Source organism: Lissotriton helveticus, chromosome 5_1, assembly GCF_964261635.1.
Source record: "Lissotriton helveticus chromosome 5_1, aLisHel1.1, whole genome shotgun sequence".
Classification (NCBI taxonomy): domain Eukaryota; kingdom Metazoa; phylum Chordata; class Amphibia; order Caudata; family Salamandridae; genus Lissotriton; species Lissotriton helveticus.
Genome location: NC_136065.1, coordinates 1,567,976,441 through 1,568,190,184, shown reverse-complemented (window position 1 = coordinate 1,568,190,184; position 213,744 = coordinate 1,567,976,441). Strand labels below are relative to the sequence as shown.

Genomic DNA, 213,744 nt, shown 5'->3' with positions numbered 1-213,744 from the left:
TGTCACAGACTGAACGTGCCTATTCACAACCTGATAAAGAACGCCTAGCTGTGGTGTAGTAAATTCACAACGGGGTGTACCCTAAGGACATCCTGACCTGGGTCAGTAAAGGTAGGTATGTATATATTGGTCAGTGTCTATTAGTTAGGATCAAGAATTCATCATAGAAAACCTTTAACATAAAAAAACTTAATTAGGGATTACTTATGTGTAGTACAGGAAATTTATTCCAACATTTTCAAAAGTTGATATGCATCACGATATATTCAAAAGAATGCCACAAGTTATGCCTCATGCAAGTAAACAATTACTTCATTGAATCAAGCAGAGTCTACCGGACAAAAGTCTCAACATAGTTGCTTCAAAACAATCCTTGTGGGTTCATTCGCCAATAATAAAAAATTTAACCCGTAATAATACAATAAGAAATGCGCTCAAAGTGAAGGAGAAAGGAGACAGTTTGAGAGGGATAGGTGTGGTTGGGTGATGGTGGGGACTGGGTAAAGGATGTTGTGACCATACTACAATCACAGTGATAATGCAACCTTTACAGACTAATTTTGTTCATTAGTTCCACGAAAAACTTTAACATAGGGTTTGTATGTATCAACGGGTTGCTTCCTATGTTAAGTAAGTAAAAAGAATCCGGTCTACGTTTCGACCCCTTATGGATTAAGGTTTGATTGAAGCCTCATGCTGGGGTCTTCTTCAGGACGTGAATACAGGAGCGCTTAAAAACAGGCCGTCCAGTGGCCTCTTATGCGTGGACCTTAATCGGTGCCTTAGTGGTAGCCATTAATTAGGGCATCCGGGGCTTTCCAGTCTGTAAATACGTTTTTGTTCATGCAACAATATGAAGAAGCTCATATTTTCACAAAAAAGGAGTGGACGGACAACCTGAAATTATTCACGAGATATATCGATGATATATTCATCGTATGGAAGAGCAGTAAAGAGATACTATCTAATTTACTAACCGAATTTAATCTGATTGACGAACGAATCCAATTAACTTGGGAAATATCGGACACAAGCGTCAATTTCTTGGATGTAAAAGTCACAGTGAACTCTCAAGGATTTGAAACTGACTTATTCACGAAGCCTACAGACAGAAATAATATGCTTCATTTTTCAAGTTTTCATGAGCCAAACCTCAGGAAAAATCTCCCATTTTCCCAAATGGCGAGAGTCAAGCGTATAATATCAGACCCGCAAAACACCACATTGAGAATCACAGAAGTAGCGGAGAAATTTCACCAAAGAGGGTACCCTCCTCAAATCATCAAGGAATCCATAGAGAGGATTAACACAATTGAAAGATCTAAACTACTTAAACCCAGACAGGATAAAGAACAAAACCGCATAGTGGCAGTGTCTAAATACTCAACCGCCAGTGCGAAGTTCAAAAGCATCATACACCAACACTGGGCATTACTTAATTTGGAACCAGATTTCAACCAGATATTTCAAGAACCTCCATTGTTTGCGTTCACGAGGGCACCTAACATCGGTGAACTAGTCCAATACAAACAGAAACCAGCCACCAAATTCATGGGTACTAAACCATGCTTGAACTGTGGGAACTGTAATAACGTCATGAAAGGAAATGTGATCAATCATCCCACGAGGGGGAATGCAATTAAAATTCAAGTGAACGCCACATGCGACTCTAGCAATCTGATTTACGCTTTAAAATGCCCATGCGGCAAAGTCTACATTGGCAAAACTGAAAGAAAAATCAAAACAAGACTGTTCGAACACAAATCAAACATACGATTAAAGAACATAAAATCTACAGTGGCCGTGCACTTTCAAGAACACTCCCATAACATTTCTCAACTGAGATTTATGGTACTGGAAACTATTGAGAAAGCAGAAGGTAGAGATAACACAAAATATCTTCTCCAACGCGAAAATGCATGGATACAAAGACTATCTACCCAGAAACCATCTGGGCTCAACGAAAGGATTGAACTCTCTTGCTATTTATGATAACATATAAAGGGACCAACGAATGGAGTGACAATGGACCCCTGTGCATCCTCAATAAGAACTTCACATTTATGTTCTACTGTTTTAAATTTAATGTGATGTATTGTTAACCCTCAGTACCACTTTATCCACTTTTTAATTTTCCCTCATCCTTCAGGTTAATATTATATAACACCTTAGAAACGGTATTCACCCCGTTAACCAGCCACAGAACAACAGACTAACAAGCGCACTCAGAAGCTGTCTTTAGTTTCTATGATCACATGACCGCTACTAACATCACATGACACGAGCACCTAACTCGCACTGAGACCCCGGTTCGCAAGATGGCGGAAGCGCGATACCAGCTTAGAGACCGAAGCACGAACTAACAGGTCAGTCCCTACGGGAAGTCGACAGCTCTACGGAGCATTACCGCTTCTGATAGCTTTCCCGCTTGAGTAATTTTAAGAATATTCTAATAGGCATTTTGCAATTTTCAGAATACGCGAGTCCTAACGACAGAGCCACACGTAAGCCCAAAGTCGATACTTGTAAACCACGTTACACAGGTTGCGGGATAATTTTTCTAAGGTGCCACTATAAATACGCACGACTCCAAACACAACCCTTCCTCTCCCACACTGAACAACCCCCAACACCAGCCATGATTTACATTAATTATTGAACATTTATTGCATTCTACATTTTATTTTATTTCAGTATCCTTTTCCCTGACGAAGAGGCGGTAAGCCTCGAAATGCATTGGATGGCTTTAAAAGGACAGTGTTGATATGTTTAAACATATAAAGAGAAACCGCACAAATGTCTAAAAAATGATGAACAATTTTGTGTAAAAACGCAAATCAAGAAACTTTTGCTGAATAAAAGCATAATTGAAACGTTGAAAACAAGTTTGGAACCTCTTTTTCTGGAAGAGGAATTAAGGTGTGCAACACAGGATGGGACAGTGATCCACTGATCCCACTACCCATTCTTTTGAATATATCGTGATGCATATCAACTTTTGAAAATGTTGGAATAAATTTCCTGTACTACACATAAGTAATCCCTAATTAAGTTTTTTTTATGTTAAAGGTTTTCTATGATGAATTCTTGATCCTAACTAATAGACACTGACCAATATATACATACCTAGCTGTGGTGTAGGCTTGTGAACATTTCCACATGGTTCTATATAGCAAGAATTTCACTCTTGTCACAGATCATAAAGCATTGCTTACAACCTTTGGCAATCCTAAAGCCAAGATGCCCCCTCGCATTGAGAGGTGGGGGTTGCGACTGCAAGAATACAACTACACTATTGTGCACCGACCAGGGAAAGATCAGAACCCTGCTGACTACTTTTGTTGGGTGGCAGTACAATTTTATAGTACCACTTCCAAAATGGCTGAAGCCTACATTAAATTAATTGTAAAGTCCAGTATTCCTACTGCTATATCAGGGGAACAAATCATTGCTGTCACAAGCACTGACAGTGATATGCTAATACTCAAAGACATTATTGCACATCAATCCTGGAAACAGCACACTCGACCGCTTACAAATGACAGTGAATATTAGAAGTTCAAAATATAAAAATGTACTTTCCATTACTGAAGAAGCTATCGTCATACGAGGTTTAAAATTGTCATACTAGAGAGTCCGAGACAGCAAATGTTAGACTTGCCATCTTTTGGCGTGTTTCCCCTAAGTTTTTGCTATCTGCCATCCTGGTTTTGACTCTGTTTTTGCTGGCGTAGTGTTTCTGTGCACTTTTCTCACTGCTGTACAGTGGTAAAGTGCAAGTGCTCTCTGTGTAAATTGTGTTATGGATTGGTGTTTCCATGATTGGGTATTTGATTTACTTGTTAGTCCCTAGTAACGTGCACTGAGTGTGTCAGGGCCTGTAAATCAACTGCTACAAGTGGGCCTGCAACACTGATTGTGCCACCCATGTGAGTAGCCCTAAAAAGGTAATTCAGACCTGCCATTGCAGAGTCTGCGCGCAATTTGTAACTGCCATGTCGACTTGGCGAGTGCACCCACCTGCCAGGCCCTAAACCGTCCCTTTTCTACATGTCAGTCACCCCTAAGGTAGGACCAAGGTACGTCTGTGGGCAGGGTGCAGTGTATGTGAAAGGTAGGACATGCCCTGGTGTGTGTGGCATGTCCTGATAGTGAATTGCAGCCCATTTCATTCCTAGTCTCACCTAGCAAATGCAGCGCAGCTGCTTCGCTTGGCGTGACTCTACTGTTGTCGCTTTCATACGCGAAGGGAGACAAACCATGTGCGCGCACGGACAACCGATGTGCACGCACATGGCGTCTCCTCTCTGCTCACACGCTCCCACCGTGCGCGCTGTCTACCATCCTGACTTCTCTGCTTTGCTTTCTTTGCCTCACTCTGTCTGACAGTAGGTGGCACTGTCGGCCTCATCACTGCAGTCCCTCGTGCACCTCTCTATTGCTCCGATTCTCCGTTGCTCTGCTGCCTCTCGCACCGCTGCTTCCTGTTTATGCGGCAGTCACGACTGCCAGTGGCCGGGGGACAGCAGGGAGTTTTTAAATAACCGGGAGCAGGAGTGGTAGTAAACAGTTTATGTGGTGTGTAGGGTTCGCACAGCCATAAATCCAAAGCTCCCTGACCCCTCTGCCCTAAACACGAGTCTGGAGTTCAAGGGAAATACACAGGAAAGGCGATAAAACGTGTTTTGTCAGGAAGGAATGGCAACCGTTGGTCACACTCGCAAAGCCCGCGCTGCACTAACTATCAAAATGACATCCAGAGCTGTAAATGTCCTTCCAATTTCCAAAGTGAACATCCTGGAAAGGGTCGTCCCTGCGGACCGTCGCATTGATATCCGTGCTTGGAGGCAAGGGCTGTAACACTGGCACCTCACAAGGTCTGCATTCACTGGCCCCTCCTTTCCTATTCTTCACATCTGGTGGCCATGATTCTCTGGCCCTGCCTCATGAATATTGATGAATTCCTGCGAATTCTTGTAGCCACTTTTTGGCCGTTTTAGGTTCATACGTAGACAGTACAAAGAATTGGCAGTTCTCATCTGCAAAGTGATCTGGCTGGCCCATTATATATTTGGCCCGGACAACTTAAAGATTTTGGGTTTTCAAGTGAATGACCGATTTGAGCACTAGCTGTGCGTGTCCTTCTACACTGTCTACAGCATATTAAATACTTATGTAAAATGGAACAGAACAAACATGGTTTTCCCCAAACCCTGTATATGCACCTGAGCCCAAAATGTTACGCAGATTGATGTTTGTAGTCTTTTTGCTGTGTTTATATCGACGGAAATGAGCCAGAATATAGTTGTCTTCCCTTTTCTAATGTTAAAAGAGAGATTAAACAGGAGCCAAAATAAATGTATTACACAAGCAAAACCAAAACCATCACTTTCGTTTTGCTAATAAGAGTTCATGGACCCAGTATTTTGTGTCAAAAATCTAGATACGTTAAACTCTTTTTAAGGAACAGATGCGGTGTGTACTTTTTGCAGTGGTTTCACTGTCCACGATATTGACTAGAACAAATACATTTGCTCCACATTCTGTAAAAGGAAAACATAAAAAAGGGTGCAAAATGGAGTTTCTCCGCTTTTTTGGAACTAGTAGTAATTTTGCCCCTTGGAGTGAGCTCCTTAAAATGAAAGGTGGGAAAATATACTCATGGTGCCCATAAGAAATTGAGCATTACAATCACAAGATCCTGCATGTCTCTCGATGTCACTGCCTGTGACAATAACGAGTTCTCTACCTGGTTTTCTTAACTCTCTCGTCGTCTTCTATCAGACTAAGCCAGAGTCACAAAAAGTCTGAAATTCTCATAGGTTTCCGTCTATGTTTGGAGTTGATCTCTAGCTTTTCTTCTCAATTCACAAAGGAGTCCTGGAGTATTCCTGGAAGCTAACGCAGTCACTGGTGCCTAGAGAAACTGCTGAATTCCTTTTGTCTATTCTGTTTTCGATTATGTAAGTGCGACTATACATAGTGCGTACTTTCACTTGTACAAACGGGCACAGTGGGCATTTTCACGTGCAAACGCACTGCTGTAGAGCAATTGTAATATACATTTTTTCGAAACAAATTTGTTCACAGGGAAATATTTCCCATGGCAGAACAACTTGCCCTTGAACTCAGCCAGTTTTGGGAAGGTTCAATGGCAAAGCTTCCGTTGGTGCAGCAGGTGCAGTGGCAGTGGTGCCAAGACCCCAGTGAGGCCCACGGAACACTCATTATTGCTAAATTTCACAGGTCAAACAGCGGCCAAAAGGTCCCTTTGCATCCTTAAACTAGGGCGTATGACACACTGGCCGTGCCATGTGTCTTTCCCTTTACCAGCCTGGACACAGATTTAATCATGGGCCTGACAGAAGTAAGTATTCAACTGTGTCCCGGGTACAATATACTATGCAAACATTTGTGAATATTCACACACATGCCAGTTTGTGGGTGTGGCAAACTTCCTAGAAAAATCCCTCTATTCAACACTGGGAGAATTTTTCGAGTACAAATCAACAGTTTGAGAAAACCAAATCTAGTTTTAACTTGTATTTAAAATCCTTGCACACCGAAATTGAACTTAGACTATGCGAGTTGGATGCCCATGTCCACTCAAGGCCTCTGTTTTTTTGTTCTGAACATTTTATGAAGTGTTAGATGGGCCCCATGGCATTCACACGTTGAAGTAAACAAAAATGCATAATAAATTTCGAAGGAAAGAAAACAACACATGACAGCATTATATACTAACCAATATACATGCAACAAAATCGAAAACCAAAGTAAGTAGCAAACCAAAAAATGTTCAGCTAATAGTAACAAGCATTTGTAATGCAATAGGTCTCGTATTCACACGAGTTTGAGCTAGTGGCAATGTAAATGACAATACTTTTCATTTATGTTTTGGTTTTTAAAACATAAATAAAAGGCATTGTCAAGTACAATTCCAATAGCTCAAGCTTGCGTAAATGCGAAACCTATTCCATTGCAAATGCTTGGACCTGTGAGCAGGACAGTGACGTTCTGTGTCCAATATATCCCAGGTCTCAAGTTTCGGTGTCAGGGACAGATGTTTTTCCAGGTTCACCCCACCCTATCTACGCTCTGCTCTCTGGTCTATCAGTGCCTCCCGAAGTCGACCGTCTGCTGCAGGATCCCTCCGCTCAGGAGTGCCAACGGTATTAACCGTTTGGTGTTTTACCAGCTCCACCAGTGCCACCCAGGCGCGTGCCGTCTCCAGAGACTTGTCGCTCCCAGTCCGCCTGGCCATTCGCAATCTGCAATTCCCCTCTACCTCCGCCCATTTCACTAACTCCCTGGACCATTGCGCTAAGTTGCAGCCATTCCTCGCCTTCCAGTGGCCGGTAATCTTTGGTCTTGGCAGTATGCGGGAACCAATGTAATAAGCAACAGCCTGGTGTCAGTGCCTTCCCTCTCTCCATTGCTGCTGCTAGTTCAGTCGTCACCCCCTCCAGTACTCTCCCAACAGTGTTTGAAAAAAACACTTTTAGAAAGTAGGTCTTTTCTTGCTCAGTCATCCAGTGTACCTCTGCTGGAATATGGAGTGCCTTTTGGGTTTTGGACGACAGAAGGCTGGGGAGCAGGAGTGGCTCCAGATAGTATTGTGGCATAGTATTGTGGCATACTTATATAGCGCAACCTGTCACCACCAAGGGCATCCTGGCGCTTTGACCCGTACTCAATGAAAACAGTAGCTCAGCCTATCCTGGGAAAAAGATGAGTTTTTAGAGCCTTTCTAAAAGATAAAAGATCTCCAAGGCTTCTCAAGGATATAGTCTAGATAGGGTCAGGAGGAAAGGGCTGAATAGACCTGGGTGGCAATGGGGGAAGGGAGAGGAGATTTCCTTGCATCTCAAAGGGCCTGGTCTGCCTCTGACAATGCCGTCTCCACCTCCTGCAAGTAAATCACACCAGAGAAGGCAGAACTGGTTCTGGCTGGGCACAGACACTTTCTGCCTAAGAGATCAAAGGATTTGGGGATATAAACATTGGGGTCCAGACCCCTGAACTTTAGAACTCTTTTGGATCAAGAAGACTGCAAATAAGAAGAGCTGGAGAAGCTTTGAGGCGGGACCACCACTTTGCTGTGTGTTTTGCTGTGTTGGTCTGTAGTGGCTGCTTCTATCTTGGGTAGTGAAAGGACTGGACTAAACTTCCTGTAATCTACTTTTGTGAGTTTCTCCAAGGGCTTGAGGTAGAGTTCAAGAAGTCTCAGGAACAGCAAGAATTCAAGCTCTTCTGCCCTCAGCACTGGGGACTGTGTGTTTTTTGCTGCAACAGAAGAAAAGCAATTTGACGAAGTCTACGATGCCGCTGCCGACTCCGTGTCCTCAAGGCACTGCAGAGGGCACCGCCTCAATGCCGCACCGCGACCCTTGTCTCACCGACGACAGCTGCTGATGCCGCCACCGAGCCGCTGCTTGCACTGTGACCTGTGAGCACCACACTCCACACTGCTTTGCTTCACAACTACGCCTTGGCACCGCAGAGGTCATTGCCGCACCGCGACCCTGGTCTCACTGATGACGCCTATTGATGCCACCACTGAGCCGTTGCTCGCACCGTGACGCACCGTGACCTGTGGGCACCACACTCTGCACCGCCTCGCTTCACGTTGATGCCCTGGTATCCCCGACGACGATGCTCCACGCCGAAATCAACGCCGCTGCTAGCACCGTGGTTCGAGGGCACTGCTTGTAAAGTTACATGACGCATCACCCTCATCCCGCACCTCAGCCATGGCCTACCGACGCCGGCCCCATCGACTCCAGTTCGTCAACCGACGACAACACTTCAGCAACGATGACGTTGCTGCTTGCACTGTGACTGGCCAGCACCGTGATGAGCATGGCCGTCATCTCGTACCACGACCCTGGTCTCACCGACAACACCATCTAATGCCGCAACCAAGCCGCTGCTCAAAACACAACCTGAGGGCACCGCACCGCTGCACTTCACATCACAATACACAACGCCTGCTGACGCCAGCGCTCCTGGCTCCATCAGAGAGGAGATCGACCTGCATTGTGTGTGACTTTGAGGGCCCCGACGACTCCTGCACTGACCTCCGAAACCGACACCGGCAGACACCGTGTTTTCGGGAGCTCAACGAGACGTCATCGACGCCCTGCATTTCTAAAAGATACTATTTGCAGGTCTTCCCGACACCGTAGCTGGCCCGCGACGCCCCGGTCAGCCAGAACTGTTTGGATTTGTTTGCTCATGATGCCGTGATAGTCCTGGACGGAGCTATCATTATCAATTAACTATTTTTAAAGCATATTTTGATAAGTGAAGATTTTAATGTACAGTATTGTGGATTTTTTTATAATTTTTGGTCGTGTCTTAATTATATAAAAATATTGGATATTTTTTTTAACTGGTTTGGTGTCCTTTTGTAGTGCTTATACTGTATTACTGTTGGTTATGTGCAAATGCTTTACACACTGCATCTAAGATAATCCTGACTGCTCGTGCCAAGCTACCAAGGGGGTGAGGAGGGGTTATTTTAGGAGTGCAACTCCATTACCCTGACTAGGAAGAAGGGTCCCTATTTAGACAAAGGTGCAAACCCTTTCCAACTAGAGACCCCAGTTTCTAACATCAAGTCATTGAAGTGGCACATGAGGGACATCATATAATTGTCAACACTAAGGGAGCTTTCTGAGATCGAAATTGGTTTCCTCATCTTGATGAAAGATTTGAAAGGGAATTAAAGGCATGTCATTCATGCAACTGTGTATCTCCCAAAACAACCCAGCATCCATTGAACATGTCCGATCTTCCAAAACATGTGTGGGAGAAAATCACTGTTAATTTATTTGGGCCCCTTGACAATGGACATAATTTAATGACAGTCATTGATGAGTATTCCCGTTTTCCCTTGGTAAAAGAAAAGACCTTTTGTCAATCACTCAGGAGAAGTAATTGAGAGGCTAGATTTTCAGTCAATTAATCTTTATTTCGATCGTAGATCATAAAAGATACATAATAACAATCCACATCATTGCTAATATTTACACTGGTTAAAAAACACAGACCAGTAAACATGAAATATATAAAAATATTTTTTTGTAAATGTAATAGCTATACAACATTAAGAATACACAGGTATACAGTTCATATAAAAATTTCTGCAGGATAACATTTTTTTTCTACAAAAGGGATCTTCTCCTGCGCCACATGGCGTCAATGAAGCGTGAGACTGAGAATACAACACGGGTAGAAGTGATACTCCTGAGTATTCTGAGGGCCTCTTTGTGGTGTCTAAAACCCAAATTTTTGCAAAGTTGGATAAGCCAACGTTGGCGTATGGGTGTATACTTTGAACAAAAGAAGAAAACATGTAACGCTACTACGCAAACAACGCCCAGGGTTACCTAATACTCAACATAGTGCATCATACACAATAGGAACAGTAGCGTGTGAGACTAAGGAGGGAGGTCAGCAAAAACAATTGTAAACAGAGTGTGATGTGGAGAAGAAAATGAGGCACAGCAGTGGAGTTTTTTAGGTAAGCGAGAGGGGGGCACTGAAAGGGAGTGCGGACTATAATCAAAGTCACTGGATTTATGCGATTTTGCAGCTGCTGTTTTTTTCACGCACAGTTATGAATTTGTAACATTTGCCACATAATCCATCTGTGACACAATGCACAGATTTTAACCCCAAAAAGATTGTTTCTAGCTCAAACAGATAAAAGTAAATTTTTTGTTTTTATTTCACAATTTTTTTATTAAAAACTGGTGTTTATATATACATACAGTACAGTTTCCGTGTTTCATTTCAATACAACGAGGGTAGTACGGCGTGGTGTCCAGCGGTATTGTCGCGTCTGCGCACAGGGCTATGTGGTACAGACGATTAAACAACTACGTTCCCTCCTTCGCGAATTATGTGGAGAAACTAGGAAAAGAGAAAGAGAAAAAAGAAACAAGAGACCCAAAGGGGGGGGGGTGAGGCAGCTCTGTCAGCTGGTTCCTGCTTTTGAGGCCGTTTTTTTTTTTTACGGGGGTTTGAGGGTGATCAGGTGCTCATCTAGTGCCTTCCGCATTTCCCCCCTGAGTGGTGGCCCGGTGAGTGGTGTGAGGCTATGTTGTCTGCCCCTCTCAAGAAGGTGATCCAGTTTAGCCAGCCTTTGAAGGTGGCCTTCCTGGTGTCCTTCCAGTTCGTGAGGATTATTTTCACCGCTGATGTTAGGAGGAGGTCTATCAGATCTCTGTCATCTTTGGCTTTAGGGCTAAGGGCTAAAGCTGTTGCGGTGATTTCTTTGATGCTGCCTTGTAGTGAATGGCCCGTCATTTCAGATATGAATTGCCTTATCTTGTTCCAGAACTTTCTGACCTTGGAGCAGTGTAGGATTAGGTGTTCCATGTCCCCTTTCTCCTTGTGGCAGTTCCAGCATTTGTCGTCTTCCCTGATACCGGCCAGGCGAGCTGGAGTCCAGAACGCTCTGTGCAGCAGCCAATATTTCGTCTGGGCTAGTTGTGGGGTTATCTTATGTCTAGTTGCGGCTTGCAATATGGTTGACTTCTCCCTTTCCGTGAGACATCTCCCCATGTCTCTTTCCATGTGTTCAAAGGCTTTATTGTTCAGTCTTGATGTGTGGGGGCTGAGTAGTTTGTAGAGGTGGGCTGTTTGGTGTCCTAGCTTGTTTATGTTTGACATGTACTCTATAATGAATGGCGGGTTTCTGCTGAGGTTCGCTTTAATAATTGTGGTTTTTATTTTTAGGAATGCGTAGAATTCAAGGCCTGGGAGGTTGTACTGGTTTTTGAATGAGTCAAAAGTGAGGGGGTGTCCTTGTGTCATTAGTTGTTGCGGTGTAGAGATCCCTCGCTTATACCACTCCTTCATGTCTAGTGTTCTCTCTTTGTACTTGAGCTTCATGTTATGCCATAGGGAGATCCACTCAGTGTCTCTGATACTATGTTCTAGCTTTTTATCTACCCTGAGTAGTGCCGACTTTGTGTTCTTCAGGATAGTGATATTAGCCTGGGGGTGTTTGTTCGCCGTCACCATTGCTATCGGGTCAAGGCCTCCTTTTAGTGCTCTTTCCAGGGACAGCCATGCGGGCTTGTATTCTTGGCTGGGGGCTACCCAGTGGATGCCTTGCCTGGCTAGGCATGCGGTGTGGAATATTTTAAAATTGGTGAGGTTTAGGCCTCCCAAGTTCTTGTTCAGTCTGAGTTTCTGGAGGCTTATTCTTGGTTTTTTGTCCCTCCATATGAAGTTGTTGAGCAGTTTGTCTAGTTGTTTGTGGAAGTCATTCGTCGGTGTGAGTGGCAGCATGCTAAGCGTGTAGTTGACTATGGGCGTTAGCATCATTTTCACAGATTCTATTCTCCCCCACCAGCTAATGAATTTGGGAGACCAAGTATCTATGCTCTCTTTCACTTTCTTAAGAAGTCTGCTTTCATTGTAATCGAGGGTCGACTTTAGGTCCCTTCCGAAGTACAGGCCTAGGTATTTTAGGTATTTTGTTTGCCACGTTGGCCTGAATTGTTCAGGGACGCTTTTGTGGTGTGGATGTTCAATGGTTTGCATTCTGACTTGTCTTTGTTTAGCTTGTATCCTGAGACTTGTGCATACTCCTCAATGGTGGACATTAGTGCTGCTATGGATGTGTCTGGTTTCTCTATTAACTTTTAACAGAGTAACAGATAAAAGTTCATTTTAAAAAAACGCAGCAACGTGTGTTGCTGTGTGGTGGAAGGCCATTTTTAAAAGTTGATTGGTCACTAATCTCTGGCTTATTGCTGCATTATGGTGCCTGTGCCTAGATAGTATTCGCATGTTTAAATGAAATAATGAGGCAATACTGTCAAAAAATGTGGCGTATTATGCCACATAGTTTACATTTTCATCTTGCCGCGTAATTTTGGCAGCTCTGCTGCATACTCCCCCTGCCGTATAATTCCGGAGGCACTGATTACAAATGCAGTCACAGGGAATGAAAGGGTGAAACAGTAGAGGGACTCAAATGCATCAGTGGCCAGGAAGGGGTATGGGAGGGGTCGGGAGGCCGTATGGAAAGTATATTTACTTGGGCCACACCTGTCTGACTTGTCAGGACAATGAAGAACTTTGTTTTGCATCGAGGCGCAGCAGATGGGGAGGGGCGGAGTACTCTGGGTATATAAAAAAATAGAAGCTGCGGCTGTGGGGGCAAGACATTAAGATAAACACAGAGCAGCCAGTGGGGGCAGGGAGGAGAAGACTCGCTGTGAGCTTTAAGCCCGTAAAACAGGAACAGCTGCAAGTGTCTGGAACACAGCCACCATTTTAGAAAACAGATGAACTAATAACTCGTAAAGATTCGTGTTTATTAAAGGGCTGCGTAATTGTAAAGTGTTTGCATACTGCAAGGTCTCATGAAGCTACTTGACAAATTATCTCTGTAAACAGCATTTCTAATACGTAAACAACAACGGTTTTAACTGTTTCCTGAAGAAACGCCGTAGGTTTTGCTGATAAATGTGAAGAGGTTCCAAAATGTGACAACTGGACACCCAAACACCGAGTCTATCTATGTTCAAACCTCACGGAATTGATGAACAGAAAGCAGACAGCTATTAGCAGACCAAAGGTCACAGCTAGATATAGCATTGAAAACTGTTTACCAAGAAGACGGGACCACTGCTTGGTGCAATTTCTGGACCCATCATCAGGCTTTAAACTAGAACTGTGCACCGGAAGCCCATGAAGGCAAGGCAAAGTGGAAAACACAAGGTCAGACTGGCCTAGAAGGCAATTTAACCGTCTCGGAAGGGCTGCTGGCAGGTCAGTGCATGTGTGGGGCGTTTTTTTGCCTGTTGGTGGGCCTGTTTCAAGGTCTGGTTTCTACTGCTGATCTCCCCGATGTTATCTCAAACATTGCCTGCAGTAAGCACACATGCTTGCCGTCTTCCATATGCAGAACGTCTTTACAAGGTCAGAACTGTCCCGATATCTAAACGTGGCCTATTTTTTAAGCATCTGATTGGCTAATCCGGTCTCTTATTTTGGTGCCAGGCCTATTGTCTGTCTCAGTCATACAGTGGGGGTACACATGTTAGTGTCAGAGTCTAAATAGCAAACTAGGCTGCCACTTTTGCAGACTTTATTTTTAATTTTTATAGGAGCCAGTTATATTGGCACAGTCCCAGATACTAATATAATGCTTACAGGCACATTCTGCTATCTGGGCTAAGTGTGAGTGAAGCTTAGCCCAACTCTGTATTAAAAATAAAATGTAATAAACAGAAACAACCTTCTCTCAGCGGACATTTATCTGCAAATGTGTTTATTTTCATTTTCTTTTATTTTTAACTCTCTTGCTTATATTATTTCAAATAAAAATATATTTTGTTGCTATCGTGATTCAGCTGCCATTTTTAGTTGCTAAGCACTATATATCACAGTTGCTATTAAAACCTACTTTATCTATACATTTCTAATCTTAGAGGAATAGAAGGCTTGATTTGCCGTGCCGGGATTTGAGTTTGTGGCGCAGGTCACAGAAGATATCATCAGTGGGTATTTAAATCACTGAGCTCGCTTGATAGCTCATAATACACCCCCTGTTATTAAAACCAATAGAGGGTGCATAATGCTACGCTTTGCAACATGGCTCCTATACTAAATATGGAACCGCCCCCCCCCCCCTCAGTCCTTGCCTGTAATCCAGTATCCTTATATGTCAACAGCATCTAACGACTGCCCCACCATCTGGACAGCCATGGCATGATTTCTGACGAGACCTGCTGATCACTACCGGCCAACAGAGGACTTTAATACAGTCCAGCAACCAACGTTGACTGCAGGGCTCAGCTAGGCATATACCATGACCGCTCCTAATCATCACCTGATAACATTCACAGAAAGGATGATTGTAGTGCAGTCTATTCTGGTGGATTTCTGACACTTCCTCTGTCCCCCACACCCAACCTGCCTGCTTAGGTGCATAAGACCTCAGAATGGACGATCTTCTTGTGATTTATGGTAAATAACTCCTTAGCACTGGCTGGACATCCTGTTAACAGCTCATAGAAGTGGTTTGTTGAGTTCCGAGTCTCTAACCCCACACCACCTCCCTGCATAAGCTTTGAACTACTGGACTTCGTTACCATGAGTGTCCAGTGCTAAAGATAGGTACTTTGGTGGTCAATTGGGGGTTTAATAGTAAGGGTAAGCCTTAGGACAAAGTCTCTGATTTTACAATCTTAGCCCACTAACCCCTGACTTGCCTCGGAATCCTAAAAAAGTTCACACAATCCAGTTAGGAATGGCTACAGGGATTTTTGTATAAGGGGATGGGGTATGTTATAGGAGTACAAAGTTGCTATTCCTCCACTAGGAAATGCTATCAACAATCAGGCAGCCTCCTTATACACTGAAGAAAGGGGTAAACCATTGGGAGCACTAATGGCGATAAATAAGGTGTCCTTTCTAGCAGTACTTTAAATGGTAAAAAAGAAGTGGTGGTACTAACTAAATTAAGTAGGAAGCGGCTAGGGCGTAACTACAAAGCAGACATTTATTTGCATCAGACTTTTCTTACCATGCATCACAAGCTGGTACTCGTTAAGCTAAATAGTGCAGTTCCAACATCATTTTTACATACATTTGCGAAGAAACGATATGTTCTCAAAGGGTGTCATATAAACACTCTAAAGCATAACAACATTTTAATGATGTAGCTTTGCGGCAGGGATGTATTCTTGTGGATTGTCATCTTTTTTTACCAGGATACCCACATTCTAATCCCGATTTGTCTCACTGTACCAATATGTGTGTTGTTAGCCTAATCATGTTATCTCCCAGTCTGCCAGATCCCTTTTCTGCCTCAACTGACGTTGGTAAGAGGTAGGCTGAATCAACTACTAAGAGTCACATGGTCTATGGCAGTCGATTACTACACCCACCTGCTTTGTACCAGTGCCACTACTCGTTGAGCAGAGCCTGCTCACTTATGTTTCAAAATGTATCTTGGATTACGCACTTTTATTTATTTTTGTATTTGCTAATGCTGCATCATTGATATTGTTTGCTTTGATACTAAGATATATTTCTACACGCCATTCTGGTTCCTTACTGAAAGAAGTAGAGGTAGTCCAGGGTCCTACACAGTAAATGCACTTGCTCCCATTAATTGCTTTGAAGACATAGATCACATTTTGTTTTTAAATTTATCATTTTATGTGTTGTAGTAAACAAATTAAAACTACATTCATTGCTGTTGATGGCAACTGGGGTGGAACAACAAACTGCAGAGTGGCAGGGAAGTTGTTAGTCTGCACAATACGTTTTGATGATGGTGTAGATACATTAACTCACTGAGCCATTTTGACAATTAACTCTGAGAGCTGAACACCCATAGTTTGGCAAAAATGGTAATGAATGCTCCACAATCATATCTAAAACTTTAACTGTGGTGCTCTACATCATTAGGCTTTTGATTAAGCTCAGAACAAGCAGAGTACGTGCTTCAGAGAATTTTGTACAACCTGTAGTAGATGGAATTCGAGATTCGGCCTTTCATCCTTCTGAGGCTGATAAATGCTTAGCGATTTGTGTAATGCCCGGTTACTCACCGGTAATACCCATTACTCCGAGTCCTGGTCTCCCCGTCCCATTCCTGATGAAGTGAGCAGCTAGTCTGCTCTACAGAACCCCTACCTAGCTGAGCTGTTGGCACTTCCCCCTAGGATGATGTCACCATCACGTGACTACAAAAGGGGGACGTGCCGGAAGAAACATCCTGAAATACCAAAGACAACAGAACGAAATACATACAATCACCCACAGACACCCCAAACCAGGGAGAGAGGGAAGGGCTCAGGAATGGGACGGGGAGACCATGACTCGGAGTAATGGGTATTACCGGTGTGTAACCGGGCATTACCTCCTCGTCCTGTCTCCCCGTCCCATTCCTGATGAAGTGAGCCCATACCCAAGCACAAGGTGATTGTAAGAAAAAAACAGACCAGAACAATACAAGAAACAGGTCCATTTTAATCCACAAAAATAAGTACAGATCACAAATCATGTACAGCAGACAGGACAGAAGCCCCAAAAGCAGCAGAGGCCGCCATCCCCAACTCCAGACGATAATGGGCAACAAAAGTGTGGGGAGAAGCCCATGTGGCAGCATTGCAAATGTTCAATAACAAAAGAGAGAGTGAGGGAAAATTTACACTTATCTATGTGAGTTGGGAACTCCTGGTCCCCGGAATTAGTTACAAAAACAATGGAGGAGTGTCCACTCAGAAACAGAGAAAAAAGGTTTCTCTGGACATGGGCTTATGTGCTCAATTCAGCACAATGTGCCCCAACCTGTTTAAGGATAATGCATATCCTTGTAGAAGACCCCTCACTCACCAACCTAGTTGGTGACATGCTTCATCATCGGGGTCCCACCCCATAAGCCGAGTGCCTATAGGGTGTGCTGCGACACCTGACTACAGTGGAGCTGGTTAATTTTTCTTTTATGTGTTCAGGGCGATCAAACAAGTGAATTTAAAAAGGGCCAACACTACTCACTGCAAGTATTTATTCTTGAGTGCTTGAACCCTAGTTAAAAAATGTGTAACACCTATGCCTAATTAGGTAGACTTTGGTGTTAAAAGTAGTGTTTGATAAAAATAGCTAAGTGTGCTATGTGAAGTGTGATAAATGCTATTGATTAAAAAGGTCTACATGTTTCAACCATTGTATTTATTCATTGGTTTTCGTCAGGACCGTGATATTGAACTGGGTGGTCCACACACGCTAAGGTGCGTCCTGCCCTAGTCCAAGTTGGAGTGCACAAATTGTGAACTCGTGTAAAAATAGTGCGTTTTCTTTATTCAAAGAAAAACCTGTAAAGGAACAGGAAAACAAAAAACAGGGAGGGGTCACATACAGGGGTTGACAAAACACATGTACTACATTTAACGTTTATAGCCATTCTTTCCCCTTTTGAGGCAATAGATGGGGTCGTACCCAAGTTGTAAAAATAAAGGAATCCATCTAGTTGTGCAACAGTACTACAGTGCTTTTACCGGACTGTGACTGATAGCTACTCGAACGGTGCCAAAGAAGTGGTGTCGACCTAGTTTTGGCATCTGAGAATAGCTAGTGAAAAATAAGGGCGGCGTAATTATGAGTGAGTGATCATACTGGTGTTCGCGAAGTGGACGGCTGCCGAGAATTGTGAGCAGTCGTGACGTCGCTATTGTGAATTGCGACTGATATATTGCTTTTTGCTTACGCTTCCTTGCGGTGTTGCCGCTTCATGGGCACCAGCGCTTCCAAGACGGCAAGAGTCCGTCTCCTGAAAGTCGATAGACAACAAAAAGAGAGAGATATGCCCGGTTTTAGTTTCCTGGCTGTATTTAGCATTTAGTATCGTCAGCGGGCTCACGTTCGAAAAACGGGAGGCAAAGATTGTTTCCTCATTCCCATCAGGCCACATATTACTTACTTGCAGCTTCTGATCATCAGACGGTAAACCTACTTGGTTCCGGCTGGCGGTGCCCCGAGGAGTGACCGGTGATCTCGATGGCTGCCGGTAAAGTAACGCTCGGAGCGTTTCCTGGTTGGGCGTGGCCTCATCACGTGGTGTGGTCACGTTAGTCGCAATTGACCAATCGGGTTCTCACAGGAGGTGGAGCCCCCGGACAATGTCACAGTTTATAGGAAACGAAGGAAAATGTTTTGTTTATATTCCTATGGAGAGTAATTAGGTTCACACAGGATGTAAACAATGAAACATTACAAACTGAATTTGGAATTTAAAAGAATTGGGACATTTTAAAAGAACAGAGGGCAGAATCAGGATTCATAATCAGCCGTGTTGGTTGTGCAATTCCTTGCTGATTTTTACGATGTTTAAGAATACATCTTGGTCTTACTTGTAATTTGAGGACAAGTTTTCATGTCATTACACTGTTCCATGGGATATTATCGTTCAAGCCTGACTTATGGGAGGACAGTCTATAGACCCATCTTTGCTCTTTTTCAAATAGTCGTTGGGTCAGGTTCGCTCCTGGCTTAACTTGTTCGATAATCGTCCATTCAAGGTCATCTGGTGTATGACCTTTTGAGAGAAAATGTTCCGTGAGTCTTGTATTGGTCTTTTTGCACCTGATAGTGCTTCTATGCTCACCTATCCGTAGTTTGATCTTTCGGCTCGTCATCCCTACGTAACGTAGGTCACACGGGCATGTGAGCATGTAGACAACATTTTCACTGTTGCAGTTTGTTTGACCTCTAATCGTCCAGGTTTTGTTAGGTTCTAACTGTAATGTTTTGGTGTTCTTCGTGTAAGGGCAGACACTGCAAGTCCCACATTTATAGTGGCCTGTCACTTTTGGTAAATCCCATAGAGTTGTTTGTGTTTCTCTTTCTGGGGTTATCTTTTTTGGTCTTGTATTGACTACTCTGTCTTTTATGCTCTGTGCTCTTCTGAAAGAGAACAAGGGTTTCTCCCACCTCAAATTGCCTGTGTTCAAAATACTCCAGTGTTTTTTTATTATTCGGGAGACGTCGTTGGAAATAGTGTTGTAAGTAGTGACACATGTCAGGGGTATTTCTTCCACTGTTTTGTTCGTCTGTTCCAATAGACCTGAACGCGGTTGGTTCCGCGCACGTTTTTGACTTTTTTGGAGAATCTTGTTCGGATATCCCCGATTACGCAATTTTTGGGTGAGGTCCTGGGCTTGATTTTTATAATCTGCCAGCTCACTGCAGTTCCTACGGCTCCTCAGGTATTGTCCATACGGTAAGTTCTCACGTAGAGGTCTTGGGTGAAAGCTTTCGAATCGTAGCAGATTATTTTTGGCAGTTGGCTTGTGGTGGGTGACAGTTGTCAGTTTTCCTTCTTTTTTCGTGATTGTTACATCGAGGAAAACTAGTGTCTCTGGGTTTTTTTCATAGGTAAACCGTAGGTACTCATCACAGGTGTTGATCCAGTTAAAAAAGGAGATTAGAGATTCCTCCGTACCTTTCCATATGGTCAGCACATCATCAATGTATCTGCGCCATATTAGAATGTTAGGGCTATAGGGGTTTGTTTGACTGAGGATGTAGTTTTCTTCAAAGTCATATACATACAATCCCGCTATGCTCGGCGCAAAAGAACTGCCCATAGATGTCCCACCTGTCTGTAAGAAGATCTGGTCTTCAAACTCAAAGTAATTTCTTTTGAGAGCCAGTCTGGCACATTCCAAAATAAACTCTCTGGGGGTTCTGGACGACCACTCTTCCTTTTCTAGAGCTCGTCTTAATACATCCAGTGTGGCATCCTGAGGGATACTGGTGTACAAGCTCTCAATGTCAAAGCTCACCAGTATGGTATCATTCTCCACGGTGAGTTGATCCAAGATCTGTAGTAGACTTTTGGTATCTTGAAGATATGTGCTCGTTTTTTGTACCATTTTTTTGAAGAATACATCGCAAAATTGCGAGAGTGGTTCCAAAACCGACCCTATGCCAGAGACAATAGGTCTACCAGGCGGTGGTGTCTTGTTCTTATGTATTTTAGGCAGGGTATAGAAGTAAGGGATTTTTCTTTCACTACTACAGAGGAAATCTGCCTCTTGTTTGGATATGAAACCCTCTGATTCACCATGTTCCACTAGCGATTTTATCTCGCTTTCCAGGTCTTCTGTTGGATCCACTGGTAGTCTGCGGTAACTATTTTGATCTGCTAGAAGTCGGAGACATTCTTTTTGGTAAGCTGTGCGATCTTGTACAACAATGCCTCCGCCCTTATCTGCAGGTTTGATAACAATGGTATCACAATCTCGCAAGTTGTCAAGGGCACTTCTTTCTTCTTTGGTCAGATTCATGAAGGCTTTCTTGGGATTAGTAATCTCAATCTCGTTAAAGACAGCCTGCTCAAACGTGGAAATTTCCACTGGGATCAGGTGTGGTGGCGGCATGAATGTGGACTTACTCCTAAGACCTGTTTCATTAGTATCCAGGTTTTCTTCTGTGCTAGTTCTTTTTTCAAAAAAAGCTTTCAATCGTAGTTTACGAAAGAAAGATGACAGTTCGCAGTGCAGCCTGAACTTGTCAAGGTTTGCAGTGGGTACATAACCTAAGCCCTTGTTCAGAACTGAATCCTCAGCTATGCTCAAGGGTCTGCTTGAAAGGTTTGTAACTAGATTTTCCGATTGCTCGGTCCTGCTTGCTGGGGGTTGTTCCTGTTCATGTTCGCACTCGGATCTTCCGGTGCCCAATGTACTTGGCCCCCTTGATTTTGGGTTTTTCTCCTTCCCCGTCCTTTTCCGCCCCGGTATAAAAAAGGCGGTCTGTAGGCATTTGGTTGGAAAAAAGGTTGTTGGAACGGTGGTTGCCAACCGTACATCCCAATGTTCTGTGGATTGTAGTAAGGATCAACAAACCCTTGCATTGGTATTGGGTTAAAGGGTGGCCAGTTGCCGTGCCCTCTGCCGCGTCCTCGCCCCCTTTGTTGTTTTGTGCTTCCTCCACTAGAGTTTACACTGGTGTTAGAGGCATTGCTGGATGCATTACTGGAGGCGTCTGAGTTGTCCTCTCCTTTCGATGGTGGTACATACTCTGGATCTGAGTATGGGTATGCTTTAGTCATTGAGAATCTTTTTAGGTCTTTTTGAAACTTCTGCACTTTCTGTTGTGACAAAAAACCCAGAGACACTAGTTTTCCTCGACGTAACAATCACGAAAAAAGAAGGAAAACTGACAACTGTCACCCACCACAAGCCAACTGCCAAAAATAATCTGCTACGATTCGAAAGCTTTCACCCAAGACCTCTACGTGAGAACTTACCGTATGGACAATACCTGAGGATCCGTAGGAACTGCAGTGAGCTGGCAGATTATAAAAATCAAGCCCAGGACCTCACCCAAAAATTGCGTAATCGGGGATATCCGAACAAGATTCTCCAAAAAAGTCAAAAACGTGCGCGGAACCAACCGCGTTCAGGTCTATTGGAACAGACGAACAAAACAGTGGAAGAAATACCCCTGACATGTGTCACTACTTACAACACTATTTCCAACGACGTCTCCCGAATAATAAAAAAACACTGGAGTATTTTGAACACAGGCAATTTGAGGTGGGAGAAACCCTTGTTCTCTTTCAGAAGAGGACAGAGCATAAAAGACAGAGTAGTCAATACAAGACCAAAAAAGATAACCCCAGAAAGAGAAACACAAACAACTCTATGGGATTTACCAAAAGTGACAGGCCACTATAAATGTGGGACTTGCAGTGTCTGCCCTTACACGAAGAACACCAAAACATTACAGTTAGAACCTAACAAAACCTGGACGATTAGAGGTCAAACAAACTGCAACAGTGAAAATGTTGTCTACATGCTCACATGCCCGTGTGACCTACGTTACGTAGGGATGACGAGCCGAAAGATCAAACTACGGATAGGTGAGCATAGAAGCACTATCAGGTGCAAAAAGACCAATACCAGACTCACGGAACATTTTCTCTCAAAAGGTCATACACCAGATGACCTTGAATGGACGATTATCGAACAAGTTAAGCCAGGAGCGAACCTGACCCAACGACTATTTGAAAAAGAGCAAAGATGGGTCTATAGACTGTCCTCCCATAAGTCAGGCTTGAACGATAATATCCCATGGAACAGTGTAATGACATGAAAACGTGTCCTCAAATTACAAGTAAGACCAAGATGTATCCTTAAACATCGTAAAAATCAGCAAGGAATTGCACAACCAACACGGCTGATTATGAATCCTGATTCTGCCCTCTGTTCTTTTAAAATGTCCCAATTCTTTTAAATTCCAAATTCAGTTTGTAATGTTTCATTGTTTACATCCTGTGTGAACCTAATTACTCTCCATAGGAATATAAACAAAACATTTTCCTTCGTTTCCTATAAACTGTGACATTGTCCGGGGGCTCCACCTCCTGTGAGAACCCGATTGGTCAATTGCGACCCACGTGACCACACCACGTGATGAGGCCACGCCCAACCAGGAAACGCTCCGAGCGTTACTTTACCGGCAGCCATCGAGATCACCGGTCACTCCTCGGGGCACCGCCAGCCGGAACCAAGTAGGTTTACCGTCTGATGATCAGAAGCTGCAAGTAAGTAATATGTGGCCTGATGGGAATGAGGAAACAATCTTTGCCTCCCGTTTTTCGAACGTGAGCCCGCTGGCGATACTAAATGCTAAATACAGCCAGGAAACTAAAACCGGGCATATCTCTCTCTTTTTGTTGTCTATCGACTTTCAGGAGACGGACTCTTGCCGTCTTGGAAGCGCTGGTGCCCATGAAGCGGCAACACCGCAAGGAAGCGTAAGCAAAAAGCAATATATCAGTCGCAATTCACAATAGCGACGTCACGACTGCTCACAATTCTCGGCAGCCGTCCACTTCGCGAACACCAGTATGATCACTCACTCATAATTACGCCGCCCTTATTTTTCACTAGCTATTCTCAGATGCCAAAACTAGGTCGACACCACTTCTTTGGCACCGTTCGAGTAGCTATCAGTCACAGTCCGGTAAAAGCACTGTAGTACTGTTGCACAACTAGATGGATTCCTTTATTTTTACAACTTGGGTACGACCCCATCTATTGCCTCAAAAGGGGAAAGAATGGCTATATACGTTAAATGTAGTACATGTGTTTTGTCAACCCCTGTATGTGACCCCTCCCTGTTTTTTGTTTTCCTGTTCCTTTACAGGTTTTTCTTTGAATAAAGAAAACGCACTATTTTTACACGAGTTCACAATTTGTGCACTCCAACTTGGACTAGGGCAGGACGCACCTTAGCGTGTGTGGACCACCCAGTTCAATATCACGGTCCTGACGAAAACCAATGAATAAATACAATGGTTGAAACATGTAGACCTTTTTAATCAATAGCATTTATCACACTTCACATAGCACACTTAGCTATTTTTATCAAACACTACTTTAAAAACCCAAAGTCTACCTAATTAGGCATAGGTGTTACACATTTTTTAACTAGGGTTCAAGCACTCAAGAATAAATACTTGCAGTGAGTAGTGTTGGCCCTTTTTAAATTCACTTGTTTGATCGCCCTGAACACATAAAAGAAAAATTAACCAGCTCCACTGTAGTCAGGTGTCGCAGCACACCCTATAGGCACTCGGCTTATGGGGTGGGACCCCGATGATGAAGCATGTCACCAACTAGGTTGGTGAGTGAGGGGTCTTCTACAAGGATATGCATTATCCTTAAACAGGTTGGGGCACATTGTGCTGAATTGAGCACATAAGCCCATGTCCAGAGAAACCTTTTTTCTCTGTTTCTGAGCATTGCAAATGTCCCTCAACGAGGCCCCCTTGAACATGGCCCAGGAGGAAGAAACAGTCCGAGTCGACCGACCCTGAACAGAAGAAGGCAGGGGACAGCGGGCAGAATCGTAAGCAGTAACCACAGCGCCCTTGACCCAACGAGACAAGGTGGACAGAGAAGGGCGAAGCCCCATACCCGACAGGCAATAGGTGACGAACGGGGAATCCACTTTACGAAAACCAGCCGTACGCTCCAAGTAGATGCGGAGAGCCCTCAGCACATCTAAAGAATGGAGGAGCACCTCCTCAGGAGAGGCAGGAGCCGGAAAAAACACAGGGAGAACAACATCCTCCAGACAGTTAAAGGAAGACACCACCTTAGGGAGAAAGAACTGACTCGGGCGGAGCATCACCTTATCCTCGCAAAAGCGCAAGAAGGGCGGGGAAGCCATCAGCGCCCCAATTTCACCAACTCGCCGGCCAGAAGTAATGGCCACCAGGAAAATAACCTTCGCAGAAAGGAACTTCAGGGCCACAGAGTCTAAAGGCTCAAAAGGAGGACCCGTCAAAGCCCGCAGAACCAGGAGAAGATCCCAAGGAGGCACAGCAGAACGGGAGACAGGACGCCGAAGCAAGAAACTCCGCAGAAGGCGAGCCACCAACGGGGAGACAGAGGCAACGGAGGAACCCCGAAAAGCAAGAATGGCAGCCCACTGAGCCCTCAAGGAAGAAACAGCAAGACCCAGGAGGAAACCATCCCGCAGGAAGTCCAATACCCTCACAGCCGCACAGGAGGCAGAAGAGAGACCCTTCCCAAGGCACCAAGAAGAGAAACTCCTCCAGTGCCGGGCATACGATTTCAAAGTGGAAGGCCGCCGACAAAGCTGAAGACAATGGGCAACCTCCACCGAGCAACCCTGATCCAGCAAACTCAACCTCTCAAGTGCCAAACCCCCAGCCGGAGGCGACGCAGGGAGGCAAGGCCGAGAAGAGAAACCCTCAGAGGGGAGGGACACAGGGGAAACCTCCAATGAGGGCGAACAGAAAAGGCCAGCAGAAGGGGGTACCAAGACCGCCGAGACCATTCCGGAACAACCAGGAGAACCTCCGCCCGATCCCAACGAATCTTCCGGAGGACCCTTGGAATTAAGGCAAACGGAGGGAAGGCAAACAGCAGACCCCTCGACCAAGGAATCGAGAAAGCATCGGTGGCCCACGCCAATGGAGAGGGAACGATGCTGCAAAACCGAGGAGGAAGGGCGGACTCCTCCGAGGCAAAAAGATCCAGCCAAGGAAGGCCGAACCAGAGGACAATCAGATCGAACAGATCCGGGGACAGACAGATGGACACCGAGGACGGGAACACCTGGCTCAAAGAGTCCGCAGGCCCATTCTCCGTCCCCGGAAGATAGACCGCCGTCAAAGACAAGAGATTCGACTCGCCCACAGGCCGATCTTCCGGGAAAGGAGAAACAGGGCACGACACATGCCCCCCCTGGTGATTCACATAAGCACGAACCACCTGATTGTCGGTCTGCACAGAGACCGCCCGACCCCGAAGGAGAGGAGCGAACCAAAGAAGAGCCAACCAAACCGCCCTCAACTCCTTCCAGTTCGACGACTGGAGGGACTCGAAGCTGGACCACCGACCCTGAGCCTTGGAGGCACCCAGAACGGCACCCCACCCCAGAGCACTGGCATCCGTGGACAAAACGACCACGGACTGAGGAGGAAGGAGATCGAATCCCCGGGAAAGAGAGAGAGGGGACAACCACCACTGGAGATCCGCCCGAATCCCCGGAGTGACAGGGATCAGAGTCTCGTAGTCCAAGGAGGCAGGATCCCAGTGCGACAGGACATGATGCAACAGGGGGTACAGATGGAGCCTGGACCAAGGAAGGAGATGCAGAGTGGAAGCCATCTCCCCCTGACTCCGCAGCCAGAGACCGGCAGACACCCGGGACTGGGACAGAAGCCAGGATAGGTGACGAAACAAAGTCAACTGGCGCTCCTGCGAGAGAAAAACCATGTCCAAGTCCATGCGGAAGAGAGCCCCCAGGAACTTCAGGGACTGGGAGGGCACCAGGGAGGACTTCCTGTGGTTGATAAGGAGCCCAAAGGACCCCAGCAGAAGACACACCTGGTCCACATCCGACAGAGCCTGTGAAAAAGAAGGAGAGACAATCAACCAGTCATCCAGGTATGGAAAAACCAGAAGACCCCTGGAATGAAGGATACCCACCAGAGGGGCCAAAAGTGGAGAAGCGTGGCTCAGTGGTTAGAGGCGGCAGACCCGGAAGCTGAGATCGGCCGTGGACCAGGGTTTGATTCCCCACCTCGGCGGGTCTCTGGCTCAAAAATTCCACGGACTCGACAATTCTCGCTCCGGTGCCTACTCGACTCACGGGGTCACACTCTGCGACTCTGGGCAATAGCTTGCTTAATCTCCACTAAGGCCCCTCGCGGCGGGATGCCTGGCTTTCACCTTGTGGATACCCTGCCGGGGTATCTCACAGGGGAATACCAGGACGGGTTCCCTAAGCAAGCGCCTTGATACCTTCGGGTGATACGTGCGCTATATAAGTCGCAATACATACATTTACATACAAAAGGTTGGTGAACACCCTGGGCGCCGAGGAAAGGCCGAAAGGGAGCACCCGGAACTGATAGTGAAAGGTCCCCACAGCAAATCGGAGAAAACGCTGGTCTACCGGATGTACAGGAACGTGCAGATAGGCATCCATGAGATCCAGGGACGCCAGGAAACCCCCCGGCAGGACTAGAGGCAGGATGGACTGGAGCGTCACCATCTTGAACGGACGATGGCAACAAATCGATTGACCCGCTTCAGATCCAAAACAGGACGAAGATCCGAAGTGTCCTTCTTGGAGACCAGAACGAGGATAGAATAGCAACCCCTGCCCCTCTCCAGAGGAGGAACCTCCACAACAGCCCTCTTCTCCAACAGGAGTCGCACGCCTGCCAACAAAGCATCCCTGCGCAGAGGAAGACGCGGCAGGGGAGTCCGAACAAAACCCGGAGGAGGAGGAGAGGAAAACTCGATCCGGCAACCTTCCGAAACAGTCCGAACTGCCCAGGCATCCGGGACCGACAACCACTGGGCGCGGAAGCACTGGAGGCGACCACCAACGGGCATAGGCAGACAGTCATTGAGAAGAGGAGGAAGCGGTGGCGGCAACACCGGCAGCGGCCCGGGGCTTGGCACTTCCAGGGGCCCCCCGGCCACGACCCCTGCTTCGAAAGGGCTGAGAAGCGCCACGAGCAGGAGGGCCAAAAGCGCGACGAAAACCAAATCCACGCCCCCGAGAAGGAGGACGGACCGGGGCCACCAGCTTGCGGTTCTCCGCCGACTGCTTGACCATGCCCTCCAGCTGAGGACCGAACACCTTCGAACCCTCAAAAGGCAACCTAAGGAGAACCGACTTCTGGGAAGAGTCCGCCTTCCAGGAACGCATCCAAATATGACGACGGGCAGCGATGGAAGCACCAGAAGCAGCCGCCGCCACCCCCACATTGTCAAAGGAAATATCCGACAGGTACCTAACCTGTTGCTCCATCAAAGACAAAAGAGGAGTGGCATCCTCGCCGTCCAGCAGCAAAACCGACAGGGACTGGAAATCCTTATGGAGCGACTGAACCATATAGTTGGAATAGGCAGTCGCACGGACGGAAAAATTGGAAGCAGCATAAGAACGCTTCACAGCACCCTCAATCCGCTTATCCACAGCGTCCGCAGGCAAGGCGTCCTCAGAAACGACCAAACCTTGAGAAGAGAGGCCAGCCATCAGATTATCCACCTTCACAGCCTGAGGGAACTCTGCAGAAAAACCCTCCAGAGGGTAACGCCGAGACAGGAAACGAGGAAAAGCAGACTTATCCACCTCCCGCCATTCGTGGGACAACACCATGCGAATAGCACTGTGCAAAGGCAAAGAATCCGGAACAGGCTGGACATATTGCGTGAAGAAGTCATCCTCCAAAACATCAGCGGCAGGAGGAGAGAACCCCAAATTGGACCGAACATGTGCGAACAGTTCAGTGAGCTCAGCACCCTGAACAAAACGGCCACGCACACCCTCATCCTCTTCAGGATCCAAGTCATCCTCAGGGTCAGCTTGTGGATCCACAGAAACACGAGGTCTCTTGGGAGGAGGAGCAGCCGCATCCCTAGCCAGGAAAGCAGCAGCCACAGCCTCGCTGACAAGGAGGCGCAAGGCATCCAGAGGGGACGCAGAAGAGGAAGCCTCAGCATCCATCAATGCACAAGTCCAAAAACCACACCAACAGGCAAAAACAAGGACACAAAAACACAAAGAAGGACCCCATATATACAGCATGAGGACCCGAACAACTGTGGCAGGTAAAGCAAAGGGCCGGCATAAAAAGCCCAATCAGCAGCCAACACGCCCCCTAATTGCACAATACACCGAAGCGCCAGCCAGAAAAGCCCCAGCCCGCTAAAGCAGGGCGAAAAAGGACCACAGGACACCCAGGAACGGCCGCTGGAGCAGGCCTACCCAAGCCCGGTGAGCGCGACGGACAAAAAACAGCCGCTAACGCGAGCCGCGTGAGGAACAACAGCCCCAAAATAGAGACGGCAGCTAACGCGAGCCGCGTGCAAAATCACAGCCCCTAAACACAAGAGGCAGAGCGGGGACACCGGCAAAGCAGAAACAAGGCGGCCGCTAAATCACGCTGCCGCCAGAATACACAAACACAGCAGGGAACTTACTTGGAAACACCGGCAGCCCCCGAACAGCACAGCCAGGAAAGCGGTCTGAAGATCGCAGAAAAAAAAGAACAGGATGTTTCTTCCGGCACTTCCCCCTTTTGTAGTCACATGATGGTGACATCATCCTAGGGGGAAGTGCCAACAGCTCAGCTAGGTAGGGGTTCTGTAGAGCAGACTAGCTGCTCACTTCATCAGGAATGGGACGGGGAGACAGGACGAGGAGGTAATGGTCAGTAACATCTCTTATTACCATGCAGAGATACATTGGCAATTTTCATTTGTATTTTATAGAACACGTTCTCTTCTTTAGAAAAATATTTTCCTCAGTTAGACCAAACCATATCATATTATAGAGCATGGGTACTCACAAACATTTCCCCAGGGGGCGCAAAGTTTGGTCTTTGGTGTGACGGAGGGCCGCACTGATGTCAGATGGGGAGGGGGGTGTAAAGTTGGTGTAGAGGAAGCAAAGCATGTATATCTACTGGCTGAACTCAATTGCGCAATGTGAAACCAGAAAACCTGGGATGAATTCCGGCTTCTCCACTTGATCTAATTGTGAGACCCTAGGCAAATGTTTTATTTCAATTTCCCTCCTTTTTCTTCATTTTCACATATAAAAGAACCTCAAAATACATGACTTCAGGATGCGTGCTGTACAAAACCATCTCCTGTGCTCGGATGTAATCACTAATGGCATTAATGTCAGGTGGGGGCGGCGGAGAAAGCATGGAAGTTTCTAAATCCATGTTTGAAAACCATCACTTAAAAAAACAACTTCTGAATGCACTGCTATAATTTGATTTACTAAGGTAAAATTGTTCTACAGGTCAATTAAATACACTTTTTGAAGTTTGAAAAGACTATCGTATTTTTACGTTTGCAGTCTTTAAAACTGAAGGTGTTCCTAAAGTTAATGGCCTAGTTACTTCCTTTTGTTTAACTGCAATTCATTTTTAAATCAGTGCTTGCTGCATATCTAACATTTTTGTATGTTAGTGCTGAGTCAGTATACAGCAGCCCAGTGCTGCTGCTCAGGGGCCGCATGTAAAGGTCAGGAGGGCCGCATGGGGCCCCCGGGCCGTACTTTGAGTATCACTGATATAGAGTGTCCTAACACCACTGTCTATCAAATCAGCAATCTCTTGTATTTTTTAATACAGCACTTTTTAGGTCTCGCCTAGCTAACGCCGCACATGCGCTGATCGCTTGGCGAGCCTCTATTGTTGGCGGTTTGATGAGCGAAGGGATACAAACCATGTGCGCGCATGGACAGGCGATGTGCGCGCGCATGGTGTTGCCTCTGCCTCACATGCTCCCACCGCGCGCGCTCACACTACAAGGCAGACACGCTCTTGTTGCTTACTGAAAACCATGACTTGAAGAAACAGTTCGCAACCTCTCTTTCCTTCTTTCATTTAGTTGCTTCCCTGCGAAATGGATCCAAAAAAGAAAAACACTCTTGCTGGAAATGCCCTTTTTCTGAAATTATTCTGTTCCAAAGTGCAGCCTCAGGATAGAGAGAAATAAAATGTTTTAAATATGAAAAATAAATACATAACTAAATAAAGCAAGACAGTGGGTTGCAAAGTGGCCAGATTGGTTTTATTCACATCGAAACACATCAGCCTCACTCCACAGACTTTGCAGTGAAGCGCTACTTTTGTTTTCTCGTCTTTCTTTGAACAGCATTGTTGACCCCAGGTGGGGGAAGTGCACCATTCCTGGACGTATTGCATTACCTGCTTGGTGGGTGGATTGGAAAACAAAATGTGTACCATGGCTCTGTGTTTATGGATGTGGTCTTTTTAAACCATACTGCTTAAATTTTTAAGGATAGAAGCAATGGACATTGAAACGGTTCCCTTCAGGGCCCTGTAGTCATGTTCTTAACTTTTCAGGTAAAACCACTCGCTGATTTCTGAATAGTGAGTGAGAAATCGTTAAGATAACCATGTTGTTTCTGCTTACATTTCCCATGCATTACTTAATCTTGCACTCGCTAAGAGTGTTTGCTTTTACTTTTTTTTTTTAAGGCAGGATATTACTCTCATCAAGTGCATAATTTGAATTGAGCCACATCCAAGTGTTTATAGCGGGCACAATTTGGTTGTAGCTGAAGGCAGTGCAGTTTCTCTCAGTGGGGCAGTATGGTGTTCAGTAGGGGAGAGGATGTGGCATTATGGTCAGAGCTGTTGAATTTGAAACTGAGGAAAAGGAACAGGGTTCAGCCTTCATGACCAGACCACTCTACTGAGGGAGCATATTCCCATGCTTGACCTTTTAAGGCCCTGAAAGACCTTAGAAGGCCTGATGTCTTAGCACAAGCAGGTGTACCCTAGTGGTGTCAAATATGGGTTAACCTTGAAGGCCTGTTCACCACAATCCATACTGAAGTTCATCTCCAGTCATGCGGGAAGGCCTATGAAGCAGCACCCCCTAGAGCAACAGTAATCCAGTCACTGTGACTCTGTCACTGAGGTTGTTGTTGTATTCAAAAGAAGGGGATGATGGGGCTATTTCCACTCTCAAGGAGTGGGAGGTCCAGCACAAACAGGTGCCCCTGTTTACATGCCTAGCAAGGTGTGTTGTGCTGTTCCTCAAATAGGGAGAGTTTGGGGGGGGGTCAAACAAAGGCTCAAAACAACCGAGTCTCAAAGAGATCTACAGTTGGGCATCCATTTGTTGGATTTTAATGCCCTCACACACCCCACACACCCTTTCAGGAGTCATGCTTCATCATATGGGCTGCTCCTCGTTTGGTCGGCGGTGCAATACCCAACGGGCTCACCTCAAAGAGGGGCACTTTAACGGAGATCTTTTATCCCAACAGCCGTATGATGAAGTGCGGGTGTGGGGCCAGAAAGGTGTAGATGTAATAGTGGGTTCCAAATAGGGTGGGAGTACCTGTACTGGATTCATTTTATTCTCGGGGTCTCCTGCCCTAGTTAAAAACAGTGAAACCGGCACTCATTGGAGTGTAATGTCTCCTACTTGTGTGTCAGTTTGTGAAAATATCGGTCAACATGTTTCTCGCGTTAGTGTCAATTAACTCGCGATTCTTCAGGACCATGAGATCGAAAACTATCTACACTATAAAAACTAAGAAGGTTCAACTAAAGTACAATAGGAAAAAGTGTCTAGTGTGTCAATATACCTGTGGTGAACTGGATCTACCTGTATTGGAGAGACAAGGATGCATACATTTCAGGTACAAACATGGATAAACAATATAAGAAAATGGCATTTGGTGACTTCAAACTCAATTTAATACGCACAGTGGTGAGCGCTTCCGCGTTAGAGGACAGTAAAATCAATAAAACCAAGTTGGTGGGTACCCACAGTGAGCTATGGTGGTTGTATGCCCCTGTGGAAACTTTAAAACAAAGCAGCTGAAAAACGTAGTGGACTCACCTAAATGTGCCAAGTATCCAGGCTTCTACAGTAGCCGGTGGTCAACACATCAGGCTTAAACTCCCATGTATGTTGGGGTACACACAGAGGGATGAATCCAAACCAGTAAGGAATCATACATTAGACAAGCAGTTTGTACCGCATATGATGAAGCATGACACCTGAAGGGGTGTGTGAGGGCATTAAAATCCAACAAAAGGATACCCAACTGTAGATCACTTTGATACTCTGTTGTTTCAAGCCTTTGTTTGACCCCCCAAACTCTCCGTATTTGAGGAACAGCACAACACACCTTGCTAGGTCTGTCTCCGAGGTCACATGAACCTTGAGCAGGTTAGGGTGGTGCGAATGGTGTGGCCGCACTGGGTACCTATTTCGGGTGGGTGCGTAGTGTTTGCAAGTATATTATGGTTTTAAAAAACTTGCTGCTTCCTTCCTGGGCTCCAACAATTTTCAGCAACAATAAAAATGTCATGATAACTTCGGTGAATAATGTTCTTCCTAGAGAGAGATCAGAGTTTTGTCTAGTGGAAGGATTGACTCCTGGAAAGGTAGCACAGAGGGTTAATGTGCCTGCTGCAAAGAACATGTACCATGCAAATCACAAAGTGCACATAATGTTAACTAGGTTAGTAGGTTACTGCTTTTGTCAGAGAGATCCTTTTGTTACTTGCAGTCTATAAGTTAAAATCCTAACATAGAACAGTGAGCTATTAAACTATACTGCCTACTAGTATGGTTGTCATGTGGCTTCTACACCTTGTAGTCCTTTGTCTTATGTAACATTTCCTATACAGTGATTTACACACATATAAATGATTGTCTCTGTGTAGTGTGTGTGATGTAAAGTGCTCTGACACCGTACACTGGTATGAGTGGCGCTGTAAATCAAAATAAATGCATCTGAGAAAGAGTGTGGTTATGGAGACTTGAGGGGGACTGTTAAAGCGTGGTAGTGAGGGAGTCCGAGGTGTAGGTGATCATTGGGGGCACCAACAAACATTGTTGCACAGGGCGCCACCAGCACTAAAGCCGACCCTGCTATCGAGGCCTGTCCTCCTCACTCATTGGTACCTCCATTGGCCTTGTTTCAGCAGTAGTAGCTGCAACTTACCAAGGATCGGCAATGCAGGATTTGCACGCACACCAAACTAAGCTTGCAAACTTCACAGTCTCTCTGCTTCATGCACAAGCACTTTTAACATTTGCTACCTGCTCTGGAGCCACTGGAATTATGCAGCAATGGGGGACAAAATGATGCCGCAGAGTTGACTAAATTATGCAACAAAAAAAGGCTGCAGCATAATGCAATATATTTTCTTATACTTTATCAGTCATCAGTATCAGTATAACATACAAATGCAGCAGTGAGAAAGGTGATCAGTCAACCTTTGGAAAGGGCCGTCCACTTTGCAGCAACTCAAGTCACGTTTTTTAGTAACTTTTTATCCGTTTGAGCTACAAAAATCATTAGTTAAACTGTAAGATTATGCAGTGGATGATGTATCATGTGGCAAATATGGCAGAGCCATAATTATATAGAAAACATTTTCAAACTAGGATATTTTGCCATTCATGTTTGAACTGCTCTTGTGGAAGAAGGGAGGAGAAGTGCTAATGAGTGAAACTGCATGGCTTGGAGACAAATGGCTTGTGATTCCATTTTTAAGCGTATTTGGAACATTGAATGATTGGAAATATATCCCACTTTGTGAATGTTTTTAAATGCCAATGACTCCAATTAAACCTTAAATAATCAAGTAAATCCATTGGTTGAATTAAATAATACAATAAGCTGTAACTGGCCGGTGAAATGCCAAACAAATACAAAAAATTGGGATGTTTGGCACATTCTGTCCACATCCTCCGACTTTGCCTACTGATCCAATCCTTGGGTTATCCTCGCCGTCGGAGTCTCCGCCCACGGTTCCCCTTCTCCCCCCCCCTACTTTGACCACTGCATACATGTAGTGACCCGCATCAGCACTAGAACTCCCCATGTCCTTCTGCAGGACCAGGGTGGAACATGAACCCCATTCTTTAAACGGCTTCACCCCGCGGTGTAACGGTGCCCACCATGGGTGGTAACAAAGTGCGAACCGCGCTCTTCGAACGGAAACAAGGTCCCTGTACATGGTGGTATTTCCTTTGCTTTTGTTCTCTTAACACACAACAGTGCCATCTCCTGTAGCATTTGCTGCTCTGTCCAACCTCCTCCCTCCGCTCCCGGGGTTCTCCCCGCTCCACCATGCAATAAGTGTACTCCCTGCACTTGGTAAGCGGCACGCTTTATTATGCCCATTTGAAGGTGTTTGCGACTGTGTAATTCGTAAGCTATTGTGGCACACAATTACGCAGTAGTAAAAGCATTTATGCCTGCTACGTAGTCTTTTGTTGAAAACTGAATACCAAAAATACAGTAATTGTGGGCTGTAAAAGTATGCTTACCAACGAAAATGCCTTTGTAAATTGGTACCCAAGTTTTTTTAGACCCCCTTACACCAGAAAGTGAATATTCAGCATTTGCACCACTTAGGACTTTATTATGCCCATTTGAAGGTGTTTGCGACTGTGTAATTCGTAAGCTATTGTGGCACACAATTACGCAGTAATAAAAGCATTTATGCCTGCTACGTAGTCTTTTGTTGAAAACAATGCCAAAAACACAGTAATTGTGGACCTGAAGCTCCGCCCACTCCCCGTCCATATTTTTCATAGGCTTGTACCATTGTCCACTGTAACCTCCCATAAGGACACCCCAGTTACCTTTGTTGTTACATGGTAGGCTTTAATTATAGCCTCCAAGCACTATTTTCTTAAATCGTTTTGTCCACGCTCTGTCATATCTCTCCTACAGCTTGAAAAAAATCTTTATGGCATGGGCGCCGAACGCATTTGCAATGCTAAAGGTCTTGAATTTGCGAGAGTTTGAGCTATTGGCATTGTAAATGAGAATGTCTTTTATTTATGTGTTTTAAAAATAACACATACATAAATGGCTTTTTCATTTGCACTGCCAATAGCTCAAACTCTCGTAAATGCCAGACCTATTGCATTGCAAATTCTTCTTGCACATGTCCTGGAGATTCACAGTGCTGTTAATGGGCATTACAGTTTACCACAAATAATCTCAATGATTTTATCAAATGCTGACAAATGAGACCTACCCTCACAGAACTTTAACCAAATGGGTAAATGCAAATTTCTGCATCAGTTGCACAAACCCTCTAAGTTTTCTTGCCAGCAATAATGCCTATTGCAACGGCAGAATGATAATTTGGATTTTCCATGTATCACGAGACATGGCAGTGCTTTCATCGACTGCCAGCCTTTGAATTGTTCACCAGCATATCAGCTCTTTCTCACTTTTTAGAAAAATAATTTTTGTATAGTATTGTGAATCGTTGTCTTTCTTATCATTTCATATTTATATATTTGTCTTTTGTACATATGTGCTTGTGTTTATGTTGATGTATATGTTTTGTATATAGTAGTGATTTTTTATTAATTACACTATATATGTGAAATAATGATTATTGATAATATCAAAACATAAAAGAAAGGAAAAAAGTAAAAGGGACAAAAATATGATATAAGAATAAAAAATGAAAAGTATATTTTTGAAAGGAAAACCACCTCTTCTAGTCATGTGTACATTTTTATCATAAATACACTATATTTTTCTATCTATTATGATTTAAGCCTGGTATAGTTTTGTGGTTAAATATCATATATCTTGTGTCTAGCCTCTCTCTTTACCCCTTATGATAATTTGGATTTTCCATGTATCACGAGACATTGCAGTTCAAAAAGTACAGTTTGAATGACTGTGCAGGTTCTAATAATCCGTCCCCCAGATATACCTCTGAAAAAAAATGTTGTCCAGAGATTTTAATTTATGTTTTTGGATCATTAGAGAAGTAATTATGCTTGGGTAGACATTGCTGATCCAGGACGACTTTTTCGTGACAACATTTTTAGAAATGGTGGATGTATTACAGTGATGATGTAATATTACAGGAAGAATAAGACTACATACTTCATTTTGGTGTCAAAACATAGGTTTTGGGGGTCTAGAAGTCTTATAGAGACAGAAACAAACTCCTCAGAGCAACCCTTCCATTATTTTCCAAAACGGTGGCTATAATAGAGGAAGAAGAGACATATTTATTTATTTCTATTTATTTTAGAGGTTTTCTATAGCGCTAGCCAGACCCGAGGGTATCAGAGCGCTTTACAACATGATGAAGAGGAGACAAAATACAGGACAAAGGCATGGTAGGAAAAAAAATATATATATATGGAAAAAAGTTCAAAAGGAAGCTTTACAGTTCTGCTGAGTGTCGGAGGTGTGCCGTTGAGGAAGAAAAAGTTCAAAAAGAAGCTTTACAGTTCAGCTGAGTGCCCAAGGTGTGCCGTTGAGGTATAGAGGTCGAGGAGGCCGAGGTGTGGCAATGAGGAAGAGGGGTCAAGAGGTAGTCTCAAATCCTAGGGAAAGGCAAGACTAGTGCTGGAAATTTTCTCTTCGCGGTGCCGACCCAGGGGGTGAGAGTTCGGAGCGAGGGTAGGAGGAGGGTAGTGGTTATGCGATGACTGAAGGCTGCCCGTTGGGGGCGCGCTGTCAGGTGACAGCCTGTGGAGGTGAGAGCGTCATGTAATTGCGTTCGGGAAGGCGCCGTTGAGGTAGAGGGTTTTTAGGAGGTTTTTGATTTTTGGAAAGGAGGGGGTGGTTCTGATGTTGACTGGGATGGTGTTCCAGATTTTCGGAGGGTTTCCTGCAAAAGAGCGGGCGGCAGTCTTTTGTTTATGCGTTTTTAGGGGAATGAGTAGGAGGGAGTTGGAACTCCTGAGGCTTTCTGCTTGTCCGGTTTTCTTGAGTTTAGAGGCTAAGTATTCCGGTTTCCCTGTGTGCAAGGCTTTGTGTGTGAGGCATGCAGTTTTGAAGCTGGCCCGCTTTCGACTTGGAGCTTTTTTAGATCTCTGAGTGCAGGAGAAATGTGGTAAAATTTCTTGATTCCGGTGACCATTCTGGCTGCAGAATTGAGGGTGGTTTTGAGCGGGGCTAGGTGAGAGCGAGCTGTACCGGAGAGAACTGCGTTCCCATTGTCCAGTCTGGACAACACCAGGGATTGGGTGGCTTGCTTGAGGTCGGAGGGAGGGATGTGGGGTTTGATTTTGTTGAGGAGCTTCAGATTGAGGAAGGCGCTCTTGGCAGAGTTCTTGATGTGATTGGACATGGATAGTTTGTGGTCAAGGGTGAATCCCAGTGATTTGACAGAGGTTGCCAGGGTGAGATTTCCGTTGAGGGCATCAATGGCTTTCAACCATTCAACGATTTGCGGGTTTTCTTCCTTGTTGGAGACAAGGAGGATCTCGGTTTTTCCCTGATTGAGTTTGAGGTGGTTCGTTGATAGCCATTCTTGGACTTCTTTGAGGGTATTGTTGAGTCTTTGAATGTCGTTAAAGGAGGAGGTTTCCAGGTAGATCTGTGTATCGTCTGCATATAGATGAAAGGGGATATTCGCTTTTTTCAGAATGGAGGTGAGAGGTTCCATGTATATGTTGAACAGTTGAGGGGAGAGAATGGAGCCTTGAGGGACACCTCTGTTTACGGTGATAAGTTCGGAGGAAAAGGATTTGATTTTCACTCTTTGGCAGCGGTTTTGGAAGAAGGAGGAGAACCATTGGAGGACCACTTCGTCTGCACCGACCCGTTCTTTGAGAGCTTTGATGAGAAGACTGTGGTCCACAGTTTCAAAAGCAGGTGAAAAGTATAGGAGGATGAGGAGACAGCAGTGGCCTGCGTCGAGGGAGTTGAAGATGTCGTCCATGATATTGAGGATTGCAGTTTCGGTGCTGTAGCCTTTTCTGAAGCCTGATTGGTGGTGGTCAAGCAAATTAATGTTGTCAATATGTTTGTTCAGTTGGCGGAGGACACATTTTTCGAGGGCTTTGGCAAGGAAAGGGAGATTGGAGTTAGGTCTGAAATTATTCAGGTCGTTGCGTCTAAGCCAGGTTTTTTCAGAAGAGGAGTGACTTGGCCGACTTTAAGGCAGTCTGGAAAGGTGCCAGTTTTTGGGGAGCTGTTTATGATTTCACACCAAAGTGGAGCCAGGGTGAGTTTCTGCTCTTTGACCATTTGAGAGGGAATGGGGTCGAGGTTGTGAGACGATGGCTTGGAGGAGGAGATAAATTTGAGGATCTCCGCTTCTGAGATGGGGTCAAAGGAAGACCAGGTTGTTGCTGGTCGCCTTTTCGTGGTGATTTCGCTTGTTGGAGGGCAGTCTTTGTCAGGGGAAGGAGGATAAGGTCCAGAGAGAGTTCGATCAAGTTGATTTTTTCGTTAAAGAAGTTGGCGAAGTTGTCGCATAAGGTTTTTGAGGGCTGGACGAGGCTTGTCGTTGGCATGGACGTTTGTTTTTTAATGTCAAAGAGTTCTCTTAGTCTGTTTTGGGCCTTGTCCAGCGCGGAGCAGAAAAAGTTGGACTTTTCGTTATTGATATGTTGTTTGTACTTTCTTCTTGCTGCTCTGAGTTCCTCGAAACGGCTGGAGGAGGGGTCCTTTCTCCAAAGACGTTCAGAGGCTCTAAGTTGCCTTCTTTCCTCATTAATGTCCTTGTTGAACCAGGATCTGGAGGGAATGTTCCTGGATTTTTTCAGTTTCAAGTGGGCTAGTTCGTCAAGGATGGAGGACATGGTAACGTTGTAGTGGGTTGTGAGTTCTTCGGTAGAGAGGCCTTCCGGGGAGATGGGCAAGCGGGAGGATATTTTCTCTTCTAACTCCTCTGTGTTGATCTACGATAAGTTTCTCGACCATGATGGGGGTTAGAGATGGAGGGCAGAGGCATGGTTTCATGAGGGAGGTGGAATAGGATACGGTGATGGTCTGACCAGTCGACCGGCAGGATGTGATCTATGGTTAGTGCGTCATGATTGGAGATGATGGCATCCAGGATAGCTCCTTTGTTGTGGGTTTCTTGAGAACAGTCCTGGGTGAGGTTGTTGGAAAGGAGAAGGTCATTTAGGCTTTGTACAGGAGCACTGTTTTTATCATTCCAGTGGAGGTTAAGGTCGCCTAGAATGACGTTGTTGGTATCTTGGAGAGAGCAAAGTGCGATTAGGTCTGACAGGTGTTCTGTGAACGTGACGAAGTTGCCTGGGGGATGGTATAGGAGGTGGCAGTGCACTAGGTTATTGTTGGTGGTTTTGGTGTTGGCGGTTAGGCATTCAAATGAGTTGTATATGATGTTATCGGTTTCGGAGACCAATAGGTTATTGTTGTGGATGATGGCCACGCCTCCGCCTTTTTGGTCCATTCTATCTTTCTTGATGATAGAGAAACCCGGGGGAACGAGCATATCCATGATCGGAGGGGAGGAGTCATTGAGCCAGGTCTCGGTGATGAAGGCAATATCAATGTCATGGCTGAGAATGGATTTGGCTAGTTTTGTAGCGTGTTTCGTGGCAGACCTGCAATTTAGGAGCATGCAGTTAGTGCGGTGGGTCTCTTTCATAGGTTCCGTGGGGATGGTTGTAATATGTTATGTCTCTAGATGTGATGTACCTTTAATATGTTGATTCTTTTTCTGAGAACTTTAGTATGCCATTTGGAACCTTCTATGGATCAGATCTCTACTGGCCAGCTTTCAGTATACAACTCTCTCTGTGGGCTCCTTCTTATTGAGTTTACTTACCTAATAAACTTGAACATATATACATTCAACTTCAGTATGCAGAATTCTTCTTTACCCCGTACTACACGTTTTGGTACCAGGAGTGGGGTTTAAAGAAAATATTTTTTTTCTTCTTGGCTGGCGAAATCGATTTTACTTAAGGAGCCCACCGGATCGATCCGCATTACGGACTCAACCTCAGTCATCGATCTACTTTTGCCTGGTTTTAAGGTCGGTCATATCAATTTTATTGAACTTCTACTATATATTGGAATATTTCCTCTTCTTAAAACTTTCAACCGTTGGTTTACGATTCAAACTCCGCCTACCTGTCTTGAGGGAAACGTTCTATTGCTCCAGAACCGTGGCGATCTTTCCCTTTGACCATTACCCTCGTCGTCATTGCCAGAACTCCAGGGTACGCTGGGAAAACGTCGTGGCGTCGTGACGTCACACGCAAGCAGCGGTCACCGGATTCCACTATATTTCGTCGGGGATTTCGCCTGAATCATTTCATCACAGAACTTTGACGGAGATCTACGGCGACCTCAAAGACTTCGTCCTGATTTATATCATCAGTTTTAAATCATACGGGCATTTGGAAACTGTGAGTCCCGGTGAATTTTAAACATTGTTTACATCGGTGATTCACACACCTGTTGGGTTTGCGAACGTGACCTCAACTTTTGACCCTGAAGTGGCCTCGATTTGTTTTATTACATTTCGGTGATTCGCACACCTTCTACAAGTACTCTCATTTGACTGATGCGTTTCACTTTTCGGTGATTCGCACACCTTATACTTTGAGTTGGTTTTAATTACCTGCACCTTCATAACTAGTGTGTTATTAAATATATATGTGTATTTAATATACTTACCTCTTAAAAACCAAGTAATTTCACAGGCTTACAAAGGTTAGGTAATAATTTTTTTTAATACAGTTTTACAGTGAATACAGTATATATTATTACTATGGAACATTTTTAAAGTTGGGAATATTGTGCATTACTTTCATATGTGATATTTTTTTTATATAATGGCTACTATTCAGGGAGTCATTCAACCGTCACCTTTTCTTCAAAAACCAGGTAAGCCAGAATTAAAATGGTCAGAATGGTTGAGAGATTTTGAGAATTATCTCACAGCCATTGATGCCAATGAATACGCACCTTCAAGGAAAATGGCATTACTTTTAAATCATTTGGGCACAGCTGGTCGCAGAGTTTTCGAAAACCTCCCACACTATCCGCCTCCTCTAGAGGAAGATGCCACAAAAAAAAATGTTTATATTGAGGCCAAATTGCGTATGGGCAAACAATACTCTGATGCCACAAGTGTTTTATTAGAACGTTTTAATTTTGCCATGCGTAAACAATCCCCTGAGGAATCAGTGGAAGATTAAATAGCATCACTCAGAGTATTGGCTGAAAAATGTGATTTTGGCACGAATGTAGATATATATATAAGAGATCAATTTGTCTTTTGGTGTTACTCAAAAAAAATACAGGAGCGCCTCCTTACGTCCATTAATCCTACATTGACTGAAACTATAGACATTGCCAAAAGTATAGAGAGATCTATAGTCACCTCTAAAGTCCTTTCCACTCGTGTTGTCCAAACTGCTGAGATCTCTAATCAATCTTCAAATTCAACAAATGTGAATGCAATTTCGGAAGAGAATGACATTTGTACTATATGTACTAAACAAATCTCCAATAATTCTAACAATACACAACCATCCAATAGGAAGTCTTTCAAGAGTCAGTTGCAAAGAACTCAATCATTTTGTTTCAGGTATGGTTCCAAATCTCACAGAAGTAACAATCCCAGCTGTCCTGGTTAAGGGAAAAAATGTACTAAATGTTTGAAATTCCGACATTTTCCAGCTTTATGCAAGAGTACTTCTAATTTCTCACCTACTAACACAGGGGCGGCTGGTGACATTTGAAAGTGGTGGGGTGTAAAATTTCTGGATGAGTGCCCATTGGCGAGGGAGCGTAGCGAACGAGGCTAACAGTCGTATGAGGCACATGGAGCTTCAGCCTCAGGTAGCTCCTTCTCTGCCCCTCAAAGCTCCTGGTGATGGAAGACTATGCTAAAGGTAGTGGAGAGGGATAACTAACAGTAAGGTAAAGGTAAATCATGCTAACAGCAGCTGTAACAGAAAAGGCACAGTATGGAGGTAGATGTCCATGCAAAAATGTAGTTTCATGCGATAAGGCACAGTATAGTGATGAAGACCATGCTTAAGGCAGCTGTGAGGGATACAGCACAGTATAGGCTCCCTCCCTCTCCTGTCTCTTCTCTGTCTGCAGCCCTCGGATGCCTCAGGTCAACCATCACCGCTGTGCCTCTGAATGTACTAATGCTTGCCAACCATAGATTACAGTCAGGGATGCAGCAATTCCAGAACAAAATATAAATGGCCACATCTGCATGGTAAAGAATGGCAACAAAGTCAATAGGTCTGGCTTCTGTATACTTGAATGAGCTTTACCTAGATTCAGTAACAGGGAGCACAGCAGCAGACAAAGCTCTGCCAAAAGCAAGGAACAGTGCAAGCAGACTCCATTATTCAAGCTTCTCTCGCTCTCTCTCACACAAACACATTCACACATAAACATACAATAGGTATAGCATATTCTTCCCTGACACATAGATCAGGGTTACACACACTACAAGTGACCTAAATTCTTAACAGCGGAAGTGCCTGCAATAGCAGTAAGGGTACGCCACAGGCCTCTGCCACTATAACATCTTGTCTTGTAGTACTCTAAGTAATATCATGATTGGGGCACTATACAGCTGACCAATACACCTGGCATCTTAAAATGCAAAACCCTTAGTTTTACTATGATTTTTTTTTAAATAAGAAAGACCTGTTGAATTTCCACAACAACTATTCAACTAAGGCTTGCACAATGTTGTTTCAGCTACAGATTAGCCAACAAAAATACAAACATATCTAGCTAGTAGTTCGACTCTCTAACTCTGAAGTAAAAAAGATATTTTGAGACAGATAAACTCACACAACCTGTGCTTAAAAACTGCTGTGTCCATTCAGCGCGCAAAGATCAGCACTTTGAGGCCTTCATATGGAAATGTGTGAGAATGCTCGGTCTCGGCGTTGGAAGATGAAACATTCTGAGATAATGATCGTAAATGATCATAAAATGAAACTGTTCTTGCATCAGGTTGGAACATCCAGTGTTTCTCGTGATGTGCTTGCAGGTTTCAGATGGAGACTGAAGAGCACGAGGTACGGAATACACAGCATAAAATTGTAGGTGGCTGCTATTTCGGAAGACCGTAATAGTAATAATAATAATATTTGTATAATGCCTAAATAATCATTCACCAACATTACAACCTACAAATGTTGTTTACCAGTTTAAAAAGAGCTGACTAGCTCATCTCTTGCCAAAATTCACGAAGAAATGTGCAAATCTCGGCTGACAAACACCCCAAATCACCAGTATCACCGTTCTAAAATAAAGTTATTTACGGTGAGGAGAAAGCCGCCAGTGATAAGTGCCAGGCGGCAAATCAAGCGACGAAGAAGCATGGTTTGGGAGAGTGAAAAATTCAGTACCCCAAGGGCTGTGTATCTTTTATGCCTCCCGAGGCAGCACTTTTTACCAGCTTATACAAAACACACGTGGGCACTGTCGGTGTGAATGTTAAGCTTCCAAACGCAGGACAGGCCATTTACTTTCATTCGGAAAGGCAGAGTAAGAAAATAAAACTATAAACCCGAGACCATAAACTGGTGCTAATGCAATCCTTCTGCTTGGTTTGAAAGAATCCAGACAGAGTCAAAGGGCATTTCGATTTAGCACTCCTCACAGCAAACAGCAGGAGCCACGGCTCGTGCTACAATACTAGCGAGGGGGGAGGGGGGGAGTTTGGTGGGCGCGCGGGGAGATTAAAAAAACATTATTATCAAAAATAAACTTACCTGATCCGCGCCGCCTCTGCGAGTCCTCCTGGGCCGGGGTCCGACTCCCGCGTTGGCGCCTTGGCAAGCACCACCTTCTCTCAGCCAATCCAGACGCTGCTCCAGCAGCAGCGCCAGGATTAGCTTCAGCAGTAATGCGCAAGTTGTGTTTAGGGCTTCACATTTTTTGCAACCAGCCCGCACATGCGCACTGGGCTGCTCATTAGAAGAGTGGCATGGAACAACCCTCGCTCTTCTAATGAGCAGCCTAGTGTGCGCATGCTCAGGGCTGGTGCAAAATGTTTCAGCCCTAAGCAGACCATGCGCACTCTTGCTGTGCACTCCCCCAACACCTGATATGTGTTTTTATTGGTGACGTCAATTAGATACTTGCAGCTGAACTGCTGTAGTGCTGCCACGCCCCCTTCTACGCTGACTGCCTCCGGCGGCCTGGGATTGCATTGTGGTGAGTCATAGAGAGAGTCAGAGTTAGAGAGTGACGTGTGACGGCAACGCTCGGTGGGGCACCGCCCACTCGCCATAATGGACGCACCGCGCCTGTACTAACAGAGTAAACATTTCTTCTGTTACTCTTGATACTGAAAGTACTCAAGTTTGTACCTCCAAATTCTTTAATTTGATTGTTACAGTGGAGGTCCCCGATCAGGATGACAAACTCATCAAGGGTCCTTTGACTGCCATTTCAATCAGGGGCTCCCATAACTATACTGGCAGATGTTACATTTTATACATTTTGGCCTTCCACTTTCACATTACTAGCTCCTGACATAAACCCCAAAGCTTTTGGAGAGCAAGACATTGATCTCATAGGTTTCTTTTGGGACATTCAGGAGTGTATGGGGAGATCCATTTAAACTAAAATATACGTTGCAATAAAGGGCAGAGACATCATTGGTTGGAAAGATCTCGCAAAATTAGGCATCATTTTAAGGCCTAGGCAAGACCCAACAATCGTGCTAGGTGACCCACCTCCTTCAGTTTTGTCCATTGATCAATCTAGCTCAGATGACATTGTTGAAAATTTAATTAGACATTATCCTGATATTTTCAAAGATAAGATTGGCACAGTTAAAGGATATGAACACAAAATCATCTTAAAGAACGGTGCTGTTCCGGTCATACACAAAGTTAGACCGGTACCACACAGCATCAGAGATGATCTCAAAAGTTTACTTCAAGATCTTTAGTCTCAAGGCATCATTGCTCCCATTGATTCATCCCAATGGGTTTCTCCAGTCGTTTTACGGAAAAAAAGCAATGGTGACCTGAGGCTATGTGTTGATTTAAGATCCTTAAATCAAAATATTTTAGTTGATTGTCACGCTTTACCCCTAATACAAGAAATGCTTGCTAATATTGGCAAGTCAAACATTTTTTATACAATAGACCTACATTCGGCTTATCACCAGATTTCACTTTCCCCTGATTGTCAAGCACTGACTACTTTGGTAACACCTTTTGGTGCTTTTAAGTACTTGAAACTTCCTTTTGGGCTTGCATCTGCCGCAAGCGTATTTCAAAAACTTATAGACAGTTTTTTCAGTGATCTTGCTCAGGTACAAGCCTTTCAAGATGACATCTTAATTCACACGAAGACAAAAGAAGAACACTTAGTGATACTCAACAAAGTTCTCACAACGCTTCAAGACAAAGGTATGACAGTCAAAGCAAATAAATGCAAACTTATGGTAAACGAAGTTGAATATTTGGGCCACACAATTTCCGATAAAGGGATCAAACCAAAGTTTTCTAACATAGAAGCCATCCAAAAAGCTCCACACCTTAAGGACAAAGATTTGCTAAGGTCCTTTTTAGGGCTTTGTGAATATTATGCAAGATTGGTTCCGGGTTATGCACATCTGGTTCAACCTATGAGGAACTTACTTAGAAAGGTGTAAAATTTGTTTGGGATGAGAACATTGACACTGCTTTTACAAATGTTAAATCATTAGTCATATCAGCTCCCACATTACAACCTTTTATCTCTAATGCCAAATCCTTTGTATCAGTGGATGCCAGTCAACAAGGCTTGGCGGCAGTATTTGGTCAGTGGGTGGACAACAAAGAGAACACTACAGCTTTCTGCTCTCTTACTTCCACCGAGTGTAATTACAGCACTATTGAGTGGGAGGCTTTAGCGATAATTTAGATGTCAAGTACATTCAAGGCAGAAAAAACATTAGAGCAGATTGCCTTTCTCGTATTCCGCCACCTGATTGTAGTGAAGGTGAAACTGATGCCAACAAAGATTGTGTAGTTGGTATCATTGATGTGATCTCTAAATCTCAGAGGGCCATTTCGCAAGAAGAATGGTTATCTGCAATGGAGGCTGATGACACTCTCAAACAAGTTGAGAAATGTATCAAGAGTAAATGTCCCATCATTAAACACTCTATAATGAAATTAGACAATTTTCTCAAATTAGTGAACAACTATCTTTTGAAAATGGGATCTGCATTAGAAATGGTTTGTTTGTACCTCCCAGTTCTCTCAGAGAAAAAATCATTACATTTGGACATGAAGGCCATTTAGGCATTTCAGCAACATGTTAAAGGATTAAAGATGTTTATTGGTGGCCAGGGATTGACAAACAGGTCACATCTTTTATTGACAAATGCCCCAGTTGTGTTGTCTCAGATAAACACTCGAGAACTTACAAAAAACCTTTATTGCCTGTTCCATTCCCAAACTCTCCTTGGAGAAAATTGCGTTCGATTTTTCAGGGCCTTTTGTTCTTCTTCCATCTGACAAAAAATACTGATTAGTAGCTGTAGACTATTACTCAAAGTGGATTTATTATGCATTTGTGCCAGCTGCAAATTCTGTGACTGTAATTTTTTTCCTTCACAAGTTGTTTAATATTGAAGGCACTCCTAGTTGCATCATTTCTTATAATGGGCAACATTTTTTATCTGAATTAGTATCTGATTTTGTGAAAACCCATGAAATTAAACATTGCCAGGTTGCTCTTTATAGTCCCTCTTCGAACGGACTTGTGGAAAGGGCAAATAGGTTCATCAAAGAAGGGGTTCAAACGGCATTAGCAATGAATATTGATGTGGGGAATTTTATACAAGAGAAACTTTGGGCTTACCTTACAATACCTCATTCAACCACTGGCATTTCGTCATTCAAAGCCCTTAGAGGTCGTGAAGCTAGAACTAAACTTGTGCCAAAATGGTTCTCTAATTTAATGGCGGGTACAAAACTTGTTAAAGACAGGAACACTCATATTGACACTCAAATTATTAGAGATAGGGTAGCTGTCAAACAAACTATGCAGAAAAAGGCTTATGATAATACCTCAAGTTCATTTTGTCCTGACATCAAGATTAATGATTGGGTCCTTCTTAAAAAAAACACACAAAGTTCCTAAGGGTCATTCAAAGTTTACTTTACCTGTTCAAGTGGCCAAACTCACTAAATCTTCTGTTCAATTGAACAATAAAAGTTGGTGGAATAAAAACAACATTGTTAAAGTTAGAGACAACCAAGTAAACATTTTCAACGATGTTTATGTAAACAAAAGAGATGAAACTGATAATGATTTCACTTTTGGACCTAGTTTTGATGTAGTTAATCACTCAAATGATTCTGAATGTATTCCTTCACAACAGACTATTCCTGTTAGATATTCAGAAAATTATTCTGCCAGTCCAACTATACGTGGCCATCGTATTTGTAAAATGCCTGTCAGATTTGAGGATTATGTATTATATTAATTTCTATTTATAAGGGGGGGTATGTAATATGTTATGTCTCTAGTTGTGATGTACCTTTAATATGTTGATTCTTTCTCTGAGAACTTTAGTAAGTTTCAAGTTTTTATTTGGTTAGCGCAGTTAATTAAAACCATTGCTATAAAATGTCGACATTAGCACAGTTATCACTTCAAGAAACAAAACTGGAAAGATACATTGTCAGTTTTAAAAGGTCTATACATATAAAAACAGTCTTATCGTTACCAGTGTTATCATACTGGTGCTTTCGCCCAAAAATGAAAAATTAAGACAGAAGTTGCTAAACCAGGGGGCAAAAATAGTCTGTGATAGGTTTTTGGGGTGGAGGGACAGGAAGCGCTGGGTCCGGGGAGGGTAAAAAGAGATTAGCCAAAAGTCTCACAAATTTTCCAATTCTAGCAAGCGCTTGAATGTCTGTGGAGGTAAAGCACAAGGCCGTTGCCTCTCAGCATGACCTAACACCCCAATTTAAAAATAAGGGTTTTAGGAGTGATCTTCTGGGGGCATCCATGGCAGGGCAACAGCACAGAAGATGCGGCCATGATTCAGTGTGGCATGTGCATAGCCTGCAGGACCCCCCCTCCTTTGAGGGAGCCCATCTGTAAGAGGCTGTAGAGCACAGGCCTAGGAGGCGCACAAACATTATATTCTTCCGTGCCACTGCGTTCAGGTTTTCTAGCAGATAGAATTGCGGTACCCCAGGCTGGTATGAGGCATTCAGGGAAAGCAAGGCAGTAGGTGTATTTAAAGCCTGGAGGTCCGTCCGATGGGAGATTAGTTTCACCTGCTTGTTGATGATTTTTTTTCAGACTAAGTATGGAATAGTGTCTGAAGTTAGCAGTGAGTTGTCAATTTCTAGCGATTTAATGGCCTTTGTAATCTGACGATTCCATGGATTTCCAGGGCTGGTAAAGATATCTTTTAGGAGGAATTTTAGGGTGGTGTCTGCAGCTTTTAGTGATCTTATGAAATATTTCAGATTATCTGCCTCGCAATAGATGGACTGTCTTTGCAGACCCAGCTCCAGACGTAGTCTTGCCCTCTGAATAAATTTCGGAAGGCAAAAGATTTTTTTATAGATGGAGACTTGGGCGTGGTCAAGACTAGCAGAGCAAGAGCCAGGGAAGGCCTGATGCCCATAATTTAAGGCAGGGAGAAGTGTAGCTTTGATCACCTTCAGAATGGGTTCTGCGGAAGGGCTGCTCAGAGACTGGTTCAGTCGAGTCAGGGAGTATGTTATTGCACCAGCTCTTTTTTTCAGGACAGCTAAGTGAGCTGTTGGTCTAGAAGTCTCGCAGAACCATACTCCCAAATAATTATATTTTGAAGTTGGGTTGATCTTTGCGGGCCCAATGTGCCACCTTAGACTTCTCTTGTTCTTACAGCTGCCGAATATCATCACCTTGGTTTTTTCTTGATTAATTTTTAGTGCGTTGGCGGTATTGTATGCGTGGAGCTTACTTAGTGCTCGTTGGAGCCCCGATTTTGTCTGGTCCATTATGACAATATCATCGGCATATTGTAGAATATGCAGATTCCTTTTTGCAAGGCCCAGCTTTGGCGGGAGAAGGTTGCTCTTTTCCAGGTATGTTCCCAGGTCAGCAGTGTAAAGATTAAACAAAAGAGGGGCAAGAACACAGCCTTGCTTCAAGCCGTCTCCGATGACAATTTTTCTGGAGACTGTCTTTGGGCCAGGTTTAATTCGTACCCAGGTGTTCTTGTGCAGGGAGATTAGGGCTCCTAGCAGGCTCTGTGGAATCCCCCATTTGTCCAGTTTCCTCCATAGAATGTCGCGAGACACTCTGTCAAAGGCTGCGCTGTAGTCTATAAAGCAGCAGTATAGTGGAAGATGGTTTTTTTGTGCTGCCTGTTGACTCAGAAAAGCCAAGGAGATGATGTTATCTATGGTGGAGGCCGAGGAGCGAAACACTGTTTGGAAGTAAGGTAGAATGTTGTTTTCTGCTACCCAATCTTCTAAGAGCTTGAGAAGACACCGGGCATATGCCTTCGCCTCAAGATCTAATAGGGCAATAAGTCGGTAGTTGGCTGGGAGTGTGGAGTCTCCTTTCTTAAATATGGGGCATAAGATCGAACCTAGCCAAGAGTCTGGAAGCTGACAAGTTGTAAACACGTTGTTGTATAATGAGGCAAGAAGTGCGGCCCACTCCTCCAGAGCACATTTGAAAACCCCAGCAGGGAGGCCATTGGGCCCGGGAGCCCCATCGTTTTTCATGACCTTCAAAAATTTGGAGACATCAGCTGCAGAGATCAACTCATGGATCTCTGTCAGGGTGGGGTCGACACGGTCTCTAAGTTCGATCACCACGGGGTCCGCCATGTCACAACAGTATAATTGAGTTACATGTTGGACCCAGTCTTCTTCGCAAACTGCGTTCCCTCTGTTGTTATTCGACGAGCGGAGCTTATTCATGTAGTTCCAGAACTGGGACAGGTTTTTGCCCCTTAACAGGGCGAATATTTTTATCCACTCGTTCTGATCTTTTAGTCTCTTAGCAGCCCATACTGATTTTCTGAATTCCTTGCGTAGTAGAACCATGTTATTGGCGGAGTGTACTGTGCCATTCAATTTGTACAGGCGCTCGGCCTTCCTTAGGGCTTTCCTTTTGGTGGCTAGCTCTGGGTCATAGGTCCGCTTCGAGCGTGGCCCGTGTGATTTATGTTGAGCCTTGGGGCCCGTTAAGAGATCTTGCAATTTTATAATGGCGTTATCCCATCGACGATGTAGGTCAGTGATAGAGTTGTGCCTGAAATTAGGAGTGTCTCCTGTAAGCCAGATGCCCACTTTGGCGGAGCCCGATGTATCCCATTTGATTCTTCTAACTACTGTGTGTAGTTCTGCCAGCATTGAGTGCCCCACCACTGTTATTTCAGCAGCGACTGGCGCTAGCAGTTACATTGTTACCGTTAAGGGGTTATGGTCACTCTCGTGACGGGGAGGAATTTCCATCCTGTTTAATTTATTTCCCAGTAACGGTGAAAGGAAAATATAATCAGTTGTCGAGATGTTCTTAAAAGTTGGTGAGAAATGAGTCCCTGGATTCTGTTCCATTCTAATTTGCTTTGCTGAGCATAGATTATGATTAATTAGGAATGTTAACATGAGTTCTTGCTATTTGGTTCTGATGGCAGGGCGGGCGTTAATAACCAGATATTTGATGTTAAAATCCCCTAATAGCAGAACCTCGGCGAATGCAAATTCCAATAACAGATCTTCCAGATGTTTAATCAGTCCCTCCGTGCCAGTTACTTTTGTAGATTTCGATGAATTGTGGTAACAGTTGATTAGAAGCAAGGAGAAGGCCTTGCCTGAGGATGAGAGGCTGGTAATTAATAGGGTCTGCCCTGTCATTAAGTTCCGAAGGATGGGGTAGCCGCTATCTTACACCTGTGCTTGATGAAAGTAGAGAGACCCCCAGAGGGTCTTCCATGGGCGTTGACCTGAGTAGCTGGTTGAAAAAGTTCATAATAGCCGAGGAGAGGTGTAGGGGCTAGAGACCAAGTCTCCTGTAGACAGATGATGTCACTCTTGTTCAGATAATCCACGGCTGATTTAGAAGCGATCGTTGACTTTAGCCCAGCCACATTCCAGGACGTAATAGTCAGATTATAATCTGACCAGTTGACATCCCCGTTAGGAGGAGCACTGCCAGGCAGATGTGTTTGCAAACTCTGGGTGAGACTGCCCGTGGCAGTTATCAGTGACATGGGCGGGGCGACTCAATTTGCAGCTCGCCAGGCGATGGTTGTTATTACATGAAATGTTTATAAAATTATCCGCTTTCATGGCTTCTGGGAGCCAGGCGTGAGTTGCGCCCCTTGACCCCTTCAGAACACTAATTTGCTGCCTATAGGGGCCGCTGGAAGGAGAACATGTGGATATTTTTGTTGTGTAGGCATCCACATTTCTATGCCCCAGTTTTCAAATATACTTGCTTCACCAAGGATTGCATCCCTTATGGATACCCGGGACCACGTTGTTAAGGTTGCCTCTGAGCCCCCTTTGCCTGGTATTGAGAAAAACTTGACCAAAGTAAGGTCCGAAGAATTGACCCCAGACAGCGCTGGAACGTTGTTAAGTAGCCGAATAAGGTTGTTTCTGTTGAGGATGTCATGTGGGCCCTTATGGGCATAATGGGGGAAGAAGACGAGTTCAGCATCTTTTTCCAGATTTTGGTGGCTATGACTCCTCGGTAATTCAATCAAAGATGCGGTCCCCTTCAGTTGTTGTGGTCGTGCTTCAGATGAATTATTGTTCCCCTCCTGATGGCTTTTCGCTCCCAGGGCATGTATGGGTTGGGGCTGAAAAAGCCTCTGTATTTGTGTAGAGGAGTCCCCGCAGTCTTTGATTGGAACTTCTGGCATGTGGTACGTAGAACAGTTCATCCCTACAGCCTCTGGTGCAATTTCGGGTTCACCTTTCAAAACATTTGCCTGTCCCTGGCTCTGTCTTAAGTCCCACCCTTTTTAATATTTATATAGAACCTCTTGCTGACATAGTACACTCGTTCGGGCTGGACATAGTGACCCATGCTGACGACACGCAACTGGTCGTATCTTTGAACCAGCCCAATACCTCCCCTCACAATCTTAACAAATGCCTGATAGCAGTTACCCAGTGGATGACCATCTCGCATCTGAAGCTTAACGGCGAGAAAACGGAGCTAATGATTCTGGGCAATTCATCCATCCCTAGCTCTCTATCCGATTGGCCTTTATGTATGGGTACCCCGCCCCAACCAAAGACCGAAATAAAGAGCTTGGGCATTTGGCTGGACGCAAATCTAAATTTCACAAAACAAGCTACCATCCTGTCCGCCACTTGCTTCGGTCTTATGCGTATGCTCAGGAAAGTGCTACCGCTCCTTCCTTCCCAAGCTCGTAGAATAATGGTTCAGGCCATTATTTTGTCCCGTCTGGACTACGCGAATTCTTTATATCTTGGGGCTCCTGCATCTACTACAAGGAAACTCCAGGTTACCCAAAATGCAGCGGCCCGCCTTTTGCTGGGCCTTGAAAAGCGAGAGTCAGCGACAGCGGCCCTGAAAAAACTTCACTGGCTCCCTATCAAGGCGAGAGTACTATTTAAATCTATGTGCATTATGCACAAGGCCATGTGGAAGACCGCTCCAGCAATGATCTGTGCCTTAGCAACTCCTTACCTTCCCCACAGAACACTGCGATCTAGTACTGCCTGCCTGGCCACCACGAATAAAATCAAACGAACCAGATGGAGCGGACGCTCCTTCTCCTGGAACGCTGCCAAGGCCTGGAATGCTCTGCCCACCACCCTGCGCAGTGAACCTAACCTGCTTAAATTTCGGAAGGATCTGAAAACTCTTCTTTTCATCTAACTCCTTGTTCAGCTCATTTTAGTTCAACTTTACTTAGCGCTACGAGGCCTTCGGGTTGTTTGCGCTTAACAAAACCAAATTAATAATAATAATAATAATTGATTCGGCTGTTCCAAGCGCCTCGCAATGGGGCTGCAGGATGTGCAGTATTGTTCTGGCTCCGAAGGCCTAGGTCATGGGTAGCAATTCCTTTGATTTTGCTCAGCAGGCATCCATGCGTTGCCATTGTGGAGTGTAGTTCGCTGACTCCCAGAACCGGGGGTTATCCCACCGGCATACCCTGTATCGGTGGCACCGTTTGTTCTGTGGTGTCCTTATTGCACACCTGGGTCGTGCTTGTCCCGATAGTTTTCGTGTTGAATTTTAGGGCCAGATTAAAATTGGCTAATACGGAAGGTTCTTGGGTTTGATGGCTGGAATACTAAGAGCCGCTGGCCCGTCAAGTCCCACTCTCCTTTTCGCTAGATGTTGTTTTTTAGATTGTTTTTTCAGTTTCTTTCTCTCCCTCCTTGATAGTGAAGGTTTCATTGGGAGACTGGAGGGCATGTGTTTCGTATTTTTATAGGCTGTGTTAGTGGGGTTGGGCCGATGAATCGCTGATTTCGTCGGTGTTAGGCTGCTCAAGTCAGTGCGTTTTGGGCCCGCTTGGGGATTCCCTGGGCTGGTCCCCAATAGCGAACTAGCCGAGCTATTAGGGTCTAAATCAGAAGACGGAGAGGTAGATTTTCTCCCTGATAGAGAGTCGGCCAATGTAGCAGTGTGTAAAAATTCCTCGGAGGAGATTGAGGTTTGGGGCTCTTGTGGGAGTTTCACTGTCCCATTTCCCTTAATGTTGCTCTTCACACTGTCCAAAAGTGCTCCCAGAATTTCTGGCAGAGAGGAAAGTTTATTAATTATTGGAGAGCAGGAACAGAGATTCGAGCTATCCTGCGGCCCTGCAGGCCTTTCAAGAGAGCTTAGCCTGGAGCCCAGGTCAGACAATGCTGAGGCCAGAGTTTGAATTAGGTCAATCTGCAGTTCCATTTTCTGAGCTTGCCAAAGCATGGCTGCCAAAGCATGGCTGCCAAAGCATGGCTGCAGCAATTGCGTCTTGCTTTACATGAAGAGATGTCAGCGAGACCAAGATAGAGTTTGTCGAACCCATGGGAGCGAACACAGGTAGCTCTTGCTCATCTTGCATAGTACTAGAGGAGTTGGAATGCGAGCTGAGGCCCGGTGTGTGGGCAAGGGATTCCTCAATTCGGGCTTCCAGAGAGGCCAAGAATCGCTTAGATGACAGGGGGCTTTCAAACTTTAGGCTCTTTTTTAAAGATAAAGGGTCCTTCTGGCTGATTTGGAGAGCACCTGAACCTAGGCTGCATTGTAATAAGGGCTTAGGTGTCAAATCTGCCATGTTGCAGTTATCAGAATATTCTGCAGAAGTAGATGGCGCTCTGCTGTGGACTTGGACTTGTAGCTTGGCCGCGGTATTAATTACAGTGGTTTTTGTAATAAAGTTTGTTGAGTCTGAGCTCGAGACAGGTTCAGGTAGGTTCCCCAAGCCAGTGGAAAGGGCACTTGGTGAAACAGTGGGGCTGTCGTGGGCCGTGGTGGCGTCGTCCTGGGAAAGGGTACACACCTGGGGATTCTCATGTGAGACAAAGGCTTTAGGCGAGGATGAATGCGGATTTTCCGAAGGTGAGCTTTTGAAGCGGACAGGGCTGGGAGTGGAAAGATTGTTATGGCCCAGGATATCCGCATTTATTTCCGCGTCGTCCTGTGATACTACGGTAGGGGGAGAGCCTGTTTGAGGAGTGGCGTTGCCGAAAAAGTCACTGATCCGGGATTGTGACGACAAGCCACCAGTGTGGAGAGTTTTGTCCTGGGGTGGTGGCACCTGCTGCTGGGCGGCCCCTGGGGAGACGGCACGTAAAACGGTGCCCTTTCTCCAAGGTAATTTCCTAAGCGGCTTTGAAGTCTCCATAGCAATCCCGCTAATGTTACAGCTTGCACTCCCCCTGGTACCCACCAGGAACTATGGCAGCCCAGGAGTAATGGTGAAAGAGCTGCAAATGGCGCAATCCACCAGACGATAGGCCTACGACGGCAGCAGCCCAAGAACAGTACGTCAAATTACTAACAGTGCGACACAGCTTTCCCGGCTTTCGCAGATTTCTGCTGCACAGGTTTCCACCGCACTCCCCAGTCTCCTTGCCACCTCCTTGTCTCCCTCCAGCGGTGGGGGCTCAGCACTTGGCGGGCTGCGGGGAGAGGCGGAGAGGAGAGGCTCGCTGCTTGCTCGTGAAATGGGGGTCTGGTTCTCCGGCTCTCTGGCGTTCAGCTCTCCACAGAGCACAATCCTCAATTGCAGCAGCGACCCCTATCCACAGCCACGATCCATTTTGCCGACCGCTAATGAGGGCAAGAGGCGGGCGAGCGTGGGCGCAGATACAGACGAACAACTAATGCCACAGCCCCCAGAACTCAGTCCTCGGCAGCGGCAGCCCCCCTTGCAAATGGGGGTAAAGGCAAGCGGAGGCACCAGAAGGGCGTGCGGGGGGAGGGTGGCTTACCGCGAGCTCGCCCACACCGGTCCAAATGCCTGTCCAGGTGTAACTGCTGGGGGCGTCCTCCGGGGCTCTGCAGCATCCACGCGGCTCGAAGACTGCACTCCGCAGGGGGCAAAGACACCTTGCTCCCTTCCACCTTACTCCCCCACTATCCGCTCGCAGTTCACCGTTAAAAAATCTGCCGCTTACAGGTGAGTGGGTCAGCGGGAGCGTCAGGAAGGCAGGCTGGGGTCCGGGGGGGTCTGAGGCCACGGTGGTATCTCCCTAGTCGTCGTTCTGCAAGTCAGCCGTGCGTTGCGGCCAGAGTGAGTGTGAAAACACGGACTGGATTCAGCAGCAATCCACTAAAGGGGAAAAAAACTTTAGTATGTCATTTGGAACCTTCTATGGATCAGATCTCTACTGGCCAGCTTTCAGTCTACAACTCTCTTTGTGGGCTCCTTCTTATTGAGTTTACTTATCTAATAAACTTGAAGATATATACATTCAACTTCAGTATGCAGAATTCTTCTTTACCCCGTACTACACTGGTGATGAGGGAGGAGGAGGGTCTGAGGGGTTTCTGGACAGGTAGCTCAGGTCTGGTCCCGGTGATTACCTGGATTGCGGAGTGCAGGTCGAGGTTTGGAGGGGAGGAATAGGAGAAGGCTAACTCGATCGCTTCCTCTGGGGATATGGCTTCCAAAGCCCTCCTAGGTCTCGGGGCCTGGGGAATAAGGAGGGGGGACTGACTGCTTCGGGGGCAGGGGATTCAGAGGCCAAAGGGGGGTGTGGGGGGGAGGAGGGGCTGGGGAAGGTGTGGAGGGGGAGTGACAAGATGTTGGTTAGGATGAGACTCATGCCCTGTAGTAAGGTGGAGAGTAGGCATTCAATACTGGCGAGGCTGCGATCCGTCTATTCTTGACGAGGGGTGGGTTGCAGCTGGGGGTGACCTCTTCGGTGAGGGGGAGCGCTGGCGGAGTTAGGATGACTTATATTGTTAGTGGATGTGACGGGTTGGGTTATGGGGAGTGACAAGTGATGCGAGGGATCGGAGAGAGATGGGCTATTTTTCTTGTTATGGGGAGGATGACGGGGGAAGCTTGCGGGGTGGGTTGTAGATGCCCAGCACAGGATGTTGGGGGTTCCGCACCGGAGGTTGCTCTCGGAAGGGGTAGAGCGGGGGGCCGCAACATTGGCGAGAGGGGTTTCCGATGGTCAGAGTGTGTGCTATGGTGGATGGGGTAGCAGGAGGCGGAGTGTGGTGGGAGTTCCTTAAGGGGGATTGACTTTCCAGGCGGCGGGTGAGCGGAGGGAGGGGGGGAAATGTGGGGGAGCTGATTGTTAGTAGAGAGGGGAAGAGGAGGTCAAAAGCTTCCAGGTTGGCATTGTTGGCTTGGATCAGGACTGTGCCGTTAGAGTAGATGGTCACCGAGGTGATCCCACAGAGTGATAAGGGGGAGGGGGCGTAAAAGGAGAGTTTGCAGCTGTGGGTCGTCTTAGTCGTTTTGGTGATTTGGCATCTGTCTCTCAGGACCGATATCCAATAGGTGGGTCTGATTGTGTGGAATAGGAGGTCCGTTTTTAATTGGCCTAAGGCGGAGGAGTGGTATAGGTCGGCAAAGACGGATTGCGGAAATTGTCTGATTAGTTTGTGTTTGAGGGCTTTTTTTGCTTTTGGAGAGAGGATGGGTGGGAGGGTGATCGAGAAGGAGTTATGGGCATGCTGTTTTGTGTAGGGTGAGGAGAGAGGGTTTAGGGAGGGAGATGAGGTGGGAGGCATTCTAACTGGGCAGATGGTGAGGGATTTGTAAGGATGGAGTCTAATTTAGGAGGGCTAATTTGTAACCAGGGGAGAGCGGCGGGTTAGCCGCTGCGGAGCGGAGCTGTTAGAGGAGGCCCAGGACAGGTCGGAGATTAGGGGGATGGAGCTCAGTCCAGAAGTAAGAGAGGGGATAAAAGAGGAGAGGTCGTGAGGGACAGGGGGGAGGGGAATGGAGGCTTTTGATGTAGCGCGGTTTTCCAGAGCCGGCTTCCGGGTGCCCCTGAGGAGGAGGCGGAGTACTGAGAGGTGCAAGGCTGAATGTGCAGCCCAAGTTGAGTCCGGGGCAAGGAGGCGAGAAAAGCTAGAGGCTCCGGATTCAGGAGCAGGCAGCAGGGCGAGAGGGCAGGAGCAAGAGGCAGTCTCTAGCGCTGCGTGACTCAACTGAGCCTCCTATGGGGAGCACTCAAGGGGGTCGATGGCAGGGGAATCTGAGATGAGCAGTCCTGGTTGTGTCGCCCTGTTGAGGTCAGGCGGAATGGAGAGGGGAGATGAAGGGTTCAGGACAGTGAGAGAGTACCTGAGGCGAGCTGGCAGGGACCAGTAGGCAGTCTCTAGGAGTGGTCCGGCGCAAAATGCCTTCGCATTGATTAGGAAAGCTTCCATGGAGGTTGTGGCTGGTAGCCTTAGGTTGAAGACGTCTTTGATAGGCCGCCATTTTTTTGGTCAGGCGGGTCGCAGGGTTCGGGGTTTTTGCACCGTTTAGGAGCAGGAGCAGCTGGGGGATAGATCGGGGGCAGGAGGAGGTCTCATGGGCAGATGGGGGTGCGATTCAGCCGCGCCTAGACCCCAGAGAGAGTTTGGCTGGTAACTACCGGGCAAGTTGTCTTAGGAGGGCCGCCATTTTAGGGTCAGGCGGGGTTCAGTGTCCGGGCGTGGGAGGCTCGGGGCGAGTGTCGAGGAATGAGCAGTCACAAGGGCTCAGAGAGAGGCGCGGCTCGCCTTAGCTGCTTCACGATGCCCCCTGGAGAGGATGTAGCCCGGGAATATCTGGTCAGGCCGACCCTGCTCGGCCGCCATTTGTAGGTCAGGCAGGGAAGAGGAGGAGATTTGTGGCTCTGCTTCGGCGTGGGGGCTGCTTGGGGGCGAGTAGGAGGCAGGAGTCAAGTCGCCGGGGCTTAACACCGGCGCGGCTCACCTGAGACTGTGACAAGGGGCCCTGTGGGTTGTTGCGGCTGGTGTCCCCGGGCCGGAGAGTCCTGGAGGTCTGCCATTTTAGGGAGCAGGCGAGGAGGCGGAGAGCTGCGGGACTCTTGCAATTCGGTTTTTGGCTTGGATCTGGGCGGCGGGCGGCTTCCTCAGCAGGCGATGTGTGGAGAGTGTACCTTGGCAGCTGGCGTTGGGAGAAGGACTGTCGCTCCAACGGCTCCGGTAAGAAGGTGTTCTGGGGTCCCAAGAGGGCAGGGGAGCGTCGATCACCTGTGGGTGTGATCCGGCAGGATTCCCTGTCTTCCGTTCAAGAGTCAGGCTGCAACCCAAGTTCGGCAATCCTGTGAGGGGCCAGGGGCTAGGTGGGGGGCATCGAGGGAGGAACACTGCTTGAAGATTTATCGTCGGTGCCTGGAGCTCGATTTCGCAGCTCCCAATCCTTTTATGTATACACCAAACAATGTTTATGATCTGAGTAGGAAAAAATAATGTTTATCACTCCTGTTTTAGATACATTTTCGTAGTTCATTTAATTTATTTGTTTTGGCAATTCCTCGTGGTACATTCGCAGAAGGTTAAACATTTGAGAAGAGCATGTACTAGTTTGTGCTTCACTAGTTTGGTTGCAGCATCTCCATCAAATAATGCGTTTGTTGGACGAAGATTATGAGACAGAATGTCCTTGATAAATTCACCCCTTTCTTTTGATACATCCATCTCTCTATGTGCTTGCGAAAATTATTTTTTTGTAGCCTGTTTTTTAGTGGCTGGTAGGATGAAAAACTTACTATGGCAATTAAAGGGTGAAAGTTTAGTTTTAGTGATTATGTCAAACAGCTTTTTCTCTTTCTGTACACATCTCTCCTGCTTCAATTATGCGTGTAGTTTCGATCCATATTCCAGGCCATCTAGTAGATGTGTCTTTATATTGTTACCCACATATTGTTTGGTCATGAAGTTGTGTAGTCGCGCAGGTTCAGTCATTTCAAAGGGTTTTCCTTGCAGCTGCATGAAATGAAATAGGCTGTCAACATGTTTATTAAAACGTTCTCCTCTCTTTCCCACAAGTTCGTGGTGAGGAACAAATTCACGATGGTCCATTAATTTTGAATTTGTCATCTCTCTGAAAACATTGCAAATAGAAAGGACTTCATGGTAAACTAGCTGCCATTGAGAAACATAATCACTTTTACGTGTCTAAGCGACAATTCCCTTAGAGCTTTTCTGTGCTCTCTGGATTGTCTATTCCAGTTCCATACCTGGAGCCACAGCACTGAACCTTCCCTCTCTGTCTTTCACCACAAAATGTTTTTGGATGAATTTTCTGTAGAGGTATGGTTTTTCCACCTCTAGCTTCTTCACTCTTTCCAAATACCAGGACCCATATTTCAGGTAGTTTATGCAATAGAATTTGTGGAACATAGTAATCAGTGACTCCACAGTCCTCCCATGCAGCTTCCAATCACCTTCTCGATCAGCATGTACTAAGTTTTTCACTAGAGCTATCATGTGTAACACATTTCCCCAGTACTTACAAAGTTTTTTCTTCACATTATTTGACAAACTCTAGGAAGTTGATTTTCAGGTTTTCTGATTTTGAACCGAGTGTATTGAACATTGCCTGGGCTTGCATTATGTCTTTTGAATGAAGTGCACCCTGTGCCTTACTTATTCACTTCTGCAATAAGATATGCAAAACCTGATTTGTCATTTTTGTTCCAGAAAGCATTCCAACCAACGTTTCTATAGCCTCAGATATGATAAGCGTAACTTGTAACGAACAAATTTAGTAAATTCCGCTCAATTCTGACTGGGCAATTTTGCTTCCAAAGATTTCAGCCTCAATAAGTGCATTGTATATTCCACATCTACTGAGATAACTTCCTGCACACCGCAACACAATTTTTCTCATGTAGAAAATGCCCATCTTTGGATAAAGACCATCAAATTCTCCTGGGTGGGTCATAAAAATGTCAGCTACTACACGAAAAACACCTTCATCCAAACAATTGACAGGATAGGCTGGTCTTCAAGCTGAGCATGCACATTTTGGAATTATTTTAGAGCTGTGTATACTGTTGCGTAGTTTGTGACTGGAGATGGTATTACTGGTAAAAACCCAACCTTCTTCAGTGGGACAGTATTCTGGGGGATCAGAGATTGAATTCCAGCCCACTGAGGAACAGGCTTTTCTTCATCCTTTAGTCTGCACAGAATAAGCGATATGATACATTCATTTAAATCAGGTTTGCTGACCGCAGCATCAGGTAAAAGAAGTTCCATGTCCTTAGCCACTTTGAAACTTTCTGGTAGACTGGGACATGTTGATGCTTGTAGTGATTTTGCACACGGCAGTTGGGTTATAAATTTGCAGCTTTGTTTGTTTATGCCTACAGCTGACACAACTTGTTTTCTAGCAGCTACTGCTTTGGTACAGTCTTGACAAAGCACTAAGGCAGAATCATGTGTGCTGGATGTTCCAGAAAAAGAACAGCTGTCTCCAAAATCAAAATTATCAAGAACAGCAATTATAAATCCTTTCCTGGAAAATTGACTTGGAAGTAATGCGCTGTCGAATTCATAAGATTTAGTATGAGCTGCTAACAGGTTCCTGCTCTGTACTATGTCATTATAAGTTTTCTTTTTGCCGTGATGTAATTAAAAAAACATGACTTGGAAAAGACAGTACATTTGCATAGCACAAGCCTCTAGGTACATGGGATTGTCTTCCACTTGTTCGCTTATATCTTCAAAGCCATCATCAATGTTGTTGCCTTCTGTTTTGAACTCAAGAACTTTAGTTTGCAATAGTTTTGATTTTCCCGTATTAAACAAGGATGTAAATAATGATGAGACAACATCAGGCATTCTTGTTGACTCCTGTGATTTGCAAAGCTTAGGAGCATCACAAAATTTGTTGTTAAATCCAAATTCTAAATCTTTCAGGATATTTCTTAAAATGGTTCCTGCTGATTTTACTACATCCTGTGATCTTATTTTGTCAGCAAGAACTTCAGGATTCAAATCAGCTGAGAACTCCATAAGTGGATCATTTTGTTTGTTAGACGGGCAAAAACAAATTCTGTCGTGCATTCTCACCCAAAAAAATATAATTTCATTATTATGGATCAATATATTTTCAACAATGTTGACCATTATTTCTCTGACCTCACTCAGTGTGAACCCTTAGCCAGGACTCAAGAGTGGCTTTAAAACTCCATTTGATTTTTTAAAGAGTGTAAACTTAACTGAAGGCTGTCTGTTACGTTGCTGCTGGGAGCTCATTGTACATTCATATTTTCGAATGTATGCACGCATGCAGTTCGGGTTGGCATACAAATCCACTGCAAATACATTCACCTCACTCTTTTGGTCAGCTACTTGGCTGAAAACCTCATCTTAGAAGAAACTAGTAGCAGATATTGCACTTGGAGACTCACATACTCTGTACTTTTTCTTTAGTTAATCTCTTTGACCCTTGTTCTGGCTTACTATATTTGTGGACCCCCAGCCCCGTTCCATCGCGGCTTGTGCCGATTGTGTGGAGGGCAGGGTCAGCTTCAAAATTACAGAGCCGCCTCCCCGAGCTGAACGGAGTTAGCGTTCCAGCTGGGGGCGGGGCTGAAAGGATAAATACAAGCGTGTGTCAGGGCTCTGACGACTTACAAGGTGGTGGCAGCTCCTTGGCAGTTTTTTTTATATCAGGCCCAGTTTTTGATATCAGAGCTCGTGCAGATTGCGAGGGGCTCCTCCTCTGCACACTGGGATTCATTATTGTGTACTTTTTTAAATCGTATTTGTACTCTGTTTTAAACGTGCTCTTAATTGAACAATAATTGATTGCCTAAGACGCTTAAAACACATGTATTAACTTACTATATTTGTGGACCTCCAGCCCCGTTCCATCGCGGCTTGTGCCGATTGTGTGGAGGGCAGGGTCAGCTTCAAAATTACAGAGCCGCCTCCCCGAGCTGAACGGAGTTAGCGTTCCAGCTGGGGGCGGGGCTGAAAGGATAAAATGGTCACTCTCAAGCGCAGCGGTCGAGCGCAGCGGGAGCGCCGACACCGCGCCGAAGCCGTGCCAAAGGGTGCCAGTCTGCGCCAGTCCGCGCTGGATCCGTGCTCTGCGCCATACCCCCTGCCTCCGGCTACACCCACAATATTCCCAAGGTAATAACCTACACGCGATCCCAACTTTTGTGTATAGGCAATACTTTAATTGATAAAAGATGTTCCCACTTCTCTGTTGACTCTCTGGCCAATCTGCCTATTAATCCTTGTCCAAATTGTGCTTTTAAATCTACTTCTCCTCATTTTAATCTAGCTGCCCCTAGGATGCCACTAATCCTTGAAGATTCTGTGCATTGTGCACTTATAAACGCTCGCTCCCTTGTCAAACATAGGTATGAGGTTGCTGAATTTATAGCCACCCAAAATCTTGACATACTGTTTATTACAGAGACCTGGTCAGACTCGGCCTCTGGCCCGGACTTTAAGATAGCTACTCCTGATGGCTATTATGTCACCCGGCTAGATAGACCCTCTGGAAAAAGAGGGGGTGGTTTAGCTATCATACATCGTGCTAACCTGGCTCTAAAAACTGAACCAATGATCCACAATTCCATGGAAGCCTTATGCTTCACCTTTACTCTTTCTCCCACTCAAACTTTTAAAGGCATATTACTTTACCGACCGCCTACCTCACGTACATCCTTCCTGGAAGCTCTTAATCCTCTATTAGAACCAGTAGCTGCTTATACAGAATACACAATACTGGGTGATTTTAATTTTCATCTAGAAAATCGGGCTGATAAAGATTCCATCAAGATTATCTCTGATTTTCAAGCAGCAGGCTTAGAACAACGAGTCTCATCACCCACCCACCAAGCCGGCCATATCTTGGACGGACTATTCACTAATAACATACTACGGTGATTTCACTCACCTGGACTGATCATTCGGCAGTCGTATTCTCTATATTAATTAGGAAACATAAACATTGCGTACCATCTGCATGTTCACAAATTAAATGTCGTGATTGGAAAAATATTGACCACCATGTTTTTAATAATGTACTCAAAGCCAATAAATACAAAGAGTCAAATGACCCAAGTGAAGCATCTAATAACTACGTGCGCTGGTTGAACGACGCACTAGATTATGTGGCACCTGTCAAAAAACTACGGCCTAACCGTAATAAACCTTCCGCTCCTTGGTTTTCCGAACTACTAAGGCTCGAGAGACAAAGATGTCGCAATCTAGAGAGACGCTGGCGCAGGAATTACGACAATAATGACTAAGAGAGATACAAGACAGCCCTGCAAAATTATAAAAAACTTCTTATTAAGGAAAAATGTAATTATTACACCACACAAATAGAATCAGCTCAAAATTCGAGCAAACAGTTATTCCAGGTGGTAAAAAAGCTATCCAACCCCATGGTTCCTGATTCCATAGAACCTTCTCAATCCTTCTGTAATGAAATTGCGGATTTTTTCAAAGGAAAAGTCACAGATATTTTTAATCATTTCACACAAAAAAAAACTTCTGATGCTACAGTTGGCCCAGTTGCTCCTAATATACCTGCCAGACCAACCCTAGAAGCATTCTCCTCACTCTCTCAAGCATCTATAGAGGAAATTATGAATGCGGTCAAATCAGGATCTCCTATGGATTCTTGTCCCCCAAGCATTCTCAAATTGGCATCTGATCAAGTAGCTCCGGTGCTTACCCACATCTGTAACACGATGTTCCAGACAGGAGATTACCCCAAAATCTGGAAGAAAGTCATCGTGAAGCCCCTTCTAAAAAAATCAACACTAAATCCAGCTGAGTTAAAAAGCTATCGACCCATTGCCTCGCTTCCTTATCCTTCTAAGGTATTTGAGAAGGCAATGAATTTACAACTCTCAAGCTTTATTGATAACAACAACTTATTAGATGATACCCAATTTGGGTTTAGAAAGGGGCACGGCACCGAGACCGCCCTGATAAAAGCAACTGAAGAAGTAAGAATAATTTTAGATCAAGGCGGCACAGCAGTTTTGATACTTTTAGATCTATCGGCTGCTTTTGACACGGTCGATCATAACATCTTGATCGACCGTGTCAATGCCATGGGCATCCAAGGCAAAGCTAAGGCTCTTCTGGCATCTTTCCTATCAGACAGAGAACAGTCTGTGAAAATGGGTAGCTACTATTCCCCTGATTTCACCTTGCCGTGTGGAGTTCCTCAGGGCTCCTCGCTAAGTCCGACGCTTTTTAATATCTATGTATCGGACTTAGCGAGGGTGATTAAGTCATTCGGCACAGGAATAACCTCATACGCCGATGACACTCAATTAGTCCTGGCTATTCACAGAAATGGAGCTGCAGTGGCCGCTAACTTTCAGGAAGGAATGAGAGCGATCTGTGCCTGGATGGACCAGAACTGCTTAAAACTAAACTCCGATAAGACGGAGGTCATGCTCTTCGGTGAACTGACCCCGTCTTGGTCACCAGTTTGGTGGCCAGCAGAGCTGGGAGATCCACCTCTCCCGGTGCTAAAAGTTAGAAATCTCGGAGTCCTACTCGATAATAAGCTTACTTTCCCTAGCCATGCCAATGCAGTGGTTTCAGCGTCCTTTTATACCTTGAGAATGGTAAAAAAGCTTCTTCCGTTTCTTCCTCAAAACTCAGGTAAAACCCTAATGTCTACGCTAGTCCTTTCAAAAATTGATTACTGCAACGGACTATGGCTGAATGCACAGGAACAAGTCATGAATAAATTACAACTAGTGCAAAATGCTGCTGCGAGAATTCTAACTGGTACACCGAAATTCTCATCCATCTCTCCCATTATCCGCCAACTACATTGGCTGCCTGTCAAAAGTCGCACAAAGTTTAAAGCGCTGTGCATTATTTATAAAACATTGAACGATATTGGACCTGACTTCCTAAAAAAATCTATCACTTTCCATAAACCTAATCGTTCCTTACGCTCTGCGGCATCTCAGCTACTTGATATTCCACGCACTAGGAAAGCAACATGGGGTGACAAACGCTTCACAGTTGCTGCCTCGAAATTGTGGAATCAGCTCCCCCTTAATATCAGATCAAGTTCTTCCTTGCTTATATTTCGGAAGCATATAAAAACTTGGCTTTTTAACCAGTAAGTCCCTGTGGGAGCTCCCTGCAATCTTAACGAACTCCAGCGCCGAGACACCGCAAGGTATTTGTGCGCTTCTAGAAATTTTATAAATAAATAAATAAACCACAGAAACACATTGAAGATCCTCTGCTTTCTGGTCAGTTGTTGGAGGTGGACGAGCGGTAACCATCGATCTTCTAAGTGGATGGGCATTGGGGTTGGTTGTTGTCGCTTTCTCAGAAGACTCGGATTCTTGTTGGGATTCACCCATCAATTTCAGTCTTTTGTGAACTTCGTCTTGCCTTATTTCTGCAGCTTCTCAAACTGTCTCCTGTCCAGTTGCAGCTGATGTTAGCTTTTCTTTCTGTTTAGTTTGGCATTGGACACATTTTTCTTTGTTGAAGGAGTCCTCAGATTCTATAGTTAGCAGCACTCTGTCAGGAGGTAAAGATCCTTCTTCTGCCACCGGCTTCCCTCATGTTTACAAATCTGAATCACCGGAAAACGTGAAACGTGAAACAAAAACAATATTAGAAATAAATTGCCAATATGATGGCTAAAACACATCATTATAAAGCCGTCATTTTGGAAAAGGCGGAAGGGTTGCTCTGAGGAGTTATTTTTTGTCCGACGACTTAACCCCTTAAACCTATGTTTTGACACCGAAATAAAGTATATAGGTCTCATCCTGAAATATTACATCATCGCTGTATCACATCTGCCATTTGTAGAAATGTTGTCCAGAAAAATTTGGCCCGGATTAGCAAAGTCTACTCAAGCTAAATTACTTCTCTAATGATACAAAAGCACAAATCAAAAATTAAAATCTCTGGACAACAATTTTTTTTAAAGAGGTATTTCAAGGGGCCAGGACTATAATTGGAAACTGTGTTGTTGATTAAGAGTGCATGGCTGGTCTTTTCCACTCCCCCGCCATGAGATAATGCACATCAGTAGCTGTCTGCAGCTTCTTAGCACATGGATAAAGTACAGAATGGCACCCAGACATGCTATTCTCCCACAGCCTCAACGTCCGCTGCACTTGCACTGTACATAACAAACTAGAGTAGTGCCAGCACTCAGCCATTTAAAGCACTGCTTTCTATGCCTGCCAGAATACAGAATTCAGGAGTACAAATATGGGTTCCCCTGGTGATCTTGATATCTGAGATCACCGGGGAGGAAAAATATGGGAGAACTTTAAGAGAGGGGTGATGTGGAGGGAGGGAAATATGCATGGCATGGTGCAATAGCCACAGGCAGAAGCTTTTTTCTTCTGTACACCATTTCTGTTGCCTAGCATATGTTATGAGTTTGTTCTCCCTATCACCAATGCCATATGTTTTGTATATGTCTCTGCGTATATCTGTCTACAAGTTTGGTATTTGGAGCTGTTTATTGTGTCTCTCTCTCTCTGTGTACATTTGTCCATCTTTTTTTTAGTATGTATTGTGTTTTCTCTCAGTTAGTCTGCAATTGTTCAGAGAAAAGAAAATGTTAGGCCTTTTCCTGCTATTTCCCCAGAATTTGGAACAACATTTCGATGAAATGCCCCAAGGCTCCATCCATCCTTAACTGACTGCAGAAATAAGTGCCAGACTCAGCTCTTCAAAAATACCCTAATCAATGTTTAATTTTAGGTATTCATATGAAAATCACTCTTGACCCTACTCCAATGGGAACAGTCCAGCCCTAACTGCCAGGCCAGGTCCTCCCTGAACCAGAACACAAGCAACTCAAAACCAGTTTTGCTTGATTAGAGCTAATTTCTCTGCACAGGACCTACATCTAAGCATACCTGTACAACCTAGGGCGTCACTCAAGTATACGAAAGCAAATGATAGATGGAATGCTTGAATTAGTTCCAGCCACTATTAATTACTCAGGGCCACCTCCCAGTCTATTATTACATGACCTGACAAAGGAGCAGTTTTCGTAAACGTATACGCTGACGTCACAGCCTGTGAGATTTCTAGAACAGGTGCCTCATGCGAAAGCTGTAGTAGTACATTGTCTCTGATGGAGTGAGCCTTCAAGGGTCTGTTTACTGGCCAGTGCGTAGAAAATGCTGATGCAGAGGTGTCTACTCTGAGAGAGTCTTCTTTTGTACAGCCTTGCATTTCTTTGCACCAGAAACTCCCACGAAGAGCTGATCATTCACACAAAGACCCTTTGCATGCTGCACGCATGCTCCATGCTAAAGCGCCCATGTTAGGCAAAAAAAGATTGCAGAGTGATCAACTGACCAACATAGGTGGGAGTCACGACCTTTGGTAGGAATGCTGTCCAGGTCCTCAGTACCATTTTGTCCAGAAAGAAAGTGGTGTAGGGCTGTTACACTAAAATTAGTTGCAATTCACTCACTCGTTGTGGTGTTTGCAATGAGAAGGGCTTGAGTGTGAAAAGCTTTAAGAAACAGCTGTGCATAAGCTCGTAGGTTGTGCACATGAAAAATGTCTAGACAAACTTCCCATCCCTTTGGAGCACAACAGACGGTTTGGGGGGGTCAAATCTTTTTATAACACACATCACAAATGGTATGGTGACTTAAAGTCTCTTCGTCAGGTAAACACAGTGCCAACAAATAACCTTTCACTGTGTCCACCTCAAATCAAAGAGCAAACAAAAGAAGATCACACAGTTTGGCTTGTTATGGGTCAGTGTTTCGGGCACCAAGTCAGGCAACAAATGCGTTGTTGTATCCAGTTTAGGTTAACTTCACGTAAGGGTGCCTGACTGAAAGGATTACATCAGCCACCTCAGTGGCAAATCAAACACATTTAGCTGCTGTCGCTCAGTCTCCACACATGGAGGTGTAGGTTGTGGAGACTTAGATGCAGGACCCTGTCTTGTTCCTGTTCAGAGGAGAAATGTTTAGGTGCAGGAGCTCTGGGTACCACAATCTTCTGGCCCAGTTTGGCGAGATAAGAATGACTAGGCTCGGTATGTCCTGATCGTCAGAATCCAAGGCAGGAGAGGAAGCACTGGAAATGCATACCGAACTCCGTCTTTCCTCTTGAACCAGAATGCATCTCCAGCATGCACAATTTCTGACACTGTGTATTCTTAATGATAGTAAACAGATCTAGCCAGATCTTCAGTATCAGGAGGAGGAGTAACCTGCCTCAATCTTTATCACCATCAATATTTTAAGAGACATCGGGTGCTGCATGAACTAGGTCTGAATTAGAAACCATAATAGCTTGAATCCTCTACTATAAAACATCAGGGCAGAGGAACTGGATTGGAAATTGGTTACATTATCACCAGTTGTGGTTTTGTAATTTCATAGCACAAAACAGTAATGGATCTGTCTGGCATTGGAATCACAACGTTGAACAGCATCACTGGAGTTGGCAACAGTACAGAAGGAATGGGTGCAAACTTTGGCAACGGTGTAAAAGTCATTGCTGGGGTCTGAGATCTAGTACCAGATCCCGCAGGGAAGACGGCGCCAGAGGCAGACCCGCTGGTGGAGGACCTACTTGAGATCCCTGAAGCTCCTTGGGGCACAAAGGCACATCAGAGGCAGCTGGAATTGCCCCGACACTGATTTCATTGCCCCCCCCCCTGAAAAAAGCATTTGACCTCATCCTCATTCCTCCATGAGGGCCCAAGAGGGTGGGAATCATGGATGTCCATCAAGGGTAGTCTGGCATGCCCTTGGTACCCCTGGTCTAGCCTGTCATGAAGGCAGCACGAGGAACATTACATAAACAAAGGTTACAAAGTGGAGAAGCGTGGCTCAGCGGTTAGAGGCGGCAGACTCTGAAGCTGAGATCGACCGTGGACCAGGGTTCGATTCCACCCCTCGGCGGGTCTCGGGCTAAAAAATTCCACGGACTTGACAATTCTCGCTCCGGTGCCTACTCGACTCACGGGGTCACACTCTGCGACTCTGGGCAATAGCTTGCTTAATCTCCACTACGGCCCCTCGCAGCGGGATGCCTGGCTTTCACCTTGTGGATACCCTGCCGGGGTATCTCACAGGGGAATACCAGGACGGGTTCCCTAAGCAAGCGCCTTGATACCTTCGGGTGATACGTGCGCTATATAAGTCGCAATACATTTACATTTACCAAGGTTACAGAAGGCTTTTTAATGTGTGTGGGGGGTTGTGTGTTTGTGGGGTGTGTGTGTGTGGGGTGGGGTGTCTGTGTGGGGTGGGGTGTGTGTATGTATGGGGTTGAGTGTGGGGTGGTGTGTCTGTGGGGTGGTGTGTGTCTGTGGGGTGTGTGTCTGTGGGGTGCTGTCTGTGGGGTGGTGTGTCTGTGGGGTGGTGTGTCTGTGGGGTGGTGTGTCTGTGGGGTGGTGTGTGTGTGTGAGGTGGGGTGTGTGTGGGGTGTGTGTGGGGTGTGTGTGTGTGTGTGGGGTGTGTGGGGTGTGTGGGGTGTGTGTGTGTGTGTGGGGGGGTGTGTGTGTGGGGGGTGTGTGTGGGGTGTGTGTGGGGTTGTGTGGGGTGTGTGTGGGGGGGGGTGGTGTGTGTGGGGGTGGGGTTGTGTGTGGTGTGGGGTGTGGTGTGTCTGTGGGCGTGTGGGGTGTGTGTGGGGTTGTGTGTGTGTGTGTGGGGTGTGTGTGTGTGTGTGTGTGTGGGGTGTGTGTGTGTGTGTGTGTGGGGTGTGTGTGTGTGTGTGTGTGGGGTGTGTGTGTGTGTCTGTGGGGTTGTGGGTGGGGTGGGTGTGTGTGGGGCCCGTACCCACCATAGGCGATTCTGGCTCGCTCGCTACGCTACCTCGCGTTACCATGTCCCTGAAAATTTTTTGACAAAAAGGTGTGTCACCAAAATGAAAAGTTTGGAAAGCTGTGCATTAGGCCTTGAGAGGGGTAACCCAGTGGGGGGGGAGGGGCTTCAGATGAGCGTGTTGAATGGAATTTGCCACACGTACAGTGCTCTTTGCAACACATGCTTGGTAAATAGGTTTGCAGTGGTCTGCCTTGTGTGCCAATATTAGTTTTATACAACATAGATGTGTTCTGCTTGCAGCGGGTTGCCTTGGGCACAGATATCAGTTTTACAGGACGCTGCTGTGTCCTGTGGTTTAATTAACAGATGACTTTTAAAATGCAGTGAGTATTCACAACGTGATGCAGGTTGCCTTCATTTATTAAAACAATTTTGACACAGTACCCCTAGCTTTATGTCTTGCTAGGGGTCAGAGTCTAGGTAATCACCTTTCCTTTGACGTAAAGGTGCCCCAACGGGCTACGGGAAGAAACTGAGACCCGGGTTTTTACACCGACGTAACGTGGATGGGTTTTTCAGTCATGCAATGGGCGATCCTCTTAATTAAACTGCACCAGGGTTTTATAGGGGCCCAAGGTGCCCTGACGTGCTAATAATTCACTTGGGTGAACTGACCACATTAGGTAGGCGCCCCCTGGTTTAGGCCATGAAAAAAGCACTAGTGGATATCAGCAAATGCATGGGGTCTTGTGACATTATTTGGTCTGAGATTATCCAGCGCAGATCAAGGAGGCACAGTCTGAGGCAGTGATGGAGGCATCCCACAGATGTATTAACAGTGTCATGTGAAAGTTCACAGAACAAAGGGCACACCAAAGGTTTCTTTGCAGAGGACGGAGTCCCTTTGTCAGATGTGGGCACCAATACATTCCTGCTGGATTTGCAGGACATCCTGGAGATGGCAGGATGCAGGTAAAAGGTTGGTAACAAATTAGGCAAGGTAGCATGGGGTGGGGGACAGGTGCTGCCCCTAGGGGCTTGGCGGAGTTACGGGGCAATCCAAGGCGTTCTAGTGCAGAAAGCAGCCAAGGAAGGAGCACACCCTGTGCTCCAGACCCACTATCCGCAAGTCAGAAGAAGAAAAATAAGTTATTTTATGTAAACCAGTAAATCATAGAAGTACATAAGACATAAAATACACTGAAGCATAAAAATGTAAAATCCTTATGGCAGGACGCCGGGAAAAAAAATCTATGGTGCCCCGTTAGTCCCATGGGCAGTCGTAAACATCAACAACTGGGGGCTTGCCCTGTAACGCTCCGCCACTGCATGTGAGCTCAGTTCTAGGGGTCACAGGGTGGAGGACCCCAAAAGGTTTAGCACCTGATGTTTATGTAGTCCAGGCACTCTTTGAACAATCAGGTGGGTGAACAGCATAGGTTGCTCAGCCGCTGGCCGTCCTGGATTGCCTGTAAATTAACCCAATGTTGTCTTTCCTATGTAGGCAACAATAACTCCAACAAGTTTTCTCCAACAAAAATCTCTTTTGACAGGTTTCTTAGTGCCGGATTTGCATGCAAGGGGGGGCTGTGGGGTATCTGAGCTTAGTAAAGAAACACAAACGGGATAGATTCTTTTTAGTCTTGCTTTCCAAATTATAATAAAAAGAACTGGCAGGCAGGCTCACAATTCCCGGAAAGTAAAGAGCCAGGACTTAATCAACTTCCCACGCCTCACAAAGGAACACTTACCATCTCTAGAGACAGCTTTTCTACGCAGCTGGTACTCATTTGTTGTTTTACTTCGGTGGGTAGGGCTTTTTTTGCTGCTTGTGTTAAAAAAATGCCTGGGCATGCTGGTACACCCAACGCACGCAGTAGACCAGTGGAGCCCCCAATGCATGCGACTGCCTCTACGGGATACTTCCCGAGGGGTGCACTTGCTATTTCCGGTCGATTCTTTAGCATTTTGCCGCGTTTTGTTTTTAAATAAAAATCTGTGCAATCACCTCGTGAATGTATAAATAGTCAGTGTTATATGAATTGAGTTATGTCACTGGTTTGCAAAAGGCGGCCTTAAAGGATTGTCTCGGCGCGTATGAACCTATGCCTGTGTGTATCCCTCCTCCACCTTTGTTGTTGTGCTACAGCGTCACAGACTCTAAGGGGGGGGGGGCGGTGTCGCGCGCTGCTTATAGGCCACTCCCTCTCTGTGTGTGAGCGAACCACCCGGCGCCTGTTATTTTCAGCGCGTCACGTTCCTGTCAGTGGGGGGAGGGGTTCAGCTCGCTCCCCGTGTCAGTGTTCGTGTGTGTACTGCCAAGGGCTGTTATTTTCAGATGCGTCACTGGCTCTCGGAGCTGCAGCCTCTTCCCGCCTCTCTGACGCGGGATCTTCGCTCGCTTCCCTCACCCCCACCCCCCACTTCTCCTTCCTAGCCAAGCAGAGGAAATGGCTTCCTTTTTAGGACGCAGACAGAGTTTGGGGAGGAGATGCGGCTCTGAGGGGATCGGTGGGGTCTTGGCAATGAGAGGGAGTGGACTCTGCTCTTAATGGCTCATGTCATGGCGCCCTGGAAGCCAACCCGCTCCCCCCACTTTGTTCCATGGCAGCTGTTTATTTCTTTGTGTTCTTTTCTACAGTTCCTTGCAGTTCTCAACACACGGACATGTTAACCCTGCAAAGCCGTGTCATATCCCGCTAGAGTTGGCATCTAACCTTTCCCAGAAAAAAATACCATATATTGGCCTTTGTTTATGTTTTAATGTTTTACAAAGACCCAGGCATGATACTTGTAGAGGACTTTATACAAAATCGTCCTTGTTAATTTTTACCTACATGCCAATAGACCCGATTCAGGCGGGAGACTACCGATTTTTCAAGCCAAAAATGGCTTTATTTTAGCCCGAAATTGGATTTTCTACCATAGAAGTCAATGGGGAATTTTCATTCTCCCGATGTTTTATTTTAAATCTCCCACGTCCCTGTCCTAAAATGTTGGCATGTATGTTTTAACAACGTTTTTGGTGTTTAACTATCTGTGATACATCATTAAAACACCTCTGGAACAGATTTTAGTGGTTTTTCTGCTTATATTTGCTATTTTAAGAATGTATTGATAAGAGCAAAAAAATACTTTAGGTGATTTTCCTAATTTTTGTATCAGCGGGGACATTAAAATACTGGCCATACCATTAAATAAGCGTTGGCAAAGCAAATATGTCTCATCTATGTGAGAGCTACTGGCTTTGACAATATTTCTTAGCCACGTTGTACTGCTGTGCAGGTGTAGCGTTAGGGTGCAAGCGCTGTGCTGTATTAATAGATGACTGGTATACCCCTCTTGTGCTCTGCAGACTGCTTGAAAGTGCCCTACTTTTTTCCCACTGCAGGGCATGACAAACTTGCAGATGTGATTTCTAGGCCCACATCGGTAAAAGACAGTCTGGTTTCTCATTTCTCTGGGACCTCAAGAATGAATTGCAGATGTAGTATTTTCTTCAGAAATGTGTGAAGGAGGAGAAGAATCTTCTTAGGTGGCTAAGGCTTGAGTTGAGACAATAGATCTTTCAGCAATCTCTCTTGTATTTATGTTTAGAAACAGTTAAAGACAAATTGGTCTCTAATGTATGGGTTGACAGAGTTATGAAATCCACACGTTAAGGGCCAAAACGCGTAATGCTGCAATTAAATCCTCCACTGACTCAGTGCTACTATGCCTGTCTAAGAGCGCACTAGCTTCCTCTCTTTCGCATCCAATTGAACATCCCAGTCTCCATCTCCACCTGGTGTCTCTACCAGAAGAAGGTTGTCTGATACATTCTGCCCAGCAACACCTGGATTGAACAGTGCTAACTTTCTAGGTGGTTCATACCTGTGAGCATCAATAGCTACTAAGTAGTTCTTGAAGATACACAACCACTGGTTCCATTTAATTTCTGGTTTACCTGGCTTTAGCAAAAATGGCGATGATTGCACAACATTTTGACTGTTAGCCATAATCTAAGAATTAAATAAGTAAAGTGTTTCTCAAAAAATTGTATTATCCAACTATAAAATGAAGACAATGAAAATTTTGCTCATCTTATATTGTTGCAGGTGAAACTTGATAACTCAAAATCCAGCAGGCAGCGTTGTGAAAGTAATTGCAGAAAATGCCACAGTAAAACGAGGACATATGAGGAAGCGCCGTAGAAATGATTGTGAGTCACACGGAGCAATATTAGGAAGCAACGTGGAAATGATCGGGAAGTAAACCTATATCGTTTCAAATGCGTTCTATTTAGCCCCACTTAAGATGGTCACCTGCACGTGACATCATCCCGCTGCCATTCCTGGTATCCTGTGCTGCGTGTGACTTTTCTTTGTGAGCGTGCGTCGCAACAGAGTGGACTAAGGCATGTGAAGAGCCTGTCCCGTTATCCTTGCTTGTGCTGCTGCCTCCAGCACTGGAATTCTTCACTCTCTCTGCCGCCTCTAGCACTGCCTCGTGCTGCCTACCGCTGCTCTCATGCCAAATTCTTTACTCGTGCTGCTTCCTCCAGCCGTGACTCGTGCTGCCAACAGTCTCTCTCGTACCACCGCTCTCGAGAAGCAGGTAAGCAAGAAATAGTGTTCACCTAATTTTTGTGACATAAGCATACACCACGTACCTCTGGGCGATTACGTACTTTATGGCCGTTGGGTCATTGATATAGATTGATTTCTTATTAATTTCCTTGTCGTAACGGTGTAAGATAGAGCGCACCCCACTCCTGGTACCAGAATGTAGCGTCTCGGTGCAAGCTCTACAACGTATTAATAGATGTCAGGTAGACCAGTCTTGTTGTTCAGATATTATATGTTGATGATGAAGCATACTACAGCAGCATTGTTTAAAGTTTTTTAAAAAGTGGAGGGAAACAAAATGCTATGATGATACCAGCACATCATAGCTTTTTTTCCTGGTGGGGGGTGGGCAACAGGGACAGCGGGAGGATGGTGGCAGGCAACACAAACAACAGGGTGAAGGGAATAGGAAACAGGGCAGTTGAAAAAGCGATTTAACGCAGCCAACGCTGACCACGTCATAGCACTTTTTATGGCAGGTGGGGGAAACAACAAGGAGAATGGGGGGGTTTGTGGGAGAGGGAAGAAACAACAGGGAAATTGAGAAGGAACACTATGAATAAAAAATAAATAGTATCTTGATGAGCGGAATTACAGGAATCAAGCTGAAAAGCAATCTCTGTTTAGTCCATGCCCCATCCGAAGAAAAGGTGAAGCTGGGGTTAGGAGGCGTGGCTTGGACAGCAGAGCTAATGGCTGCCTGATTCCGTCGCTCCGCTGGATCGGAGAAAAGAACTTTAATTCCCCCGATGAGTACATGATGTAAAGGAGCAGCATTCAAGGATCTGACCATTGGAGGAGTCCCTTCTAAGGCTGCTGCCCTCGTTAGAATCTCCGGTGCCTGTAGAACAGGGTAAATCGAGCTTATGGCAAGGACATGAAGGGTGAGACGCAAGAACAAAATGGCGGCGAACAGTCTCATCAAAGAATGAAACCAAGCATAAAGCGGTGAAACACAGTCGGAGCGGTACACCGGAACCCTACCGAAGCTGCCCGCCAACATCGACCAACACCTACCAGCATCTACAGTCATCTGCATCGGCCGGCACCCACCCGAGGAAAACCCGAGGTACGCGCAGCATACTGCTCAGAGAGGAGGGGCTTGAGACCGTGAGTGCGAGTGTGAAGGGGTCTAGATGCGAGAGGAAATCACTGAAGGTGGCCAACCGGATCAACAAGAGCGCTACCGGTGTGGTTATATATCGCGCTAACATAACAGTGCCAAGAGCTTTGGCGAGAAGCACCGAGCCCGGTTCTCAGCCCGCACGGTAGTGTACCTCTAAACGCTAACGAACGAACAGTGCGAGCAAAAGCGGAGGTGCCCTACAAGGCGAGATTATTGCAAGCGTAGAACTGACCACAGTGGGCCAGCAATCAATAAAAGAAAAACGGAAAAAAATACACAGAAAACAGAAAGCACCACAGCGGATAGCGAGGAAGAGAGCTAAATTGGCGCCCACCGGAACAAAGGCATGGGGGAGGCGGTGATTCCACCGACACACTCGTCCATGCAAGTTGACATCTTGCTTTGTGTCATGCTGGCAGCACGCAGCTAGATCTGTTGACACAAAATAAGGGAGCTGCCTGGACACCCGTAATGCAAAGAGTGTGCCGCACGTATGCCAGACACCAACGCAGCAGCTCAGCTCACAGCCTGAGCGGGCAACCCAGAGGATTCTTTGCCAGCACGCAGGATAGCCACATTAAGAGGGGTCACCGCAGCAGATACTGGAGTGCTCCGGAAGAGCCAATACTAGTAAGCCACAGCCCAAAAAAAAGTACAGGGCTCTGTAGATCGCTGGTGCAGTCCTTCTCGGATAAAGTTCAGCAGAAAATCCGCAAAAGCCTCAGCAGATAAATGGATAGCACTGCTGTGGATCCCCTAAAACAGCACCATAGGAAAGGCATTGGCACCGCACTGGCTCAGCCGTCAGCGCAAAGTGGGTGCTAATGAAGTAAATCAGGTTGCAGCTAGATTGGGCAACAAAATACTGCCTTGAGAGCAAGGACCTTCTGTAGAGGTGCAGCACGGAGGGCAGACCGAAAACGAAACCGAAAGAATCACAGAGCTGAGGACACCTAAAAATGGCTCTTGCCACAACAAAGACATAGACATTGGGAAGGCACAGTTACCACTGGCAACCCACAGCTAGACCTGACGACACAATCAGACACCCCCTAAGCAAAAGGATCTGCAGGTGACACATGTGCCCTGACGCCAGGACACTCACACCAGGGCATATCCACCATGCAAGACCGTCAGCCCCATGAGGGAGACGCCAAAAAGAACCCACAGGAAGCTACCAAGCAGAAGGGGCCATGAGAGACCACAAAGGCCATCGGGATAGCTGTCACTAGTTAGAAAGCTACAAGGACATTGAAACAGGAACAGCAAGTACATCAAGAGAACAGAGAAACGCCAAAAGAACACCACAGAAATAATCATGGCGGAGAGAGAGTCCAGGCTGCAACAACAGCTAAAAAAGAGCAAGGGTTAGCCAACGATATCTGATTCCCCACTCAAACAGAAGCCAGACATCAATAGCACCTTAGACATGATCCTAAAAAAACTAGCTGATGTCCACGACTTGGCTAAAACCACAAAGCATACCACGGATGCGATCCAACTTGAGATCGCAGCTGTCAGAGCTGACCTGAATACAGTGAATAATAGACTCGCAGCAGCAGAATAAAGGATCAGTGACGTAGAAGATACTACCCACAGCTCAAGTCAGGAGATGAAGGCACTAACCAAAATTACCTCGTCACTTCAGAAACAGACAACGGAGATTGAAGACTGTAACTGTCGGGGGAACATTCGAATACTTGTGGTCCGGGAGGGCTCAGAAGACACAGCGGGCTCTTGCTCTGCCTTTCTCCGGGACTTGATCCCCAAACTTACAAATTGAAAGTTTGACCGGTAGTTTGAGCTAGACAGAGCACACAGAGTACCCACCTTTAAATCTACAACAAGCTAAGCAGCCCGGCCTATCAACTGCAAGTACCTAAGCTAGCAGCACATGGAGGCCATCTTTAACTATGTACGTAAAAATAACCAGATTATATGGAAAGGACATAAAATCATTCTCACACAAGACTACTCTAAGCCCAGGGTCGGTACCAGGAAGGGATTCCTTGCCTTACGCGATATACTCAGGAGCAAAAACACGCAGTTCTCATTTGTTGCCCCCTCGAAATACAGGATAATCAACAAAGGTAGATATCACTATTTCAGCGACCCAAAAGATCTGGCTGCATTCCTGGACGGACCAACATCTCAAGACATGGAAACGTCACAAGCCGGCTCCAGCAAAAGGGGATCGTCGCCAGAACCAAATACTGGATGAAGCTCGACCTCACACCTGACTGGCAAGGGCCAAGTTCTTGTATTTGCTCTTCAGAAGAAATCAATAACCATTAGCTACCTCACTATCTACCTCAAAGTGCACAGTATGACAAGATGGGTCCTACAACCGCTATTTACCTCACTAAGTCACGCAATGTCTACCTCGGTAGCGTTCTCAGGCCAATAGACACCCGCAACGCCGGTCCAACAATAAGAGAAAACGACACACAACCTAGGAGCATAGCATTGTATCCTTTCTAGACAATTATACTGTATATGCACTCTGCTCCAACACACTGTATTTGTGTGGTATCAAGGTATGGGCCCAAACACATAGAGAGGCTGCATACCTAATAGGAACTCATAGGGATTACAGCAAAACAATCTACCCGACAGTTGTTCTCCGAGAGGCGGGACGACGATCCTGCCGGCGCACCTCTGACATACAAGTTTTTTCATTGGGGGAACGGGAGGGGAGAGGGGGGGATAGGAATCCGCACTAGGGTTTCTCAGATCTTTGCTTTCTATATTCTCTGTCTTCCTTTCCCTTTTTCCTCTTTTTTCGCTACAAACTGTATCTGGCATGCCCTGTTAGCCAACGTATTTGGTAGCCCTGGCATACATAAATATCTGGAGATGACATTAACACTGCTTGCAAAACGCCTGGGGGCTGTAGACTTACTGAACCTTGGGAGAAGGGAGGTAGGACAAATATTGCCACCCTTCAACTCCAAATTTCGAGATCGCGACTTTATAGCACGGGTGGAAGCTGCCTGCCTGCCACTACCTTTGGCTGTGTTTTTTATTTTATCACATATTAAGCTCCAACCATACACCACTTGTATTCTGTAGTTTTCCATATATAACTAGTACCAAAGTGTTATGCTATAAACTCATTGGACACCATACAGACAAGTGGCGCTGTGACAATCCGACCAGGGTTAGTCAGAATATTAGTGACTACTGTTTTTATACACTTGTGCTCTCTCCTAGATTGTCTACTGCACCCACGGACACTGGACACCACGGGTGCCAAGAAGACTGGTAATATTCAGGTTATTATACCGCATCATCAGTTATGTTGTGTAGATCACAACATTTACTAGTTAAAGGTCCTGAAGAATTGCCGCTTGATCCCGATGGGACATACAAGGCAAGAGACATGTTGACCACATGAGTATTTTGAGCAACTGACTATAACATTATTGTAGACAGTCACCACTACTTCCCGTTTAATCAAGGTAGGAGACAGGATTATTAAATTAGTTGCCCTGATCCTCCCTCTCCTTTTTTTAACTTCCTTTTTATACACAACATTACCAACACTTATACACTATAGGGCCTTCTACACGCACTCACCCTTACGGCAAGGATTAAAAGATCTCCACCAAAGAGCCCCCAGTGAGGGTGCCTATCGGGTATTGCAGCGCAGACTCGACGAGGAGCATGCCCAATGATGAGGAATGACAGCCAGCTGGCTGGATGTGTGAGGGCCCTAAATCCGAAAGGAGGAATTCCCCATCCTTTTTCCTGATAGACAGTCCACTGCACATTTCTTCCTAGTCACTTCTGGTCTCTTTAGGAACTGCATACTCCGTTCCTTGAAACTGATATAATCCTACTACAAGAGACCAAACTATCCCTGAGGAGGCCGTCAGTAACTGGATCTCACAGATGGCTTGCTCACCCGCCAACAAAAAGAAACAAGGGGTAATGACACTGATATCCAAAAGATCCAACATTACACTAGACTCACAGTCCCACGATATCGGGGGCAGACTTCTGGTGACACATTTGAGAAGGGGGAGGAGCTAATCCATGTAGCAAACATATACGGCCCCAACGCGGACGACGCATACTTTTGGTCTGAGGTGTCAGGCACGCTAGATAGCTTCCCTTAAAGCGACCTCATGGTGGTAGCAGAGGATTCTAACATCCCAATAGACCACATAACAGATAGACAATCCTCCTGTCACTATCACCCCACAAACTCGCATGCTGTACTCCAAAATATCGACTCTAAATTTAACCTAAAGGACGCATGGCGCCTCCAACATCCGGACACTAGAGACTACACATTCTACTCTAACTCACACAAATCTTACACCAGAATAGACTATATACTAATCTCTGGGTCTCACACACTTCTAATCAAACACTCAGACATAGCTCCAAGAATAGCATCAGACCACTCATGTATTAGCCTAAAACTGAGCGGGTGTCACCACGAAGCTGCCCCTCGGAGATGGCGTTTTAATAGTGATGTACTTTCTGACCCTGCAAACAAACAAAAGATGGAGGAGGCCACAATAGACTACCTCAAACACGAGGACTCCCCGGGGACTAGCACCACCACACTCTGGGATGCCCTGAAGGCGACCATCAGAGGCACAATAATTGAAATTAAGACAAAAATAAATAAGAGTACAAAGCTGAGACTAACCCAGCTTGAGCAGGAGATCAAGAGGTTAGAAATGGCCCATTCAAAGTCCTTACATGATAGCAAGATCCTTCCAAATTAACACAAAATGAGTACGAATACAACAAAATCCTGAGTGAGTTGGCGGGACTGTGGATTAATAAATACAAAGCCCTTAACCTTTGCGAAGCCAATAAGTCAGTAAAACTCCTTGCCTCCTACCTCAAACAAAAATGCAACCAGTTTGCCATCTTTTCCATCACAGACTCTAACAACCAAACCCACACAAGACACAAAGACATCCTCAAGACCTTTCAAGAGATCTATAAAGAACTTTACAAAAACAATCAGAACCTTAATTTAGAGGAGTGTACAAAATACCTCAATAGACTCGGGTTACCGCAGCTAAGCACCGAGTATACACTTAGGCTAGGTCAAGAAATTAACTATACCGAAATTAAAATGGCAGTCAAATCATTGAAAGAAAATGAAGCCCCCGGGCCGGACGGGTTTATAGCCACTTTCTACAAGACCTTTCTAAATCAGCTGAAACCAACCATGAAACAAGTTTTTAACCACTCAGCATCTAGGGGAGCAGTAGCACAAACCATGTCATAAATTAACATAATAGAAAAGGGGAAATACCAACTGTCACCAAAATCTACAGACCCATAGCCCTTATTAACATGGACTGCAAAATATATGCTAAGATATTGGCAGTCAGACTCAACTCTTTTCTCCCTAAACTAATAAGCACCTCCCAGGTTGGATTCCTACGTACTCGAATGTTTAATGACAACACCCGACTTCTCTGCCACATATTAGAGCATGCGGCCACTAAATCTGAACCATCAGTAGCTTTCACATTAGATGCCGAGAAGGCCTTTGATAGAGTCTCATGGGTTTTCCTGGAATGCTGCATGCAATCGTTCAAATTAGGGGTGGGATTTATACGAATGGTTATGGCCATGTACGGGGAACCTTCAGCCTGTATCGTCATTAATGGGTAACTCTCTGAGACCTTTACACTGCAACAAGGTACTAGACAGGGATGTCCACTATCCCTTTCATTATTCTTACTTGCACTGGAACCCCTTATCCAAGATATCAAGTTAAATACGAACAGAAAAGGGATTGATATCAATGGCGTTGAAATAAAATTAGCCGCCTATGCAGATGACATACTAATAGTAACGGAACAGCCAAAGACATCAATTGAGGCCCTGATGGAGACGATAGCAAAACATTCCGGATTCTCAGGGTATAAGCTAAACAGAGACAAATCAGAATGTAAACCACTAAAGATTCACTGCACGAGAGACACCCTGGGTGTGTCGGGCTTAACCTAGCAAGCAGGATAAATCAAATACCTAGGTATAAATTTTGGTAGCGACTTAATTGACACGCTATATCAGAATGAGAAACTGCTACTAGAAAAGATTAAGAAACTTCTGGACTCCTGGTCGCCAAAATTCATAACGTGGTGGGGCAGAATCAAAACTATTAAAATGATGATCACCCCAATGATTAACTATCTGATCAGCATGCTCCCGCTCCTCCTCACAGATGATTTCCACTGAAAAATTGACATCCTGATCTCTAAATTCCTTTGGCGAGGGAAGAAAGCACGATAAGTATAAAAAAATTAAGACTGGATAAAAATCAAGGAGGGGTAAATCTAGTAGACTTCAGACTATTCCAGCTAGCTTTTCTGGCAAAACAAGGCTCATATTGGATATCACTGCCTACCGACTATACGCCGATATGGCTACAGGTAGAGAGGGCCATCCTGAATAACCTAAGCCCCCTGGCTCTATTAACAGCAAATAGATACCCCCACACCTCTAAGTCCATCTTTAAAAATACAAAAATTGAGCTACTAAAGGTAGATAAGAAGCTGGAGAATAGCATCAAAGGTTCTAAAATGGAGTCACTTTGGGCCAATGGCAAGATTTTGTATGAAGGTAAAAGCCTAGCCTTCGATACACGATTGGGAAAGGTATCTACTACCCTTTTTTGAGTCATCAAGATGGCCGCCTGGTAGGAGCTCCTGTGAAGAGCTCCCAGTGCTTGGGATCCCTTAGCGGGCATTATCCCTGTTAGCACCCACCAGCCCTCAGCAGCACGACGGAACGAAAGCTGAAAAAGCTACACAAGTAACTGGATTGCCCGCTGACCGGATTACGGAGATTGGAGCCTGAAAAGCCCCACGATCGGACACTCGTCTCAGACACCACCATCGCCGAAGCCCCGGGAGCCTGCGGAGCCTGCTGAACCTGCACCGCAGATCATCCTGTCACAAGCCCAGCACTGGTTTCACATCGGCATTAGAAGGCACCCCAGTCGTGCCGCAGGGGCGGCTGAAGCTCCGGGTGCCTGCTGAGCCTGCGCCACCTGCCCGTTCGAAAGCATCGGAGGGCTGAGTGAGGCCCCCCCGCCCGCTCAGCAGAGACGTGGGCTGGTGCACCGGTGAGCAGCAAAGGAGCTCCAGAGGCATCGGGGGGGGCAGAGAGGACTCACGGCGGTTATAGAAGTGCACCCCCGGCGTGCCGCAGTGGCGGCTGAAGCTCTGGGATAGCCTGACGAACGGACACCGCCCGCCCGCTCCACAGCAGCGAAGCAGTGAATCAAGGAGGCTTCGGAGAGCTAAGAAAGACCGGCCGTGCCACAGCAGAGGAGCCCCAGCGGCATCGGAGGGTTCTAAAAGGCCCCCCTCCCGCCCGCTCCACGGTGGAGGCCGCTGGCCGCTGTGCTGAGACCGCAAAGGGACGTGGCTGACCCCTCCCCCCCCGCACCGCAGCACCGAAGGATGGATACGGTCACAGGAGAGACGACGGAGGAGTAGAGATTGCCCCCGGCTGCACCGGAGACTGGATGCGACCGGAGGCTAGGGCGCCCTGCCCAGAGGAGCAAGTGAAGTGAGCCCTAAGTCCAGCAAGAGCTGCAGGGGCGACAGAAGACCGAAGCCTGCCCCCATTGGCATCGGTGGATACCTGGTAATCAGTTGACTGGCTTCTCAGGGTAATATAGGTTTGGAGCCCTGATTTGTGATCACGATCATACAGTGCACATATATCTACGAAGCGGAAGGGACTGAGCCAACTTCGGACTAAAACACTGCTTCTGCAAAATTCTGCTGGCAAGATTCTGCTGGCAAACTCAACAGGCACACAGAGTCTTAAGGTATTTATTTCTCCCATCCCTCCCTCCCACCCGCCTGCTCACTTTTTAAAAAACGACCTCCTTTGTTCAAAATGGCTGGGGCCATAAAACTGTAGGAATAAATCCCCCCCCCCCCACCTCTGATGTCCACGAGGCTCCTCAGCTTAACTCCCCCACACAGAGATAAGAATTCCTCCCAGCTAGACTGAGCATGGCTTGCTCAAACGGAAAGAGAAATTCCTTCCCTAAGCTCAAAGTAATAGCAGCAGACAGAGGACTAATATCTCTATCTCCCCTGCCTGCATGACTGTGAATGGAAACTGCTCCTCCCTGCTATCTATGTAACAGCAACAAACAGAGGACTACTGTCTCTATCTCACCTATTTGGTGGCCATTTTAGACCAGTCTCTCTCGTGGGCGGCCATCCTGGACTAGTCATTTTCATCATTATCTGAAAACACACTAAGAACTTTGTCATTTTAGACTAATCCCAACTACAGAGTACTTGCTCAGTGATGTATCTACACCTTCTTGGGAAAGAATGCCTGCCTATTATTGCAGTATTATATTTCTACCTATATTTTGAACATCTGTAGTGCACAGATTGCTACCTCATTTATGAAAGAATGTCTGCCTATTATTGTAGTATTATACCTCTACCTGTATTTTGAACATTTGTAATGCACAGATTGCTACCTCATATACCTTTTAGTGCAGTATTATACTTCTACCTGTATTTTGAACACTGGTAATGCACAGACTACTACCTCAGATATCTTGGTTGCTAACTAATGTCATTTCTGATTTTTGATTCATGTACACTACTGTCTTCATCTGTGTTCTGCTCTTATATTCGATCAGCAGTATACTTGAACTTATATTCTGCACTATTCTGCACATTTCCGCAACCTGCACCCATCCCCGCTTTCCTCTCCTGTTATGCACCGATTGCTATCTCATATATCGCATACTTCTTCTGTATTCTGCACTATTCTACACAGTTCTGCAACCTGCATCTATTCTCACTCTTCTCTCCTGTAATGCACCGATTGCTTCCTCATATATGGCTGGCTGCTCTCTAGGGTCACTTCTACCTGTATTTTGAACATTTGTAATACACAGATTGCTACCTCATATTTTTTGATTGTTCTCTAGTGTCACTCCTACCTGTATTTTGAACATTGGTAATGCACAGATTGCTACCTCATATTTCTTGGTTGCTAATTAATGTCACTTTGATTTGTGATTTTTGATTCATGTAAATTGCTGTTTGCATTTGTATCCTGCCCTTATATACTATCAGTATTATACCTACACTTACACCTTGTACTTTGTAATTTACCGTATGTATTTGCTCTACTGCACACTCTTATATCCTGGTTATGCTGGTTGATCACTAGTGCCACTTTTGTAATTTATAACTTATTACTGTGTAACCTACTGTATACATTTGTTTTTCTGCACATGTGTACCACTATAGTGCATTAGTGCATTCCCCCACACCCACCTAATCCATCACCGCAACATGGATCCGATCGGCAATCACACATATAAAATCAACTACCCACCATCACTCACCAAAAAAGCCGCCAGACGCTTTAAACACAACTTCCTTAGGTCACACCCTGAGACCCCCTTTGCTGACACCTACTTCTCACCGGTCAATGGATCCCTGAACACTGATATCATCTTCCATACCACACGCAGAGCTCAATGGAGAAAAGCGTTCCTCACCCTACTCACCGTCTCCTCCACCAGAAAATCCACTCACAGCCTAACTCTCTCCATCACACCATCCCAAGTCTTTCCAGGCAGAGCCACCATCACTATTTACAATAACGGGATTGTCCTATCACAAGCCACAGACAGGAACCTGGAACTGCTAGACAACTTGTTCCCCACTTTCAAAGAACACCTCTCCAATTCACGGACCAACACTCATATCTCCTCCAGTCCCACCAACCATGACATCACAGCTACATACTCCTCAATCAGGGGCACACCTACCACCCCTGACCTCCCATCCCCCACCCACAACCCCACTATCCCAATTCAGCACTCAAGCACAAACACAGATCGCTCCCCCTCATACACCACTCACACCCCCGCCCCTTCTACCAACTCACGGACCTCCATACATACCTTCAACACTCCTGGAGAAGCGTGGCTCAGTGGTTAGAGGTGGCAGACCCGGAAGCTGAGATCGGCCGTGGACCAGGGTTCGATTCCCCGCCTCGGCGGGTCTCGGGCTCAAAAATTCCACAGACTCGACAATTCTCGCTCCGGTGCCTACTCGACTCACGGGGTCACACTCTGCGACTCTGGGCAATAGCTTGCTTAATCTCCACTACGGCCCCTCGCGGCGGGATGCCTGGCTTTCACCTTGTGGATACCCTGTCGGGGTATCTCACAGGGGAATACCAGGACGGGTTCCCTAAGCAAGCGCTTTGATACCTTCGGGTGATACGTGCGCTATATAAGTCGCAATACATTTACATACATTTACATTTACATACATTTATCACACCTACAGCGGGCATTAACACCCCGCTCACCGCTAACAGCACAGCTCCCACCCATAACACACCTAACTTAGTCCAGCACCAGAATAACACGCACTCCGACAAATCCCCCCCTTTATCCCCCCTCATTCTCAGTCCCCATTACCCTCTAACCAACTACGCAGAACATACCTCCGCTCTTAATTTAACTCCCCCTCCCCTCAACAGGATCATCTCCAATCCTGCTTCCCCTCCTACTTGCAGCCCCCATTATCCTCCCTGCACCCCCACCACGGATATCAGTCTCCCAGCCTACACCTTGACCCCCCCGCCTACCACCAGTGCCCTCACTCATACCACCAACCTCCTCCCTACCTCATCCACACCCCTCCCGCCCAAAACCTCTCGCCTCCCTAACTCCATCCCGCACACCAACACAACGCAGACCTGCTCGAACACCAGCCCTCTCTCCCACCTGCACACGAATTCCCTTGTCAGCCAATCACCCCTGACTGCCACCCCCACCTCCACCACCTACCCCACGATGGACTACATCATGGCCACCCTCACTCAGATCAAAGAAGACATACACACCATCAAAGAACTACTCTCTACACACCCCATACACCCCTCACCCACCTCCACCTTCCCTCCCAACTTGTCCCCTACTCCGCCGGCTGACTCCCTCACTCAACACGCCCCACACCGGGCGTCAACCCCTGCTCATAGGCGCAGTAACTGCCCTCGTCCCCCGCATCGCCCCTGCAACCCCTCACACAACTACACCTCCCCGCCCAACTTGTCCCCCACCCTTCCGACTAACTCTCTCACTCAGCTATCCCCCAATCTGACCTCAATCCCAGCTCGTAATCGCAACAACCGCCCTCGGCGCACCCACAACTCTTCTTCTGACCTCGACACACTCACCCATCTCCGCTCCTATGACCCAGCCCCCCAAATTCACACAACCACCCCACACCTCAACATTCCCACGAAACACTCAAATCCCCTTAGACCACCCACACTAAACAGCAGATTCTCCATCCCCAATAACCTTAGAAAAGTCCCTCTCTCTCTAGAACCATCTACCACCCTCAACACACCCCGTCTCAAATGCACTCTTCTCAACTGCAGATCAGCCAAGAAACATTCCGCCGCCATTGCTGACCTCCTCTTATCGCGGGACCTTGACCTAATCATCCTGACTGAAACCTGGCTAACTGAATCTTCGACACCTATAATGGACATCTTGGTTCCTCCCAACTACCACATTATCAGGCTCGACAGAACAGGCAAAATAGGTGGTGGAATCGCATGCATCTACAGGAACAACCTCTCTGTTCAGAAAGTCAATTCCACCTCCCTACCATCCCCAACATCCTGGGAATACATCTGCCTCGACATTATTAGTGAGGGCAAACCGATATGCTCTCTTCACAGCATTTACCACCCACCCAGGGACAACTTCACCTTTACCCAACAAATCATGGATTTGATCTCAACCAATTCCGGACGGCAACTCACCCAAATATACCTTGGTGACTTCAACCTCCACTGGAACGATCGCAACGACGCAGTGGTAAATAGTCTTAAAAATTTCCTCGATGCCCTTAACCTCACCCAAATATGCAACAGCCCGACCCACGAGAAAGGCTCTACCCTCGACCTGATCATCTCCAAAGAGGACTCTATCCAACTCGAGTCCATCCAACCCTGTGACTGGTCAGATCATCATATCGTCACATTCTTTATCAATGAAAAAGTCAAAGTTAACCCGGCTCAACTCTCCAAGCCCAAAGTCTGGAAAAGAGACTCGAAAAAGCTCAACCCAGGCTCTCTGCCCCCTAACAGTTGCAATCTCCTACTCCCACCGACAGGCGCTACGGACGTCCAAACTCTGACTGACCACTATCTCAACGCTATGACCTCTATAATTAATGAGGCTGCACCTATGGAGCTGAAAAGAGTCTCTACTAAAATCTCCAAACAATGGTACGACGGGAGTCTCAATGAGGATAGACGAGACATGCGAATGGCAGAGCGTACCTGGAGATCAGCTCCCTCTGCAATGCACCTAAAAGATCTGAAGAAAAAGAGAATTACCTACTTCAGGAAAATAAAACGCTCAAAATCAGACTTCTTCAGCCTCCAACTCGACCAAGCAAAAAACCGCCCGAGAAAACTGTTTGAGCTAATCAATTCACAATCCAAGGAGCAACCCCAACCACTCAACACTAGGCGTGAGGCACCCTCCTGTGAAGACTTCGCTGCTTTCTTTATCCAAAAAACTGACAAAATAAAAAGCGATCTCCTCATTGACGCAAGCCTCTACTCCAAACCCCAATGCCTAGCACCCACTGAACCAAAAAACAATGCTACATGGTCAACCTTCGGCACATACTCGGAAGAAGAAATTGGCAAACTGCTCAGCACCCTGAAACCATCCAATCACCTCACGGACCCCCTCCCTGCCTCCGCAGTAAAAGACTTTACCCCTTTGCTTCTCCCTCTCTGGACTAAAATTATCAACAGCTCTCTCCAACAAGGAAGCATACCTGACTCCCTCAAAGTTGGTCAGGTCACACCTCTACTAAAGAAACCTACAGCCGACCCCTCTGATCTCAACAATTACCGTCCCATCACCAATATTCCCACTCTCGCCAAACTGCTGGAAAAATGAGCACAACTACAATTAACTAAACACATTGAGCAATTTGATCTCCTCAACCCTCACCAGTCAGGCTTCCGAGCAGGACACAGCACAGAAACTGCTATGACTCACATAATTGACTACGCACTTCAAATGCTAGACCAAAACGACACCTGCCTCCTCATCCTTCTTGATCTCTCTTCAGCATTCGACACCGTTAAACATGAGAATCTACTAGAACTACTAAACACAAGAATGGGTTTATCTGGAACTGTTCTCAAGTGGTTCACTTCCTTTCTTCACAACAGGTCGCAGAAATTCAAGAGTAACAACCTGATGTCCTCGCCAATACCTGTAACGCTAGGCGTCCCCCAAGGATCCTCTCTATCCCCAACTTTGTTCAACCTAGTCATGGAACCTCTCACCACCTTGCTACAAGCATCCAATGTACACTTTCACATGTACGCCGATGACACCCAACTTTACCTCAAATTACAATCCCCCAATGACATCTTGCTCCTGAACTCAACGATCAGATGCACCCAATCCTGGCTTGCCGATAATCACCTCAAACTCAATGCCCTGAAAACAGAGTTCCTTCTGATCTCACCTCCAGCGAAGATATCCACCACTCAAATTTGGCTTAAACTCCTAACCGCACTCAATGTCCAACCCACCATCGTGGACTCAGCAAAATCTTTAGGCATAACACTCGACACCAATCTCAACATGCAGCAACATATCAGCAAGGCAACAAAGGGAGCGAACTTCCAGATCAATACTCTGAGGAAACTTAAACCCTACCTCCCAGCCAAAGACTTCCAAACCGCAGTACAAGCGCTAGTCATCCCACGAATTGAATACGGCAGCACCGCCCTCTGCGGACTCCCCCTAACTACAACCGCACCACTAAGAGCTTCTCTGAATGCTGCAGCGAGACTCATCACTGGGTCAAAAAAGCACTCCCATATTACCCCTGACTTGAAATCCCTGAATTGGCTGCCTTTTGAAGCCAGAATACATCTGAAAATCGCCTGCATGACACACAAGGCGGTACACCTAAACTGACCCGGCTACCTCGCTCAGAAACTGACAATCTCTGGGGGAATTAGAAACACGAGAGGCACAAACAATCTTCTGCTGAAACCTCGAAGATTCCGGAAGGAAAAAACATACAAGCGCTCCTTCTCAGGAATGGCGCCTAGGATTTGGAACTCACTCCCTCCCGAAACCAGGCTTATCTCTTCCACTACACTCTTTAAAAAAGAAGTAAAAACTATCCTCATGGCTAAATACACTTGAACTATTATCTCGAACTCTGTTAACACCCTGCACCGATCTGTACTACATGTTTGACCCATTTACTTATTTGTATGAGTTGTCTTATTACTCACGTGATGGGCTTTGCAGCCACCGATTTGTACTGTGTGATCTATTGATTTATTTGTTTGACAATGTTCCCTAATGTACCCCTCTATGGAAAGCGCTCTGATATCTGCGAAGATCTTGTTCGCGCTATATAAAACTTTGAAAATAAATAAATAAAAATAAAACAAAACATTCCCTATTACATTCACAGACCTCAAGTCAAGATATAACCTAGCTGACAGTGAATTCTATAACTTTTTGAAAATTAGAATGGCCCTGTCAAAAGCCAAATTATCCGCCTCACAACCATCAATCTCCCGGTTTGTGTCAAACATTAATAAATTGGGGGACCAGGTCTCACAGCTCTACAAATTCCTCTGCCCAAAATCCTCTAAACTTAATGATAAGACTGTTGCCTATTGGGATAAACAAACTAAAGCCACACATAACAAACAAGAATGGTCCACACTATGGAGCTTGGCCTCACATATTAAGATCTCCCTGGTGCTCTCTCAAACAAAATTTTGGCTTTTACACAAGGCTTTTTGGACCCCTGCCCATTTATTCTCATAAGGCCTCAGGGATGACACGTTATGTTGGAACTGTAACAAGGAAACCGGGGATTTAGCACATCTTATCTTTCATTACCCAATACTCAAAACATTCTGGGCGAAAATCTTTGTTTTTATAAATGCTTTGTTTGACTGTACACTAATAAAATAATTTTCCACCCTTACCGTGGCATTTATGAGCACAGACTTGAGATCTGAACCCGATAAGGACCTACTAGACCTGACAGCAGCAGTGAAAATGGTCCACGCCAATTGGAAAGACACAAGTAAGACATCTTACAAAGGCTAGATCAACTGGATCACCCATCTCAGAGGAGCGTACAACATTGCACTACAGAACTCACCCTGGAAACCGGGATCCAGAAGGATGTAGAAATCGCTTGACACGTACCTAGACTCTTATGAACCTCCATGAAAATAAGATATGCCGGCGATACACAAACTGGTGCCCCCCATGAACGCACCACCCAGACAATTGTACTTAACTGGTCTCAACCAATGTCGCCCTCTCGGGCCTGCCGCAAGGGGGGAGCCCTACCAACACCGGCCTACATGTGTGCCAACATCTCCACAGAATGTCAGATGTAATTGATAAGAAATGTAACTCTCCCTGCCTGTCTCCTACCTGTTCTTTCCCCCTTTGTTTTCTGCCTTTTTCTGCCTGCTTCTCTCTCTTTTTCTCTAACTATCGTCATGTCGGGTTAGCTAAACAAACGTGACATAAGTTTCAGTACACTGATATATAAACTGCGCTTGGTACTACCTATGCTAACCCTGTAACAGAATTGCTAATGTATTCTTGTATAAAAATAAATAAAACATGTTGAAATTAAAAGAAAAGGTGATACTGGCACACACTGCCCAATTACAAGGCAGCAAATAAGAGTGACAAAAAAATCAACGAATGGTAAGCAATGGATGCGCTACAAGCTCCTTCTTGTATACAATACATCTTGCAAGTAGCGCATGCATTGTCACTGGTGAGATCTAAAACCTGCCCAGTGGTAACTCTGTATGGTTGGTGGACTGGTGAGCTTACTGGAAACCCAACACAACTGTGTATCTTGTTTCCTAACACAGCTGTTCTTAACATTTTGACTTCTGTGAACACCCACTGAATCAATAAGGGAAGCTGAGTACCCCTTACTAGTCAGGTTTTATGATTTGAACCACAGAAACATTAAGATAGATAAACAGGTATACATCAGACAAATGCACAAAATATAAAGTATTTTATTTAATTCGCAAAAAATTTTGAAAATCAAAATTAGAATTTTCATATGGATGTTGGAGTTTTTCAAAACTTATTTTTACTAGACTCAGTGCTATTCTAGATTCCAGCATGTATTTTATGCTTCTAATGCATGCATTTATTTGTGTGCTCGTTCAGTGCTGCTTCATCTTTGGCCACCAGTCGTCTATACTAGATTCTACTTACACTGCTCCCACAATTTAATGTGAGAATACCAACTTCACGCTTAGCTTCCAATTTCAAATTTCTCCATCTTTACCGAGCATTAATAAAATTAGAATTCTTCTTTTTTATGTATATGTACTTTATTAATTGGTTTGTATTAGTTAATTGTCTGAATAGTCACAGACCACAGTTTAAGAACCACTGTCCAAACACAGAAGGTACACAGGCACATTTAACTAAAATATAATATTGTGAGCATCTATGTGGTGCATCTAGCAATAGCATGGAAGTTATGAATTGTAACCATAAACTGGTTTCAGCATAACATGTGTGGTTTTCTTTCTGTAGAGGTTTGTTCAGTGCTTTATGTCTCTTTTCAGCTGCTTCAAATCGTGCAGAGAGGTTCAGTGAGTGCTGTAACAGTGATGGAGGTCTGCCGATGCAGAGGCCCTAAGGGGCAGGAGGGAGAACCCAACAGAGGGACCGGTAGACCGTGGTTACACACTGAGGTATGCAGGATTAACCACATCGGTGCTCATGACGAGCTCAGCTCGTCATGAGGCACAGTGGCGCTGTGCTCATGGCAAGCTGAGCTCGTCATAACCGCTGTGGAACGCCCACGCGGGGATAATTCCCCTCCTGTGCTGGGCGTTCCATTAAACGGACGTGGTCATGACGAGCTCAGCTCGTCATGAGCACAGCGCCACCGTGCAGCGTGATGAGCCGAGCTTGTCACAAGCAACACGGCGCCGCGCGCGGCCCCCCTCCCCCCGCGGGGGAATTAGCCCCGCAGCGAAGGGGCTAAGTAATGGGATAGAGCCATATCAGAGCTAACAAAGAACAAATACTCAGTCTTCCTATAAGCCGCATGTCTTGTGGTGGGTGGACTGAAATTCAAAGGATGTGCGGGAAGCACTAGCCAATGAACTACGCTATGGCCCTTGAATGGAATAGTTTGGGCCAGTGTAGAACATTTGCAAATCTCCCACATTATAGAGAGAAGGTTTTTAAATTCTATTAAAGACAGAGTTGAATATTATAACAAATCTTCTTTACAGTACACTTTAGCAGGCAAGTTAAAAAGTTATAAAAAACACATTGTGAATAAACATGGAAGCTTAGTTATCTCAAAATATAACTGGTTAACATACTAGAGGCCAGATGTATGTACATAGCATATTCCGATTCTGAAATAGTGATTTGTGCAGAATCGCTATTTTGGAATTGCAAAATATTTTGTGATTCCTTAATATTACCTAATAGCGATTCGGTAAATAGCAAATCGCTATTAGCTAATATGACTCCATTCATTCCAGTGAGCCTACAGGCCCTTAGGAGTGAATGATATTGCATTTGCTAATTTGCGATTACCAAATTGGTAATAGCAAAGTAGTGAATGAAAAGCCAAGGGTGCCCGGGGGCCTATGGCCCCCCTGAAGCATCCCCAAAATGTAAATAGTTCATATGTAAAGTGCACACATGCTCCTACAGGCATGTGTGCAGAACATGGCACTTGCATTTTCTCAACATTCGCACATGGTTACCATCAACTTGAGGTTGATGGTAATTAGCATTTAGGAAAGGCTTCTTACATGTGCGCAGCGTTTTGCAAATTGCGATTCCCTATTTGCATTTTCAATTTAGGTAATCTCAACAAAAAAAAATTACGATTACCTAAATTGCGAATGCAAAGCCTTTCATACATTAGGAAAGGCCTCTTTCCGTTTGCAAACTTTGTGAGCTCAAAAAGGCTCGATACGTCTGGTCCTAGGTCTTTAGTAGGCCATAACATCACACAAATATCAATGACCTTATCAAGCCTTGTATAAATTGTGCTGACAGAGAGCACATCCCTTTCTTTGTCTGTTCCATCCAAGGCAAGATAGTCCCAGTGAAACAACAAACAAAACGATGAGCAAGGAACTCAGTGACTATTTGGTATCTTCTCCTAAATCCAGAAAAATATCCACTCACGATTATTGACTTCAGAATTCTCCCCAGATGTATCCAGAAGCCTTTATTGTAACATACCAATATGAAATAAGTGAGAGGAAGAGTGGGATAATCTTTGTCTCCATGTGGTCATCAGAATCTAAACCTCCTTTCACAATAGTGATAGAGATTCTACGCTACCCCTATGTCCCTCGTCATCATCACAGTCATTGCTAATGAAGTGGTTGCCACCTTGAGGCAGGAACAAAACAGGAGGATCCTAAAATGTATGCCCCACCCACCCATACTGGGTACCCTAAAGGGCTGGCACTACCAGGCTCTTCCTGTTTTGTTTTCCTGTCGTCTGGGACAAGGACACTGAGTTCTGTGCCAGGCCTGGATGATGATCTTTTACCTTCTCTGTTGGGTCGGAAAGGATGTGATCCTCTCAAGTGGGACTTCAATGAAGGAGTCGCTAGCGATGGTGGCACCATTTGAGGAAGCGCTAAGCGTTTCTTCTCCGTTTCTAATGGCTGCCTCGCTTCCTAGTCTGCAGCAGTATGAAGATGGCCAGCAGAGGGCAGTGTCTTGCTGTAGAGCATGCATGTCTTTTGGGTCGACACGGTCAGTGCTGTGAGTCCTGAGTGCGCATGGGCGCACTTTAATATCAGACACACTGAGCCAGCCCACCTTTTTCTTGCCCGTTTATTCTTGCCGGAAAGTAAGACCAATGTCGTTCTGAGTCCTTTATGGAGTAATTTTACTTTGCTGATGATTTGCATGTCTCAATAAATGGCAGGGATGGAGGCATGTGTCCCTCTCTGGCTCCTGCCAGTCTTTTCACTCTCCTGAATCTACCTTTCTCCTCTTACAAGTGGCACAGGGGTGAGACGGAGGAGGAGAATTGCTCTAGAAATACCAGCAGCATTTAAGGCAGAATCTACTAGTAAACGTAGCAAAAGAGTCGCCCAGCCTTCGCATATTAGTAATCCCACAGGGAGGGAGGAAATTCCTATTAACCTGGATCAGAAAGGGACAGATATATCCAAAGACTGTTTACTAGAATTGTTGGCCCATATCAGAGAAAATATGGGTTTCCCGTCTGTGGAGAAACCTGGCACTTTGAATGACACTCTTTTGAGGCAGTGTCAAAGAACCTCTAATGTTTGCTTCCCTATGCACCAGTTTGTGATGGAAGTAGTGAAACCGGAATCAAAGGATCCTGACCAAATAATGATGGCAAGATTTGTGGCCAAGTTGTATCCTCCAGAGCATATGGATAGTATGGTATTGGACAATATTGACACAGCTCTGTGATGGCAAGTCTGATTGGCCAATACTGCATGACATAAAAATACTCATAGAGACCTGAGTGACAAGGAAATAGACTTAACCCTCTCATGTAGTTTTAAGGATTACATTTATTGTGCCTATTTGGCACAGTCCTTGACACCAGAAAAAAGTCTTCAAGGCTATCAAAGGTGGGGTGAATGTTTGCCTTTATTGGAGGATATGGAATAACAAGTAGAATTCCTCTCAGACATCTCGTACAATGTGGTCAAGTTAGTGTCTCTGGCAAGTGGGGCATATATTGCTAATAGATGCAGCTTATATATCAAAGACTGGAAGACCGATACAGCTCACAGGGCAAATGCCTTGAAGAGCTGGCTCTTTAGGGCCAAACTTGAAGATGAACTTAATCAAACATTCAGAGAAAGAAAGCACTTGTCGTCCTTTCAACGACAACAAGCTGGAGCATCCAGTTCATATAGTCTGAGTCGTCTTTTCATCAACCTTTAAAAAGAACAGTCTTTCAGATTCCAAGGGAAATCCTCTTCTTTCAAATAACATAAGACAGAAATAGGGGGCAGGCAGCAAAAATCAACACTCTTATGCCAAGAAAACAGATTCTCTCTTAGAGGTTGGAGACCAAATACATCAATTTGGTTCAGAGTACCAAAGAACCTCGATGAATCAAGGTAGTTCAGAGGGGTTACAAGGACTCTCCTTAACAGAGTTTTGGATAAAAGGAGTAATTATTCATATACTTAAGAAAGAGAGAGTCTTAGGAGTTTACTCCCTAGTCTTTCAAGTCCCGAAGGCGTAAAGGGATCATTGTCGGGTAGTTGATCTGAAGAACATGAAGACCTTAATACAGAAGATTCAATTCAAGATTGAGACTTTACAGAGATTTGTTCCGTTCATTCTTTTCAATCACTTCCTGATAACTGTGGACCTCATAGATGCTTACCTGCACATTCCTATTGCTGAATGCCATCAAGTTTCTGAGGTTTGCTGTAGGAAATCAACATTGGTATTTTGAGCTTGTACCCTTCAGTCTCAAGTCTGTTCCTGGGGTGTATACAAAGATGATCTCTCCTGTATAGATCATCTGCATTTACAAGGTATACCTGTATTTCTTTACCTGAACAATTAGTTGCTTCATGCTTCATCAGAGAAAGAAACCTCTCGAATTTGGGTGCACTCAAAGATGATCATCACACAGGTGAATCTTCTCATGAACATTTGTAAATGTCAGCTTCAAACTTCCAAGGACGCGATCTTCATTGGGTATGCTTCAGAATCAACCTAGGGAAGGATTCTATCCCAGAGAAGAGGACTGCATGTTTTCAGTTATTACTTCTCAAATTGCTGTCCACCGAAGAGGCTTCAACCAGGCTGTGGTTAAAGTTTCAGGGTCATTGGCAGCATGGTTCTACAAAGTACAACAGGCAAGGCTCCATCTGTGCCCGCTTTTGTGGTATCGCCACCGATTTTGGTGACCAACAGTTAATTCTCTGGACAAGATAATACCTCTTTTTCTAGAGTCTCAAGGAGGACTTGATTGGATGGCTGAAAGGGGAGAATCGTTTCAAAGAAGTAAAAATACCATAGGAATCTCTGGTAGTTTTGACAATGCATAGCAGTTACGTTGATTGGTGAAAAGTCTTGTGCAACAAGAAATGTCAGTTTGGATGGTTAATTCCAGAGAGTTAGAAAGCATCAACTTGGAAAGAATTGATAGCAATATACAGAGAACTGAAATTCTTGCAGAGCCTAGTAATTCGCAAAACGTTTTTGTTGAAGATGGATAACACAAATATTAAGGAAGTATGCAGCCCAAGAGTCTCAATTTAGTGGCAGCTCAATTGAGTATTTGAGGAGAGAAGAACTTGTTGAATGTGGCAGCAGCCCATATCAGGGGGAAGGACAGAATAATGAAGCAAACACAAGGAGATGACGGACGGAGCGCTTAAACTTTACAGACACTCACCCCAGTCACAGATCTGGGTTGAATCCATCATCATTCTTTAGCTCACTTCGCCACCTCAGTTCAGACCCAGCTATAAGCAAATCAGTCTTGACCCTGTGCCTCATGGGAACAGTCCAGCCCGAACTGCCAAGCCAGGTCTTCCCTGAACCAGAAACAAGCATCCTGGGACCGGTTTCTGGCTAACACCCTTCATCAGCCTGACTAGCTTGAATCCAGTGACAAAGTGAGAAAGGGACTCACGTCTGGGCATACCCTGCCAACTTAGGGCAGACAAAGCAAACACAAGGGGATGATGGACAGAGCGCTGAAACTTTTCAGACCCTAACCCCCAGCGACAGATCTGGGTTGAATCCATCATCATTCTTTAGCTCACTTCGCCACCTCCGTTGAGACTCAGCTATATGCAAATCAGTCTTGACCCTGTGCCTCATGAGAACAGTATAGCCTGAACTGCCAATCCAGGTCTTCCCTGAACCGGAAACAAGCATCCTGGGACCGGTTTCTGGGTAACACCCTTCATCAGCCAGGCAAGCTTGAATCCAGTGGCAAAGTGAGCAAGGGACCCACATCTGGGCATACCCTGCCAACTTAGGGCAAACAAAGCAAACACAATGAGATGATAGACGGAGCGCTGAAACTTTTCAGACATTCACCTCCATTGACAGATCTGGGTTGAATCCATCATCATTCTTTAGCTCACTTCGCCACTTCAGTTCAGACCCAGCTGTATGCAAATCAGTTTTGACCCTGTGCCTCATGGGAACAGTCTAGCCCGAACTTGCAGGGCCGGTCGCTCCACGCACCGCCCGGCTCCCTGTGTGTGACCAGGACCTTCACCGCTGCTGCCGCGAGTTCGCCGCTGCTCCTCTGCTCCGTTTGCTCTGAGTATTTTGTGTTTTTACTGTGCCCATTATTGTATTTGCGTTGTGCCCTGTGTTTAGCTGTTCTGTTTTCTGCACTCCCTGTGACTGTATTGCTCCCGCTCTGTGCCACCCCGCTCCTGCCGCTGCTCCCTCCCCCTTTTTCTCTTCTGTACCCGCTCCCCGACGCCCATTCGCCGCCCCGCTCCCGCCTCCCAGCTGCTCCTCCCTCCCACTTGGCCATTTATGGAGGAGACCGCGCGGTGGTGAGCTGTGACCCTTGACCCTGCTTGCAGGGCCGGTCGCTCCACGCACCGCAAAGCTCCCCGTGTGTGATCAGGACCTTCACCGCTGCTGCCGCGAGTTCGCTGCTGCTCCTGTGCTCCATCTGCTCTGAGTATTTTGTGTTTTTACTGTGCCCATTATTTTATTTGCTTTGTGCCCTGTGCTTAGCTCTTTTCTGTTTTCTGCACTCCCCGTGACTGTATTTCTCCCGCTCTGTGCCCCCCCACTCCCCGCTTCCCGCCGCTGCTCCCCGCCCCTTTTTCTCTTCTGTACCCGCTCCCCGACGCCCATTCGCCGCCCCGCTCCCGCCTACCAGCTGCTCCTCCCTCCCACTTCGCCATTTATGGAGGAGACCGCTCGGACGTACTGCTGGCGCGCCAAAGGCAAGCCCGAATGCACCCCCTCCGTGCCTGGACTGCGCCCAGCGCCAGAACCCCTGCCCCCCGCAGGAACCAGGACACCCAACTGAAGTACGACACCGCCGCCCTCAATGCACTCAACACCGGACTTCCACCCGCCTGCTATCAAGCCACCCCAAGGCACACACACGGACCCTTCACCTGTCAAGCCTGCAAATTCACCTGCCTCCGCACCCCGCCCGCCAAACCAAACCACAACAACAACCACCTCAAGTGCATCCTCCTCAACACCCGCTCCGTTCACAAGCACGCCATCGAACTCTGGGACCTCCTCGACACAACAGCACCTGACGTCGCCTTCCTCACGGAAACCTGGATGAACGCCTCCTCTGCCCCCGACATCGCTATAGCCATCCCGGACGGCTACAAAATCACCTGGAAGGACCGCGTCAACAAAACAGGAGGAGGGATCGCCATGATCTACAGAAACACCATCAGCGTCACGACCAACACCGAAGACACCTTCTCCTCCTCCGAACATCTACACTTCCAGATCCACACCGACCCCCAGACCACCCTCAGAGGAATGCTCATCTACAGACCCACGGGCCCGCGTACACAATTCAGCGAAACCATCGCCGACCTCATCAGCCCGCACGCCCTAGCCTCACCAGAATACATCCTCCTAGGAGACCTGAACTTTCACCTGGAGAAAAACAACAACGGCACCACCACCACCCTGCTCGATAACCTCTACAACCTCGGACTCAAGCAACTGGTGGACACCCCCACCCACCTCGCTGGCCACACTCTCGACGCCATCTTCTCCGTCAGTAGCCACGTCACCTTCAGCCACTCAACCGGACGACACTGGACCGACCACAGTTGCATACACTTCACATTCAAGAAGACTACATCTCACCACCTTACGCATCAGATCCCCCGCAGATGCTGGAGCAAAATCACCACAGACCAGCTTACCACATCACTGAGCCAGAACCCACCAGCCGACACCAACATACCCGACACCAACGACACAGCCCACAATCTCGCACAGTGGATCACCAGCTGCGCCAACAACCTCGCCCCACTGAAGAACCCCCACGGCAAGACCACCACCAGAAAACCCTCATGGTTCACAGATGCCCTCAAAACCGCTAAGAGATCCTGCTGTACACTCGAAAAGACCTGGCGCCACAAAAGAACAACAGAAAACATGACAGCCCTCAAAAACGCCACCCGCGAATACCATCAGCAGATCCAGGCCACCAAGAGGACATCGTTCAAAGATCTACTGGACAACAACACCCATAACAGCAAGGAACTCTTCAGCATCGTGAAAGAGCTCTCCAACCCCAACGCCAGCAACAACGACATCACCCCTTCACAAGACCTCTGCAACTCCCTCACCACGTTCTACCACCGCAAGATCGCAGATATACACGACAGCTTCGGACCCCAAACTCCACCTCCGGACACCAAACCAGCGACACCCACCACCACCATCAGCTCTTGGACCCCCATCAGCAGCGAAGACACCATCCACGTCATGAACACCATCCACTCCGGCTCCCCCTCCGACCTATGCCCCCATCACATCTTCAACAAAGCCGACACCACCATCGCACCCACCTGCGGAACGTCATAAACAGCTCCTTCAAGTCAGCAACCTTCCCTGAGAGCTGGAAACACGCAGAGATCAACGCCCTCCTGAAGAAACCCACAGCGGACCCCAAGGACCTCAAGAACTTCCGCCCCATCTCTCTTCTCCCCTTCCCGGCTAAAGTTATCGAGAAGACCGTCAACAAACAGCTGACTACTTTCCTCGAGGCAAACAACTCACTCGACCCTTCCCAGTCCGGATTTCGAGCCAACCACAGCACCGAGACCGCCCTAATCGCAGCCACTGACGACATCAGAACCCTGATGGACAACGGAGAAACAGCCGCCCTCATCCTCCTAGACCTCTCAGCAGCCTTTGACACCGTCTGCCACCGCACCCTAATACACCGCCTCAACAACACTGGAATCCAAGGAAAGGCCCTGGAATGGGTCACTTCGTTCCTCTCTGGCAGAACCCAGAGAGTCTGCCTCCCCCCCTTCCATTCCGCGGCCACCGAGATCATCTGCGGCGTGCCTCAAGGATCCTCACTCAGTCCTACGCTCTTCAATATCTACATGAGCCCCCTCGCCACCATCGCACGAAAACACAACATCAACATCATCTCCTACGCCGACGACACCCAGCTGATACTCTCCCTCACCAAGGACCCAGCCATCGCCAAAACCAACCTTCAGGAAGGTATGAAAGAGGTAGCAGAATGGATGAAGCACAGCCGTCTTAAGCTCAACTCGGACAAGAGGGAGGTCCTCATCCTCGGACAATCCCCATCTGCCTGGGACGACTCCTAGTGGCCCTCGGCGCTGGGCACCGCACCGACACCCACGGACCACGCACGCAACTTGGGATTCACCCTAGACTCCTCCCTCACAATGACCAAACAAGTCAACGCCGTTTCATCCTCATGCTTCAACACCCTGCGCATGCTTTGAAAGATCTTCCGATGGATTCCCACAGAAACCAGAAGAACAGTCACCCAGGCCCTCGTCACCAGCCGGCTGTACTACGGGAACGCCCTATACGCAGGAACCACCGCCAAACTTCAGAATCGCCTCCAGTGCATACAGAACGCCTCCGCACGACTCATCCTCAACATCCTTCGCCACAGCCACATATCCACCCACCTGAGGAACCTCCACTGGCTCCCCGTCAACAAAAGAATCACGTTCAGACTGCTCACCCACGCACACAAAGTGCTCCACAACATGGGCCCCGAATACCTCAACGGACGCCTCTCGTTCTACACCCCCACCCACCAGCTTCGCTCCTCCAGCCTCGCCCTCGCCATCGTCCCACGGATTCGCAGAACCACCACCGGGGGAAGATCATTCTCCTACCTGGCAGCGAAGACCTGGAACTCCCTCCCCATTTACTTACGACTGACCCAGTACCATCTCAGCTTCAGGAAGCACCTCAAGACCTGGCTCTTCGAGCAGTAGCAGCGCCCCCCCTAGCGCCTTGAGACCCTCATGGGTGAGTAGCGCGCTCTATAAATGGAAATGATTGATTGATTGAACTGCCAAGCCAGGTCCTCCCTGAACCGGAAACTAGCATCCTGGGACTGGTTTCTGGGTAACACCCTTCATCAGCTAGGTTAGCTTGAATCCAGTGGCAAAGTGAGCAAGGGACCCACATCTGGGCGTACCCTGCCTACTTAGGAAGAACAAAGCAATCACAAGGAGGAGCGCTGAACCTTTTTAAACATTCGCCCCCAGTCACAGATGTGGATTGAATCCATCATCATTCTTTAGCTCACTTCGCCACCTCGGTTCAGACCCAGTGTAGTATCTTCTGAAAGAATGAATATGAAGAGGCTTCTTGTAGAGTAGAAGTAAATAGTCTTTATTCTCAGGAGGAAAGAAAAGTACATGCAGCTTGCTCAGAGGTCACTTCAAGAATGCCCTCACAGCTTCTAGTACAAGATCAGGCATCTGCCACAGTATTCATATGATAACATTCTGTATTACATAATAAGGTTCTATTTAAAAGATACATTCCATCACTACACATCCCCTTTCTTAAACAAAAAAAACAAGAAATAAAAAGTAGCAAATTACAAATTTCTGTAAGCATATATAAGATACTTAAAAACGAACAAAATCCTCAAATCTTTTAGGAGTAACAATTTCCCTTCCATGTCTAGTATAATTACCAGAAATACCATTTTTCCCTACATTGACAATCTCCTGGGGGTTGGAACATTCTACAGGTGGCTGGTCAGACAACTCAAGATGTGTTGAGTCATGTAAACCAAGAGTGGCAGAATTACTTTCACAAAAAGAAACATCTGGACCTTCACAAACCAACTTACCTCGTGAGTCCACCGAAATATGAGATTCCAATCCATCCTGTGTATGTGTCTGAACAGGATCGCCTAACAAAAGATCTGACACCTCACCATTCCTCTTTTCATTTAAAAAAAAAATATATATTTATTATTTTCCATACAGCACATATTTTAAACAAAAACGCCGGCATTCCAAGGCCATAGATTGATAAGCGCAAACATAGACATAGTCATGACAGTACTTCATCTCTAAAACTTAAATGGAAAGAAAAAGAAAGCAAGATATTCTATTTACAAATATTTCCTACACGTCACCAAAGTGCTATCCCAACCACGCTCTCCATTACTAACCGGTTCCCAAATTTGAATTCCCAGCTGGCTTCTTTTCCTGCCTTTCCTTGCATAGATAGGTTTTTCTAAATTGTATGCTGCTAGTAAATTAGACAACCATATTTGCAGCCCTGGGGGATTCTTATCCAACCAAGCCCTGGCAATGCATAACCTATACACTGCCATGGCAACAAAGGTGAAATCTCGGTGTGGGATACCATTCTCGGGAACAACTCCTAACAATATATGTACAGGTCTGAGACTTATCTTAATACTTCGAGAAGCCTCGAAAAAGGTCTCTATATTCTTTAAAAGTGTATGAAGCTGTGGGCATAGTGCAAACATATGTATTATATCTGCTTCTCCTGAGTTGCACCGTGGGCAGGTAGTGCCTGTAGTCCCACCCCATTTCGCTATCCTGGCCGGGGTATGGTAAAGTGAGTAGAGGGTTTTATAGTGTTGCGACTGCAGCGACGCAGAGCATAAAACTGTCCGTCCTAACTCCAATGAGTCCTGAAACCACCCTAATTCACCCTCCAGTTGCTCTGCCCATTTCTCACTATGCTTATCAATATCATCTTGCTTTGTATCCAAGAGACTGGCATAGAAGCTTCGTATTGAGCAATCCCCACCTAACCTTATTTTCTCTATAATCTCAATTTTGTTAAACCCCACCTGCCCCCCGTGCTTACTCCCTAGGTAACTCCTTATCTGTAGGTACTTAAAGAAGTCCTGCCTATCCAATCCGTGCCTGTCCCTCAAGTCTGAAAATAATACAAATCCCTCCGAGTTCCTAACATCTCCAATCTGAGCAATTCCCTTCGCCGCCCACCTTTCCATTGTCATATCTCCGAATATCTCTACCGGAAAAGATCTATTTTTAACCAACCTTGTATACCGGTTAAATCTCCCTATGCCCAATTTTTTCATAAAAGCACTCCATACCTTAATACCCGCCTCGACTGTCTTAAACCTGGTTCTTTTATAATACCCATAATCTATACATGTTAAAAAACAGTTTTCCACATCCTCCCCCAGAACAGCAGCATAAATTCTAGAAAAGCAATCTGTTATTCTTTGATCTAATCCCCCCCCTCCTATAAGCCCTTGCATATACTGGATTGCTGCAGCCCAATAATATAATCTGAAATCCGGTGCCCCCCATCCACCTCTTTCTCTCAGTAGTGTCTGCGAGTTTTGCCCTGTGCCCAAATAAATCTATTGAGAATACCTTCCAGTGTGTTGAACCATTTTGCTTCAAAAAAGAGAGGGGTTGCCCTAAAATGATACAAGAATTTGGGCAGTATAAGCATCTTAATTATATTCGTGCATCCCATTAGAGAAAGATGGAGGTTATTCAACCGTTCCAAATCCAGTTTTACACTAGCCAAATGGAGCCATATTGTTCTGCACGACAACTTCAACATCCGCCGATATTGCCACCCCCAAGTATACTGCTGAGGCTACAACTCTTGGGTCCATGCCCCCTTGAACATGCTGATTACAAATTATCTGGGTCTTAGATTTATTCAGACTGTAACCAGAAACCTGGCCAAAATTCTGAGCCTCCATCTCAACCTCCCTAATAGCACCCTCCGGGCTGGATGTTAAAATGGCTACATCGTCTGCATAAGCCAATGTTTTTGCTTCGCAGCCCTTCAAACTCAATCTGGGGATCCCTTGGTTACCTTCCAATTTGCGCAAAAAGGGATCTAGATATAGCGCAAATAGAAGAGGAGATGATGGACAGCCTTGTCTAGTTCCTCCTTCTATTTTGACTGCTGCTGGGTACCCTCTATTGACCCTAATTCTAGCCGATGGGTTCTTATATAAAGTCTGCATTGCTTTAATAAACCCTTCACCTATTCCGCTCCCCCTTAGGGTACACCATAGGTATTCCCAGGAGACCCTATCGAATGCCTTCTCGGCGTCGAGAAATAGTGCCGCCATAGGGTCTCCCAGAATACCTGCTGCGTCAAACATTGTGATCACCTGCCTTGTGTGTTGTGTGGTCCCTTTTTCCCGGTATGAATCCATGTTGTGAACAGATTACTAAGCTCTCGATTATCCCTGCAAGTCTCTTGGCCAACATTTTCGAATAGACTTTAACATCAGGGTTCATGAGGGTGATTGGTCTATAAGAGCCAGGCTGATTTGACGGTTTCCCTTTCTTAAGAATCACTACTATATCTGCTCCACCCCATGAGTCAGGAATTGCTTCTCCCAGTTGTGCTTGCCTCATCATATTAAACATATCTGCGCCTATTACTCCTTGGAATGTTTTATAGAATTCCACCGGCAATTGATCAGGACTGACGGCTTTACCTGATGGTAAAGTACTTAATGCCCATAGAAATTCCTCTATCTTGAAGGGCGCTTCTAACTCCCCCTTACTTTCCGCGGTGATAAGCGGCGGTGTGACACCCCTTAAGTACCCCTCAATCTCTGGGAGCACTCCCACCCTGCCCGCCCGGTATAGGGATGCATAAAACTGCCTAAAGACTTCCCTCACTCCCTCAACCCCTACCACACTATGTCCTTGAGCATCTGTGATCTCCGAGATATCTGTTGCTGCGAGCCTCTGCCTAGTTCGGACCGCCAACAGATGTCCTACCTTTTCGCTAAACTCGTATACCCCTTCCTTCCTAATTAAGTAATTCTCCGCTGCCTTCTTAGATATGTGCTCTGTGGCTGCTGCTTTAAGGGAAACAATTCTAAGTAAGTGTGTTTCTAATGACAACCGCTGTCGGATGGCTATCACCAATTCCTCTTCAGCTTCCATCAGTCTTTTATTTATTTCCTCTATCCTAGCTTTCTCCCTTTTTTGCGCTGAGAGTATATAGCTCATAGTTTCCCCCCGGACACTGGCCTTAAATGAGTCCCAAACCACCCCTGGAGCAGCTGTTCCTCTATTAATATCCAGAAAACACCTAATCCAACCTTCCATATACTCCCTATATCCCTCGTCCTTGAGCAGAGCTCTCTCGAAGGTCCATTGTCTTTCCTTCCTCTGATCTTGACCTATTACCATAGTTAAAACTAAAGGGCTATGATCAGATACCACGCAGGGATGTTTTTCCATCTTTGCTCCCTTCAACAAGGACCCAGAGACCAAAAAATAATCTAATCTGACCAACACTCTGTGGGGGGCAGAATAAAATGTGCTACCATCTCTATTTGGATAGATCTTAAGCCAAGGATCGATCAGAGAATTGTGGATAACCAGATCAGATAATGCTCTATACATTCTCCTTTTCCTACCTGGATAATAACCTCCCACCTGTGTAAATGTACTTTTAGGATCATGTAGATAAAAATCCCCACAGATAACTATTGGCTCTGCCCAATGTGCCAATTCCATATCCAGATACTGAAGAATCTCAGGGTCATCCTCCGTTGATCCGTAGACCGTAGCGAGGGTAAATTTCCCCCCTTTGAAGGTTAATTCTAGAATCACCCATCGACCACCCTCGTCCTCCTTTTTCCTGATCACAACAACGTCCCCAGTCCTCCCCAATATAGCCACTCCCCTGTTCCTAAAGTCTTGCTTAGAGTTTGCAAGGAGAGCAAATCCCAGTTGTCCCAAAAGATACGTTTTTGATATCTCAATATGCGTTTCTTGCAAGCATACTAAATCCAACCGCAGAATTTTCAACAGTGCCGCCACCCTGAGTCTTTTATTTACATCGTTTAAGCCACAGACATTTATGGTAGCAATCCTACAACTCATTAAGAAATTACAATCATTTCCCCATGGGCTGAAATCCCTTCCATACCTGATAGTAGCCAACCCCTCATTTTATTTCTCAAGTTAAGACCGTCACTTGATTGCATATATTGTGTTTTCATGACCAAGTGCTGTGTTTGCTGTTTTACTTGTGTACTACTCTGTCCTCCCTTGTGCTGAACCAACCAGTGCAACCCAATTCTTATCAACATTTTCTTCCCCCCTTGACCCCCTAACCCTCCCTGTGCCTCCCTACCCCCCCTTCCTGACCCTCCCCCCCTTTACGGGCAAATAGGTCAAGGAGACCTATGTGTGGTTGCTACAGTATGTGGAAGTCGCTAACCTCCCTCTCTAACACCCCCCCCAGAAACCTTGCAAACCCTGTGCTCCCCCCTTAGACAATATACCCAAGCCTTGGCATCCTATTTCATATCCTTAGGTACTTCAGCCAAGCGCCTCCTTTTTTTAACCTCCTTTCTGTGACTTTACTTGCTCCAAAAACTTTTGAGCTTTGATTAATGACCAAAACATTTCTACATTCCCTCTTGTAACCACCTTTAGTCTTGCTGGAAATAGCAGGTAAGCCTCAGAGCCCAATGCTTGAAACGGCTTAATAAGCTGCCTCAATCTCCACCTCCTCTCTACAGTGACATGGCAGAAGTCCGGCATGGCAAAAAAAGAGGTACCCTCGAATGCTCGCCTGCTATCTGGCCTTGTCTTCTCCATAATCTCTTCTCTAAGGAGATAGTTCCCAACATATATCAAGATCGCTCTGGGAAGGGGTGGTTTACCTGTCTGGCCCCCTCCTCCCCGTCCTTTCCTGATTGCAAAGGGAAACCTATGTGCTCGCTGTATCTCCTTTTCCCACTGCCAATCTGATTCCGGAAAAGCCCCTCGAAGCAAATTTACAACAAATTGCAGAATGTTCTGGCCCTCTGTCCCTTCTTCCACGCCCAAGAGGCGAATGTTATTCCGCCGCTGGCGGTTTTCAAACTCCTCCATCTTCCAGAGCATATCGTCGGTCACCTTTTCCTGGTTGATTTTAAACTCCTGCCAAGCTCCCATATTGTCCTCCAATCTTCCTGTTCTCTCTTCAACCTCAGTGACCCTATTTGCCATACCCTCATACAATTTATTGACTTTCTTCAGAGTATTATGTAGCTTATTTGTCGCATGTCTGGCCCTTCGACTTTCGGCCCTGGCCTCCCCTTGGATCTGCTTCAGCGTGTTGGTTATCACATCCAAAGGGGCCTGAAGCTGTGATGAATTAGTCTCCTCGTAAGTCTGCGAGGTGGCCGAGTAGTCCCATACAAGTTTTTTACCCCCTCTGGTAGGAGACCCTGAACCTGAGGTCTGTTTTTTCCCTTTGGTCCATCTCTTTTTCTGTGTACTTTCTTTCCCTGATAAACTGGAGTCCGAAAGTGAACCATCGTCCTCCCCCTCTGTCCCAGTCTCACTTGTAGCTGAGACATCCGTATCCTCATTCATGGAGTAAAAGCAGTCCCCCTCTGCTGAGCCTCCTTCTGCGCCATCCGGCCCCTCCACGTTATTTGGTAGCAAAGTCCTCTTGTTAACCAGGCTGACATTGCTGCCCCACGAGCTCCCTGCCTTCAGCTCAGCCTCAACCTGCATAAGGGCCTCCAGCATATCTGTATTCCCTGCTATACCGGACCCTATAACCTCATTCATGCCCTTATCAGCAAATGCCAATGCTCCTCCAATATGGGTAGTCTTACCCGAGTTCCTGCCAGTCTCAGGGGTCGCGGGAAGCGCCGTTGTCCTGCTTACCCTTGGTGGGCTACCAGCGAGCTCTCCGCCGCCACCGTTGCTGCCGCCGCCTCCATGCAATTCTGGGGCCGAGTCTGTGAGCGAGCGTTGCCTAGCAACGACCAAAGCCGCGTCCGCGTCCAGGGTAGCGTCCTCTGCAGCGTCCTTGAGGACGCCTTCAGTTCGGGGAAAGCTTTCCTCCAGCCTATGTCCGCTTTTTGGGGTAAATGCTTCCGTCAGAGTGGGCTGTCGAAGCACGACATCTTTGCCTCGTAGCTGCGCTCCCGCCTTCTGTTTCTCTACATCCGAAGGCAATACTGATGTGGGAGTCCCGTCCTCGAGTTGCTCCCCCCTCACTGGCACTTTGCTTCGGGCTTCTGATTTTTTTCCCTTGATCGCTGGAAACGGAACAGCGGTCTTACGAGTTGCACCCGCTTTCAGGGTCGCTGGTACTGGTGCTGGTGTAACCTCCTTCCTTACGGCATCTGGCGGTTGTTTACCTGCCACACAGTCCGGGAGAGACTTTCCCTTCTCTTTGTCCTTTTCCGACCACTGTGGTCGCGGAGGCATCCTCCTGAGGTACTTCGCCTCCTGGATAACTCCAAGGATTCCAAAGACCCTTGCCACCTTCAGATACGGGACCCTGAGTCTAAGTCTTTTGAAGATGGCTTTTTTCAAAGCCTCGTAGCGGCGAAGGCTTTCCTGAATCAAGCGCCCGAACATCGATGGGGAGCACACATCCTATTCAGGTAAGAGCCGTCAAGGGGGGTGCAGAGGAGAGAGGTCTCGTAGTGACTGCTCACCACAGCCTGTCGGCAGCCATCTTGCCCCCACCATTCCCCTTTTCAAATGGAGATAAAACATCTAACCACCAATAATTTCTTTCTAAACCATCACTGTCTAAACTTTCCCTACAGATGCTCCCTGCTAAAGCAATACGACTCATATGGTGAATCGTTCCATCATCCAATTCAACAGTATTTTTCATAACTCTGGTAATGGTTCTGGGCTCAGAGAACTTAGAATGCAGTTTCCCTGTTTTCTGGTAAATTTAACACGCACTAATTGCCCAACATTGACATTTACTTCTTTAGTTCCATGCTTTTCGTCATAATACTTTTTATTCTTACTCTGCGATCTCAAAATAGACTGTCTGATTTTATCAGAATCCCAATCCACCTTCTTACTTCTACCAATCCATTCTGGATTAATCTTGCAATGAGGAAATCTCCTCCGCATCAAACAAAAAGGACTTTCACCAATAGTGTCATGCTCCGTAATTCTATAAGACCAGACTAATTTGTATAACTCTTCATCCCAGTTTTTGTTACTTTTTCTTGCTAATTGTAACACACCTTTGAGCATTCTATTCACTCTCTCCACGACAGAATTGCCTCTGGGATGGTAAAGTGCAGTACATTTTTGCTCAATTCCTGTACTGGAAACAAATCTCTTCATCAAGTCTGATCTAAACTGGACTCCATTATCAGTCAGAATGGATGCCGGAAAACCCTCTCTTAAAAAACAAATTTCTAAGAATTTAATTACACTTTGTGTGTCCACTTTAGTTACAACTTCCACTTCAAGCCATCTCGAGAATAAATCAACAAGGACCAAAATGTGCTTCACGACATCGTCCTGCCAAGTTATTGGTCCCATGATGTCCAAAGCAACAATTTGCCACGGCAAACTAGGACACTCCAACGACGATGAGGGTGGATTAAGAGTTTTCTGTGTTTTATCTGAAGATTCACACTGAATGCAATTGCGAACGTGTCTCTCAATTCCTAAATCAACTCCAGGCCACCAATATAACATTTTAACACTTTTCTTGGTTCTAGAGATTCCTAGATGACCTTCATAGCCCAAATCAATTACCTTCTCTCTCATGCCTAAAGGAGGTATGATTCTTCCAGATCTACACAAAAAATCTCCATCCAAAGCCAATTCATCCCGGATCTCCCAAAATTGTCTCAGCTTCGGATCAAGTTTGTCATTTTTACACCACCCTTGAATGACTCTGTCAGAAACATTATGCAAAACCTCATCTTTTTTGTACTCTTGCTCCCACAAACTCTTTGAAAGACTAGGAGTGGCTTCAAAAATTGCGGCAACACACCAATCACTCCAGGGATCTGAAGCAACTTCTTTGAGAGGCAAAGAATGCCTACTAAGAAAATCAGCAATTACATTTTTAGCCCCCGGCACATAATGCACATTATATACAAAATCCTGGATTCTCATTGACATCCTGGCTATTCTAGTCGATGCTCTGGAAAGACCGTCAGTAGTCAGTAATTTGGTTAAAGGTTTGTGGTCTGACCTTAAAAGAAATTTCTTTCCCCAAATAAATTTTCTCCATTGCCCACACACATGCTAGAGTTTCCCTCTCTATGACAGAGTATTTTTCTTCTGTAGGGGACAACGCACGAGACGCAAAAGCAACCACTACTTCTTTACCTTCTTTATTTATCTGAGATAAAACACCTCCCAAACCTGTCCCACTTGCATCAGTCGTAACAATGGAATCAGCTACAGGATCAAAACCCTGTAATGCAGGAGCTCGTGCAATTGATTTCTTAATGGTCACAAAAGATTTTTGACAATTATCATTCCAGTGAAAAGGAACTTTGTTCTTCATTAAGATACGCATGTCATATGTTTTGCTTGAGAAGTTATGCACGAATTTTGCATAAAATTCTGCCAAGGCCAAAAAGGATCTTAACTCATCCTTCGACTTTGGAGAAGGAGCTTTCAAAATTGCTTCCACTAGAGAGCTTTTTGGTTTTATTCCTGACCCCTCAATTTCATGGCCTAAGTAAGTAACATGTTTTTCTGAAAACTTACATTTGCTGCCCTCAGCAATCAAACCATTATTTCTGAGGATGGACAAAACCTCCCTCAGTAACGTATCATGATGAATTTTGTCTTCGCCCATAATCTGCCACAGTATTCATATGATAACATTCTGTATTACATAATAAGGTTCTATTTTAAAGATACATGCCATCACTACACCCAGCTGTATGCAAATCAGTCTTGACTTTGTGCCTCATGGGAACAGTCCAGCCCGAACTCCCAAGCCAGGTCTTCCCTGAACCGGAAACAAGCATCCTGGACCAGTTTCTGGGTAACACCCTTCATCAGCCAGGCTAGCTTGAATCCAGTGTCAAAGTGAGCAAGGGACCCACGTCTGGGCATATCCTGCCAACTTAGGGCGAACAAAGCAAACACAAGGAGGTGATGGATGGAGCGCTGAAACTTTTCGAACACTCACTCCCAGTCACAGATCTGGGTTGAATCCATCATCGTTCTTTAGCTCACTTCGCCACCTCAGTTCAGACCCAGCTATATGCAAATCAGTCCTGACCCTGTGCCTCATGGGAACAGTCCAGCCAACTGCCATGCCAGGTCTTCTCTGAACCGGAAACAAGCATCCTGGGACTGGTTTCTGATCAGTGGACATTGTAATAACAGACACTTTTAGCAGGAAGTTCCCTTCTTCACTGGAACTTTTGATATCCAGTATGACTTTCAGGAAATATGCAAGAGGTTGGCAGACCGTTCCTGGATCTGTTTGCGCTCTTTCTTTCCAATTCTTTTTTCAGGTTCCCAAAGAAGGGATCATGTGGAATGGAAACACTAGTGATAAAGTGGGCCAAGATGCTTCTTTATACCTTTTCTCTGATCCAGAAGGTTCTTCAAATTGCAGGCGAAGGTGGCAGAGTTGATATTGGTGATTCAATTTTAGCCCCGGAGGTTGTAGTTCCCTTTGCAGTGCTCTCTCCATGGCTTCTTCCTCTATCTGCATTCCCTCTCAAGCTGTCGGTTCTGTCCTGTCAAACTCACACTATCTGTTTAGAAGTTGAAAGGGTGAATTTATTAGTCACTGGGCTTCTCCGAGGTTGGTGAGTGTCATGAAGACTGTCCACCTTAAAATCTTATAAACAATAATGGTCTTTTGACAAATGGTGTTGTGATCACAGTGTTTCAGCTCTATCTTGTGATTTCCTTTCAATTGCAATTGCAATTTGTCTTGGATGTTTTTCAGCTTAATCTTTCTCTTTCAGGCTTGAGACCACAGTGGTTTGCGATTAAGCCTGTCAGAGAGTTTTCTGAAACTAGATTGTAGGTGGACTCTTCAGTCTCTAGGTTGTTTACGAGTTTTTCTGTTGCTAAACCTTAATCAAATTTGTTTCTCTTGCTTTGGACCATTTGCAATGTTAAAAGCCTTACAGGTATATCGTTTTGAACCACTGGAAGAGGTGGATTTAAAATGTTTGTTTTTGAAAGTTCTCGCCTTGGTGGCTATTACTTTGGCATATAGGATTGGGGAACTGGAAGCTTAGACGTATTGTCTTCCTTTATTAGATTTCAGGAGGAAGGCGTGATTCTCAAACCTGATCTTACTTTAATTCGTAAGGTTAACATCAATTGCCATGGTTCTCAGGAGATTATACTTCTTTCTTTCTAGCCATCCCATTCTACTGAAGAGAAAATCTTGAGTACCTTGGCTGTTAAAAGAGCTCATTCCATTTTTATGGATTTGTCTCAGCATTACAGAAAAACAGATTACTAATTTGTGACCTTTGGAAGGGGTAAGACAGCAACAAAAATGAATTTGAGCATGTAGATAAAGCCAATAATACTGCTGGCAGGGCAAGAGGGAAGGCCACATCATGGGTTGAATTGCACAGTATTTAGTCATGAGATTTGCAGAGCTGCAACTTGGTTAGAGCATACTTTTGTTCGACATCATTGACTAAATAATGTGTCAGACGTACAATTGAATTTGGGTAGAAGGGTTCTCAAACCTGATTTATAATGATCCATTCTGTACTACTGTTGAATGTGTTCTTCTATATGTATTCCAGTTTGAGTGCTGCATATTTCAAATTCCTCACCATGCCAGTCTTTTATTTTGTCAACGAACTATAGCTTTGGTATACCTCACCAGACCTTTTGCAGCATCCCCTGTCCCAGTCATAATAATGACTGGGATGGTGAGATGTAAGGGTAATTGCCCAGTTACTTACTGTAAATCTTCATTTGTAATGACTATGACAAGGACAAGATGGACTAAGGGTATTGAAGATTACAGGTATGTAACTGGGCCATTATTTTACAAGACCAGAGGCTTGATTATGACATGTTTAAAGCCCATCCACAATACAGCATGAAACATACCATAGGCTTAAAATGATCCATTTAAAAAGGTGACTCCAGGGACTGACTTTCATGATGTCTTCCAGGTATCCTGAGAAGACGACATAAGTCTTAGATGCCAGAACCCCTCTATAGAAATGAGCTTCAAAGATAGAGGTTTATATTTCAGCCTCCCTATAATCCATTGCACCCATCCAGCTAAGGTAGAGGAAGTAACAGGGAGTAAAGGGTTCCTTACAGATATTAGCAACTATGAAACAGAAGGAAGATGGAAAGCTCATTGCGGTTGTCATACCTTTTCAAACATTGATCAACAAAACTTTTCACAGTCTGGAAGGGAAGGATAAAAAAATAGAAGTTGAGATAGGTTTAGTTGTTCTAGTGATTTAAAAAGTAACACCCTGCGAGGAAAAATATTTTTTAGACCCATTCAAGGTTTTTACATCTGTATTCTTCTAAAAGAAATTAGGCATAAGAGCTCCCTTTGCATAAGACCATCACCCATCGAGATGGCTGATCTGTATCATAATCCTTCTATACAACATGCCCTCAGAAAAAAGGCCTACTGAAAAATTAACTACCTGAACTTGGAGCGCTGAAATTAGATCATTCTGACATTTTCTGCCATTCCAAACACCAGTCAACCCAGACTGAATGTGCGTACTCATAACTTGCTTTATTGGATGGAGCCCAGGAATCTTTGATAATATAAAACACTGTTGCAAAGGCACGGGATATATCAAGATCCCTTAAAACCTTACATGCCAATAGGTGAAGCTGACCTAGTAAGATCAACCCATGTGGGTTTCCCAAAGGATTGGACAGGATGTGAGGAGAAGACTGAAGAAGCCTGGACAATCTATAGAGAGCTGTGCTGTTCCAAATTGGCGTGACAAGGAGCAGAATAGCTGTGTCCCTCCTAACCCGAACCATTTGTCTGAGAATCATTTCAAAGGGAGGAAACACATAACCTCTTAGCCGTGACTATAATAGAAGGAAAGTTTCCACTGCTTCGGCTTTTCGATCCAGTGTCCAACAGAAAAAGCGAGGAAGCTTGAAGCTCAGACGAGAGGCTAAAAGATGTACCTGTAAATATCCCTGGAGGTGACAGAGGTGGAGAAATGCAGATCTTCCAACCTGCTACCATGTTCGTCAGACCTGGAATATATATACTCCGTATGAGCCACAATGTTCCTGTCCCGACATAAACGCCAAAATTCTTTGGTCAGATCTGCCAATTCAATTTATTGAGTCCCTTCTGACCTGTTTATGTAACAAACCACTGATACATTATCTTTTTGTAAACGCGCACACCACTCCACTCTGCCTGGAACTAAACTATGTATGGCAAAAGAATGTACAAGAAGCTCAAAGTAATTTATTTACCACCTAGATTCTGTGCAAGACCACTGTCTGCCTGTTATAACCTACCAGCAGTGAGCCTCCCAACCTGATTTGCTTGTCTCTAACTCTAACAGGATATTGGGAACCGGGTCAAAAATCGATTTTCCATTCCAAGCCTCCATTAGTGAGCGCCACCAACCAAACTGATTTCTTGTGTCTTCCGATAAGAAAATTAAAGCAGAGTATGGGAGTTCCTTTCTCAAATTAAGTCAGTTAAGACCATGAAGTGCCCTGTAATAAAAGAGGGTCTGGGAAATGGACTTAATAGGCGTCAATAACAAACCCACAATCCTGGCTAACATCCGGAGAGAAAGAATCTCTGTCTTTATAATGTTCATTTTTTGCCTGTCGGGCCTTCACTGAGGTTATTACAAACAGCAGAAATGTAATCATTTGAAGCAGAACTAAGACTTCTTCAGAGTTACCTTAAATCCCATTCTCCGCAATAAAGAAACCATCCAAACATTTTGAACCTGGAAACTAGCTCTTTCTCTGAGACATAATCAACACTGAGCAAAGCAACCACTGGCATTGGGAGCTTAGTAAAGCACCAAGGAGCAAACAAAAGACTGAATGGGAGAGCTGTGAATTTGAATCTTTCTTCATTCCAACAAAATTGGCAAACACTTGTGATTGTGCTGAATCAGAACAGATAGATATGACTCTTTCAAACCTAGTTTTACCATCCACTCTCCTGGCAAAAGGTGATCTCCCAGGAGTGAACCCTTACACCTTGAAGTGTTTGTTCAGCACAAAATTATTCAACAATCTTAAGTTTATCACCAGACAAAAAAATTGTCTCCCTACCTCACGAGGAACAGATTTCTTAGAAACCTCTGCCTTGAATGCCTTGAATCCTTTACATTTTCTATAGCTCGTTTATTCACTATTATCTCTGACTTCCTCTGAAACAAGAGCCTTCTCTCTTTTGGAAGAAAACTTTGGTTGACGAGGTATGAATTTGATCAGTTGGGAGTGGAATGCTATTTCTCAACCCTCTATTCTCTCCAATATTCAGGTTCAAGTTGTTTGTTGTCAATGAAAAAGTAAAGAGAAAAAGGGCGAGTGCACCAAACAACTTTCTTGGGGAAAAATATTTAAGATTTGCAGACTTACCATTGATTTGGCAGGATCATTGTCTTGCTGTCTGACCTCTTCCATGCCTCTGGCCATCCCGTCCCAACTAAACCTATCTCAAGGGTAGAAAGCAATAAACGTCCCCACTCCATCACCTGTTGAGGATCCTTTGCCTCCTCTAACACCGTAAAAAGTCAGCTTGAAGTTTGAAGTTAACCTCTTTCAGCTCTAGCAAAAACCCTTTTGGGTGCAAATACTTTTAAATTCTGCTGGGCCTTTTCTGGTGACATGAAAATCTGCACATAGCAAGTGATTCTTTTTTTATCAAACTTGTCACTGAAAGATGTCTATCTGCAGTTCCTTGTCTGCCAGTTTTGGATCAATGTGCATGAGTAACAATTTCCTGTGTTCTACAGAGAGAGCAGAATTCACATTCTCGAGGAAGCAATCAAGCTGTGAACCTAACTTCTTGGGACCGGAAGATTTAAAGGTCCTTTGGATGTGGCAACTTCTTTAGCCATCTCCATTATCTGAGTCAATGGACCCAGTAAGTCCAGAAGCGTATCCTGACTGACTCTCAAAGCCTAATGAAGGTCGTTCTCTGGGTCCTTCTCTTTCTTAGATATGTAGGCCACCATTGCGAGTTCAACATTAAGAGTTGAAGACAGTTTATTAGGAAGGATGGGTCTAGGGCACTCTGATCTACGGTTGTTCCTTTTTGCCCTCTCCATGTTATGTCTCCACCTTATCCATTTTGGTTCCAAATATCAAATATTGGGAAGGGGAACCTATTAACCTGGCCTTGAATAACTAATTCTATTGAGGTTAAAGTAAGGTTGGCCTAGGAAACCAAGATCTCCGTCTCTGAAGAATTGCCATGAATAAAGGAATCCCCTACTCCAGTTGCATGAGATTCTGTAGATTAGAGTGGGGTGGATTGAATGGGGTAGATTGGAGTAGGGTAGGTTGGAGTGGAGTGGGGTATGGTGGGGTGGAGGGGTTAGATTGGACTGTAGTGGGGTAGATTGGGTGGCATGTGGTAGGTTGGAGTGAAATGGTGTGGGGTAGGTTGGGTAAAGTGGAATGGAGTGTGGTAGATTGGGGTGGAGTGGGGTACATTGGGTGGAATGGATTGGGTAGGTTGGAGTGGGGTAGATTGGATTAAGGTGGAGTGGAGTTGGATAGAATGGAGCGGAGTCGAGATTGAAGTGGATTGGAGTGGAGTGGGAACGATTAGAGTGGAAAGGAATTGGATAGATTGCAGTGGAGCTTGGAGTGGAGTGGGGTGAATTGGAATGGGGAAAATTCGAGTGGGTAGATTGGAGTTGAGTAGAGTGGAGTGGGGTAGATTGGAGCAGAGTGGGGTAAATTTGAATGGATTGCGGTAGATTGGGGTGGGGTGGTGTGGGGTTGATTAGATGGAGCGGTTAGATTGGAGTGGAGTGGGGTATACTGGATCTTATTGGAGTAGATTGGGATAGATTGGAGTGGAGTGCGGCACATTGAGTTAGATTGGGGTAATTGAAGTGGGGTCAATTGGAGTGTGGTGGGGTACATTTGAATGCCGTAGATTGGAGGGGAGTAGATTGGGGTAGATTGTAGCGAAGATTGGTGGGGTACATTGGAGTGGGATAGTTGGAGGGAAGGGCATAGAGTGGAGTGGTGGTTTCTGTCTTGGAGTGTGTGGCATAGATTGGAGTCACGTGGAGTGTGGATAGAGTGTCAGAGTGGAGGGGTGCAGAGTGGAGTGTTTTAGAATGGAGTGGCATGGCATGGAGTGGAAGGGCATAGAGTGGAGTAGAGTGGCGTAGTGTGTTGTATGCATGCTGTGGTAGCGCACTGCCATTCCAAACAACACATTTTTTATTGAAATTACCATTACATTTGCACTGAAATGCGGTTTTACTGCACACAAACGATAGATAATGTGTGCAAATGCCATCATCAGGTGTAGTGGTGTGTTTTGATTGTATTCATATATTTGTTTACACCACACGTCAGAATTACAAAACAGAATGTGCTTCATTTGTACTAATTCTGATATGTTCTTATGAGCACAGTTCTCCTACACCCTCTCCTCTTACATGGATACTCAGCAGGATTGTCACTCACATTAAAGTCCGAGAACAAAAAGTAACCAGTAAGTTCTCTCAGGTGAGAGAGCTTGACATTTGACCACTTTCTTTGAATGCACAGTAAATGCGTCAAGCTAGAACAAGATTTGAAGGCCCGTTTACATAAAGTGAGTTTGGGGAAGAATACAGTAAACTAGGTTTGGGCAATGGGAGGGACGCAAATAAAGACAGAAAATAGAAAGACAGAAAATGAGAGTTACAAACCACAAAGCCAATGGTAAGTAATGGGCGGAATGCATTCCTAGGTGAGCTTTCTAAATGTCCCCAAGATGTCTTTAGCAAACCAAACAGCTGCTCATCTGGTAGGCTGTTACCTAAAAAGGGCATCAGACCAGTGGCGATATGCCCGTGATTTCCTGTATCATCAAAGTGGTGTAACAAAGGAGGCCTGGGAAGCGAATAACTTTGCCTGCCACCATGTTCACTATACTGAACAAGATGCCAAAGCAGATATCCGCTTTCTTGGCCCTCCTTCATTGTCATTTTTAGGGGTTGTGAAAGTGCAGAAAGATGTGACAGCATCCTGGTGCCCTGTTTACAATTGTGAATAGTGTGTTGGACCAGCCGTCACCTGTCTCACTGTCAGGGTGTAGACTAAGGCTGGGCGGATAACTCCGCTCCACCAGCGAAGTTTGCAGATTTTTAAAACTCCGCACTCCGTTTGGAGTGCAAAGTTTTCCAGAACTCCGCAAGCGGAGCGGAGCGGAGTAGCACTTACCTTTGGTGTCCTGCTCCTGCGGCTCCACTTGCCTTCTGCTGCTCCGGTTGAATTAATTAAGGCAGGAGCAGGTCACCTTGGGACTAGGAAGAAGCCAAGGAAAGTTTCCTGGCCAGCACCACTGCAGTGCAGGCCTTACACTAACTAAGTGGGAGGAGGGGGGCATGGGGTTTAGCGGGAGGGGAGCAGGGGACGGGGAATAGCGGAAGGGCGGGCCAGGGGTTTTGCAGGGGGGGTGCGGAGGGGCACGAGGGGGAAGATATGTGACTCTGCCAGCCACAGTAATCTGCAGAACTTCACAGTTTTGTAGTAACTCTGTGAAATTCCACAGATAACTACTAAGCCCGCTCCGCCCAGGGTTAGTGTAGACTGATATTCAGAGCTTATTTCATGAGAGACTGGGCTGTTAGAGATGCATATACACAGTCAGTGTTAGGTATGTACAGCTGCATCTATGGCAGTCTTCCATCTGCTGTTAGCCTTGTATACTGCTTGACTTGCAGGTCACAACGCCTGTCTTCCAGTTCGCTGCTAGAAGAGATGGGTTTAGGAAGTGCTTAGGAAGAAATCTATGCCTGGCAAGTCTTTGCATTGTGTGGCATGTCAACTTTTGTTCCAAGTTTGTTCACTGGGGCTTGTGTCACGCAAACATGTTTTTCCTCCTCTTCAGGCTCCCAGGTTTTCCTACATGGAATCTCCTTGGGTTAAACTTTCTTTTCATCATTGTAGTATTGGTCTTCAAACCTTCTGATGACTGCCCAGAGAAACTGGACAATGATGGGAGGATTAAACATATTTGTAAATTGCCCGTTCACCCAGTTGACATCTTGGCTCTGAAAAACATATTTCTAATTATCCCGCGCAGTGAGATTGAACTCACATTCCTGCAGGGGATGCATTAGTCCACTCAGCCACGGGGCCCAACAACCTACCCTGGACCAAACTTTGTCTCAAGTTGTCAGGCGAGAGCCTCCTGCCATCCTGTTCCCCAAGAGCCTCCCCTGACTGCAGTGTGCTAACTGTAGGTGACTAGTAGCTACTTTTAGGCACAGAGTCTTCAAGTGACACAGCCACAACTGACTGCAAACTCTAACTTTCATCGAAATCCTAACACTGTATGTTGCCCATACTAACCTCAGGTTTACTTAGCTCTTGATTTCCTTTAGTACGTCCTCTTTGTAGATCCGCTGCATAGAAGGAAAGCCAGCAGCGCTAAATTTGTAAAAGAAAAAGTGCTGGTTCAGGAAGTTTTTCTAAGAAGAGCGCGGCTGGTGCTGCTGAATGTTGGGGTGCCGAATAAAAAGGCTGCTTAGTCTCGGCTCCATCTTATGCCTATTTAATCCACCACAAGACACTCACTGCCTCTTTATCCAACTCTCGCAAGCTCTTTTTTTCTGCTGCCACCCTTTGTTATAGCTTTTTGATCTTTTTCTTTCTCCTTCTTTCTCCCTTCTAAGCTTTTCTCTCTCTTAATGTGGGGCAAAGTCTGATGAGGAAAAATAAGTGCCTGTCCCTAAAAATAAGAGCCGGCGGTCCCACCTGTAACAAACTGTTCAAATTAAGCACCGAAAGCCTGGGAACTCCCAAGTATTGGGTGAATATGTTTAACTGCAGCTAAGACAACCTGAAGCCAAAAGGTTGATGGACATTAGTGAGGCTCTCGGGACCAGGGTCATAAGCTGACATGGTCTGTCATCAGAGCACTCCTGCATGCCACCTAGTCAAGCAGACTGCTAATTGGAATGGTGATATTACAGATGATCTTCGCCCTTATGCCTGCCTTAACACAGGTTGCAATGCTTAATCTAAAGCCCTCCAAACACAAGCATCCGAACCCGCAGGGGCCTGGCAATAACAGGGACAGCTGGTGGAGAGTCAGTAAAAATCAAAATTTCCCTTTTCCTTATTTTTATAAGACTAGCGTCTTAAGAAGATCTTAGGACAAAGAAAAGTTAACTTAGACCTGCCATTTCAGAGTCTGCACACAGTTTGTAACTGCCATGTCGAATTGGCCAGTACACACACTTGCCAGTCCTAACCTTCCCTTTTCTTTCATGTCAGCCACCCCTAAGGTAGGCCCAAGGTACCCCTGTGGGCATGGTGCAGTATATGTGATGGGTAGGACATACCCTGGTGTATATGGCATGTCCTGGTCGTGAATTACGCCCAATTTAGTTTTTCGCTATTGCAAGGCCATCTGTTCCCCATAGGACAGAATGGAGAGATTTTTTATAACATCTTATAAACAGAACTGGCCCAGGGAATTAGATAGGAAAATAAAGTTTAGTATGCCCGAACTCAAAATCTAAAGATGCATCTTTTAGTGAAGGTGATTTTTACATTCTGTGTTTGAAAATACCACTTTTAGAAAGTAGGTATTTTCTTGCTCAGTCATCCCATGTACTTCTGTTGGAATGTGGATTGCCTGTCTGGGTTTTGGATGACAGAAGGCTTGGGAGCAGGAGCGGCTCCATATAGTCTAGGTTGGTCAGGAGAGGGCTGAATAGACCTGGACTGCAATTGGGGAAGGGAGAGGAGATTTCATTGCACCTCAAAGGCCCTAGTCTGCCTCTGACCATGCCGTCTCCACCGTCTGCCAGGAAGTCACACCAGAGAAGGCTGAACTGGTTCTGGCTGGGCACAGACGCTCTCTGCCTAAGAGATCAAAGTATTATGGCATATAAATATTGGGGCCCAGACCCCTGACTTTTAGAACTCTTTTGGACCAAGAGGACTGACATGAAGAAGAGCTGGAGAAGTTCTTAGGAGGAACTACCACTTTGATGTGTTGGCTTGCAGTGGCTGCGTCTGTCTTGGGTAGTGAAAGGACTGGACTAAACTTTCTGCAATCTACTTTTGTGAGTTTCTCCAAGAGCTTGAGGTAGAGCTTTCCCCCTGTTCAAGAAGTCTCAGGAAGAGCAAAGACTTCAAGCTCTTCTTCCCTCAGCACTGGGGACTGTGTGTTTTGTGCTGCAACAGAAGAAGAAGCAACCTGATAACACCAACGCTGCGGCTGCTGACTCCGTGTCCTGAAGGCACTGCAGAGGGCACCGCGGCAATGCTGCACCTCGACCCTGGTCTCACCGACAACGCCTGCTGACGCCGAGCCACTGCTCGCACCGCGACCTGTGGGCGCCGCACTCCGCACCGCCTCGCTTCATGACGACACCTTGGTATCCCCGACGCTGCCGCTCCACGCCGAAATCTACGCCACTGCTTGCACCGTGGTTCATGGACACCGCTCATAAACTTACACAACACACCACCCTCATCCCGCACCACAGTCTTGGCCTTCCGATTCCGGCGCCATCGACTCCTGTTCGTCAGCAGACGACAGCGCTTCAGCAAAGACGAGGACGCTGCTTGCACTGCGACCTGCCAGCAGCACAATCACTTCACTCCATGACCATGATCTTACTGACGACACCATCTGATGCTGCCACCGAGACGCTGGTTGGACCGTGAGCTGAGGGTACTACGCGCCGCACCACTGCACTTTGCACCGCAGCACCCGATGCCTACCGACGCCAGCGCTCCTGACTTCAACAGAGAGGAGGTCGATCTGCAATGCGTGGGAATTCGAGGGCCCCAATGTCTCCTGCACCGACCTCCGGCACCGACACCTGCAGACGCCGTGCTTTCGGGAGCCCAACGAGAGGTCGCCGATGCCCTGCATTTCTTTTTTTTTTATTTCTGTAATTTTTTTATTGTAGAAAAATATATATTTACATGGAGCATACAATATACATGGGTGAAGGAAGAGGAAAGAAAGGAAGAGGGAGAAAGAAGAAGAAGTTGTATAGTTCTATGCTCTGTAGGTTATGCTCTACCCTAAGTGTATCAAAGGTGAGGTGCGTGCCTTGTTTCTGAAGGTCATTGGTGGTGGAGACTCCATGTCTATACCAAGAGGGCAGGTTCAAAGTTTTATCTCTATACTTTATCGTGGGGTTGTGCCAGATGGACTCGAATCTACTTTTCTTTATGCTTGTTGCCATCAGTTTGTCCACGCTTAGGAGTGCTGTTTTTGTATTCTTTAGGACGGGGTTGTCCTTGATCGCCGGGTGTCTGGTAGCGGTGAGAAGAGTGACCGGGTTCATACCTTTTAGTAATCCCCGCTCTAGCGAGAGCCACGCGGGGGTGTCGTCCGGTCTCGGGTCGAGCCAGTGGAGCCCCTGTCTTGCTATGCACGCCACCTGGAATCTTTTGAAATTTCCCAGGTCTTTTGACAGTCTAAGCTTGTCTAGGGCTATTCTGGGCTTCTTCTCCCTCCACAGAAAGTTGTTCAGCATTTTGTCAAGTTTTTTGTGGAAGTTTTCCGAACTCAGTAGGGGCAGCATGCCCAGCATGTAATTGACCATTGGTGTCAGCATCATTTTAATAGTTTCCACTCTTCCCCACCATGTTGTGAATTTGGGAGACCACCCTTCTACTCTTTCCTTAATTTTCCGAAGAGTGGCTTGCTCGTTATGTTCCAGTGTGGCTTTTAGATCCCTCTCGAAGAGGAGGCCTAGATATTTTATGGGCTTTTGCTGCCATGTTAGGCCGGACGTGCCTAGCACTGTTTTTGTTGTGTGTACGTTCAGTGGTTTGCATTCGGATTTGTCCCTGTTCAGTTTGTACCCCGAGACCTGGGCGTATTGTTCTATTGTGTCCATCAGCGCTTTGATGGATCTCTCTGGGTCCTCTGTGACTATTAGTACGTTGTCTGCATATGCCGCTAGCTTAAAAGTCTCTTCCTCTACCGGTATTCCTGCTATGTCTTTATTATTCCTGATCATGGTTAATAACGGTTCTATCGCTAGCAGGAATAGAGCTGGTGAGAGCGGGCACCCTTGTCTGGTCCCCCTGCCTAGGTGGAGTATTTCTGATGTGCCTCCGTTTACCACCACCCGTGCTTTGGGGTCGTTGTAGAGAGCCATTATCATCTTCCTATAATTGGGACCAAGCCCAAATTTCTCCAAGCATTGGTCTAGGTATGGCCATGACACCCTATCGAAGGCTTTTTCTGCGTCTAAGGCTATCATGACAGCTGCGTTGCTGCTTTTGGAGGAGTGGTTAATTATGTGGCATAGTAGCCTTGTGTTATCGTGTGACATACGGTTTTTAAGGTAGCCTACTTGAGAGCTGTGTATAAGCTTTGGTAGGTATGCATTGATTCTGGTTGCTAGTATTTTTGCGTAGATTTTACAATTTACGTTTATGAGTGAGATTGGTCTAAAATTCTTTGCCTGGTTGGTGTCTTTACCTTCCTTTGGTATAACTATTATGTTTGCTTCCACCATTGACTGTGTTTGTCAATTGCTGGGTCTAGGACCTGGTTCATGTCGCCAGCAACTACAAGAAGGTCATCTAGTGGCAGGGTGTGCAGTTGTGCTTCTACTCCATCCCAGAAGGGTTTTTCCTCGGTGTTTGGACCATAAATGTTGGCTACGTGTATTGTTTCCCCCGCTCTTCTTAGGCTAGTCACAAGAGTTCTTCCCTGGGTGTCTGCCTGTGAGTCTACCACTGTTAGCTTTGAGGTCTTGCTCGTTATTGTCACCACCCCATTTTTCTTGTTTTGTGCCGGTGACCCTATAACATCGCCTATCCAGCTGGCTCTGAGGCGCTGTATGTCTTCGGCTTCTAGTCTTGTCTCTTGTAGTACAAATATATCGGCCTTGAGCTTCCTGAGGTGTTCGAGTACTTTCCTCCTTTTCACCGGACTGTTAAGACCTTTGACGTTCAGTGATACTATCTTAACGTCCAATGAGAGGTTTGTCTGAATGTTGTGCGTCATTTGTGTGGTTTGAAGGTTTGCGATCTGTATGGCCTTACTCTGTACATTTTGCTTTGACCCCCTTTTCCTGGTGCTCGTGTTGTTCGTTGGTGCCTGTGCTTACGCCTGCGCTTGCTGCTCCTGGATGTAGATGTAGAAGTAGATGAAAAGGAAAAGTAGTGAAGAGGAAAGTAAAGAAAAGTACCCCCATGCATGTGCTCCCCGTTCCCCCCACCCTCCCCTGCCCCCCCTGCCCTCCCCTCCCCTCCCACCCCCCTCCCCTCCTTACTTGCTGAGTGGGTGTGCCCTGCATTTCTAATAGTGAAATACTGGGTATTTTGTTTTTCACTATTGAAAGGCTGTCTGTCTCATAGGCTAACATGGGAGTAGCTTTGAAAGATCTTACAAATATAGCTTTTCATAGGGACAAAATAGAGAAGTGGAGTTTAGGCTCTCTGGACTCAGAATTTAATAACACATCTTTTTGGGATGGTGGTTTTTAAATTGCGCGTTTGAAAATGCCACTTTTAGAAAGTAAAAACAACAGTTGATGGACAGAATGCAGAACATTGTCATACATTCACCCCAGTACAGAGATCTGGGCCTAAATACATCGTTTTTTTGCACTCCACACCACCCCAGTTCAGACATGGCCATATGCAAATCAGCCTTGACCCTGTGCCTCATGGGAACAGTCCAGCCCGAACTGCCAAGCCACGTCTTTCCTGGACCAGAATCAAGCATCCTAGGACCGGTTTCTGGCTATCAGCCGTCTTCAGCCAGGATAGCTTGACTCCAGTGGTGTGGAGAGTATGGCACTCACGTCTGAGCATACCCATCCCACTCGGGGTCTCAAATGCAAAAACAACAGTTGATGGACAGAATGCAGAACAATGTCATACATTCACCCCAGTACAGAGATCTGGGCCTAAATCCATCTTTTTTTGCACTCCACACCACCCCAGACATGGCCATATGCAAATCAGCCTTGACCCTGTGCCTCATGGGAACAGTCCAGCCCGAACTGCCAAGCCATGTCTTTCCTGGATCGGAATCAAGCATCCTAGGACCGGTTTCTGGCTATCAGCTGTCTTCAGCCAGGATAGCTTGACTCCAGTAGTGTGGAGAGCATGAGACTCACGTCTGAGCATACCCATCCCACTCGGGGTGAAAAATGCAAAAACAACAGTTGATGGACAGAATGCAGAACAATGTCATACAATTTAGAAAGTAGGCATGTTCTTGTTTAACTATTTTGTGTGTTGACTGTCTTGAGTGACGACAAGGGCTGGCGATGTGCATTCACTGCAGACAGCCACAAGGGGGTTGTGGTGTGCCCTGCCTTTCCTGGGTCACTCAGCTGAGCTGAATAGACATTGGCTGCATTTAGAGTAGTGGGAGGAGTTTCACTAGCACCTGAATAGGCCGTGTCTCCTCTGCACAATGCAGTCTCTTCCTCCTGTATTGATGCTACACCAGAGAGGACAGAACTGGTTTGGACTGGGCTCAGAGACCCTTGCCACTAAGAGAACAAAGACAAAACCCCATAGAATTAGATCACTTCTGGGCTCAAGAGGAACCTCTGCCGAGGAAAAGAGCTGGAGAGCTGTAAGGTGAGTACAGCACCTCTGCTGATTGTGCTTTGCTGTGTTGGCCTGCAGTTGCTGCTTCTGTAAAGGAGATGACAAAACGTGCAACTTTACTGTGAACCTGCTTGAAGAAGAATCTCCAAGGGCCTGTTTGTGCTGGCTTCCTGTTCTGAACTCTCAGGGACTCAAAGATGTCACCTGCAACCCACTGTTCAGCACCTGGATTCCTGTGTGGACTCCTGCATTCAAGAGGGTGCCAATTCCAGTTCCTGGGCCCTGAGAATTGTGTGGTTGGTGTTGCAAAGTAAGTAAAACAACTCTGCCACCGCCAGTGATGCCGCAACCTGCACCGAGGCCAGGGGCAGTGCTCGTGAAATGCACGACGCCCCCCGCCTGCACCGCTGCTCTGACGCCTGCCGACTCCTGCTGTTATCGGCTTTCCTGACACCAGGGTGGCTCGCAATCGACGCCACCCCAGCCAGCGCCAGCATCCCGTTATCGCGGCGCCAATAACCAACACGAGTGACTTCACAACTCTTCGACTGCGCAACACCTCACCGCCGACGCTGCCAACTTTCCCTGTCCTGTACTCGATGCATCGCCTCCTCATGGACACGATGCCTCGCCTCCCCCATGGCAACCAGGGATCCGGCTTTGACCTCGACTCCGACGCCTCACCTCACTCATGCCATGCATTGTCCATAGACTTCATTTTCCAAGGTACTGTTTTTTTGTGGGTCCGCGTGCCTCCTGCTTGACGCCATTCATCACGCAGTCAGTGCCGTACTTTGGATTTATGCCTGTCATGCTGTCATAATAGCCCTAGGTGGAGCTATTTTGTTTCTACAAGTTCTATTTTTGCAGTATTTGTTCTAAAGTGATATTTCGATACATGTATGTTGGATTTTTGTTGTTTTCATCTTGTTTGATTTAGATAAAGATACTTTATTTTTCTAAACTGGTGTGGTGTCCATTTGTGGTGTTTTCACTGTTATTGTGTGTTTTGAGTACAAATACTTTACATATTGCCTTTGGGATGCGCCTGTCTGCTCATGCCAAGCTTCAAAGGGGGTGAGCGGGGGATATCTAAAGTGTGTATCTCCCTTACCCTGACTAGAAGCAAGGCTCCCTACTTCGACAGGTGCAAACCTCTGCCAATTAGAGACCCCCATTTCTAACAGGAAGCAATTAACAGGCCTTGGTAGCTGGAAACTCCTTGAAAGCCTCAAAGTTTGGAGCAGAAAAAAGCCAACTTTCTAAAAGTGCCATTTTCTAAATTGTAATCTACAATCAGACTTCACCAGTATAGAAGATTTTAATTCACATTTCATTTGAGTCCAAACATGACATTTTTACATGTTCCCAATCAAAAGTTAGCCCTTGTTAAATATAATTAGGTAACCCAATGTTTTCCTATGAAAGAGGCAGGCCTTACAGAAGTGAAAAATGAATTGAGTTTTTCACTACCAGGACATGTAAAACTTAAAAACACGTGTCCTACTTTTTTAATACAATGCTTCATGCCATATGGGCTGTTTAGTCGCTAAACTAGGGTTTACTAATATGTATTACAAATTAAGGTTTAGGGCTGGAAAAAGGTTTACTCTATGCTTCTTAGTTCACAAAAAAAAATTGAGGAAAGGAAAGCCCTTATATTACAGTCAGTCTCTTCTAACAGCTGGTATCTCCTCAGGACCGTTAAAACACTGTTTACGAAAAACATTTTCGATGCCAAGGCATCCTATGATGATTCTCTTGTAAATTTGACCAGTAACGCTCCAAAACAACTACTCAGAATGGCAAGTAAACTGGCTCCTTCTCCTAGGTTTGATGATCCCATTGCTAAATCTGAAGTGTGTACTACATTCTTTGACCATAATGTTCAATCTGTTTAACAACTGTGGTTCATCAATCAATCAATCAATCAATCAATCACAGCATTTTTATAGCGCACTACTCACCTGAAGGGTCTCAAGGCGCTAGGGAGGGGGGGTCCGCTACTGCTCGAACAGCCAGGTCTTGAGTTGCTTCCTGAAGGCGAGGTGGTCCTGGGTCCGGCGGAGGTGGGTCAGGAGTGAGTTCCATGTCTTGGCAGCGAGGTAGGAGAAGGACCGTCCTCCTGTGGTGGCTCTTCGGATGCGGGGGACGGCGGCGAGGGCGTTGTTGGTCGATCGAAGCTGGCGTTTGGGAGCGTAGAAGTTGAGGCGGCTGTTGAGGTATCCCGGGCCTTGGTTGTGTAGGGCTTTGTGTGCGTGGGTGAGGAGTCGGAAGGTGATTCTCTTGTTGACCGGGAGCCAGTGCAGGTCTCTCAGGTGTCCGGAGATGTGGCTGCGACGGGGGATGTACAGGATGAGATGTGCTGAGGCGTTCTGGATCCGCTGGAGCCTCTTCTGGAGTTTGGCGGTGGTACCGGCGTAGAGGGAGTTGCCGTAGTCCAGACGGCTGGTGACGAGGGCCTGGGTGACCGTCTTCCTGGTCTCGGTGGGGATCCACCGGAAGATCTTACGTAGCATGCGCAGGATGTTGAAGCACGACGAGGAGACGGCGTTGACTTGTCTGGTCATGGAGAGGGAGGAGTCCAGGATGAAGCCCAGATTGCGTGCGTGGTCGGTTGGCTTGGGTGCGGTGCACCAGGAGTAGTCCCAGGCGGAGGGTGAGGATCCCAGGATGAGGACTTCCGTCTTGTCCGAGTTCAGTTTCAGGCGGCTGTTCTTCATCCATTCAGCTACCTCTTTCATCCCTTCGTGTAGGTTGTCTGTGGCGGGGTCGTTGGTGAGGGAGAGGATCAGCTCGGTGTCGTCGGCGTAGGAGATGATGTTGAGGTTGTGCTGGCGTGCGATGTCTGCAAGGGGGCCCATGTAGACGTTGAAGAGGGTTGGACTGAGCGAGGAGCCTTGAGGGACGCCGCAGATGTCTTCGGTGGCTTCCGATCTGAACGGAGGGAGGCGGCCTCTCTGTGTTCTTCCGGTGAGGAAGGAGATGATCCACTCCAGTGCCTTCTCCTGGACTCCGACGTTGCTGAGGCGCTGTACTAGGGTACGGTGGCAGACAGTGTCGAAGGCCGCGGAGAGGTCTAGGAGGATGAGGGCCGCTGTTTCTCCGTTGTCGAGCAGGGCACGGATGTCATCGGTGGCTGCGATCAGGGCGGTCTCGGTGCTGTGGTTTGCCCGGAAGCCAGACTGCGAGGGGTCGAGGGATCCGTTTGTCTCGAGGAAGGCGGCCAGCTGCTTGTTGACGGTCTTCTCGATGACTTTTGCAGGAAACGGGAGCAGCGAGATGGGGCGGTAGTTCTTGAGGTCGGTGGGGTCGGCTGATGGCTTCTTGAGTAGGGCGCTGAGTTCGGCGTGCTTCCAGCTCTCCGGGAAGGTAGCGGTGTCGAAGGAGGTGTTGATGATGTCCCGCAGGTGGGGTGCGATGACAGCGTCGGCCTTGTTGAAGACGTGATGAGGGCAGCGGTCGGTCGGAGATCCGGAGTGGATGGAGTTCATCGTGCGGATGGTGTCTTCGGTGTTGATCGGAGTCCAGGCGCGGAGGGTGGTGGTGGGGGCGGGGGTTCGGTCGTGGCGTGCGTCGGTTGAGTGCTGAAGCTGTTGTGTATGTCCGCGATCTTGTTGTGGAAGTAGGAGGCGAGGGAGTTGCAGAGGTCTTGCGAAGGGGTGATGTCGTTTCCGGCGTTGGGGTTGGAGAGCTCTTTGACGATGTTGAGGAGTTCCTTGCTGTTGTGTGCGTTTTTGTCCAGTCGTTCCTTAAATGCGGTTTTCTTGGTGGCGCGGATGAGTTGGTGGTGCTTTCGGGTGGCGAGCTTGAGGGCAGCCATGTTGTCCGGGGTTGGGTCTCTGCGCCAGGTTCTCTCCAGGGCTCGGCCGTTCTTCTTGGAGTTCTTGAGTTCGTCGGTGAACCATGGGGCTTTCTTGCTGCCGGGTCTGCTGGGCGGGGTCCTCAGGGGGGCGAGGTCGTCTGCGCAGTCGCTGATCCACTTGGTGAGGTTGGTGGCCGCCTGGCTTGGGTTCGGTGTGCAGGTGGGAGGGTTCATGCTCAGGGAGGTCGCGAGTTGGTCGGCTGTGATCTTGTTCCAGCTTCTGCGTGCAACCTGTTGCTGGTGGTGGTGGATCGTGGTCCTTCTGAAGCTGAAGTGGACGCAGCTGTGATCCGTCCAGTGGAGTCCGGTGGCGTGGCTGAAGGCGATGTCCTTGCTGGATGAGAAGACGGGGTCGAGTGTGTGTCCGGCGTAGTGGGTGGGGGTGGTCACCAGCTGCTTGAGACCGAGGTTGGCGAGGTTGTCCAGCAGGGTGGTGGTGTTGCGGTCGTTGTTGTTCTCCAGGTGGAAGTTGAGGTCCCCGAGGAGGATGTAGTCAGTGGAGCAGAGGGCGTGCGGGCTGATGAAGTCGGCGGTGTCTTCGCTGAATTGTGTGCGTGGTCCCGGGGGTCTGTAGATGAGGGTGCCTCTGAGGGTGGTCTTGGGGTTGATGTGGACCTGGAAGTGAAGGTGCTCGGCGGGTGCGAGGGTGTCATCGGTGTTGGTCGAGATGCGGATGGTGTTCCTGTGGATGATGGCGATGCCTCCTCCTGTGTTGTTGATGCGGTCCCTTCGGATGATCTTGTAGCCGTCTGGGATGGCGATGGCAATGTCGGGCGCTGAGGAGGCGTTCATCCAGGTTTCCGTGAAGAAGGCGACGTCTGGGGCTGTGGAGTCGAGCAGGTTCCAAATCTCGATGGCGTGCTTGTGGACGGAGCGGGTGTTGAGCAGGATGCATTTCAGGTGGCTGTGGCTGTTGCTCGTCTTGGTCTTGGTCGGTGCTGGTGTAGTGGAGGTCTGGATGCAGGTGAACTTGCAGGTGTTGCAGCAGAAGGGTCCGTGGGTGCGTCTCGGGGTGGCTCGGTAGCACCCCGGGGTTCTTCCGGCGTTGTGTGCGTAGAGTTCGGTGGCGTCGTAGGTCCGGCGGGTGGGCTGGGGTCTGCGGGGGCCAGGGGTCCTGGCACTGGGCGCGGTCCAGGCGCGGACGGGCGCAGACGGGCTTACCTTTGGCACACCTTCGGCGCTCATTCGGTGCTCCCGCTGTGCGCGTCCGCTGCGCGGTCGCTCTCGGGGCGTCATAAGAAGGGGGACGGGGGCGGGTCTGCTGGGCTGGGCGAGCGGCTGGGCCAATGGGCCGGTGGTGGGCGGGGCCGCAGGGGGCCAGCGGCGGGAAAAGTGGCGAGCGGGCGGCTCAGCAGTGGCTGGGCCGCTCGGGGGTGCTGGGGGGGCGACGGTGTCGGTGGCGGCAGGCAGGAGGCAGGCATGGAGGCTGGCTGGCTAGCAGGATCAGCAGGCGAGGGAGCAAGGGGGTGACCCGGCCTCGAGAGGCACAGTTCTTCATTCCAACTTCCTAAATTACCTACCTCCCAACATTAAATCCAAGGCACACTGGCCGTTCTTTAAACCAGTTTCTGAAAGAGATCTCCTACAAACTATGACTAAGGATAAACCTTTAAACAATGTTATTACTTGGTTCTAGGGAAAAGTTCCAAGGAACTGACATATCAGCTGCTACTCACTGGATAGAGTTAGCAAATCTTTCTCTTTGACAATCAGTGTTCCCAGACTGACTTAAAATCAGCCATGTCACCACTCCTCTGTAAAAACCCATGGTGGGTGTAGGGGATATGAATAACCTTTGTCCTGTTTCTGGACACCCCCCCTTTTTTTGCGAAGGTGTCTGAAAGTTGTGTTGCACTGCTACTTACTCAGTACATTAGGATCTTTTTCATGAGTACAAGTCGGGCTTCAAACAAGGCTACAGCACAGAAATGGCCTTGCTCCACGCTGTTACTTGACATCCTTGATTCCGGCAATGCCTGTTTGTCTACATGTGCTTCTGAACTTATCTGCTGCACTCAATACAGTGAGTCACTTCATGCTCATCGGAATTTTCAAAGAACATATGGATATTTATGGTGTAGTTCTCAGAAAATTTGACTCACTCCTTTCAAACTGGGGTCACAGCAGATCAGAATTGAAAACTGTCTCTTAAGTATGCTTATGATGAGGCAGGTTGTCCGACAAGGCTCCATTCTGGCTTTTACTCTTAACCTATGTAGAAAGGCCCGTGGAGTCTTAATTAATTACTCAATGATCCAATGTTATCAGTACACCGATCATACACAGATATCTCTCAAGGTCCCCTCCCTTGATTACATTCTTCTTCTTGCCCAGATATTTCAAGCTTTTCAGGATTGGATGACCTCTTACAGTTTGAAACCTAAACCACTAAAAACTAGATTTCTACTTATTTAACTTATCCACACAATTTACCTTACGAATATCATTGACAATGCCAAATCTCTAGGAAACTTTATTGACAACTGCTTCAACACTGAAACACAAGTCAGTGCTGTTCCTATGAGTGTGCATATCCAATTGCATCTTCTTTCAGGAATTTGTCAGCTCATCCCTGAATCTGATCTTAAAACTTGTGCCCAAACCTCGTGATGTCAAGGATTGACTATGGCAATTCTCTCTTGACTAGGCTTCCTAAAATAGTCCTCGACACCCTGAAGTTGGTGATACAAACTGCAGAAATGTATAATTTGTATGTAAGAGAATTGATCATGTCACACCAGGGCTATTAACTCATCAGTGGGCACCTGCAGAAGGTACAGCTTTCTTTAAAACAGTGTCTATCATCCACATCGCCCTGCTTACTGCTAGCCTTTGGCACCTTTTCCAACTGAAAAGGTCTAATGAGTCCAGATCTCTACACAGCTTGGAAATAGCTCTTTTAGATCCTCCTTCTATCAAAATGGAACATACCACGGTTGTGCGACTAGAATCGTGAACTCTGTGCACCCAGGTCAAACAATCACTATATAGCAACCTTCATGCACATGCAGAAACAGCACTTCTTTTAGAGATACTTTCTGATAGCTCCTGGATAAATTTGCTGATATCTTCCACCCTCGCTGCTTACTTTTTTTTCTCTTTTCAACAGAAAGACGTCACCTGCAACGCACTCACCAGCACCTTGACTCCTGGGTGGACTCCTGCATTCAAAAGGGCACCAATTCCAGTTTATGGGCCCTGAGAATTGTGTGGTTGGTGCTTCAAAGCAAGAAAAACAACTCTGACGCCACCAGTGACGCAGCGACCTGAACCGAGGCCAGGGGCACTGCTCGTGAAGTGCACGACGCTATGCCTGCATCGCAGCGCCGACGTCTGGCAACTGCTGCCGTTATCAACCTTTCTCACACCAGCGCCAGTTCCAGCATCCCGTTATCACAGAACCGATAACCGGCGAAGTTGACTTTATAAACTCTACGACTTCGCAACGCCTCACCGCCGCTGACTTCCCCCCTCCTGGACTCGATGCATCGCCGCCTCATGGACATGACGCCTCACCTCCCCCATGGCAACCAGGGATCCGGCCTCTACCTCAGTACTGGCGCCTCACCTCCCAGGTGCCGTGCATCGTCCATAGACTTTGTTTAGACTTTGTCCTTGCATGCCTCCATCCCTCCGCCTACTTTTCTCTAACTCATCTGTTTCTCATTTACCATTTTGCCTACACTGCACCTTTCCTTATGATTATACTCTTCTACTTAGACTTACATAACACATTCCAATTCCGCTGGTCTATACTTGAATGCAAATGAAGCTAACATATTATGTAATGCAGCAATATCACTTCTGTGAAGCAACTCTAACGCCTGCAGGAGGTCTCTGAATGAACATTAAGCACATTGAGCTGGCTTATAAATCCAATGATAAATATTGAACCAAATGTATTTTATTCTACAGATGTTGCAAACCCTTTAGCAACAGAAGACATCTTTCTGATACCTACTGGACCTGAGGATGGTGGCATAAAAATAAACAAAGTCACTGAAATGTGCGCCAACCATATTTTTAGTGTGCGTCAAGGACTACGACCAAATCTTGTGGAAGAAATGTACATGTACTCTCCTAAGTTAGTGATCCTTGACTTCCACATCAGCGCAATCCTACACCTGGCTAGTGCCAGGGCCAAATCTAAAAATCTAGTGCCAACTTTGCGTTCCTTTGATTGAGAAAAACTCCCCATGAGTCAGGTTTCTATTGTGTAGAACAAGGTGTTTCCCACGGCTGCATGGAGACAAAGCAGAACCTTCTTCCAATAGATCTGAATCCCCAAATATTGTGGTTAAAGTCTGCATCCAGTTATTGGCACCTCGGGCACTCCTGGGGGTCCCCAAGTAGATAACCCGCAGCCTGGGCGGAGTAAGGTAAGTCATGTGTAGGATATTAAATTGTATGTTTTTCAGTCTGGTGTTGCGAGAAGTTTTCTTGAAGTAGACTAACATTCTGTCCCATTCCCTTAACATTCTGTCCTATTCCCTACCAGTAATTTCATGCCCCAGGATGCCTCTCCATCAATCCCAGTGGCCTCTGTCCCATGTCATTAAGTGCTTTATAGAAGCATGTCACCTGATGCCTCGCGGAGCCAAGGGAGAGCAGTAGCATAAGTACAGAGTGTTGCAAGGGCTGCTCTCGTCCAGAATCCCATACACCTGTGTACGTCCGCACCATTATCTCATACGTGAGAAATTGACTGCTGGGCAGTGCATATTGCTCAAAGAGCTCCTCCATCGGGATATGGGTGCCCATCTTGAAATAATCCAACAACAGCGGAGGCCAAGGCCCAGACCTGGGCTGCAGTGAAGCAATGACCGAGGTCCCCGGGGAAAGCTCCACCAGTGGTATAGCCGGGGCATACAGTCCTCCCCTGCGGGTCCTCACAGTGCCACGGCTCCAGCTATGTTGGGCTACCTGCAACAAAATGCTGGGCTGGGGTATCAGCACATTTGGGCGCAATAACTTAGCTCATAAAAGTCCCTGATCCTGCGCCAATCCTAGAACATCTGATGCGCTCTGACGGGTGTCATCCGGCCACTCATTGCTGCTGAGATGCTATACAGTACAGTTCAAAGTCTGGAAACCCAAGGCTACTTTGTGTAGGCAGGTGCCTCAAGACATCAAGTGACACCATAGTGCAGCCCCCGTCCCATACCAGTTCTCGGAGCAGGATGGCCAGCTGTCGGAAGCACACCCTGGGGATCTTAGCTGGGAGATTGCCAAATAAATCAAGCGCAATCGCAGGAGCACCACCATCTTGGAGATTGATTCACAAGCCATAAGTGGTAGGCGCAGAGTTGTCCAGAAGGTGACGCATGTCTGTAGGGATCGCAATGCCCTGCCCATGTTCCCTTCACTCATATCAAATAGCTGATGATACACATGGACACCCAGGTATTTGAATGTTACCTGAGACCAAGTAAGCCCCACTAGGAAATCCGTTGGTACAGGAGTACGTTGATTACAGGGGAACATGCATGTTTTGGATTTTTTTACTTTTTGCCCCAGTATTACCCCAAAGTCGTCCAGGTGTCTAATCACCTCCCTGGACCCCGCAGTGCCATTGAACAGGTAAAGGAGGAGGTTGCCCACATATTGGGAGATGACATTTTCATGGCCATTTACCTGGATACCACTAGCTCTCCCCTCCTTCCAAAAGAATTTCCCCAGCTGCTCAATGGCTAGGGCAAAGAGCAGGGGCGACAGCAGACAACCCTGTCTTTTGTTCCCAGAGACAGCACATGGAGCAGAAGTTGTAGTGCCAATCTTAACCCATGCAGTTGGGTCGTAATAGAACAGGGAGACCTATTGAGTCCAGCCCATACCCAACTTGTACATAACCACCCTTAATCAATCCCATCTCACCAAGTCAAATGCCTTTTTGAGGTCTATCGACATAAGCATTGTCTCTGGTAGGGTTTGGACCTTATGGTTTAAAAGGATATGATATAGTCTCCTGAGATTAAGGGAAGTTCTACGGAGCGGGATGAAGCGTAATAGTTTTAAAACATAAACTAATGTTCATGACCCCCCGCCTTGATGACAGTGCCACTACCTACTGAAATACACATGACAACTGCAGTCAGTTGTCATGTGTATCCCATATGGGGCCAAGATTCTTATTATCTATAAAGCAGCATTGTAGCCTTCTAAACATAAGAGAGTTTGTACAGTGCACTTCCTGAACGTATCCATTTGAAGGTACTCTTAGTTGTAATGATGATGATAAAAGAGGCTCTGTGATATAAAATATTTGTATAGGATCACACAATTTGTTCAAGCAGGGACGTCGTGATTGCCCCCTGATGTTCTGGTTTCCCATTGTGCAGTTCAGCTACTAGATATCTTTCTCTCCTCCATTTTGCATCAAAGGTCAGGGCGTTGTTGTTAATTCTTGGCAAATTAGGTTAGGACGCGTGGGGGCAGGCAGATGCCACAGGAAAGCTCAGCTCGTTTTTGGCTGAGAGCACCTCGAGGTCAGCCCGAGTCAGTTCTCCGGCTTATGATTTCAGTTGCTGTCCCACCTCTAAGAATGGGCCTGGGTTTGCCGAGTGACCTACTAAGATGTGTGTGATGCACAGGCAGGGGAGAAGGCATTGATCTGACTGGCCTCTCCCTGTCACTCAATCCACATCAGCGTCCCACATGCAGGGCTTTAAGTAGGTCAGGTCAGATGCGGCAGTTATTAAAAACTGTTATCCTTTACAGGAAAACTTCCCAGCAACGACTGCAGAGAGCGTTGTGGTAATCCATAATAGCAGTGCTGTCCCTCCGTCACATTCTAATTTCATCTTGCATTGCCTGCATTTCGTTGTGTCTTTTCATGTTATATTTCTGTAATTTTATCGTGTAACAGATGACTTTTTTTATGTGAACTGAGTCGCTTCTTGATGTCTGGATGAGTTCTGGTTGTTGAGTGTTTATGATATGAAATGAGTGGCTCTGGAGAGGAGTCTGAAGTCAGTGTGAATTTCCCACACAGTCTGCCAGTGTATCAAAAAGGTGTTCAGACGTCATGTATATGCAATCTGGGCTACTAAAGGCCAGCTCTCGCTGCTTTAACTGGTCTGTTGATGTTCGGTATGGGCTTATCCTAGCCTGCTCTTCTGGGCCTACATTGAACTGTGGAGGAATTGGCTAGAGTTGCCAACATAGTCCAGACTATCCCACAGAGGCCCTACACTGGATGGCCTTACTTTTCCAAATGACTTTAAACTAACACTCCTGCCCCTGTCCCTTACCACCATAGTGCCAGCCTGCCCTATCTTTTTTTAATTGGATACACCTCAATGCTTGTTAAAACACCTAACTTTATTGATAAATGTACACCCCTGGGGAAGAAGGCTCCAGTGTAGTCAGCTGATTGCATTTTCAAGGCGCAGAAGGTGGAATTTTAGTGAATGTAAACAATGTGAAAATGATAGGATGACTCGGAGTTGGCTAGGAAGGGCTTCTCATATCAGTTTGAAAGACTACACTTTTGAAGGGCACACATTAGACTGAGAACAGTAGTAAAGAATCAGGTTGTCAGAGCAAAGAATGCAAGCTAAGAAGCTGCACAAAGCTGAGACGGAGGATGAAGTATGGCTTTATGCAGTGGGTAAAAAGTTATATTCAGCCCTCTTGTTGACTTTGAGCCAGCCTTGTTGTTATATACACTGAAAGTAGATATGTGCATGTGGAAGTTGAAAAATGCTCTTGTGCGCAATTCATTTTTTTTATCAAATGAAGGGGCGCAGATTTCCCGTTTTCTCATCTTCAGAATGCTGATCAAAGATCTTGCAGTCAGGAAAAGAAGGGGAGTCCAATTTTTCTGATGTTAAGTAGTTGACACCTAGTGGTGTAGGCAGTAGAAGATATAAAGAAATTAAGTCTCATCTTGGAACTGAATTGTATGCTAGTGTTGCTGGCTGAAGAGGGAGAGTAAGAGTGTGTATGAGAAACACAAGAAGAATGCTGACTAGAGATTTTGCAGTCAGGAAATAGAGGTGAGGTCAGATCTTTCCGATGTGAGTTCATTTCATCCTCTGCTACCTAAATCACTAGGTGCCAACTACTTAACATCGAAATGATTTGACCTCACCTCCCTTTCCTGACTGCAAAATCTCTGATGAGCATTCTCCTTGTCTTTCTCATAATCTTATTCTCCAGTCAAAAACACTTGCATACTCCATTAATCAATCAGTACATTTGTAGAGTGCACTACTTACCGTGAGGGTCTCAAGGCGCGGGGGTTGCTGCGAATGCTCGAACAGCCAGGTCTTGAGGAATCTCTTGAAGGCTAGCAGGTCCTGGGACTGTCGTAGGTGGATTGGGATGGTGTTCCAGGTTTTTGCGGCAAGATGGGAGAATGATCTGCCACCTGCGGTCGCTCAACGGATGCGGGGGACGCTGGCGAGGTCAGTGGGGCGAAGCTGGTGGTTTGGGGTGTTGAAGATGAGTCGTTCGTTGAGGTACGCTGGTCTGGTGTTGTGGAGAGCTTTGTAAGCGTGAGTGAGGAGCTTGAAGGTGATCCTCTTGTTGACGAGGAGCCAGTGCAGTTCTTTCAGGTGGGCTGTGATGTGGCTGTGGCGGGGGATGTCGAGGATGAGGCGTGCGGAGGCGTTCTGTATGTGTTGTAGTAGTTTCTGGAGTTTGGCTGAGGTTCCTGCATAGAGCGCGTTTCCGTAGTCCAGTCTGCTGCTGATGAGGGCCTGGGTGACTGTACTTCTGGTACCGGTGGTGATCCATCTGTAGATCTTGCGGAGCATGGGGTGGGTGTTGAAGCAGGAGGAGGAGACAGCGTTCACTTGCTGGGTCATTGACAATGCGGAGTCCAGGATGACTCCCAGGTTGCGTGCGTGGTTAGTGGGCATAGGTGCAGCTCCCAGTGCAGTCGGCCACCATGAGTCGTTCCAGGTGGAGGGGGTGGATCCGATGATGAGGACATCTGTCTTGTCCGAGTTCAGTTTCAGGCGGCTGTTCATCATCCATTCGGCGATGGCCTTCATTCCTTCGTGGATGTTGGATTTGGCCGTGGTGGAGGCCTTGGTGAGGGAGAGGATCCAGCTGGGTGTTGTCGGTGTATGAGACGATGTTGAGGTCGTGCGATCGGACAATGTTGGCGAGCAGTGCCATGTAGATGTTGAAGAGTGTCGGGCTGTGGGACGATCCTTGGGGTACGCCGCAGATGATCTTGGTGTCTTTAGAGCAGAATGGGGGGAGGCGGACACTGGGATCTGTCGGTTAGGAAGGAGGTGGTCCAGTGCCTTGTCGGGGATCCCTGCTTTGTGGAGGCGTGTGCGGAGGGTGTGGTGGCAGACAGTGTCGAAGGCGGCCGAGAGGTCCAGGAGGATGAGGGCCGCGGTTTCTCCGTTGTCCATCATGGCCCTGATGTTGTTGGTGGCGGCGATGAGGGCTGTTTCGGTGCTGTGGTTGCTGCGGAATCCAGATTGGGACGGGTCCAGGATGTTGTTCTTTTCGAGGAAGGAGGTCAGTTGCCTGTTGACAATCTTCTCGATGACTGTTCAGTTCCACTATAAGGTTTAAGTTCTTTACACCCTCTACTGCCTAAACAACTAGGTGCCTACTACGTAAGTCTCATTGTGGAACTCAAATGTGCTAGTGTGTTTACTGGAGAGTGAAAGCAAGAGTGTGTATGAGAAAGACACGGAGAGTGGTGAGGTTTGTTGGATTAGGGAACTCACAATTGTAGATTACCTCCATGTTAGATGAGGCAGCAGAAGGCTATCCAGGATTGGAAAACTTGTGAGGCAGTGGAGATTTTGAAGGTGCTTTTCCACTGATTGGAACTTAGGGATCCCTAACAAAAGCCTTGCAGCGGCATTCTGGGTCATCTGAAGTGTATGTAGCTGCTTCTCTGGTATGCTAAAATAGAGCCTGTTGCAATAATCTAGCTTGGATAGAACTGAAGATATTAACAAGATTTTTCTGCTGTCTGCTGGAATAAAAGGTACAATTTTCTTGATAACTTTGAGTAGATAAAAGCTGTATGAGGAGATGGCATTGACCTGCGCCTCGAAATTCAGTTTCTCATCAATGATTACTCTCAGTTTTTTTTGCTTGGGGAACTGGAGTGGGTACTGCTCCTAATTCGTCCGGCCACCAGATCTGCCATCAGCTTGGGGAGTAGTTGCCGAAGAGGACTATCTCAATTTTTCCTGAGTTCAGTTTGAGACACTGTGAGCTTATCCAAGAGCTGACTACCAGCATACAAACCCTAAATCTTTTCCCAGAGGCATGCTGTTTTTATAAACGGACAGGACGATTTGAGTGTCGTCCGCGTGAGATATTAGTGCCAAACCGAAGGAACTAATTAGCACTGCTAGTTCCGATAGTAAATGTTAACAAGCATTGGCATAGCCAATAGGTCTCGCCTTTGGGACCTTATAAGTGCTTAGCCATGCAACAGTTAATGTTGTTGCACCAAGGATATTGTGCTGCATAACTAAATACATATAAGGTCCCAAAAGTGAGACCTATAGGCTATGTCAATGCTTGTTTTTCTCCTAGGCCGCCAAGCTTAGTTGCATGGTCCGTCAGTGATTGGCCATAACCTCCCTCTTGTTCAAGGGGGTATGCCAGACTTAGCAGGAACAATCAGATTCCATGCTAGATTTCCACCTCTGCAAGGACAATACACAACTAAACATTCAGTTTGAGGAGGGAAACAAGTCTAGGGCCGCTCTCAGCGCCTGTTTAAACAAAATGTATCACTGGATGCAAGAAGGCATGCTTGCTGTCAGTGGAGGCAAAAACAACAGGTGATCGACAGAATGCAGAACATTGTCATACATTCACCCCAGTACAGAGATCTGGGCCTAAATTTTTTTAATAGTTTTTTTGCACTCCACACCACCCCAGGTCACACATGGCCATATGCAAATCAGCCTTGACCCTGTGCCTCATGGGAACAGTCCAGCCCGAACTGCAAAGCCATGTCTTTCCCGGACCGGAATCAAGCATCCAAGGACCGGTTTCTGGCTATCAACCGTCATCAGCCTGGATAGCTTGACTCCAGTGGTGTGGAGAGCATGGGACTCACGTCTGAGCATACCCATCCCACTCGGGGCGACAAAGGCAAAAACAACAGGTGATGGACAGAATGCAGAACATTGTCATACATTCACCCCAGTACAGAGATCTGGGCCTAAATCCATCGTTTTTTTGCACTCTACACCACCCCAGGTCAGACATGCCATTTGCAAATCAGCCTTGACCCTGTGCCACCACCCCCTTTTGTACCGCTTTGTTGTCAGTGGAGGCACAATAGAGATATTGTATCTAAGGGTGGCCAACACTTCTCCACTGACGTTTTCCTGACCGGAGGCCCCACGATAAACAGCTCATACATACAAGTATGTGCATCAAGAATCTATTTCCCCAAAAGCAACTATGGTTGGAGTTAAAGACTATCTGCACGGCCACAAGGAAGCCCTCAGCAGCCTAGAAAGATTTCCAGCAGTTACCAATGCATATGAATCCACCTCAGGCTAATTCACTTAAATTCCCTTAAGTCTACTCATAAGCACTTCTCTGGCTTTCCAGGGTGTTCTGCTGTTGAATTCTCTGCTTCTTCCATCCAGGTTATTGAAAATGAACTTAGTTTTAGAAGACAGTGAAAACTTAGCTATTCGAGACTGCTCAAGGCTAGATACTCTGTTGTTGGAGGATCTTTGCCGCCATACCCTGTGTGTAAAGTGCTCTTTCAGTTGCATACGTTGTAGCTTGTAGGTGAGTATTACATAATAGGGTGTATCTGAGGGTGCATTTTAACAGATCCTTGTCAAAGGGGTCTCAACCTCCTAGTAGTGAAAGGCCTGAGAAAGAGCGCTTTGCAGCTCTCAGAGTGTTTACATGATGCAGCATAGGTGTTCCAGGGTAAGGCCTTTGTGTATTCTTCACTTAGGTCCACTGTGTGCTTGGAGGAGTGATCCTCTAGAAAGGGGTCAGAATATGCGGAGTTCCTCATTCTAGGGTAGTTGGGGGCACAAAACACAGCTAGGAAGAGGTGAAGCTAATCTGAAGATTGTGTGGTGCAAGTGTAGGAGAGTAGGGTCTGCTATCCTATGGTCACCCCAAATTTTTGCTTTTTGCTTCACTGGTTTTCGACTACTGAGGCTGTGGGCCTGCTGATCAGACCCCCAGCCTGCTGTTCTCTCACTAAATTACTGACACATGTGCTATAGGCACATACCAATTGGAAATGGACTCCTTGTCAGCCCCTGTATAATGCACTATAGGTGCCCAGGGCATAGGGGCCACCAAGGCCTACCAGGGGCTGCAGCATATCTTTTGCCACCCCTGGCTGGTTCTTAAATTGACACAACTGGCTGATCACTCAGCTGGGGTAAGGTGGTGTAAGCACCCCTTGCTTAGATATAGTATACCTATGTCTAAACCTATATCTGGACACATGTAAACCTGTGAGCCACTCCTATGGAAGGCCTCATCAATCCTGGAGGCAGAGTGCGTGGTTTTATGTGAGATGGAGCTCTAGCATGAGCTGAGCCTGTCTGCAGCTGTCGGGAACAACTCCCTAAGCTGTTTCAGGATAATGCCATACCATATACTCTTAAGTGCCTTATAATCCTCGCGGTTAAATAGCAACTTTGGTTTGGCTTTATCAAAACATGTCGTGTAAGGTGTCATACGATTTGGAATACTATCCCCTCGCCAGTTCTGGCGACGGGGATAGCATTCCACCCCTCTAGAGGGGTAAGACATGTTCCTTTACTGTAATGCGGTTAATTTCTCCAAAGACCTTAGATCCACAAAATGGATGCCTCTGCCACAGACAAATGTCTGGACCCCTGCAGCTGACCGAAACTCGGCCAAATGGGTCCTGGACAAAGGGTTTCCTGTCACAGGAGGGTGTCACCGCCCTCCAGACAGGAGATAGTGGATTGTAGCAGGGAGGTCTGAAAGAAACCAGACACTGCCTGGGGCGCACAAGGCTGCCCCTTGCATAATCCGGCCAAACCGGTTCTGGGGCACTCCAGCCCTCGTGCCAGGGCGGCCTGGATCAAAGGAAAGGGGTGTATCCACCCCCTTCCTGGGTCCAACCCATAGGGGGGGACCTAGCAGGTAATCACGCCCCCCCAGATTGGAATAAGAGTGGGAGCAGTGCCAATGCACATCAGATTTCCTGGAAGAAACATTAGAAACGAAACTCTGGACCCTTGGACCTCCATCTCAATGTGGAAGCCCGAAGAATCTCCCTTGTGGTCAAGGAGTGACCACCCTGCAGCAGCAGGCACCATCCAGCCCTCGACGTCTACTTAGTTGCAGTTCCCGCCGGAACTCGAGCGACTGAGATCGACGAGATCAAGCTTGCCTGCCTTCCAACAGCCCGATCCACAGTCCCTGCAGAGCTGAGACCCGTGGAGGCGACCGGAAGCGTGGGGCACGCCATCTTGAATTGACCACGAGACGCTGACCGTGCAGCCCACGAGTGACCCTCGAAGCTGTGCACCGGGGTTTGAGAAGCCCCCACCCTGAGCTACTCCTGAGCCGAAGTTCAGCCCTCCACACTCGACGAGTGCTGCGTGGGGCCCTTCTGCTCCATTTGGCTCACCACACCAGCTCCCCTGAAAAGGAGCCCCGACTCTGACCTTCCTGGTCCGAGTGAGAAGCAATCTTCCAATCCCGCGTGGATTGCTCTTGCCAAGTGTTGTTTGCTCCAAACTTGAAGCCGACTGCACCGACGGTGAGAGCCTGCGTGGGACAGATCGTGACCTGCTCCTGGACGTCGCAGATGCCCCAGAGCCCACGTGACAGCGGAGAGAAGCTCCTCGACGACCACCTGATTGCGCCCGACATTGCCTGGTTCCGTCCTGGTTCCACCCTGGTCACTGCTGAGTGACCCAGACTCTGTCCCCTCTGCTTTCAGGTACCCTTCGACTTGAGTCCACCCTTGGACTCCACCGGACACTTCATCTTCAACCTGCCTGCAGCCCTTTCAGCTCCAAGCACCAAGAGCCTGCGTGTCAAAACCCGACGCCACTTCGACCCTGTGCACCCACTTCCTGTGGGTGAGGTAACTTTGCTCCGCCGGTGTTCCCACACTGGTGCACATCTCTAGGGTCTGTGTGTTAAGTTTTGTTCCTCTAGGTCCAGCGGAAGTGTCCTTAAACTTTAACTTTATGACTTTTACGCACCATTGGTTAACATTGGTGCATGCGTGCGCTTTCCGCACATCTCCCGAATCCCGAGGGCCATTCCCGACTTCAGCATTGCTTGTCCTGACTGCTCCCAGCGATTCCCTAGGCCCTAGGCCTAACCACTGCTCGAGTGGCGTCTCTTATACCACTTGTTTAGTATATGGTTTGAGTGGCCACCCGCCCTCATCCATAATTGTGCAACTTGTATGTTTAAACAGTGCTTTTGATTTAACGCTTGTGCCCCTTTATTCATAAAGAATACTGGGGATTGTTTTTAGTAATAAACACATATATTTTTATAATATATACTTGTGTGGTGTCCTTTCATTTGATATTACAGGATTGTATGTGGTAAAACAGCTCGCTTAACACGACCTCTTAAGTTAAGCCTTTAGGCTGCTTAGTCCATGCTACCCCTAGGATAGCTTGTCTAATAAGGTTGACTTACAACCAGACACCATAAGGGATTGTTTGGTCTGATAATAGGTGGTTCCAGAATTGGAAACATCACCTATCAGGCCAACTTCTCACAGCAAGTTTATATAGTAATCTAGGTATCCATTGTGGCCGTGTTGTAGAATGTGGTGTGTGTGTTTTTTGGATGCGAAGGGCATCGGCAGAACGTCAGACTATGGCGGAGTAGATGGTGCTCCTGCAGTAACTGCACTTGCACAGGTAAGGGACCCTGATAGCCTCTTGGGTATGAACTATCACAATGACAACACGGTTTCCTTTTGTCCATCAGAGGTAACCGCAGAACTGGCAGTACCACTGGTTGCACATGGTCTGTACGCACATTTTTCAGAGAGGTGATGTAGAGTGCTGGTAACCAGGACATGCCTTCCAGAGCAGTGTCTTACACATGTACCACCAGTTTGGTGACCAGTCTATGCTGCATGTTAAAAGAGTCAATATTTGGTGAAACCACTGAAACAGGCCACTCTAGAATGTATTCGATTTTTCAGACAAAGCGGAAGTGGTGTAGTGTAGTTCCTATATTCCCAATAGGCTCTGCGCATTGGAATAACATAAACAATAGTTTAGACGTAGGACTGAGGTCATCTAGGTCTCTACTGACTATGTTAGACTTAATTAGGTTTGCCAGCTAGATCAGAGGTCACTAGAAACTTTCTCGAATGTTCAGGAAGGAGTTACCTTTCCCAATTAGACAAGAAGGGATTAGTTTCTGACAACCGCATAAACATGACAACTTTGCTCCCTCAGAATAAAGAGTATATCTCTAAAGTCATGTGAAAACAATAGACAGCTATTTCACTCAGTCAATCGTGCATACTTAGTTTCACCAGAGTGCAGAGAAATAGAGAGACGGGCATTTTCAATAAAAGGTGTTATTTATTGAGCAGTCCTCTTTCTCATGCAAGAGAAGTGAGTTGCCACAATTGCAATACTTATCATGAAGTAAAGTGCGTACAGTAAAAGTATTATGAAATAATACTGTAAAAGCATTGATATGGTTTCTGAGCCATATGATACTTTAAAACGGATAAAATATATACATACATAAAATCATTGACTAAACGTACTCGACTGGTGCTTCTAAGATACGCCTACCCCGGTGTACCTGCCCTAAGCCTAATACGTTGTAAGGAGTAAGTAAGTTGCAGTTTAAGTTAAGTTAGGTTTTTGCCAAGAATCTGAGTCAAGAATTCTCTAAGGATCTAATCAGCTCCGTACCTTGGTTTTAGAATGAAGGAGGTATTGTATCTCTCTCTCAGGACTCGATCTCCCAGCAACCCGCAAGGGTGACTGGAAACACCGGAGCTGGATTTCTCGGCAGGAGAAAAGACAGCGTCTCTCTCAGTGCGTCAAATGGGGAGGGTCGGCTTCCTTCGGCACTCGCATCCGCTGGGCGTCGGGCAAGTAGATAACCGCTCTGCTCCAAACCACCGTGTGTTTGCTTAAGGCAACGTTGGTATATTTATACCTGGAAGGTGCCGGGTTTGACGTAAGGTTGGACATAAGACGTCACTAAGAACTTACAGTTCTTTCTGGACTCCAGGAGTTCTTGTGCAAATCAAAACAAAAGCAGGGGGAATTCCCGGGCTGCTGGAGGCTTGTTTTTTTAAAGAACGCGTTGTACTTTCTAGGAGTCTATGGGAGTAGCCTTGCCGTATTTGGACTGCATTGGCTATGACTAAATATGGACATGATTTTTATGCCTTTATAAGGATATGTTTTGTTATAACCACATAAGGGCATGAATCGGGAATATTTAATTAGGGTCCTAGATACATTCACAACAGTGGTCAAAGTGTCTGATGCTGGCATGGTAGTCATCCAAGGCTATCATTTAGTTCAAAAAGTGAACACTTCAACATCAGTGGAATTCTGTGAGCTGATGTATCTTGTCAGAGCGTATATAGAGGCTAAATTATCGGTTGTCCTACTAGCATTCAAGTATGAAATATTCTGGACCTCGTTTCGGATATTGCCACTCCTTTACTCAAATGCATTTGCACCACCTAATTATTTTCACACATAGATGAGCAGGTACCAATATGCCTCATCCCTACCGTGCCATGTTGCACGTTTGGCTATGTTTGTACTTTATACATGCCAGTTCACAATCCACACACTTGCCAGCAAGCTCAAATAACTGATGTATCACAGAGGACAAAAAACAGTCTAACACTGTAACAAACACATTTTAGATTTGCCCACACCATGCAGTCTCAAAACCATCACAGTGCAAGGTACCCTAAAGATATCTAAGTGTGGCTTACCATCAAGCCTTGGACATAGTAGGCAAGTCCTCCAGCGCGACATATCTCACACAACTGTACACCATCAATCCGGTTTTGGTCTACCATCCACGAGCAAACCACCCAGAGTATTGCAAGGCCATAACTAAGCACTAAGACATACAGCCAATTGACATATTATTGTCTGTATGTTCCCATGAGGAATCCAGACTCCTGAAAATTCAACAAGGATGGCGGTTTTTGGGGGATAGGTCTTCATAAAAGTTGAGAATTTATGCCAGCATCACAGAATTTAATGTCTGGAGATTTCCTGTTTAGCTAAGTTAGCTTTAGGCAGGGCAAGAAAAAGATGCAAAAGGATGCACCTTATAAATATTGTTTAAATTCACGGTGTTACAAATTTAAAAGAAAGTGACAAAAAATTGGGAGATTGAAGGATTACAAATGCGGTGACAAAAAGAGGAACCGTATAAAGAAAGGGGTGCCGCTCGTGTGGAGTATTTGCCCTGCTGACCTGCTCGCCACTGTCCTGGCTGGGAGCCAACGTCTGCTTGCCTGGGGAGACACCGCCTGAGAGTCTGGCCGCAGTGGAGGTGAGAGGCGCAGGCGAGCGGGACTGCGAGGACCAGCATTCCATTGGTCATCGTCAGCTGGTTCCTCTTCCCGCCGCGCCGCGCCCCCTCCCAGTGCCGCGCCCCCCCGCCTGAGCCACTACTTAACTCCTCGCGGCCCCCGCTCCGCGGGTGCCGCTCGTGTGGAGTATTTGCCCTGCTGACCTGCTCGCCACTGTCCTGGCTGGGAGCCAACGTCTGCTTGCCTGGGGAGACACCGCCTGAGAGTCCGGCCGCAGTGGAGGTGAGAGGCGCAGGCGAGCGGGACTGCGAGGACCAGCATTCCATTGGTCATCGTCAGCTGGTTCCTCTTCCCGCCGCGCCGCGCCCCCTCCCAGTGCCGCGCCCCCCCGCCTGAGCCACTACTTAACTCCTCGCGGCCCCCGCTCCGCGGGAGCCGCTCGTGTGGAGTATTTGCCCTGCTGACCTGCTCGCCACTGTCCTGGCTGGGAGCCAACGTCTGCTTGCCTGGGGAGACACCGCCTGAGAGTCCGGCCGCAGTGGAGGTGAGAGGCGCAGGCGAGCGGGACTGCGAGGACCAGCATTCCATTGGTCATCGTCAGCTGGTTCCTCTTCCCGCCGCGCCGCGCCCCCTCCCAGTGCCGCGCCCCCCCGCCTGAGCCACTACTTAACTCCTCGCGGCCCCCGCTCCGCGGGTGCCGCTCGTGTGGAGTATTTGCCCTGCTGACCTGCTCGCCACTGTCCTGGCTGGGAGCCAACGTCTGCTTGCCTGGGGAGACACCGCCTGAGAGTCCGGCCGCAGTGGAGGTGAGAGGCGCAGGCGAGCGGGACTGCGAGGACCAGCATTCCATTGGTCATCGTCAGCTGGTTCCTCTTCCCGCCGCGCCGCGCCCCCTCCCAGTGCCACGCCCCCCTGTCATACTTAGGTGAACTCGCCCACGCGCATCGCGGGACGCGCGCGGGGCGGTCACCGGGGCGAAGACCGGGCAAAGAGCGGGCCGTTCTAGGCCGTTAGAGGCCGGCAGAGACCGGACCGGGCCACCCCTCTGACGCCCCGGGCTTTCCTTCTTTAGCTCCCCTTTACATACTCCATCATGGCGACCAGAACCTTACGAAGCAAGTCTGCCCATCAAGGTACAAGCACTCTGGATAAATTTTTCCCAAAGACGAGTAACCTAGCTAGTAAATGCTCGTCAATCTCTGAGGCCCACCTCGAGATGGGCCCGGAAAGTGTGTTTCTGGATCAGGGGGATACCTTTTCTACAGACACGAGTACACCGATCACACTGGATGCCACCCACATGTCACTACTGGACAGCATTGACCAGACGATTGAGTCGGTCCTTCAGCAGTTAAGAACTCCCTTGACGCAGAGGGACAGGAACTCCTCCCGGCTATCTGGGATTTCTGACCATACTACCATTCCGGAAAGCAGGGGAATAGTCCTGCAAGATGCAGGTCAGGCCGACTTGCCCATAGATGATGTAGGCAGCATAGTAGAACACCCCCCCAAAAGGAAAAGGTCCAGGAAAGCAAAGAAGGCAAAGAGGGCCAAAGTGGACACAGTAGAGCTAAACCAGACTGACAGCATAGACATTTCTGCCTCTCCTGACCTCAACCTATCAGGGTCCAGGCCGATTCGCACGGGCTCTCCAGCTCCTGCTTCCCTACCCTTGCACACGGGCCCTTTTATTTTTGGTGGGGCAACTTCCACTTCTACTAGCACTGACTCATTAGTTAACACACTCACTGATATTATGAGGAACTTGTTAACCCCCATTGCAGCTAAACTGGACGCCATAGAGTCCAGATTGAAGGCCCTGGAAAGCAGTCATCTAAGGAAAAGCCCTGGGACAGACAGAAATGTGACTAACCCCCCTCCAGGCCCCCGGGCCTCCCTGGTGAATAGCCTGCGGTCCGTTACACCGTCACAGGGCGCTAATGCGGTGCTGCTAGGCACGGACGGTGCGCCTGTTCCTCAGGCGCCCCCTTTGTTGCCCTCGGCTCCCAGGCCCCCTGTTCCGGCCCCAAGGAGATCAAAGCAACTTCCAGCGCCACAGACTGGGGGAGCTGTGATCCCTACAAATGGCTCTACTGATGGTCCCGCTCCCCAATGTGATAGGCGTAGGGTGGTCAACCTGCCCCCAGAAGCGGTCCCTTACACGGTAATCATGGTGGGAGTACCTGAGTTAACTGGTGATATGAGGGAGCCCCAAGACTCGTTACGCAACAAGGTGATAAGCTGGCTTAGCATCAACAGGCCGCTGCCTCCTAACCTGAAAGGCGAGGTCCTGATGGCTAGGAGGATCCCCTGGATTGGTCACACCCCAAAGAATAGGGCTGGGGATTGTATCATCATAAGTTTTAAAAGCCCCCACGTAGCCAACTACATTTCTAATTGGCTTGCTAGGCCTGACAAGTCCAACATAGAATTAGTCCCCCTCTCGTACTTCTACCCAAATGCAAGTAGCACAGAGGCAAGGGGGGAGAAGGGGTGGACTAGAGTGGGCTTTGCTGTGGATGGTTCACGCTACAGACCAAGGCACCACCTTCCACATGCCCAGGCAAACTTCATACACCACAACAGATTCTCCTGCCTAGACCAGGTCGACTGACTACAAATCAGTGACACCTCGTCTGGCTCGGGAAAGATGGTAGATGAGGTTCTCAGGGGGGTGGGAGAGAGCAGAGCCCTTGTAGCTGAACCTGGCTCCCAGGTTAATGCTAAAGTCAAAGCGCAAAGTCGGGTGGGAATGACTGTAGCCCTCGTAATAGAATACGCCCCGCAGGTTAACGCTAGTGACCGACCACATAACAGCGGTGACAGTCTGGGCTTACAGGGGACTTCTCACAACACCGGGACTGGCCACATCCTGCAACCCGGGGGGGACGAGCTGGCTGGTCCACTTACCATCGTGCCAGGAACTCATCCACCCACCGTCCCTATGCAATCCCCCACTGTGGGTCAAGGCGCTCTACCCTTAGATCAGGGCCTGAGAATTGTTTCGTGGAATGTAGCGGGTATTGCAAACAAGGAAGGCACACCGGAGTGGGACCATTTACTGGCCAGTAGCGATATCCTCCTCCTTCAAGAAACGTGGGCGCGGGACACTGTAATCAGGAAAGGGTTTGATGTATTTGAGATTCCTGCCAAATGGGGTGGGAGGGGGAGGCCGTCGGGCGGGCTGGCAATCTGGATTGCGAGTCACACCGGATGTCAGGCGGAACAGGTACTTACGTCCTCGCAGGACATCCAGTGTGTTCGGCTCACATGGCCTGGCAAACCATCATGGGCCATTGTGAATGTCTACTCTCGACCGGTTGCCGCGCCTGACGAATCCCCCACCCTAAACGACCTCTCCTCCTTCCTGGGGCAGCTGCCGGGAGACCTCAAGGTGGTGCTTGGAGGAGACTTCAACTGCCACTTTGAACCCCTTGAGGGCATGTCGGAGGGTGCCCTCACGGCTGAAGATGACTACTGGGGAGTCCCACCCTCGTCCTCCCCATATCCTAAAGCCTGGTCCCCCCTTGTAATACAACTTATGTCCCTTACCCTGAACTACGCACTGAGGGCTTGTAATGGGCGCACCATCTCCGATACTCCCTCAGTGTGCACTTTTAATAGGAGGGGTCATGAGTCGAGGCTAGATTACATCATGGTGGATATCTCACTCTGGCCTAAAGTCCACGATTTCAGGGTAATAAACAGGTCAGATAGCGATCATAATGCCCTGTGTTTAAATATCCAGCGGCCTCCCCATGTAGCGGGAAAAGTGGTAGAAAACTCAGGGGGAGAGGAGGGGGATTTGGTTCTCACAACCAGCAGGCGACGGGTTAAGTGGGGAAAACTTGTGAGCTCAGAAGAGGCCATTAGCAAACTATACGGGTTGGCAATCCCAAGGTTTATGGAGGTGGATGCACTGCTAAACGCACCAAGAACCCCGGAATACAATGAGAAACTGGGTGATATCCACCAGGGTCTTGTAAGAGATTTGGCTGAGGTATTCCACCCGCTGGTGCCAAATAGAAAGAAAAAGACCCATGTTCCCACCTGGTATACCTCCTCTTGTAGGGCAGCAAAGTCTGAGCTCATTGCTGCAATAAAAGAGGGGTCAAATAAGGCCAAGGTGCGTGCCCATAGGAAACACTATAAAACAGTGATGGCGTCTGCCAGGACCGAGTGGGACTGGAACCACTGGCATGATCTTTGTGATGCCCTAAAAGTTAGGGACTCCCGTAAATTTTGGGCCCTTGTTAATAATGGCACAGGGGAACTCAAAAATGCAGTAGAACCCAATATTGCCCCCGAGGTTTGGGAGGCCCACTTCGGGGAACTTTATCAAGATACCAATCCTTGTCCTGTCACAGCTCTGCATGCACCTTGTGGCATACAGGACCGTGAATTGGAACTATCCCTGGGGGAAGTGGAGGCAGCCCTGAAGCAACTATCAGCGGGGAAGGCGCCGGGTCTAGATAGGCTACCTGGGGATTTGTTTAGGCACCATCTGGACATCTGGGGCCCATACCTCCTTATTCTTTTTAATGCCATCTTAGGAGGTATGTCAATCCCCGGGTCGTGGCTGGGGGCAGAGATTGTTCCGATCCACAAGAAGGGATCTACTCTGCTCCCCGCCAACTACAGGCCCATTAGCCTAATAGATGTCCCCCAAAAGCTCTTTGCGCGCCTCATCCTTAATCACCTCCTGGACTGGGTGGAGGAAAATGACATCATGACCCCCCTTCAGGCTGGCTTCAGAAAGAACACGTCGACCATGGATCAGATCTTCCGCCTTCTTCTCCTATATTGGAAGACTGTCACCATAGAGGGTGGAAGACTGTACATGGTCTTCGTGGATCTGAGGTCAGCCTTTGACCTAGTCCCTAGAGGGAAACTTTGGGAGGTTTTGCAGAAGCTAGGAGTGCCCCCACACCTTCTTAGTACTATCATCAGGCTCCACGAGAACAACTATGCCCAAGTAAGGTGTGGGAGGGATGGTAAGCTCTCAGGCAAATTCCCTGTCCTTAGAGGTGTCAGACAGGGCTGTGTCCTGGCGCCAACCCTCTTCTGCCTCTTCATTAACAGTGTCATTCAACATCTTGACACTGTCGAGGACAATGACGCCCCGGTTTTGGCAGGCAGGAGGGTTCCGGCAATCATGTTTGCTGATGACACCCTCCTGCTTTCCAAATCCCCCATGGGGATCCAGAGGATTGTAAATGGTTTTGGCCTTTTCTGTCGGCAACACGGGTTGGAGGTCAACACAGAAAAAACTAAGTTTATGATCTTCAATCCCCCTGCCAGAACCAGACCCAACCCAAAACTGGGGGAAGTTAGTCTTGAGAGGGTCTCGACCTTTGTCTATCTGGGGGTAACATTACAAGAAAACCTGGCCTGGGACTGCCAGATAGCGAGATCAAGGCTGAAGCTATCCCAGCTAGCGGGCGCACTCCTGAAGGTGGCAAATAAATCCACCTTTAAGCCTGTAAGCCCGGCCCTCGAAACCTATAGAACTCAAGCGAAGGCAGCAGCCATGTATGGCAGCGAGCTGTGGGGTTACAAAGCAGGGAAGGCATTGTTAGCGGTGGAAAATACATTCTTGAGACGCCTACTTGCTCTCCCGCAGGGAACGCCACTCCTCCCCCTAAGATTGGATTTGGGCCTACACTCCATCGCTGAAGATCTTTTATCCAAACCCGTGAAGTTCTGGCATCGGATATGGTCCACTGAGGAACTGCATCACTACAGACAGGACCTTATCCATGTACTGAGGTTGAATGGCAGTAACAAAATCCCCTGGCTGGCTTTTATTAAATCAGAATTGTCCAGTTTGAACTTGCCAGACCTCTGGGATGATCCAGTTCAGGGTTGTCAAAGGATCACACGCAAAACTCTTGCCCAGCTGTACAAAAACAAAAATTTGGCTGACATGGACAATGCTCATAGCACCGGCACCCTGACGAGTCGTTTTATGGAGTCCAAAAATTCTTACCTCTTTGAACCTTTTATGGATTTTATTTTTCCTCTTTTGGCGAGGAAATTGTTCCTGCAATGGAGGTTTGGCACACTCCCCACCAAAGTATTTACCCACAAATGGCTCACTGGGGGTGACAAACTCTGTCCTTGTTGTAAAACCAAGAATGAAGATGATTTGCACATAATGTTTGTTTGCCACGCATACCAGAATCCCAGGAAGCGTTGGATTGCACCGCTGTGCCGAAACCTGGGTTTTCGGGAATACCTACAAGCATACAGGGTTATGAAAACCAATACCCTGGGACACATTGTCTTTGCGGTATCAAAATTCCTAATGGCAGCTTGGTTAATAAGGAAGAAAATGTCCCCCTGAATTGGTGCCACTGTGTTTCCTTACCTCATGCAGACCCTCTAGCCTTTTTATATGTAAATATTCTGTAATATATGCATTCCATTTTACTGTGTATCTATGTACTGTATTTTACTGTATCTTTTATGGCCCATGCGGCCGAAATAAAGAATTTTTGGATTGGATTGGATAAAGAAAGAACTGTAGAGAAGTGTGCCTGATCAATGAAGAAAATGAAAACACGATTAAAAGAAACCGATATTGGTAAAAGGAAAGAGAAATCTAGCGAAAGTAGAAGGATGAAGAGAGTGAGGAAAGGAAGGGAAAGAGAGGAGGAACGAGAGAAAGAAAATAGAGAGAAGCAAAAAGAGAAACATGAAAGATAGATAAAGAAACGAGACAGCAGTGAGACAGAGGAAAGATGTAGATGGACGAGAAAGGATAGGAAAAACACGAAGAGACAGAAAACAGTCAAGAGAACTGAGAGGGAGATGAAGGAAGAGAATAAGAAAGAGGAAGGAGAAATGAAGGAAAAAGAAAGGCAGGAGAAAAAGGGGAGAAGGAGGAGAGAAGACGAAAGGGAAATAAATACATGACAGGGAGACAAATAAAAAAGAAGAAATAAAAGAGGGAAGACAAACGGAGAAGGAGACAGATAGCAAGAGGATGGAGAACTAGAAAGTATGAAAAGGAAAGAAAGAAAGTGATGAAAAAGATAAAGACAAAATAAAAGTCACATGCAGAGGCGGAAAAGAAAAAGAGCGAAGAGAAAAGATAAAATGAGATAACAATAGGAACGAGAAAAAAAGAGAAAGACAAAAAGGTGGCATGGAGGAAAAAGGGAGGAAGTAAAGATGGGGGTGTGAGGAAAGAAACGTGGAAGACGAGAGAAGAAAGAATGAACAAAACAACGGTGGTGAGATCAGAGACTATATGTAGGGAGATAACGTTGTGGCTAATGGAGAAATATTGACTGCCGATTTTAAGAGACCTATAAAGTAAAAGATTAGAGTAAAATAGAAATATTGGAAGAGGGAGACTGTAATTGAGAGAAGGAGAGAGCGAAGTTTAAAAGAAGGAGAAAGAATGAAAAATTTAGAGTAAGAGCTTTTGGGAAAGAGACGCATTTAGAAGAACTGAGAATGTATGAGACATCCATGTTAAAGATAACGAGGACGCGTTAGAGAAAGCTGGAGAGGAGAGGTCTATAGAGAGGGGGAGGGCACAAGAAAGTTTGGGAGGTAGAGGGATATAGAGTTTTAGTCAGAGATGTATAAAGAGAAAGACGCTGCTATCGCGAGAGAACTTTAGAGAGACAATACTACAGCTTCAGAAAGGTTGGGCGAGAGAAGAACGTTGAGACTTTTAGAGAGAGCGAGAAAGTGGGAGCAAACGAGAGAGCAGGAAAGTACATATAATGAAGGGAAAAAGGAGAACACACAATACAGACATTTAGTAGAATAGCTGTGTCAGAATTTGGCCTCTTGCCCCCTCCGAGTTCTTCCCCCTCGAGCTGGATAATGTATCCCTGGCGAAAAGCCAAATAAATTAAACCGGAGCACCCCCTAATTTCCTCCCGACTATCTTTTGTTTTACATGCATGAATATAATTTATTATCTGATCTTGGGGAAAAAACGCCATTGGGTCCCGAACTGCGTGCGCTCCACCTCATCAGGAGAAACAAACAAGCAATGGCTGCGAAAGTGAAAGTAATTAGGCCAGCGATGTGGAGGAAGATATAAGAAAGGCAGATGGCGGCGTGCACGCGAGTGTGCACGCAAGCTGTATGCCAGGAATAGCTTGTGGGTAGCACTTTGAAAAGCCCCTTACTAAAAGTCTAGCAGCAGCGCATGCGCTACTCTAGGCTCGACCTAAAAAGGGTAGGGCTCACTGAGGAACCCCGGGGTACTCCGCAGGGTGAATGAAGGAAGGAGATTCGTAACTGCCCAAGGCAACAGATTGCGTTCTTCCAGATAGGAAGGAGAAGACCAGTGCTAGAACATTACCCTTAACGCAGAGAGTATTCAAACGATTAAGTAACAGATTATGGTCGACCGTGTTGAACGCTGCTGACAGATCTAGCAAGATAAGAGCTGCAGCACCTTCTTCACCTAAAACTGTTCCGATTTCATCGGTAGCTTTTATTAGGGCAATTCAATTTTTATTTATTATGTTTTGGCTCTCGCAAGAGGGCCACATAAAATGTACAGAATTCAGCACATACAAATACATTACAAAAGGGAAAAAAGAGCAAAGAAATATACCATTTAAAAACAAATAATCCTTGGTAAATACAATGTTGACATATGAAACAACTGCCAAAAGTCGGGACATCAAGACATCTCTAGGAACATATTAATAAATAGCTAAAAAACCTTTAAAAAAGTTAAAAATATGGAAGCAGAACATTTCATTGGGAGGGCAGTAAAGTGCAGAAAGAAAGCCATTCAAAGTGACAATGCCAAGGCGAAGACAGATAACTTTTAACCATCTAAAGCGCAATTTACGGAGCGCAGGGCAGATCAATAACACATGCATACAGTCCTGGATATCCACTTTGCATAAATTGCACAAAGGAGAGGAGCCATACCATTTAGATAACAGTCGATTTAAAGGTATTAAATCGTAGCGTAGAAGAAACCAAAATCTACGAACACCATGCGGTAGGGTCCATAAAACATAGGGTTGTGGTAGTTTCATCAGATAAGATTCAAGGAGAAGATCTACATTCCTTTTTTCACAAATTACTTTTTTATCCGATTGGAAACATAGGTCCCATGAAGCTGCTTTTAAAACAAGTTTTAACTGGGAAGGGGAATACAAAAAAAGAGCAGTTTCATCTAATTTTAGAAGGGTTACAGCTTTTCTAAAATTACGAACAAGTTGAGAAAACTCATTAAAATTACCCAACAATTCACTTCTGAGGAGAGCTCTCATTGTACCTGCTTCTGCTCTCGCAAGACAGGCCACCCATCTTACAAGGGAACATAATCCCTGTACCCAACTACTCCTAAGACCATAGTCGAGCCTGCAGGCGGCCAGAGAGCACGCAGTGTTTAGGGAAGAGAGAGATCTTAGAAGTTTCCCCTCAATCTTATGGCAGAAGTCCCAATATTTCACCTCTATAAGTTCGATACCATACAGTATTGTTGCGGGGATTTTAGATCTATACACTTCCAATAAACTCGGAAAGTGCCGTTTCCCCGTTGCATGGTATAGGGAGTTTAAGCCTTTGCCATGGGCAATAGCTTTGCGTGAGCAATGTTCTATATGGAGCTTCTCACTCAAGTTAGCCGTAATAATCTTCCCTAAAAAAGTATAGGACTTTACCACCTCTAGTTTTTGAACCCCGATAAACCAACCATAATCTACAGATCGGCACCTCTTCTTACCAGCTATACACATAACTTTACTTTTGGTAATATTGATCTTCATGCAGTGAGCTACAGCGAAAGTGTGAAGAGCATGTAGCCGATTTGCAAGTCCTTTAGGGGTTAAATCAAGAATAAGGACGTCATCGGCGTACATCAGGCAGGAAATAGGGATCCCCCCCACCACCGGGGCGATGCCCTCTCTGGCAGACAAGGCAGCGGGTAGGTCTGCCGTGTATAGGGAGAACAAAAGGGGAGCCAATAAACAGCCTTGTTTAAGGCCATTCAAAGATGGAATTGTATCAGATAGCCCCCTTTCGCCCCCCAACAGAACCCTACACCAGGTCTCCGTATGTAGAGCCCGCACCAGCTCCAACAGATAGGATGGGAGACCAAGTGCTGCCAATTTTCTCCACAGCGTTCCACGATCAACTTTGTCGAACGCTGTGGAGAAATCAATAAAGGCGGCATACACTACCCCACCTCTCACCCGAACGTACTTATCTATGACCACATGAAGAGCGGTGAGATTATCTAACGTACCATGGTCCCTACGGAAGCCAGTCTGTTCTAATGGCAAGATATTATTCTCCTCTACCCAAACGGAGAGGGATTTTAAAAGACATTTCGCAAATACCTTTCCGATGGAGTCGAGGAGAGCAATCAAACGATAATTACTCGGACTATCCCTAGTTCCCTTCTTAAAGATAGGGACCAGGATACTTCCCCTCCAAGAGGCGGGTACCGTTTTAGACAGAAAACAGGCTTTATACAGGGGATGCAGGATTTTGCTCCACCTTGCCGGATCCGATTTCAGGACCGTCATGGGGAGCTCATCAGGGCCCATTGCCCCTGAGACACGCATGTTCTTTATAGCCATCTCAATTTCTTTTTCTGCAGGGTAAATGATAAGGCCCACAAGAGTGGCACCGATGGCAGTATCATTACCTGAAGTAGCACTGATGGCAATATCATCATTTAGAGTCCCGTTCCCTGAATAAAGATCCCGAATATAGGTAATCCATACCTCTTCCGCTATAGAGATAGGAGAGGGGCTAAGTCTAGAACCGCACCCCTTACCGATTATTGCCCAAAATTCTCTGATCCTGCCATGGACAACAGATTCCCTCAAATTAATCCAAACATTATCCTCCCGTTCCTTTTTTATTTTTTGCTTGAGTCTACTTCTCTTTCTTTTTAGCCTGGAAATTTCTTTTCCACGTTCCATAACTCTATCTAGATATTGTTCACGGACTAATTTGTTTATTTCCTTGTTCAAGCTACGCAATATACTAGGGACCACTACCCCATTTCTGGGTCTGGAGGTTTTTTTAGCAAAAGAAGTGATATTTGGAACAAATTCTTCAAAATAAACTATTTCGTTCCCACGACATTCATTTAACACCAATAGGGTATCGGATAAAAAATCCTGTACCCCATTAATGGCTGAAGGATTCCAAAAGCACCTTCCAGAAGAAGCGTGGAAGGCAGCATCACTGCCATGAAGAGACCAAGGTGCGATTGTCAAAGGATTTAAAGAAATAGTTACAAACAATATGCTATGGTCACTCAGAGGAGTAGATATGATCTTAAGGTCCTGAATTGAAGGAAACAAACCATAGTCTGCGATTGCATAATCTAAGATAGAAGACCCAAAGGGAGACTTGTGAGTAAATTTTGCAGGCACGTCAGACGGAAATCTCCCATTTAATATAAGTCCGTCGACGGCCGCTAGTTCTTTTAGCAAAATCTTCCCTCTTTTATTTGTCACTAGTTTATCAGGGAAGAGTGATTCAGGGACAAAATAAGCCTCTTCCTTAGGTCTATTCCTAAAAAGTTCCAAACTAACATTGGAGATTTTACAATTCAGGTCTCCCACAAGCATAATTTCCGGAGGGGATGGGACATTTTTAATTAGATCAATATATTGAAATACCTGCTTCAATATCACGTTAAAACACTCTTCCGGAGGAATATAGACATTCAAAATAACAATAGGGGACTTTATGCCGTTATTAAACAAATTATCAATGGTTATAGCATGAAAAAGTTTGCTAGGATCGATATAATGGGTGAATCTCCATTGGAATTTATTTGATAGTAAACAAGCCATTCCCCCCCTGGCATGACCTTTCTTGGAGGGGACAGCAGGCACTTCCAAGACATAATAATCCTTAGAAACCTTCAACGTATTGATACACCATGTTTCCTGTAAACAGATCACACTAGCTCCCAGAGAAAATAAAAGATCAAATTTCTCTGGGCTGCTGTGGATCCCTGCCGCATTCCAGGAAATAATATTTAATGAGGTGTTAAAGATGCCGAAACAATCTGGGATTATCTTTTGTTTTTGTGGATAAGGCACTATGCAGCCAGTTCCACCAATTCTTATCCTCTGTAAAAGAGGAATTCTGAGTCAGCGGGAGTGGCTTCACTTGGGAAACCGAACGTTTCCCCTTTGACACCCAAATCTTCAGGTCTCTAAGAGGAGAGGCTACCCCATTTTGCTCCTCCCTTCCAAATACCTCCCCAGAGGACAGATTTATGTTACCAGGATTGAAGATCGGGAGAATATCAATGCCTGTACGTTGAAAATTCTCAGCTTGCTGCAATATCAAATTTACAATAATGGGTGAATAGAATTTAACCCTTATACTCGTTACCTTGACTTCACCAAACAGGGAAACTAGCTCAATGTCCCTAGTTTGAATATGATGGAGACTTTCTATCTCACTAAAACGCTTAAGAAGCCAAGCTCGGTTTAGGGGCAGGTCAACATCAAATAGAGGTAAGAAGTCTAACACAAGAGTGTCTACTGGAGCTTTTAAGGTTGTTAAAGGGCGATCCGGGAAGTGTCGATCTCCAATCTCAGAGACTGCAAAGAAAGGAGAAGCCAAAGGGTTAAGAGACCCAGATTGATATTTAATTTGAACTCCAGTCGCTGTCGGTAGAGAGAGACTTGGAAGGGGACCCCCCATTTTGGGAATCGCTTCCAAGGACGTTAGCGGACACAATTCACTTTCCACCTTTAAAAAAGTGGAAATGGGTGGATTCAATTCAATATCAATATCCGCCTTTGCGGATATAGAAGAAGGATCCAAGATGATCACTTCATTCTCCAGTGCCGTCGAAGAATTTTGAAAAATTATCCGACGCTGCCTTTTCTTCCTATATTTTCTAATTAGTTTCCTTTTATTCCCCTTATTGTTTCTGAGTTTACCGTTTTTTCCCTTTACCTCATGTTTATCATCAATAGGTTCTTTTTTATTTTCAGACATGAAGATGGGAAATAGGTCTTGAGCCACTTTAGGGCCAGATATGGATTTATCTTCCTCCATGATCTCAAGAACTGAGTTATTAATACAGTTAGGCACTGCAGTTAAAGGGATAGCTACAGTGTGTGATATCAAAACCGATGTCCCAGCTTTTTTGTCAGAATCCACTGAAGCCACATTTATTTCCCCCATTGGCAGGCTATGATCAGTCATAGGGGGGGAAACACTCCTCAAATCAGGTGACTTTTGTAACAAGGACTTCAGTATTTGGGTAACGGAATCCAAGATACAATCCGAATTACCAACGAATTTCCCCAAGAGAGATAAAATAGAGGCTAGTAATTGTTCCAAAGCGATCATAGATTCAGAAATGGGTTTTTCACATGCTTCCACTGGATGGCAGATACCAGATAGGTGAAGACCCGGGATCCCAGAAGCGTCTAACAAATCAGACATGTCCTGACCGTTCAACGAGGGGGTACTACTATACAGCATTAGTCCAGATGGGGTAGCACCCCCAGAAGATTTGATAGGGGGCAGAGACTCCACTTTCGCTGTATTTACATAACGGCCGCAAAGTTCAAGGTCAATGGATAGTGATGATAAGTCACCACCCAACCTATCCTTCGACGGGGTTTGAGGCACAGATGGTTGCTTCATAAGTTCCCTTGCAGGTACTGAAGAAGCGAATTTACTCTCATCCTTCCCTTCCAAGAGGGCAAGGGAGGGCGACACCACTGGCACAGACTGATGTAATAAGGGCTGCACAAGAGGGGGCGGCGGGTATGTAATAGCTTGAGTGAGAGCCCCCTGGGCCATGACATGGGGATTGTTTTTAGAAGATAAATTAGCGTTCTTAGGGGAGGGCAAATCCCAGAGCTCAAAAAGTTGGCATTGACCCTTCAACGGGGGGTTATTTACAGATTTATTTCTTGTGCGAGTAATATCTTTGTTTGCACCAGGTGTACCTCCCACTTCCCTTCCCGAACGCAATTTCTTCGACATCTTCGAGAAAAATTTAACCACAAAATTATATTATAATAGTAATTTTCCTCCGGATGAGTGAAAGCAAATATAATACAATACTCCTAAAATAATAAATATAGTCCATGAGATGCCACAATTGTAGCCCGACAAAAAAGTCCGAGGAAGTAGCAGAACAGTTTCACATAGAAGATTTCTTCCTCAAACAGTCAAACGTATTCCCCAAAGTTAATAGAAGACACAATTTGAAAACACTGTCGATGAAAATAACCGGGCCCAGCCCAGCCTACCTCGGCCACTGAGGGCCACAGAGGGCCCGCCCTTTGCCCGGGCTTCGCTCCGCGCTTTGCTCTGCGCGCGTCCCGCTGGCGCGTCACTGGCTGAACTAAATAGCGGGAGGGGGCGGGAAGAGGACCAGCTGCGGCGAGTTGAAAAACGCTGCGCCCGCTGGTCCTCGCAGTCCCTGAAGCTGTTAATCTCCGTGGCCGGTCACCTTGCAGTCAGGCAATCCAAATGTGCAGATGCCACGAGCGGCGCCCGCGGAGCGGGGGCCGCGAGGCGTGGGACGGGAAACAGGCGTGGAACAAAGAACAAACACACCGGCTGGATTTGCTCAGGCAGCAAACGAAGGCTCCGTCAGAAAGCACACCGCAATAATTTTCCCAGCCCTTAGTTTTGAAGTCCAGGTGGGAGGGGGCGGGAAGAGGACCAGCTGCGGCGAGTTGAAAAACGCTGCGCCCGCTGGTCCTCGCAGTCCCTGAAGCTGTTAATCTCCGTGGCCGGTCACCTTGCAGTCAGGCAATCCAAATGTGCAGATGCCACGAGCGGCGCCCGCGGAGCGGGGGCCGCGAGGCGTGGGACGGGAAACAGGCGTGGAACAAAGAACAAACACACCGGCTGGATTTGCTCAGGCAGCAAACGAAGGCTCCGTCAGAAAGCACACCGCAATAATTTTCCCAGCCCTTAGTTTTGAAGTCCAGGCGGGAGGGGGCGGGAAGAGGACCAGCTGCGGCGAGTTGAAAAACGCTGCGCCCGCTGGTCCTCGCAGTCCCTGAAGCTGTTAATCTCCGTGGCCGGTCACCTTGCAGTCAGGCAATCCAAATGTGCAGATGCCACGAGCGGCGCCCGCGGAGCGGGGGCCGCGAGGCGTAGGACGGGAAACAGGCGTGGAACAAAGAACAAACACACCGGCTGGATTTGCTCAGGCAGCAAACGAAGGCTCCGTCAGAAAGCACACCGCAATAATTTTCCCAGCCCTTAGTTTTGAAGTCCAGGCGGGAGGGGGCGGGAAGAGGACCAGCTGCGGCGAGTTGAAAAACGCTGCGCCCGCTGGTCCTCGCAGTCCCTGAAGCTGTTAATGTCCGTGGCCGGTCACCTTGCAGTCAGGCAATCCAAATGTGCAGATGCCACGAGCGGCGCCCGCGGAGCGGGGGCCGCGAGGCGTGGGACGGGAAACAGGCGTGGAACAAAGAACAAACACACCGGCTGGATTTGCTCAGGCAGCAAACAAAGGCTCCGGCAGTTTTAGTGCTGTGTCCTGCCCTGAGGCCAAACTGGGTCTTGTCTAGAAAATTATTTTTATGAAGATTGTTAACTAGTCGTTCATGACTTTTTCTACTATATTAGCCGTGAGCGGAAGACGTGAAATAGGCCAATAGTTATTCAGTTCAGCTGGGTCAAGACTGGGTTTTTTCAAGGGAGGTAGAATTGATGCCCTTTTCCAGATGGAGGGAAAAACTCTTCCATAAACATAGAATTGAAGATGGTGATAAGATTTGGTCCGAGAATATCAGGAACCTGTTTAAATATTAGAGGAGGAAATGGGTGGTAGGGAGAACCCAATTTGGCTTGATAGATAAGAGGTTTTATCTCATCATTGATTTTCTGCCCTACATTACGTGAATGCTGGAGAGCTGGGGTAAAGCGGTTCTACTGAAACTTGTGCCTTAGACCCGGGCCTGTTGTCAAGGGTGGCATAAATTTGTTTAACTTTATTTTGAAAGTTCTGGGCTAGTGAGTTACAAAAAGCTTGAGACTGTTCTTTAACACTTTTAGCAGAGAGTGTATACAACCTGGAAAAGTTCCGTAGGGAAGTTGTTAGCCTCCTCGATTAGCTCAGCAAAGTGGGAACACTTTTCCTTAAAGATGAAATTTTTATATTCAGGTACTAAAGTTTTATACCGGGAGAGCTCATTTTCATTGTAATTTGATCTCCAACGTCCTAGAGACATGTTCCCCTTTCTCTGGCAGTTTGGTCTGGGAACGAGAAAGATGGAGACTGAGCATGTTATTGTCAACCTGCTTCCAGTTGCGGTAAGATCTATTAGGCATGTTGGAGGTGCTTGCCTGAGTGGTAAGTGGGATATTAAGCTCAAAGAGAACTACAAAATGGTCGGTCCAGGTTAATGGTAGGATCTCTTCAATATTAGTTGACTCACTATACGTGACAATTCCATCTAGAGAATGGCCGGCCGTGTGCGTAGGGCGGTAACCTTTCTCCTTAGGACTGCCGTGTTCATAATGTCTTATAGAAAGGCAGGGTTATTATCAGTAACTGCCTCAAGATGAAAGTTAAAATGACCCAGAATGTGAAAGGTATTTTCAAGGGAATAGTATTCTAAAATTGGGTTGAGAGTGGTGAGAAACCCATTTTTGGCCCCTGGTTGGCGATAAAGTAACAACCCTTTAAAAGAGAATCAGTTAGCTATTTTTAGATTGAAAAGAAAAGCTTCACAGTCTTGGGAGGAAATAGGCTCAAAGGTGGCTTTTTAGATAGATCAGAGCGAGTTCATCTCTTTTTTTAGGTCTCACCTGAGCCAGCTCATGCGCTGGTCTGGCCGAGACATTTAGTAAGTGAACTTTTAAAAGTCCGACCACAGTTTTTGCTGGCCTCAGGTGTGCGGTCTGGCGCGCGAGCACACGCGCAGTCGCCATCTGGATTTCCTCTCGCTTGCTGTCCCAAGTGCCTCACTGCGCCCCTTCCCCACCACAGAGCGCGTCTCGCTGATTCGCGTCTTGTTTTCCCTTTCCCTCTGCAACGCTTTTCTGATCCTGTCACTTAAACAGATACCGTCTCCACCCTCCAGGTCTAAACCGGGCAGTCTCCTCCAATCGCTGGCATTTTCACACTCTTCTCGAGTCTTTCTGTCCAGGCCCCCCTTTTATTGCAAGGATTGTTTCTTTTCCCACTTCTCCTGCAATATCACTCCCAGCGGTGTGTGCTTTTCTGGGTACTGGTCATTAATACGAGTTTCCATACCTCACAATAACGTGGGACATCCAGTGTAACACACCATGAAAAGTTCCAAATAAACATGCACCGAACAATCAACTGAAATCCCCCTGGGTTGCTGTTGCGGTTTCAGACCACCCCTTGAGCGGCTGTTAATCGTTCATTTCCACTGATTATGCCCGGGTGGAGGGAGAGAGTAGGGGGTGTGGCAGGTGGGCTGGCAATGCTTGTAAACATTGCCTATCTGAGGGTTGGAAATGGCCACTGTGTTTTTGAAGTCCTCGCCTCCTCTCTCACCATCCCGCGGCAGGGAGCCCCGGGATGGTGAGAGAGGAGGCGAGGACTTAAAAAATACTGAAATACTGTGGCCATTTCCTCCCCACCCGAAAAGTAGGCTCATGGAGCATTGACTCCTACCATTTCTAGCTTATTTTCAGACATACTGACAGAGCTTACATCATAACAATACCAACTGGGTACTTTATTTTAAACGTCACTCTTTGTATATAAACACTTATTTTTCACCAATTGATAGCAACGTAGTGAGCACCCAAGGGATCGTCTTCAGTCCTGATGAAGAAGCCTTGATGCTTCGAAACATGTTGACATGCCTAGGAGTATCAGCACATTAAAGGCGTGATATCTCTAAACCACCTTTTAACAGTACCAGCCTATGAACGAATAAAATGTATTTAGCCTGTAAGGCCAGGTACTTTTTAAAGCCACACACCTCATCCACCCCGGACCCTTTCTCTCACTACATATACACCACACATAGCACTACAATAACGGTGCTCCAGCGTAGTCGCTAGTCGTAGCACGCCCCGTCCCGCAGCGGGGCGGGAAGACCTCTATGATGAAACATGACACCAAGGGCCCTTTTGGTGTGTGAGGGGTATTTTAACAAACACAGCATATGCCCTACCAAGTTTCTGGACATACTTCCCTTTCAACGTCCTAGAGGTGGATCCTTTTCTTTCTAGAATAATCGCACTGAGGAGGACGCATCCACCCTAGTGCTTTTGTAGGGCGCAACCTCTTCACTCCCTAATTCTGTTCTTTTGTAACCTGTAGTGTTTTTTCCCCTGTTCAATTATTTCATCCAGGTGTCTAACACCCCCCCCTGATCTAGGATGGGGTTTCTGCTCTCTTGGTTCTCTGGTTTGTTCACTATTTGCTGGTAACTGTAAGATGACGGCACCAGTGCATGCACACTGTGAGAGTCTGCAACTGGTAAGCCCGTGAGCAGCAGTCTGGGAATGGATACAATAAGCCAATATGGAACCCAGTCTTCTGCTTTTGAGCAAAAGCAAAACAACTTAGCAGTATTAATATAGCGATGAAAAAAACAAAAACAAATGTATTACTATTTAAAGCAGGAATACTGGACCATGGAAAAAAAAACTCACACTTGCAGTCTTTTTTTTTTCTCTCTCATGAACACAAACATCAATTCAAATTGGTAGACCAGCTATAACGTAAATAGAAATTACATCCATGATGTAAGCCTTGAATTTAATCTTGACTTAATATTTTTTATTAGGTCTTGATGGCCTCCGGATTGTAACCACTTCATGAATGACATACGGCCTCATTTAGAATTTACCTGGCAGAAAATGTGTCTGGGTCTAAGTTACATTTTCTGTGTCAGTCATCTTAGATCGGATAGCTGCGCAATTAGTATTTCTGGTGGACTTACCTAATCATGTTGGCAGGTGGATGGTGAAGCTATAGAAGTTTTTGCTGCGGGACAGCTGCTTGATACATAGGACCCTATTGCAAGCTGCTTGGTACTGGCAGGATGCAAACTCTGCCTCCGTAAACACTGGTATTATCTGGAAATTCCACACCAGTATCATGCAGTTGCAATTAAATCCTTCTGGAATAGTTAATATAAAATGAAGACTGTTTTTCCAGGTGAAATAACACAAAATTCTCAATTCCGTGTAAGCATTGAGCTTGATATGGTGAATTTTATTTCTTCCTTCTTTATGGCCCATAATTAACTCATATTGATTTCACTTCCTCAATCATTAGTGGACTTACTTATTGTGAAGCGATTTCTACATGCAGTGATTCTTACATGGCGTTTCTTTACTTGTAGAATCCACTATCTCTTAGTGGATTCTCCAAGCAATTACCTGGGTGGCTCACCCCTGGCACCCTTCGTTTTTGCGTACTTCCTACCTCTGGGTGAGACCCTACGCAAATTCCTGGACCTGTACACACACATGCTTCCTCCACCCTCTCTCTCTCGTCCTCTCTCTACCTCTCTCTCTCTTCCTCCACCCACCCTCTCTCTCTCTACCTCTCTCTCTACCTCTCTTCCTCCACCCTCTCTCTCTCTCTCTGCCTCTTTCTCTCTACCTCTCTCTCTACCTCTCTCTCTCTACCTCTATACCTCCCTCTCTCTCCACCTCTCTTCCTCCACCCTCTCTCTCTCTCTACCTCTCTCTACCTCTCCCTCTCTACCTCTCTCTCTACCTTTCTACCTCTCTCTCTCCCTCTCTCTATCTCTCTCTCTACCTCTGCAGTCACTCTGCACTCCCTACCACTCTGCAGTCACTCTGCACTCTCTAGCACTCCCTAGTCACTCTGCACTCCCTAGCACTCTGCACTCCCTAGTACTCCCTAGTCACTCTGCACTCCCTAGCACTCTGCACTTCCTAGCACTCCCTAGTCACTCTGCACTCCCTAGTCACTCTGCACTCCCTAGCACTCCCTAGCTCTCCCTAGCACTCTGCAGTCACTCTGCACTCCCTAGCACTCCCTAGTCACTCTGCACTCTCTAGCACTCCCTAGTCACTCTGCACTCCCTAGCACTCCCTAGCCACTCTGCACTCCCTAGCACTCCCTAGCCACTCTGCATTCCCTAGCACTCGAAGCCACTCTGCACTCCCTAGCACTCTGCAGTCACTCTGCACTCCCTAGCACTCTGCAGTCACTCTGCAGTCATTCTGCATTCCCTAGCACTCCCTAGTCACTCTGCACTCCCTAGTACTCCCTAGTCACTCTGCACTCCCTAGCACTCTGCACTCCCTAGCACTCCCTAGTCACTCTGCACTCCCTAGCACTCTGCAGTCACTCTGCACTCCCTAGCACTCTGCAGTCACTCTGCACTCCCTAGTCACTCTGCACTCCCTAGCACTCCCTAGCACTCCCTAATCACTCTGCACTCCCTAGCACTCTGCACTCCCTAGCACTCCCTAGTCACTCTGCACTCCCTAACACTCCCTAACACTCTGCAGTCACTCTGCAAACATCAACATTGCTTTTTTGGATTCTCCATCCTTATTTTTATATTTCATCTATAAAATAAATACATAAAGTCCTTCGATATACTCCTACAAGTACTCAAATAATAATCAATGTTATATGGCCCTGAACACATGTATTGATTTGGATCTGACATCAAACTTGGGAACAACTGAGATTATTTTGACAATCCAACTGCAACTTATGGGCCATTATGCAGAAGTGTTATTTAAAATGATCCCGATGGAGACTATCTATAGTGATTTGTTTGTTAAACTGATATGTCTGTTTTCAAGCAATGCCTGTAAAAATGTGGTGGGTAAAGTCTGTCGTACTTGTGTGATACTTCAATAGAAATTTCATAATCTGATTTCCATTCATATCGTAAATTAAAAAACACCGAAGGTACACTATAAGATAATAACTGCACCTCATTGTCTCCTGTTGAAAAAAGAAAAAAGATAAAATTGCTCTATGACAGTCAGATCTCCTCTACTTTACAAATTTTGTTCATCAAAGTTGTCAAGAAATAGAATCTGAGGGTGCAGTTTTAGGAAACATAACCTCCTCCACGTTGTACCGTATTTGAAGCTTATATGCAAGTTGCACCGACCACCACAAGAGCCATTCTGTGCCTACTGGATCAAGCATCTCATTCCGCATAATATGTGTTACTATATATATATATGTTTTGCAACCAGTTTAATTTGTCACTTATTTTTACTACTACATTTTTCTTAAAATACTAAGACCGCAATTATATCAGCCCAACTGGCACATGTAAAGCGTCATCGTAAACCATCTGTATCTTGTTTCACATACAATAGGCTGAGCAATAAATCATTGAACTCTACAATCCGTGCATCGTGCCCTCATGTATACAATATCCATATATTAATACCTCCCCATCTCGAATGTTTCAACATTGCATATAAAAAAGCACACTTCTCTACGCCTATTTACCTGTAGAAATCAACGTGTGGCTAGTCCATATAACAGACAACATCGGGGGAGCGCTGCAGTAACGGGTTGGAGACGGGCCTGGCCTTGGACATAGAAAGGACGCCCGTACTCCATTTTCTTTGGGACTGCCATGCATTTCGTGGCCAGCAACAGGCAGAACGGCTGAAGAACAGGCAGGCTGCCGGGCCCCCACCTAACCAGGCGCCCAGCACCTCTCTAATCACGGAGGGAGCACCAATACCACACATTGGACCGTGTCAGACCGGGGACCAGGATGGACCGTCCGTGGTGTGCATATAGTGGTAACACCCTGCCCACGATAGCGCACGCTGGCATAAGGGGCCCTGGAGCTTAACACTGGATTCCCCCCTTCACCATATACATGCAACGGAGACCTGAGACAGCATAGGGCATATTGTGGGCCTATTTAAAGCATGGGGAACATTTTTAGTAAGTTATAACGTTGCGGTCTGGATGGAGCGCACTGGCACACGAACAGCGGGAGGGGGGGCAGGAACGGGCACAGGGACAGCGGGAGGGCGGCGGGAACGGACAACGGGACATCGCGCAACCCACCCCTGCAAAGGACACTTACGAAATGGCGAAAACAACCACACGCCCACAGCCGCATGATGTGAGAAAAGGGGCAGGATGAGAAAAACATCGCAGGAACGCCCACGAATCGCCTCGAACCATGACAGACAGATCTCACTTCCAATGGCTAGCCTCCATTTATGGAGCTAGCCAATGGAAGTGAGAGGCGTGACAAAGGCACCATACTCTTCTCTTCTCTCGGCGAGGCGAAACCTAAAAAGGAGCCGTTCCTATCAGAATTATAAATTAACTATTGAAACCTAAAAACAAACATGACAAAACAATATTTTATGTATTTTGATAGTGTTATTGCATGATGAGTCGTTTCTAGCAACCCATAACAGCCATGTATTTCTACTCGAGCTAATCCTGCTTCTTCCTTCGAAGCAAAGCAAGACGCACCTAGGCACTGGAGATCTGAATTGTGCAAACTAGCTTGCTCAGCCAAAATTATTATATTGTTGTTACCTATGAAAGCCATTTACCAGCTCTCTCATGAGCTCAGTTATGTGCCTGCTTGTTCTCTTGATGAAAAGCTTGTGATATGATCAATAGTGAAAACAGAGTATGAATTTGCCCTTTTCCTTCTCTTTGGAAGCTTGTCTCCATGGCTATTGTAGGGGTATCCATCTTGATGTTATGCCCAGTGTCTCACAGACTATTTTTTGCAATAAACACTTTTCAGACTCTTGTATGAGACAGGGTTTTCATCAAATCTCTGCTCCAAGCAGTCTCAGTGGTTTTAAGCATGTTGTGTTATTGGCCCGTTCTTTAAATCTTCTTGAAGCCTTTCAGTGTCACAATCATAGAGAAGTTAAGCATGACATTGTATGAGAGACAGACATACCTCATGAGCAATCATAAGGGGTAAGCAGTGTTTTATAAGCCAGATACATAGTCCACATTCTGCTCCTGTTTGCCTTAACGTTGGTGTCTCCTACACAGAGGGAACCGATTATACATTGCCTCTGTCTCTAGACAGTCTTCTGAAAGGACCACTGCTCTGGATTCACTTGTAAGTGGAAGCCCGTGAGGCTTTGCGAGATGAATTGCTAGATGCCTCCAGGAGCTGTGAAGGTCAAGCACCATCTTGGACCACCACGGTACAGGGAGAATTGTAGAGTCCATCAAACCGGTGGCATTCCTGTGGTTTTCAGGTAGGTTTGTGATAGTGAACACTTTGACTGTGCGCAGACACCCCAATAGGTATATTTAGATTAGAAAATCTGTCCATATTCTCTGTGCTTCCAAAATGTGATCATTTGACTATCACATTCTTCTGAGATATACCTAATGATGTGCAAGGAAGAGTCAGCCATGGTGCTCCTATTGTTGCTGCTAAGTGCTGTTCTTCTGGGCCGTGGGAGGTTAACCTTCCATCATAGGTCGGAAAAATGTAATATTCACAACTGCACAACTCCTGGTGCTGTGCAGACTTGTACTTATTCCTGGTGCCTTCCTTCTACTGTCCCTGGTGTTCTTGATCATCCTGCTGACTAGTGCTCCTCCTATTCAGCCTCCTGGTCTCAGTCCTCCTGATATTAATTTTCTTTTTGGTCCTGGTTCTCCTAGTGGCCCAGGTCTTTCTCCTGGTCTTTGCCCTCCTTCTCTTCCCAGTCCTCTTACTGGTCATCCAGACCCTCCTCTTGGTCTTCCAGTCCCTCTTGGTCTTCCTGCCCTTCTCTTGGTCTTCCTGCTCCGCGGTCTTTCTGGTCCTTGTTGAGCACGGACAGTGCAAGGCCCACTTAAGGCACTTGGAACATGTCATCTACCTCCTGCGACCTGAAGACTAGGCATGGATGCCTAGGTCATTCTATGCAAGACCCGTAGCCAACCTACCTTTCCCAGATTAGTTGGGTAGAACCCAAGAAATTCATATTTAGGAGCTTCACACACAGAACGCATATGTGATTGATTGATTGAATGAACAAACGGATTTCTATGGCGCTCAGCTATTTCAAGGGAGTCCCGGCTCGGAGGAAAACGGCCCCCTCTGAAGATAAAAAAACGCCTTACTCTTTCAACAGATAGGTTTTCAGTTGCCTACGAAACAGATTTTTATCCGGGATGCATCTGAGTAAGAAGGGAATCTCATTTCAGTATTTGGCTGTCAAAACCGAGCAGGCTGAACCACCCCAGCTGCTGGAATGATCAGCAGCTGGGGTGACTGAGAGTGAAAAGATCTTTTAGGGCAGTAGTCTGACATACTTTTGTGCAAGTATTTAGGACCTGTTTTAGAAGGCTGAATGTGCCACCATCAAGCCTTTAAAAAGGACCATTTTCTTCACTGGTAACCAGTGCAACTGGTTATGATACTGAGAAATTGAGGTATGTTTGGGATATTGAACAGAAGGTGGATTGCCATACTTTGTAACATTTGCAATCGCTGGATGAGGTAACCTGGGACTCCTACAAACAAACTGTTAGCGTAGTCCAGCCTTGATAGAATCGGTGCCTGGACTACTATTTTCTGGGCTTCCCAGGGCAAGAATTTAAGAAATGTCCTCAGCATCCTTAGTATCCAGCATGTTGTCTTAACCACAGCTGAGATCTGGGGTTTCTTTAGATAGATGTGTGTCGACAAACACCCTTAGGTTCTTGGATTGGACACCTCTGCATTGATTGTGGGTAAGGTGGGTATATAAGGTGGGTTTATTATATTAGGTTTCCAAGTGTTCTCTCCTAAAGCTGCTTCCACCATTTGTCCATCTACCCGCGGTGTCCCCCAAGGTTCAATCCTTAGTCCCTTATTATTTAATATTTACGTTAAACCCTTGGCATCAATTGTAGAACAGGCTGGGCTAACCCTATTTTCCTATGCTGATGACACCCAGATTGTCTTCTCCCTATCAGGGAGAGACGAGAACAACATCTCCGCACTCAAGTCTGGCCTCACTCTTGTGGCTGACTGGATGCGGAGAAACTGTCTCAAACTGAATGGGGAGAAGACCGAGGTGGTCATTCTGGGGCGCAATAAACATCTCTGGGGCCCGCACCATTGGCCCATCGAATTGGGAACTGTACCTACACCTTCCACTGCAGTTCGTAACCTGGGCGTCATTATTGACGACAGGTTAACCATGAGACAACAGGCCACCAAGGTCGCAGCCATCTGCTTCTCAACGCTGCGGTGGCTCTACAAGATCTTGTGGATGCTCCCACTCTCCTCTCGTAGAACCGTAGTCCAGGCGCTTGTAACATCTCGCCTGGACTACGGTAATATTCTCTACTTGGGTGCAGATAAAGCTACCTTGCAGGTATTACAGGTAGTGCAAAATGCGGCTGCGCGCCTGCTGAAAAATATTCCTAGACGAACTTCAGCCAAGGCCGCCTTACGCGACCTTCATTGGTTGAGTATGCCTGAACGCATTAAATTTAAGGCACTATGCTATATGTTCAAGGCTAAGCAGGGTAGTGCCCCAGCTTACCTTCAAGGGTTGATAACACCTTACAGACCCATACGTCCACTAAGGTCATCGGACGTGGGAAATTTCATCATGCCAAGATGGAAGCTGACAAAAATGGGAGGTCGTTCCTTTTCTACTTTGGGCCCTAAATATTGGAACTCCCTCCCACTGGCCCTAAAACTCGAGACCAACTTGTTTTGCTTCCGTAAGGCCTTGAAAACTTGGCTTTTTTCTCAACGTGCCCTATAGCCTGCTATGTCTCAACTTGGGTGCAACTACCTCCTTTTCTTCTACAGTCTATCCCTAGCGCCGGGAAACCCATTGTGGGTAGCTGTGCGCGATATAAGCTTAATTATAAATAAATAAATAAATAAATAAATAAACTATGGGGACTTAATAACCAAGACAAATCCCTGCCTGCTGCAGCTCAGTTAAACCTTGTTTTGTGGCCTCGTTTTGACTATGAAACACAAAGCCATGCGAGGGAAGAGGTCCCATCGCTTGGTTAGGGGCCGAGAGGAACTCTGATGGGAGTACGCCCTCCCGTAGGTTAATACTGTGTCACAAAAGGTACTCTCTATACAGCCTAGTTTACCACAGGAGAATTAATTGGCTAACTAGAACATTATGTGTCTTATTTAGGTAGGTGGTATGCCCTATCTGAAGTGTCAACACCGCTGCTGCGTGGGGAAGGAAGCAATTGCTTTTGGTATTTTATTCCCTCACACACCCTAGTGGTGTCATGCTTCATCATCGGGACACCCTAACGCCTAGAAGTTATGGTGGGCTCGACCATATTTCAGGGAGCACTTAGTAAGATAGTTTTTGGCCAGGGGGATAAAGATTAAAAATAACTGTCAGACCCCAGTGTCCCTTTATTCTTGGGTCTGGCAATGATGTTAAAAAAATGTGATATATATAGGGTCTCTCTGGATATTATGGTCCTAGGACCCTATTGTCAACATGTTTCTGTCCTCTGATGCCCCATGAAGGGTGCGAGGACTTTCTTCAGGGCGTGACCCCCTGGAAATAAGACAGTTAAGAGAATTTCCCTATACTGTACCGCGATAAGGGCAGATAACTGCTCCTTATTTAAACATGACCTTTGTCGCAATTATTCACTCCATCCCGATTTGAGGGAGGATCCACTTCACATAGGACCTCTAGTGAATGGGGTAGCCCTGTAGTCAAACCGCCATAAAGGGTCCTGCCCCGTGTTATCACCTAGTAAGTCGAGGATCCCGCCGCTTGGAGTCAACTACCCATGTAACTTTGAAATCTGCTACTTATGTTGTTTCTGCCTGTTTTCCAAACAGGGCTCATTGCAGCCTGTTCTTGGTCAAAGATTTTCCCCTCCACGCAATACATTGAGAACGTTGCACAGCAAAAACAGTGCTTTAAGAGAAATACCTATTCTCTCCAGACTTAACTACTGGCTCTCACTCCTTTCAGCAATCCGCAAGGTTCATGTAGGTCTACTCAGAGCAGTTCTACATGGCGTGGCCCACTTTGTTTTCCTTTACAAGAAATGTGACTACATCACCTCACTCTCCGGTGGTTGTCTGTAGAGGCGATAGCCCAATTTAAAACTGCTTGCACCACACAGAGGACATTGCACTTTACTTCACCTGGGTACCTAACTGTAAAGTGTAAAATATGGAGCACAAAATGTGGTTTAAGAAATTCCCAAACCCTTCTCCTGGACTTTCCCCAGCCCCCCAGCCTTCAAACAAGAGTGATTCATGAACCAGTCATTCTCGGATTACATCACAAGAATTTTGAACTCCCTCCCTTCGACTCTCTATATGACTTTGTGCCATGGGGTACCTTCAAAAAAGATCTCAAAGCTTACTTTTTTCCTACTCTTTCTGAAATGTCAGCTTTAAATTTGCCATCGTTGTATCTCAAATGTACTTCAGCGCTGATTGTTTAGGAACTGTAATTGTGTACAGCTTTTCTCCCAATCTCTATTTGCGTTTAATTCTTACAAGGTTGTGTCTCTAATGTACTCGTGCCATACATGCCAAAATGTTAGGACGGGGACGTGGGAGATTTAAGTAAAAGTAAAAATGCAGGAGAATGAAAATTCCCCATTGACTTCTATTGTAGAAAATGCAATTGCAGGCGGGAGACAACTAAAATAAAGCCATTTTTGGCTTGAAAAATCGGTAGTCTCCCCCCTGAATCGGGTCTGTTGGCATGTATGTCATGATATGATTGGTTGCTAACTGTTCTCTTGTGAAGCGCGTTGATGCCTTGGCATGTCTGCACTTTATAAAATCACAAAAATAAAAACTTCCACAAAGTCTTCCTCACACTGGGCCCCCTAACAATAACATTTGGAGTACTGTGAGGAAATAGTAGAGGATTTGAAATGCAACTAAATTATGCAATTAAGGATAAAACATGGTGTGCTCCCTGGCATAGGCGGGGACAGGGGACCTGCAAAGTGATTGCCATGGAATTCTGCAGTGAATGCCAGCGGGAGGGGGGGGGAGATGGGAGGGGGACTCAGACTAAAACCCCTCGCACCCCACCTCCTGCATTTCCTGCTGGAGTGGGTCTGGGCACACATGGTGTGTGTTTGAGAAGTAGGGAGCGACCCACCTACATTTGGTTACAGGGTAAACAAAGGAAAGCTGCGCCCTTCAGGAGACCCTCCTGGGTGTGTTTGATGAAGCTCACACCCAGTTCCCAGCACACAAAGAGTGGATTATCTGTTCTCTTACAGCCCTGCGCATATTGACTGACACAATCACTATCTCTGAGAAGCACACAGTAAACTGTAAAGTCAACGGAGACACAGCAAAGCGACAGCCCCCTTCCTGGACAGACAAAGGCCTGCTGGGGAAAAGGAGCTCGCCTTTGTTTTGATTCAGGCGCCTCTGGGCCTAGTGGCGGAGGCATTGTTTATGTTTCAGTGACCGCGTTATAGTAACGCAGAAAAAAAACAGCTCGATTTCAGAGGGGCTGCGGTATCCAGTGTGCATCTCCGACCTTTCGCATTAAACCCACCATTATCCTGAGAGTGGCACAGTATTATTTACCTCGGGGACGTTTTTAGTCAGTACTTTAGTTTCAGGCATTTGAATTGAGAGATCGAATTCAGAAAAAAACATGAGGCGGTAACCACGGTTCTGTAAATCACTCGCAGTGGATGGGGGTGGAGTGATTTGCGAAAGTCCGGGTTCTCTTGCCAACAGAGCAGTCGTGACTCGTGTCTATGACACAATAGGCCCACTCTGCACACACTACACTGCGGTGCAGCCGGGGCCTTAAAGGCAGCTTTGATGGGGGCGACTGGACGGATTCATTTGGACTCTGCGTCTCGTAAACCTAAACCATATATCCTAATAGACCCGATTCAGGCGGGAGACTACCGATTTTTCAAGCCAAAAATTGCTATATTTTAGCTGTCTCCCGCCTGAAATTGCATTTTCAACAATAGAAGCCATGGGGAATTTTCATTCTCCCGACTTTTTATTTTAAATCTCCCACGTTCCTGTCCTAAAATGTTGTCATGTCTGCCTAAACTATCATAGCGGACTGGACAGTGCTGTGAACTAGGAACTGTGAGGCAACATACAGTCAATATACACTTCATAATAAACATATAAAAAAACCTTCCCCCACATTTATAGGAATGAATAGGCTGTCTTGTTCTAAAACACGTACAGATGTGCTCCGTGTTTGGCCTTCATTCGCGGAATCGATCTCAGTGGTGTTAAGACATGGACAGAGTGGGTGATTGCCCAGTGCCCCCTCAATCAAAGGGGACCGCTGGTAAAATGGTTGGAATACGCAAAAGTCCCTCTGTAATAACAGAATGCAAACAACAGATGTTATTTTTCATTTGGTCGCTGGGGATGTATAAATAGGTCAAAGAAGCTTAATTGTAGTGTGTATGCACACATTGGCCCTTAGTACAAGTGGACCGATACATTGTGATCTCTGCACAGTGACCTGTTTGTGCAGGGATTGCAATTACAAGTAGTGCTATTCAGGGCACAAGCCCTAAAAAAAGAAGTGGAGGGACGCTGACGTCACAACAGGAAGTGACATCACGAAAGGTGGCTTGCACCATCAGACTCATTGCCTCCCCTCCCTCACCCCTTAGATGCGATTGCATCAGAGAAGCCAGTGCGTGAGCAGCATTCTGAATGAGCTCCGATCTCGCCCCAGAGAGGCCAAAGAGTGAATGTGTGGCTCCATTTGCTCCGGTTATCGAGCTCCCGGTAAAATAAGTGGGGGGGGGGGAACGCCGTCCACCCGCATGGTACCCCGACTCGAGCCCTGGTGCTACGTTTATCACACATCCTTAGTAGAGGCTGGTGTCCGGGCTGTGTGGCGAACGACTACAGCAAAAACACAAATACAAAAATAACTTTCCTGCCACATCGCTGCACTTCTGCTCCTCATCAGCACAGGCTCCCAGCGTCCCCCTGCGGCCAATCCTCGGGCTTCTCTCATGCTGCATGAGAGCAGCATCAGGATTGGGGTGACCCCCCTCAAACTGTGCTCACAAAGAGACGGGGAGCCTAGCCCATACATGCCAATAGACCCGATTCAGGCGGGAGACTACCGATTTTGCAAGCCAAAAATGGCTTTATTTAAGCTGTCTCCCACCTGAAAGTGCATTTTCCACAATAGAAGTAAATGGAGAATTTTCATTCTCCCGATTTTTTATTTTAAATCTCCCACATCCCTGTCCTAAAATGTTGGCATGTATGCTAGCCTGCTGTCTCCAACCCGACTACGCAGCTTGGGTTGGAAACAGCTTCAGTTCGCATGTCGGTTTGGGTCGCCTGAGACGGCTGGCCAAACCCACATGTGCACTGACAACAGTGCCCGCCACTCTCCCTCCGTGGCTACCCCCACCCCAAGACTGGCCCAGGAGCGAAAAATAAAATGATAATAAACCTGGTTTATTATCACTTTTATTTTTCAATTTTTGCAGCTTCTGGCAGGGAAGGAGCCGTCGCTGCACCAGCTAAATACTAAGGGGCATATTTACAACTAAAGTGGCAGAGCACAGCCTTAAGCCAAAAAGGCTCTCACCGCTCTCTGTCACTTTAGAAACGCAGGGCTGCACCGTATTTACAACAATACGGTGCAACACTGCGTTTTTCCCTGCGCTGGGGCTAAATTTATCTGCCTAGCGCCAATGCAGGCACCCTTTAACGATGGTGCGCCTGTGTTGTGGGAAATGGTTGTTTATGTGCCGAAAGATGTCCCTTCCTGCACATAAACAATCATAAACGCCGATTTGTAAGTTTATACACAGTGTTTTGGTGTTTCTCTGTGTACTGTATTGTGCAGCACACATAGAAACAGTGTGCAGCACACATAGAAACAGCAAAAACTAGGAGAAATAATACATTTCTCCTTGTTTCGCCTGTTTAAGACCAGGTTTTCTCTGGTCGTAATTTTGGGGCTGCCCGATATTTACGCCACCCATCAAAGAAAGGGGCAATGTCAAAATCAATGGGTGGTGCGGTGAAATGCACATCGCAACACCCATTGCCCACCCCTTTCATGCTAAGTATTGCGTGAAAGGGTACGTTATTCACAAGGCACGTTAAGTATTCCCAGACATTATGCATTTGTAAAATGGCTGCCGGACGAGGAAGGAGCTCCAGAAGTGAGCTCCCGAGGCAGGAGATCACTCTAATGAAGAAAAATCTCAGTTTTGCCCAGAGGACTGCTTCGCCGAGCACCGCCATCACCTGAACATCGTGCTTCGTCGCTGCAGCTCGAGGTTCGGTACGAGCCAAGCCCCACCACCTTGACATCCCGGAAGGACTTACCCCCGGTTCCATCGTCGATGCGGAGCTCATCAACGTTGTGCCAGACCCCGGCTCGTGATTAGGTCCCCATGGGCTCACATCAGTGATCCCCTGCCGACGTGAGGGCAAGCCGGGACCTAGGAGCCAAACGATCAGCCAGGACAAGAGAGCCACGCCGATTAACGACCTCCGTTCCGGACCGTCAGGAGAGACCTGTCTGTCCTACCAGGTGAGCCAGCTCAGAAAAGGCCCCATAGGTTGTCTGCCCTGCACTGCAGTGGGTTCGTCTTCGCTGCCCCCGCCGCCTCAGTTGAAACGGATCGAGCGCATTGGATGCATGGCACTGGATCCGCCCACACACCTCTAACCGCAGCGCCAGGCCCGGGAAGTTGAAGAGAGCTCCGGTGCCATGCTGGGCTCTGCCTACATCCTATCACTCTTCGGTGTCCCAGCGCCATTTGTCAAGTGCGTCTGCTGCGTGACACTTGACACACCCACGACTATCACAACAGCGCCAGGCCCGCGTAGTTGTAAAGAACTCCTGGTGCTATGCCGCGCTGAGCCCCACCTGCGCTCCATCGCTCTAGGTCTCAAAAGGCTCCACTTAGCCCCAAAATCTCTGGCGTTTTCCTGCCAATTATGAATGTAGATATGCTGGAAAGTTGACGTAGCGCTGAACATACTGGTCACACATTGCACATTTCATAATATTTGAAGTGGGAGGATAAAGAAAGCTTCGCCCTGCTTTGCGTGCTGCATGCATGCATCGCAAACCTCATGACTTTGTGGTGTGCTGAGAAAGGAAGCCTTTGACCCATAACTTTGTAATGTACTGAGAAAAGAAGCCTCTGCTCCTTGACTTTGAATCATGTCTTTGTGGTGTGCAGTGTGCTGAGAAAGGAAGCCTCTGCTTTGCGAGCTGCACCCCCAACCCCTTCCTCCCTCAGTTTTGGGAGTTTCAGACCTTTTACACCCGTCTTCTGGAAAGGGAGATCCACCTTCATACAGGCCATTTCTCTCCCAACTTCCAGCATTTAAAAATGGCTGAACCTATAAAAACAAAAAGCAAAAAAGGACTACCCAACACTAAATAGAAAGTCTAAAACACCCACAGAATGGCAGCCATCTTGTAACGGCTATCAACAAAGTGGCAGCCATCTTGTAACGGTTCCCAACACTGGAAAGGTAGATCCATTCTCATACAGACCATTTCTCTTCCAACTTTCAGCATTCAAAATGGTTGAACCTTTAAAGACAAAAAGTAAAAAGGGACTAACCAGCACTAAACGGAAAATTTACTGAAAACACCCACAAAATGGCAGCCATCTTATAACGGCTCCCAACTAAGTGGCAGCCATCTTGTAACGGATCCCAACACTATACACAAAGTCCATTGATGACACCCACAAGTGACAGCCATCTGTCTCGGCTTGTAATCGGCTCCCAACAAAGTGGAAGCCATCTTGCAACGGCTCCCAACCTACTATTAAACCATTGTTTCCCCTCCCAGAACAAGAAATATCACGTAATGGCCGGATCACATATGATACCCGCAGGAAACAGCGTATATTCCATTCAATACCCCCACTCTTTCTAAAAATCCCTCTGAAACCTTTAAACACAACTTTCTCAGAAGAAACCCCGAAACACTGTTCCTTGACCCCTCCTTCAACGCCAAGAAAGGTGTAATAATCAATGACCTCCTATTTTTCACAAGAAAAAGGGCCAAATGGCGAGCTGCCTTCTCCAAGCTATTAACCATTTATGGCAAGAAAAATATTCCATACGGAATCAGGATTACAATGACACCTGCACAAAACCTCAGAGCCACCCTGAACATAACTTCCTACAAAAATGGCACTGTTCTTATTCAAGCAGCTAATAAAGACCTGGAACTATTCGACAAATACTTTCTCACTCTAACAACCCACACCAACACTACAACCAGGGTCCTCCAGGATCTAACTAGTCCCTCTATCCCTACATCTCCTGAATCTCAGTGACCCTCATCCTTACCTAGTTCATTTGGAAGAAGCATCAACAACTCACCTCCCTCAGACCTCATACCGCGGACACCCTTAACTAGAACCAGCAACAGAAACAACAAAAACGCCCCTCCCTAAATAGTCAATTGCAGATCCTCCCCCTCTCCACACTCTGCCACCATCCCTATCCCCCCTATCCCCATAACCCTCTCCCCGGTCCACAACCCTTTCCCGTCCACCGGGGAAATTCACCACAACAAGGCAAATCTAGCAAATCATAAAAAAGCCCCCAGCACGAGCATACCCCTCGCATACTCCCCTACTTCTCTCCCAGCCACTCAAACCTACCACACTGCCAGCACAGTCACCGAACCGCCAAGCGATACTATCCCCAACCCTCTCTGTTTGCTGATCCTGCCTCCCCCTTCTCACCAATCTGAACTAGGCTCACTCAAAACCCATACTAACCTCACTTCCCGGAACCTGCAAATTGTTATCCTAGAAATCATAATCATCTTACAACTCGCAAAAAACTCTCTCGCTAAACTCAATCATCTTCAAAACTCTCTAGCTGTAGCCAACAGCGCTATAAATACTATCCCACTGCCTCTGACTAAGCGACATCTACATACACGCAAACTCCCAAACTACTTAACAAACTTGGAAATCCAATATATACTACTTCTCTACGAAACTTCTACTTGCCCCATCACAAATAAGGAAGCTAGCAAAGAAATAGATCTGGCAAAAAGGCACCTTTCATTGGACATAGGTGATCTGCCTCTTCCTTCTGCATCTGATGATATTTGCTCGAATGATCAGTTGAGGCTGGCGGGTAGCTCAGCTGAGTTTGATCCTAAAGGTGATGGTACGACTCCTGCTCAGGATCCTTCTTGGCTAAAGAGTTTGCACACCTGCAGTCTAGCTGCCAAATGTAAATGGAAATCAAAGTGTGTGCCTAAACATCTAGACACCCCTTCTTTCAGCAACATTGCTCTTTCATCCGACATGGCAACAACACCTTCAGGCAGCTCAAATATTCAAATGTTTGATTGTTTACTTGACAAACTAAAAGCTGCATGTAATCAGTGTATTGCTCCATTACTTCAGAAAATTGTGACCCTTAAATCAGCAATCTATAAGCTGAATCTATCCAATCCCCAGTCCGCTCAAATTCTTTTGAACGTTTGCCACCGACAGAAAACAATTAGTCGGATCGGCCATGGTGCACAACACGTCTCCTTGCCCTATTGCATTATCGTCCAACACTATCCAGACAGCCCACCAACATCACTATGGAATCATCCTTCAACTCGTACCACCTGTTTGGCATTGCACGAGCTAGGGCAACTTTACATCACATCGGCACGTAACGCAGGTTCTAACACTTCTTTCTGGTTATCCATGTACTTCTTGTGTAACTGCCCGCTTCTTGGGGTTTTGATTAATGTTCCGAAGCTAGATGACACTGTGAATGAATAATCCTGGCAGTTAAAAAACCAGGCCAGGCATTGGCTTATAAGGAACACTGACTTTAACAACCAAGACTATGATCAAATCTTATTTGTGTAGAGAGCTGACTGAATTGGGCCTTCCGCAAAGTTATTTGATGGTGATTTTGTCAATATCAATTTTATATATCCAGATCAAGCTAGATCATTACTATTGCAACATTCCTCAATGTGGTGAACATTGCCCTTACCCCCGTTGGGTTTTTCTATAGGCATCTAATACCTAGGCAGGTCACTATTAACCACGCCAGTCAACTGTTCTGCTCAAAGGGGGGCAAGTATTTCTTGCAACAATCGTTTTGAACCGCTAACAGACCGTAATGAAATAAACTGACATCCAAGGCCCTTCGGATACTCAGCGAGAGCCTCCTGCCTAGTTGGGCAGCATAATATCCAAGTAAAAAACCCTCACATGAGGAGAGTTACTACTTACACTCCTGACACCCTACTCTCTCCTGATTGAATGATCCAGTCCACTATTAAAACATTTACAACTACTGCTTCAACTAGTATGCCTATGGATAGTATTGGACTTAATCTTTTTGCACGCATTGAGGCCACTATGGGGGGATTGGGTGATTTGCCTACATGCACAGGCTTTACCCTTCTACAAGAAACTTGGTTACTAGACACAATTACATGGGATGGTTTCCGGAGCTTTTTTTTGTCCAAGCAGGTAGTTTAGATATGGGCAGAGATAGGGGTGTTCTACAAATTTTTGCCTGTATTTCTAAAGATTATCTGATCATCCATGTCTCAATCAATCGCAGTGATATTCAAATATTATGGGTCATTTGCTCTGCTAAACTCAACTTCTTCATTGTGAATTTTATATCGCTGTTTTCTCAATTGATAAGGGCTGTAATTGTGACACTATGTTTCCTGTCATAAGTGTTTACAGGGTCGGTCCTACCCGGTACCTCGTGGCTTAAATGTAATTATCGGGTGGTTGGGTGCTTTCATTTTAAACTATGTGCTAGTACCACGTTGTATTCACTCTTTGATGCATCCCTGGTGGCACCTCTGATTATTAATGCTGATCGTAGGGGCGAATAACTTCATACTTGGAGAAGTGTGGCTCAATGTGCAGAAATGTGGCTCAATGGTTAGAGTGGCAGACCCTGATGCAGAGGTCTGGTCCGGACCAGGGTTTAATTCCCGCCTCGGCGGTTCTTGGGCTCAATTTCCCCGGACCTGATAATTCTCGCCTCAGTGCCTATTCTAATCATAGGTCCCACTCTGCAACTCTGGGCAATAGCTTGCTTAATCTCCACAACGGCCCCAACAGCGCTAGGATGCCTGGCTTCACCTTGGGGGTGACCAGGAGTGGACACTTCTCAGGGAAAGGCCAGGAAGAGTTCCACAGCGGTATGTGTACAGCGCCTTGAGACCCCTTGGGTGGTGATACGTGCGCTATATAAGCATATAAGCACTACATTTACATTTACTTAATGTAACTGAAATTGTGGGTGACATTAATACCCAGGCTCCCACTATTCACTGGTCGGGGTAGAGGCACAACTATTGATTACTTCTTTATCTCCGCTGCAGCAGGTGATGAACTGGTGCATTTAGTAACCAGCTCGCCTCATAAGCCCATTGAATTTGTTATCTTCTTATCGTTCGTAAATCTACCCCAGTAGATGGTCAGAGAAATGTAATTACGGCTGACGGAGGACTTAGATTAAGGTGGCGCAGTGTAAATACCGCAGCAATACAGAACAAAGTGGTTCACTTCCATTTAGCTCTGTTCTATAATTATCGTTTATCCTTGCACCAGCCTAGTGACTTGAATGTTGATGCCTTTTTGACGTTGAATGAGAAAATCAAAAACTGCCTCCCGTGCCAGTAAAAGGACAGATAAAACCTAATTTTGGGTGTTCACAGAAGATTGTATGGTGGTCAAGAAGAGGCTATGGGAGGCTTTCAACTGCACCCAAGAAATACTTCTCTAATAGCCGCGTGGAGGTCAGAATATAACATTGCTGTTAGAAACATCAAGTATGTAGCTCAAAATGCACTACGGACCACTTGATGGAGTCAATACATGTCTAAGACACCAACGGTTTTTGGAAAATTATCAAGCAGTCACACCCACTCAAAGGACAGACAGAAGACTATGGACTAACGTTTGCGCTGATCAGTGGATTGTGCATTTTGAAACAATGTATTCATATTTGGGTCCTTCCTTCACTCAGCCGCCTCCCCCCGAAACTCAACCTGTGTTTCCTTTGAAAATCAGGTTCAGCCTAGATGAGGTACTGCAGGCGATTAATGCCAGCCTTTCGCAGAAAGCCCCTTGAACTGATGAAGTCCCAATGGACTTGTATAAGGAGGATGCAGATGTGTGTGCCCCTGTTCTTACCAACATTACAAATTGTTCTCCCACCAGTATGCCCCCTAACTTTTGGCATACTGCTGTAATAGCTCCTGTGTTTAAAAAGAGTACTGGGCATCATCCATGTTGTTTCCGGCCAATTTTGCTTTTAGACTCCACAATCCAAATCATAGGAAGAATCATGTTGAGTGGGATTGAGACTTCTGCTGAGCAGGGTAACGTTATCTCCCCTGTCCAATATGATTTACAGCAGGTCTTGGTACCCTAGAACAGTGTTTTAACTTCTATTTGATAATTAATAAGCATGCAATCGATGAAGGGGGGTCTATACCCCTCCTTAATGGATTTGAGCAGTGCCTTCGACAGACTAAATTGGAGTAAACTCTGGAGCATCTTGCTAGAGCTAGGGTTGGATCAAGACCTAGTTGAGTTCCTGAGGGCTCTGCACTGGGGTACCTGCGCCTGTGTACGGTTTGGATCAGGTGATTTGATTGCATTGGAGCAGGGTGAGCATCAAGGCTCGGTCTTGCACCCATTTTATTTTTACTTTATATAAATGGGCTAAATGCCTATTCGCAAAGCCTGGGAAAGGACATGCCAAAGATAAATTCTGTCACTGTTCTGGCTTTGCTTTATGCAGATGATGCCGTCCTGCTTTCTTGCACTCCCAATAGCTTAGGAGCACTTGCTGACAGTTTTGTGCAATTCATGGATGACCTAGATCTTGAGATGAATATCTCAAAAACAAAGTTCATAATGTGTTGACTCAAAACAACCAAAAAAGGCCCTATCTGTATAAAAGGGCACCCTCTTGAGAAGGTTAATAGCTTTCCATATCTTGTCATGTAAAGTAAGATCTCTTTATTAACGTCTCCTCTCTCTGCCATCAATTCTATTACTCACTCGATAGAATCTTTTCAGCATTCTAAGTCAGACACCCTAGCCAACTGTAAAAACGTACTATTATGGAACAATGGGTATCGTAGCTGGGTGACTCCATTACTCTGACTAGAGTGAAGGTCCCTACTTGGACATGGTGCAAACCACTGCCAACTAGAGACCCCATATCTAACAATACCCATTCCCCTCAAATAAATACATAAGCCGTTTGCTGAAGCCTTCAGAATTCCCCACCAAAAACTCCCAACTCAGTAAAACATATATACCCTACTGACCACACACCTCTAAAAAAACAAAAGTGTCTCTCTGCTATGGAAATGTTTCGAACTACCAAAAGGTCTGCAATGAGATGTCACTTGTAGACTTTACGCTATACAAAAAGTAGATACAATGATCACATTATTTCCAAAATATTCCTTCCTAAGAGGTGAGACCTTTTCTTCTCTAGTATCGGTACCACTCTGTTTATTTCAATATTTTGAGGTTTCTGTACTTATGCTACCAGCTTTCTCTTCCTCTTTGTGTTTTCCCTTCCTGTTTTCCATTGAGTCACTGTTGTTTCCAGAGCTACCCCAGGGATGTTTATTTATGTGCAGTTTAATGGCACGTTTGAGCTTGTTGGGGCTCCGGATCCAGTGAAAGTTTAAGAACCATTGGAAAAGCCAATAATGGTTTTAGCCATGTGGAATGGATGTATGACCAAACCCGGCATGCCATTACCATGCCATTACAAAGCGCCCATTATATCGCATATGTCTTTACCATGCAAAATTTTACCACACACTTGCCTTTACAACGCATGCCTGTACAACGGAAATGTTAATATTTTGTAGGTAGGTAGGCGAGGCCCCCGGGGCATTAGGAAATATGAGTTGCAAATTAAGTTTAATTAATGCAGGGGGCCCACATGGAACCCCACCCCAGCAGCCCCGGGGACCATCACGTCCCTGGGGCAATTTATTGAATTTAAGGGGGGGCACTGCCCCCATCCCCGCAGCCCCAGGGACTGCCACCCCTCCTGGGCTGAAATAAATTAACGTAGGGGGTCACCCTAAACCCTAAAAATACCCTTGCCACCCAAATACCTATACCCACCCTAAAAATGCCCTTGCCACCCTAACACCCTACCGACCCTAAAAATACCCTTGCCACCAAAATGCACAGGCTTCAGAAATTATGTTGGTTTGTATCCAGAAAGGGCTGACTCAGACTTTCACTGTTCAAGCACAGGTTAGATTTATGTTAGTATATAATGTTTTATTGTCTCATTAACACCATTTTTAATTGCTTATAAGTACCACCAAGTCAATTCAGTTGTGTTGTGATACGCCCATGTTGTTGGCTTTTTTTAGGCCTTACCTAAGATAGTGCATACGCTGTCTGATGGGAGATATTTTGTTAGCACAAAGTGGGCTTAGAGCCCGCCCATTGCTTACCATTGGTTGGCTTCATTGTCACACTGATTTTCTTGCTTCTTATTTGTTATCATGTGTGCAGTTTCCTTCCTCTCTTTGTCTTTATCCCCCTCTGGAGCAAGAACGTATTACTGTGTCCTTCTACTGCTCGATTTTTCAGGTGTCTTTTTCCCCTCTGGAGCACAAACACATTCCTATGTCCTTCCACTGCTCGATTTTTCAGGTTCTACTTTTTTCTTCTCCTTTAAGTCCACTATGAGAGTGCATGTGTTTTCCAGTAGTCTCCATTTTGTGCTGCTCACCCTTCCCTCTGCCGCGGTCTGTATTCCAATCTCTCACCTGTGTGCTTCTCCCCTATTCACCCCTTGTTGCCTCCTCACCTGTATGCTATCACACTGCCAGCTGCACATTTCAATCAATATATCCCCTACCCAAACCCCAGTTTTGTTTCTGCCTGACACCTGAACCCTAGTGTGCTTCCACCCCTGGTCTCCTATTGCTTTTGCCCCCCCCCCCCAACCCGCACCCCTGTTATGTCCCTCTCCAGCATTACTCCACCACAATGTAGCATTCCCTCTACTTTTTCTTTCCCCAACTTAAAAAAAACATTTACAGTTTTTTTTTCTTCTTGTTTACCGATCCTTCTTAGAACGGTAAATAAAAAAAATACATTGATAAGTAATTTTATAGGCGTGTGCATGCGTGATGCCAGACACGTTAAAAGCTTTTTCAAAACAAAAAACTATTTAGCCAGGTGGCACAATACCGGTGATGCTGTGCCACATGAGAAACATCGTATACAACATGGTCATTGCTACACATTACCTTTACCGTACATCTATTACAACACATATGCCTTTATCACACATATGCCTTTACCACACGTCTTTACAACAAAAATGCAAGTATTTTGCAGGTAAGTGGATTGTCTATATATGTATGTATCTACCTACCTATATAAGGGCAAGGGTATTTTTAGGGTTTGGGATGGCTGAAGGTATTGGCTAGTTAGGGTATTTTTAGAGTTTTGGTTGGGCAGGGTTTTTTCGGTGGCAAGGGTATTTGTATGGTGGGTAGGTATTTTCTGCAGCCTGTGCATGAATCCAGAATGCTATCTACCATTTTTCATAACAGAAGATTTAACCAAAATGTATTTCCACTAAAAGGAGCCGGATTTAGTAATACTGTTTTTACTTCTGCACTTCTTCAATCTTTTAATATTTGTTTAAAACTCGGAGCAAGTAGAACAACACTCTACAAAGCTAGGCATACAGCACGTAACCACCCATGAGTTTGGGTGTATACATTGTGAAGTAGTGATTAGTTAAGATAGGTAGTAAATGAAACGAGCAATGACATTACAGATGCTAAAATAATTCACATATTCATATTTGCATGGGAGTACAGAGCTGTTCAATCACCAGATGTAAGCGAGGTCAATGAATCTGCGATGCTGGTGCCACAGCATTACAAGAGAATGAGTTGAGATTAGTCCAAGTAAATTGAATGATTTGAGTTTAAATTAACTGCAGTGTGGGTAAGGAACGACTTAGCGGAGGTCAATGTCAGACCAAAATGTTCACTAGGACGTGCAGTGAGAGATTGAATGGGAGATGATGGGAGATGACATGGAGTGCTTAGAAAACTAGCCATATGGAACACAAAATGTTGAACCCCTCCCCCTAACAATGCTCTGTGGTGCCAGCTCAAATTACACTTGAATTGTTACCTCACAGGAACAAAAAAGCATTATTGGGTCTCCTGAAGATATACATTTTGCACATTACAGGCTGTGCAGACGCCCATTGTGCATCCCAGAAAACCAAAGTAAGGAGTGTTTCAATTCTGTGCCCTAGTTTTGGCAAATGGGCAAAGCTAAGGGATAGAAGAGTGAGTTATGTGGGTGGCTGCCCAAGGGGGAAAAGTCTACTGTGGGAGACCAACTAGGAGAAACGGAGTGGTCCTAATGGGCAGTCTAGAAAAGAGATGAGGGCTGATTTTCCTGATAGTCAGTATAAGAAACCTGCTTCTGTGCACTGGGGACATAATACTCCAGCTCCATGCTACAGTAGCCCACACAGATTCCTAGCAGTGAGGGAAGGAACTACAACCGAGGTCAGGGGAGGATGGAGAAACAGAATTGAGAGTGCCAGGTTACCTAGGTTTGAAGATACATCGAAACAGAAGGTCTCTGCTTTTGAGGAGGTTAAAATGTGTGTGAAGGTTGGAGTTTGGAAGTGATAGAGTGGAAAATAGATTTGTCTGTGGTGTCTACGAGAGAGGAGGTGCATATGGAAAAGACGAGAGGGCCCATAACACAGACTTAAGGGGTTACAAATGGACAGCGCAGGGAACATCAGAATGCAGAGAAGGAGCAATTAGAGACGCAAAGTAAGAACCAGGCTAAGACTATGGGGATGGATTCCACCCAAGTAAACAAGGATTGAGTCAGGTGTGTACTTCTGTTTACAGAGGAGTCCTGTGAGTTTTCTGCTATTCTGAGAAGGATCTTGTATCATAAGATCGCAGGGGACAGGGTCGCTCTTACAGGAATTTGAGTCTAAAGCGAGAATGAAGTTTAAAATGTTGCCTTTTGAAGCAGGATGAGGTCTTTCTATACCCTGAACTGTATGCTTTCTTTACTTTAGCCTACTAAAATGTTTTAACTACTCAGATGTGTACATGAGCACACATATTACTTAAACAGTTAGTATATATTTTTTCTATGCAAATGTTCTAGATTGTATGGTTTAGCTATGAAACTAAATGCGGTCTTTAAAGTTTAGTATGCTTGATATTACACTTTGTGCCTGGACTCAGCAATTTGCTCCTGGCTGGTCTCCTGGAACCTAATGTTCAGGGCCTGCACCGTTGGCACAGTGTGTTTACTGTTGGCAGACTTTGATCTGCTTCCTATGACGCATGTATCGCAACAGGGAATTGCTGAGGCTTCTTGCAAAGGCCACATTTAAGACCATGACCCGTCACGGCTCGGCCATGCCAAACGGCCACCCTATCCTTATCCCTAGGGTGTCATTATCCACTGAGCGACAGGGCGATTTGAGGTCGAGTAGCACGTAAATAGCAGGACAGGTAATCCGAGTCTATGGTTCCTGAAACAAGCCTAGACCTGAACCGACAACAGCGGGCCTTATTCTCAAGCTGCGTAAGCGTAAAAGTTAGATCTCTACATGCAAATAGCCTCCTTTACGAGTGCAAAAACACTTTTCTAATTCGGGAAAATGATTTGCGTGTTTAAGTGTATTCACCTATATGGAGATGTTGGTAAAAGTAAACATTTGAGAATAAATCAGGCATGGGATTTACCAGGTGATGAATGCCCTTATTTTATGGGTATTCACAAACTTCTCTCCAGCCCTTTCCCTCCTTTGAAAATATTGGGGATTTAGTCCTATTAACGAGTGAAATGAAATGAAAACAACCTTTATTGTTTTAGTTACTTAAAACCATAACAATGTTGCAACAGATAAAATAAAAAAATGTTCTAAAGATAATCGAGCTCTTTGTGTAGATCAGCCTCAGCCATGACAAGCAAGAGTGTGGAATGAGTGAAATTGCCATAGTGCAAATTACGGTTAAAAAGACATGAATGGGGGGAGGAGCCAAGATGGCGACCGAGATGGCTGCGTAAACGCTTGGCTCCGTGAGCCTTCTCACCCCGCGCATACATCCTGGCGATTATCCTGAGCCGCAACGGCATATTTAAGTAGGCGAAGGACAACTCTCACTTACCGTTTGCTCCAGAGGCTTCTACGTGCGGCGGACCCGTTGCAATTTCCCCGACTGTTTTGCGGCCTTCACGTAGCTGGGACCAGGGTCTCGAGTGAAGGGAGTGGCCGGCCGCGACTGCGACAACAGCGGCCTCTGCGATGGTGAGGAGTCGGCCGGTGGGAACCGAAGACTTGATCGCCGATGGGGACAGTGCCGACCTAGTTCAACTAGCGGAGAGCCTTGTGGGCAGTACGATACTGCAGGGTCGAGGGGTGGGCACGACACTTGGCCCCCCATTCCAGTGTTTTGTCCAGGCGTACTACTGACTTTTTTCGGAGTCGGCGGGCGGCCCCCAGGGAGCGGCGGAGATTTTGTTTAGCCCTTTGATGACCCTCCGATGAGAAACCTGCCTTGACTTTCGGGATCCCCGAGGTGAATCCTGTTCCTCCCTGGTGTGGGGCCCGGTCCCGAGGTGAGGTGGAGAAGGACGAGGCCGGATCAGCCAAGATGGCGGACAGTACCCTCTTACGCATACCTCATCCGGGCAGGGAAGCCGCTGTGTGTGAGAGTCCTGGGGTCTGGCACCACGAGAAAGAGCCCACGTCCAGAGATATACTGGCTGCGTTAACAACTCTGCAAATGACCCTGATCCGAGACGCCCAGGATCTGGGAAGAAGGAGGGCCGCCATTGCTGTCCCACCGCTCCACATCGGCGTGGTTCGTTCTCAAGGAAGTGGCGGTGTGCCCGCTTCTGCATCAGCGATGACTGCTCCAGCTACGCCTGCGTTTGTGGAGAAGCCAATAGACCCGGTTCATGATACCGCTTTGGATGGATCTGTTGTATATGTGAGTGACTCGTCGGGGCCCTTATCTGTTCGGCGGCTGAAGAAACAACATCGATCTATGGTTTGGACTGCCCCGGCGGCGTTTCAACGCTTACCGAATTGTGTGACTCTCTCTTCCTGGCTGGTGAGATGGTGCGCGGACTGGAGGTTGTTTCCGGTGTCGATACTGACACGGACGGATTTCCGCCATACATATTCGGCTGGGTTTTGGGGGCTACATCCCCATAGAGTGACGGCGCTGCCCGGTCCGCTCGGATCGGCTGGTCCATCCGCACTGCTCGGGATGCCGATTGCTGGATGGACGTATGTTGGTACTGTTGTTAGACAAGGCCAGGGGTGAGATCGTCTAGGATATAGTGGAACTCATTGTTGGCTGCTGGTGCTCAGGGGGACACTCAGCGGGGAGGTTATTGATTGCGCTATTGCTGCTTATTGTTTGATGTGGCTGTCCTGATCCTGCTTTTGGGATGTTTACTGTGCGCGGTGGGTGGGGGGGGCTCGGGTAGCTAGATCGATGGCCCTTCTCCACTTTTTTTTTTTTTCTCTTTTTCCTTTTTCTCTTCTTCTATATTTCGGGTCTCTCATTTAGGGCGATAGGCATGCTGCTGGGGGGGGGGGGTAGGCCGTAGCCTTCTGCAGGGGTGCAGGGTGGGGGGTTGGGGGATGGGGCTTGTTGTTTTGTTCCGTCTTTGTCTCTATGGCCCTTTGTCCCTCTTCTCTTTTTTGGTGTCGCTTTTTTCATGTTTCCTACAGTCTGTTTCGTTTTCAGGGGTGGGGTGCAGTTCGAGACGTGGTGCTTTTTACATTTATCCTGATTTGTGTGCCTTACCCCCATTTCTCCACCTGTGTTCGCACTCTTTGCGGATTCTCGCTTCATGCTTGCTATTGTAGGAACATGTATGACCATATGGCATTGATTCTGACTTTTCTTTCTTTATTATAAAATGAACCTACTTGAATCCTGAATCATACGCAGTACGCTTGACTACAAGTTATACTCTGGACACTTCTCAGATCCCGATTTTCGGGCTGCTGTATCTTTCTATACTGCTTGCTGAACTTCTGACTTGACTAGCGGCCGGCCGGGATGGTTGTAGGCCCATGCTTGTATTTACTTGAAATGACAATAAAGGTTCTTTATAAAAAAAAAAAAGACATGAATGTCCAGCAACGTCCCAGTCTTCCATGGGGCATGATTAAACAGATAAAGTGCATAGTGGAGGTGATGATGGGGGAAGAGAGAGCACAAAGTCAGTTAGCAGTTTTTGAGCAACAGTGGCAGGTTGAGGGGGAGCAGGCAGGAGAAAAGTAGATCTTCAAGGTTCTTAACCTATTTGCCACATTAAGGATTGGAGTAAATGTTTTCCTTGATATGCAGGGGAGAAAGCACCTCCCACGTGCAGGAGTCAGCATTTTTGTTGTTTGTCCCACACATATATATATATTGGAATATGCTCATCACCTGAAATGTATTTAGTATTTGGATGTATTTAAATGTCTCTGTCCTATCACATCCTCCCAACCCCTTTCAATTATTTAAAGTCAAGATTTGTTCTCTCGTTTCTGTATGTTATCCGTCAGGGCACAGAGATAAAACTACTACTCTCTTTAAGTTACTTCTGGTGGAGACTGCGTGCATCACTGACAGGTATCAAACTTAGCTACTATAACCAGAACCACTCTTTAAATGCCCAATTTGTATACTTTCTCTGGGAATCCAACTCTGATGCAGGTCTTGATGTAACATAGAGAGGCACAGTACTTTTGCACAGGAATGGAATCTAAATAAAGGGTAATGGTGCCTACAAGGGATCTTTTCTTCAAATAGAATTCACATACATTTTACCAAACAACGTATAAAGGCCCTAATCAGTGGCCTTAGATATATTAATTCATAAAATCAATTGCAGCAAATTATACCAGAATAAATCTGAAAGAACAGACAGGCAGGTGTATACTTTTCTAATAAAAATGTATGTAATTAAATAATATGAAGGTAGGGTACAAAATACAGATAGAAAAACAACCGAGATCCGTAGTTTTTACTATAATCTTGTCTCATGATCACTTTTATCAAGACCCATTTCTTATATTAGTTAAAATATAGAAATCATCATTAAAACACAATGATTGACTTCTATTTATTAATGTAGATGAAAATGGGTGGCAGATGTCGACGTTTCGGTCTTTTCTTGTAAAGTATCTAGAAAACCATATTCAGGACTAAAGACTCATGTGCAGACTGAAGACCCTTGAAGTAAAAAACGGATATTAACAAATGTATGTATTAATATATCTGATGCCACTGATTAGGGCCTTTATAAGTTGTTTGTGAAAAATGTATGTGAATTCTATTTGAAGGAAAAATCCCTTGTAAGCACCATTACCCGTTATTTAGTCTTTACCCAAGCCTCCAAGGGTATATTGGGTTGTCCAATTTTATCAATATTACAGGAATGGGATCTGGCACTGATCCTTGTGGCGCCTACTCCCCAAAGTGAATTCCATTTATTAGCACTGAGAGAAAATAGCTAAGTTAAATGCTCGCCAAGAGCATCTGGATGCCACAAGTAGAAATGTCTGGCAAACTAATTGTAATGTAGTGCTGTCCAAACCGTAACAAGTTGAAATTTTGAAAAGGCTAACTCTTTTGTGAGGCCAGTAAAGGGGTACTACAGAGGATACTATGAGCGGCTGTTAATTCCAATGCCTAGAAATGAAAATATGGTATGAAGTGCTGTAAAAACCAAATCATTTTCTGTTAAATAACCATCTTTTGCACTAGCTTACCAGTTATTTATTTTGTCCAGCGATTACTATAGAGGCTATTCCGTAGCACCACTGTAAAGAAAATGAATGTCATTATTACTGCTGTCTTCTTTCCCAAACATCTTCCACTTATCAAAATGGAAAATCTCTTCAGAAAATAGCTCTAAGCCTAGCAGTTCTCTTCATTTTAACTCAGGTATAAGGGCCAGTACTTAAAGTTACAGGTAGCACTGGGAAGCCATTTAAAGGGCAGCAGTTAGCGCTTTATAAATTTCCCTTGTTTATTCATTTAGCTGAAGGATGAGGAATCCCAGGTAGGTTATTCGGCTGAGGACTTCCTGTGTTGCTAGTTTTGTGCTCTTCATGGGTCCTATCTCTACAAAAGGGAGGGTAGTTTAGAAAGAGGTGAATACTGGTTGTCTGTATTTTTCTAGAACACTGGGAGAAGGGAGTTCCAGAGTACAGCACCCAGATCAATATGCTTTCATGTTCGAAGCAGATTCATCTGGGTGATGGAACCGCAATGAAATTCACACTCCGGCTGCTTTACATGCCTATAAGCAGGGCCACTGGAATTATGCTGCAGGAGAAAGCTAAATTATATGGCAGGGTTAAGTAACTTGTGGCAAGCAAATACATATTATGCTGCACACTGCGGCACATTTTGTAATAGGTTTACTTCATTATTTCATCATTTTTAAACTTTGGAGCACACTGTGGGCATTGGTTGCACCTCATTAGTGCTGGATTAATACCCAACTATAGCAATAAGCAACACAAAGGTGACAAGTCCAGCTTTGCAAATGGCCTTCCACTGTGCTGCAACAAGTGTTGCTGCATTTTTGTCACTTTTGAACCGTTCGAGTTAGAAATAATTTGTTTGTTAAAATCAGCAGATTATGCAGCAGATGCTGGCTGATGTGGCAAATTCAGCAAATCTATACTTATGTGAAAATCGCCGCATTCACTTAATTCCAGTGGCCCTGCCTATAAGCCTTTTCTGTTGAGCCATTTCAAAGCATTTGCTTCAATCCAAGTGCACAGAGCAATCAGATTTTAAAGACAAAAAAACGGGTACATCCAAAAGGAATGCAATGCAGCCGCGACAGTGGGGCACAGAATGATTTAACTGACAGGGTAGCACTAATGTTCCAAGTTTACGGTTTTTGTAGCAATAACAATGACATTCTTTAATCTGTGGTGCTTAAGTTGTTTACTGTTAAATACTGATAATTCTGCACAGGTACACATCAAGACTCGTCTCCCTCAGTGCAGAATTCCTTCATGACATCTGAAGCATTTCCAGAAATTTGCTAGGATAGACACTGAAAACCAGACTATTCTGGCAAATTTGGTATGTCTTGTCACCTACACAAAGACCAAGTCAATCTATTTAGCCTGGGTCATGTTGGAAAATACATCTATTACACTTATTTGGTACATCCACCGTTTTGTGAAGCCATGCTCCAAAGCAGCCTGCAACCGAGTGGCTGCAATTCAGTGACTTTACTACATGTATACGACTCTCTTTGGTTGTTCCATCATTTCATTACCGCTAAGGTTATGTTTATAACACTGTTTTTAGCATTCACGTCCTTTTTTTGTGAATTCAGGTAACATATGTTCTTATCTCGTCCTCCTGCAGTACATTTGTTTGCAGAGAGTGATTTAAAAGTTAACTTGTGGACAGTGCAGCCTAAGCTCTCTATCCCAGGATGTGTTCCATCTGTTTCTTTTGATTTACTCAGACAAGTCTCGACTTGTACTGGCAACAGGACAGATGGATGCGACGTCCTTGAACATGCCCGGGCACTTCTGATGCCAGGCAGGTGACCCTCCACTATCCCCTCTTCGTCTCAAAACGTAAACCCTACCGCCTCCTCCAACACTTAGGCCCCTATTCAAAACTGCATCGCCGCTGTTACGTCTAACGACTGTCCCTCTAGCTGCAGCTTCCTAGTCTACCCAGACCAGCTGCCTATACCAATAGTCCATCTCTCGCCCTTCACACCCCATCTCCTTCATTCCTGCTGGTCTGTTCGTTGCCCCCAGGCAGCAGCACCACGAGTACAGTGCTTCATGAAGCTTCATCGGTGCTACCCATCCCTCGTACTGAGCTTACCTCGCTCTCCCCAGGCACACCTATTTCACACCTGTATTACCAGATATCTCCGTGTAATAAACTACGCAGAGTTGCTGTCCAAACTTCAAATCTGTTAGTTCACTTTGAATCAACTAAAGGAAACTAAAGACCACATCTCCCAGAATGCATTCCCCTGTCAAACGAAACCCAGGACTGAAGCAACCACGGTGTCCTTGGTAATACTACATGACTACAACCTCTACCTACCACCATCCCCAAATGTGTAAACTTTGCTGCATTTGTTTCCCATCAACAATCCCCAGCTCGAAAGCAGAGTGTTCTCCTCATCACGGTTCAAAGGGCAAATGTCCTCCTCTTGCTGCTGTTGCATACATGCACACAAGTCCCATTCCTTCCCAGGGTGTCACCTGCCCTACCCTCGATGCTGCTCTTAATGTTGGAGTTCCTACCCCTCTCTTGCGGCAGTTTCCTCCCTGTTCGTCACCTACAACCTCCTCCCGGTTCTCACCCCTCCTCCTCGCCTTCCTATTAATAGGCAGTTACATCTGTTGCTCTAGACTTTCCCAGCGCTTACGTCACTGTTGTCAAGTCTTCTCGGCTGCCTCCGGGGGTGGGGCTTCCGTCCTCCACGGGATCTGCACGCTGATTGGCTCCGCGTCGCCGAAGCGTAGAGCGCGAGACAGCATAAAACGCGGGGGCGCTGAGCAGAGGGCCCAGTAAAGCCGCAGGACCGGGGATCCGAAATAAAACGACACTCGACCCGGCCTGACCAAGGACGTGTGGGCCTGGGAGTGGCTGCCGCCCTTCTGCCCGGAGACAACAGAGTATTGGAAACAACGCAGACCGGAGAAGCTGGGAGGACGTTTCCCACCATCAGTCCTGTCCAAAAGAAGCCACGTCAACTCCAACTTACTCCGCTCTCAGGGGTCCGAACCAATCGTCTCTAACGATCCAAAAGAACCCGAAAAAACGCAAATCGGCTGACCTTCTGCCCCCACGGATCTACAAGAGGCCCCGTCATGCCGCAGGACCCTGCCGCCGCCTCTCCTGCCCAGTCTGTCCCTCTCCTGTTGCCGGGGCGCCCGGAGATCACCGCTGCCGCCGGCTTCCTGTCCTCGCTGCTTCGGGGTCGAGTGAGCGAGAGCCGACTGCGGGGCTTTGGAGGGGCTATGGCCGAGGCACTAGCAGGTGAGAACGGAATCTTTGCATTGTACTCCGTCTCCGCGGAGATGTTCAACCCCCCCCCCCCCCCCCCCAGCGACCCATGTCTGACCGGTCTACACTCCTGAAAAAGTGTGACCTTAATTCACGACTCTGTGGATCCTTTGCCGTAGAAACCCCCTTCACTTCGTGGCACAGCTAATACAGTACACATCAACCCAGTGTCGTCACCACCCCTCCCCCATGTCTATGGAAACTTGATACTGTTAAGCAGTCACTCCGTTATGAGGGTCCCCCTACATGCGTTACATGACACTGTCGCTCACTCGAGCACCTCTATAACCCACCGTGTACCGTACCGTACAGTCATACAAAATGAGATATGGCCACCGTCGACGAATATCTCAAAGCATCATACGGCTTCTTGGCGCAAATCCATGCACACGATACCGTTCCTCCTTACCACGATATGGCATGTACAACGAACCATTGTTGCACTGTATTAACATGAAATCGCGCTTGGCTCAAGCTATAAACGCACGAATAACCCCCCCCCCCCCCCCCCCCCAGAATGTACTTATGCCCAGGCACCTTCCCATCCTATAGTCTTCAACAATGTCGCTGTTAGCGTTGTCAGTTAATTCATAAAAAGCTTACTTCAGAAGTTTGTTTTATTGAACATCCATGTTTATTTAAATTTCTGGACCTGGTCACTTCAGGGTAATGTGTTGTCTTTATCAAATGTGCTCTGGGAGTGGAGTGCCATAGAAGAGCCACCATGTAAGCGGATCGAAAATGGGGGTCCGTTCGTTCGTTCGTTTTGTTCACACAAAACTGTGAGTTGGAATGGGTCACTTGGAACATAGCCTCTGTGGACAAAGGTGGGAATGACTCGCTGAGACAGTTGTGCGAGGCCCCAGCTTGCTGTTCTACTGGTGGCTCTGGTCGCAAGGCAGTGCCCTATGGAGCGCTGGGGCCATTTTAGTTTCCAATGACGTATACAGTTTTTTTTCTTTGCTGGATCCTGCTGTGGATGAGCTCACTCCATATTCATTAATGGTTGGTAAAATCGTTTGAACCAGTGGATGACCATACACAAGTTAGATATTTGTATATCATTTTTTTCAATTTAAAATTTACAGCCGGATGATTATTACCTGTCGCGGTAGTCTCTAGAATTGTGGTTAATATGTGCCCGTGTTGGGCGTGATCTTTAGATGCACAGTGCCTTAAATTAATGAGCGGTTGTTTTCTGTTTTAGACCACTATAAACATCACTGGTTTCCAGAGAAGCCCGCCAAAGGATCCGGATACCGCTGCATTCGCATCAACCACAAGATGGATCCCATCATCGGCAAGGTGGCGAGTCGGATCGGCCTTACCAGCCAACAGCTGTTCGCGCTGCTGCCCCGAGAGCTCACGCTGTGGGTGGACCCATTCGAGGTGTCATATCGGATCGGGGAGGACGGTTCTATCTGTGTGCTCTATGAGTCGGCAGCCCTACCCCCGGTTCCCCCAGCCCCCTCTTCCACCTTCCCATTACTGACCTGTAAGGAGGAGATGATGATGGGGCGCACAAGCCCGCCCAAAAACTACATGTTGACTGCAGCTAGCTAACGCCCCCATGGTTGTGTGCACGCCAGGGGGGTGAGGTGGGGCGTAGCGATACCTCATTCTGGGACCTCAATCCTAAAGAACAAGTCACTGGAGAATAGAGCAACACACAAAAGCAAGCGGGGTGGGGGGAGGAGGGGCGCTAGGGTTATGTATGAGAGGCCTTGCTTTTTAAGTGTGCCTGAAGCTAAATGAACCTGTGGAAGCGTTTGGTTAATGTAAGGTGGGGGAGGTAGCAGGGTATGATGGGAGGGAGGATATTGCACTTCAAAGATTGTCGGGTTTCAAGCCTGGCCTGACCAAGAACCCACTGAGTCCCTATTATTGGGACCCAGTCACTGCCTGTTTACTACGGCTTGTGGCCTTCTACCAAATCCTCCCAGCACTACGCTGCCTCTATTTGTAGGGTTTTGAATATTATACAGCACTTTCGGCCTTGCATTTCAACTTCACTGTAGCACAGAAGGAGGGAGGGAATGTCCCTCCCCCTTCGGATTTCTGGATTCTGGGGCCCCTGTTCCGTGCTGTCGACAACATATCAGGAAAGATTGTCTTTGTTGCCCATGCTGTTAGGGTAGAGTGTGCCCTAGCTCCTGGAGCCCCAGAATCCAGACAATTTCACACCTGAAGTACCAAGAGATGTGGCCAACCGTTGAAGTCTACATACACCCTACAACCCCACCAGTAAAACATTCCCTAAAGTGTCGCTTCACTATTCCTACGACGCCTTTACTACGTGTGAATTTAATCGTGTTAGACCTCCACAGGTCCACTGTGCAATATTTTAGGTTCTGGGCTTTGGCCTGGAGTCCTGCCTTGTACCTCTCGTCCAAAATATGACCATGCCTAGGACGCGCATCAGCTGATAAGAGGGAGGAGCCAGACATGTTTGGAAGGTTACCTTTATGCGGCAGCTCAGATCTGGCTCCAGTGGTCTCAAATTCCTTAATGGCGAATTCGACTGCCTTGAATTTCTCGTTGCTCGACTGGCCCTTACTCTGGTGCATGACACTGCCCCGAGTTGTTCTTTATTTTCCCAGTCATCCACCTCCCTCTGTGCACTCGCTGCTGCTCTCCTCGGCATGGGTCAAATGTTTCATTTCAACCCAACCCAGGGCCCACTCACCTGCAACGTTCAGAAGCTGTGAATTGATGTTCTCAAGTTGCCTTCTACACTGACGCGGCCTAGGGTTGAGGAGCCGTGACGCATCACCAAATGCTGCTTATCTTGTTTGTTTTTTGACCTTACATGTATTGCTAAATTGGGCTGCTGAGCAGTCCGCTTATTTGTATTTTGGTGAAAATTCTAGACTACAGTGTTTTTTGTAAGGGCAGAGGGGAAAACTGCGTGAATGATTTTATATGAAATGTACAGTTCTTGACAAATGTACAGTTTTGTTACCCTGTTGTAATAAAAATGTAGCACTATCTTCGAGCAAGCTGGTGTGCACTCTTTGTAAGCGGTGGATGAAAACTGATATTGGGTGCAAGTTAAACATCATGTCCTACTGTCACGTGCCTACTACCCCCGTGTATTCTTTATAAAGCGATCCTTCACGGAAAGGATGACATGACTAGGTTGCTAAGTAAGAACCCCCATAATATGCTTCGGGGGGACAGATTCCGGTAATGGGGTTTTAATTTGGGCTGGATGTTTTGCTTTTAGTTGCTAACAAATAAATGCGGCAGATGTAACAGCACCCACCCCCGCGCTTTAGACGCACTTTTAAGATCACTCCCTCCAGCCCACCAAAGTAACCCGGTCCCGGTGTAACATGATTTCTGGATCTGTTGGAGGAACGCTTCATTTATTAACTAGGAGCAGGAGGGTGCTTTGTGCCCGCCGATTGGGAATGTTTGTAGAGAGGCCATTTTGCAGTGTGCTGCCATTTTAGGTCTATCGAGCCACTGTACGCCTCCTCACCCCCAGTAACCTTGCCCGGGCATATTTAACACATTTGCCGTGGCTTTTGTGAACACTCGTGCAACAGTTCTACAGCTAGCCTTGACTAAACTTTTCCTTTAAACCTAAGATAAAACAGGAGATTGTGCGGTGCGCACCATCCTGGTGCTTGCCTGCATCGAGAAAAGTATGGAGCTCACTGAATGTGAGTTCCCTCAACAGTTCTGTGATCAGTCGCTGAAAGGGTATTTTTAACACCGTGTTTTTTACACCCAAGTTATTAACAGAATATTGAGGTTGGGAGTACTTTCCCACCGTTTGCCCTGGCTCAATTTATTGACGAGCATATTAATTAGCGCCATTTAACTTTAGCTGAATAGGGAGTCTTCTATTTCAAAGTAAAGGATATTGTTCCTGCCTCCTGCTCCTTCAGTTGGTTCAAATCGCACCTTTACAGTGTTTGCGATGAACCAGCAGCTGTTCAAACCTTTTAGTATGTGTCCACCTGGCCCTTTCAGTTCACGCTTCCATCTGCTTTATTTGGTCTTGTCATTCGTGGTTATAAGCTAAAACTACTGGCAAGTCAGCCGTACAGTACGAAGCTGGTGTGGAGGGGAAGTGACGTGCCCAGTGCTGCTTGTGAAAGCTATCAAAATGGGTGCTATCCTTCAGGAAGTGGCTGCAAGTTTCGAGATGCCCCTCCTCGCGTATGCTGGATTTCACTAATATTCACACCAGAAGCTGCATGCCGCTCATTTCAGCCAAGGTGAAGCAAGACTGCCCTAGGGCATAATAAGAAACGTCTGTGACTACCTTCAGTGAATCTTGCTACTTATAATAATGATGGTACTAAAACCAGCATGTTTCTCTCAGCAGCTGCCCTTTCTGGATGTCTGGCTTGTTTTAGGCCTTGCTTCCTTCTGCACACAGATTTGATGCGCTTTGTGCAAGGATGAAGACTGCTTCAAAGAAATAAACCTCTCATCCCAGCTGCCTGGCTTAGGTTCCCAGTTGGGAAAAGACGCTTTGTGAAGAGCTCGTAAATGGACTTTTGTTGAACTCTATTCCTTTTACGACTAGCATTTGCACTACAATAGATCTTGCATTTGCGAGAGTTTAAGCTCTCGGTATTGTAAATGTGTTTTGAAAACCTGCAAGCAGTGCTTAACACGCACTTTGTACTTGTGGTCCTTGCTTACTAGAAGCAAGGCTGGCAGTAAAAAAGGTGCCGTTACTGCCAGCCTTGCTTATCGTAAGCAAGGGCCATAAGTACAAAGTGCGTGTTTAGCACCGCTTGCAGGTTTACAAAACACATGAATAAAAGGCCTTGCCTTTAAACACTGCCAATAGCTCAAGCTCTTGCAAATGCAAGACCTCGTTCAGTCTTTGATGGGCAGTAGATTGCCATCTATGGTGGGATGAATCGTGGCAACTATGTGAATGCCAACAAATTTGAGTTTGCACATGTCTGCAAATTTTACAGGGCGTTCTAGCTCTGGATCGCTTTCTGGTCCTGGGTTAGGATTTGTCCAAGCAATAGTGCAGTGCTGTACCATAATGGGTGATATGTGCCTTTAATCTCCTTTAAGAGCGCAAATCCACCATTTTTGAACACCATGATTTGCACTTTCAAGCCTTTGATGTCCATAAGTGGGACTTGCAATCGTGTGGAGGGCGCGGGGGTGCAAACAATGTACTTTGAGACTCTTTGGAATGACAGCCTTTGTAAGGTCTCATTCCTCTACCATTTTCAAGAGATCCTGTGCAAATATTTACTCCTGCTCAGTGGCAGTGTGTTTATAGACAATGCTCCTGAAATGCCATATTCTTGAGCACTGATGACATTATACATAGACACTTTAAGTAATTTGCCAGATACAAACTGTCTGTGCTTCACTGTGTTCCTACCTAGTTTACAGAACAAGCCGGCACTGGATTTCTGCAGATGGATTATATTTCAAGCAGTTTATTTCTTTCTGTTTTTGGGGCACTGATTGATTTGCTTTTTAGGTCTGAACAGTGTAGCTGTGTCCAGATATGTTTCCAATTGTTTATCTAAAATTACGTTCGAGTAGGCTTTGGCTCAATATGGCGGATTAATACCGTTGCTTACATTGGGCCAGTGGTTGCAGTGGGGTCAATCAATTGAGATTTTTGGGGACCACCCCATATTTGTTTTTATCAGACTTTAACCTAGAGCAAAACACGGAAGGAATACAAGAGAGAAGCTGGGAAAAGCCGCAACCAAGGGAGAAAGCTGGGATGAAAAAGAGAACCTGCAAAATAAAGGGCTTAGTAGTGTCTGGTGATTCATTAAAGAGTGGAATCAAGACTGCACACCTTCGTGTTCGACATACCGTAATTCCGCAGCACCTGCAACACTCTTCTAAGCAAAAGCTTGGGCCTTTTAAATTAAATTATGAATTGACTTGCTGTTATAATACTGAGCATTTGGTGTAACATCCTGCCTTTCAGGAATGCACGTGGGACGATTCTGCATTCTGAAAAGTACTCTTATCAGCACTGTTATACTCTAAACATCCTGTATGCGTTCCATAAACCGAGCAGTTCGTTTCCTGGCATTGGCACAATGAATAGGGCTGGCATTTGTGTATGCGAACAGCGTTTGAGAATAATTGTGTTGACACATTAAAACCAGACCTATTGTCTCTGCCAGTGCTTGCAGAGACTGGTTTACTGCAATGGGGTGTATCTCAGGGTTTTCGCAGGCCTGTCGAAGACTCTAACCTTTACAGACCGTGGCAGCTCTGCTGCTATTAAATCTGCCTAGAATCTCCCTATCTGCTCCTGCTCCGGCAGTGCTGCACTGGCTTCCTTTAAGGCATTAGAGGTCCTTTAAAGCCATGTGCTATTACCACAACATTTTCAACAATAAATGCCCTAAATATCTTCTTCCTCTAATTACACTGTACCTCCCTTAAATGAATCTGAGATCAGCTGAAGCTTCTTTTGCATGCATTGTTAAATTAAGTGTGCTGTAGGCTGCTCCTTCAGCTACTTGGCAGCCAAGATGTGGAATTCTCTTCTTTGGCTCAGGCAAGAAAAATGTGAAACTTCTTTTCGCAAAAATCACGAAACGTAGTTTATCAGATCAACTTAAATTAATGTTCTTCTATTTCTGTTATGTATATGTGGGACTAAACCCGTACCTCTGGTACAAAAGGCAGCTGATGTAGCTGTGCACTTTATAAACATTATACATCTTTTTAAGGCTGATCCTGTTTGGCCTTGTGCCAAGTTCCACAAGAAGCCATTGGTGATCAAATCAACTGTCAACCAGTCTTGACGTTTTCAACTCTATAAAAAGAAATCCACTGAAGTGTACAAGGCGAGGACTGAAGCTGGTCAAAACCCCTCCCCTCAAAAGGGTTGGCTCGCATTGCTCCCGTTTCACTTCAAACCATTCTTGGCTGGTGGGGAAGGGTTGTGAATGTACCACCAGAAATCCCAGTGCAGTAGGTCCGTAGTGTACCCTCCACTGCCAAAAAGGGTAGGGTAATGGTCCGCTCTTCCAGCTGTCTCGACGCCGGCAGAGGCTTGCTGACTAACATCCTGTCCTTATGTAATACATCAATGTTATGCCCCACAGATCATAGGGTTTGGTGTGTTCAGAGAAGAACCACACCTTGTTGCGTGCACTTTCATGGCCTTTAGAGTGACGAGTCCGCCATCGTGACGCCTCATGAGCACGTTCTTGTCGTATGTGCCAATGTTTCCTAAGGACGTTTTGTGGATTGACACCTGAGGCGTGCCGCAAGCGGTTTGCCGTGTTATGTTGCTCAGCTTGTTCAGTCAATGCAGTATTGCGCCTCAGCGCATCCAACATATACAGCTGATACCACACTTTTAACACGAAATGCCACATTCCACTTGGCTTACTCCAACCTCCCAGACAAACTAGGTACTCCCTTTTGAAGGAGACGGTTCAATCTCTTTTTGAGTGAGATGTGTTTGTGAAGTACTAGCTGGTTGCCTTACCCAAATCTCTGTACTACCTTTTGTTATCCAGTGTAGGGACTGAATCATGGTCTCTATGCAGCGGTGGCCCACACCCTCTGCTCATGGGAGGCAGCTTTTCAGCTGACCCGCAGGAACTGGACCTGTGCTGTCCTTGGCCATTAAACTTTACCAACGTTGCACTTTTTTTCTTTTACCACTTGTACATAGTGCGAAACGTGCCTCCCTATAGTCTGTCGTTCCTGAACAGGTATCAGATAACCTGGTGGTTTGAGTGTCTCAGTATATCACCCAGCAGCATGTGCATGTCGGCTGTAGTTCTCCCACTCCAATGACTAGCATTCTCTTCTCGTAACTACCAATAAGGTGAAAGCTGGAGCTGCTTTGGAATTAACTTACCTGGGTGGACTCCGCAGTGGACCCAATTTTTGCGAGGGTCAGATGCAGGCACCCGGAATGGCCCTCTCCACCCCAATAACCACTGCCCTTTGGATTTAAAATAATACTGTGAAAAGAGACCTGGAGGGGAGTGTACATCCAGCCAGTTACTGCAGTACCCTCAAAACGATCACAGGCCTTTCTTCGCTGAAAATACCATTGCACTTTTTACATTGACCCTTGTTGAAATTGAGAGCTTTTTTTTTGTTGGTATAGAACCCCATGGTTTTTGTGCCAAACAAATTTAAGAGTAGCAGAAAGGAAAATATTTTTGCGAAGGATAAGGTATATTGATACGTGGAAACAGATGCACATTCATTAAAGAAGAAACTTTTTGTTGACAGAATCTGCTCTAGTTGATAAAATGTTTGACACTTCAGGATCTTGACTAGTTTATCTTTGTGGTTGGGTCTGAACTCCTGCCAGCCCAACCTTTTGTCAATTACTGCGTGCAGCCTTCCACTATCCATCTCTTTTCCCAAATCTGATGTGCCTTTTTAATGAAGAGTGCTTGTTCATTGGTTACACGGAACTGGCCATTGAAGAGGGAAGCCCTTGTGTTATTTTTTTAATGCCCAAACGCTGCAACATCGTCTTTAGATGTTTACTTCATATCAACAAGTATCATGGCCGGAACAGGAGGATTGTGGTACTGGTCTTATCTTCCATTCACACTTGTTGCTGTTGTTTTTGCCTCCTCCCTCCTCCCCCCCCTCATCTGCAGAAGTGAGGCTGTTGCCTCTTGCCGTGGCAATTACCTTTTAAGTGTTCTGCTCCAATATTAATTCCTTCAGGTATGGTTAGATGTTTGGTATACCTTTGTCTTGGTTTTATTCCACATTGTGGAATATTCAGTCTACAAGTTTTCGATCAGCCAGGTCCTCTGTGCCTTTAAGCAAGTGTCTTGTGTCTTTTTTCTTCTTCTTCTCTCCTTACTACTGATGCAGTGTTTTGGCCCTATCCTTTTACAATTTGTCCTCTGGCGGACCTTTTTATCCAGCTGACAGGTGAGGATAGGTAGCATTACAACAATACATTTCAATTAAAAGTAACACATTTGGCTACGCGATAAAGAATAGGAATCAGGAACGTAAGAAGTTTTATTACAAATTAGCAATCTCACAAACAACAAACCTCAGTACCACGCTGTAAAGATACAGAACAAAAAATGGGAAACCTATCCTCCTAAAGAAGTTTAGGCTGTTCAGTATTAAACAAACGGGAAGTTCATTCACAGCAATACAAATGATTAACATTAAGACTTGATTCTCTGAGAAGAGTTTTTGGTCCTCTTTTCTATACATGAGTAAATCTAGAATCATCTAAGTTTAAATCCAAACTAGGAGGACAGTTTATTGGTCTAAGGAATCTCAAATTCCGGGAACTGCAGAAAAATCTAGGGAAGTGAAAAGTTAAAGGAAGGTGTTAGCATTGCAGAAGCTCAGTCAAGAGTCTGCTTGGGTCAGGAGTATTTTGAGAACAAGCCTAAACCACACATCAGTCCAAGTAAAAGTGCTCTAGCATCAGACAGTGTAGCCTCCAGTTATCCATACTAAAATCATTCAGTTAACACCCCTCTGCTCGCATCATCAGGGGTTCTATTGTCTTTCTCCATTCTCATGTTGTAAGCTGAATCGTCCGCAAACTATCCCACACTGAACATGGTAATAACATCGTCCTGGCTCCACCAAACCCATGTGGTAAAATTGCTCAATAGGACTATTTGGTTAACAATTTGGCTCTCCATCTTCTTCCGTCAAGCTCATCTTCTCAGGCTCTCTATTGCTAATACACTGTTATATCTATTCTCAAACTAACAAAGCATGTGACTACCTGCAAGAGAAAGCCATGTTATCAGAAATGGAAAACATTATTTTTTGCAGAATAGAAAGGAGGCCTTGTAATGGCTAGTTAAACTATTAAATCAATGGTGCACATCTAAACAGAAATGAATATAAATTTTCAGTACATCAGATTCAGACTGCATGTGGAATATGGTAAATCTTTTAATAGTCAAGTTTAAGTTTGGATAAGAGCTACATTTTATATGAAATATACATATAACCTTAGTGCACTCGGTACATAAATCCATTATCGTTTCTAGAGTAAAAACAGTTTACATATATGAGGGTGGTTTTTATTTAGTCATCTCAACAATAAATCTTTAATGAGTTATGGCACACAATGATGTATTCAATTCTTTAGTGAATGCACTTAAATAATAATGTCGAGCAACATTTCTTATTAATGTTGTTGGGCCACACAAAAAACATGTGCTAAGTGTACATTTGGATTAGGCATTTGTGACGTGTAAAGGTGGGGGTCAAAATTACCCTGTACCAATACTATGTAATTGGAATGTGAACATCATCTGGTTCCTTCTTGTGGTTTGTCAGAATCCTGGAATCTGGGGCTGTGATGATCTGTTGTGCCCAGCAGATGTCTGAGATTTGATTTGGAGTGATGGTCTTTTGAGGACATCATTCATACACCTTCCTCCCTGCCAGTGTCAAAGGAAAAAAACTGCAATCAACATATAGGGTCCTAAACTGAAATGATTGGGGAATCCTTTGTAGTTACCTGATCTCCTTAGTTTCTTTGGTGTATCCCCACTGATCTGCTCCCTAGGGGATACCTGTAACATTTGACATGAATGAAGATAGCTTCAAGTTGGGAGCAGTGCCTTGAGGTAATTTTTGTTTACAAATTGTTACAGGCCCCCTTTTGTCACCTCTGCTTTTTTCCACAACATCCTGCAAGTAATGTTTTCCAGTAACAAGCAGAGGAAAGTTATTCTAAAAGTAACTGAATCTGTTTACCATTTCCTTTTTTTTACCAGCCAGAAAAAATATTTACTTAAGCTTGCAACACATAATTCCCCCCCTCCCCAATGAATCTGGCGTTATGATATGCAGTTTGCTGCCATGTTCTATACTCCTCCTAGCTTTACCCTCTGTAGGTTAAATTTGTGTGAGTTATCCCCTGCGGCTAAAGCGAATGGTTGAGTTATAACAGGTTTATAAAGCGCATTGTCTACTTGTGATGTCCTAGTGCTAAAAGCCATGACATTTCGACAAAGCAGGTATCGCATTTAATGGAAAAGAGTAGTATTTGCCTTTTCCTCAATGTTAAATTGCTGGAACAGAGCTGGCTCTGTTGGTAACTTCTTTCAAAGCATAGGGACAGTAACAGAAAAAGTGCGACTGCTGGTTCAAGTTTTACAAAAAATGTAAAAGCGCTCGGAAAGATGACATTTTTTTATGGATATATATCTTTAAAGGCATCTGGAAATAAACTTAGGGGTTGTACTGTAGGGGGAATGGTGACTGCGCAACACAAAATATAAATTAAATGAACTATAAATCTCTGTTGCGCTGGGAGCCAGTGACGAGACTTCTAGAAAGTAAGTGCTCCAGAAACCAGTCTGGATTTGAATGGATTGGAGGCAGTGGAGAAGAGCGAGTTTAATGCTCAAGTACAGATTATTGCAGTAGTCCAGTCTCACGCCATTAGTAGCAGAAATGGACAGATTTCTGCTCTTGAAAGTTAAATAAGGTAAGACCAGGCGAAGTTGACGGAGGTGGAAGGTGCAAGAAGAAACTATTTCTGATTCTTGAAAAGCCATCTGCAAAGCAGCATTGTTTTAGACTCCCAAAATCTTCACTGTGGAAGAGGATAAAAGGGGCTCTGGCACTTACGATAAAGAACCTAGCCCTTAGATGACAGGTATTCACAACAATCCTATGCGGTCCGGAAGTTGCAGTGTAGGTGACTAAGCCAGCGTATCTTATGAGCAAATTCAAGAGATACCAACATCTCTCCGCGACCATGTGGCAAAGCTAGGTCCCCATTAATATACTACGTGACTATGTACTAATGCATGCTTTACTGTTGCAGCATTTAATTATTAAGAATTTGCCTCACTTGAGCACAACTAGGAGTGGCGAAAACAGGGCTGGTCCCTGTGTAGTCCTGACGAAGAGCTTGGGGAACGCTCGAAACATGTTGACTCGAATTACTAGGTACACTTAACTCATTGTAATTAGGACCCCTAGTGTTCTACCCCGTTTTTAATCATACCTTCTAGGAGCAAGAATAAATCATCGTCGCCCACTAGATAGGTAGTTTTAACTCACTTCTAAATCCACTCCACTTCACTACACTGACTGCACTACACATAGTCCATCACTTCAGTGCTCCAATGTAATTCCGCAAGTCGTAGCACGCCTCAGTCCAGAGAGGACTGGGATGGCCCCAATGATGAAGCATGTCACCGTGGGGAAACCCTGGTGAGTGAGGGGACTCAAGAAAGAAAACTTTTTCTTTCTGACTCTTAACTATTCCAACTCCAGCGAGTGTTGTGAATACCAGTCATCCAAGGACTAGGTTCTTGATTCCTAGATTCAGGGATTTGCTGGTCCACATAACTTTTGGAGAGTGAGCCTAGCCATCTTTCCCTCTTTCTCCCCCCTCCTTTTGAGTACACTCTGGCACTTACTGCAGGTTATACTGAGCTTCAGCTAGTGCTCCTTCATTCATGGACAGAATTTGGGATGTCGCATTAGTGTAGAGCTTTTGGATCGAGACCAAGGTATATTTATCTAGGTATTGGGTCAAAGGCGGATGTAAAGTTTAGTGTAGGTGTATTCAGATGGCAGCCTCTGCCCTGTGAACTAGGAAATCATAGTGGGTGGAAAAAGGCCTTACTGATTGTTCATAGTCAAAGTAAAACATTTTTTATTTGCTTTGGTACTCAACTGAGGACCACAAACTTAAAAAACAGTTTACATGAATAATCATAAGAATTAATATAGTGTTAAAAAAGACTTTAGAAATTTGTAGAAATTATAACAGACCCATTCATCAGGTGGTTGTTTACCTAATGATAAGTTATTTACTGTAGTAATTTTACATTTCCGATATATCGGCTCAAGATATCTTGCCCGTGCTTTAACTACATTTGGATGAGGACAGACAAATAAAATATGCACAATGTCCTGATCACCTCCTTGGCAGAGGTTACATGTCGGGGAGTCTGCTAGTGACCATCTGGAGGTGAAAGTAGAAACAGGTAGGATGCCTAAGCGCAACATAGTTATGGCCCTTCTGGCTCCATGTGAAAGGCAAAACCCCAAATATGGCCGCATTTGCTTGTATTCCAATGTCTCAGTAAAGGTTTTATATGTAGATAACTTACTACAATGTATGAGATCGAGATCGTAGCTTAATCTTGGTGTGAAGCATTTCAAAAAGAGTTTCAATTGGGATTTTGATAAAGAGAGCAGAATGATTGTTCATAAAATCGGGTTGAATCCTCTTTGACATGGTGAATATGACTTCTCATCTAACCAATTGTTCAGCTGATTTAGTGGAGTGTCATCCAGCCCTTCTCCCCCCACTGAAGGTTATTACTTTGCTATCAATGAGGCTGATGGGTCTCTAAGATTGTGCATGCTGGTCTTTGCCCTTTTTTGTTGATCTAGACCAATGATGTATCTTCCATGGCACAGGGAGAGCTGTGTGAACATCATCTGAAGTATCTGGGTCCCTTGTTTAACTTCATCAAGCACACTTGGGGCACTCTGGTTTTTAATAGTTGTATCACCAGCTCTGCTCTCACATTATGTAATGCTTCAGCAACACCTGGATGTCCTCCATTTTGCAAGACCTTTAAAATGTTTATTTTAGCTTCTGTTTGGTTAGTAGTCTATTTTGATGCTACTGGGGATAATCAACATCTGTTTACCCATTCACCACTACAGGATAAGGTGCTTGTTGCACTGCAGTATTTACTCCACTTCCTCTTACATATTTGTGTCTCCTACAATTAAAGCCTTTTATCAATGCCTCCAGAACGTCATCAGAAATTGTGTATGCAGGTTAAAGAACTGGATGTTTTGTGCAAACGTCTGCTCTGGTCTTGATGCAAATGCCACTACTCACTCCATAATGTTATGCCTATGCCACATTCAAACAGTGGTCCAATCGGAAAAGGCAACACCAGGCTTAGGGGAACTGAATATATCAACTAATCTACTAATGCATCCTCTCTCAAATGAAGTTGGAAAGTTATTTCCGACTTAGTTTGAGAGAGGATGCATAGTGGCAGCTAGCAGCTGCAGGGCCCGTATGATATATCCATTTACTGTGCGCCCCAGACTCCATTTGTGGATTCCTCCCTAGCCTTAGCCAGTTGAGTGGAAGAAAGGCTGGACCACGCGCCTTAGCTGAATTTGAAGGCTTGGGTTCTCCCCATTAAGGTCATTGGTACGACCATATATTAAAGTGGAGATTGTTCACCCATCAGAGTGGAGCCTTTGAGCCCTCCTGCCTCATGGAATTATCCAGGTCAGTTTTCTCAGTTTGACTTTGGCATCCAGGTCGCTCCTTCACTTTCCTAGTCCTGGTGAAGGCACGTGTTTGAGACATTCAGTGGTACCTTTCCTTCCCTAGGTGCCAGGACGGAACCTTGACGCTCTTTCATTAAACCTGAGTCGTTTGGATATCTGCGCAGAGTGGCAGTAGTAACTTAACAACTGGACCACTTCCAGATACAATATATGTTATATAGAAATTGTATACCGAACAGGCTTCCATGTACAATAATATGATATGTGAAACGGTCTAATGCACCCCCCTCTTTTTTTCCTACTCTTTATTCACATGAGCACCTTCTCTGAGCACTCATCTTTATCCATTTGTGGAGTCAAGAGTTTAGATACAATGTGTAAATAAGAATATTGTTTGAGACTGACTTATAAGTGATATAACTAAACTTTAAGGAAATGCAATTATGTGTATGTGTCTTAATCTGTATTTGAAATCTTGTCTGCTACCCTAACCGTGTAACTGTGGATTGAGTCTGCAAGATTGTTCTTCTTTTCCATATAGTGGTAGGAGATCTTTTGATCTATTCAGTTGTCCTGCGCCTCTTGTTGCTTGTTCCGATCGGACCATTGTTTGTCTGTATCATAAGTTACCCGGGTCCTTCTCATTATTTTTTGGTTACCCCATTGTTCTGTGACTACTTTGCCACACTGAAGCCGTCACAAGTATTTACATTCAAATGCCACTATGTGTGTCTTATTTCCATGCCATAACTGCACCGAGACCATAAACATTTGCATTACTTGTTTATGGGTATTGAAAGGCAGCAGAGCGAGTACACGTTGGTAGTCTGTTTGCTCCTTTTAAGCGTCTGGGACTTTTCCCACCTTCATCTTTAGACCTCTCATTTCCAGAGGCAACATGGGTGAGAGGGAGGTCATGTTCACTGAAAACATCGATAACAAATATTGAATAATGTGCCTGCAGCCCAGCAGTTGTGCTCATTCTCTGATTTGTGAGTGCCCATCTTTTGTTCAAGTTCACCTATTCTGTTGAAAATAAATGGCTAAACTGCTTCATCTCCCCTCTAGAAGACGTGTTTTTTTCTGCTTTTGAAGATTTTGTTCTTTGTACACATGACTTCTTGCCTGTGTGTGACCGTTAGCGTATGCTGCAAGCACAAGGATGCTATTGTTGACATATACTAACTGATTACAGCTTCTCCTGCATGGAGTTTGATGGTTGGAGAAAAGGAAACAATGGTTCCTGAGGATTTATTTAATAAAATAATCAGCTGTGAAAAATGCATGATGAATCCACCCACTATATTCATAAATCCAGTAATAAGAAACCTATTACCTAGGATGATGTCAAAACATAACATTGT

The 213,744-nt window shown here is 46.1% G+C and overlaps 1 protein-coding gene and 1 long non-coding RNA gene across 2 annotated transcripts; both read left to right on the top strand.

Moving 5' to 3' along the window:
• The first annotated feature begins 13,284 nt into the window (after positions 1-13,284).
• On the top strand, positions 13,285-135,789 carry LOC144753706 (uncharacterized). Its single transcript, XR_013594491.1, has 4 exons — positions 13,285-13,797; positions 74,591-75,089; positions 92,916-93,044; positions 133,790-135,789. It is a non-coding gene; the product is annotated as an uncharacterized LOC144753706 (long non-coding RNA).
• A 61,816-nt stretch (positions 135,790-197,605) lies between these two features.
• Positions 197,606-201,141, top strand: LOC144755587 (protein BTG2-like). The gene is made up of 2 exons (XM_078644695.1): positions 197,606-198,124; positions 199,359-201,141. Exons 1-2 carry the CDS (start codon positions 197,956-197,958, stop codon positions 199,712-199,714), a joined length of 525 nt encoding a protein of 174 aa, XP_078500821.1. The 5' UTR covers positions 197,606-197,955; the 3' UTR covers positions 199,715-201,141.
• The last annotated feature ends 12,603 nt before the right edge of the window (positions 201,142-213,744 follow it).

What these genes read in the sequence shown, in the direction of transcription:
- LOC144755587 (XM_078644695.1), top strand. Translation starts at nt 197,956, where the DNA reads ATGCCGCAGGACCCTGCCGCCGCCTCTCCTGCCCAGTCTGTCCCTCTC. An exon ending in TATGGCCGAGGCACTAGCAG is followed by an intron (nt 198,125 to 199,358) that starts GTGAGAACGGAA and finishes TTTCTGTTTTAG; the next exon opens with ACCACTATAAACATCACTGG.